At 44.7% G+C, this 241653-nt stretch overlaps 2 protein-coding genes across 2 annotated transcripts; one reads left to right on the plus strand and one right to left on the minus strand.

Annotated features, from left to right (window-relative positions):
- Window positions 1-31718: 31718 nt before the first annotated feature.
- Window positions 31719-200008, minus strand: CDC73 (cell division cycle 73). The gene is made up of 17 exons (XM_068240119.1): window positions 199779-200008; window positions 174748-174853; window positions 167220-167289; window positions 163467-163529; window positions 158596-158648; window positions 145778-145866; window positions 140021-140237; window positions 136864-136962; window positions 129938-130016; window positions 124255-124319; window positions 76184-76241; window positions 55572-55607; window positions 53734-53821; window positions 46512-46673; window positions 38285-38385; window positions 34682-34823; window positions 31719-32321 (listed from the first exon to the last, which is right to left on the minus strand). The coding sequence occupies exons 1-17, from the start codon at window positions 199907-199909 to the stop codon at window positions 32285-32287; spliced, it is 1596 nt and encodes a 531-aa protein (XP_068096220.1). The 5' UTR covers window positions 199910-200008; the 3' UTR covers window positions 31719-32284.
- LOC137521187 (beta-1,3-galactosyltransferase 2-like) lies at window positions 88316-93759 on the plus strand. The gene is made up of 2 exons (XM_068240117.1): window positions 88316-88886; window positions 91166-93759. Exon 2 carries the CDS (start codon window positions 91305-91307, stop codon window positions 92562-92564), a length of 1260 nt encoding a protein of 419 aa, XP_068096218.1. The 5' UTR covers window positions 88316-88886; window positions 91166-91304; the 3' UTR covers window positions 92565-93759.
- Window positions 200009-241653: the final 41645 nt, after the last annotated feature.

Raw genomic sequence — 241653 nt, forward strand, 5'->3', positions numbered from 1 at the left:
CCTTATCAACACAAGTACATTATTGCCACTAAGCCTCCGAGGACTCTGAGGACTTATTGATCAGTGGTTCTTACATCAACCATTTGGCCTCTATTTGACAGCTCTTGAGGTCATTAGGATCCTTTGGTCAGTGTGTCTGTTGTGCAAGTTGGTTTGGTGTATGTATGTGAGGGCGCCGGTTTGTTCGCAGGGTGGCCACCTAGCTGCTGTGCAGTTTTATTTATGGGTTTTATGTGAGTGTTGTTGTACTAATAAAGCATTTTTGATATATTCATAAATTCATTGGTGGCTGTCAGTTTCACTCCCCTCATCTCTTCTATCCTAACGTTTATGAATTTGTCTGGAGGAGAGGTAACTGACAGAGTATTTTAGATTTCATTTGTCTTTCTTTGGGACCCTCACCATTCCTCACTCTAGGATATATACCCAGTTTTTGTGGGTTAAGTGCGATTATAATCCAGAGGTCGGTGTATTTGGGCCCCTTTTTGGCTTTTTTAGCTATGCTGCAGTGGGATGCCCTGGTTTCGCAGGTTGAAAAGGAGTGTTCACGGACACAGTCCCAGAGGGATGGCCAACAACTAATTAATAGTGGCTTTCGTAAATTGACAAAATTGTACGAAAGGAAATCATGCCTCTGGTGGAACATCAGATATAATAGGATCTATCTGGATGATAATTTCTCCCCCTTCTGGCTCAGATTTCAAATTTTCCCCCACAGGGCTAACCTGAGTGAGGAATTTAAGAACAAATGGCAGACTAATTTTGAGGACTGTGCTAGGGTCTGTATGTCATTAATGAATGAGCTTGATGAGTTGGAGCTGACCACCATTGAGACAGAAATAGATAAGGTCACTGAGTCACTTGGGGGGTGGGTGGAAGACCCTCTATATAAGAAACGGAACAGTGAACTTGAAGCCCATATTGGCAAGTTTAATAAAAATCTGGTTATACAAAGAGATCAGAAAGTTCTGAGGGATAGGACTGCATATAGAATAGGAGTGGCCTATAGGTGGGGATTTAAACGGTTGAATCCACGGAGACCGAGACGTAAACAGAACCCCTCTAATCCAACGGCTCCCACTCCAACTGAGTCGGATTCTTCGGTGGTTGGTGCTGCCCCGACTGAATCTCCGAGTTCTAGCTCGACAAACACAAGTCCTATTAGCAATAACACCAGGCTTAAAAAATCGGGCCAACAACCCTCAACTAAGAGACTGCCAAACCCAAAAAAAGACAAAAAAAGTAAGAATCAGGAGTCATGTGGGGGTTATCAGGGTCTGGGCCAGACTGGGGAGGACGACTCAGATGGCTATTCGGCTTCTGGGGGTTCATCTGGCTCCTCCTCTGCACAGAAAGATTTTTTAGATCAGATCAGGAACCCGGGCGCGACTTCAAGAAAATGAGCATGGAGAAGCGGGAAGGGACCGCCTTGCAGGTAATTAATTTAACAGGCTCCGACTTACCGCCCCCAATTGTTTCCTAATTATCTAAAGGCCTTGGGTTCTGTCCCTTTTATAGCATCAATACCTTTGACTTGGTCACAGACTTGCATCTTTTTGGGAGGCGAATTCTCCTTCAAACATTGGCCACTAAAAAGAAAAAGGGTATTAGCATTTCTACGGGGGGAATAGTTGAGGGGGACGAGTGGACAGAGGAAGACCTTAAAGCATTGGAGGCTTTGGAAAGCCTTCAACTAGAATCATTTGACTCACAGGCATCAGGGTCTGTGATGCCCGATACGGGCACCCCCACCTTGGTGCGTTGTCCTCAATCATTATCAGAGCTTGGGTTACGTAAAGGGTCGACCTTCTTCCCGCCCCTCTCCATGAATCCTAATCTGAAGACATTCATTTCAGTGGTCGAGAATGACTTTGCAGCTTTGAAGACCGGTCGCCCAGTATCGTGCATTGAGTCTAACCTGACAAGTGAGGAGCATATGGCCCTTGAATATCTGAAAACTCAGAATTCGTGGGTCATAAAATCATCTGATAAGGGAGGCAATGTCGTAGTGATGACAGTGTCGGCTTATAGGGACATGTGCATGTACATTCTCGGGAATCGCGGGTGCTATGAGCGGGCCTCTCCATCGAGGGCCCAGCGATGCCAAACCTTCCTGTTTCAGATTATTTATGGTGCCCTTGAGCGTGGGGTTATAGACGGCCAGACTGCACAATTTTTAAAGGTCAAGGACCCGGTCCTACCGACCTTTTATGCTTTACCTAAAGTCCATAAGAAATTAGAGAGACCGCCGGGACGTCCTATTATCTCTGGCTGTGGCTCTCTGACGAGTAAGATAAGCATTTATCTGGATAGGCATCTGCAGCCCCACGTTCAGGCGTTGCCATCTTACACTAGGGATACATTACATCTATTACAAATTTTGAACGATTTACAGGTACCAGTTGGCACGGTGTTGGTGGCCCTCGATGTGGAGGCCCTTTACTCTAGCATCCCGCACAAAAAGGGTATACAGGCCGTGGAGACTTTTCTGGGGGAACTTGGGATTCAATTTTTGGCCCATATCATGTTTCTATCTTCTATTTTGGAATTCCTTTTGACTAATAATTTTTTCGTGTTTGAGGGAACCCACTACCTCCAGGTGCAGGGGGCAGCGATGGGCACAACTTGTGCCCCGTCCTATGCCAACCTGTACCTAGGGGAGTGGGAAAAGGAGATCTTCTCCAATGAGGCCCTCTCTATGTACCTGTGCCATGTTCTGTCGTGGCACAGGTACATAGATGATATCCTCATTTTGTGGTCAGGTACCACATCCCTCTTGAATCAGTTCGTACATATTTTGAATATTAATGACCGGAATCTCCATTTTACTTTTGAATTCTCAGGTACCAGTATCCCCTTCCTTGATCTATTGATCTCTATTGATAATGTTGGTAAAATTAGAACCTCCCTTTACAGGAAGGATACGGCCACAAATTCTTTACTCAGGGCGGATAGTTTCCACCCGCGTCACATGGTCAGTGGTATTCCCACTGGCCAATATCTCCGCATTAGACGGAATTGCTCTAGTGAGGAGACTTTTCAACATGAGGCAAAAAAATTGAGGTCTAGATTTGGAGCAAGGGGATACGGGGATAAATGCCTGAGGAGGGCCTATGAGCGGGCTCGGTGCAGTAAGAGAGATTCCCTGATTTGTAAACCATATACCCGTGAACAATCAGACAATTCTCCCAGATTTGTCACGCGTTTCTGCAATGAACATCTGGAGATTTCCAAGATACTGCAGCGACATTGGTATATATTACAGAATGATTCCTCGATCGGTCCCCTCATGCCTCCTAGGCCGGCGCTGTCATTTCGGAGGGCCCCATCTCTGAGTGACATCTTAGTTAGAAGTCATTTCCAGGGTTCTAGTATGGGATCACGACACTGTCGAGTGACGGGTACCTATACGTGCGGAGGTTGCTCTGTCTGCCGCTATGTGGGGGTGGGACGGGTAGTCGAGCTGCCGGATGGCAGGCAGTGGACACTGGCACACTTTGTTAATTGCGAAACCACTCTGGTTGTTTATTTGCTTACTTGCCCATGTGGAGCATTTTACGTGGGTAAAACCAAACGGGAGTTTCGGTCCCGTATTGGTGAACACATTACTAATATCCGGGGCAAAAAGAAAGACAGAGAAAGTGGCCAGTTCGATCTGTCTGTGCTTACTCCGGTGGCTCGCCACTTCAGAACCATGCATGGCGGCTGATATGATCAGATCCGCTTTATCGGTTTGGACCGTCTGCACGGCACAATATGGGGCGGCAATTTGGACCGCCTACTTCTACAAAAAGAGGCTCGTTGGATTTACGAATTGGCAGCCACTGAGCCCCCAGGGCTCAATGAATCATTTGGTTTTTCGCCATTCCTCCCGCTCTGATGTTAGTGACGCTTCTCCGGCGTTTACGCGGGGCGTCCCACTGCAGCTATAGTCTTAGGTCCCTATTGTGTACTGACCTTTATTAGCATATATTGGGAGTATGAGTGGGTATTTTCCTCGTCCCCTATATTCTTGCGTGTTCTTTAATGCACCTATACGTGCTAAGCATGGCATTTTTTTTAATGGCCATGCATAATTAGACAACTTGAAAAGGTCTGTCCTGTTTATGGGATATTTTGTAAGCCATTTATTATGTGCATTTATTATAATGCTATTACGTTACACATGCCTTTGGCTGTGATTGTTTATGTGTTCATTACCTGCATTGATGATTTATATTTGAATTTGATTTGCGTGGTGCTCCATTTTTTCCTCCTCCCCTTTCCCCGCACTGGTGACGCGGCGTTATTCTGACTCCTGCGTTCCATGTGTGGGGCTCGGGGAGTGGGTTACAGCGATTGCCCGCCCCCTTGTCTGCCGTCTGGAGCGCAGGTATCTTTGTCTTCCTGCTTCCGGCCAGTTGATGGGGGGCGTGGTGTTTGCTGGGAGTCCACGCACTTCCGCCGCTTCGGCGGCGCCTTCAAAAGGCTCTTACTAACGCAGTAACTCATCTACCACGCCTCCCTTGAGAAAGCTGGCGGTTGGCCAGCGAAACATGTCGGGCTTGCTTGGCGTGGACACGCTCTGCAGCTGGGTGTGAAGTCCCCTTTTGCCTTACCGGAGCCTATCACAGTCTACGATCATTACAGTAGACTATCACATCGTTGGGATCTACCGCCCTCTAATTGGAGTGACCTCTGTACATTGGTGAATCAGCGTACTGTATACAAACTGGACGGTAGCCAGTCTGGCTGGATCCCTTACTTGCTCGACATCACGGAGTCTACCTCTCACACTTAATTATACCTGCCAACTTATGGACCACTGAACGGTTCCTATATGAGGTACTGTGTCCGCTGAGACCCGTTTTTCCTCATCTGGTTGGTAAGACAAGCTCTAATACATGCTGTGCCTGCATTGAACATTGCTACACTGGCTGTATTGCCTAACATTGCTGCTTATGCATTGCTAATCTTTGGCTGTTCACTAATACAACTGCTTGAGGCATAGACTTGGTATCTTGGAACTTTATACTAACAACCTTATCAACACAAGTACATTATTGCCACTAAGCCTCCGAGGACTCTGAGGACTTATTGATCAGTGGTTCTTACATCAACCATTTGGCCTCTATTTGACAGCTCTTGAGGTCATTAGGATCCTTTGGTCAGTGTGTCTGTTGTGCAAGTTGGTTTGGTGTATGTATGTGAGGGCGCCGGTTTGTTCGCAGGGTGGCCACCTAGCTGCTGTGCAGTTTTATTTATGGGTTTTATGTGAGTGTTGTTGTACTAATAAAGCATTTTTGATATATTCATAAATTCATTGGTGGCTGTCAGTTTCACTCCCCTCATCTCTTCTTTCCTAACGTTTATGAATTTCCCTTTAAGAAAGCTAGGTAAGTTAAAGAGGAACTCCAGTGAAAATAATGTAATAAAAAAGTGCTTTATTTTTTACAATAATTATGTATAAATGATTTAGTCAGTGTTTGCCCATTGTAAAATCTTTTAAATCCCTGATTTACATTCTGACATTTATCACATGGTGACTTTTTTACTGTGGGCAGGTGATGTAGCTGCTGCATGCTTTTTTGACAGTTGGAAACAGCTGTAAACAGCTATTTCCCACAATGCAGCAAGGTTCACAGATAGGAAACTGCCAAGAGTACGTACTCAGAATTTCTTTGTGGGAGGGGTTTCACCACAATATCAGCCATACAGTGCCCCCGATGGTCTGTTTGTGAAAAGGAATAGATTTCTCAGGTAAAAGGGGGTATCAGCTACTGATTGGGATCAAGTTCAATTCTTGGTCAGAGTTTCTCTTTAAGATTAAAAAATATGTTTACCATGGGATATGTGAGGGAGCAGGCTGGTGTTGTACTCTATACTGGTTGAACTCAATGGACGTATGTCTTTTTTCAACCAAAATAACTATGTAACTATGTAACTATGTCATGTCCATCAGCCAGTTTTCCTACAAGATATTTTAGGCCTGATTCAATTGCAACTATCACTAGTATTAAAGGAAATCCAAGGTGAGGAAAGTATATTCGGCTTCTTCAACCCCCAAAAAGTCTGTGTGTCCACTGCAGTTCTGCTGTGCAGGGCAGTTTCTAGGCTAAATTGCACCCAGGGCGAGGGGGTAAAAATTGGTGCCAGGTATAGGTTCCCGCAGTATAGGTTAGCAAGGTCTAGTTGCCCCCAATATAGTTAGCCAGCTATAGGTCCCCCCAGTATAGGTAGCCAGGCATAATTGTCCCCAGTATAGGTTAGTTAGGTAGGTGCCTCCAGTATAGGGTAGCCTGTATAGTTGCCACCATTATAGGTTAGATAGGTAGGTGCCCCGAGTATAGGTTAGCTAGATGGGTACCTCCAATATAGATAGCCAGTATAGTTGCCCTCAGTATAGGTTAGATAGGTAGGTTCCCCCAGTATAGGTTAGATAGGTAGGTTCCCCCAGTATAGATTAGGTAGGTAGGTGCCCCGAGTACAGGTTAGATAGGTAGGTGCCCTGAGTATAGGTTAGATAGGTAGGTGCCCCGAGTACAGGTTAGATAGGTAGGTGCCCTGAGTATAGGTTAGATAGGTAGGTGCCCCAAGTACAGGTTAGATAGGTAGGTACCCCGAGTATAGGTTAGCTAGGTAGGTGCCTCCAATATTGATAGCCAGTATAGTTGCCCCCAGTACAGGTTAGATAGGTAGGTTCCTCAGTATGAGTTAGATAGGTAGGTGCCCCCAGTATAGGTTAGATAGGTAGGTGCCCCCAATATAGGTTAGATAGGTAGGTGCCCCGAGTATAGGTTAGATAGGTAGGTGCCCGGAGTATAGGTTAGATAGGTAGGTGCCCCGAGTGTAGGCTAGATAGGTAGGTGCCCGCAGTATAGGTTAGTTAGGCAGGTGCCCTGAGTATAGGTTAGATAGGTAGGTTCCTCGAGTATAGGTTAGATAGGTAGGTTCCCCCAGTATAGGTTAGATAGGTAGGTTCATCCAAATGCAGGTTAGATAGGTAGGTTCCCCCAGTATAGGTTAGATAGATAGGTGCTGCGAGCATAGGTTAGATAGGTAGGTACCCCGTGTATTAGTTAGATAGGTAGGTGCCCTGAATATAGGTTAGATGGGTAGGTGCTCCAAGTATAGATTACAAGGGTAGGTGCCCCCAGTATAGGTTAGATAGGTAGGTGCCTCGAGTATAGGTTAGATAGGTAGGTTCCTCCAGCTGCAGGAGGAGCAGGCATAATGGTGGGGGCAGCGGGCATAGCTAGTTACAACTCACCTTCTTTCCGTGATCCCCCGCAGCCTCTATCTCCTTCCTGTCCCAGGCATCTTTTGCTTTGGTAACAGCGCCCCCTGTTATAGAAATAGATACTTGCTTGTGAGAACTGAATGTCTTTTTATTTTATTCACATTCTTTTCTTAATTCAATTAAATGCTTTCAATGCCAGAGGGGTTCTTTAACCATTTATGCCGCGCGGACGTGAGCCTCACGTCCGCAGCGGCAGCTGCTACAGCTGCAGGGAAGCGCTAGTCACGACCCTGAAGTTTGGGGGGGTTTGCTCGCAATTGTGCAGGCAAATGCCCGCGATCGCAATGTTGCTGGTAGCAGGGTGGATTGGCTGCAGGGGACAAAAGTCCCCTGTGCCAATCTGTACATGTCCAATGAGAATAAACACTGTTTTTGTTAAAAAAAAACAGTGTTTATTCTTAAATAGAGACAGCGCGCTTCCTTTTGTTCCCACTTTCCTCTGCCGATTGTTAGATTTAGGAATGGGAACAAAGTTCCCATTCTTTAATCTCCCTGCAGGCCACCCGTGATGCAGTCTTCCATTGAATCCTGCATCAGTTCCCTAGTTACAATGTAGCAACACATTACAAGTACGCTACATAGGGATTTGCTCAGCGGGGACATCTTGTGGCCAAATAGTAAAATTACACCTACTGACTTTAGGGATAAAAAAAAAAAAATAATATGTATGTCAAGAGGACATATTATTATAAATGTATGGGCTAAAAATTAGCAATTAACGTAAAAAAATGTACCTTTATTTCCAAATAAAATATTATCACCATACATTATACTAGGGATATAATTTTAACGTTGCAATAACCGGGACCAATGGACAAATAAAATGTGTGGATTTTAATTATGGTAGCATAGCACATGCTACCGTAATTAAAATCCACACATTTTATTTGCCCATTTGTCCCGAATTATTTTATTCTAAATGCATTTTAACAGGAATAATTAAGAAACAAATTGAAAAAATTATTATTTCGCAGTTTTCGGCCATTATAGTTTTAAAATAGCACATTTTAAAACTATAATGGCCGAAAACTGCAAAATAATGATTTTTTCAATTTGCTTCTTAATTATTCCTGTTAAAATGCATTTAGAATAAAATAATTCTTAACATAATGTGCCACCCAAAGAAAGCCTAATTGGTGCAAGAAAAAAACAAGGTATAGATCATTTATTTGTGATAAGTAGTGATAAAGTTATTGGGGAATGAAAGGAAGGAGCACTGAAATGGGAAAATTCCTCGTCCATAAGGTGAAAAATACCTTGGGCTGAAATGGTTAATGAAAACAATTAAGGCATGTGATAAGAGTGCTATCTCAGAGTGGTGCTTTTTGTTTTGCATCAAAGCGACTTTATCTTTTAATTATGCATCAGCTGCCAGGTGCTTGTTCTCCTTTTCATTATTTTAATGGTGACCATCCACCCTCCAAATCATAAGGGGGTTCACATTGGGCGCTTTACTGCAATCGCGGTCTTGCAAATTGCCATGATTTGCGCTTGTGATTCCCATTCAATAGAATGAAAATCACAGAGCAATCGCCCCCGAAATACTGCATGCAGCGCATTTGCGATTAATTGAAATCGCAACCGCAGCAGTGTGAATTATCCATGGGGATACCTTAGTAGCAGCACTTGCTGATCGCTGGCAATCAGCAAAGCGCTGAAGAATCGTCCCAGTATGAACCAACCCTAACTCCTTATATTGCCACATCAGTCAGCATGGGTTTGCTGTCTGACAATACCAGCACACATGGTCCTTGACATGTGGTTGTTCTACAAGAAGGTGGCAGAATTCTCCCCCCATCCTTGCAAAACATGCATATACATTTACACAGAGATGGCTCGAACCTCCGATTTTCAGTTCGCAAACCTCTAACGCAAACCTCCGCAAAATCCGTGAACCGCAATACACTTTAATGGGGAGGCGAACTTTGAAAATTATAAACATTTATGCTGGCCACAAAAGTGATGGAAAAGATGTTTCAAGGGGTCTAACATCTGAGTTTTTGCCTGGTGGAGTGGGATACACGCCAAAAGTCCCTGGGAAAAATCTGGATTTGACGCAAGGCAGCGTCAAATGGGCAGAAATCACATTGAATGCTAAATTGGAGGCCTAAAGTGCTTTAAAACATCTTGCATGTGTTTACATCAATCAGGGAGTGTAATTAGAGTACTGCTTCACACTGACAGATCAAACTCACTGTGTAACGCACCGCACACAGCTGTTTGTGTAGTGACGGCTGTGCCGGACTGGTGCGCACCATGGCCAGAGTGCAGTCCATGGCGGTTTTCAAGCTCATATGGTCGCTGGGCTGAGGTAGTTCAATGACAGAACAACAGTGACTGCCCAGCTGATCGAATTTGGTCTGTCCTCAATGAAGCAATGACCTTATTCTCTTGGGTGTGCCCCCCCCCCCCTTTCGAGACACTCATATAGCCGTCAGTCATTGCTTCATTGGGGTACGCAAGCCCCTTCACCGTGGCAAGGTAACAATCACGAAGGGGAATTGACACGTGTACATGCCAATTGTTTTGTTGTTGCAGCTGCAGTGCACTGCTAGCAGCGGCCTTAAAAATTTAGGAATCCGCCTGAAGTCCTGGACCCTGTTGGTGGTGGTGGAGAAGGCAGTCAAGTGGCCTGCATGCAGAGATGCTGTGTGGGGACAGACTTAGTCATCGGGCGGGCAGTAGCCATCTGGGATCCATGCCTCAATCATTTTGATAAAGATGAGGTACTGAACACTTTTGTGACCTAGGCGACTTCTCTTCTCAGTAACAATGCCTCCAGCTGCGCTGAAGGTCCTTTCTGACAGGACGCTTGAGGCAGGGCAAGACAGAAGTTTTATGGCAAATTGTGACAGCTCTGGCCACAGGTCGAGCCTGCGCACCCAGTAGTCCAAGGGTTCATCGCTGCTCACAGTGTCTACATCCACACTTAAGGCCAGGTAGTCGGCTACCTACCGGTCCAGGCGTTGGTGGAGGGTGGATCCGGAAGGGCTAAAGCGAGGCATTGGACTAAAGAATGTCCGCATGTCCGACATCACCATGAGATCACTGGAGCGTCCTGTCCTTGCCTGCGTGGACATGGGGGAAGGATTACTGGCACTGGTACCTTTATTCTGTTGTGCTGTGACATCACCCTTAAACGCACTGTAAAGCATAGTTGCCAGCTTGTTCTGCAAGTGCTGCATCCTTTTTGCCTTCTGGTGATTTGGAAACATCTCTGCCACTTTGTGCCTACACCGAGGGTCTAGTAGCATGGCCACCCAGTACAGCTCATTCCCCTTGAGTTTTTTTATACGGGGGTCCCCAGGCTGGACAGTATGAAAGACTCCATCTGCACAAATTTGGATACAGATGTACTATCCATATCCTCTTGCTCTTCCTCAGTGACATCTGGTAAGTTCTCCTCCTCCCCCCAGCCACGAACAATACCACGGAAACGTTGAGCAGCACAAACCCCCTGTGAAGCCTGCTGCAGTTGTTCTTCTGCCGCCTCCTCCTCCAAAAAAAAAACCACCTTCCTCATCATCTGAGTCTGACTCCTCTTCCCCACACGACTCTTCCTCCTCCTCCCCTCTCTGTGCTGCCACAGGTGTTGAAGAAACATCTTGTTCTGATGAGAATTGATCCCACAACTCTTCCTCCTGTTCCTGTTCCTGATCACGCTCGTCCACAGCTTGAACCACCACTCTACGCACGGCATGCTCCAGGGAGAAAGCATACGGGATCAAGTTGCTGATTGCACCTTCACTGCAACTCACCATGTTTGTCACCTCGTCAAACGGCCGCATGAGCCTGCAGGCATTTTGCATGAGTGTCCAGTTCTTCGGCCAGAACATCCCCATCTCCCCAGAGTGTGTCCTTCTACTGTAGTTGCAGTAGTAATCGAACATCAGCAGGGTTGAATTCCAGCGAGTCGGGCTATCGCAAATTAAGCGTCTCACCAGCAAGTTGTTTCTCCGCTGAATATCGGCAAAGCGTGCCATGGCCGTGTAAGACCGCCTGAAATGCCCACACACCTTCCTGGACTGCTTCAGGATGTCCTGTAGGCCTGGGTACTCTCTGAATTATGAGATTCAGCACATGTGCAATGCAGGGTACATGTGTCAACTTTCCCAAATTCAAAGCCAAAATGAGATTGCTTCCGTTGTCAGACACCACATTGCCAATCTCCAGTTGGTTCGGGGTCAGCCACTGATCCACCTGTTTCTTAAGAGCAGCCAGGAGAGCTGCTCCAGTGTGACTCTCCGCTTTGAGGCAAGACATGTCTAACATGGCGTGACACCGTCGTACCTGGCATGCAGCATAGGCCCTGGGGAGCTGGGGCTGTGTGGCTGGAGAGGAGATCGCAGCACCAGTAGAGTTGAAGTGTCACTCAGCCAAGGAGGAGGAGTATGATGATGACAGCAAAGAGAATGTAGCAGGAGGAGAGGAGGTGGCAGGACACCTGCCTGCAAGCCGTGGAGATGTCACAACTAGGTCCGCTGCACAGCCACGTACTCCCTGCTTGCCAGCGGTCACCAGGTTGACCCAATGGGCTGTGTAAGTAATGTACCTGCCATGACCGTGCTTGGCAGACCAGGCATCCATGGTCTGATGGACCCTTGACCCAACGCTGTGTGCCAGAGATGACACCACTTGCCTCTCAACTTCATGGTACAGTTTGGGTATCGCCTTTTTTGAGAAATAATTGCGGCTTGGTATCTTCCACTGCGGTGTCCCAATGGCCACACATTTTTGGAAGGCCTCAGAGTCCACCAGCTGGTATGGTAACAGCTGGTGAGCTAACAGTTCCGCCAAGCCAGCTGTCAGACGCCGGGCAAAGGGGTGACTGGCAGACATTGGCTTCTTCCGTTTAAAGATTTCCCTCATGGACACCTGGCTGCTGTTGTGGGCAGAGGAGCAGGAACTGCTCATGGCGAGAGGTGGAGTGGAGGAGGGTAGCTGTGATCGTGAAGGTGCAAGGGAGAAAGCGGCTGAAGATGATGCACCTGAAGGAGGAAGAGGAGAGGGAGGGTGTCTTCTTTTGTGTGCTGCTTTTCCTCTGGTGCTCTTCCCATTGCAGTTTGTGCCTTTTCTCCATGTGCCTTCGTAAGGCAGTTGACCCTACGCGGCTGTTGGCCTTTCCACGGCTCAATTTTTGGTGGCAGAGAGAACAGATGGCATTGCTCTGATCTAAGGCAGACACACACAAAAATTTGCAAACCGCTGAGCCCCCCTGGGATGTGGGCACTATGGTGGCCTCAGCAGCTGACGTTGAAGGGCATGTTGGCTGTCTGTCCATAGGTGGCGATACATGGCGCCGGACACCACCACCAGCTGTTTCTGAAGACGAGCTCCCCCTGCTTATTTCAGCAACGCGTCTCCACCTACTCCCCTCTGACTCTCCCTCTGAACTGTCCCCTTGGTCATCTCGTCTCTTAGGAACCCAGGTGGCATCCGTATCATCATAATCATCATAATCATCCTCCCCAGCTTCGCTTGCCTCAGACACCTCATAAACTGCACCAACAGCAGGTACTTCATCATCCTCCTCCTCACACGTTACGTCCATAGTGTCGCCTAACTCAGACATATGAGGTGGTGTAACTTGCTTAGCGCCTTCATCTTGTTGTAACAATAATGTCTGTGAACCAGTTAATTTCCCACCAAATAACTCCTGCGAAGTGTCAAATGCAGCAGATGTGGTGCTTGTAGTAGCGCTGGTGGCTGAGGAAGATGAGGTGTTCTGTGTTAAATAGTCATCCCCATCCTGACAATCTTGGGAGTTGATGGGACTTGCCTTCTTCTGAGCACTGTACTTTGGGCCAGGGCCACACGAAATTACGTCAGCACGACCTCGAACAGACCTGCCGGGTGGCCTTCCTGTGGGTCTGCCCCTGCCTCTACCTGTTTTGTCCATATCAGGTGGATGAAGTGAAAGGTATACACTGACTTGACTAATTCAATGTGCAGTCATACAGGTGCAGTGAAAGGTATACAGTGACTGGTATTACAATACAATGTGCAGCTGTCACACACACAGGTGCAGTTAACAGGTATGCACAGACTGGTATATAAAACAGCGTGCTGTCACACAGGTGCAGTGAAAGGTATACAGTGACTGGTATTACAATACAATGTGCAGCTGTCACACACACAGGTGCAGTGAACAGGTATGCAGTGACTAGTATATAAAACTGCGTGCTGTCACACAGGTGCAGTGAAAGGTATACAGTGACTGGTACTACAATACAATGTGCAGCTGTCACACACACACAGGTGCAGTGAAAAGGTAGGCACTGAATGTGCTGCGCCTGGCACAGTATAGCAATTATCAACAACCAGCTGCGACAGACAGGGCTGTATATGCAGTGTCAGTGGGCCACACACAAAACAAAAAAAACACATCACAAAAACATTAGCTCTCAAAAGAGCTGTTTTGGTGGTGCTTTTCAGGAACAAATATCAGCAAGGAACAAGCTAACAGACCTCCTAACAATCGGTTTCCCTATCTCTCCAATATCTCTCCCTTCTCTCACTAATACTGCAGCACAAAGAGTGAGAACATGGCCGACGCTGCTGCCTTATATAAGGAAGGGGGGGGGGGGCTCCAGGAGGGAGTGCAGCCTGATTGGCTGCCATGTGTCTGCTGACTGTGATGTAGAGGGTCAAAGTTTAGCCCAATTATGTAGTATAGGGGGGCGGATTGAACCGACATAAAATTTGCGTTCAGCCGCCAACGCGAATCCACGTAGTTCACATGCGAACCGTTCGGCACATCTCTACTTAGAGCACTAAGGCTTAAAACACAACTGAAGTGATAAGAACATGCAGGCTGCCATATTTATTTCCTTTTAAACAATACCAGTTGCCTGGTAGCCCTGCTGATCTATTTGACTGCAGTAGTATCTAAAGCATCATGTCAGAAACACCTTATCTGCATATGCTTGTTCAGGATCTATGGCTAAAAGTGTTAATGTAGCCATACATCTAGTGATGATGGGCAGATTTGACCAAGAGACAAATCTTACTCTAATCAAATCTGATGAGAGAGAGATCTCTTGGTTGCCCATACACCCTAGGCAGATTCCCGATCAATGTCATGCTGAAGTTGATCAGGAATCAGCCGTGTGACGCCGCATCCGGCCGCCTCGCTGACCCTACGCTATCCCCCTAATGTTTAACCACTTCAGCCTACAGCTTCGAAAATCTTATGCATCCGAGCAATGTTCAACTCCCATTCATTCGCTAATAACTTTATCGCTACTTATCAAAATTAATTGATCTATATCTCGGTTTTTCCGCCACTAATTAGGCTTTCTTTAGGTAGTACATTTTGCTAAGAGTCACTTTACTGTAAATACATTTTAACAGGAAGATTAAGATAGAAATGGAAAAAAATCATTATTTCTCAGTTTTTGGCCATTATAGTTTAAAATTAATACATGCTACAGTAATTATAACCCATGCATTTTATGTGCCCATTTGTCCCGCTTATTACACCATTTAAATTACGTCCCTATCACAATTTATGGCGCCGATATTTTATTTAGAAATAAAGGTGCATTTTTTCAATTTGCGTCCATCACTATTTACAAGCTTATAATTTTAAAAAATTTAATAAGATACTCTCTTGACATGTATATTTAAAAAGTTCAGACCCTTAGGTAACTATTTATGTAGTTTTTTTTTTTTTAATTGTAATTTTTTTTATTTTTTTTTTAATACAAAACTGTATTTGGGTAATTTTAGTTTGGGAGGTAAATAGCCAATTTTAGATGTAATATAATGTATTTTTTTATTCAATACAGGTATGTGGGTGCAGTTTACTATTTGGCCACAAGATGGCCACATTCAAAAAATTCCTGGATGCGAACGATGTCGCATCTAGGAACTAAAATGAATAGAAGAAGTTTCCTGGGGGCAGAAATACCACGCTCTCTGATGAGAAAGCGTCGGTATTTCTGCCGGGGACTTAGATCGGTGAATGGGAATTATATTCCCATTCACTGATCGGGGGGGCAGCGGGAGGCAGCGGGAGCGCGCGCGGGCCCGATCACGCGCACCACACAGCTGCAGCACCACTGCCTATCTGGACGGATATATGCCTATCTGGACGGAAGTGGTTAATGTCTCCCCCCCCCCCCGATGCCCAGTGCAAGCTATACATTACCTGTCTGTGGCCGCTGCTTATCGCTGGCTCCGGGCTTCCTCTTTTCTCCATACATGCGCCATGTGGTTTGATGTCACATACACGCCTTTACTAGGCAACCACATGGGGCGCACGTGTGTCAAGCAAGGAATGCGATCAGAGCCAGTGGAGGACAAGTGGTGGCCATGGACAGGTAATGTGTAGCTTGCACTGGGCATCGGGGGGGGGGGATTAAACATTAGGGGAAACCGTGGGGGATTAGTCACACGGTCGAGCAGGTGGGCCCTACATCTTGCAATATGTGCGATCAACTAATGCATCCTATTTCGGCCTGAAATTGGTCACATTGGCGGTCGGGCATGCACTGGGCAGCACTGATTTTCAACCGATTAGATTATAATAATCAAATCAGAGGGTCGATCGGCCGCCAAGTCGCCTGATGTATGGCTATCTTAAGAGGCAGTTTACCAGCAGTATAGCCAGAAAACTGGTATTGATTAATCATTTCTGCCTCTGGGATGTGAGCCTCACGTCCGCAGTGGCAGCTGCTACAGCCGCAGGGACGCGCTAGTCACGTCCCTGCAGTTTGGGGAGCTGTGCGGGCGATTGCGCGGGCAAATGCCTGCGATCATGATGTTACCAGCAACAAGGGGGGATTGACTGCAAGGGACAAAAGTACCCCGTGCAAATCCAAACATGTCCGCCGAGAATGAACACTGTTTTAGCTCAAAAACAGTGTTCATTCTGAAATAGAGCTGCTGCACTTCCTCCCGCAAACGATTTCCGCACTTACCGCCGCTGATCGTTAGATTTATAATTGGGAATAAAGTTCCCATTCATTAATCTCCCCGCAGGCCACCGTGATAACAGGCATCCATTGATACCTGCATCACTTAGTTACAATGTAGCAACACATTGCTCCCTATAGCGTACATATTGTACGTGAATAGGAAGCACTCAACGGGGACATCTTGTGGCCAAATAGTAAAATTACACCTATTGACTTTAGGGAATAAAATGTTTTTAATATGCATGTCAAGACGGCATATTATTATTAAATTATGGGCTAAAAATTAGTAATGGATATAAAACTGAAAAAATGCACCTTTATTTCCAAACAAAATACCGTCACCATACATTATACTAGGGATATAATTTTAATGATGCAATAACCGGGACAAATGGCCACATAAAATGTGTAGATTTTAATTACGGTAGCATGAATTATTTTAAAACTATAATGGCTGAAAACTGAGAAATAATGAATTTTTTAAATTTTTTTCTTATTATTCCCATTATAATGCATTTAGAATAAAATAATTCTTAGCATAATGTACCACCCAAAGAAAGCCTAATTGGTGGCAGAAAAAAAAGGTATAGATCATTTTGCTGTGATAAGTAGTGATAAAGTTATTGGAGAATGAAAGGGAGGAGCGCTGAAATGTGAAAATTCCTCTTAAGTTGAAAAATACCCGCGTGCTGAAATGGTTAATAAACAACAATATTTAATAATGTAATGTACTGTATTTATTAAACAAATATCCAGTAACCTATCTGCATGTGGTAAAAGTAAATTCTTAGGGCCTTTTCACATTGCATCATTTGTGTTGCAGAATAATTCTGCATGCGAACTCACTGCTCATACAATTCTATGAGGCAATTCACATCTCTGTATTGTAGCGGATCGTATTATTCTAACTCACTGCATACAGGGCTTTGTATTAACGCCTGTTTCCAGTCTCCATTGCAGGTCACACACATTGTAACACGTGCGTTATGTAAAACAGTGCGAATACAGTGTTCGTTCGACTCACTGGGATTCACTCATCAGGTGTGAGAGACTGTTTTTATAAAGAACCGGGATCCAGCAAAGCCTGATCACACATACAACACATTTGTGGAAGTGTCATGACTTGAACAAACACTGCCTGTCTCATAAGTAAGGCATAGGAGAACTAATTTCCTCAACAGGGACACGGCCTTAAAATACATATTGTTATTACAAGGTCTGCTATGTTTTCAGGTAAATGTCAGATGGAAAAATGTGATCTTGTTTATTGTTAAGTTTTGTTTTCAATCATTGTCCTCTTGCATGTTCTCCTTCGTATTGTCATGTCTACTTTCAGGCCTCTTTCACAGTAGGATGTTGCGTTTTGATGCGACATTAAAGTTGCAACGCAAATTACAACGCAATGTCCCCCAAAAAGTCGCAACGCAACTTAATGCCCCGTTAAGGTTGCATACAGTAGAGCATACAGGCAATGAAAAGTATGTTTCAAAGTCATTACTGAGCATGTGAAACAGTCCAACGCAGCTAATAACGTGTATAACGCACTGTATGCAGTACTTTCACTTAACGTGCAGCGTTAGTCACCAACGCAACGTGTGCACTGTGAATAGGGCATTGATTTTTCATTGCAGTGAGTTATTCTGCGTTAAATGTTGTTATAACGTGCAACTTTAACGTCGCACTGTGAAAGAGGCCTAAAGTGTCAAATATTGAAAAACTTGAGCAGTGAATAGAGAGGTTGTGAGTTAGCTGCTAGAATTTAAGTTATATTTACCGGTACTTTTTTTTCTTTTGTTGCCTTTCAATTTAACAGTGTTTTTTATTGTCGTTTTATCTGTCTGTTTCTCTTTTCTCCATGTTATTAAATCATACAAATAATTTGCTAATTAGTGGAAGAGGTTAGCTAGTAAAGGATACGTTATATTTTTTGCTGCATTGTAGGGCCGCTGGCATATAGAGTGGCCATAGATAGTGAGATACTTTTTTTTAACCTTTTCATTTACTATAGTGGCTTTATTGTTTTGTGTCCTTTTCCTCCTTTTTCTTTAATTTAATCCATGCAAGGAGGCAAATGGGTCCTTGCATCTACTGCATATAAGCTTTCTTACCTGAATAACACCTGCCCCTGAACCCATGGCTATTATACACTGAAGACCAGAATCTAACGTGCGATCTGTCTTCATCTTAGGATGCAGCTTATTTTAATGATTAATATTTTGGTGCAGTGGGTGGTTGGGACTATATTCATTGACAATAATTTTGTGGAGCATATGGAGATGGACCACAGCATGGAAGTGGTGCATCCTTGCATCAGAAGTTAGCCTTATTTGGCAGAAGGGTAGATAGATATGAAGTCAAAACCACACAGCTTATTAAGGAACATCAGCATCATAATCAGCTTTATTTGCTACGTACGCCAAGTGGCGTACCTGGAATTGTTTTTGGAACACATGGCATGGCAGTTGTACATACATTGACCTAGAATAGACTGCATGAGAATGATCATGATACATACACTCAACCAAGAGATATAGACATGAACTATAGTAGCTGGGATAAGAGGCCAGATCCACAAAGTAAGAAAGATCAGGGAGGGCACTCCAGGTAAAATAACTGTCCATGAGCTAGTCAAACCTGTCATGTACTTTATACTGGTTGAACTCGATGGACGTATGTCTTTTTTCAACCAAAATAACTATGTAACTATGTAAAGCTTGAGTTCAGTTGGAGTACAGCTTCAGGGAAGAAGGTACTCCAGTGCCTGGTGGTTCTGGAGTGGATGGCGCTGAAACGGCGGACCAATGAGAGGAGCTTGAAGAAGCGACTGCCTGGGTGGGAGGGGTCATACGAGATCTTGGTGGCCCTCATCCTCATTCTGGCTGTGTGGAGGAGATCTAGGGGTGGCAGTGGCAAACCAATAATTTTTTCTGCAGTGCCGATTATACTATGAAGTTTGTACTGGTCACTAGCAGATGCCCTTGCCTACCAGATGATGAGGGAGGAGCATCGGGTGGATTCCACGGTAGCAGTATAAAAGCCCCTGAGCAACTCGCACGGAATGCCAAATTTTTTCAGTTGGCGCAAGAAAAATAACCTGCTGTGCCTTTTTCTGAATTTTGGTGGTGTTCTGCCCACATCTTAGGTCTTTAGTAATGGTTGTGCCAAGGAACCAAACGCACTGGACCCTGGAGACTTCGGGATGTGAACTGGGTGGAGGGAGGAGGGGCGTTTCCTGAAATCCATGCACAATTCAACAGTCTTTGACGCATTCAGGGCGAGATTGTTGTCTGTGCACCAGTTGCAGATCCCATCTCGCTATGGTAGGCATGCTCTTTGTTTCCGCTGATGAAGCCAATAATAGTTGTATCATCCGCAAATGTAATGACCTTAACAGAGTCATCAGTTGAGGTACAGTTGTTGGTGTACAAGGAGAACAATATAAGGAACAAAACACACCCTTGCGGTGCTCCCATGTTAGTAGTCCTCTCGAAGGAGTAGCAGTTGCCTAGCTTAACCCTCTGCGTTTCACATTACTGATGTCCATTCTACAGATATACCCTGGCTTAAATCAAACTGCTGACCAGGAAGATAGAAGCAGGAGCTACAATATGAAATTTAGGGGGATCTCTCCTAATCAGTGCCTCCATCAGAACTGTCACGGTATATTCAGCGTTTGACTAAAGAGGTTATCCCAAAAGTGTCTGACATTGAGCTTACAGTGGACAGAGCCCACCGTCTTCCAAAACAGACATCTGGTAGATTCTGTCCAAAAAGATGTTATAGCTCGCTTACTGTTCTACACTACTAAAGAAAGTCTCATGGCCATGTCTAGAAAACAGGTTCTTTACCAAATCCCTTTAGCAACATCCAACTATATACGGAACTTTCTCAGAATACGTTGCAGCTACACAGAGAACTCCTGAGAAGCTCTGTGTTCTCTACAGATTCTGTATAAATGGGGTTTTCTGTCTAACGTTGCGTTTCCCTATGCAAATCCTCAATATGTTGTGGCCTCCTGTGAATCAGGTTTTCAATTTTTCAAGCAGTATGGATCCAAGACTGTGTACACTCTCCTACTGCCTCAACTAAAGTTTCCCAGGACTGGCAATATCCCACTAAGTGTTAGCCGGAAAATTGTTCATGTTGGTTCCTTTTCTACATATGGATCAGCTTAATTGCTTTTGGAAACCCTAATATAGGTTTCATACCTAGCCCTAGGAAGTGGTGTGAGCTTAGAACTTATACCTCACATAGAAGTGTTGCAGTTTTCGTTTCTGGATAACTTTTCATCATAGATCTGTCAACTGTTTTCGTTCTACTGATTTTTCTTCCCTGTCAAAATTGTTTTGTTAAGTCGCCATGTTTTTTCTGCAAATGGTCTCTCTAACGTTAGTGCATTTGCTTGTGTAGAGCTCACTTTAAGTTTTCTAAGTCTGAAGATATGTTCTCTCAGTGTAAAAAGGTTAAATTCACCCTTTAAGCGATTCTTAATATGGAAAGAAGTGATGAACCAACGCCCGCAGGTGCGCTTTGTTCAAAAGACACACCTCTTGGAAAAAGATTCACACCTGCTTATACATAAAGATTATCCACTTATTCATCATAGCCATTAAGGAGAAAGAGGGGAGTTGCAATAGCATTTCACAGAGATCTTAAAGTGGTTACAACTTCTAGTGTAGCTAATCCTCAAGCCAGGTATTTGTTCACTCTAGTCCCCCTGTACGCCCCTAAAACAGTGCAACACCGTCTCTGGCAACAAGTTTTGAATAATATTAGGATTATTAGACAAGGTAAACTATTACTTAGATGTGATTTTAATATTTGCATCTCTGGTGCAGATTCATCCACACAAAGCACCCACTGCCCACCTACACTTACGAAATTGAGCCACAGGAATGAATTGTTTGACGTTTGGAGGATACTTCCCAGCTCTGAGAGAGATTTTACATATTTTTCCTCCGGTTCATAAATTCATTCCAGGATAGATTTCTTTTTGACATAAGACATTCAGCACACTAGCATAGGTCCCATAACATGCTTCGACCATGCCCCCATTTTTCTTTCGATTAAAAACACTCCTTCGCAAACTAAACCTCAATTTTGCAGATTTAACTACTCATTGCTAACCGACCCCACTAATGTAGCTAGTCTCACTAAAGATGTTAGTGAATTCTTTGTGCTTAACAAAAGCCCTGAAGCTACAATTTGGTAAACCCATAAATCTTTGGCTAGAGGGCTATTTATTAGGCTGGGATCAAGAAACACAAAAGACAATATGTGAGACTGCTTAATGTCAATCTTAAAATATATGCTAGATTTTTGACTAACCATATGAGTTACACCTGGTGAACACTAATGGTGAACATGGCTCAGAGTGGTTTGGCTGAATTAGTAATTTGAGTATTTTGGCTTGCAGATGGGTTCTGCTTTTTTTGTACAATGAGTCAGGTCATGTGGTTATGAAAATAGAAAAGCAATTTATTAAATCTCTAAAAATAATCCTAAAAAAAATACATCATTCTCTATATGCAAAAACATGGGATGGAAAGGAGCCGGATTACCGGCGAAACCAGTCAACTAATAGCCCTTTACACAGCCAGCAGCAATTCAGCTTGTCGGTCTCTCTACACAAGTGATCATTCAAGTGACCTACATTATCCGTTTGCTCCATGGATTACTAAGCGTGGCACACGGACTTCTCTCATCTCATGACAATCTCCCTTCAGGAGTGGTAGCTAGGATCTTTTTTGCTATACATTGCTGGACTTCAGCTTTTTCTCAAGCATATAACCACTGGTCATGTATATAACTGGCACTAGTTTCTTGGATCTCATGGATTCGGATGTTGCGATTGGACATCTGTAACTTACATTGCTGGATTTGGATGATTCGCGACTAGACATCTGTAACTTACATTGCTTGATTCCTGGTTTCTTGGCAGCAGGATTTTTCTGGTCTGCATCAGAGTCAGCCATTATTGGATCCTTGAGTACAGGAACAAGTCTGTGATATACCTAAGATTGTCTGTGATATATGTGCCATCTACACTAGAAGAACGCTTACAATTGAGGCATGTTGCTTTTTGCTAATAAGGAGTCTTTCTACTGGATCACCTGTTTGTAGCTATATATATCATACATCATACCTCGCACTGAGAGGACTTTAGATTATTCAGGCTGTATATGCCTATATGCTGGACTGGCTAACAGACCATGTTTTCCATCCCATGTTTTTGCTCAGAGAATGATGTACTTTTTAGGATTATTTTTAGAGATTTAATAAATTGCTTTTCTATTTTGGCAGTGGCTGGGTGGTGTAATGGTTAAGGGCTCTGCCTCTGACACAGGAGACCAGGGTTCGAATCTTGGCTCTGCCTGTTCAGTAAGCCAGCACCTATTCAGTATGAGACCTTAGGCAAGTCTCCCTAACACTGCTACTGCCTATAGAGCGCGTCCTTGTGGCTGCAGCTCTGGCGCTTTGAGTCCGCCAGGAGAAAAGCGCGATATAAATGTTATTTGTCTTGTCTATTTTCATAACCACAACACTAAACACAAGACCTTTTTGGACTTAATTTGAGAGATACTTTATTTTTTAACCTCGGGTTCACTTTAAGACCCAACTTGATTGTGGATAAACTGATGAGATAAACATTTGTTTTTATTCTCCTTCTAAAAATAGATATCCCATGGTTTTATTTTATATTTAACCACTTGAGGACTGCGGTTAAACCCCCCAGTGACCAGGCCTTTTTTTTTACAATATGGGCCACTGCGGCTTTAAGGCCTTGCTGCAGGGCCATACAACTCAGCACACAAGTGATTCCCCCCTTTATTGCCCACCAACAGAGCTCTCTGTTGGTGGGCTTTGATCGCTCCCTCAGTGTTTATTATATAATTATTTCATAATTTTTTAAAATAAATTTACCTATTTTTTTTTTTTTTTAATCCAGGCCTCCCTCCCCCAGCCAGCCCCCAGCCAGCCAATCAGCGTGATCGGCTGTCATAGGCTTCAGCCTATGATAGCAGATCACTTTTGTGCCGCCCAGGGGGACAGCCGTGTCACATGGCTGTCCCCAGTAAAGCGCTGCCGTAGATCGCAGCGCTGTACATAGTAAATAGATGGCGGTTTCGCCTTCTAATAGTCTCCGAGCGGCGATCGCTAGGAGACTGACAGAGTGGAGCTCCGTCATTCATGCCAAGATGCACGATCTACTGCAATCCCCGCCTGCAGCCATTCACGGCAGCGTGGAGCAGTCCTGGGGCTGCCAGGTTGCTCACGCCAATCGGCGTGGAATAGTCGCTTAGTGGTTAAACACTTACAAAGTTGTGTTCCAGCAGGAAAACTTTTATGGCTGAAATTTGCTTATTAGTGCTGCTCATTATATTCCCGACAAGGTACCGACAAGTCAAAAGCTGTCACTTCCATTCCTAAAAATTATCTCCTTCAGGCAGCAAAATATAACACGTAAAACAGCCTGGTTATTAATATGTTTTGCACGGTACAAACACGTTTTTCTCACGTCGCCTCGGGTACACTAAGACACCTGCTTCTCCCTACTCCACTATTTAACCTCCTTAGCGGTCTGGACGAGCTCAGCTTGTCCAGTACCGCTGGAGGCTGCCGCTCAGGCCCTGCTGGGCCGAATTTCTTCAAATAAAAAGGAGCACACTCAGCCGGCACTTTGCCAGCCGCGTGTGCTACCTGATCGCCGCCGCAGCGCGGTGATCCGCCGCGTGCAGCGGCGAAAGAGGGTCCCCCCAGCCGCCCGAGCCCAGCGCAGCCGGAACAAACAGTTCCGGCCAGCGCTAAGGGCTGGATCGGAGGCGGCTGACGTCCATGACGTCACTCCGCTCGTCGCCATGGCGACGAGGTAAGCAAAACAAGGAAGGCCGCTCATTTATTTTAAAAAAAAAACCTCCCGCAGCCGCCCTGGCGATCTTAATAGAACGCCAGGGAGGTTAAAAAAAAACCTTAAAGCCCGGAAATATTTTTTCAACCGCCTCCTGAATTTGACACAGCAGGTTCATCTCAATATTAAAATTTCTACTTTCCAATTGCCAATTCCAAATTTGAATCTTCACCTATGGCAGACATTCGGTTTGATATTAGAGGATTTGAACGGGAACTCAATAAAATTGTTCGCGGAATGGAGTCAATATCACAAAATTCCACAAACACATCTGTTAACATACCATAGGATATTTGATCTCTTCCAAAGAAAAAACAAATCATCCCACCTTTTAACAGCCATATTATTACATTTCTCAATTTCAATGAAATTGCCATTTCTGGTGGCATTGCTACCCGGTACTAAAAAACTGAGTATTTGATGAAAGTAGTGCTATGAAAGTATTTTCAGATTTGGGAACAGGATCTCCATCACCTCATTGCTTATCAACAGATTCTCACTGCTTCTCAGCTCATTAACAGGTACTCCCGCTGTAATTTGCATTGGTAACAAATGCGTAAAATACTTTACAGATGGTACTTAACTCTTAGGAAGCTTTCTCAAACGTCCAGAGACTTGTCCCCAACATGCTAGAAATGTTCAAAAGATATTGGCACTTATACAGTGTGCATGTTCTGGGAATGCACAGTAATTTCCTGCTTTTGATCGCAGGTTGAAAAAGGAATTCAAACTCTTCCTATCTACTTTCTGCTTATCTACTGCAATGGCGCCATTTCTTTTAAGTTAAAATGCACTTCCTTATAAAATTAAACCCCAAATCATCCATATCATATTAGCTGCTCTCCATTAGATCATAATGAACTGGAAAGCCTTGGAACTTCTAAACTTTAATGCATCTCGTACAACGGAACACAATTATGAAGGGAAATATTAGGGGTTTCTGTCTCAGGATGTTATTTGACTTACCCGACTCATGGTTAACTTATACAGAAACCAGTTAATCCATATTGCATTGATTTATCTGTCTAGGCACAATGTGGCAGATAGAGACATCTGGTGTGTGTATGTGCGTGTTTTTATTTATGTTTCTTTGTCCTGTGTTAAGACAATTGCAATCATGGACATATAGTATGGTTTATGCTCATAACCTTTTGCATTATATCCACTATATAGTATTTAGGGGTCAGGTAGCAAGTGCATTTATCAAATGCATTTGTTACAGAACTGGTATCAAAAGACTTATCAAAGGACTTTGAGTCCATCTTTTCCGATAGTGTGGTTTAGTAGCGTTCTGCAGTTTTCCCTTGGCAGCATTTTTTCCTTGTGAACAATTTTCTTCTGCCTGTATGTTATAGTATCGGTGACACTTTCAATACGAAGTTCTAATTTATTTACATACTGTATTTGTAGGGTATGTTTTTTGTATACTTTATGACTGGTTGAATAGGTTTGTTCTGCCTCTGAAAACTGACAGAAAAATAAAATACAGTAGTACCGATTATAAATATTGTGCTGCAGTACACATCTTGTGCTATATATACATTCCTGGAGGAACAGTTCAAGAATGTATATGGTTGCCCTCGCCATTAACATAAGTCAGAAGTTATGGTCAAGGAACTAAATGAACTTGCTAAGATCCATTGACAATATGAAGAAGGGCTTGGTGCTAGCCAAACATGTACTGACTGGGATCAGTGAGGTGGAAAATAAAGTCTACAGCCAGGCCAGAATAGAGAGATTGCTAGTTGGGTCAGTTAAAAAAAAAGATGTAAAAGTTTAAGGATCCTTTTACACTTAATCAGTTGCTCTCAGTTAAAGGACCACTATCGCGAAAAAAGTAGGCAGTTAAAAAATGTGACAGATGACAGGTTTTGGGCCAGTCCTTTTTAAGGGGGATTCTCAGGGCTCTCTTTGTTTTCAACAGCATTTCCTGAACAACAGTTGCAAAATCTAACTGAGATAATAGTGTGCAAGTGATTAGGGATGCCGGCTGGTATCTTGCTATTTTGGCAGTTAAACTGCTGTTCAGGAAATGCTGTTGAAAACAAAGAAATCCCTGAGACTCCCCCTTAAAAAGATGGACTGGCCCAAAACCTGTCATCTGTCATTTTTTAACTGCCTACTTTTTTCGCGATAGTGGTCCTTTAAATCGGAAAGAAAACTAATTTTCAAAGTAAGTCCCATGTTATCCTATGGCACGTTTCACACTTAACGCACTTTAACTGAAATCTTCTTCCCAATGCACTGCTATTGAAAAAACGCGTACCAATGCGCACTAACGCATACCAACTGATTAAGTGTCAAAGGGCCCTTAGGGTGTAGTCCCGAGTTAACACCGCCTTATAAATATGCATGATGTTAGGGATGCCGACTGTGGGTCTGCTCCAGTATATGTCTTCTAGCAACTAGGGGATTCAATACAGCAATCAGATACTTCACTTTAAGCCCTTTGTTCCCCAAATATTCTTCACTTTAGGTCTGTTTTAAGACTAAGTCTTTCCTTGGGAAGGATTTTCTCCCAAGAATAATTTCATTTTCTAAACTTTTTGAATCAAACCGTTTAATGCGTAATTTTAGTTTCACCTATTATATTTTTTAAATAAAAAGTGCTACTGCAGATAAAAAAAATAAAAAAATAAATAGTTCACAAAATCTTCTTCCGTTATTTCTCTAATTCATCACAAAAACGAAATTACGTTGCTTATGGTGGTATTTTACCTTGAACCAAGAAAATGTATTTTTAACCCTTAGACGGCTAGACTTGCACTGCATATCTCTACACGCCGATGCCAGCTAGGTTCATATTGTGTTGAATTGTACCTGTATCAAGTACAAAGTCTATGAATTTAGCTAATGATACAGAATTATACTACCGGTAATTAAATCTCGCTGCAGAAACATTTGTTTTGTCCATATTCAAGTTGCATAGATTTGCAGTAACATTTGCATATTTCTGTATCAACCTAGAACTGTCAGATTTTACAATAAAGCAGAAAGTTGGCACTGAGCCAAAATGTTGTACTAAAAATCTTTTAGACATCCGTGGCAAAGTAATATGGGGACACAAAAATGCCTGTTGCAGGCGGAACTAGTTTTGTATTTAAAACCTTTTAGACATCCATGGCATATAGATGCAAAACCATAAAACAAATAAAGACATCAGCAGCAATCTAAGGGCCAATGGTAAAAATGAGGAAGAAAGGGTTAATGGGAAAGGTTAATTAATAATTTTATTATGTAGAGGGCATGACCTTGTTAAACTGTATCTTTTATTGTAATAGTTTTCATTGCATCTCCATTATTTTTACCCAGTGAAAAAAGTGACCTGTGATCCTTATCATTTAGGCCTCTTGCACACTGCATGCATTTCCGATTCAGATTTTTAATCTGTTTTTACCTCCGATTCAGATTTTTAATCTGTTTTTACCTCCGATTCAGATTTTTAAACTTTACTGCATGCTGCATTTTTTGATCCGTTTTTCTGTTGAATGTATTTAGGGAAAATCAGAATCGGAAACAGAATCAGATTCAGAAAACGGATTTGCAGTGTGCAGGGAGCCTTATACAGATCTCCCTGGTGGTCTACCATACATTTTCCTGGTGGATTATCCCTTTTAGGTGTCCCTGGTGTCCAGCGGTCTGCTATAAGTTTCCCTGTTGTCTAGTGGTCCCCTGTATGATTCCCTATACATTTACCTGGTGTGTCTAGGGAGTTATAAGCAGCTGTAAACCATTAGAAAAGTAACGTTTAACAACTTGAGGACTGCAGTGTTAAACCCCCTTAAAGAGAATCTGTATTGTTAAAATCGCACAAAAGTAAACATTCCAGTGCGTTAGGGGACATCTCCTATTACCCTCTGTCACAATTTCGCCGCTCCTCGCCGCATTAAAAGTGGTTAAAAACAGTTTTAAAAAGTTTGTTTATAAACAAACAAAATGGCCACCAAAACAGGAAGTAGGTTGATGTACAGTATGTCCACACATAGAAAATACATCCATACACAAGCAGGCTGTATACAGCCTTCCTTTTTAATCTCAAGAGATCATTTGTGTGTTTCTTTCCCCCTGCAGCTATCTTCCACTGAAGTGTCAGGCTTTTTCTTCCTGCAGAGTGCAGACAGCTCTTCCTGTATGTAATTCCTCCGTATGTGAAAGCCCAGCCAGCTCAGAGGAGGATTTATCCAGCTTGTAAAAGATAATAGAGCAGAGAGAACCTGCCATAATCTAAATAACACACAGGCAGTGTGCAGAGAGGGGCCTGGAGGGGGGAGATGCATCACAGAACCACAACACTGAAGAACTTGGCAGCCTTCCAGACACAGGCTGACAAGTCTGACAAGAGAGAGATAAGTTGATTTATCACAGAGATGGTGATAGTAGAACGTGCTGCAGTAAGCCAGAACACATTAGAATAGGTTTTGGAACTTGTAGGATGATAAAAAACAGGATGCAATTTTTGTTACGGAGTCTCTTTAAAGACCAGGACATTTTTCACCTAATTGACCACTGCAGCTTTAAGGCATAGCTGCAGGGCCGCACAACACAGAACACAAGTGATCCCCCCCCCCCCCTTCCCCTCACCAACAGAGCTCTCTGTTGGTGGGGTCTGATCAACCCCCCCCCCCCCGTGTTTATTTATAATAAATATTGTTTTATTTTATTAATAAAAACGTGTTCCCCCCCCCCCCCCTTCCTCCCCCCGCCAGCCAATCAGTGTCATCAGCTGTCATAGGCTTCAGCCTATGACAACCGATCACTCACCAGCCTCAGGAGGGGACAGCCGTGTCACACGGCTGTCCCCAGTACAGCGCTGCTGCCGATCGCAGCGCTGTACAAGTACATAGACGGCGATCACGCCGTCTAACAGTCTTCCGAGACTGAAGAGGGGGCGGAGCTCCGCCCCCCCCAAGCATGAGATGTGCGTGCAGCGTGCGATCTCATGCAAATTAGAGCCCCAGGACTTGACGCCAATTGGCGTTAGGCAGTCCTGGGGCTGCCGCCGCGACCACGCCCTTTGGCTTGGGGCGGTCGTTAAGAAGTAAAAAAAAAAAATGTAAGTGTATCTTGAATCTCCCAAGTTTGGGCCACTTTAACACTAGGGCATTGCATACCCTGTACAAACAGGATCACAGCGGAGAGAAAACGTCGCATTGCATGGTATGCATGCAAAGCAATGCACACAAGTACATGATAAGTACGCTTCACTGCAACTGTTAAACTGCATGTTATGCGATACCGCACAGCATGCCTCACGTTTTTGTAATGTATTCCAATGCAAGTTATATTACAAACGGGCCTAGCCATGTCACACACACGTGCACACTTACGGAATCATGGATCATTCCGGAGAGTTGCTTTGTACAGCGAGTGTCTAGAATAGGGACGGTCTGCTAATAATTATGGTTTGAAATACATTTTATGGAAACTTGCGCATCTTGGAAATGAACCTATCGAATGCTGTCTAGAATACGGATGAAAGATGCTAATAACTGAGTTAATGCAAGTTAAATGTATATGGAAATTGACCAATCAGATGCTGCAGCGGGCACTGTGTGCAGTACATATTAATAGACCTCCTCCTAAGTGCACACAAACGCATGTACTGTATATTCCTGCGTACAAGACTACTTTTTAACCCTTGAAAATCTTCTGAAAAGTTGGGGGTCGTCTTATACGCCAGGTGTCATTGATGCCGGGTGATATGCCCTATCCTGTTACCGCCTCTCAGATCTCCCTGCTGAGGGAGCGCAATCTATTCTTCCATACCGCTCTGATAAACAGGTAGACAAGGAGAGCTGACCAGTCTATTAGTTGACCAATGCAACAAGTCAATTGACTATATACTGTTATATACTGGGTAACACATACAGTACAGCACCAGTATCTGTTCATACACAGCACCAGTATATGATTTTTTTTAATTTTATTTTAATTTGGTGTGCGTTGTAAGAGGGGTAGTCTTATATGGCGAGTATATCCCAAACTCTATATTTTAACTGGAAAAGTTGGGGGGTCGTCTTATACGCCCAGACGTCTTATACACCGGAATATACGGTATCTCAATAGGTCAAATATGATTTGCATAAATAAATACCCCATGCTTGTCCTTACTGTGAAGTTCACATCAAACCTAATGAGTATGGCACGTGTGCGTTTCAAATAAAAGGTATGTTATTCTTACCTGGAGAACTCTGAAGCTCCTGTTTAATACACCCGCTATGCAGCATTTGTAATGAATTAATTTACTGAGGGCTTTCCACAATTCATCACAATTTAATGATTTTATTATTTTAATTTTTTATGTGCTCACAAGTGACTGACTTCTTTCCCCATGTTACCCTGAGCAATGGTTCACAATTGTTTTTATCAGTTTAATCTGTCAATTCCACAGGTACTTGGTAACCAGAGGTAACATTTTGTTGGGCTATTTTTAATTTTTTTCTTCCCATTCCCCTTTCCTCTACCCTGCCATTTATGCCTTTCTTTCTCACCTCAATGGTTGTGTGTTTCAATGCTTCATATTTATGTGAGTATCACATTCCAACTGACTTTTGCATTAACAGTGCTTTGGAATAGTTAGGTGTTTGAACCCTGAGGCAATAGTTATTTTCCTCCAGTCTAAGACCCTCTTTTGTCACGGTCACATTTTGGTTTCTTGGGTGGATGCGGATCATTTTTTCCCCCAAATATATATTGTACTAGCTTTTTTGAGGTAAATTTGGTAAGTTGTATTTTTTTTTACATGGACTGAGGTCATGTTTGTGCTGTAACCCTCTGAGGAAGTAAAATTAAACCATGAAATCTGTGTAAGGAGAATACAGCCTCCAGAATGTAATATAAATACCTGTGTTAATAATTGAGTGTTTATGAAGTATAGTGATTAGAACATCTATTGTAAGGCTCTTTGCCACGAACACAGTAAATCCAGCGCAGGAGACTCGGGCGCACAGGGAGTAACTTTGTCGCCGTCAGAAGAAGCTACTTTTAAAACAATTCGGCTTCCAGCAATTGCTGGAAGCCAAATTATTTGATTCCCCACCATCCATGGCGGCCTGGAGGGGGAATAATATTTAACACGGCCGGGATTGGTGCAGCAACAGGATCAGCAATATACCAGCTGTATCCTGCACCCAAGTCTCCCGCGCCGATTCCTCTTGTACGCTCTTTGCCATGTTGTAGTGCTAAATTTCATATTTTATAGCACTACATTCTCCACTTTAAATTGTACATTTCATTACACAATCTCTAGGCATAGCAGGTTTGTATTTGACTTTATTGATTAAATACTATGACTACTGTGATTTTATATGTGGATTATAATTTGAACACTAAATCTTTAAAGTAATGAAGCCTAAACGTCTTGAGAATGTTCAATAACCACTCCTAACCTGTTCTGGTTTGCTAATTGTTAAATTCCTAACAGGATTTAAACTCCCACAAATTGGGTTCTCTTCCCAGACATTGAGCCCCAATGAATTATAAGAAGATTGCATAAATCCTGGCCACGTTTGCACAATAACTCGTGTTCCAATGATATGAACCAGTGTTTGGTGCATATTTGGTAACGTAAAAGAAACAAAAGATAAAAATAACTCAATAGAGATAAGTGTACAGGGCTATTTTTTTTTATTTATATTTTTACATTTAGCTGACCTTAGACATTTGTGGTAAAGGAAAGAGCAAAAGTAATTGCTGGGAAAAAAGGTAATATTTATATTTCCTCTTTTCATAAACAGAAAAAATATATTTCAAACCCACTTGCAGTCTGTATCATGTCATCCCCCTGTACACAGTTTTATATGTATTCAGTTTGGCTGTTGTGTAAGCAAAACTGCAGTGTTACACATATAATGGAAAACAGATTTCATAGGAAAAAGGGAAGTTCATAACAGAATGAACCAGTAGCATACATAGTTGTATGTCCTAGAAACAAAATCTAAACAAAATGCTGTTTAAAACAAAGTATCTGTCACTATCAAAATATACAATTTGGATTGAACATTATGCAAACTTTAAAAAATATTACATTATTTGTTGTGATTGTAAGTTATGGCAGCAAGTTCTTAGAGCCAAGATGGTCAATTGCTCAAGGCAATTTCTAGATGCATCAACAGTCCCACCCTTAGGGCATTTAGCAAAATCGTTGCAGGCTCTCCAAATGCAGCAAAGAATCTTTTAGAACCGTAAGTGCGTTTTGTGTTTTACCATGTACCTAAAAAGCAAAAACAAAAATCAGTATTTACTTGATCCCAAATAATGACGGCATTGTCTTATTACAAATATTCACAAGCTTACTACTAGTAGTACAAGAAACATTAGGAAATTGCAGGTGTAGTAGACAGTATTACGTCCTGAAGTCCAAGAGGTAGGTGTTAAACTATACGCGCGCACACACAAACATTCACACATTTAAATTAAACAAGGCAAAACTAATAGTACAAACTTATACAGCACACACTGTACTTAGCAAAAAAAAAAAATCTGCATAGGTTCATATAAGCACATTTTTATATACTAATTCATTTGGGGATGGAAAGCACTTTATCAGGGGTCTTAATGATCGGTACAATTGTATGCAAGTATTTGGCTAGCCCAAGCTAAATTAGCAGTTTAGTTAATTTGAAAACAGTAGCACACAACTACAACAGAAAACTGTGTTAAATTGCATGTTTGCAAATATTAAAGGACAACTGAATTGAGAAGACTATGGAGGCTGCCATGTTTATTTCCTTTTAAACAATACCAGTTGCCTGGCAGCCCTGCTGGTCTGTTTGGCTGCATAAGTGTCTGAACACCACCAGAAACAAGCATGCAGCTAATCTGTCAGATCTGACAATAAGGTCAGAAACACCTAATCTGCTGTATGCTTGTTCAGGGTCTATGGCTGAAAATATTAGAGGCAGAGGGGCAGCAGGGCTGCCAGGAAACTGGTATTGCTTAAAGAGAAACCGTAACCAAAAATTTAACTTTATCCCAATCAGTAGCTGATACCCCCTTTTACATGAGAAATCTATTAATTTTCACAAACAGATAATCAGGGAGCTCAGTATGGTTGATATTGTATTAAAACCCCTCCCACAGGAAACTGAGGACCATGGTCCTGGCAGTTTCCTGTCTGTGAGCCTCATTGCACTGTGGGAAATAACAGCCGTTTTACAGCTGTTCCCAACTGCCATAAAAGCAAGCAGCATCTCCTTCCAGTGACATCACCTGCCAGCAGTAAAAATGTCACCATGTGATAAATGTCAGAATGTATGTCAGGGAGAGGAAAGATTTTACAATGGGCATACACTGAATAAATCATTTATACATAATTATTGTAAAAATGAAGCACTTTTTTATTACATGATTTTCACTGGAGTTCCTCTTTAAGAGTAAATAAACATGACAGCCTTCATATACCTCTCTCTTCAGTTGTCCTTTAAAGCAAACCTGTTAGGAGGAAAGGGTTAAAATCTGGATACTTCTGTCAGCAGTGGAAAGCTTCTGGATGGCCCAGAGGCTTCCCAGATCCTCTAACCTTCCTTTCTGCCTAGGACCCTCTTCTCGTGGCTGTGCTCCTGTTTCGTGTATGCGCTTATCTGTGCTGGACATGTGCAGGCACAGGTAACCTCTGCAGTAGTAGAATTAAGAATGCAAGAAAAAAAGCTGTGCGCAAGTGGCTATGTTCAAATGGACATGCACAGCCCTACTTGTGCATGCCCAGCCCAGATTAGCGCTTGTACACAGTGGGAGAGTGGCCACAGGAAGCATATTGTGCTTGTAGAAAATGGTTAGAGGGACACAGTGCTGGAACTTTCCAGAGGCTTCCTACTACTGTGGTATATCACAAATAAAAAATAAAAAAAAGTCCAAATTTCACTTCAGGTATGCTTTAGCTGTACCTTTACTCATCCTGCTCACTCATCTTTGTTGGAAAGAAAGTAGGCAGGATAATTATATACATAAAATGTAAACATGTAAAAGTACCAAATAACATAGCAATGGCTCCTCTAGATCCATGGAAGGTTTTTTTAAGAAGGAGCTTGATGATTCCTTCTTTTAGAGAGGTAGGAAACCTCCCTGCTTGCAGAGAGTAATTTACTATTTTGTGAAATGCTGGACCAAGCAGGTCAGGGCATTTCAAGGCATATCGAACTATCTAATCAGCTAAAAAACGAACTGTGTATTCCCAGCATTACTACTGTGTGGTATGGAGTTTTACTACTGCTTGAGATGGAATAAATGAGTTATCATACAACTGTCAGTCTGCTCTCGGTGTATGGACCCTCATATCCCTTCACACACGTCTTGCTGTCTGCATTAGTGCAAAGGCTGGGGAATGAAGCTATTGGTGTACACAGGACAAAGGGTCAGGTCAAGGACTATCTGAGGTTCAGAGCGGGTTAGAAAAAAAGTTATGTAGTAATGCAGCCTTTCTGATTGATTTGTTATTTGCTTTGGAGACTTACAAAACTCCTTGTAATGCTAGATGCAAAACCCTTTTGCTGTTTTAAAGATGAAATCTGCTAATAAATGGCCTGATTATGCAGATCTGTAATTTTCCACATAAAAATTACAAATGGTTATTACCTGTCCAACGTTTCCCAAAATTTTAAGAAAACAGGTCTGTCCAAATGTCTTTTGTGGTAACTCAGCTCCAACAAAGTAACATCCCATTTCTGCACATTGGGATCCAGTCGCACTTCATCATACTTGAGATGGAAAGCTCTAACTGCAAAAGACAGACAAAGCCATTGTAAAATAGAAATGCAATGCATTTGGTTAAAGGGAAGGTTCAGGGAGGGTGGGTAAAAAATAAAAATCAAATTCCACTTACCCGGGGCTTCCTCCAGCCCGTGGCAGGCAGGAGGTGCCCTCGCCGCCGCTCCGCAGGCTCCCGGTGGTCTCCGGTGGCCGACCCGACCTGGCCGGCTGCCAGGTCGGGCTCTTCTGCGCTCCAAGGCCCGGAACTTCTGCGTCCCACGCCGGCGCGCTGACGTCATCGGACGTCCTCCGGGCTCTACTGCGCATGCGCAGTACTTCTGCGCCTGCGCAGTAGAGCCCGGAGGACGTCAGATGACGTCAGAGCGCCGGCGTGGGACGCAGAAGTTCCGGGCCTTGGAGCGCAGAAGAGCCCGACCTGGCAGCCGGCCTGGCCAGGTCGGGTCGGCCACCGGAGACCACCGGGAGCCTGTGGAGCGGCGGCGAAGGCACCTCCTGCCTGCCACGGGCTGGAGGAAGCCCCGGGTAAGTGGAATTTGATTTTTATTTTTTACCCACCCTCCCTGAACCTTTCCTTTAAGCAATCCTGTAAACAGTAGCTTTCCAGAAGTGTTGCATATATTTTATGAATTAATACAATAAATATTTTTTTTAGAATACTTCTAGTCCAAGATCAATGGAATTAAATTTTTTTGTCTTATGAGTGTGATGGCGAAACAAACATCCACTAGCCGCTTGTAGTTACTTGACATATGTTTGTTATGAGTTGGGACCATTACTAATTAACAGATTATTATGAATTAGTATTTATATAGCGCAGACATCTTCCACAGTGCTTTAGGATCATACCAACATACAGATGTTGCAGCACAATAGACTTGTTAAATATAGTTTAACATGTTCAAAAGCTGTTAAAGTGTTGGAGAGGCCAAATAAACCTATTTAACTGTGTCATTAGCTAAAACAGGAAAGCTTTACCAGACTGAATGCTAACAATGGACTCTTCCAGAAAGCCCCTCTGTGTATTTTACCACTTTGTTTGGTCTCCTCAGTGCACAGATTAACTGGAAGAGGTGGGCTGGTGGCCTGACAGTATACCAGATAGTGGCAGTGTTTCCCTATTGTCTTACAGGCTCCAATCTAGTAAGGGGCCCATACATTTGCCGACCAACCAACCAATTGACCATTCAATTTGATTATTATGATCGAATTGGATGAAAATTGGTGCTGCCAAGTGCATGCCCGACCGACAAAGCGATCAATTTCGGGACAGAAATTGGCCGCACTGTCTATCGTGCATGCTGGAAAATTTCGGGCCGAAGTTGGTTGGTCGAGTGCGCAGCAGTACGGCAGCCGAATTGCAAACGAGCCACGAAACGACGAACCCCCCGCCGCAATGTATAAATGTATGCAGTGTGTGCATTTATACATTACCTGTCCGGTGTCTGCCTCCATGCATTTCCGTCCATCTCGCCGGGTTGCGCATACACGCCGGCAGCGATATGTCTGACATCACAAAGGCGCATAGTCTGACGTCAGATGCTATGCGCTGCTAGCGTGTATGCGGCTTACCTGCCGAGATGGATGGACACCAGACAGGTAATGTACAAATGCATACACACTGCATACATTCATACATTGGGGCGGACGCGGCGGCTCAGCAGATTCCCTGATGAATTCATGCAAAATCGGACGGGAATCGGCTTGTAATGTATGGGCAGATTCGATTAGAGACAACTTTATCTCTATTCAGATTAAATTAGAGATAAATTTGTCTCCTGGTCGAATCTGCCCATAATCTTCTAATATATGGGCACCTGTACACTCCACCTCAAAGTATTAAATCACAGAAAGTGTGAGCATCATCCCTTTGAATCCACTTAGATTTTTGCCTGGAGGTGCTGGTGGCCAACTGAGTGAGAAAGCTGGTAGTGTCACAGGTGCTGTAAGACGGACAGGGTTACATAGTCATGTAATAATATGGTAACACCGCTCAGCAGGATCACATATTGATGAAAGGAATCTGTTCAAATTGCATAAAAAACCAACAACACAGCAATCTTTATTAAGACAGTCACGGACAGGGCATCATGCTCACGCGTATCGGAGCTCCTTAGTCATAGCTAACAAAGAGGTGTTTTATCTACCCAATGGTAGATAAAACGGTGTTAAAAACAGCTAAAATAATAAAGGGAGAGGTGCCTTACTTCAATAAACGACACATTCATACACATATGAAGTTTAATTATGCACAGGCAACCTGTTTTGTGGGTCTAATGTGTACTTCCCACTTCCTCAGAGTGGCACTCCATTCTTGGCTCTAGATACATCTCTGGCACTGCAGTTGGCCTGAGAATGTGGGCATTAGACCCACAAAACGCGTTCCCTGTGCATAACTAAACAGTCATATGTGTATGAATGTGTCATTATTGAAGTAAGCCACCTCTCCCTTTATTATTTTAGCTACTTTAACACCAATTTATCTACCATTGGGCCCTTCTTCTTCCCCCCCCGCTTTCTTTCCCTGACACTATATTCCGTGTTCTATCTAAATGCCACTTGTATCCCCTATGCTGCAACTCTGTTAAGGTCCGCTGGATCCAAGCAATTTTCCAAGCAATTGGTATGGCTCGGATGACAGCTGGATGCCTTCAACACCGTGTTGCCAGAATATTGCTTCCTAAATGTGCTCGTATGAGTAATTCCTGATCCTGTACCCATCAGGGTAAAGTCTAAATAGTCAAATCTCCCCAGCACCACTGTTCATAGTAAAACTGTATGGATGGTGCTGCCCACCATCCCTCATTCCCTTTTATGTATTTTTGATGTTAAATAGGGGAGCTGTAATGCTATTCTCTTTCAGTAATTTTTTGCATTTATATTGAGCACTTTGTAATCTAGGCACTATGAACATTTTAATGTTATGTACCTTAAAGCATCAGGATACTTTGCATCTCTAAATTGTTTATACTGCCCATGTGGGTGTGTACCTGCGTGGGCATTGTTAGCTATGACTAAGGAGAGACTGCAGCTCCGATATCCATGAGCATGCTGCCTTGTCCGTGATTGTCTTAAGATTGGACTCTTACGTTCCACTTTTGAGCAAATTCCTTACATCAATATATATATATATATATAGTCATGTCACTAACGGTCTTTCAGAGGAGCTCATAATCTAATCCATCGTAGTCCAATTTACAGGGGAAGCAAATTAAATTATCTGTATGGGAGGAAACCAGAGTGTCTGGAGGAAACCCACGCACACTCAGGGAGAACATACAAACTCCGTGCAGATGGTGCCCTGGTTGGGATTCAAACCAGGGACCCAGTGCTGCAAGGCGAGAGTGCTAGCCACTATGCCACCATGCTGCTGGTATTTATGCATAGGAGGGCTCCTCGACCCATTTATATGCAAACATCAAATTTTATTTTACGCATTATCAATTTTCAAACAAACTGGTAAACTCTTACTTTTTGCAAAGATATCCACTGGAGATCCATCAGGCAACAGCCACGGCCAGCCCTTGAACTGCCAGGCAGGGCCCTGGACAAATACAGCTACCACACGATCCCTTTAGAAACAACATTTTCAAAAGTCAGTCAACACACATGCACTACTGGTGTCAGAATAGACACAGGCATTCCTATATTAAACAGATGCATGAAAGTGTTTCCAAGATAAGAGACGCCAGGATTATTCCTCCCATTTCTCTCTCTCCATACTGACTGTTCTAATTCAGATAATCTTTTTAGAAAAACTACAAATGAGATTGCTTCCTGTAGAGGCTGGCCAACATAGAAATGTCTGCTCAAAATCCTGCTTCCCAATGTCATACCTTTTACCAGATCAATGGGAACGGTTCAAAAGTTGTAAAAGATACAGGTGCAGTCCCCGGGCGATGCAGTCTCGAACCCATGCTCTCTCGCCTGCCGTTCCGTGCACTTCCGTATAAGTCCGAGATAGCCTGGGTCAGAGATGACATCGATTGGACAAGTCGCCCGGGGACTGCATCTGTATCTTATATGCCTGTTAACACCCACCACTTGTGAGTGCATTACTTTTATTACCTATTAAACTCGTTGGCTTTACACTATTTTAGCATGTTTTAGTTGCACTGCTTATATTGGAGCATAAGTGGATATCTTGAACTGCAGATGATCCTTAACCCCCAAAGCTTTCATTCCCACCTCCGGATACTTTGGAGGGTGCTTGGGTGAGTGCGGGCACTTGGTGTCCTGGCACAGTTAGTGGAGTGTGCGAGGTGACGGAAAGCGACACTTTGGAGAGGTGTTGGAAGATTTCTCAGTTTAATGCAGTTATACACAGTATTTGCTTTGTTTCCCTTTTCTTGCATATGACGTGAATCTTGGCTAATACAACTTGGAGCGGCACATATGGGGTGAACCCTGCTCGGGATGGTGTGTGGACAACCTGAATAAGGACTGAGACTTTTTGTATTTAATATTAATTTCCTTGTAAGCAATACTAGTTGCCTGGCAGCCCCACTGACCCTCTAATACTTTTAGCTATACAGGGAGTGCATAATTATTAGGCAAGTGGTATTTTTGAGGAATAATTTTATTATTGAACAACCATGTTCTTAATGAACCCCAAAAACTCAATATCAAAGCTGAATATTTTTGAAAGTGGTTTTTAGTTTTAGCTATTTTAGGGGGATATCTGTGTGTGCAGGTGACTATTACTGTGCATAATTAGGCAACTTAACAAAAAACAAATATATACCCATTTCAGTTATTTATTTTTACCAGTGAAACCAATATAACATCTCAACATTCACAAATATAAATTTCTGACATTCGAAAACAAAACAAAAACAAATCAGTGACCAATATATCCACCTTTCTTTGCACGGACACTCAAAAGCCTTCCATCCATGGATTCTGTCAGTGTTTTGATCTGTTCACCATCAACATTGCGTGCAGCAGCAACCACAGCCTCCCAGACACTGTTCAGAGAGGTGTACTGTTTTCCCTCCTTGTAAATCTCACATTTTATGATGGACCCCAGGTTCTCAATGGGGTTCAGATCAGGTGAACAAGGAGGCCATGTCATTAGTTTTTCTTCTTTTATACCCTTTCTTGCCAGGCATGCTGTGGAGTACTTGGACGCGTGTGATGGAGCATTGTCCTGCATGAAAATCATGTTTTTCTTGAAGGATGCAGACTTCTTAATGTACCACTGCTTGAAGAAGGTGTCTTCCAGAAACTGGCAGTAGGACTGGGAGTTGAGCTTGACGCCATCCTCAACCCGAAAAGGCCCCACAAGCTCATCTTTGATGATACCAGCCCAAACCAGGACTCCACCTCCACCTTGCTGGCGTCTGAGTCAGTCTGGAGCTCTCTGCCCTTTACCAATCCAGCCACGGGCCCATCCATCTGGCCCATCAAGACTCACTCATTTCATCAGTCCATAAAACCTTAGAAAAAGGTCTTGAGATATTTCTTGGCCCAGTCTTGACGTTTCAGCTTGTGTGTCTTGTTCAGTGGTGGTCGTCTTTCAGCCTTTTTTTACCTTGGCCATGTCTCTGAGCATTGCACACCTTGTGCTTTTGGGCACTCCAGTGATGTTGCATCTCTGAAATATGGCCAAACTGGTGGCAAGTGGCATCTTGGCAGCTGCACGCTTGACTTTTCTCAGTTCATGGGCAGTTATTTTGCGCCTTGGTTTTTCCACACGTTTCTTGCGACCCTGTTGACTATTTTGAATGAAACGCTTGATTGTTCGATGATCACGCTTCAGAAGCTTTGCAATCTTAAGAGTGCTGCATCCCTTTGCAGGATATCTCACTATTTTTGACTTTTTCTGAGCCTGTCAAGTCCTTCTTTTGACCCATTTTGCCAAAGGAAAGGAAGTTGCCTAATAATTATGCACACCTGGTATAGGGTGTTGATGTCATTAGACCACACCCCTTCTCATTACAGAGATGCACATCACCTAATATGCTTAATTGGTAGTAGGCTTTCGAGCCTATACAGCTTGGAGTAAGACAACATGCATAAAGAGGATGATGTGGTCAAAATACTAATTTGCCTAATAATTCTGCACTCCCTGTATACCCTGAACAAGCATATACAGGTCAAGTGTTTCTGACATTCAGGGAGATTTATCAACGCTACAGCGCTCAAGCAGAGCGGGTTAATACTAACAAACGCACGCTACGGACGGTCCTGTCAGTGTAGCATGCAATCTTCACTCACACAAGATCCTTTGAAGTGCAGCTCGGTGATGGTAGTGATGTTAATTATTATAGTAGTGGCCGTGCTACTGAAGTATCGTGGTCACACTACCATCATCGTGTGGCACTTCAAAGGATCTCGCGTAAGAGCGCATACTACGCCGACAGGACCATGTGTAGCGAATGCTCGTTAGTATTGACCCGTGTTGTCAGTGCGGTTACATTGATAAATCAGCCCCATTATCAGATCTGACAAGATTAGCTGCATGCTTGTTTCTGGTGTTATTCAGACACTACTGCAAGCAAATAGATCAGCAGTGCTGCCAGGCAAACGGCATTGTTTAATAGGAAATAAATATAGTAGCCTTCATATTCTCACTTCCGATGTACTTCAACCAGAATTTCAGAGCACAAAAAGATTGCAAAGGGGTGCTGAACAGTTAGATGAATTATTTTATAGATTCTGCAAAAAGGGGTAAGATATTTAGCTTAATTGTACATAAAGCACACCTGAACCGGGTCAAAAAATTATTACTTTTACTTACCTGGGGCTTCTTCCGGCCCCCTATAGACTTTGCAGCCCCTCAGTATCTTTGGGGTCCTCTCTGCTGTACTGCTGACCCTCTCAGAGTAAACTACGACCCAGTTGGGTCACAGTTATTGCGCGTTTCCATTTGTGTGCCTCTTCAATCACGCTCCCATTACCGGGAGCATTCTCCATATGCGCAGTACAATTCTTTTAGCAAACCACGCAAGCGCAGACTGCTGGCTAAGGAAGTGCAATCGATGAGGCACCCGGATGGGACTGCGTATATGCAGTAGCCGCAACCAAGGCAGGTCAGAGATTTTTCCGAGTGGGAAATCTGGCCAACGGATGGGACCCTAAAGACACTGAGGGGCCTCAAAGAAGAAGCCCCACCCGGTCCAGGTGTGCTTTAAGCATTCGCATGGTCTCTTACGGTGAAGTCAATGTTTGTGAGTGTAAAAACAGAAAAATCTTTGGTTAAGTATATTAAACATGTTCTGTTTCAAGCCAAAACTAAACAAGCCTACTATAAAAGCAATCAGGTTGATAAGAATATAAAAGGCTCAAAGAAGCAAAGTGTTAAACATGGATCAGATATGCTTTAGAAACACCACCAGGGTTGTGAAGTCGGAGTAATTTTTGGGAACCCGGAGTCGGGGAAAAACATGCAGCAACTCCTAATACATTTAAACTGCAATTAAAAGAGAAAAAATATGATAAAATGTGTATTTCTTATATAATAGTCATCAAAAATAAATTGTGTATATATAATAATAGCAGTGCATAGTCTGCAAAAATGAAATAAGCCATTCAAAAAACGTGTACACAGGAATCTTTATATATAATAAGGAACATCTCTGCTGTACAAATGAAGCTTGATGAGTAGGTGTGTCACTTGTAGGGAAGGGCAATGTGATGGCAATAATGCTGCATTGATGTAGGTTTATGCAAATTGTGTATGCAAATATTTGCACTCCCTTTGCTCTTGAAATTAATTTCATATATTGTTAAATTTGAGGTTGGCGACTACATTAAGTCACACAGTAGTACAATACTCTACACATGCATTCCATGCAGGGCTGTTGTGAATCCACTGAGAATGTTGTACACATTGAATGCAGAGGCATTGTCTATCAACCGTAAACCTGGTTCAGATTGTGCATGAATAATGTAAGAGGAAGATTCCCCTCATTCACCTGCAGAGTATATGCACATCACTATTAAGGTGGCCACTAATGATCCAATCTTTTTTTGTCTAATCTTATTAACTCTATGTAGTAGAAGGGTAAAACTGAGTGAATATATTGAATGGATAATTTAGGCAGTTCCCCTATATTGCATAGAAATGGTAAGATTGGATGAAAAAGATTGGATCATCAGTGGCCACCTTTAGATGTACGCACAGTAAAGCCCAATCTACACAATACGATTCTTTGTGCGATTTGATTTCAATTCTATTTATGATCCGATTACCGTATTTTTCGCCGTATAAGACGCACTTTTTCTCCCCAAAAAATGGGGAGAAAAAGTCCCTGCGTCCTATACGGCAAAGGCAGGGAATCCCCAACTGATGGATCACCCGCCGATGCAAACTGCCGACCCGCCGCAACATTGGGGATTCCCTGCATAGTCCCAGCCGCATGTGTCTCTGCTCTGGCCATCCCCCTTGTCTGTGTCTCTGCGATGTGTCCCCCTCCTTCTGACCACTGAGTGTCTGCTGTGTCCCACCAGCTGGTCTGTGTCTCCGCTCCCCTGAATGTTAAACGTTGTGGCAGCCAGCGTCTTACCGAATCCATGCTGCCTGGGATCGCGGATGTCCTGGCTTCCCCCTCTAGTGACCCGCGCTTGTGAAGATGGCCGCTCGGTCCCGCCCACTTGTCCGTGTCTCCGTTCCTCTGCCCCGTTGAATGGTGTGGCAGCCAGCGTGTACCGAATCCATGCCGCCTGGGATCGCCGATGTCCTGATTTCCCCTCTAGTGACCGACGCTTGTGTGACGTCACACAAGCGCGGGTCACTAGAGGGGGAAGCCAGGACATCGGCGATCCCAGGCGGCATGGATTCGGTACACGCTGGCTGCCACACCATTCAATGGGGCAGAGGTACGGAGACACGGACAAGTGGGCGGGACCGAGCGGCCATCTTCACAAGCGCGGGTCACTAGAGGGGGAAGCAAGGACATCCGCGATCCCAGGCAGCATGGATTCGGTAAGACGCTGGCTGCCACAACGTTTAACATTCAGGGGAGCGGAGACACAGACCAGCGGGTGGGACACAGCAGACACTCAGTGGTCAGAAGGAGGGGGAGGGGGGACACTTAATGCAGGGGACTGGAGACATAGGCAAGGGGGTGAGACAGCGGCCACACGGGTCACAAGGGAGGGGGGCACTTAATGCACCAGAGCAGAGACACAGGCTAGGGGGCTGGGCAGAGCAGCCACACAGGGGTTAGAAGGGGACACACACCTAATACAAAGGGAAAGGAGATAAGCTAAGGGGCAGGGCAGAGCGACCACACAGAGGACAGAACAGGGACACCTGGCAACAGAAGAAGACACCTGGGGATAAACCAGGGATAGGAGGAGACATCTGGGGACACACAAGAGACCAAAGAGAGGACAGAAGAGGACACCAATTTGGGGAGAAAATTATAAGACGCTCTTGGAATATGGGCACACCAGGTTTAGTATATACTTTTTTCCCCTTGATTTTTCCCCTCTAAACTTAGGTGCGTCTTATATTCCGGAGCGTCTCATACGGCTAAATTCGACATGTCCGATCGGGATTCGATTAGATTGAATTCAACTTGCCATTGCAAAAACAATGACAAATAGAATTGAATCCCGGACATGTCGGATTAAATCGGATCGTAAATAGAATCGTAATCGAATCGCACAAAGAAACGTATTGTGTAGATGGGGCTTTAGATTGTTTGGGCTCAATCAGTGTTCTTTGTTCCTGTCTCCACCCTCAACAAGTACTCTTACCAAGGACTTGTTTTGATTTCTATGCAACAGCCACTCTACAGCTATATCTTAAAGAGGAGCTGTCAGCCATACTATCTCAGGAAAAAAACAAATGTATAAGTAGATAAATACTTGCTCTACTTACATAACATATGTATTGCACCGTCCACATTATGATTCCTGTGAATTTTATAAAGGAAAAGTAGAGAATCCTATTCTAGACAGTTTCCATATTTACTGTGGCTATTTTGAAGCCAGTCGCGATGTAATATCCGCCCTTAGTCTCCTCTGCCTGATTTGCCCGTCCTTCACTATAGAAAGTGAATTGTTTCAGCCTGAGAAATTTTGGCCAATCAGAGAGAAACAGAGGTGTGGGAGGGGAAAACAGGAGGGAAAGAGGCTTCAGCCAATCAGGCTGCATTCGTTAAGTCTGAGGGGAAGTAGAGAAGCAAAAAAAAGACAATCCAGCATGCCCTGCAACTTCTCTTTTGTGTACCAAATTTTCTGTGTATCAAATAAGAGTCATGTAAACTGGGGAATGATAATTTATCAACAAGATATAGTGATTTTAACTTTTGGATTGCCTGATTAGCATCCTTATTACTTGTTTACCAGATAAAAATAAAGAATTGATTTTTGATTTTATGCCCGACAGTTACTCTTTAAATGGATACTGTAGGGGGGTCGGGGGAAAATGAGTTGAAGTTACCTGGGGCTTCTAATGGTCCCCCGCAGGCATCCTGTGCCCGTGCAGCCACTCACCGATGCTCCGGCCCCACCTCCGGTGCACTTCTAGAATTTCAGACTTTAAAGTCTGAAAACCACTGTGCCTGTGTTGCCGTGTCCTCGCTTCCCCTGATGTCACCAGGAGCACACGGCGCAGGCACAGACCATATTGGGCCTGCGCAGTACGCTCCTGGTGCCATCAGCAGGAGTGAGGACACGGCAACACAAGCGCAGTGGTTTTCAGACTTTAAAGTCTGAAATTCCAGAAGTGAACCAGAGGCAGGGCCGGAGCATTGGGGAGTGGCTGTGTGAGCACAGCATGTCTGTGGGGGACCATTAGAAGCCCCGGGTAACTTCAACTCATTTCCCCCTGACCCCCCTACAGTGTCCCTTTAAGTTTAGTTAAAATACATCTTTGGAGTACATAAACAAAACCGAGATAACACTAATGCTTAAAAGTTAGAATGCCCCAACACATTGTCCGTTTACTAAGATTCAGCTGGCTTCTGGTGCAGAGATCTGCCCCTGGCAGAACGGCCCTGCCCTTTTCTATATCAGATATAGAAAAGGCAAAGGCCTTTTTCTGCAAGACAAAAAGGCTACACACTGGAACCCGGCTAATATGGGGCTTTGGTGAATATTATTACACAGACAACATGCTGGGGCATAGAGTAGGTAGTGAGCAATTGAAAGACCATGTTCCGCTCACACTTAAACTAGTCAGGCTCTAGAGGTTTTAAGTCTGTATAGAAAGGTGCATAGATGCATGAAAGCACGGCCACACAAAGTAACTCTGAGCTATAAAAGCCCAGCTCCTAAGGTAACGTTTCAGTTTACACTAACCAACATGATTGGTTGAGAGTTTGTTTTGTTCAATTTTGGATTAGCTAAAGCAGACCTGAACTCAGAACTTCTTCTCTGCTCTAAAAGATAAGGAACATAATAACCTTTAAAGAAAAAAAAAAGTCTTTGTTACTGCTTACATAACTCCTGCAATAAACCTGCAGTGTGTCTACTTCCTGCTTTCATGGAAGCAGACAAAGGGTTAACATCCTGTGTTTACATATTAGCTATGTCTGCGGAGGGATGCCAAAATTCTGTGCGGACACAGCTGAGAGATCAAATTACACTAAATGACTTTTACTTGAAGAAGGGGGGGTTTAAACTGGCTCTTCTCTCTAAACACACACCAGGTACATTCCTCTCTGTTTTCCTTGTGTCCCCGTGCAAGAGTTTAGGCTTACTTTACGTTTAAACCAGTAACTACATTTTGCAAAGAACATACCAGTCCTGAGGCTGAAGTTTCAAAGGCTGATCAATAACTCTGTAAGGAACGGTAACGCTTATATTTGTACCACCAGGCTGCATTTGGTCCTTTCGTCGCTGAATTAAGACTTCGTTTTCTCTCTGACACCCTTGTTTCTTTTTTTCATCTGAAGAAACAAACCTAAAAAAAGAAAAAAAAAAAAAAGTAAGATTTATATTCTCCCGTAATGCAAATCTATTCTTGTAAATCCAACCCAGCCCGAGCAGATTTGCAAGGCCCAGAAAATAGACAAGACAAGTAACATTTATATTGCGCTTTTCTCCTTGCGGACTCAAAGCGCCAGAGCAGAGCAGCAGCCACTAGGGCGCGCTCTATTGGCAGTAGCAGTGTAAGGGAGACTTGCCAAAGGTCTCCTACTGAATTAGTGCTGGCTTACTGAACAGGCTGAGCCGAGATTCAAACCCTGGTCTCCTGTGTCAGAGGCAGAGCCCTTAACCATTACACCATCAGCCATATAGTGCCGACATCTTCTGTACAGAGTATATTGTCTTGTCACTAGTTGGCAGCATGCATCAAGTTTCTACGTACTACTCCATAAATCTCAAAGGGTACCTGAAGTGACAAGTAACATGAGAAACCTTTATGTCCAGTCCCAATCCTAGCCAGTTTTACCTTTTTCTCACTGTAAAAGTTAAGCATCCAGGGCCCAATGATAGTTTTTCTGTTATGGTAATCAGAACTAACTGGAGGCTATAAGATTTCTGTGTGGCTGAGCAAAACACATTTTTGAACAGAAAACACAAAAACGTACATCGTTCAAGATTAGTTTGTATGGGAGCTGAATATATAGATTGAAAAACTATCCTTATACACCTGAGACAGTCAAAACTGTAATCTTAAGATTTTTAAACTTTACATACAAATATAAAAGACTACAGAATTCTGGGAAAGTCCTACTTCGGCTAAGGGCTATAGCAGGAGTCCCCAACCTTTTAAGCCCGGGGCCCACTATCCCGACCAAACTTTTCTCTGGGGCCCCCCGGGGGGAGGGGGGCGTGGTTAGTGGCGGCGGCAGCCCCCCCCCCCTCTTTTCCCTGATTTTGAGTGTAGTATATAGGTAAGTAGGTATCTAGGTATAGTTGCCCCCAGTATAGGTAGCTAACACAGTTGCCCCTGTATAAGGACTATAGTTGCCTCAGTATAGTTAGGCAGTATAGTTACCCCAATATAGTTAGTACAGTTACCCCAGTATAGCAAGTACAGTTACCACACTATAGCAAGTACAGTTAGCCCAGTATAGCAAGTACAGTTAGCCCAGTGTAGCAAGTACAGTTAGCCCAGTGTGGCCAGTACAGTTAGCCCAGTGTGGCCAGTACAGTTAGCCCAGTGTGGCCAGTACAGTTAGCCCAGTGTGGCCAGTACAGTTAGCCCAGTGTGGCCAGTACAGTTAGCCCAGTGTGGCCAGTACAGTTAGCCCAGTGTAGCCAGTACAGTTAGCCCAGTGTAGCCAGTACAGTTAGCCCAGTGTAGCCAGTACAGTTAGCCCAGTGTAGCCAGTACAGTTAGCCCAGTGTAGCCAGTACAGTTAGCCCAGTGTAGCCAGTACAGTTAGCCCAGTGTAGCCAGTACAGTTAGCCCAGTGTAGCCAGTACAGTTAGCCCAGTGTAGCCAGTACAGTTAGCCCAGTGTAGCCAGTACAGTTAGCCCAGTGTAGCCAGTACAGTTAGCCCAGTGTAGCCAGTACAGTTAGCCCAGTGTAGCCAGTACAGTTAGCCCAGTGTAGCCAGTACAGTTAGCCCAGTGTAGCCAGTACAGTTAGCCCAGTGTAGCCAGTACAGTTAGCCCAGTGTAGCCAGTACAGTTAGCCCAGTGTAGCCAGTACAGTTAGCCCAGTAGTTACCCCAGTATAGCTGCCCCAGTGTAGCTAGCAGAGGTGCCCTCTCCCCCCCACGGCCGCCGCTCCTGTTACCTTATGAGCGGGCGTCCGCTTCCTTCCTTATATTCCTTCAGCCGCGGCTCTCCTCTTCGCAGCATGTCGTATTACAGCAGCGCTTCCTGCGCGGTTGCTGTAAGGAGGGAAGGAGGTGGGGTAACGGCTTCCTGTAGCGGCGATACGCATCACCGTTACTATGGGAACCGCTGTCCTGCCTCCCTTGGCTCCTTACAGCAGCCGTGCAGGAAGCGCTGCTGTAATACGACATGCTGCGAAGAGGAGAGACTGAAGGAATATAAGGAAGGAAGCGGCCGCCCGCTCATAAGGTAACAGGAGCGGAGGCCGCAGGGGGAGAGGGAGAAGCTGCGGCCCCCCAGAAATCTGCCCAAGGACCCCCATGGGCTATAGGATACAATTGCTGATCATATAAGTTTATTTTCAATTCAGGTTTGCTTTATGGTGGGTATGCATCCAATGAAGGGCCTGAAAAACAATCGAGCCAAACAACGTGACTAGATTTTTATTTTGCATGAAAATGAATGGCAGTGTATGGCTAACTTGAGGGAGAAGAAAGCCTGGCGTTAAGGCAGTGATACTGTACTGCATCAACAGGAAATTCTCAACCTGAATACTGATCAGGGTACATCAATCTTGACTAAATGGATCTTTTCCTCCATGAATGGAAACTTTTAAAGATTAAATTCCTGACTCCTATGCATTCCAGAAGACAACAACTATTAAGCATGTTATCAGACAATCATGAGCGTAAAGTACTACATAGCAAAATAAGTCAATTTTCAAAACACTTTCAGGAAGTTGTATATATCACATCCTCAGATGCATCCTGAAAAGGAATACAGAAAAAGCCACCCACTTGGCCTTTGTGAGATTAAAGTGACCTGAACACAAACAACAACAACAACAACAAAAAAATGCCATAATGAACTTACCTTGGGCCTCTTCCAGCTCCCCATATTCTGCGAGGTCTCTCAACATCCTCTGGGCTCCCTCCGTTCTCCCGCTAGAGGCTCAGTTAACTGGACAACTTGGCCAGGAGTAGTGCACAATTGCACATGCACAGCCTGACCATGTACCTGCTTCGCTCGCCCGTTGCCGTTATTTGCACGTGCAGTCCATTCTTTCAATAATCTTGCATGCACAAAACGCTCACGGCGACAGATGCAAGCAAGATGGAGGTATGTACGGGCTTGTGCATGCACAATTGATGTACGAGTCAATTGTGCATGCACGGCGCGTACATGCCCCTGTCTTGCTGGCGTCTGTCGCCGTGAGCGTTTTGTGCATGCAAGATTGACGGGTGAGTGAGCAGGCCCCTCCTGGCCAAGGAGGAAGCCCCAGGTAAGTTCAGTAGGGTATTTTTTTGTTGTGTTCAGGGTAATTTTAACCTCCTGGGGACTGCCTAACGCCGATGGGCTGCAGTTTGCAGGAGATTGTGCAGGCATCTCCTGCTCGGGGAGGCAGAGCTCCACCCCGCCTTTAGGCTTGGGAGACTGTTACACAGTGTAATCACCGTCTATTTACATGTACAGGGCTGCGATCGGCAGCAGCGCTGTAGGGGAAGTAGGGGAAGTAAAATTAAAAAAAAAAAAAGGCAAATTTATAAAAATAAATAAATAAAAATAAAATAAATGTATAAAAAAAATAAACTGCGGAGCGATCAGACCCCACCAACAGAGAGCTCTGTTGGTGGGGGAAAGTGGGAGGGGGAAAAATCACTCGTGTGCTGTGTTGTGCGGCCATGCAGCTTGGCCTTAAAGCTGCAGTGGCCATTTTATTAAAAATGTGCCTGGTCTTTAAAAAAAAAAAAGGAAAAGCTTAAAAATGTAAAAACACACTAAGTAGTAGTACATTTCTCCTAGAGTAAAATGAGCCATACATTTATTTTCTCCTATGGTGCTGTCACTTACAGTAAGTAGTAGAAATCTGACATTACCGACAGATTTTGGACTAGCCCATCTTCTCATAGGGGGGTTCTCAGGGTTTTCTTTATTTTTAAAAGCACTTAGTGAATGGCAGTTGCTCCATCCAACTGCCAAAATAGTGTGCAGCGAGCAGGGACGCTAGCCAGCATCTTTGTATTAATCTTTTTCACGGAATGTCTTTATAAAGAATAAAGGCCATGCTGAGAATCCCCTATAGAGAGATGGACTAACCCAAAATCTGTCGGTAATGTCAGATTTCTACTACCTACTGTAAGTGACAGCAACATAGGAGAAGAGTAATTTATGGCTGATTTTACTCTGGGAGAAATGTACTTATTTGTAGGAGTTTTAAATTTTAAGATTTTCGCGATGGTTCCTCTTTAAAGGGACTCCGAGCACCTCTCATGGGTATGCCTTTAAGACTTCGACCAGTACGGCAAAGTATTTAAAGATGCATCTGTAGTTTGTGCTCTCTTATTTGATGCCTGAATCGCCATTCTATATAATAGTTTTCGTTCGATTTCAATTTAAACATCGCAGATGCCATCTTGGCTATGTTATAACTTCCTGGTCACCCGTCTGCTCTATTAGAGAATTGCATCACTGAATGAAGCAGGAAGAGGAAGTGACACGCATGGCCATTGCAAGAGTCTCCTCCAGAGTCCTCCAGGGTCATAGCACGACTTTGTTGGAAATCGTCTGGCTTAAAGGCATGCCCATGAGAGGTGCTCGGAGTCCCTTTACAGCGGAATATAACCCAGCATTTCTTTGCTCTAAAAAATTATTTACAGCATATTCTATGCAACCAGCATTTTTTTTTTTACTAGACCAGCATTCAAAGGGTTACACATGGAGCTTTAAAGTTCAGTGCATTGTAATCTGGACGCATCCCAAGTTTTGGATAATGTTATCTTGTGTTTACTTAAATGTATCAAGTGAGGCATGTGACACATTCTCTGACTGTGCAGAAGCAGCTGGAGACAGACACTGAAGGCATGTCTGCCTTCAACACAATGAATAAAAACAGTTAATAAAATGCAAAGTCAGCTCACAAAGCAAAAAAAACTGTACTTTTGGGAACCTATCATTTCTAAGTGAATAATACTTATGCACAAATGCAAATATGATAACCGTATGGCATATAAAAAGTAGGAAAACATGTTTTTATTGAATATTATGTCATGGGTTTAAACCGCTTTAAGTCTCCTCCCCCCCCCCCCCCCCCCTGCTGTCATTTATTTCAAAATACATTGAACAATTAGGTGGGAGGGGAGTCAGGTCACATTGTGGGTGGAGGAGGAAGGATATTGGCACTGCATCCAGATCACCCTAGGAGCAGCCCGATGTTCCCAGAGATTTCCACTGTAGAGCTCACTGTAGGAGATCACTATAATAAGGACTGAAATAAAGACCACGCTGATGAAGCATAAGCAGCAGGCTCCACAGGGTTATCATCAAAAAATGTGAACCTACTACAGGTACACTTCAAAGCTGCAAGCAACTCACAGTGCAAATAGATATGTGATTAGAGTAAAAAGGTTTTTACAATATCTGGACTTGCGATATAGGATTTTCTTCCCCAGTGTAAGAACAGTGGCGAGTTAAATCAAAGCCGTTCTGCGAGGGAGACTTCAACAGAGTACAATAACTGCTTGCCCAAGAGAGATATTGTATAAAGACTGTTTACTCAAACATCTGTCAGCTACCAGCAAAACAAAGTACAGGTCTAGATTATCATGGGCATAGAGCAGGGGTCAGGAACCTTGTTGTCTGAAAGAGCCATAAACGCCACATTTTTTAAAATGTAATCCCATGAGAGCCATACAATATGTTTCAAACTGGGACAGTAGGGCTCACATCCCGGTTGCCATGGCGATTTGTATCTAGTTGATCCGCCAGACAGTGAAAGTGTCAGACACGTCTTCAGCTTCTCTTGGGTTTCAGCAACATCAGCAATTTCCCCGAGAGCCGGGCAGGAGAAATACCCACTAACAGCTTGTTCAATTAGCCAGCTGACTTGGAGGTTGATGCACTTTGTAGGACGAGATCCCCGCACTTTGATTGGCCCAATAGGCTGCCTGTCACTTGACAGCCTATTGGGCCAAAGTGCGGGGATCTCGTCCTACAAAGTCACTGGACCTGACAGGGACCAGAGTGGAATAATTGGAGCAGCCATTCACTTTGGGGTAGCATTAGTAAGTTTGTAGTGCATGCTACAGCAGTAGCGTGCCTACTTTGAAAGTGTTACTTGAGCTGCCACACTAAGCTGTGCTGCTTGAGCAGTGTAGCTTAGTGAATCAACCCCTACTCATTTGTATGTGAGCCAGATGTAGCCATCAAAAGAGCCACATCTGGCTCCCGAGCCGTAGGTTCCCTACCCCTGGCATAGAGGAACATACATGGATGTCGGAGAAAAATCTATGGTTGGTATGGGCCTCTCTGAACAGTGTTTAGCAACCTGCTGCACCAAATTACTAAATGGCAGCATGAATGAAAGCTGTAGTTCAGGGCCTCCCACTCACCCCTCTGCTGCACCTCTCCCCCGACAAAGAAACAAACCAGCTGCTTGGCTGAAGCAGATCTGCATCTGTACAGTGATCATTTTTAACAGTCACCTGGAATGATGGTAGCAGGTGATAGTAACTGATTGTGAGTACGGGCCCTAGCAGTCCCAGTTATGGGCCAATTGTACTATAATGGACATATACAGCATAATGTATGAAACAATTTAAATATTGGTTTTGATTTTAGAAAGACATGCAATTCAGTATAGTAGCCCTGATTAGGCCATTTGTAGCTTTACTGACCGGGGAAGCACCATTACTTTCCTACAAAGTGCTGCTCCTCTGGTCCTTCAGTCCGTTCGAGATGCGCCATCTTCTCTTCAGACGGCCATACCGACGGCAGTTTGCATTTCCTGGCAGTGTTGTGAGCGAGTACGGAAAATGTACAGTACTTGCATCCATGGAACTATATCTCCCAGCATGCATTGCGGCGCACGGCCAAAACACTGGCAGGAGATAAAAACTGCGGATGGTGCGGAGAATATTGCACATCCCGAACGGACTGAGAACCAGGAGCAGCAGCACCCCATAGGTTAGTAAAGGTGCTCCTCCAATTCCTGCTCCCCCACAGGCATGCTCAGTTTACAGCCTCTATTATGGGGAAGTTTGTTTAGAAAAGAAAACATTTTACATTGATGCTCGGATAGCTTTAAGAAATTCCAAACCATTCATGATGAACAATCAATACCTATTGAACACGTGCATATATTTAAGTTTAGGATTGAACGCGGCATTCAGGACACTAAAACTAAAGCACTGGGAGAAACAGATTACATTTGAGTTTTCTAAGAATTACTTACTTAAGATCCTGAAGGAGATCTTTAGAATTCAGCATGGTTATAAGAGAAGTTGTAGCAGCTGGAATAATTATAATAGGTGTCCGTGAACCTAGAAGAAAATTGGGGGGGGGGAATTAAGTTTCGTTTTAAGAAGAAACAATCCAATAAGCCCAGGCAGTGTTGAACCAGAAAATGTGAATAAGAAGAGTTTATGAACAAAAAATAAATAAATAAATAAATGATGATCTTGTATACTTTACGTTCAAAGTGCTGCAGTGTGCAACGCATGGAAGAAGAGCTGCTGATCAAGAAGGCAGCTGTACAGGGACATACACATGGAAGAGGGGTCTGCACATGGAGTGGGAGGAGGGAAGCTGCATGAGTAAGAGGAGCGACAAAAAGGTGGCCCAGGGGCCAAGATGTATAATCTGGCCTTGCACTTGGAATCCCCACATCCATAACCACTGCTGTCTGTTCTTTACTTACCACCACCTTTCTGTCGATCCAGATGTGTAAATCTTGGAAGATCTTAACAGTTGTAAAGTGCACAACATTTAATAGACAATACACGTGAAGAGACCTCCACACACAAGTCCGTGTGGGAGGCTCACATGCCCCACGGGTGTGCTCGGGTTCTCGCTGATCCCCCACCTCCCTAATATGTGAATCGTAGAGGGGGGGGGGGGGTAGCTATCTCACACACCTCTAGGGCTGAGCAGTGACAGATGCAGCTCAGTGTAACCAATAGGTGAAAGATCACTGCCCCATTTGGACACAACAGGGTCCTGTACAAAGTCTACTGCTCACTAAACTGAGGGAATAACAAAAGAGGGTGCAAATATATACATTATAACCCCCCCCCCCCGCCCCCCCAAACAAAATTCCCAGCAGCAACAGCCCAAGTCAGAGCTGGGAATGAGCTCTGACTTGGGCTGTTGCTGCTGGGAATTGTGTTGGTGGAGTGGTTTAATATCTATTGTTGCACTGTACACTAGCTTCTCCTGATAAAGCCTTTTGGGGTAAACATGTCGAAACTGGTGTCACTGTATATATTTGCACCCTCTGTATATATTTGCACCCTCTTATATTATTTCCTCAGTTTAGTGAGCAGTAGACTTTGTACAGGACCCTGTTGTGTCCAAATGGGGCAGTGATCTTTCACCCATTGGTTACACTGACCTGCATCTGTCACTGCTCAGCCCTACATGTGTGTGAGATAGTTACACCCCTTTCTACGATTCACATATTAGGGAGGTGGGGGATCAGCGAGAACCAGAGCACACCCGTGGGGCATGTGAGCCTCCCACATGGATTCGTGTGGAGGTCTATTGACGTGTATTGTCTATTTAATGTTGTACACTTCACAACGGTTGACCTCTAGTACCTCATAGGGCTGTCCTTTGGACTTCGATAAGCAGTATTTTCCCCTGGTACTCCATTAAGAAACTTTGCATTCAAGATCTTAACAGCTCCATCCAGTCTGTCCAACTATATATTTTCTCTTTCCAAGCGGGGAAAGGCAAGTAATTTGTGCACCAGCTATTACCAACACCCAAATTAGTCACTGAGCGCTGGTATAGCTGTAATTCTCATTACAGCCTGTGGCGGCGCCAAAACAATCGGCGCTGTGCCGAAATTAGCTGATCCACTTATTTGGGACATTTATTACATGGACTCGCTGGCTTCTGCCATTAAAAGACTCCCCAAGTACCTCAATGATAAAACCAAACAAAATGGTATCAAAGCTCAATTACCACTTAGCATTTTGTAAGCGGTATTGGCCAAGATGGTGCAGACACCAGCAAGAATGAGCTTACGCCAGATTTTCATCATTAAAACATGGTTAAAGATAAACTTACCTTTTTTCTGATTGGGTGGTGGTCTTGCTTGTGACACTACAATAGAGAAAGCAACATATAAATTAATTTTACATTTGGGTAAGGTGATTTTTTTTTTACAAAACTTTCAGATACATTTGAGCAGGTACAAACCACTTTCATATGAAGCAGTTCATTGTGTGCCTGTTAACACTAATGATCTCATGGAACTGATAATATTCAGCCCAACTGTTAAGGTCTATATCGATTGTTGCTCTGAACTTGGCCATGACAGATGATCGGGGCTACAATGGCCGATCTCCAAAGATCCAGTATTTCTGACCTTTAGCGTCGGCATTGCTCTCACCGCTCTATTGCACATGCTCCTCCCCCCTAGTGTTGAATATTTGTCCAGAAGTAAATCATATAAAATACACACAAAAAAAATAAAAAAATTCCTTGACTTATTGGATAGTCCAATTTTCACCCATGCTCAGTCTCACTCCTGAACAATGAGGTAAGCTACTGCTGAGATAAACTAAGACGAGGCCTGATAAACACTTGCATAATTGAAAACATTACAGACCAAAAAAAAAAACTAAAGAGCTTAAATACAGTATAAAAAAAAAGAAAAGCAAAAGCACTTCTGCAGGACATGAGTAGCAAAGAGTAGTCAGAAGTCCCTTGCAAAGAGCTGCACCTGGGAAGGCTACTGCGGTGTGATGCAACAAGTAGAGTGTGCAAGGGGCCTAGGGGTTCTTTCACACTTTTCAGTGCGTTGTAATCGACATTGTTTTGAAAACTGTAATGCATGTGACACCTCATCAGTTGTGGTGCACTGCAACTAATTCTGGTATTAGAACGCAAAACATGCAGTGCGCTGCTGGAAAAACACACGTTGACACACTCAATGTTAGTCAAGGTGCAGGTTAGTCAGTTGATTCTTTCTCTGGGTTAAATTGCATGCCATTTGGTTGGAATATGTGCACACAATAGTGCAATGCTTTCAATGGGGCCTTCCACACTGGTAGTTTTGTGGTGCGACGAGTTTCGCTGGAACAATGCACGGCTTGCAAGCATAAAGTCTATGGACTGTATGGTGCACTGTACAGGGTCGCATCACAGCAATAAGCTTTACATCACCATTGCTTTGTGATCCTACATTTCAGGATGTGCAACTAAACCTATGTAGTGTGAAAGTAGCCTTGCCTAGAACTGGATATCATTTAATCCTGTGCTTACTCATTTCCAAAGACATTGGCTAGAAGTACCTTCCCATTACTGGCTGGATATATTTGAGTAGACGGGAGGCAGGGGATGCTTTGGGAATGATCTTTTGACTTACACGGAAGAGACACAAGTGGAGACTAATGCAATAACCATACAATTAATGAAGCACATCCACAATCTCACAGCTGTTTCACAGATCTCAAATGACACTGATGGAGAACATTGTTTTTGTGCTTCCACCAATCGCCCGAAGCTACGCTATGGGATGTCACTTGTCCCTCCTCCCCCCTCCATTGTATAGTACATGCATGCTGGACATGTCTGCACAGTGCTCATGTTATTGAGTGTGTGGACACATCTTAATGCTGGGAACATGGTACGCTCGCAGACTTGGTCTGACTGATATCTGCCAGATCACAGAATTTACAAACTCTGCAGATGGTTTGCTAAAGCAAATGTAAAATGAACCTTCACATGGTTTATTTTCAAAAGTCAAATAAGCACAGAAAGAAAAGAAAATGCTTCATGCACATTACAACATGTTCAAGATGATCAAAGTGAAATAATACAGCTCTTCATTTTCTTACAGCCTGTAGCTACCTACATTGTTGGTAAATTCTGTGATCTGTCAAATAACAATCACACCAAATCTACCAGTGTGTGGCCATCTTTGGCAGTGTGGTGATTTAATATGCCAATATTTAGAACACAACTACTTTTATGGTTTATGCATAAACAACTTTATAATATTTTTTTGCCTTCCAGTGGGAATTTTAGGAAGATGGATAACAGAAGGCTTAGGTTTGGGTGCAGGTGGTGTGTCTGGGGTAAAAAAAAAAAAGTGGTTTTGCTGCAGAGTTACATGTGGTGGGCATCTCATTCGCTCTCCACCACTGCTGCTGGGAAGCATCAAATTTCAATGAAAACATTTGACCACACTCTAGCTAACAGCAGAAAATATATACCATATCCATTCCCACAAAGTGGTGGAAGCGTCTGCAGGAAAATGGTAAACGAGGAGAAGACGTGATGAGTTTTGCTGGACCCAAAATTCGAAAAGTCTTAAGGTGGCCACTAATGATCCGATCATTTTCATCCAATTTTACCAAATCTATGTACTGTAGTATAAGGGTAAATTGAGTGAATATATTGAATTGATAATTAAGGCAGTTACCTTATTTTACTTAGAAATGGTAAGATTGGATGAAAAAGATTAGATCATTAGTGGCCACCATTAGGAAGAAGTCTATCAGCATTTAATGACGTGTGGTACATGCACGTGTAACATACTCACCTGCACGAAGGTGTGCGCTTTCATTTCTCATTGGAAAATCCTTCTTGTGACACAACAAAGGTCTGTGTTACTCTGTTCTTCCTGCACTCCCATTGACAGGAATTATACATGCGCATCTACTATATTGCATTCCATACATGAATGGTAGAGCTGGGCAGAGAGCCAGGCAAGTATGTTTTAAATTGTGGTCAATTTTCAAAAATAAAAATGACTGAACACATTCATGCAGATCAGAACATCTCACAAACTCATGCACCCATAATCGCACCACAACATAGCTACAGGTGAAGTTCTTTATCTAAAGGAAATAAAAGCTTTTATGGACAGCACGGTTGCTTAGTGGCTAGAACTCCTGCCTAGCAACATTGGTTCGCTTCCCAGCAAGGGCACCATTTGCATGGAGTTTGTATGTTCTTGCTGTCTGCATTATTTTCTCCAGGGCACTCCAGTTTCCTCCCACATACCAAAACCATACAGATACATAAATTGGTTTTCCCTAAATTTGCTTTAGACTACAATGGGCATAGGACTATGGTAGGGATTCGATTGTGAGCTCGTCTGAGGGACAGTTAGAGACAAGACAAGTTAGAGTCTGTGACAAGACTATATACTCTAAAGCACTGCAGAAGCGAATAGGCGCTATAAAAATACAAAATCATAATGGGAAAGAAAATAAAAAGGTACTAAAATGAACTGAATAAGCATCAGCTCTTTTAAGTGACAACTAGATGTGTCTACAGATAAACTGTACAGGCTCCACCAAAGGGTGTCCAATTCATAACTGTAAGCATGGCTGACTGAAGACTAAAGTAGTTATTTCTAACAAACAAAATATTTGGTGTAGCGCCGATATGCGTTATGTCCGTTTTTAAAAGATTGATACATGTTGCTGAAAAGCGGATAGAAGCGGACAGATGGAAACAGAGGCCTAAGGGCCCATTCAAACTAGAAGCATTTTGCGATTGATTAGCTTTTTTAAAAAAAAATGAGTAGGCTAAAAGAATCTAAAACGTTTAAAAATGCTTGGGAGGCAGTGGCGGACTTTCCTCCAAAAAGCAGACACGATAACTGTCAATTCAAACAAAAATTTATTATATACTCCCCAAATGATGCAACGAGTTTGTCAACAGAGGTGCCTTTCGTGCTATTGACGAGCTACTGTTTGTCCCCTATTTTAATGCCTGATGAAGCGGGCCACACCTGTGAAACGCGTTGCATCATTTGGGTAGTATATAATAAATGTGTTTGAATTGACACTTATCGTGTCTGCTTTTTGGAGGTAAGTCTACCACTGCCTCCCAAGCATTTTATCCTACTGGTGTTTTCTAGTACTTTTACTGTATCCACCCTTGGTGGAGGGGTGACCTTAGACCCCCTTTTCTTCCGATCTACAGAGAGCGACTTCTTAATTCTGAGTGAGGACAGGACTAATCTCCTCACCTGCATGTACAGTGGCTGCCTGGAAGGTAACCCTTGTTTGTGAGCATCTCTGTCTCACATTTTACTACTCAACGTAATTCAATACATACTACACTATATTGGGCTCTCGCTGTTTGTTATTTTTAGAAAATCGCTCATTCACTTTCATTAAAATCTTGGTAAAAATCGCAGAAAAATTGCCGCAATTTTTGCATACACGATTGCAAAATCACTGCAATTTTTCCGTGATTTTAATAAAAGTGGGAGCGAATTTAAAAACGCTTATCACAAAACGCTCAGAAAAATGATTCTAGTGTGAATGGGCCCTAAGAAAGAAGAGAGGGGGATTTGCCACAGTGAAAAAGTAACTTGTCAACCTGAGACAAGCCTCATGTGTGGCATAAAGCCAATGACCACACTTATCAGCATAGAAGCTTCTTCTATAACTGTCCGTTTATTTCCTCCAGGTCCCTTCCTTTTATTGTCTCTAATCATTTCTCAGGAAAGTCTGCAAACAGCAAGCAACCAATAGTATTAAGTGGAATAAGAACTTTATTTCCTTATAAAACCAAATGCAAAAAAAGCAGCAATTTTTGAACCGCTATCAAAATCCTAAAACTGTCACAGTACTAAAGGACAAAAATGACCATGTGCTGAAAGGTGTTATTACTGTAAGTGAACTACAAAGTCTCCCATCCGCTTTTATATAGTTATGTGCAACAGCGATTGTTCCTTTTTCAGGTTTCCTTTGTTACTTCAATTTTTCCATAACAAATAGTTAAGCAAAACAGATCAGGTAAAAGAAACTTGAGTAAACACAACCCGGGTAAATTTGATCAAATAGATCCCTATCTGATCAGAGAGGGATCCATTTCTGCAAGTGCAGTACAAATAGATTTGCAATAGCTTTCAGAACGAAACATTTTACATTGGGGAGGGGGGGGGGGGGGGGGGGGGCGACATGTCCTCAAGAAATCAATTGCTGCCGCCGTCATGCAACCGACCGAGATCTTTCCAGCATGCCAGACAGGTCATTTCAATTGATTTCAAACGAAGTGAAAATTGAGGCAGCATCAATCTCTGCTAGATTGGAGCATTTTAATTGAATGGGTACGGATGCTGCAAATAGAGTAATGTTTGGGAACCCTTAGAGCCCATCCAGACTTGCAAACACAAAAAGCTAGCACTTCAAGCTAGCAGTTTGCCACGATTAACTCGGTAAAAAAAAACTGTACACTTGCGATTAGAGCTTTTTAAGCACTGTATCACGATTGCTCTAGAATCACGGTAAAATACTGCATGCACCGCGTTGCATTGCGACTGAATCGCAATCGTGGCAAGGAGATCACTGCCATTAGTTAGTATTGCACTAGCACTTCGGCGAATATTGGGAATCACCCGCTAATCACTATAGTGTGACTGGGCTCTTAATGATGAAATCTCGTACAATCTTACCACTTATGTGGCTAAAGGTACCATTCAAAATATATTCACGGTTTACACTTTTACTACTTATATTTAGTAAAATTGTACATTCTAAATTGTATTGATAATGGGCAGCTGAAGACAGATCAACTTTCCAACCTATGTATTTAATATTCTGTTTCAGCTATCTTCAAAATTCTCTACCAGTCAAGGGCATTGGAGAAAAATGTCAAGGTCAGAGAATGTCAAAGTCGGAGAAAAATGCAAAATAAGACCTCATTCACACTATACGCACTGTCGTGCACATTTTAGCAGCGCGTATAGTATGCAATCAGCATCATCATCATCAGAGGTACAGAGAGAGCACTTCTGACGTTCATACTATGCGCACACTACCATTTTATTGGTATGTGCCCCTTTTAAAACCCTGTACTCACCAAGCACCCCCTAGCATAGTAAACATTATCACAAGTACCCCTTGACAGACAGATATATATATATATATATATATATATATATTGATTTTAGTTAAAATACTAATTTGGTGTTTAAATAAGATTTATAATTTTCTAAAACTCTAAATTTGTTATTCTTGGTTAAATATATCAAGTCCGAGTACCCCCGGGAACCATCAGAAGGGGAACGTGTACCGCATGTTGAGAACCTAGGCGCTATCGCACTGCTGCACACATTTTTTGCAAAAACGCATTGCTGATCCCATTCACTGTAATCAATGGACTCAGCAACGCATGGCAACGTAGATGGCATGCGATCGGGTGTGACTGCATCCTGAACACATGACCATACGCGTGGCCTAATGTGAACAAGGTCTGAATCAGAAATTGTTCAGATTTGCTGAAAAGGTGTATGCTAGTTTTATGCAAATTTAGTAGAAATTGATTAGCCAACTTCAGGCTGCAAAAGTTAGCACTCCAGTTTGCATCAATTCACCTTCCCTATTTATAAATATTTAAACGAGGATTTTGTCTGTTCCCACTTGAAACCAGGGAACACTGTATGGGGGTTGGAGACGCCTTTAGACTCAAGGTAAATTGCTGTGGAAGACGGTGCTATATAAATACTGAATAATGGCCACTAGACCACCAGAGAAGCGATATGGGAAGTGACCTGGGTTTCTACCCTAGGTTTGTATAAGCAATACCAGTTGCCTGGCTATTCAGCTAATCATCTGCCTCTAATACTTTCAGCCATAGGCCCTGAACAAGCATGCAGCAGATCAGGTGCAGTGTTATCCCCAGGGCTAATTACGTGGGCGAGCCGCCCGGCTGTTTTAAAATCCCGCCCGCCTGTTTTAAAACCCCGCTGGCACCAAGTATTTATCCTCTGAGCAATGATCTTCCAGAAAATGGCCGCCGCGCAGCCTGTAGCCGGGGACACCTTTTGCCGATGTTTCCTCACAGTGGAAGCTCCTCTCCCAGTCTCTAGCAGCGATGAACTGGGCGGGATGAGTCGGCGTCCTCCACCAATAAACGTGCGTCCGCCCCGCCCACCGGCCAATAGGAGGCTGCCTTGCCGTGGACCCGCCCCTCTGCCAGCCAGCGGCGCGCGTGCCAACTGCTAAGACGGATGGTGGTATCCGGAGAATCAGCCGGGATGCCTGCTGATCCGCAGCATGCGCCCTGTCTGACAGCAAGGAGCGAGTGCTGCAGCTGGGGGACACGCTCAGGAAGCAGCCGAGGATCGGATTTTTACAACACACGTAAGGAGAAGGGAGAGGGCACCTACCCTACGGACCTACCCACCCATCCACCAGCCTGATCTACCCAACCATCCACCAGCCTGACCTACCCACCCATCCCCCCTAGCCTAACCTACCTACCCGTCCACCAGCCTGACCTACCCACCCATCCACCAGCCTGACCTACCCACCCATCCACCAGCCTGACCTACCCACCCATCCACCAGCCTGACCTACCCACCCATCCACCAGCCTGACCTACCCACCCATCCACCAGCCTGACCTACCCACCCATCCACCAGCCTGACCTACCTACCCATCCACTAGCCTGACCTACCCACCCATCCACTAGCCTGATCTACCCACCCATCCACTAGCCTGATCTACCCACCCATCCACTAGCCTGACCTACCCACCCATCCACTAGCCTGACCTACCTACCCATCCACTAGCCTGACCTACCCACCCATCCACTAGCCTGACCTACCCACCCATCCACTAGCCTGACCTACCTACCCATCCACTAGCCTGATCTACCCACCCATCCACTAGCCTGATCTACCCACCCATCCACTAGCCTGACCTACTTTGCCACCCCCCTACTAGCCTGACCTATTTACCCACCCACCCCACTAGCCTGACCTACCCACCCATCCCCCATACCATCCACCAGCCTGACCTACTTTGCCACCCACCCAACTACCCCCTAGCCTGACCTACTTACCCACCCCCCACCCCACAAGCCACCAGTCTGACTTACCTAACACACTAATCCACCTCATTAGCCACAAGCCTGACCTACCTACCCACCCCACCAGCCTGACCTTTTTTGAAATTTTTAGTAATGGTTTCTGCATTGGACATCTGGGGTAATGGAAATGCTGCCTAATTATGTGTTTTTGGGGGGAAAACAGTGTTTAATTTTTAAAACCTTTAAGGACAATTTGCCTAACTGTGTTTTGGGGAAAAAAGGGCCCTTTTGAGTTAGTTTTACAATACAGTTGGCTACGCCAATGTCATGGCCACACCCATTTTCCAGCACGTCATGGCCACGCCCATTTTACGCCACCCGGCTACTTTTTCATGCCACCCGGCTGGAAAAAATTCTGGGGAGAACACCGAGGTGTTTCTGACAAATTTAGACAGATATGACAAGATTAGCTGCATGCTTGTTTCTGGTGCGATTCAGACACTTCTTTAGGCAAATAGACCATCAGGGCTGCCAGGCAACTGGTATTGCTTAAAAGGAAATAAATATGGCAGCCTCCATATCCCTCTCACTACAGTTCTCCTTTAAGTATACACATAGTACCGTAAATGGTTGTGCATTTTGATGATCTGAAAGGCTAATTTTCCCAATTGCTTATTTCATTTGTAAACATGTAATACAAATAAGCTATGTCACAGTCACCATATTAGTGCATTATATTTTGTTGAACTCATTGCGAAAGACAGGAGATCTATGTCTTGGCAGGTAACCAGGTAATCAAGTAATCTGTACTGAAGTTAACATCTATTGCCTGGTATTCACTGGGTCAGGTTTCTGTACAGATTACTTCAAAAGGTTAGGTACAGGACACTAAAATAAAGTGGGTTTTTTTTACCCAAAAAGATTTAATTTCAGGCGTATTGCATTATGAATAGCCTGTTCAAATTTCACTGTTTTATCTTATGGCTCATCTTCTCCCTTTTGAACGGCTATCCTTTTCCCCTTTATTAGGTCTTCAGTGCAGATTTCAGAGAGGTAGTCATTCACCGCTACAAATAGGCACAGTCTAAACTGATCTCAACTACTCTGAAAATAAACTAAGTACAACAACGGTACATTTTTCATTTACCATCAAATATGTTGCATTTAATGAAACTAACAGGGAACACAATTTGAACAGAACAAAAAAAACTGCATAAAAACCATTCTTATGCCAGCATTCTTAAAGGGTACCAGTGAGTTTAAAAATGTAAATGCTTACTAGAGGGAAGCCTCTATATAATCCAGAAGCTTCCCCATCCTCCTCACATGCACTGCTGGGACCCTCCGTACCTATTCCAGAAGAGCTTGTCTAACAGGTTTGCACAGGCGCAAAACAGCCTGCACATGCAGGGTAGCACTGAGCCCCTCATGCATGCCTTGTTACTCCATGCACAAGCGGATTAGTGCTGATGTACAGACATGAGCCATCCCGTGTGCCTGCCTAATGCAGCTGCGAATATGAAGAGGGTCCCAGTGAGGAGTAGTAGGCTGCAAGAGGAGGGGAAACCACTGCGTCATCCAGAGACTTCTTCTAGTGACGTAAGCATCTAACTTTTGTCTTTTTAAAAAGAAAAAACCTCACAGGTTTCCTCATTGGCGGGAACACAGAGTCAAGCTCAGAGTAAAAGAAAAAAATTGCTGGAAGTGGTAATCCTGGGTGGGCGAGTCTGTGCAGGGGTTGCTGTATGTCTTTATCCTGCTTTTAGGGTCTTAAAAAAAAAAAAAAAAAAAATCGCATGAAAAAAAAAATTTGTACTGCTTTTAGACCCTAAAATCAGGAAAGAATCATACCGCCAGGGAGGTTAAGTTGTCATGCTCCGTTATTAACAAGTGAATTCATTGTCACTTTCAAGTTCTGAATGTATGATTTCCAAGAGCACAACGTCTCATTGTTTCTAAATGTCACACAAGATGACCAAATGCCTACAGCATTCTTCTATACAGTATTAGCATTCTATAATATTGTAGCAATATAGAAAATACTGAATGTCATAGCAATATGCAAGTTAACCACTTTGGATCCAAAGGTATTTTCACCGTATGGACAATAGCAGTTTTGAGATTTTTATGTCACTATTGATTCAGCAGTAATATTGTAAAATTATACCGTATTTTTCAGACCATATGATTGTTTGTCAGCCAAAAGTGAGACGGAAAAGTCATTGCATCATCTTCCGAATGTGTCCTCCTCTGCATGTCTCTTCGCTGCAATACATACGATGTACAGGTGCCCGCCACTTCTGCTCGGTTGTGTGGAAGCAGCCATACATACAGAGAGGCAGTACAAGGATTTACAAGTAATCCACCAATCAGGCAAGGGGCACTGTCAGGAACCGGCCCGCGGCACGCCTGCGTATACGGTTCCCGACTGCGGGTTTGACCTGATCAAGCGGGGAACAGCCTTATTTAAGCTACAAACAAGGCTGGGACCCCTCAAACACTTCCCACTGCCACCACTAGCGTTGCTAGACACGTTCACTCAGCTATCGAGTGCTCAATACGCAATCTGCGTTTTCGTATTTGGGTCAGCTCTGCGCTTAGGCCAAATACGAGAGCGTCACGCACCCACACACACAGTACAGTTGTACAGTAACACAGCACAATCAGACACTGACTTGTAATGCAAGTTGCACTGTCGTGCAGCAAAACCACTAACAGTCGTTCCGAACGATACTGTTAGCTACTCGCACTGGCGTATCGTACGTTGGGTCAGCTGCACGCTTTAGACCAACGTATGACAAACACCCCCACACACACAATGCAATTACAATTTTAGATGGTAGTGTTGCTCAAGCATACAATTAGGCACGGACTTGTACACCGCTACACTGCAGTCTCCTCTAGGCTATGAGTGTTAGTTTAGTACGGCAGAAGTCAAGCTTATTAAATAATAATTTAATATTCCAGAAAAACATAGAACAATGCAGAACAGAGTATATACAAAAGATTACAAAAAACAAAAATAAAAAGTTACAAAATGAAAGTTACAAAGATACAACACAAAAGCGATTTTGCTTACCAAAATAAACGGGAAATAAACGTACCAGCTTATCGATCTGGCGTTGTTGCGGGGGGTGCGCACTTCTGGTAAGGAACCAGGTTAGTTCTAGCCGTGTGAGCTACCTCCAAGAACTACGATTTGTGACAGTCCCAAGCTGGGATTATATAGTCCCCTGGATGGCCTGAGGCCACTCACATGTCCATATCCAGGAATAATTCAATTTCCTACATAACGCGCGTCATATCCTTTCCTGTCTCAGTTCTCAGATCATCAAAAAGGACTTCCCCCATGGCAGGTTACAATTGATTAAGGCTTTCACATTGCAGCAGGATGTCCTGTGTGAAGTCCTGGCTCAAGCTTGTGTGATCTGCTTCAAAGCATCCTGCAGCTAGTCCAGGTGACAATTGCTCCCAAACACAATAAACCTCTGAGACATTATTCAGCCAACATGGTCTGACCACCTGAATAGGCTTCACAGCAACTGTCTAATTAAGGGTTTCCTAATTAGAAGCAGACAATGATAGGTAATTTACACTTTATACGGAATTCCAGGAAGACTGGCTAACAGACAATCCCATATGATACAGTCAGAAAAATGAAATAAATAGGTTCCTGTGTTCCTTACATCATAAGCACCCCAGTATATCACCACACCTCCGCCGTTAACTTGGTGCAAGGCAGATGATCTTCCCAGATCCTCCTGCCTGCACCTACACTGTTGGTTCTGCTTGACGGGACAGCCCATCAGCATTCCCATGATTACTCCCCTTCCTGATGGCACTGGCAGGTGGTTCTAACGAATCATCCTGCCAAAGCCTACATCGACGGCCTGGCCGGGTGGGGTAACCCTTTAGCATCCTCAGGAGGGTTCCCCACCTGTCAGTTAGCTTCAAGCTATACGAATGGAAAGCTAGGTCAGGTTGCTGCAATGTGTCGTTGCCCTTGGCAGCCTGACGTACCCAACCAGGGGAATGCGAGTCAGTGACAACCGTGAACTTGCGACCATAGAGACAGTGCTGCAGCTGGGGAAGGGTTCCAACCGTCGCTACACGCACTTTCTCTATAGTGACAGGAGCTATCTCTCTGTCCCTTTGGGGAACGATCTGCCTCCTCCCCTTCGGACAGCTCCGAGGGAATAACTTCCCAGAACCCTCTCAGCCCGCCCCTCCCAGCTGCTCTTCCAGGCTGCTGTCAAATCGAACAGCCCCAGAGAACTCAGTGCTGCCTGTCACACAGTCTAGGAAGGCTGCAGACAGAGAGGCTCCTGGGCCCTCAGGGCCAGGTTCCGGAGTGGATGTTGTTGACCCAGAAACATTTGCCACTTCAGCGGACAGTCCCTCTGCTGTAGACCCACTAGCGCTGCGGGTTACCGCGGCAGCTGAGGGAGCGCCCACATTACCCATATCATAAACCACATCACCTTTGGTCTTGAAACCATCTGAAGGGGAAGGATCTGGCCTAGTGCCATCTGCCCCTTCAGTGGACAGTCCACCTGCTGCAGCCCAGCGAGCGCCGCTGGTTACTCCTGCAGCTGACGGAGTGTCCACATGACACACAGCATTGTGTAGTACAACATATATGACATCAGCATTATCAGCCCTACATATATTGCCATTTGGGACATCACATAAAACATCCACATTATCTGTATCATTACACACATTGCTACTCAGCACTTCACAAGTAGCATCAACAGTCCTTGCATCGATCGCCTCGATAGTCCGTGCGTCATAAATGACATTATCAATTTCTGCATTCTTTGTATCAACATGTCCCACTCCAGGCCTAGGCACTGGAGACTCACTAGGGCTGGCTCCTAGCATACAGTCCGTAGCCCCTGGGGCCTCGCCAGCACTCCCCACTTGCCCAGCATTATCACACAGTACCTTGCAAGAGTCCTGAACTTCTGCGGGGGAGGCGGGCTCCACAGGGTTTGGGGCAGGCTCATACCGGGCCACTAACCGTCCTAGGTCAGTACCCAGCAAAACATTGGTGGGGATTTTGTCAGTTACCCCAACTTCTTTCAGTCCGCTGCCGGCCCCCCAATCCAGGTGGACCAAGGCGGTGGGTATTGCTGGGGTGACACCCCCAATTCCTCTGACAGCAATCATTTTCCCAGGTATGTACTGCTCCGGGTTTACAAGCTGGGGATGTATGAGAGTCACTTCTGCTCCAGTGTCTCTCAGCCCAGTGGCAACTGTACCCCAAACCGTGACAAGCTGCAGATTCTCTGCATAGCCAGTGGCATTCCTGGTAGCACACAAAGCCGTTGGGACTTCACTGGCGTTTGAGGCCTCACTGGATTTTGGGGCCTCCCTCTTCCTCTCTGGGCAAGTCGTGCTGATATGACCCACCCTGTCACATACAAAGCATTTACGAGTGTCAGGTTGCTTGAATCCAGGAGACAGCGGTGCTTGCCTCCTCTGGGTGCTGGGTGAAACAGGTTTAGCAATCTGTTCTCCTCTCCAGCTGGGCGTAGTAGTCCTCCGGGACTCAGGTGCTCTATGGGCGGTGTAGGCATCGGCCATTTCCGCAGCCTCATCCACTGTCTTTGGTTTCGATCCAGCACAAACAGCCGGACCTCAACAGGACAGGTGTGTAGGAACTGGTCTTTTATCATCAGCTCCTGCAGGGCATCCAAGGTTTGAACTGACAGTCCTTTTAGCCACTGATAGAAGGTAGTGCGCAGGTTGCAAGCATGATCCAGGTAGCTGTCATTAGGACCTCGCTGCACTGTCCTGAAACGTTTGCGATACACCTCTGGCGTGAGGTGGTATCGCGCAATGATGGCTTTCTTAATTGCCTCTAAGTCTGTTTCTTCCTCCTGGGGGAGACTCACAAACGCCTCCAGGGCCTTGCCTCTCAGCCCTGGTGTGAGGTATCTTGCCCACTGCTCACGGGGCACCCCATACTGCCGACAAGTCCTTTCAAACCCCTGTAGGAAAGTGTCTATGTCAGAGTCCTTGTCCATAGCGGGGAACTTATCCAGGGGGATTCTGTGGACTCGCTCACCTTCGCGTTCTGCGGGTCCAGCAGACTGGTTCTGCTGCTGAAGTTTAGCCAGCTCCAGCTGGTGTTGCCGTTCAGCACTTTCCCTCTCGGCCTGGTGTTGCCGTTCAGCTCTTCCCTCCTCTGCCTGTCGGTGCAGCAGGATCAGCTTTAGGCGCAGTTCAGGATCAGCCGAGTTCAGTAGCTGTAGATCAGCTTCCAGAGATGGCATCTCCCTGCTTGGTGGATCGTCCAGGACATAGTCTCCACTCGCATTCTGTGGCGGGAGCGATTCCTCCTCTGGCGTTTCGTGAGCTGCATCCGCTGACGTTGAAGCACGGGCTCGCTCTGCCTCATCATACTCCTCGAGCGCACGAACTAACTGCTCCTTAGTCTGGCCGCTCACCGTCTCGATGCTTTTGTGCTCACACAGGTTGAGTAGTATCTCTTTGTTTTGCCTTGCATAGCTGGATGCTTTCTGAGCCATCGTGTTGTAACAAAAAAATAAAAAGAAAAAAAAAGGGGGGAAGGGAAAGCAAAACACCAAGTGTGTATCTTTGAACAAAAAAAAAAAACGTGTATAGATTCTGCACTGAGTAGACTTCTGTAGGCTAGTTGCTTCTAGCAAGCTTCCAACCTTTAGTACTCAGAATAGCGAGCTAAACTGCGTACTAATGTACTAAACGATCCCACCACTGCCACCAATTATGTCAGGAACCGGCCCGCGGCACGCCTGCGTATACGGTTCCCGACTGCGGGTTTGACCTGATCAAGCGGGGAACAGCCTTATTTAAGCTGGGACCCCTCAAACACTTCCCACTGCCACCACTAGCGTTGCTAGACACGTTCACTCAGCTATCGTGTGCTCAAAACGCAATCTGCGTTTTCGTATTTGGGTCAGCTCTGCGCTTAGGCCAAATACGAGAGCGCCACGCACCCACACACACAGTACAGTTGTACAGTAACACAGCACAATCAGACACTGACTTGTAATGCAAGTTACACTGTCGTGCAGCAAAACCACTAACAGTCGTTCCGAACGATACTGTTAGCTACTCGCACTGGCGTATCGTACGTTGGGTCAGCTGCGCGCTTTAGGCCAACGTATGACAAACGCCCCCACACACACAATGCAATTACAATTTCATATGGTAGTGTTGCTCAAGCATACAATTAGGCACGGACTTATACACAGCTACACTGCAGTCTCCTCTAGGCTATGAGTGTTAGTTTAGTATGGCAGAAGTCAAGCTTATTAAATAATAATTTAATATTCCAGAAAAACATAGAACAATGCAGAACAGAGTATATACAAAAGATTACAAAAAATAAAAAGTTACAAAATTAAAGTTACAAAGATACAACACAAAAGCGATTTTGCTTACCAAAATAAACGGGAAATAAACGTACCAGCTTATCGATCTGGCGTTGTTGCGGGGGGTACGCACTTCTGGGAAGGAACCAGGTTAGTTCTAGCCGTGTGAGCTACCTCCAAGAACTACGATTTGTGACAGTCCCAAGCTGGGATTATATAGTCCCCTGGATGGCCTGAGGCCACTCACATGTCCATATCCAGGAATAATTCAATTTCCTACATAACGCGCGTCATATCCTTTCCTGTCTCAGTTCTCAGATCATCAAAAAGGACTTCCCCCACGGCAGGTGAAAATTGATTAAGGCTTTCACATTGCAGCAGGATGTCCTGTGTGAAGTCCTGGCTCAAGCTTGTGTGATCTGCTTCAAAGCATCCTGCAGCTAGTCCAGGTGACAATTGCTCCCAAACACCATACACCTCTGAGACATTATTCAGACAACATGGTCTGACCACCTGTATAGGCTTCACAGCAACTGTCTAATTAAGGGTTTCCTAATTAGAAGCAGACAATGATAGGTAATTTACACTTTATACGGAATTTCAGGAAGACTGGCTAACAGACAATCCCATATGATATAGTCAGAAAAATGAAATAAATAGGTTCCTGTGTTCCTTACATCATAAGCACCCCAGTATATCACCACAGGCACTGCCCCAGGCCTGCCAATTACAGCTGCACACTGCTCTGCTGTATTCTCTCATTGCAGCCGATGGTCTCGGAGGCAGGACCATCAGCTGCAATGAGATAATGAAGCAGAGCAGGGCGCAACTGTAATTAGCAAGCCTTGGGCAGTGCACCTCGCCTGATTGGTGGCTTACTTGTAAATCCTCGTACTGTCTCTTTGCATGTGCGCCTACTTCCCACAGGACAGGAGCAGCGGGCACCCGTACATTGATATGCATTAACGCAAAGAGTCATGGGGACAGAGGGGGACAGGTGGCAGAAGGCTGACACACAGGTGTGGAGGAAACTGACACATAAGGGCACAGAAAAAAACGCATGCAGGGGCAGAGGAGACGCATACAGGACCATAAGATGCACCAAGTTTAGTATATTTTGTTCCTCGTTTTTGTCCTCAAAACCGAGGTGCGTCTTATAGTGCGGAGCATCTTAAGTCTGATTCACACCTAGTGCGCTTCTGTCCACTTTTTATGAGCACATCAATGTTACTGATTGATGCACGTTGCTGAAAAGCGGACAGAAGCGGACTAGTGTGCTTTATAGTGTGCCTTGTAGTCCGAAAAATACAGTACTTATCAAGCATTACTTCAATCTGTGGATCTCTGCAGGGGGATGTGAGCAATAGGACACCATGGTGGCCTTCCCTGGTTAGTCCTCAACTGATGTAGTGGTCTAAAAAACATTTAAAGTGTACCCGAGCAGAAGCTCAGGCACAAAATAAGATTCTTACCTAAAGAGAGGGAAGCCTCAGGATCCTATTGAGGCTTCCCTCCCTGCTCTGATGTCCCCTGTCACTGAGCACTTTTACTATGGCTAAACTCCAGCCTAGTCTCACACTGAACCCACCCACTACCATTGCCTAACCTTAACCGTGCCTGCAACACCCCTTCTCCCCTCAACCCCACGACTTACTGTCTCAGCTGTTAACATTGGCTAAGAAGTGATTAATATAAGTGGTGAATGGAGACGATATTGGAGTAAATATGCAGGGCTAACCCAACACTCAGTAAAAATAAACCATCCCAGTAAGAAGGTTATTCGATGAGGAAATATCTTTCAGGCAGCAGATGGTTGGTTGACACAAGTATCAAGTTTGTGGTTAAATTAAGGGTTAAGACATATTGTATAACCTCAGGCATATGTTGTTTAGAGAGCTGTAATTTTACATCAGTGTTTAATGCAGTAAGTTCTGCACTGAGAAACACAGATCACTATTCTCAGCACCAAAAACTAACATCTTTTTGACAGAGCTGGGTGCACTCAAAAACTTGTAGGTTTAGATGCAGTAAACCTAAACCTACAATGCACTTACATCAATGGCAGAAGGTGACAATATAACTGGTAGGAATTTTAGATGCAATAATATTAAAGGAAACATCCAAGCTAAAAAAAAATAAAAAAAATAAAGATCCACTTACCTGGGGATTCCTCCAGCCCGTGGCAGCCGTCCTGTGCCCTCACCGCAGCTCCGAAGGCTCCCGGTTTTCTCCGCTGCAGAACCAGACCTCACTAGGTCGGATTCCGGGTCGGCGTCTTCTGCGCTCCACCGCGCTGGTCACGTGGTCCGGCCAACGTCATCAGGACGGTACTATGCAGTAGTTCTGCACCTGCGCAGTACCGTCCTGATGACGTCGGCCGGACCACGTGACCCGCGGTGGAGCGCAGAAGACGCCGACCTGGAACCCGACTTGGCGAGGTCGGGTTCTGCAGCGGAGAAGATTGGGAGCCTCCGGAGCTGCGGTGAGGGCACAGGACGGCTGCCACGGGCTGGAGGAAGCCCCAGGTAAGTGGATTTGTTTTTTTTTAGCTTGGACCTTTACTTTAATATAGGAATTAGAAACAGTCAGCTGTCAGGCATAGGTATATTAAGCTGAGAGACACTAACACATGCTTTTCATAAAGTATACATTGGCCTTCCATTTCAGATCTAAAATATTAGATCTCTACAAGTAAAGGTGGTTTTCTGGCTACAGTATACACTCTGTAATTTTCCTTGGACTGTAAAGACGCCTCAGGTGAGGCTATCCGGACGCATTACAGCCAGAGGAAGAGGAAGAATCATACCCAAGTAACTAGAATTTTTACAAGGCTGCCAGCAACAGCATTTTCCACCTTTCTATGCCTAGTGAATTCTAAACAATTCACAAGTGTGTCTGCCAGTATCTAAAATGTTGTGACAACTACTCTGCAAGCATGCTTAAGATCACTTACTGACATAAGATTTCCGCCGCATTTTGGGGACAGTGCAGTCCCCTGGGACATCAGAAGTGCATAGTCTGCACAGTCTGATGGCAGATCCGTGCATTGCAATTCACAATGCATGGTTGCTGATGAAAATACCCAATCATACTGCGCTTTCCATTCATTGTGGTGAATGGAATTGCATTGATGAAAATCCCATCAGAATGGAAGTGCTTTTTGTTGCGTCAGGCACTTCCATTTTCTGATGTGTTCTGGTGGAGAGGAGGGCTTAACCTCCTTGCCGGTTATCCCGAGCTCAGCTCGGGGTAACCTGCGTAGGAGGATCTCTCAGGCCCCGCTAGAAGGATTTTCAAATTTTTTTTTTTATTGCACGCAGCTAGCACTTTGCTAGCTCCGTGCATTTCTCGTTCGCCGCCACTGATTCGCCGCTACCCGCCGCGCTGCCCCCCCCTCCAGACCCCATGCGCAGCCTGGCCAATCAGTGCCAGGCAGCGCTGAGGGGTGGATCGGGATTCCCTCTGACGTGCCGACGTCCATGACGTCTGTGGCATCATCCCACCCCGTCGCCATGGCGACCGGGGAAACCGAGCAGGAAATCCCGTTCTGAACAAGATTTCCTGCTTACTCTGATCGCCGGAGGGTGGGGGGATGCCGCTGAGCTCAGCCATCATGTAGCGAGCCCTGGGCTCGCTACATGATTAAAAATTTTTTTTTTTTTAAAAAGTGCTCTGCTGCCCCCTTGCTGCGGGAATTGGACCGGCAAGGGGGTTAAAGTGGACCAGAGACCACAGCATTGAAAGAATAGATACTTACCCGGGGCTTCTCCCAGCCCTATAAGCAGACGAGTCCCTTGCCGTCCTCACGTGGTCTGCAGTTCAGCCCCTGTAACAGGCTCAGTCACGTCAGTCGTGGCATTCTGCACATGCGCAGGAGGGCTATGCATACCCAGAAGACCTAGACTGGACCTGACAGACTGTTACCGGGACTGATAGCCGCTGAACGGCAGACCGCCAGAGGACGGCGAGGGAGTCACGTGCTTATGGGGCTGGGAGAAGCCCCAGGTATTCTTTAGATATTAGATATTGTGATTTCTGGTACTGCCAGTGTCAGAAGTATGAGACCAGTTTGATCAAGTGATAGTTTTTTTTTAAAGCTCCAATGTGATTGTCATAATCCTGCCACAGTAGGAAGCAAAACAGCAAATCTATATTTCAAACTCTCATGTTTCTGATCAAATTGATCACATGCTTCTCCATGATTTCTGCTACACAAAAACACCATAAATCTTGCATGTGGTAACATCACAGAAGTGTTCGCACTCCCCCACTTGCATAAGCAGATAACAGATATTTTTAGTTTATGCTTTTATAAACGGCACAAGTTACACATGCAGTGAACACATCTTGTTCCTGCAGCTGCATGATACTGCCTAATCTGGTGCTTCAAGAGCATAGTCTAGGTTTCCAAGTACAGCCACCAAGCTTCTACTAGGAAATGCTGTCCAGCAAACAACAATGCTACAGAAATATTTAATTTCCCATACAAGCAGTCCCCTACTTGCAAACAACTCAAACTACATTACATATAAACAATGTTGTCTTTATGAACATAATATATAGTGGTTTGCAAAAGTATTCGACCCCCTTGAAGTTTTCCACATTTTGTCATATTACTGCCACAAACATGAATCAATTTTATTGGAATTCCATGTGAAAAACCAATACAAAGTGGTGTACACGTGAGAAGTGGAATACAAATCATACAGGATTCCAAACATTTACTAAAAAAAAAAATAACTGCAAAATGGAGTGTGCGTAATTATTCAGCCCCCGGAGTCAATACTTTGTAGAACCACCTTTTGCTGCAATTACAGCTGCCAGTCTTATAGGGTATGTCTCTACCAGCTTTGCACATCTAGAGACTGAAATCCTTGCCCATTCTTCTACGCAAAACAGCTCCAGCTCAGTCAGATTAGATGGACAGCGTTTGTGAACAGCAGTTTTCAGATCTTGCCACAGATTCTCGATAGGATTTAGATCTAGACTGACTAGGCCATTCTAACACATGAATATGTTTTGTTTTAAACCATTCCATTGTTGCCCTGGCTTTATGTTTAGGGTCATTGTCCTGCTGGAAGGTGAACCTCCGCCCCAGTCTCAAGTCTTTTGCAGACTCCAAAAGGTTTTCTTCCAAGATTGCCCTGTATTTGGCTCCATCCATCTTCCCATCAACTCTGACCAGCTTCCCTGTCCCTGCTGAAGAGAAGCACCCCCAGAGCATGATGCTGCCACCACCATATTTGACAGTGGGGATGGTGTGTTCAGAGTGATGTGCAGTGTTAATTTTCCGCCACACATAGCGTTTATTTTAGATTTATTTTAAAAGCACCTTTAAAAGAAACGCCAAATAACTGTTTATATGTCCAAATCCAGAGAGGTCTGAAAGTAGATAATTTATCCACGTTTCACCATGTTTAAATACAGGACTCAACTTAACTTACAAATAAATTCAACTTTCACCTGGAATCTGATTGTAGGGGACCAGAACAAAGATATTCTGATTTACAAGCAAAGACAAATCCACATTACCTGGTCTTGGTACTGGCTGTGCAGCAGGAGCTTGAGTCTTTCTGGCGGAAGCACCTTCCTACAAAGAAATAAAATATTCATTTTTATTAGAATGAAAACTCAAGAGAAACAAGGGAAAGCAACCTGCAGATTCTTTATCAAAACAATGGGCATGGCTGCCAAGAAAAAAAAACAAAACAAAAAACAAGTACAGTACAGTACATGAGGTTCAAAATAAAGCAGGGCTGTGGAGTCAGAGTCGTGCAATTTTGGGTGCCTGGAGTCGGAGTCGGGAAAAATGCACCGACTCCGACTCCTAATGAATTTGTAACTAATTAAAATAGAAAATATGATAAAATGTTCTATTTCTCAGATAATAGTAATTAAAAATAATGTATATATACAGTACATATACAGTAATAGCTGTGCTTAGTCCACAAATGAAATAAACCAATCAAAATTAGTTACTTGAGCTGCTTCAATAAAGCAGTCCCCGTATTTAAGGTCAGATATACATATCTGATTGTGACTGTACAGTATATATGATGTGTACACAGGAATCTCTTATATATACTAAATAACATCTATGCTGTAAGTATAAAGCCTGATGTGTAGCCGTGTCACTAATAGAGATAGTCAACAAGATGGTAATAATTCTGCATTGATGCTGATTTATGCAAATGTATGCACTCCCTTTGCTGATGAAATCAAATAATTTGATATGTTAAAATTTGGTTTGGTGACTACAAATTAAAGGGTAACTGAGACGGATGAAAAGTAAAGTTTTATACATACCTGGGGCTTCCTCCAGCCCCCTTCAGGCTAGTCAGTCTCTCGCTGTCCTCCACCACCCGGATCTTCTGCTATGAGTCCTGGTAATTCAGCCAGTCAGCGCTGTCCTGCCGCATGCTGCTCCCACAGCCAGGAACATTCTGCACCTGCGCAATAGTGCTGCGCAGGTGTAGTACGCTCCCGGCGGCGGAGTGTGTGCATGCGCACTACGCCCGACTGGCTCAAGTACCTGGACTCATAGCAGAAGATCCAGGTGGTGGAGGAGGACAACGAGGGACTGATTATCCTGAAGGCGGCTGGAGGAAGCCCCAGGTATGTATAAAACTTTAATGTCATCTGTCTCAGGTTTACTTTGTTACACAGTAGTACTATACTCTACATATGCACTCCCCACAGAGCTGCAGGGAATCCACTGAGAATGCTGTGCACATTGAACACAGAGGTGTTGTCTGTTTACAATCTCCTCATTCCCCTGCAGAGTACCTGCACATCACTCTTACATGTACCCACACTTACATTGCCTAGGAGCTGAGAGATGTTCTTTGTTCCGGTTTGTACCTTTTACAAGTACTCTTACCAAGGACTAGTTTTATTCTAAAGGGAAAAAATATAGTAGTCTACATATCCTCACTTCAGTTGTCTTGTAAAATTCCTAAGCGTTGGCAGTTAAGAGACGAATTTCATGTTACATACTTTTAATCAACAAAATTGTAATATGCAACTTAGAGGAGTCGGTGGAATCCTAAACTGAGGAGTCGGAGTCTGACTTTTTGGACCGACTCCACAGCCCTGAAATAAAGGTTCCATTTTGGCAATACACTTCCATATTTCTTTGAGCTGAAAAAACTGTTTGCAAACAAACACAAAAAACTAGTCAGAAACTTTAAATAAGCCTAGTGAAACATATACTTTACATGAATTCGTGGTGCATAACAGCATTATCAAATGTCTTTATTAAGGAAAGACTACCACCACACACTGACCTCCATCACACAGACTGCAGCCTGTGCAAAAATGACAATCATTTACTACAAGGGGCAATGAGCTATTCACATTATTTGAGACGGCAACAGAACAGAAGTACAGATTACCCAGCAAGCTCATGGTGAAACCAGAACTCCTAGGAGTGTGTAATGCACACAATACATTTTTCGGCTCGATTTTACACCCGATCTTTTTTCTCCACTCAATTTTGTGTTCAATTATCTTATCTTCCGCTCATTTTTCTTATCTTTTTCCATTCACTTCTATGAGAAATGAGCCAAAAAAATGATCGGCAGGAATATCGGACAAGTCGGAAATTATCTATCGAACCCATCTGGGGTAAAAACATATGGTGTATTCCCAGCATAAGGAGGGGAAAAAAAAATAAAAAAAACCTCTTACTAAAATGCTATGCAAAACAGAAATACAGAAATTTGCCTTCTTAAAACAGAAGGCATTTGTGGTTATTTATTCAGGTTGGAGTGAGCATATGATGTCTCCCTCAATGCATCACTGCTGAATATGCAAAGAGTCCCTTTGTTTTCCCTACTGAAAGGCAATGAGTCAGCTTGTTAATTGTACAGAGCCACAATAATCACCATGCATACAGACGGTTTCAGACCGGCTGGCCCTCATCAGTGCATGGTATGGATTAATGTGGCTCTATGTGACAGGACTTGAAACACACAGCGCTACCCATACACATGAGGTTGATGAAAGATCTGTAACTCTGGCTGTTTTAAAGTGGACCCAAATTAAAAATACAAGATTTCAGAAATAAAATCTATTTTCTAAATTATAATAATAGCAGCCTTTTTTCAGCTGCATGATGACAAAAAATATATTACATTTATTGGAGGAACCCCTCCCCTTCCTTTCATATTGCCGGGACAGAATCCGGCAAACTGGTGGAGTAGGTGGTGTCTATTAAAAACCGCCAGGGGGCAGCAGAGCAGTTTTTTTCTGTGTTTTTTTTTTTTTAAATCATGTAGCGAGCCCAGGGCTCGCTACATGATAGCCGCTGTGCAGCGGCATCCCCCCGCCCTCTTCGATCGCCTCTGGCGATCTCCGATCAGGAAATCCCGTTCAAAGAACGGGATTTCCTGGAGGGCTTCTCCCATCGCCATGGCGACGGGCGGCATGACGTCATTGGGAGACCCGATCTACCCCTCAGTGCTGCCTGGCACTGATTGGCCAGGCAGCACACGGGGTCTGGGGGGGGGGGGGGCGCGGCGAGCGGCGGGCAATCGGCGCAGAGCGGCAGCGATCAGAGGGCACACGCAGCTAGCAAAGTGCTAATTGCGTGCTGCAAAAAAAAACAATTATCAAAAATCGGCCCAGCAGAGGCCTGAGAAATCCCCCTGCGCGGCATAGCCCGTGCTCAGCACGGGCTTACCGCCAGGGAGGTGTAAAAAAAAAAAAAAAGTTTGGTTTGGGTCCGCTTTAAACAGGTGGTTTCAGCACACACCGCCTAGTGCCCAAATATGGGTACGGTAGCAGCAATGCCCAAATATGGGTACGGTAGTAATTCGGTGCACAAGCGGTTGCCGGACCCCAAATTACATTTCCCTCAGAGTTGCAACAACTCAGAGTGGGAATAGTATTTAACACCGTCCTGGAGTTTTGCGGCAGAAGGGAGAGCCGTCATTCAGCTATCCCGGCGCCCAACTCAACGGCAGCTTTTAAGTACTACCCCATAGAATCACATTAATCCATGCCCTGCAGGGATGAGGACCAACTGCTCCAAAACAGTCTGTATGCACGTTGGATTATTGAGGCTCTGTACAATTAAAGAGACATTAAAGCGAAAAAAAAATAAATTCTGATATAATGATTTGTATGTGTAGTACAGCTAAGAAATAAAACATTAGGAACAGAGACATAACTAATATTTCTAGCAGGGCTGTGGAGTTATAGTCAGAACAATTTTGGGTACCCGTAGCCGGTGATTTCATAAACTGAGGAGTCGGATGATTCTGTACAAAATACACAGCCCTAGTAAGGAGTTGGAGTCGAGGAGTCGGAGCCATTTTGGGTCCCCAGAGTTGGAGTCGGTGTTTCATAAACAGTGGAGTCGGAAGATTTTTGTACAGACTACACAGCCCTGATTTCTAGTACAGGAAGAGTTATAGAGTTATAGAGTTATACAGTTTAGGTAGCAGGGTATAAGGGCCTTCAGTATATGTAGCAGGGTATATGTGCCTTCAGTATAGGTAGCAGGGTATATGTGCCTTCAGTATAGGTAGCAAGGTATATGTGGCTTCAGTATAGGTAGCAGGGTATAGGGGGCTTTAGTATTGGTAGCAGGGTATATGGTCCTTCAGTATAGGTAGCTAGGTATATGTGGCTTCAGTATGTTTTTGTGCCTGACCACATAACCTTTTCCCACGTTAAAGCTGGGTAATGCTCATGCTTTCTGGCAGACTCCAGATTTAATTTCACTGAGTTCTTTCTGGGTAATGGCTTCTTTTTGCCACCCTCTCATACAGGCCAGAGTTATGCAGAACTCTTCATGGTTGACTGTGCACAATTATTCCACTGTCTCCAGAGAACTCTATAGCCGTTTGAAAAGGATTGTTGGCTTCTCTATGGCTTTACTTAAAAGTATCATTGTTTGTGCAACTAGCCAACTTCAGGAAGAATCTGTTTTATTTCAGATTGCATAAAAAAATATATGGCATGATTTAAAAGCTGCAGTGCGCAATGTAATCTGGATAAAGCCTCACAGACAAACCACTTTAGATACCCAAAATTGTCAGCAGTTATATAGCTTTACAAGAGTCCCTGTCCTCTGCAGATTGCCCAGCTTTGTGGATAAGTAGTTTGTTTAATCAGTCTCGACTATTGTGTACACCCACAGAAGGATACCACATACAAAATAAATAAATAAATAAATATAGATAGATAGATAGATAGATAGATAGACAGACAGACAGACAGACAGACAGACAGACAGATATAGATATAGAGAGATAGAGATAGAGAGAAACTGTCGGGCATAAAATCAATTCTTTATTTTTATCTGGTACACAAGTAATAAGGCTGCTAACCAGGCAATCCAAAAGTTAAAACTTAGTCATACTTTTCTTCTCCATAAATCATCATTCCACAGTTTCCCTGGCTGTAATTTCATACATCTGCCGCACAAAGGAAGTTGCAGGGCATACTGGGTTTTCTTTTTTTCTTCTTTACTTTCCCCTCAGATTTAATGAATGTAGCCTGATTGGCTGAAGCCTCTTTCCCTCCCGTTTTCCTGTCCCACACCTCTGTTCCTCTGTGATTGGCAAATATTTCTCAATGTACTTTCTACTGCACACCTGGGTGGGAGTGTTTGTATATCATTGCCTGCCCCTCCTCCCAGTCTTCAGACAGTAAGGGCCCTTTTACACTTAATCAGTTGCTCTCAGTTATAACTGAAAGAAAACTGATTTTCAAAGTAATGCCCATGGTTTCCTATGGCACCTTTAACAACGCGTTTTAACTGAAATCTTCCCAATGCACTGCTATGGAAAACCGCATACCAACGCACACCAACTAATTACGTGTAAATGGGCCCTAAGGTAGGAAATGTCAGGATTGGCTTCAAGATAGACAGACAAAATGGAAAATCTTAAAGGATACCCGAAGTGACATGATGAGATAGCCATGTGTATGTATAGTGCCTAGCACACAAATAACTATGCTGTGTTCCTTTTTTCTTTCTCTGCCTGAAAGAGTTAAAAATCAGGTATTTAAGTGGCTGACTCAGTCTTGACTCAGACAGGAAGTGACCACAGTGGGATCCACACTGATAAGAAAATACAACTATAAAACACTTTCCTAGCAGAAAATGGCTTCTGAAAGCAAGAAAGAGATAAAAAGGGGGATTCTCATCACTTACATACCTGATATTTAACTCTTTCAGGCAGAGAAAGAAAAAAAGGAACACAGCATAGTTATTTGTGTGCTAGGCACTGTACATACCCATGTCTATCTCGTCACTTCAGATATCCTTTAACCCTTTCCACTCGTATGTCCCCGCATAGCGGGACATTGCGAATTTCCCATTGCACTCGTATGTCCCGCTATGCGGGACATAATTTCAACGGCGGTTTGCAGGTACATCTGCGGGGGGCAAAGACCGATCTCTCTCCCCTTGTATAGTGGGCATGTAAGAGTACATGCCCACACGGGTGGTACCCCCCTGCCCCAAACCGGAAGTGCGCGATCAGCGCTACCAGGAAGTGACAGATGCATTGAATTTTCCTTACATTTTCCTTGCTTATTCCTTACAGATTCTTATAAATACTAAATAATAATAATAAAAAAAAAATTCCTTGCTGATTCCTTCTTGCAGATTTCATGCAGATTCCTTGCAAAGTTGCATAGAGGAGCAATGGCATCCTATGTAATGGACGTGGAGGAGCGTCTAAATAGTAGCCAGCATTTCATTGCTCTAATTCCCAATCGAAATACCAAAGATTACATCGTGTGTAGTGGCATGAAGACACTGGGTGGCAGGTATAAAACCACCTATTATTGCGAAACTTGCTCACGCAAGCCAGGATTGCACCCCGGAAATTGCTGTAAAATTTACCATATCCTGGCTTTCTTCTCTGCTACCAGCCAATAGAAGATCCCAAACTGTCCAAATAAGGTATTAAATGTTATAATGTGTTCTTTAAAATAAGATATACCATGTTACTATGTTATGTTCCATGTTAAAATGGGAGAGAGAGTAAGAGGAAGAGTGCATTTCTGTAAAAAAAAAAAAAAAAAAACTCCGAACAACTCCCTTTAGGAAAAAACTCAAGAATGGAAAGGGTTCAGAATGATTTTCTCTCTCTCTTTTTTTTTTTTATTTATTTATTTTTACTATAGAAAAATCACTAAAATCAAAAGTGGACAGTGCAATACATGTTATGTAAGTAGAGCAAGTATTTATCTACTTATATATGTGTTATTTCCTGAGATAGTATGTCTGACAGCTCCACTTTAACCACCAGGACATGAAACTCATATCCTGCATTAAGGCTACTTACACACCAAGACGTTGCGTTTTAGGGGACGTTAAGGTCGCATAACATGCCCCTAACGCAACGTATGGTGGTGTTGAAGTTGGACGTCAGATTGAGCTGCGTTATGCAGCTCTTAAAGCAGCCGCTCCAGGTTAGTGATAGGAAGTCCAGATCTTTTTAAGGATTCGGATCATTTGAATCGGATCATTGAAAAGATCCGGATCTTTGAACCGAATCCTTTGAATCAATTTACTAGGGAAGCAGACTGGGTGAAATGACAAGCAGGATAGGACTTCCCCTGCACTGTACATTCTGTATGTTCCTGTTTCTTCCAGACAGACATCCACTGTGAACCAAATCTTTCATTGTGATGATCCGGATGATTCGACTCACAAAAAAGAGCCGGATCAAATGAACGATTCGTTCATGATCCGGACAACACTACAGTCCCACCAAGAGTCTCTGCAGTGCAGTGAATATTAATTAGCCATGTGGCTGGCAGCAGAGGAGGAGGGGAGACCTCCTCCTCCAACATTACTGAGCATGTGCAAACAGTCTAACGTGGCTTAGCTCAGTATATCGGACAGCATGCAACACTTTAACGTGCTGCGTTAGTATGTAACGCAACGTGGGCACTGAACAGCACAATCAGGTTTACAGTGCTGTGCGTTAGGCTGTGTTACTGGCTGCTGTAATGTGGGACTTTAACGTCCCACTGTTAAACCAGCCTAAAACCTGCTGTGCATGTCAACATTTGTTCATAGAGTCAATTGTTACACATTTACAATTTTGCTCTTGAAGAGCTGCTTGCACCTCAGATTGCACAATGACAATGTGAGATGTGAGGAGGGAGTGCTGATAAGTGCTAATCTGTGCAAATAAAGATGTTTTTTTTTCCTGTGTTAACCCCTACCTAGCCAATTAACCCCTTTTATGACATAACCAGTAATAGTAAAAACCCAATGCTTGGAACACACCATGCAATTTCCCATCAGACAGATGGGTCGATAGATAATTTCCGACAGACCGGATTTCCGATCGTTTCTGATCACTTCCATGAAAATCGATCAGAAAAACTCGGAAATTGTAAATTATCTATTCAACCCATCTATCTGATGGGAAATTGCATGGTGTGTACCATTGTTTTAGCTTAGTACACACAATACAATTTTCTGTCAGATCGATCCGATAATTTCCGACTGGTCCGGTCACATCTCTATCAATAATGCAATCGATTTTTGGTAGTTAATGGAAAATCAATCGCATTAATTGGAAACAGTTCCCCACACTGGTGTTTTTAGCCCGTCAACCCCTTATTAACCCCTTCATCCCAGTCTTAATTTTGCTTTCCTTTCATCTACTTTAATGCTTTTCTTTTCCTCATCAGCTTTAAAATGAAAAAGTAAAATATCTTTTGCTATGGAGTATTTTATCACTGTTGATTTTATCTAATTTATTGTATTTATAAAGCGCCAACATATTACGCAGCGCTGTAAACAATACATGGAAAAAATGCTGCAGAGGCTGTATACAGCTATGGAGGCATGAGCCATGCTGCAAGCCACCACTTCGAGGAGGAATCTCGAGTAGTTGCAGATGGAAAATTCAGAAATGCTAAAAGTGACTCACAATATGAATCTGCAGGGCCATCAAAGCCGGCCAGAGCTGATAGGAGGGTGCACTCTACAGTCACTGCATCTGTCAGCGACTCTGAGGACCCATAGGAGGGGCAAATCAGATCACAGAGGAGGGAGGACAGCAGACAGTGGTAGTAGTCAGGGTGTTCCAAAGATCAGGCAGCTAATGCTGGGTACACACCATGCGTTTTCCCGCTCGATCTGTGGGTCGATCAGGATCGATTCGACTATTCCCGCGGATCGAGCGGGAAAACGCATGGTGTGTACCCAGCATAAGACAGGAGGTATCATTTGAAATTACACACCCACAGTGGGTACCTCCAAACATGGAAGCATCTCAAATCCCTCCTTTTATAGCAGCCAGTGGCAGAATGGTGGACATAGGGGATATAATGCCAACTGTTTTTCTTTTAGTTGTTAGTTCCTGAAACATTTCTGCAATGTATTGTGGAGCAGACAAGCCTATACACCTCACAATGTATAGCCTTCAATCACTCGTCCACTTACACGAGGAATGAGTGCTGACAAATGTGATCAAGGTCAAAGTTTTCCAAGGGCTAACTTTTAATATGGGCTTAACAAAGAAACCATGGCTAAGACTGTACTCAAGAACAAATCCCCTTGACTACTCCACAGAGAATTCACCAACCAGGACAATGCTGAGATATCAAATGCTGTTGAGATTTCTGGGTTTCAATGACAATACGCAATACCCGAGTCATGACAATACAGCTAGAGACCACCTTTTTAAATTAAGGCTGCTTTTAAACCATGTGAAATTTAAAATTCAGTAGCATTTATATGCCTGGGAGAGACATCACGATAGATGACTCCTCATGCTATTTCATGGCAGGCTGGGAATCAAACAATATACTCTTAGCAAGCGAGCAAGGTATGGGGTCAAAGTGTCTAAACTGTGTAAAACTGGCACAGGTGTGTAAAACTGGCACAGGGTACACATATGGCTTTTTACATATATGTTGGAATACCTTGCTGCGGCCTGATGGATGCCCAGCGTATATGGGCACCAATGGAAAAACTGTTTTGACCTCATGAACCCCTTGGTAAAGGCTACCATTTATATATGTGAACAATTTCTATACCAGCTTGCTACTCTTTAAAATTATTTTGCTGCTGAAACATTAACCTGAGCTACTATGAGGACAAACAGGAAAGGGCTACAGAAAAATAAATAAATGGGAAAGCATGCAGTCTGCACAGCAGTGAGGTCCTAGTTTTAAAATATAAAGGACAAAAAAAGATTATGCTAATAATGACCACTAAGGCACATGGAGGCTAACGTGTCAGTGAGGGCTCACAGACCACAGACCATGAAGCCTGTCACAGTTGTTGCTTGCAACAAGTACAGCTGGAACCTGTGGTATGTGTCCGACCAGATGTTGGCCCCATACCTGGCATCTGAAAAAAATTAAATTCCTTGTACAGGTAGGCAGGAATTTACCGGTTACAATTAGCACTGTACAACTCATATCTATAAGAAAAACAAAAAAGATGAAGGCAACAACAGCTCAAACATGAAATACCAGGAACAGATTGTTACATCTGTAAGGTTTGCATCTGGCAAAACTCCAAAAGGCACTGACCAACCAGACTGTAAAAATATGATTAGACTTCATGACACACCCCTAAGCCCGAAGCCCCCCCCCCTGCATGCCACCAGCACGTGGGGGGGGGGGGGGGGAGAACGCGTTTCACTTACCTGGGGCTATTACCAGCCCCCTGCAGCAGTCCTGTGCCCTCGGAGCCGCTCTGGGATCCTCCGGTCCCCCACTGGCAGTTTCGTTTTTGACGACTCACCAGTCGGCCGGCCGCCATGCGTATTATTGGACGCATTCCCTATTGCAATTAGCGTTGCCGCGTATCTATGTGTGCGGAATTCAGCAACGCGTATTTTTGTGCGTGTTGCGGTCCGCAACAGCGCTAATTGCAATAGGGAATGCGTCCAATAATACGCATGGCGGCTGGCTGACTGGCGAGTCGTCAAAAACGAAACTAAGTGACAGTGGGGGATCGGAGGATTTCAGAGCGGCTCCGAGGGCACAGGACTGCTGCATGGGGCTGGTAATAGCCCCAGGTAAGTGAAACTCGTTACCCCCCCCGTTCAGTTAAGGTTCCCTTTAAAGAAATAAATCTATATATAAACAGTAGCAGGAAAAAGTATGTGAACCCTTTGGAATTATATGAATTTCTGCACAAATTGGTCATAAAATATGATCCTATCCTCATCTAAGTCACAACAATAGACAATCAGACTGCTTAAAATAAACTAATACAACACAAATAATTCAATGTTTCCATGTTTTTATTGAACACACCATGTAAACATGCACAGTGCAGGTGGAAAAAGGATGCAAACTCTTGGATTTTGTTACTTCCCCCTCTTCTATCAGGCGGTTCCAATGCAGCTGCACTAGCCCTGCACAGTAGCATGCACCTGCTCAAGCTTCGGAGGAAAAAGTTGAGCACAATTGGGTTTGTTCTTCTGCACAGGCGTGAGAAGTTACCAAGTGCCTGTCAACGGTCTTTGGGGGGGGGGGGGGCACAGTGCTGGAATGAACCGGTGGAGGAAGGCAGGGTAAGCTTCTGGAGTATCGCCATTTGGGGCACTTTCTTTCGCTACAGGTATTTCCTTAGGTGTCAGTTTGGAGCGGAGTGCTGTACAGGCGTGTTGCATGGCTACAGGTCACTGACCCCTTCTATTGCTATAGAGAAAGGAGAAGGGATGGGGAACAGATTCAGGAGTGTCAGGTAAGAAGGGAAACTGAGCTCAGCCAAGATGATTTGGCACTTTGGATATTTTGGTGATGCATCAGAGCGACTGTACGCATATTAGATTCTCAGCACTGTACAAACCTTTAGGGCCAGTTTCCACTGCTGCGGAAAACGGGCTGAATCCGCAGTGTTTCCCCGCGAGCAAATCGTGCTGGGAAACTCTGTCATAGGGGATAATGCTGCCGCCGTCCATTGCAGCATTTTTCCGTGCAGGCAGCAGCGAATCACATAGCCGTGCATGGCACAGCTTCTGGGATCAGGACGTGCCGCCGAGCGTTGTGTGGCGGCTAGTGGAAACTGGCCCTAAGACTACAGCGCATGATCAGCTTATCTCTATTGTGCCACTAGAGAATCGGAGTTGGCAGGCAATGTTTTGAGGCTGATATCAGCTATTTATTAGGCGTGGAATGCAATGAATGGGGGATGATGCTCAGCCAATTATACTGATAATGGCAGGCTCAGCAGTGCAAAGTATGGTGTCTTATTGGTATCTAGATATGCAGATTGCACAAATTTATTACAAAACGTGAAGCCACCATTTAAAAAAAAAAAAAAAGTGCGTGTGTATGTCGTGTTTATGTAGTGTGTATGTATGAAGTGTGTGTGATGCATATCACCGTGCAGAAAGAAAACTGCATTTACCATTAAGAAGTTAATTTTTAAATGAAATGTGTTACAGTATAGGATTACACTGAATTATCTGCAGTACATTGCGTCTTTCAACAGTGGATGCACACGGAGTTTGAATTTCACATTACACACAAGCATATCACATTGCAAAAGGTTAACACTATGGTTTTATTTACCAAGAATCCCAGCAGTTTTTTGTTATGATCATTGCAAGTAGAAAGCATGGGGGCTGGCTGCATCCAGACCAAGAGAGACGAATGCTAACTTGTCACGTGAGTATTATCCAAGCTGTGACGTTAAATTCTGCTCTGTCAGAAGACAGCATCAGTCAAAGCACACACATAAACCACTGCCTCCTAGAGAGGCAGTAGCAGCCTGGGAAGCGGTCTTGGTTCTCTAGACTATAGCCCTCCCCCATTCAAGAAGCTCCGTCTTCTTCTCAAGCTGCCTAGCAACAAGAAAGGAGGTAAATCCTCTCTACTATTATTTAATTCAACGTGGCTACTATGTTCTTGTGGTGCTTTTTCCAGCGTTCCAAAGATCTGCGATCCCTGGCACAAATGCTGAGGGATGAAAGCTGCATTGGAGACAAAAGGAGAGATCTGTGAATGCTGCCAGTACAGCAGGAAGGAACAGGAGGCCATCAGGGTGTGCATAGAGGAAAATGCTGGGGAAATTTTTACTCTCCAGCTAGAGGAATAAGCACAATGCCCCTGAATGGAGCAGGCCAAAGGGCAAGCTGCATGGAAACGGATGTCAGGCATTCACAGAAGGGAGACATCTGAAGCAAGTGCGCATGTTCCCACTCAATTTTTGATCAAGTGATGAAATGGCCAAACTATTGTCAATAGATGTATTTCTACAACCATGAATGTGTTCAATAACATACAGGTATGTAATAATTATGGACGCTGGAATCTGGCTTTGTAAATAATGTTTTTGTGATTTCCCTTAAGGGTGGGTAAATGTCACATAACTGTAAAAAATGCCTTGCATGTTAAACAGCAACTGCAGATACAAGATATATTAACATGGGAATCTGGGATGTGAGGGAAAAATCCGCAACATGAGATGAAATAAATCCCTTGGCAAACTAGGTCATATTTAATCCTTATCTGAAGTAATCTTCTGCCTGATGAAACCACAAAGCTTTCAGAGATCAACACATTATAATAGTCATGAACTCAAAAGCAGGAAGACTGAAAATGTTTCTATTTATTGATAACTTAAAGAAAGGATTGTTTCGTTTGAGGCATAGAATAAGCAGCGGCAGAGCAGATTGTATGTCTGAAAATGAAAATCATATCAGTGCCTTCTATGTGAAACATAGCATGCAAAACACTGCGGGAACTGTACTCATCTCCAATGTTTTCTAGGCACCCTAAATGATTTAAGTGTGGGCAACATGAAATGTGCTTACTCTGCCCTGGGCACTGCGAACTGGTAATGAAAACGGTTTTACAGTAGAAAATTCAGTAAGACTGGGGGAGGGCGTTTAGTGGAACACAGATTAAGCAGGTCAGGAGAAGGGGGAAAAAAATCACTCTGGTGCAGATCTTAATAAAAAAAAAAAAAAAAAAAAAAAACACCACACTAGCTGAAAATAGCATCTACACACTTTGCATACAACTATGAATCAGAGCATTAAAGACTTGCAGATTGTTAAAAGGAACCCATTCAGCTTGGCCTATTCTATCACAATGAATGTGAATACAGCAATAAGCAAATGCTTAGCGGATTTAACTACTTGAAAACATAACACCTGCAGTGCCTTTCCTCGGTGGACAAAATGCTCTTGCTAGTAATGTTTAAATAGCAAACATAGGTAAAACTACCTTTTGTTGACTGTAATTGACACCGTAATATTGGGCAATGAATACATTTATACAGCACAAGCAAATAATGCAGAACCTTATAAAGTACATACGGTACACCATTCTCATTTAATTCAGCCTCAGAAGCAGCACCAGTCTTATTAATTTATACACAAATCTAAAAGTATACCAACTGGTACCTAACTACTTCTGTTTTACTCAAATTAGGTAAGTTCTGAGCAATTGCCTTTTCTAAGCAAATTTATTACAGATAATCTCCATTAACACATTGTGGTGGACAATTACTAGTAATATGGAATTGAGGACGCAATTGACAGGATATTTTTTAGCTTGTTGCATTGCAAAGAGCTGGAGAAACTAAAAAAGTAAGAGGCCAGTAGTCTTGGCTACTTGGCTCCTGGGACTCGTCCACCCCTTTATAAGTCAAGCAGGCTTGTTGGATAGGCAAATAACTCTGAAATGTGTTTAGTGGGCATACAGGATTGCCGTCAAGCGGTCCTAACTAAGTCTGTTACAAGAAGAAATTTGGAAGTTGCTTATAGAGCAGACTTATGTGTGGAGGAGTTGCTTTCAGACAGCGGTTGACAGAATTAATTCTCAAAACAGACAGTGGCCTGATCCAGAGTTATATGAACACAATACAACTCTGGCTCCATCTAGTGGAATCATTAGAACTCAAAAAGGTGACACATTGAATAAGTGGTCAAAAAAATTGGACATCACAAATTATATTTTCAACATTCATTCATTTTTGTTTGTAATACATAATCTCAAATACTTGACCAATAGGTAACTGAACCAGTACTGCAATGTATCAATAACTTGACATAAAACAGCTGCCAGTGGATACATGCTTGGCAATGTAGTATGCTAGCATAGTGTTGCTCATGAGTGGACAAATATATATGGAAGTACAGAGCCAGACTGCCCAATCTGGGAGACAAATAATCAGGAACAACTTCCAATGTCAACTATTGCAGCCAGCTATCATTTTTAAAAAGCTTTGACAACTAGTCTCTTGGGTTCTTGTCCGACCCTAGTGTAGCTTCTAACTTACTTGAGGCTGCCTACAACATTTTTGAGCAAAAACCCAGTTCCAGGGTATAAACTGAACTTACCGATTTCAGCTAGTAAAGGCAGACTTATAAATTCTTAAACAGGCTAACCAAACCTCTAGCTGTAAGCTTATAAGGACAGTCAAAATTCAAAAAGCTAAATGAAGTTATGTGCATGTACTGAGGAATCTACAGCTAGACACATACAGGTTAACCTATATACAAGGCATGGATTAATTGCTTTCTATAAACTATTAAAAGTCTTTGGTTTTTTTTACAGATATTATAGGAAATGCTTCAACCAATGCAGAAAAATGAAGAAAGCCATTCAGATATAAAGACTGCCCCATTACCGGGTGGTGATTGATAAACTGAAAATTAACACAGATGCAGTGCAACTGCCTTTGGATTTCAACAGCATGCTTCAGTGGAGGAGACGACATTACTGCCTTGCCAAAATGACCTGGAATAGTAAAAGGTCACTGTTCCGCACACATCTCACAGGGCTTCTATCACTGGTCTTTCTGTTTGCTACATTTCTATTCTTCAATCACCACAACACGTTTATTGCCAGAATTGGACTAAAAGAAAACCCAGTCACACACACCGTGCGTGGATTTAAGACAACCAAAACTGAAAATAATAGCTCAATAAGGAATACATGGAGGGATGCCATTCCACAAACATGGAAGCCTCATAGTACGTTCAACGCAAGTAACACTGAGTCACAAGCTGTTACTGGCTTGGAGAATACTTTAAGCACCAATGGCAGTATTTACAGCGAGAAGGGATGGGGTCGCCAAAACATTTACCACTACAAGTATATCATTAACGAGCCAGAGAAATGTCAGGATAAAAAGCCTTTCCTCATACTGCTCATAGCTGCAGAGCCAAGACAAACGGAGGCTCGACAGGCCATCAGACAGACGTGGGGGAATGAGAGCCTCTCGCCAGGAATTCAGATTGTAAGACTGTTTCTCTTAGGTATACACACCAAGGTAAATGGATACATTGAAAAGGCCATAGCAGATGAAAGCAGGCAGTACCATGATATTATCCAACAGGAGTACTTAGATACTTACTATAATCTGACCATAAAGACACTTATGGGGATGAACTGGGTAGCAACCTACTGCCCCCATGCCCCATACGTCATGAAGACAGACAGTGACATGTTTGTGAATACTGAATACTTGATAAACAAACTACTTAAGCCAGACCAGCCACCGAGAACCAGCTATTTTACAGGGTATTTAATGAGAGGCTATGCACCTAACAGAAACAAAGACAGCAAGTGGTACATGGCACCAGACTTGTATCCAAGTGAGCGTTACCCTGTGTTTTGTTCTGGTACTGGTTATGTTTTCTCTGGAGACCTAGCAGAAAAAATATTTAAAGTCTCTTTAAGTATTAGACGGTTACAGTTAGAGGATGTTTATGTTGGCATCTGCCTAGCCAAGCTGCGCATTGACCCTATACCCCCACCAAATGAGTTTGTATTCAATCACTGGCGAGTTTCATACTCTAGCTGTAAATATAGTCACCTAATTACCTCCCATCAGTTTCAGCCTGGTGAACTGATCAAATACTGGAATCATTTACAACAGAATAAGCACAACGCTTGTGCCAATGCAGCCAAGGAAAAAGCCAGCAGGTATAGGCATCGTAAAATGCACTGACAGGACTCAAATTAAGACTATTTCATGTCCAGTTAAGAAGTATGAACGCATGTGCAGTCACAAACTTATCTGAGATGTAAATGGAGTGAAAAATTATTTTTTTAAACATATATAAAAAAAAAATCTATATGGGGAAAAACCGAGATGGAAAGTAACGGGGAAAAAAAAAATGTGTGTTTAATCTGTGCAATAAGACGCATGCACACTTCTGTGGTACACCTGCTATTTTATGTGCCAATAAAAGACAGTTTAACAACTTTTTCACACAACTATGAAATCAAATAACTGTGGTTCTTTATATTGTAAGTGTTGTACTGTGCAGGTGCCTTTTGTTGTTCTAGAGATAAACACACCCTATTGATACTGATTCTTCAGAATTGGTCTTATTAACTTTACACCAATGTGCCTAAAATGTTAAAGTAAACCTGTCTAAGGTTAGGTTCACACTTCTTAACACTGCATTTCCAGATGCACAACATGCACATTTGCTTGTGTTGAAATGTATGCTGCTGCAGCCAGATGGAATAAACAGTGTTCCCCAACCCTGTCCTCAGGGCCCACCAACAGTGCATGTTTTGTAGAAATTCACAAAGGAGGTTAATCAGCTCTCTTGAGAAACTAATCACCTCACCTGTGAATGTTTGTGGTTTTCTGCAAAACATGTACTGTTGGTGGGTCTTGAGGACAGGGTTGGGGAACTCCGGAATAGAACACATGAAAATGGGCATGTCACCAGAAAATTATACTGCAAGTTTTTCTACCACATATGTAAAAATGACATATGTGAATGAGCCCACTAATCAAGATGGGCTGCCAAGTTCTAATGTGTTCCCGCCCTGTGTTAAAGCAGGAACACACAGTGTGACATGGCACTAACGCCTGCTTAAAAAAAGTGACAGTATGTGCACCTTGGAGTAAGTGACATGTTTTCTAGACCATAATTGACTTACTTTTTTTCCTGTACAGCAGATTTCTAAAACCCAATATATTTTTATGCATAGAAGCTGCCATGTTGCTAGTTATGTTAGAATGCACAGCAGCCCAACATACAACCTGGGCATGTTCTTTCCATCTGCACACTGATTCAATCCTAGTTACTAATTAATGCATTTCTGTGTTTGCCTTCTGGAGTTGAAGTGTAGTCCTTTGAGAAAAGGATGAAAACTACTGTAAGCATAAAGTGGCTGAAACTTCATCAATTGGCCTATTCTGCGCATAGTGTTCAGTAATAGTAAGCTAGACAGCTCTGTATTCAATCTACTATCTTATTTGAACTTTTAGTTGTAGTAGAGTTTTCAAAATGTATGATGAAGTGCCGCCAACAAGCTAATGGCCCCTATTCAACTACTCCTTTCCTGAATTTTCTCCCAGAAGGTAATTTTTCATCTTATTTAAAAAAGGAACTTTTAAGCACCTAACTGTAAAAAATACTAAAAACAAAAAAAAAAAAGCATTTTGAAACCTATTTGGAGTATTTTTGTGCTTTCTAATGGCTTAAAAGGTATTTTGTTGATAAGGTACGAAAATCTCTCATGTGAGAAAAGTTAGTGAATAATTTTGGAGATAACCCAACTTGTAGAGATGCCATTATCAGGCCAGTTCATAAGCAAGGTTACCCTAAAGCATGGACTACTTGGGGAGACATGGCAAGATGTTTAGGAAACAATGTGTTTTGCTCTCTGTTTAAAGCGGGCCTAAATGCTGTATGCCCATTTCCCCATTTATTCACAAAATGTTTCTCCTCTTTAAGGGCCCGAAAGCATCTGTTTCACATAATTATGTTTTCCCTCATGAACACAGTCTTATTGAATACCACAAGTTCTTTGAACAGCTGCTGCACTTGGTGGCCAATCTACAGGAAAGTAGAAACAAGTTATTATTTGGGCTCTAAAATATTTAAAGTGAGAAAGAGAAGAGTCATCACATGCAGAAAGTGATTTGAAGTGTTCATCTACTAAAGCGGATCCGATAAGATATATATATCTTATCAGTTTAGATAGTGTACACAGCAAATCTGGTTGCATACATCTTCAACAGTTTATAATGATTTAATCCTATGATATAATGAGCGGCCATGTTCTGTTTGTCACCACACATTACACAGGTAATCTGCAACTGCATCTCCTCCCCTCAGCCTGTGAAAAATTCACTCCCCCCTCCCCTCTGCCTCTGAAATCTCTGGCTAGTAACCTCCTCCTCCTGCTGCCCAGACTGATCTCCCATAAGCCCTTGCCACATGGGTCTGAGTGCCTTGGCGATTTGGAGAAGATGTGGGCAAGGCTTGTTTAGTTTATAGGGAATTAAAAGAGTATTAAAACAAACAAACAAAAAAAAGTGTTTGGCTTGAGGAATGCCCTATAAAACTATGTATGTAAGGAACACAATTATGCAATGAATAAAAGTTCATCTCGGATCCACTTTAAAAGGTTTTAAAATATGATCATCAATACAATATATCCATATTACTGAATTTAGCAGTTTTAAAATACTGACACTTCACTGCCAGTGTTTACATTCAGAAATGACTCACTGGGCCCATACTCCTACATCGTATGATGAAAGATTGAATAAAGCTAGATAAAAGTTGATAAACAGTGCAGAACTAATTTACAACTACAGAGGAGTTGGTACATGATTTAAATAGATTTTCTAACAGGTGTCAGGGCATCAACAACCACTGTATCTGTTTCAGCACAGTTTACATGCCAGCATTAGAAAATGAGACACAAACAGTGCAAGTATATGACATTAATTTACCAGGACACCATTTTAAGTCACTTTAAGCACATGTAACACCTTTTGGAATAGGCAAACGTTTTAATACAATGCACAGATGTTATTAAAACAGTGCATGGACTGTGCAGCATAACAGCTCTACCACGTAACTGCTTTGAAATCCAGAGTTAGTTTAGCAATGTTTTTTGTAGCCATCAGGAAACCAGTGAATTGGTACTCTACAAAACGCATGATTGCTGTGATTAACCAGTCACAGCAATCATACAGACACTGTTGCAAGTCTATTCTATCCTCATACCAATTCTTTAAAGAGACTCCGTAACAAAAATTACATCCTGTTTTTTTATCATCCTACAAGTTCCAAAAGCTATTCTAATGTGTTCTGGCTTACTGCAGCACTTTCTACTATCACAGTCTCTGTAATAAATCAACTTATCTCTCTCTTGTCAGACTTGTCAGCCTGTGTCTGGAAGGCTGCCAAGTTCTTCAGTGTTGTGGTTCTGCTATGAACTCCCCCTTCCAGGCCCCTCTATGCACACTGCCTGTGTGTTATTTAGATTAGAGCAGCTTCTCTCTTATCTTTTACAAGCTGGATAAATCGTTCCTCTGAGCTGGCAGGGCTTTCACACTGAGCACTGAGGAATTACAGACAAGGGCAAAGCTGTTTGCAGGAAGAAAAGAGCAGCCTGAAACGTCAGTGCATGAGAGATGCAGGGGGAAAGAAACACACAAATGATCTCTTGAGATTCAAAAGGAAGGCTGTATACAGCCTGCTTGTGTATGGATGTATTTTCTATGTGTGGACATACTGTACATCAACCTACTTCCTGTTTTGGTGGCCATTTTGTTTGTTTATAAACAAACTTTTAAAAACTGTTTTAAACCACTTTTAATGCGGCGGGGAGCGGCGAAATTGTGACAGAGGGTAATAGGAGATGTCCCCTAACGCACTGGTATGTTTACTTTTGTGTGATTTTAACAATACAGATTCTCTTTAAGGAAACCTGAAGCGCGTAAAATTAATTAAAATAAACACGACATAGCTGCAAATTAATATTACACACTAACCTCACCATCAGTTCCTATCAGAAGATCACCATTTTCTTCTTAGTGACCCCTTCCAGTTCTGACAATCTTTTGTCAGAACTGAAATATACCAGTTGCTGTCAGTTACAACTGAATGTGTAAGGTAATTTATATATTTCCTTATGGCTCAAGTGGGCAATATTACAGTTTAACAGTGTGCTGACCAGAGAGCTGTTATGGAGTAATGGCCATTTTTTAAAATGGAGGACGGAGAATTCCATTGATCACAGTGGACAAACGGGATGCAGGAGAGGAGAAAGAAATTGAGGAGTAGACTGCAGGGGAGGTAAGTATGACCTGTGTATGGTTATTTTGACTTTTTATTTTCAGTTCTTTAAGCTAACAGGTAGCTGGCAAAAGTTTATGTTTCTCAAGTTGGATGAAAATCCTTTGTTAACCATTTATTTATTGTTAAAGAGAATAAAATACTTTTGCTTTAAAGATGAATGTATTTAAAGCCTACTTGAACAGATATGTAATATGATGAGATAAGCATGGGTGCATAAATCGTATCAGTCTCAAGGTACACATCTGTGTGTACATCCATTTTCCCATTCCCCATTTCACATCCTAGTCAGGGCACTAACTGCACTGAGTTTGTATGTTCTCCCAGTGTGACTCCAGTTTCCTCCCACATCCCAAAAAAACTTAGATAAGTTAATTGAATTCCCCCTAAATTGGGTCTAGACTATGATACATACACTACACAATATATACACAGACATACCAGTGTTTCCCTCGAAAAGAAGACACGGTCTTCGATTTTTTGCATCAAAAGATGTGCTAGGGTTTATTTTCACAGGATGTCTTATTTTTGGGGGACACACTGGTAGTTTTCCTAATCAAAATGTATATATGTATATAATTCTGCTGATCATGTGGTTAAGAGCCTTGCAGACAGAGAACTCTGTCAGGCTCCCCAGAGCTATGATAGGATAAGCGGTGTGTCCTGGGAAGAGGTGACGTGCTGCTGATGCTTATCACGACAGATCAGGAGAGCTGGCACAAACACAAATTGCCCGAGTTTCAAGCCTCTAATGATTTACTGGCAAGCGGGTGTGAAAATCTCGTGAATACTCAAAAAAATGTTTTTACTGCATTAGGCAATTACCTCACATGAAATTACACCAAACATTTCTTCAAATTGAAGCTACATCTTGTATTGCCAGTGACCGTGATGATCATGCATATCTCTCAACAAAGTGAACAGTATAACATAGGCATTCATGTAAACGTCTCTAGATCTAGTGCCAGCTCCTGAACTCCTGTACATAAAATTATAATAAGGAAGGCTTTTTTTTGATTGACAGCCTGGTAATGGTTTCCTTGAATTTACAATTTAATCTTCCAATCCAGTCTGCTAAACTATACAGCTCTGCTACAGTGAATGCACAGCATAAGAAAATACTTGCCTGCATATTAGAATAATATGTAAAATTAGGTTACGGTAATAAGACCCTGTGAAGATAATTAAAACAGGTTTCTCACATAAAGGGAACTTAAACTGAGAAGGATGTGGAGTTTTTTTGTTTTGTTTTTTTAAATACCAGTTCTCTGACTCTCCTGCTTATCCTGTGTCTCTAATACTTTTCGCCACAGCCCCTGAACAAGCATGCAGATCAGGTGCTCTGACTGAAGTCAGACTGGATTAGCTGCATGCTTGTTTCAGGTGTGTGATTCAGCCACCACTGCAGCCAGAGATCAGCAGGACTGCCAAGCAACTGGTATTGTTTAAGAGGAAACACCCATATCACTCAGTTAAGGTTCCCTTTAAAGTGGATCTGAGATAAAAAAACTTTTACTCATTGCATGATTGTGTTCCTTTCATACAGTTCACAGGGCATTCCTCAAGCCAAATACTTTTGTTTTGTTTTAATACTCTAATTTCCTACAAACTAAACAAACCTCGCCCACAGCTTTTAAGAGTGCTTTGGCACTGTTGCAAGGGCTTATGGGAGCTCAGTCTGGGGAGAAGGAGGAGGAGGTTACTAGCCAGAGATTTCAGAGGCAGATGGGAGGAGGAGAGGGGTGTAAATTTGAGGCACGCAAGCCGATAGCATCTCCAGCCCTCAGCCTGTGACAAACAGAACATGGCTGCCCTCATTTTATCACAAGAATACATCATAAACTACTGAAGCTGTTTGCAGCTAGATATGCTGTGTAAACTATCTAGCGTACGAGGGGAAATCGGTGCGGGAGACTTGGGTGCAGGATACAGCCGGTATATGGCTGATCCTGCTGCTACACAAGTCCCGGCCATGTTAAATACTATTCCCCCTCCAGGCCGCCATGGATGGTGGGGAATGAAATAATTCGGCTTCCAGCAATTGCTGGAAGCTGAATTATTGTATTTTAAAAGTAACTTCAGCTCAGTCTTCTGACGGCGCTGAAGTTACTCCCTGTGTGCCCAAGTCTACTGTGCTGGACTTTAGATAAGATCTATAGACAAGTTACTTGTTATAGTTAGTTTTTCATCTCGGATCCGCTTTAAGTCGCACTATGTGTGAACCAACATAATCAGTGCGGGCAGCCGTATTGATAGACCTCTAACATGTTCATGTCATCTCAAATGTCCATGTAATCCCACCACAGAGAAAATTCCACCGCAACTTTAGTGCGGACCCTGCCCAGATACTATGGTCACATCACTGCCGCCTAAGTGACACGGTCCTTATTCTCATGGAATTTGTTGTGTGCACTTAATATGTGTAAGCTACAGGGCTGTGGAGTCAGTACAAAAAAAACCTCCGACTCAAACTACAACTACTTAGTTTATGATTCCACCAACTCCTATTGCTGCCTCCTCTAATTTGCAAATAATCTTGTTGATTGAAAGTATGCAACATAAGAGGCATTTCATTACTGCCAAAGCTTGGGAATTTTAAAGCTACATTAAGATGGCATATGCACCTGGGAACAAAAAGCTTCTAGCCAGGAAGCGGACACTCTACCCTGTCAGCAACCCAGGCCAGTCTTTGCCGACATGAATGCCCCAGCATGTTATTTGTATATAAGATTCACTGGAGACTCATTTTAGATGGGATCTAGAATGTAGCCCTGTCACCTTGCAGAAAAGGGCCTCTACCTTTTCTATATGTGATATAGAAAAGGCCAGGACCATTTTCTGCAAGGGTGCAGATCTATGCACTGGAACCCAGCTGATAAGGGGATTAAGCATTAGTGTACCTCAGGTTTATGTGCACCAGAGATGCTTAAATAAACTAAAGGTGTGTGCACACGCACCATGGCCGCCAACGATGGGTGGACTTTTAGCCGACAGTAGCGCGTGTGTATGCGCTGTTGGCGGACTGATAAGGCTTGAGCGGATTGTTCAGAAACAGCTTTATCAGTCCGCCGACAGCGCGTACACATGCACTACTGTTGGCTGAACATCCGCCCAGCAGGAGGTTCTGACGGACCAGTCGTTGCCGGATGCAGTGCGTGTGCACACACCTTTAGGATGTAGCTGTAGAGTGGCTGTTAAAAAGAACCTGAAGCAGATTTTCTAAATCTTAATAGGACACAGAGGCATGTTCTCTGCACAATGACATGCCTCAGTGTCCTTCTGGTGCCGCTGCCAGTCCCCCCTGGGCTCTGCTGTCCCCCTGAAAAATAGCACCAGGCTAGCAACAATCTGCTTGTCTCTAGCCTTTATTTACCTTGTATTTGTCAATCACCGTGCGCCTCCCGCCACCATAAACTTCCTCCAATCGAAAGCTAAGCAACGACCAAGCAAGTTCCGGGTCACAGGCTTCGCTTCCGATTGGAAGGAGCTTACAGAGGTGGGGTGCGAGGGGACAGAGGAGGAAGCCATGCAATGGAGGAGGCGGGGGAGGCGCACGGTGATTGATAAATACAAGGTAAACAGAAGGCTAGCGACAAGCAGATTGTGGCTAGCCTGGTGCTATTTTATGGGGGGACAGCAGAGCCCAGGGGGGACTGGCGGCGGCACCAGAAGGACACGGAGACATGTCATTGTGCAGAGAACATGTCTCTTTGTCCTATTAAGCTTTAGAAAATCCACCTCGGGTTCTCTTTAAATAGAAATCAAAATTAGTCCTTAGTAAGAGTATTTGTAGAGCGTGCAGACAAGAACAAAGAACATCTATCAGGCCCTGGCAAACTAACTGTGGGTACATCTAAATGTACCCATAGTTATATTATTGCCTAGGACCTGATCCACGTGCAGTAATGTGCAGGTATAGGTACTCTGCAGGAGAAAGAGGAATCTTCCTCTATTCCACATTCTTCATGCTCATCTAAATCAGGTTTACTGGTGACAGACAACACCTCTGTGTTCAATGTGCACAACATTCTCAGTGGATTCACAGCAGCTCTGAGGGGAGTGCATATGTCTAGTACTACTGTGTAACAATTTGTAGTCACTGACCCAAATTTTATAACCTATCAAATTGATTTCATGAGCAAAGGGAGTGCATACATTTACATACAAAATTTGCAACCCAAATCAACGCAGAATTATTTGCATCTCATTGACCATCCCTCCTAGTGACAACTACATATCAGGCTTTATTCATACAGCAAAGATGTTATTTTATATAAAAGATTCCAGTGTATATATCAGATTTACAGTCACAATTAGATATGAACCGGTATATAGGACTTTAAAAATACGGTAACTGCTTTATTGCAGCAGTACAAATAACTTGTTTGGTTTATTTCATTTGTGTGGACTAAGCACAACTACCACTGTATACAGAAGTCATTTATGACTATTATCTGAGAAATGGAACATTTTATCAGATTTTCTCTTTAAATTCTTTTAGGAGTTGGACCATTTTTTCCCAACTCTAGATACCCAAACTTTGCTCTAACTCCACAGCCCTTTTGTATTCTAGTTCTATAAATAAGATTTTCCATGAACTTCCATCATTTCAAAGTCATGCAAAAATTGTAGACCCCAAACCGGATTTGTCTTTCAAATGAATAATATGGCTTGGAAACTTTCCAGCAGCAAAACTGATACGCTACTGTCTTATTACTGTGGTATCAAAGTATTGCCATATTTCACACACAATCTTTACTGAATCCTCTTCCACACTACCCGATGCCCACACAGCCAGCAGATGTAGTTGGGGTGCATTTGCTTTGTTCACAATGGTATGAGCTTGCTTCCCACCCCAATTCACAATTTTATCACATGCATTTTTGGATGGAAAGAAAAAAATTGCATTCAGATGTACCTTAATAAAACCAATCACTGTGCAATATTAACATGTGGATCACTGATAGAGCTGGTCAGCAAACACACAAGTTTAAAATTTGCATAAAAATAGGCATCAGCTCAGAATTGCTTGCATCTCATTAACCACCACTCGCCGACACATCACGGGAGATCAGAAACCACTGTACACACACACACACACACACACACACACACACACACACACACACACACACACACACACACACACAATTCTCGCCAGTAGCCACAGCTAAGAACCATCTGTACGGTTTAGTCCAGGGCTGGACCTAGCGCTTTCTAAAAAATGATAGCTGGCTCTTAACTTTTGAGATTTTCTCTAATTGACAGTAGAGTTGGCCCCTAAGAAATTCCTACAGACTTCTAAATTCCATATGAATCTTTCCACCCGTTCTAGTCAATGTTGTATAGACATTAAAAATCTGAACTGAAGTCCAACTAACACAATGTGAAACACCAAACGAGAAAGCAGTCCTTAAATATCTGTGCTAATCCTCAAGCAGCTGGCTTTTCTCCATCATCACTCATACGAATGATATTGCAAGTATGCGGATAACTGAAAACAGCTGCTAGAACAACAAATAAGTACATGTAGTAAGTACATGAGTTAAAAGGAAGACTGCTAAACAATAGACTGTACTGAATACAAGGGAAAAATATCCACTGTACTAAACTTTTGCATGTCGTTCAGAAGTCTATTTTGTGCCATTTGGAAAAAAACTGGTGAAAGACACCAAAACCTTTGATAAATAAGCCAGATATTTTATTTTTTTATTTTTTATTCTAGTGACTGCAAAAACAAAACAAAACAAAACAAAACAAAAAACCTGTGAAACCCACACAGACTATGTTCCCCCTTTCAACTTCCACTAATCTTCGAAAATCAAAATACAAATCTAGTTTGTTAATATAAGCAATTACTACAATTTCCATATGCATGTAGCATACTGGATAATTCCTCCTCCATTGCTTTCTATGTAGAATGTATGTGAATTTTTGCACTTCACATGCAAAAAGTGTATTTCAGACATGAGCGCATGCGTAATGTAGCAATCTGTACAATTTTTCTCAACTACATATAATTGGATAAGAAAATGGCACCTCCAGAATCCGCTGTGTTGAACCTTTGACGGTACAAATAAATTGCCAAAACGATCTAAAATAACAGCAGTCAAGTCTTCTAAATACTAGAAAAAAAAATACTGGCCAAGTTCCCTCAAATTTTTTTTTCTGATTTAAAAAAAAAAAAAAAAGGAAAAAGGTGGGTGGGTATGGGGATGTATCTGACGATGGAGTGGGTGTGTTACCGTTAAATTGCAACCGCAAAAGTGGCACGGCAATTACAGATGTTAAGCCATCATTTCAATTGTGATATTTAAATAACAGCAATATCCAAGTGCCCAAATGACCTGGTGGCTCTTTTAAATAGATGCCCAGAGGCCAAGCTGAAGCAGTATTTATTTGCATATTATGCAGCTGAACCCTTTGGCCACTCGATGGAAATGCATTGTAGATTATTCTTCTAGGAAGCATCTGGCCCTTAAAGGGACTCAGCTGTAAAATTAAAAAAAGATTTTATACATACCTGGGGCTTCCTCCAGCCCCATCCGCTCAGATCACTACCGTCCTCCGCTGCCCACAGCTTCAGGAACTGGGTCCCTTCACTGATGTCAGTCGCGGCCAAGTAGCAGGAGAAGTGCGCTCTTTGCGTATCTTTCCAGCAGCTGCTGGAGAGATACATAGAGGGTACACTTCTCTTACGCCAGACTGGGTCCGACTGATGGAAATGCGGAGACCCGGTTCCCGAAGCTGCGGAGGACGGCGGCGGCGGAGTGATAGGAGCGGATGGGGGCTGAGGAAGCCCCAGGTATGTATAAAATATTTTTAATTGTACAGCTCTGGTACATGTAAAACAATGCTTTTCTAGGTAGAATGTTGCAGATTGCATCCCACTAACAAAGGCACTGTTTACAGTAGTGACCAACATGGCAGAAAAACTGATGACAGCGTGTAAAACCTCCATTGTGTTCCATTGTGGTTGGGTCAGAGCAGGTATTAAAAACCCATTTTCTAAGGCTACAGGTACTATGCGCAGCTGACAGGATATTCTATAGGACGCCTTCTCTTTGTATTAACAGTAAGCTTCATACACACTAGATGGTTCTCAGCCGATGAGGCATGTCGGGCCAGAACTGTCGAAACTGTCGAGAAACTAGCATGTGTACAATGCCACTCGGCACTGCTCCCCGCACTCACCCACTGGGCAGCTCTGTTGTCCCTTCTCCCCCTGCATTGCAACACAACACACTGCAAGCCTAGAAGCTGGCAACACATCTGCCTCTGCCCTGTCACTGGAGGTATTGCATCATGATCCCCCCCAGTCGACGGTCCTCATACATATGTATGAGGCTTTAACCAATTTGAAAATGTCCACCATGATTTAAATAAAAGCTGGTGAAGCTGCTGAACCACCAAGGTTCAGTGCATCATTGTCATACTATATGCTGAGAGGTTCAGACAAATGTGGTAAACCATTTGTTTAAAAATGACAAATGATGGCATTTTACAAGTGATTACTAAAATAAAAAGGCCATGAAAACCGATCCAACAAGTCTCAGGCAGACATGAAAAATAAATAAGGTACAAACTCGGGCTGAACTCCAAAAACTCATGGTTGCTGCTGGGTAGGCACCAGAGTAAAACTGCTAAAAAAACAAAAAAAAAAAAACCGAAAGTAGCAAATGGCAAATGAAAATAGATATAACAGAATGGATCAAAAATAGTATCTGCAATTATAAGACCCATTCAAGAGACAAAGATGTATAAGAAAACATTTACAAAGCAGTCCGTCACAATGCTTATACTTCTATGCGCATGTAAATCATTATTGAAATAACTTATTTTGCATTCTGATTTCCAAACCTAGTGATTGCACACAGTTGTCAGCCAAAGAGATGATATATGCATATGCAAAGCACAGAGGAACAGAAAAATAGGAAGAGACAGATTTAGAAAATAAGCACAGTGAGCCAGAGCACAGTAGGAAAAAGACAGGAACTAATAAACATGCAGTGCGGTAACCCACAGCAACAAGAAAAATGACTAACATGGCTCTTTGCACAATGCTCACTGCCAACGTTTATATGCTGCACAGCAGAAAAATGCCATCACGTTTACAGGATTTCTAAAACCAATATACACAACAAATAAAAAGCATTTTGCAACTTGCCCATAACATTTAGGAAACAATCTTAAAACTTCAGCCGGTATGAAATATTTGCTGTCCGAAACAATCATTCAGGATCATCTTGGTTACCACTTTAATAAGTGCTGTATGGACTGGCTGCTCAGCTCCCAAGTGAAATTCTCACAGGAACAGTAGGCACTGATCTGCATATGTTTACTTGGTGATAGAAGGGGGTGATTAATGAGATGCAAATAGTTTTTACTTGCATTCAAATTTCATGTAAAATGTTATGCAGCTCGAATTGGACCAATAAAAATTGACAGGACTTTATTCTGATTGGTCCAATTTTAAGACAGAATTTGCATGACATTTGAATGCAAGGAGAAATTATTTGCATCTCATGGATAATGCCTTGTGACAGATTTAGCAAGTATTTTAGCAGGGTAAGCAATGCAGTTATAGAGAATTTGAAGCTTAACCTCCCTGGCGGTAAGCCCGTGCTGAGCACCGCTCAGGCCCCGCTGGGCCGATTTGCATAATTTTTATTTTGCTACACGCAGCTAGCACTTTGCTAGCTGCGTGTGCAATGCGATCGCCGCCGCTGCCCGTCGATCCGCCGCTATTCGTCGCGCCGCGGCCGCTCCCCCTCCAGACCCCGTGCGCTGCCTGGCCAATCAGTGCCAGGCAGCGCTGTGGGGTGGATCGGAGTCCCCTTTGACGTCACGGCATTGATGACGTCATCCCGCCCGTCGCCATGGTGACGGGGAAAGCCCTCCAGGAGATCCCGTTCTTTGAACGGGATCTCCTGATCTCCGATCGCCGGAGGGGCTGTGGGGATGCCGCTGAGCAGCGGCTATCATGTAGCGAGACCTTGTCTCGCTACATGAAAAAAAAAAAAAAATTAAAAACTGATTTGCTGCCCCCTAGCAGATTTTTAGCAAACCGCCAGGAGGGTTAAGGCTTCTTGCACACCAAGACGTTGTGTTAGGTGCCACGTTAAGGTCGCATAACGTGCACCTAACACAACGCATGGTGCTGCAAAAGCCGACGGTAGAGTGAGCCGCGTTCGGCGGCTCGATTCCTATAATGTCTCCCAGAGTGGCGCTGATTGGCCAGCGGGACCACGTGATGCGGAGCGAGACACTCCGCATCACGTGGTCCCGCCGGCCAATCAGCTGCCGCCAGTGCAGTGAATATTAAGTAGCCATGTGCGCGGCTACTGTAGCTGGCTCTCCCCGCCTCCTCTCCGCCCCCCACTGCGCATGTGCAAACAGTCTAACGCGGCTATAGCCGCTCCAACGCCGTAGCATGCTGCACTTTGCACCGAACGTGCAGCATTACATGTAACGCAACGTGGGCTGTGTGAACAGCCCACTTGTGTTACATTGCTGTGCGTTGGGGGAGCGTTACAGGCGCACTAACGTGCGCCTGTAACGTCTTGGTGTGTAAGCAGCCTAAAGGAATACTATCGATTCACATTTTTTTTTCAATTGACACAGGAATTGTTTGGGAAGTGCTGCCAAGTACTGGTGTATACATTTTAGTAGCAACTTCTTTGTTTACTGTTAGCAAAATACTTTCATTCATTACCAAAACTGACGGCTGACTGAGCCGTGAGGAGAGGGGAAATTCCCCTCACACTTGATCAGTTAACTATGTGTAGCTCTGTGTGTTACACAGAGAGAGCTCCCAACAGCTGCAGATCCTGTGTCCTGTGTGTCTGACTGAAGTGTGTGAAGAGAGCAGAGGAAATGTAACTAATTGCCACAGCTTGCATACTGTTTTTGCTTAGTTTGATATGTTTGAGATTTGCTTTCTGTAGTCTGATATGCAACTCTGGCTGTGCATTGAAGCAGACACCCCTTCTGCAATTGATTTGTCCCAATATAGCTAAATCCTACCCTCAATAAATTACAGTTTTTGCCTCTGATATTTAACATGAAAAGTAGGAAAAATGTTTACACAGCTACTTTGACATTATTTGTACACTGTCATTTTAGAACACTTGGTTATCAATAGTATTCCTTTAAATAAAAATAAAAAACAGATGCTCACCTAAGGAGAGGGAAGGTGTCTGCGTCCCGTTCTCCTCCCAGTGTTCTTGTTCCCTTGCAGGCTCCTCCATTTTAATCTCCGGCTGCGGTAGACTTCGGCAGCCTTCGGAAGCACTTGGGCTTCCGAAGACGCGTGTGTGCCCACCCAACGCGGAAGAGAGCGGTCCACAACCGAAAAGCCGTAGACTGCTAACGGGGGAATGAGGAGACCAAGAAGGTTCTCTATAGCAGTGTTTCTCAACATTTTATTGGTATGTACCCCTTTTAAAACCCTGTACTCACCAAGTACCCCCTAGCATAGTAAACATTATCCCAAGTACCCCTTGACAAATATATATTTAATCCTAGTACATGATAATTAGTTCTAAACAATTTCTAAGCATTCACTATTGCTTTTAATCAGCTAAAACACTAATGTGGTGGTGTTTAAATAAGCTTTATCATTTTCTAAAACTTTAAAATTGTTATTCTTGGTTAAGTAAATCAAGCCCGAGTACCCCTTGGAACCATTAGAAGTACCCCCTGGGGTACGCGTACCACACGTTGAGAACCTAGGCTCTATAGGACCCAGAGCCTTCACTCTCCTAAGATTTTTTTTTTTTATTTTTTTTTAAGGATTAATTTAACTTCAGGCTCCCTTTAAAAAAAGTTGTGTTAAAAAAGATGTCAGATATTCTCTAAGTGCAACTACCATACGAGGTCTCCAGCTCCTGTTGTACAGACACCCTGCCCAGCATCAGGTCTACAATACATATACCGTATTTTTCAGACCATAAGACGCTCCGGACCATAAGACGCACCTAGGTTTAGAGGATAAAAATCAGGGGAAAAAAAAATACTAAACCTGGTGCATCCATGGTGCAGGGGCATCGTATGAATCTTCTCCCCTCCCCAATTAATATGCCCCCCTTGTACCTCCTGTGTCCCCTAAGTGTACCATTAGTGTCTCCCTTGTGCCCTCCTCTGTCCCTGTGTCTTCATATGTGTTGTGTCCACTTAAATGCCCCTGTGTACTCTTATGTGCCCCCCTGTGTGCTCTGTTGCCCCCTGTGTGCTTAATGGCCCCCTGTGTGCCCTTGGTGGCCCCTATGTGCCCTTGGTGGCCCCTATGTGCCCTTGGTGGCCCTGTGTCCTTTGTGTGCCCCCCTGTGTGCCCTTGGTGGCCCCGTGTGCCCTTGGTGGCCCCCTGTGTGCCCTTGGTGGCCCCCTGTGTGCCCTTGGTGGCCCCCTGTGTGCCCTTGGTGGCCCCCTGTGTGCCCTTGGTGGCCCCCTGTGTGCCCTTGGTGGCCCCCTGTGTGCCCCCCTGTGTGCCCTTGGTGGCCCCCTGTGAGCCCTTGGTGGCCGTTTGTGAGCCCTTGGTGGCCCCCTGTGTGCCCTTGGTGGCCCCCTGTGTGCCCTTGGTGGCACCCTGTGTGCCCTTGGTGGCACCCTGTGTTATTTCTTCTTACCCAGTCTAGCTATGGCACCTGTGGGGGGTTTGCAGTCTGTGGAGGGGCTTGCGGGATCCTAATTTGTTTGTTATCCCGCAGCTGTCCCGGCCCTCTGTATAGGCGTGTTCCCGCCCCTAAAGACCGCCCCCCCGCCCGGGTCCTCCTCTGCCCGGTCCCCTCTACTGCCTTTCCCCGGCTCTCTAAATGTTATGCGGGGAGTGGGAAGGCTGTCGCTTACCGCCGGATGATAGCGACGTCCTCCGTGAACAGCAGCATCCTCGCTGTTAGCCGCTGGGTGGTCCGGGCACAATGCGGAAGCCTCTCTGCCTTCACTTCCGCTTACATCTCCAAAGCGGAAGTGAAGGCAGAGAGGCTTCCGCATTGTGCCCGGACCACCCAGCGGCTAACAGCGAGGATGCCGCTGTTCACAGAGGACGTCGCTATCATCCGGCGGTAAGCGACAGCCTTCCCACTCCCCGCATAACATTTAGAGAGCCGGGGAAAGGCAGTAGAGGGGACCGGGCAGAGGAGGACCCGGGCGGGGGGCGGTGTTTAGGGGCGGGAACACGCCTATACAGAGGGCCGGGACAGCTGCGGGATAACAAACAAATTAGGATCCCGCAAGCCCCTCCACAGACTGCAAACCCCCCACAGGTGCCATAGCTAGACGGGAGGATAGGACAGCCGCGGAGACTAAGGCGGGGACAACTTGCGGCTGGGCAGAATTTTGAACATTCGGACCATAAGACGCAGGCACTTTTTCTCCCCATGTTTGGGGAAGAAAAAGTGCGTCTTATGGTCCGAAAAATACGGTAGGCCTTGGATTTGTCTTCCAGTTCACAAGTAAGGACGGTCAGTGAAATTCAAAGGATTCTGAATTTAAGTGGCATTTTGCAAATATATGCAAGTTTATACAGATTGAGAATTGACCAATTTAATCCCATCAAGCTGTAATTCAAATTCAGAATATATTTGCATACAAAATGTGGAAAACCTGCACCAACTCAGGATTATTTGCATTTCACTGACCATCCCTATTCACAAAGCTCTAAGAGAAATGTGAACTGCATGGAGCTGTAAGAGGAGGTTCACACTAGATCTGGGAACGTATCCGTGGCTCAGTTTTTAAAACCTGATCAAAACCAGAGCTACGGATAACAATGTTAAGAATAGCAGCCCTTCTACACGAAGTTTCAAAACTGATCCACCTGCATTCAGGGGGATCAGTTTGGAAAAAGTGAACGGAAGGTCCGGATTTGCTGCATTTTCCCAGACCGCACATGGATCCTGATACACTGAGGTGTAGTGGCAGGCAATAGAAAAACTGATCCCCCTCTACACAGGCAGTTTTGGACACAAACGGATCCGCCCTCCCCCCCCCTCCTTCAGCTATTTGTACAAAAACTTACCTTTTAAAGAGTGCTTACCTTCTCTCTACTTCCTCCGCTAGCCGCGTCACTGCCTGCAATGCCGCCCTTCAAAGTATAGAGGGCGACATTGCAGGGAGTCTAGAGGCGAGCAGTGGAACCCAAAGAGAGATGGTAAGCAACCCCGCTCGCTGCGGACATTACATTTTAACAAGTTTTTGTGCAAGTAGCCAGCATATGTTTCGGCGGACTGGAAACGTATGGTCCAAACATATGGTAAACTTAAAAACGGGGGGTAGACGGACCAGTGTGGACCTACTGTAAAGGAAAAGACAGAAATAGACATCTGTGCAGTGTTTGAATCTACATGTGGGCAAGAGTGCTGGGCTCTCTAGGAACACAGGAAAGGATTTTGGGCTCAAGACTGCACTTCAATGGTATCTGCAGTTAGCAGGATGTTAAAATGACAAGTAATATATGATATGATAAAGGTGACTTTAAAGCCCAGTACTAACTAGAACTAGGATGTTTCCAGAGCTAAACGACACTTTCTCTGCAAATGTAGTCAAGCTGTAGATTTTAAAGTTGCACGCACGCGCGCACACACACACGTCATCTGCACAGATCACGGTATGCACATTTTGTGATGTTACAGCCTTATTCCACAATGGATTAAATTATTTTTTCCTTAGAATTCAACACACAAAACCTCATAATGACAACGTGAAAAGAAAAACAAAAATAAAAAAAAGTTTACTTGAGGTTTCGGAAAATTTATTTTAAAAAAAAAACACCTGAGGAAAAAAAAAAAAAAAGACACAAGTACTGTATTTTTCAGGACCATAAGACGCACCTGGGTTTAGAGGACAAAATCCAGGGAAAAAAAAAATATGCTAAACGATACGCCCATGGTGCAGGGGCTTCTTGTAGATCTTCTCCCCTCAATCCCCCCCTTGTATCTAGTGTCTTCTGTCCCTCCAGGAATCTCCTCTGTTGCCGTGTCTCTTCTGTCCCACTGTGTACTCCTTTGCCCTCCATGTCCTCCTCTGTCTCTTGTCTCTCTTCTTCCTCCCAGTGTCTTTTCTGCCTCCCCCATCTATTATTGGTCCCGTGTTTCCTCTGTTCCATGTTGTCCTTCCCAACATGTCTTATGCCCCATTATTCCTGTATGTTCCCCCACTTCTGTGTCCCCATGTCACCTGGTCCAGGTGTCCTGTGAGATACTCAAGTCTCTTATGTTCCCATGTGTATCCTTTAGATCCCTGTGTTGCGTGTCTCCATGTCCTCCTCCCCTTATCTTCAGGTCCCCATGTGTGTAGTGCCCTGTGTGCCTGTCTCTGTGTTCGCCTTCCTTTCCTCACCCCTGTTATGTCTGTTCCTCCTCTGCCCTCCGGTCCCTATGTCGCTGGGTCCGGGTGTCCTGTCAGATCCTCACCAATCAGCTGAAGAGGAATCCGATGCAGATTCACGCATTCGTGTCTGGCTTCACAGGACTTTCTTCAACCCGAGCCAGCGCCACGCGGCCAATCAGACGGGGAAGCTGCGACACGTCCATCCAATCACCGCCATCTATCCTAACAGGCCTTGATAGTCCAGAAGGCGGGACCAAAGCCCCAACATTGAGCCAGTGATCGAATGGGCGTGTTGCAGCTCACACCCAACCCCCCCCCAGCTCCAATATTGAGCCAGTGATTGGATGGGCGTGTTGCAGCTTCTCACACCCTCCCCCCCCCCCCCCCCCCCCGCGCTTTTAGGGGAGAAAAAGTGCATCTTGTGGTCTGAAAAATACGGTACACAAGTATTCACAGCCTCAATACTTTGTTGATGCACTTTTGGCAGCAATTACAGCATCAAGTATTTTTGTATAATATGCTGCAAGCATGGCACCCCTATCCTTGGCCAGTTTAGCCCATTCTCATTTGCAACACCTATCAAGCTCCATTGGGTTGGATGGGAAGAGTTGGTGCAGAGCCTTTTAAGATCTTTGGGCCACTCAAGGACATTCACATAGTTGACCTGAAGTCACTCCTTTAATATCTTGGCTGTGTGCTTAGGGTTGTTGTCCTGCTGAAAGATGAACCATTACCCTAGACAGAGTTCAACAGTGCTCTGAATCAGGTTTTCATCTAAGATATCTGTGTAGATTGTTGCAGTCTTATTTTCCTTTATCCTGACTAGTTTACCAGTTTATGCCTTTGAAAAAGCAACCCCAAAGCATGGTTGTGCCGCCACCATGCTTCACTGTAGGGATGGTATTGGCCAGGTAATGAGCGGTGCCTGGTTTCCTCCAAACGTGATGCATGGCATTCACACCATTGGTTCATCAGACCAGAGAATTTTGTTTCTCATGGTCAGAGAGTCCTTCAGGTGCCTTTTGGCGAACTCCAGGTGGATTGCCATTTGCCTTTTACTAAGGAGTGGCTTCCATCTGGCCACGCTACCATACATGCCTGACTGTTTGATTGCTGCAAAGACTGTTGTCCTTCTGGAAGGTTCACCTCCCTCCATAGAGAGCCTCTGGAACTCTGGCAGAGTGACCATCACCTACATGACAGACATTGCTCCCCTATCGCTCAGTTTAGATGGCCAGCCAGCTCTAGGAAGAATCCCGGTGGTTTTAAACTTCTTCCACTTACGGATAATGTAGGCCAATGCGCTCACTAAGACCTTCAAAAGCAGCAGAAATGTTTCTGTAACCTATCCCTGAATTGTGCCTCGAGACAGTCTTGTCTTGGAGATTTACAGACAATTCCTTTGACTTCATGCTTGGTTTGTGCTCGGACATGAACTGTCAACTGTGGGACCTTAAATAGACAGATGTTTGCCTTTCCAAATCATGTCCAATCAACTGAATTTACCACAGGTGGACTCCAATTAAGCTGAAGAAACAGCTTAAGGATGCTCGGGGAAAACAGGATGCACCTGAGCTCAATTTTGAGCTTTATGGCAAAGGCTGTGTATACTTATGCACATGGGCTTTCTCAATTTTTATTTTATTTTTAATTTGCAAAATGTGAGCACAGCAAATCAAAGCTGTGTGGGCTAGTTCACAGTACTCAGTTGCATTGCAGAATTCTGCAGGTTAACTCGCTGCCCATACAATTCTATGGACCTGTTCACAGTACTGCGTTGTAACTGATAGCATTACTATAACTTGCCGCATGCAGACTTTGTATTAAAGTCTATATCCAGACTTCACGCCAGTTCACACTCATAATGTGCTTTATGCAACTGATCACTGCAAACCCACGTTTTTCCATGAGTTATCCTAGACTTGACCATCACTAGTCAATAATAATATAATGGTGGTGGAAGAAACAGAAAGCTGGTTGATGTAATGTTCTGATCCAGAGTTCCATCCACACTACATGCAGTTAATCAACCACCAGATACAGTCCAGAGAGAATCCCATCTGCAAGCAGACTAATCAGATGCTGTTGCAAAAGATAATGCTGTTGCAAAGGAAAAGCCCCCTCCCTTCTTTCTTGTTTTTTTCCCTTCCTCAAAAGGACAACAGAAAGTTATAGCATGACAGTGTAGTGTTAGTTCCTTCTAGTGCTGGTTCTTGGAATCAACAATGCAGTAAAGCAGGCATAAAATGTCTGCATCTGAAACGTACATCATTTTGCATAAGCCCACTGCTTTCGAATTAACTCTTACAATGAAATCACAGATGGGATCTACACACTGATATCTAGTAAAGCCTCTGCTAGAATATCAGACAGCTGCTTATGGAGAAAATAGTGCCCGGAAAATAGGGACTGAGCCATTGCTTTCATGAAAGGCAGCTACTGAGCTAAAATGAAGAGTCCCTGTTTTTGAACAGATGCACTGTCTAAACACTTCTGTTCAGAAAAAGGTATTTTTTATTGTGTTTACTGACATAATTGTGTAAGCTGACCAATAACATGTCAAAATGACCAATTATCTCTGCAGCCCAACTCTGCTGTGGTTTCACTAAAGTCCTGCCCAACAGGCTGGTGCCTGTACAAGTGGTCTCTGCGCCTCTCACATGGAGACACTTTCTCCTCCATGCAGTGTTGAACCTCCTTCTCCTCCTTACAGGACTATCACACAACCCAATACAGCCAAATTAAGTATGCACTAACTGTAACCAGCTGCAGGGTTAAATATCAGCCAAAACAATAATGGTCTTAACCATCTTGATCAACGGTATCTGGCTTAAAGTAAACGTGAAGCGCTCACAAAAAGGATAGTCCAGAAGCTTACCAAATCCTCCTTGATCTGACTGTTGCAACGCACACACCCCCTGAACCTATCCAACAAGAGCTTGTTGGATATGTTCTCATGGCCACGCTCCCTGCCATATAGAAGCATGACCGTACTGCGTCTGTGCAATAAGCTGAAATCGCTTGTCTACCAGCGGCTCTGTGCTACTGTGTAGGCCCAGCCAATCACATTCTCTGTTTTCATACGATCCGATCTCAAAAATCTTCATCTCTGAGGAAGCCAATTACCAACTGGTGAACCGTGATAAATTGGTGGCGGAGTACAGCCGAGTCCCACACTTTTACTGGTAGGACTCTTTCCAAGTATGGCACTTAGTCTTTGGTTTCACTTCTCACTGGGCAGCTCTAATTGTTATTTCATTTCTTCACTGGTGCACCCTTTGCTGACATTATGCGGTTTTTGCATGATATTTAATTCGGTAGTGTGTCACTTTTGGTTAGGGCTTCTTTTCGGTTGCTCCCCAATTCCTCTCTTTATGCTCTCCAGTTTCATATGCACTAGCACTTTATTGCTACAATATGCACACACTCTTATGATGGTATGTTACACTTATCGTTCGATTGTCATTATAATGATGCACTAGCACTTGAACTGTCCACCAGGATTACTCTGCTCATTACCTTCGATACTATACTTATGATGCTCCACCATGTTGGTTCTGTTGATTTTAAATGTTTGTAAATTGTTATGTAGTTTAATAAATTATTTATATGTGCAGCTATTCCGATCTGGTGCAGTGATTTGAGGCTTTGCTATTTTGTGGAATCACAAAAATTTGATCAAAAATACGATTGATAAAAACTGTACTGTTAATAGGTACCTTAAGCGAGATCTGACCTGAAATCAATAGTGAAGCAGAGGCAAAATGATGTCCCCTTGGCATGACTGGGGCAGAAAAGGAATGTCAAGGACAGATTAAGGTAGCACTGGGCGTGGATGAGCTTCCAATTTAGGAATTCCAGCCAAACTGACATTCACCTGGGTTTTGAGGGATCCAGTAGCAGGACCAAGTTTAGAAATCCAATGCTGTATCAAAGTGTTTAATGAAAAGTATTCTTGTAATTTTATATCCTTTAGAAAAACGTTCCTCTTCCTAATCTAACCAGCTGAAAATGCCACTCCTCATAATTGAAGTTGCTACACCATGAAATGCTTGTAGTCATATGCATATCTCAGTGCCTGTAGACAAAAGACATATGCAAATGATTACATTTTCACATGGATCAGGTCATGTGACACCCAGTTTCAGATGAGACCCTATACTGAAGATAGGTGATCAGAACTCATTGATGCATGCAAGAATGTTGGGCACTGCAGGAACATCAAAGAACACTCTTAAGAGTGGATCAAGCAGGCACACAGCAGAGAGCACTTACTTGCAGATTCACCGAACGGCTTTCCAAGACCATCTGCAAAGTGATCTCATCATAGGACTGCATGTCAGGCGAGGTGTCACAATCATCACAACTAGGACCACTGAATGGCAACAGGTACCGTGTACAGATGAAAGTCGCTTCTGCCTGTGGTAGAATGACAGCTGTGGACTTGTGTGGATGAGTCCAAGGGAACACCACTTTACAGTCCTCATCAATGAGCTTCACACTAGTCCCGCATGGGGCATCATGGTTTGAGAGGTATGGATTGTCAGCCATCACCGCAGATTTCTTTCATGGAAAACTGGGTCCTCACTGCTGAATCTTCGCCTCCCCCTGTCCACCACCCCCATGTCTCCTATGGGATAACAGATGATTGGATGATTGCCAAGTGCAACTGGTGGCGACTTAGTATGGCAGCCTCAGCTCTTAGCTTTCGGACATTATCCCCCCTCCCCTCCTTCCAGAAGCTGTATGAGCCAAAATCAATTCAAGGTACAACCCCAGTTTGTGCTTTGTGAAAACCAATCAGAATCATTTATTTCGCCAAGGTACAATAGCTGATGGCGGCAGGCTGTTTGGAATCTCAATGTTCTGTAGCAAACCATTCTCAATGAGCTGTTCAGCACATCTGATGGTCTGCAATTGTCATGTGAGCCCCTTCTAAACCTCCATCAGCATTTTAGAAGAGAGGCTGGGGAGGACGACAGATTCCACCATGCTCTGATGAATTGCAGCACAATTTTCAGATGGATTAGGTACAAGAAAACGTTAACAGCATGAGAAACAGCAGAAAAACTTTTTCCTGGATATACTAGTAAATTCAAATAACCGGCTTAACCTCCCTGTCGGTATACGCAGATGCAGTGGCTGCGTCCGCTGGAGTTTTTTTTTTTTTTTTTAGCACTAGGCTAGCTAACCATTTGTGGCAAACCCCCCCAGCACTTCTCCGACCACCCGATCACCGCCGGCAACACTAACCCGTCCGCGATCCCGCGAGAGCCTCAGCTTCAGCAATGAGCTTCACTATGGCGACGATCGGACATGACGTCATCGACGTCATGAGCAGTCCCGATCCTCCCCATAGCGAAGCCTGGAGCTGATCGGGATCCCTGGGGGGTATGTATTTCAGCAGTGATCGGGGAGAGCGGAGGCACTTGGGGGGCATAGTTAGCTAGCCAAGTGCTATAGAACAGATTTTATTTAAAAACAACATTCTCCCGGAGCCATGCAATCCCCTGCGGCGGCTAGCCCGACACTGTGTCGGGCTTACTGCCAGGGAGGTTAAAGAGAGTCTGAAGTGAAATTATTTTTTTTTAAATCAATTACATTTCTATAAAGCACTTTTAGCATGCTGTACCCCCCATTTTCGCTGATCAGAGGGGAGAGGCAGAGCTACTGCAAAAAAGCTCTGCCTCATCCTGCCCATGCAAGGCAGCAAAATCTGCAGCCAGGAAAGTCGTAGGAGTTTGCCTGCCTATTTCAGGGGCATAAACAACTCGTTCTTCACCCGGAATTCGTTGATTCTGCTTGGCTCATGAAGATAAAGTTGAGCAAAGTAAAAAAAAAAAAAAAAAAACGACTTCAGTGTCTCTTTAAAGAACATCCAAGGTGAAAAACTGCTGAGAAACAATTGTATCTATCCTCAGTCTCCTAAAAATGACTTTTTAGATCTCACAGTTTTATTTTACATTTGAATCTAGTTTTTAAGTTTGTACTGTTTCATTGTCTCTGCTCAATGACACCTTCATTGAAGTATGTCAGAGCTCAAATCTATGACTTATTCACAATTTTTCATCTTTCCTGCTCGCCATTTACTGACAGGAAAGTGTTTTATGGCTGTAATTACTTTTCAGTGAGGGTTTTGCTATAGTCTGACCCAGTCTGACGCAGTCCGACCCGGGCACAATGTGTGCTTGGCGATGTACAGGGAGTGCAGAATTATTAGGCAAGTTGTATTTTTGAGGAATAATTTTATTATTGAACAACAACCATGTTCTTACTGAACCCAAAAAACTCATGAATATCAAAGCTGAATATTTTTGAAAGTAGTTTTTAGCTTGTTTTTAGTTTTAGCTATTTTAGGGGGATATCTGTGTGTGCAGGTGACTATTACTGTGCATAATTATTAGGCAACTTAACAAAAAACAAATATATACCCATTTCAATTATTTATTTTTACCAGTGAAACCAATATAACATCTCAACATTCACAAATATACATTTCTGACATTCAAAAACAAAAACAAATCAGTGACCAATATAGCCACCTTTCTTTGCAAGGACACTCAAAAGCCTGCCCTCCATGGATTCTGTCAGTGTTTTGATCTGTTCACCATCAACATTTGTGCAGCAGCAACCGCAGCCTCCCAGACACTGTTCAGAGAGGTGTACTGTTTTCCCTCCTTGTAAATCTCACATTTTATGATGGACCACAGGTTCTCAATGGGGTTCAGATCAGGTGAACAAGGAGGCCCATGTCATTAGTTTTTCTTCTTTTATACCCTTTCTTGACAGCCACGCTGTGGAGTACTTGGACGCGTGTGATGGAGCATTGTCCTGCATGAAAATCATGTTTTTCTTTAAGGATGCAGACTTCTTCCTGTACCACTGCTTGAAGAAGGTGTCTTCCAGAAACTGGCAGTAGGACTGGGAGTTGAGCTTGACTCCATCCTCAACCCAAAAAGGCCCCACAAGCTCATCTTTGATGATACCAGCCCAAACCAGTACTCCACCTCCACCTTGCTGGCATCTGAGTCGGACTGGAGCTCTCTGCCCTTTACCAATCCAGCCACGGGCCCATCCATCTGGCCCATCAAGACTCACTCTCATTTCATCAGTCAATAAAACCTTAGAAAAATCAGTCTTGAGATATTTCTTGGCCCAGTCTTGACGTTTCAGCTTTTGTGTCTTGTTCAGCGGTGGTCGTCTTTCAGCCTTTCTTACCTTGGCCATGTCTCTGAGTATTGCACATCTTGTGCTTTTAGGCACTCGTGACGTTGCAGCTCTGAAACTGGTGGCAAGTGGCATCTTGGCAGCTGCGCCTTGGTTTTTCTACACGCTTTTTGTGACCCTGTTGACTATTTTGAATGAAACGCTTGATTGTTCGATGATCACGCTTCAGAAGCTTTGCAATTTTAAGAGTGCTGCATCCCTCTGCAAGATATCTCACTATTTTTGACTTTTCTGAGCCTGTCAAGTCCTTCTTTTGACCCATTTTGCCAAAGGAAAGGAAGTTGCCTAATAATTATGCACACCTGATATAGGGTGTTGATGTCATTAGACCACACCCCTTCTCATTACAGAGATGCACATCACCTAATATGCTTAATTGGTAGTAGGCTTTTGAGTCTATACAGCTTGGAGTAATGCTACGTACACACATGCGACAACGATCGTTCGTTGAGGACGACGAACGAACTTTTAATTGACGAAAGAACGACCGAAGTAAAGTTAGTTGTAAAAAGTGTGTAACGATCACATCGTTAGAACGAACGTTACACCACGTAAAAGCACTTAATGCGCCTGCGCATAAAATTGTAAAGTTCCTTGGAGAAAAAGTGAAGTACGCATGTCCAGCCTGGTACGAACGATAGTTTCCAACGATGTACCACTTTTGCTAACGATCGTCGGTGGTAAAAATCCGCCAAGACAGAACTTTGTTTTGTAGCGATTTGCCTCGTTCGTCGTTTGCCTTAATAGTCGTTGGTTCGTTTTTTGTAACGATCGTCGTTGGTAAAGATCGGGGAACGATCGTTACAAACGACTATAGTCGCATGTGTGTACGCACCTTAAGACAACATGCATAAAGAGGATGATGTGGTCAAAATACTCATTTGCCTAATAATTCTGCACTCCCTGTACATACACATGTCTATCTCATTTCACGTCACCTCAGTTGTCCTTTAAAGGGATATGAGCAGCTTTTAGTCAAACATATAACATGACCCCCCCCCCCCCCAAGGGATGTTCAAAAATGTTATAGGTTGACAAGCATTAATTACCTTCAGGGACTTATCTCAAATCCCCTGTGTGTATGCGGTCCTCCATCTTCTGTTTCAATTCTGCAGTGCTGCATTCCAAAAGAGTTGCAGTGATAGCGCAACCACGACTGACACAATGCAGGCATTCTGCTCAGGCATATAGAGAGTTTACAATATAATGAAAATCATAAATAAGCCTCGATAATATAGCTACAGCAGTCCCCTTAGTAACAAAACAAAAAACTCTATAACTCATGCAGTACACAGACTGGTATAGGATATAGCTATGAGCGCCAGCATTGCATTCTCTAATTTTCTCTATTAACAAGACCAAAGAATTGACTTTTAGAACAATAATCCATAACAAAATCAATGCTACAATAACAAACGCCTTCCATTACTTCCATAAAATCCGGTCCCCCTGGATCAGCTACAGGCCTCAAATACACTATCACTAGACTAAGTGGTGTGAAGATTTAAAGTGAGCCCAAGGTGAATATGAATATATGAATACATATATATGAATAAATATATATATATGGAGGAGAAACAATTGTAACCATAATGCTAAATTATTATTATTATTTTTTTAAAGATAACCCGTGGTTTTATTCTATATTCAAACAGTGTCTCATGTATTACAGGGTTAAAATAAATGTATTGACTTTTTTTATCCCATCTATTTTCATGTTTTTCTTTGCCAAGAAAAGTTTTATGGCTGTAATTCCTGGTCAGTGAGGGTTAGGTTACAATCCACAAGGGTCTGACGAGAGAAGGGGTCACTTGCATGCCTGAAGATTAACTCTTTCAGACAGTGAAAGCATACAAAGGAACACAGCTTGGTTAATACAATTGGCACTGTGCATAACCTTGGGTACACTTTAAAAACTCCACATTCTGAAATAAACAGCTGACTTTGTTTTATCATCCGTTGGCTTTTTTCTCTTACGATTGTATTTCATATCTAAATATCGCAAAACTGAAGGATTCAACTGTCAGATTTGAGAATGTTCTTGAATATGAAAGAGAAGAGCAATCTTTATACTTATTTGATATGCCTAGTATCAAAATCTCTGAAAGAGAATGATTGTCATTAACTCACTATGCTGTAGCATAGGCAACATTATACTTCCACACTGTAAACATTGCACATGATCAGCAGCATCCCAAAATTCTACTGGGCAGGCTTCTCTGCTGAAGTCTAGCTGCCAGGTCACACCAGTAAGGATGCAGTGCACTATAAACCTGGTTAACAGTATTTTGATACTCTCGACAAATGATGCACTGTCAAAATGTATTAGCCAAGGTTTGGGAGGGGGGGGGGGGAGCAGAAATGCCAAGCATGGTGCACAACTTGGTACTGTGCTTAGTATAACAGAACCCATAGACTAGGAGGCAGAGGTAAGATCATAAACAGGAAAAAAAATGCAGATTACTTGGCTTAAACAAAAGGTTACTTTTACTGCTGTAACAGTGTATTTTGTTTAATAAAGGAAACTGAAAAGATTCATAATGAAATTATCACTCTGAATGGTATGGTAAGGTAGGTAGGTGAGAGTGTGAGTGAGTGAGTGAGTGAGTGAGTGAGTGAGTGAGTGAGTGTTTAACACACACATTTCAGCTTAAAATTTAGTCTGTATACTGTTAAAGTGAAAAGATTTTCCATCCTGTATGTATATATCAATTTAATAAGGAATGAAATATCCATGACAGTATCCCCACCTTGTGGTCACAGGAGAATAGCGTCGTAGATTTACAAGGGGATGCGTATTTGCTGTTGTAACAACTTCAAAACAGGTGGATTTAAGGGGGGGGGGGGGGGGTACAGACAGCACACTGCAATTCACACTATAGCAAGCAAATTGCCCGATTCCTTTTATGCAAGCCGGTTACTCAAGCAACATAAATTATGCATGTAATAAAGCAAACTAACCAATTTGCATAACCCACCTTGTAAAGTGTGTAACTCACTGTAAGCTTAATGCGCGCTGTCTGTCCACCTTACGTTTACTGTCCCTTCTGTGAATCTACCCCCATAAAGAGAAGTTATAACTATTTTTAAACTTTATTCCAAAATGCCCAGATGTAAAAAATTAACACAGTGAAACTAGACTGATTTTAAATGCATTTCTCTTAGTAAAGGACTTCTCAAAAACCTCACTGCACTGACCAATTTATAAAGCAATGGTGATGACCCCAGAATGCCAATTTTTGTTTTTCTTGATTGCCTATGAATTTCCCCTTTAGGGCTGGGACCAACTAGAGCATTTTTGGCAGCATTTCGGGATCAAACGCTGCCAAACTGGAGCGATTGCAATTAGGGGAATCGTAATCGTAGAACATGCAGCATTCTGGGAACGTTTGCAGTCTAATGTATTGTATAGGAGCAGAAAAATCGCTTCTAAAATCGCTTGCAAAGCGCTACCAAAAATCCCTATAAGTGGGGCTTCCTCCAGCCCCCTTTTGGTGATCAAAATACTACTTACTTGAATTGAGCCTTGGATCAGAAGTGGTGAAAGGCTTCACTGGCAAATGACCCATATGCACACAGAGACAATTCCAAAATACTGCAATTGATCAACTGTTGGAGGCATTTTTATGCAGTGCAGTATCGTACCACAGAGGATTCCCTCTGTTAGGTATGAAGCAAACAATCCCATATTACATAAAAGGTATAAATTGATTAGACTATTACTGAGTGAAAGTGTTTGATCCCTACAACCTATCCAGAATGCTGGCTCCCAAACATTACAATCAATTACAGATGCTCCTGATTTCAACCCTATGGCCCAATTTCCACTGACTGTGTTCGTGTGGAAAAATGCATTGTCATTCACTTGAATGAAAATCCTGGCAAAAACAATTAAAAAAAAAAAAAAAAAAAAGTCACAGTAAAATCAAGCACAGCGATTTTGCTTCTATGCTCATTCAAGTGAATAAGAATATGTTTTTCAAAGCGTAAATGTTGTGACAACGCAACACAAATGCAGGCAATGGAAATTGGGAGTCTGTGTATAAAGTACACCTGTCAACCGAATCAATTTGTTATAGAACAACCTCTCCACAACCATCAGCAAGACCAAACTATTGTCAAAGAAAATCCTGGACAAGATTGTAGACCTGCAAAACCCTGGAATGGACTACAAGACCATTAGCAAGAAGCTTGGCAAGATGGTGACAACTGTTGGTGTGATTATTTGGAAACAAAAGAAATATAAATCAGTCAATTGCCAATAATCAAGAGCACCAGGCAAGATCTTACCTCATGAGGCGAGGATGATCATGAGAAAGGGGATTAGCCCACAACTAAATGGGAGGACACTGTAACCAATAACACCATTGGTAAGACCACAACTTAATGGATTGCCATCTTGAAGGCACATGTAAAGACCAGTTTTAAGTTTGCCAGTTAAGATCTAAATGATTCAGAGAGGGCTTGGGAGAAAATACTGTCAGATGAGACTAGAAATCTAGTTTTTTAGCATCGGCGTTAGAAGCCATGTTCGGAGTTGCTAAATACTGAGCATGACCTAAAGAATACCATCTCCACAGTAAAGCACTGAAATGGAAACATTGCTTTAGGTCTGGTTTTCTCTTAGGAACACAGGATGAATTAACCGTATTGAGGGGAAATTGGTGAGCACTAGGGATGATCAGGGAGATGCATTTTCTTTCAGCCAGAACATTGAACATGGGTCTTCTAGCGTGACACAAATCCAAAACACACTGCCAAGTCTACACAAGAGTGGTAAAATAAATAAATAAATAAAAATAAAAAAAGAGGATCATTAGGGTCATGAAGTGACCTAGCCAACCTCTAGAAAATCTAGGGGGAAAGATGAAGCTTCGAGTAGCCAACTGGCAGCCAAGAAGCATAAAGTATAAAGAGTTTCTGTAAAGACAAAATCCATCCTGAGAAGTGTGCTATCGTGGTGGCCAAACACAAGAACCGTCTTACTACTGTGCTTGAAAGCAAGGGTTTCTCCACAAAGTACTAAATTATGTTTGGCTTGGGGATCAAATACTTATTTACTCAATTACATGCAAGTCAATTTATAATTATGTAATTTTTTCCTGAACTTTTGGTTGCTATTCAGTCTTTTTCCATCAAAATAAAAACATAAAAAGGCTGTTTCTTTGCAAGAATCCAAGCTTACAAATTTAGCTGGGCAATTAAATAGTTTTTTCCCCAGCTGTATACGGTTTATCAAGAATTTCTGAGGTGTCTACAAACCTAAGTTGACCATGGTGAACATATACAGTAAATTGATTAATCACAGTAAGCAAATGCACACACCAAACGTCTCTGTACTTTCAAAGGACAACCGAGGTGACATGACATGAGATAGAAGGGTATGTACAGTGCCAAGCAAAAAAAATGACTATGCTGTGTACCTTTTTTTCCTTTCTCTGCCTGAAAAAGTTAAACATCATGTAAGCAAGTGAGTTTCTGTCCGGGTCAGCACAGGGTCGGACTAGGTCAGACTATAGCATAAGCCTCAATGAGGAGTAATAACAGCCATAAAACACTTTGTCAGTAAATGGCTTCTTAGAGTAGGAAAGATTAAAAATGGTGAATAATTTATATATTTGAGCTCTAACATACTTCAATGAAGGTGTCATTGAGCAGAGACAATTAAACAGTAAAAACTAGATTTAAATTTAAAATATAGCTGTGGGATATTTAAAAAAAAAAAAAAAAAAATTTTTTTTAGGGGACTGAGGATAGATTCAATTGTTTTTCTCATCAGTTTTTTTCACCTTGGATGTCCTTTAAATTAGAAATGAGGCAAAAAAAAAAAAAAAAAAAAAAGTATAATCCTCACAAAATTTAACACAATGAAATCGTTTCTCAACCTTCGAGGCACAACAGTTTCATACTACACAGCGAAAAACAGATGCAATATGCATTCTCAGAAAATCAATATATCTCACTGTGCACACTGCATAACAGTACAGGACCTTTGTAAAGAGTAATGAATTGTTTTGTCAAACTTACAGTCACAGATTTCAGAGTCATTCCGTGGTATGTTCCCATAGTGTCGATCTTAAATCCTTCCGTTTCTACAATAAAATGAATAAAACAACACTCAGTAACAGCTTTTATTTTCTTGCCAGGTAAGCATTTTTTTGACTATCATGATAGTCATTTATTCTTCAAAAAAGAACTTCACATAATATCTTATAAGTTTTAGCAAAGCATGGCCTTTAGAACTCACACAAATGGAAATGACAAGCGTACGCCTCATTTTGTTGCTACCTCATGCTGCATTGCAATCCTCACTTGGAACAAGTCTCCGCATTTAATCTGCATTTACTTAAGAGACTGAAACAAAAAAAATAAAATTCTGATAATGAATTGGTTGTGTAGTACAGCTAAGAAATAAAGCATTAGGAGCATAGACATAACTCTAATATTTGTTTCCAGTACAGGAAGAGTTAAGAAACTCCAGTTATCTATGCAAATAGCCATTGAGCACTACAGAGAGCTCTGACTTCTGATGGTTTTTATCTCAACTGTATGGTGTTTTCTTTTGCAGAGAACAGGACAAGTCAAAAGTTCACTGCCTGTTCTGTAAAAAAAACATTTAGAATGCTGAGTAGGGTGTAAATTGCAAATATTAGAGAATGATGCAATGTTATAAAAAAAAATCTGTAAAACTGAAAATAAAAATATGAGAATATTTTTTTTTGCAACCAATGTCCTAATAATTATCCATACTACACAACCAATTCATCATAATTTTTTTTCGCTTCAATGTCTACTAGCCAGAAGGCAGCAGAAATAAACAAAAGCGCACAAATACTGGGCAAAAGCAATGCACTTTTAGCCATTTTCCAACCTGAAAGTGCACTTGCTGCTTTTGTTTTTTTATACAGTATATTCTGTATGAAACATTATTAGTGGTTACTATTTAAACAACGATAAATGGCTATGAAACATGACCCTGCATTGCATATTTATTATATTTGAAAAGTGGAGTAGTTTTATGAAAAATATCTTTCAATATCCAAAGAAAAACATCAATTTCAACTGGAAAACGTTTGTTTTCTTGAATATCATTGTTAGCAAGCAATTTCTTCATGAGAATGAAGATACCCAACACATGCAAGTATAGGTAATCCATGTGTCTACAGTGTAGCTAATGATCATTATTGCAATGTTAATGGTTTAAAGTATACCTGAATTTAGAGGGATATGGAGGCTGCCATAATTATTTCCTTTTAGACCAGGGGTGTCAAACCGGTCCTTCGAGGGCCGAGGTCCTCGCACATCTTTGACAGCTCAAATTAACTGAGGAGTCTGAATCGGGAAAGGTGTGGTCCATCAGAACACATTCCACTCTTTCTCTGTCCATCCTAAACACTGGCATGGATCTGGCCCTCCAGACCTGGAGTTCAACACCTGTGTTTTAGACAATACCTGTTGCCTAGTTTCCCTTCAGATCCTGCCTTTAATAATTTTAGCCATAGACTCTGAACAAGCAAGCAGATCAGATGGTTGACTGAAGTCTGACTGAATTAACTGCATGCATATTTCAGGTGTGTGATCCAGAAACCACTGCAGCCAAGGTGATCAGCTGGACTGCCAGACAACTTGTATTGTTTAAAAGGAAATAAATATGCTGCCTTCTTATCACTATGTAAAAAGTAATTGAATAAACTGGAGCATAGATGAGTGATAAGGACATATCCACTTTGACCTCAATTCACTAAGCTTTATCAAACACTTTACCGAACGTTTGATAATTTTTACCTCATGGGAAAAATCTCGTTTTGAATTCCCTAAGGTGTTATATATTTATCGAATGTTTTATTGATAAAACGTTCAATAAAACTATAACACCTTAGGGAATTCAAAGTGAGATTTTACCCATGAGATAAAAATTATCAAACGTTTGGTAAAGTGTTTGATAAAGCTTAGTGAATTGAGGCCACGGTTTCTTATTTGTGGTCTAAAAACATACGATAAAATAATCTTCAACGTTAGCTAAGGATAATACCTCATATCAACTCACTGCCCATACAATTCCATGGACCTGTTCACATATCTGCATTGTAAGTGATAATGTTATAACTCGATGCATGCAGGCTTGCAATTAAAGGGAGGGTTCGCGCAGACTATAAAAAACAAACCACTTACCTGGGGCTTCTTCCAGCTCCTGGCAGTCGATCAGTGCCCTCGCCGCAGCTCCTCTCCCTCCTGGCGTCCAGTGGTGAAGAAGCCGACCTCGCCAGGTCGGCTTCTGTGCGCTCCACGGCGGGGGGGGGGGGTCACGTGGTATAGAGACCAGATGACGTCACTTACACCACGTGACCCGCGCCGTGGAGCGCACAGAAGCCAACGCCGGGAGGGAGAGGAGCTGCGGCGAGGGCACAGATCGACTACCAGGAGCTGGAAGAAGCCCCAGGCAAGTGCAGTTTGTTTTTTATAGTCTGCGCGGATCTTCCCTTTAACAGTCCATTGTAGTTCAAACTCACAACGTGCGCCTTACACAATACACACAATGTAAACCCAAGCATTGAAGAGGAACTGAAACCAAGGATTGAACTTCATCCGAATTAGTAGCTGACACCCCCTTTACCATGAGAGATCTTTACCTTTTCTAGAATAGCTCATGGGGGGTTATGGCTGATATTGTGGTAAAACCACTCCACCTAGGTCCTGACAGCTTCCTGTCTGTGGCAGACATTTATCAAGGGTGTCTGAGACAAAATATTAGTAGGTTTTTAGAAATCTATGCAGAAGTGTCTCACACATCTTAAGAAATCAAAAAGATGGTGCACACCAAAAAACGCTACCGGATCCGCAAACACTAGCGGTTGTTGAGGAGGTTTTTCAGAGCGATTCTAGGCATGTGTAGACAACGCCATCAACATCTACCTGGAGCTCCTCACTGACCCCCTGGACAGAGGATCACCACCATAGTAAGCCTTGTATTCAAGAACAACAAGTAGGCCTATTGTCAGGAGGTTGATAGAGAATGCCACTAATGTAAACAGAACAAACTGGTGCTCAACTCCGCCAAAAAAGTAGAGATAATCATGACTTCAGGAAGCATTCCCCCATGCCACCTTTGATCTATATCAACGGCAAGTCGAAAGAGTATCCATCGTCCACCTCCTGAGCTCTACCATGTTCAATCTGTAATGCCAACACTGCCTCTACCCTGATGCCCAGCAAGAATCAGGAACTACAGAGGTGCACCTTCTCTGCCACTATTGAATCAGACCATCACAAATCCAGATCCAAAGCATGGAAGATAGCCAACTACCCCTCACCCCCCCAGGCTACCGTTTCTACCGTTGGCTCCCATCAGGCTGGAAACTACAGCTCATCTTCACCAGGACTTCAAGGCACAGAAATACAATTTTTTCCTCCGCTATTAGTCTCTTAAATACCTAAAGACCACATAACGCCGATGGGCGTGAACGTGATTGCAGCCCCAGGACTGCCTAACGCCAATTGGCGTCAAGTCCTGAGGCGGGATTTTGCAGGAGATCGCGAACGCCGTTGTGCGCGCATCTCCACTTGGATGTCGAAGCTCCGCCATCAGTCTCCAATCGGTGATTGCCCCTAGGAGACTGTTAGAAGGCGAAACCGTCTATTTACTGTGTACAGCGCTGCGATCCACAGCAGCGCTGTACTGGGGTCCCGTGTGACACGGCTGTACCCTCTGGAGGCACAGGAGCAATCAGCTGTCATAGCTGGCTGGTGGAGGGAGGGGGTATTAGAAAAATAATAAAACAAATAGGTTTAATTATATAAAAAATATATTTACAAAAAATAAACATCCTGGGAGCGATCAGAGCCCACCATCAGAAATCTCTGTTTGTGGGCACAAAAGGAGAAAGGAGGGGGGGGGGGGGATCACTTGTGTGCTAAGTTGTATGGCCCTGCAGCAAGGCCTTAAAGTTGCAGTTGCCTAAATCGGAAAAAATAGCCTGGTCACCGGGAGTGGGGTGGGGGGTAAGCCTATGGTCCTCAAGTTGGTTAAACTCACTACATGCATCCCTCCCCTTCTGCTGCTGAACGTGTTGTATCCAGACGCTCCTGTTTTAACCACTGCCTGCTTTAACGGTCTGCTTATCCGGCCACTTTGCTGTCATTGAGAATTGTCTTACTTCCTACTTTAGGCCCTGTATGTATGTGCCAAGACCAATTCTGGGTATGGCCCAGTGGCAAATGGAAGCCTATGGTCCTGATTATGATCATTCTTATCACCAGTTTTAAAGAGACTCTGAAGTCTCCGAAAATTCAGGTTTTTATTGCAAAAAGCTGTTCAACATTATTGCCCTTACTAAAACGCAGCATCCCCGCAGCTGAAATTAACTAAATCCCCCCCCCCCCAAACTCCCGAGGCTTCCGTGAGAGGCAGAGCTTTCAGCTGCAGCTCTGCCTCTACACGCGTCTATCAGCACGCATCTCCGCCTCCGCCCGCCCCTCTCAGTCTTCCTTCACTGAGAGGGGCAGCGGAGATGCACAGATACGCGCTGATAGACGCTTGTAGAGGCAGAGCGGCAGCTTAACCACCCTGGCGTTCTATTAAGATCGCCAGGGCAGCTGCATGAGGGTTTTTTTTAAATAAAAAAAAAAATATTTCATGCAGCCAACTGAAAGTTGGCTGCATGAAAGCCCACTAGATGGCGCTCCGGAGGCGTTCTTCTGATCGCCTCCGGCGCCCAGAATAAACAAGGAAGGCCGCAATGAGCGGCCTTCCTTGTTTTGCTTAGATCGTCGCCATAGCGACGAGCGGAGTGACGTCATGGACGTCAGCCGACGTCCTGACGTCTGCCGCCTCCGATCCAGCCCTTAGCGCTGGCCGGAACTATTTGTTCCGGCTGCGCAGGGCTCAGGCGGCTGGGGGGACCCTCTTTCGCCGCTGCTCGCGGCGGATCGCCGCAGAGCGGCGGCGATCGGGCAGCACACGCGGCTGGCAAAGTGCCGGCTGCGTGTGCTGCTCTTTATTTCATGTAAATCGGCCCAGCAGGGCCTGAGCGGCACCCTCTGGCGGTAATGGACGAGCTGAGCTCGTCCATACCGCTAAGGTGGTTAAAGCTCTGCCTCCCACGGAAGCGCACAGGGAAGCAAAATCCACGACCAAGAAAGTTGTGGATTTTGCGAGGGGAGTTTGGGGGGATTTAGTTAGATTTCAGCTGCGGGGATGCGGCATTTTAGTTAGGGCAATCATGTTGAATAGGTTTTTGCAATAAAAACCTGAATTTTTGGGAGACTTCAGAGTCTCTTTGAAACCAGATAGACACGCTGTACGGATTCCAATTGCCTAGATCTGCCGAAATTAAAAACAAAAAACAAAACAAAAAAAACATATTTGCACCACTAGAAACTGAGGCAAACTTGTGAGCCCCCCTATCGTTTTACTATGAACACCCATTTACCTGCCATGCCACAAGAAAAGTGAATGCAGGATATTTGGGGACACCACAAAGACCAAGCCAAAATAAGCTCCCAGAAAAAAAAATCTCCCAGAGATTTGCTTGTATGTACTTTCTGGTGCCGCTTATAGGCTGTAACCATAGTACACAAAAGATAAAAGCCCACGCAGCCCTATAACTGAAGCATGCAGTTTGGATGTACCAAGTTAAAAATGGCCTGCTGATCAACAGATTAAAAAAAAACAAGAATAGGAAAGATCTTTACTCATCAAGTCTCAGCTTACCTTCTTTTCCTTTGAATCGTTCCTGATCGTACCTGTTGTATATCTGTGGTGCTGGTTGTTTATTTCTGAGCGTGGGATCCTACAATATGAGCAGATTAAAAAAAAAAAAAAAAGTTAAATCCTTTTAGACAAGAAAAAAAAAAAAAAAAAAAAAAAAGAGAAAGAAGCCGCTTTCTAAGCTTCAGTGATCTGAAAAGCACTTGCCAATGTAGTATGTGTGTTATAAAATAGCTACCGGTAGATCCATACTAGAATCCCTTTATAGTAAACTCCAAGGGACCAGAAAAGGTAGTTCTATCAGATTTGGTCATTCATTGTATATTCATTGCAGGCGCATGATCGGAACCTGAGGACGGAGTTTACTACATTTATTTTTTATCGCATTGTTCAAGTGAGAACACACACAATACATAAGCAAAAGCTTTTCAATTTGCTGGCACTTAAAAAAAAACACTTTTAAGGTAAACCAGCCCACATACAGATTCATTTAGAAGGCATACAAGTGGACTAAAACAACATTAACTAAAGCCTCACTTACACTTCTGAACTGGTTGCCTGTCAGAATAATAAGTGCCCCTGGGATATTATTTTGAATAGAAAGTATGCTAGTTTGGCATTCCTATTCATTCAAAATTGGTTTTTATTGCACAATCAAAAAGCAAACAAAAAAACAAAAATACCTAGTGTTCCACTTTAAAGTGGTCTGAAACTGACATAACATTCAATAAAATTGTGTTTTCCTACTTTATTACTCATACAGTTCTATTTGCTTTTGTTCACAAGTAATATTGTCATAATAAGGAATCACTCCTGGGCGTTTGTATTTCACTCACCACAGGGTTCCTTTTACAGAGGCTGCCAATTCTGACTACCTTCTTAAAGTGTCATGCTGATCACCTGCCTTCAACAGTTAGAGCCCGTAAAACAAAACAAGCACACAGCCAGAAAGCCAGAAGATGTCATGTTCACACTTGGCCTGTGTTAAGGTAGGAAATAACCAGGGATCCATCACTTTTCAGAAAGGGCTATGTCCGCATCTGCATTTCTCAGAGGACAGTATATTTGTAAAGAAGCCTTCCTTTTAAAGCATGCAAACTGTATGGCTTTCATGCTAATCATTTGCCTGGCCACACTTGGTAAAAGGGGGTGGGTGGGTAGGGAAGAGTATAAGAATGATAGCAGCGCTTCTAATGGCGGTGGCATGGTGACTGCACTTCTATATGACCCCAATGTGGTAATTATGGGGAGATCACTGCAAAGGGGGAGCCTCAATGAAGGATTCATTGGAAGACCATATGATTTGAAGTTACTTCCCAGACTGAAGGAAAAGACCACTCTGGTCAAAAAAATTAAAATTATGTACGTCATACCAGCCTTAATTCAAGTGCCAGAAGTACCTGAATAGGTATCTTCACTTGTACTTTACTTTTGTAAGACCACTTTAACAATGAGATGAAGTAACATTGTGTCTGTGGTAAAACCGGTGACTTCACTATAGTTGAATTCACATTTTGTTAACCTATTGTCTACTCCATCTCTGTAGCACTACTAGCATGTGTGCTCATGTGCATGCAACTTGGGGGATCCTTCTACTAAACAATCATAACAGGAAACTGTTTACAGACGTCATGTGACAATGAAGGCTTACGTTTTATTCCAAAGCTGCAGCTTGTGTTTAACACAGTTACATTTTAATTGAGCGGAAAAAAACTATTTCTGTACAGGTAATTTGAACTTGAGCACTCCATGTATATATTCCATGTATAGGATGCAGCAGTTTGACTGATGCAGGAGGATTACCGCATATACTCGCATATAAGCCGACCCACATATAAGCCGACCCCCCTCCCCCCCCCCACTTTTACCTAAAAAAACCTGGAAAAAATGATTGACTCCCATATAAGCCGGGGGTAGGAAATGCTTGCCGCGTTATTCCCCCAATGTGTCCCAGTATAGCTAGTATAGTGCCCCGGTATAGCTAGTATAGTGCCCCGGTATAGCTAGTATAGTGCCCCGGTATAGCTAGTATAGTGCCCCGGTATAGCTAGTATAGTGCCCCGGTATAGCTAGTATAGTGCCCCGGTATAGCTAGTATAGTGCCCCGGTATAGCTAGTATAGTGCCCCGGTATAGCTAGTATAGTGCCCCGGTATAGCTAGTATAGTGCCCGGTATAGCTAGTATAGTGCCCGGTATAGCTAGTATAGTGCCCGGTATAGCTAGTATAGTGCCCGGTATAGCTAGAAAAGTGCCCATTATAGGTAGGTAGTGCCCGGTATCGTGCCCCAAAGCGACCGCCGCTTTTACCTTAGCCGGCGCCGCTTCTTCTGTTCCCCTCTCCTGCTCGCTCCATAATTCACAGCAGCTCTCTTCACGGCTGCTGTCTGTGATGAAGCAGAGAGCGCGGCTTCCTGTAGCGGCGATGTTTATGTTGCTATGGGAACCGCTCTCCGCCTCATCACAGACAGTAGCCGTGAAGAGCGCTGCTGTGAGTTATGGAGCGAGCAGGAGAGGGGAATAGAAGAGTTGGGTTGGGTTATGTGGGACGGGGCGCGGGGGTATGGGGAACCACATGGCTTGCATACAAGCCGACCCCCCAACTTTTGACCCACTTTTGGGGGGTCAAAAACTCGGCTTGTATGCGAGTATATACGGTAATATTTATTTTCTTTTTGTCGGTTAGCATTATTTTCTATTACTTCAAAAACTTTCTGCACTTCCTTTCTTTAGGCAGCTTTAAAGCACACCCGAAGTGAGAGGGATATGGATGCGGCCATATTTATTTCCTTTAAACAATGCAAATTGCCAGGCTGTCCTGCTGATTCTCTGAGTCAAATACTTGCAGCCATAGACCCCGAAAAAGTATGCAGATTTGGTGTACTTGATTGAAGTCTGACTGGATTAGGCACATGCTTCATTCAGGTGTGTAATGGACTACTGAAGCCAGAAAAATCAGCAGGAAATAAATATGGCAGCCACCATATCCCTCTCACTTCAGGTGTGCTTTAAATACTTAAGGACCGCGGTGACTGAAATCTACGCCCTGCTTTGATGGGCGCTCCCCGCCGATCGAGCCGCTCAAACCCGACGTCTCTCGCCGCAGCTCACTGGCTCTGCCTGTCTCTATGACGGCAGAGCCATGTGAGCCGGTCAGGAGCCGATTTCACTGGCTTCTGGCCGTGTCTATCAATGTAAGCTGCTCATATTGGCTTGCATTGATAGACATGGCCAGAAGCCAATGAAAGCGGCTCCTGACCAGCTCACATGACTCTGCCATCAGAGACGGCAGTCTATGTCAGGAAGATCCCGGCGTGCAGCGGTGATAACGGTTGCGGCGGGTATGCGCAGCGATTAGTCGGGATTCCATCTGTATTGTATTAGTGGTCTCTGGTCCTTAAGGGGGCAGAGACCGCTGGTACTTAAGTGGTTAAGAGGTATTTTTGACTCTGCAAGTTATTAGGGAAGTGGTTAACATACGGTAATTCACCTGTCAAATCAGACAACATATAACCTAGGTTTAAAGGGGCAATTGTAAAAATTAAAATATGTAGACAAGAAGTACATTTTTTTCCGGAGTAAAATGAGCCATAAATTACTTTTCTCTTACGTTGCTGTCACTTAAAGGTAGGCAGTAGAAATCTGACTGCAGCCACAGGTTTTGGACTAGTCCATCTCTTCATAGAGGATTCTCAGCAAAGCTTTTATTCTTTATAAAGATATTCCCTAAAAAGGAATATGTGCTTTTGAAAATAAATCAATCCCTGACAATTCCCCTCATGAAGAGCTGGACTAGTCCAAAACCTGTCGCTTCTGTCACATTTCTACTACCTACTGTAAGTGACAGCAACATATGAGAAAAGTCATTTATGGCTCAATTTACTCTGGAAAAAAACATACCGGTACTTATTTGTCTATGTTTGCACATATTTTAAATTTTACAACTTTGGACCATAGTGCCCCTTTAAGATATTTTGCACTTGAAAACAAGGGTGTATCCCGAATTATAGGAATGATTCTTGGTTTTGGGGCTTTTCAACCTGGGCTTCAGGGAGAGGGCAAAAAGATTAGATCAATGATATCAGTTGTGCCCAACCTACGGCCCCGCGAGGCCAGTTTCTGTGGCCCGCGCGGCGGTGCCCTGCAGAGGGCTCAGCTCTGTGTGGGGCCGAGGGGGGCTGATTCCTATTGGAGGAAGGTTCCTGCAGTAACCAATGAGCGAGGCTTTCTAACTATCCTAGCGCTACCCGGGGCTGAATACGGAGCACACGCTGGTGTATGCGCGGGACTACGCCGATACTATAACTATGCAATACCACCAGATCTTCTCTTCCTCCGCAGGACACAGCTGACAGCCCCCCTCGGGCCCCCACCCAGAGCTGACAGCCCCCCTCGGGCCCCCACCCAGAGCTGACAGCCCCCTCGGCCCCCCCACCCAGAGCTGACGGCCCCCCCACCCAGAGCTGACAGCCCCCCTCGGGCCCCCCCACCCAGAGCTGACAGCCCCCCTCGGGCCCCCCCACACAGAGCTGACAGCCCCCCTCGGGCCCCCCCACACAGAGCTGACAGCCCCCCTCGGGCCCCCCCACCCAGAGCTGACAGCCCCCTCGGCCCCCCCACCCAGAGCTGACGGCCCCCCCACCCAGAGCTGACAGCCCCCCTCGGGCCCCCCCACCCAGAGCTGACAGCCCCCCTCGGGCCCCCCCACACAGAGCTGACAGCCCCCCTCGGGCCCCCCCACACAGAGCTGACAGCCCCCCTCGGGCCCCCCCACACAGAGCTGACAGCCCCCTCGGCCCCCCCACACAGAGCTGACAGCCCCCTCGGCCCCCCCACACAGAGCTGACGGCCCCCCCACCCAGAGCTGACAGCCCCCCTCGGGCCCCCCCACACAGAGCTGACAGCCCCCCTCGGGCCCCCCCACACAGAGCTGACAGCCCCCTCGGCCCCCCCACACAGAGCTGACAGCCCCCTCGGCCCCCCCACACAGAGCTGACAGCCCCCTCGGCCCCCCCACACAGAGCTGACAGCCCCCTCGGCCCCACACAGAGCTGACAGCCCCCTCGGCCCCACACAGAGCTGACAGCCCCCTCGGCCCCACACAGAGCTGACAGCCCCCTCGGCCCCACACAGAGCTGACAGCCCCCTCGGCCCCACACAGAGCTGACAGCCCCCTCGGCCCCACACAGAGCTGACAGCCCCCTCGGCCCCACACAGAGCTGACAGCCCCCTCGGCCCCACACAGAGCTGACAGCCCCCTCGGCCCCACACAGAGCTGACAGCCCCCTCGGCCCCACACAGAGCTGACAGCCCCCTCGGCCCCACACAGAGCTGACAGCCCCCTCGGCCCCACACAGAGCTGACAGCCCCCTCGGCCCCACACAGAGCTGACAGCCCCCTCGGCCCCACACAGAGCTGACAGCCCCCTCGGCCCCACACAGAGCTGACAGCCCCCTCGGCCCCACACAGAGCTGACAGCCTCCTCAGCCAGCACACTACAGGCAGGCCACGTGTGGGTAATTAGTCCTCTGTTCCTCCTCAGCAGAGCTGACTGCCTCCTCAGCCAGCGCACTACAGGCTGGACTCTTGATACCATTGCTGCATTAATCTGCCGCAAACTTCTCATTAAGAAAATGTGCATCAAATGGTGAGTACAACAATTCTTATATTGTCGTTTTCTTTCCATTTCCAACACCATGTTAACTGTTACTAGAAAAACGTTAAAAGTTTTACATCGAAATTTTGTATGCATGTGTTCCGGCCCTCGAGATTTTTCTTGATTTGAAGTTCGGCCCGCAGGCCAAAAGAGGTTGAGCTCCACTGAATTATATAAAGGAAAAATAGGAAAGAAGGTTGAGATCTATGAAAGCTACGAGGTTCTCCCTAATCATAATAAAGTATAAAAAAGGAAGTTTAAAATTTCAGACAATGTGGGATAATGAAAAAGGTCCCAAATTGAGTTTTTGTTATTACAAAATGTGAGCTGTCAATATGCATGGTAACTCTAGCTGTCAGATAGGTAGAGCAAATGTAAAAAATGGCAAGAATATATTTCTACTTGATAATACAGTAATATAATAAATATCTGATGGTGCTGGAGCATGGTGAGTTTAACTATAAACCGGCGATCACAAACCAATAAGCTCATTATTGGAGTATGCTACAGACCCTCCTTATATTACTGTGGAGACAGACACAGCTTTACAGAACTGAAAATGGCTGCCAAGGTGGATATTATTGTAATAAGAGACTAACTGAAATTGATCAAAATGCAAAAAATGTATTGGTGTGAAGCATAACTTTATGGAACAGTATAGAAAAGCCACAACTGGAAGTGATGCTTTGGTGGATGCTTTCAAACAATGCACAATGTTTAGAAATGTTTGTATTACGTGTCCAGGAGTGATATACCAACAGTAGGGCCCCGTATACCAAACTTCCCGCAGAATGCATATCTACCGGTCTTCACTCCAGCTTGTATCCACGCATCTATCCGCCAACTCCTGAACTGGTCACTAGCGCTCTGGGCTCACTGCAGTCTCTTGACCGTGAGCTTGACGCTCTAGTGGCCAGTACAGAAGTTGCAAGGGAGACTCGGGAGCTGGAGTGAGGAGAGGTAGAACAGCTTACAATGGCATGCATGTGTGCTTGCGTGGCTAAACAGTGGGTCGCAGCTTTTGGTCCATATTTTTTAGGCCAAAATTGGGGGGCCTTATGCGCGGGTTGGCCTATGCTTAAGTATATATTGTAGGTGACTTGCTGAACAAAAATTAGAAAATGCTCAGCCAACTTAATATCAATAAAGCAGCACCATGTGAGCATAGACCCAAGTTTAGATTATTTCAAAACACCTCTTCATGTCAGATGTCCTGGAAGGGAAAAAAAAAAAAAAAAAAAAAAAAAAAAAAAAGCAAAAATAAGCACTGCTTACTGTGGGTGCTGTAGTTTGGACTGGTCTTTGTTCAGGTGCACGGCCTTCTTCTCTTGCTTTCACATTTTGAAGAATTGCAAATATATTTTTGGCAAAATTCTAAACAAAGAAAAACAAAAATATAATAGTCAGAGAAGATTATCAAGTTTAAGCAAACCTGTCACATAACTGAATGACAGAGACTGAGCATACAGTAGGGGCTGCAGTACTAAGCTATGGACGTTCCCTCTTGTGCTGCTCCTGCCTGCAGCCAACTGCATTCCTATCCACTTAATCCCAGTGGAACGACATGTCCTAAGTCAATACTCAAGCAAAACAGACACTGCTCAAGATGGCCTCAAAAAAAAAAAAAAAAAAAAAAAAAAAATTCTAATTCAATACAAAAAAATTGGACTCTCAGGCACAAGTCATATACCAAAGTCCAAAGTAGGTTAACACACCTATAGTTTAAGAGTTGCTTTATTGTTAGTCCACAGTGCTAGCTGACAAATGTTTTGGGGCCTTGGCAGGGTACTCCTTTATCAAAGCACAGAAGCTGTTCCAGGGACCGAAAAAATTGTCAGCTAGCACTAACTGATGGAATACAGCAATGCTTTAAAAAGGGAGTCTGAACCCAATTTAAAAAAAAAAAAAACCCACCTAAGGAGAGGGAAGGCTCTGGGTGCTAATGAGCCTTCCCATTCCTCTTACGGTTCCCGCATTCCAACGCTGCCTCCCCATTAGCAGTCTGTAACAGATCAGTCGGAGATTGCTCTCTGCCGCTGCTGAAGGCTTCGGAAGTCTTCGAGAGCACTCGGGCTCCCGAAGACTTGGGCAGCGAAGCCATGGGCCACTCCATTCTGCGCATGGAAACGGGGACCGTGAGAGGAACAGGAAGACTCAAAAGGATCCAGAGCATTCCCTTAGGCAAGTATCTTTTTTAAATTGGCTTCAGATTTACTTTAACCCTCCTGGCGGTAACCCCGAATGTAGTTCGGGGTAAGCCGCGCAGGAGGATTTCTCAGGCCCTGCTGGGCCGATTTACATCATTAATTTTTTTTTGCTACACGCAGCTAGCACTTTGCTAGCTGCGCGTGCACTCCGATCGCCGCCGCTACCGCCACGCCACCCCCCCGACCCCATGCGCTGCCTGGCCAATCCGTGCCAGGCAGCGCTGAGGGGTGGATCAGGACTCCTTTTGACGTCACGGAGTCGGTAACGTCATCCCGCCCGCCGCCATGGTGACAGGGGAAGCCCTAATGGAAATCCCGTTCAGAACGGGATTTCCGGACGGGCTTGATCGCTGGAGGCGATCGAAGAGGGTGGGGGGATGCCACTGCACAGCGGCCTAGGGCTCGCTACATGATAAAAAACAAAAAACAAAACTGCTGCGCTGCCGCCTGGCGGGTTTTAATAGACCGCCAGGAGGGTTAAACTATATGTGTGCTAACCTTCTTTGGACTTATGGTATATGACTTATGGTGGTTTGGCTTTCCACCTTGGTTATGCACTCCAACTACCTTTAGGCCGGCCTCAGACTGTGGATTCGCGGAAGTGGTGCAGCCTGGGGCCGTACTGCCAAAAAACAGGCCTTTGGGGACTACTGCATTAGTATGCAGTAATCCCCTTCTAGCTGAGATCCAAACTGGAAGCAACACTTGTTCTGTGGTCACTTCCCGTTTCAGAAATACGGAAGTGCGCGGAAGTGTATTGTAAAAATACGCTTCCGTGCCGCCACCATCTTATTTAAAAATTCCTGCGTCGCCATAGACTAACATGACTTCCAGTCCAGCGTAGATCGTTGTAGTGCAACGCAAGTTTGGACACTCAGATAGGGCATTTCCGGAGCAGCATACCGCAACGTGAGTAGTATGAACTACCCCATGGACTTTCATTACAGCGTGGTGGAGGCCACTCTTTACCTACTACCTGCACCAGAAAGAAGTCAAGCATGCAATTTATCAGCTATTCATTGCAATGTGAAGACAACTGGTATGGACACGGTGGCTCATTGTTCCATGGCACAAACCTGGTGTAGTGTGAACCTTGCCTAAGGCCTGGAACCCACTAAGAGTGCTTTTCTGAGCGCTTTGCGATTTGAAAAGCTCTTGCTAATGTAACACTATGGGTGTGATCCCACTTAAATGGTGAGATTTTATAAAAATACCCCATAGTATTGCATTAGCAATAGCTTCTTCAAATCACTAGCGCTTAGAAAAGGCTACTAGCGGGTTTGAGCCCTTACACAGATTAGCCATTGTTCGCATACAGCAGACAGTGATGCTTGGTTACCTAAGAAACACTTACGCTTACCATGCATCTTACATTCTGATGACAATCTAACTGCATATATATAAGTAACTACCTAGAAACTCCCAACCAAACAAAATGGGCAGAAGGTTTTCTTCACACTGTTATAAATCATCTAAGAGCCTGTAGTTCTTCCTCAATGCTTTACCAAGCCTGGAATACAAGGCTTGATGCCACTGATTACTAAAGCAATCTTTCAGGATTTGGCAAGTATCCTTAGGCTTTCTAGACATTTTATGCGATCAATCATGAAGTAAATGGCTTCATCCTAGGTGACAACAAACTTCATATATATCTCGAAAAATGAGGGTGCGGTCTGACTATGCAAGGAACATGGCAATCTTAACGTTGGAAGGGGTTTACGCCATTTCTACTTTAAGATGGGCTCACCATCACATAAACCAAATTTTGTAAAATATCCAATAGTTACGTTGGGACTAAAAGCATACTTTTCAAGAATGGGGTAATTAAGGAGGCGACCAACGCGTGAAAATACTCAATATTCAGCACATTTAGAACAAATCTTGAACAGTTTAGCGTCTACTGTGACAACCATTTTAGAGCAATTTTTGTCAAGCCTGTACACAGCATTAGTTCTGCTTTATTTCACTGAAATTGCTTTAGCCAGTTGACTCAATCATCTTAATATACTCAAGCACATCAGAGAAAGTTGCTGTGATTTCATTTTCCTGATATTAGACTGTAACTGTTCAAAATGATTTCTTCAACTGCATACAGCCCTCATGACAAAGCATATCTGTGTACTGCAAATGCACATAGTTTCCACTGGAAAGGCTGAAAATGAAGCTTATCGTCTATGCTGGTTAGCTCAGAAGTAGTGCGACGCAAAACAATATGGTAAACTCACTTTTCCTGTACTCTGTAGAATAGTAGTTCTTGTTCTCCATACTCTTTCCCTGCTGACAATGTCCCTAGTAACATCCACTTCAGCGTCCACAAAACTTCTCTGCTTTAATGCGGTTATGTCATCATCCAAATCTGTCTTGATTGTGGTTTTCCTTTTGGCCATAATTTTTGCTTTAATGGCTGCAATTTTTTCAACGGACATAGCTTCTGAGAGGGATCTAAATCCATGGTAAAAGAAGAGTTTGCAAGTTAATGTATTAAACAAAATCGCAGTACAAATCTATACACTTAAATAAAAATAGATGCCTTGAAGTCATCCAAAATAGCCGCACACAACACTTAAAGCGCAATTACAATCCCTACTTGCAGTGGGCTGCATGTCTAACAAAAAAAAAAAAAAAAATACACATGGCCTCTACTTTTCCCCTCCAATACCACACCAAACTTAACCCTCCTGGCGGTATATTAAAAACCGCCGGGGGGCAGCGCAGCCGTTTTTTTTTATATTTTTTTTTATCTCATGTAGCGAGCCGAGGGCTCGCTACATGATAGCCGCTGCTCAGCGGCATCCCCCCAGCCCCGCCGATCGCCTTCGGCGATAAAGGAAATCCCGTTCAAAGAACGGGATTTCCTGGAGGGCTTCCCCCGTCGCCATGGCGACGGGGCGGGATGACGTCACCGACGTCATGGACGTCTAAGGGAGTCCCGATCCACCCCTTGCCGCTGCCTGGTGCTGATAGGCCAGGCAGCGCAGGGGTCTAGGGGAGGGCTGTCTTGCGACGCGGATAGCGGCGATCGAGCGCGGGGGCGATCGAAGTGCTGACGCAGCTAGCAAAGTGCTAGCTGCGTTCAGCAAAAAAAAAAAAATTCAAATCGGCCCAGCAGGGCCTGAGAAAACCTCCTGCGCGGCTTACCCCGAACTACGTTCGGGGTTACCGCCAGGAAGGTTAACAGTACCCCCCATGACCCATTTTCTGATCACACAACCAGTCCAGAAAGAGCTGTGCAGTTTCCCAATTCCTTCCGCAGACAGCAACACAGCAGCCTCCATTGACTTCCTAGTATTTTTATGCAGAAGGCAAAAGAGGTAATACATTTTCTGGGCTGGCTCTCATCAGTAAGTAACATATCTTTGGGTACAGATATGTAGTATAGTACTGTATTACTATGCTGTGTGGGAGGAGACAGGGGGAAAAAAAAAGTGCACCAAGTCCGTGCTGGCACGAGTACAGACACTGCCTGATCTCTGCCCTGAAGAAGCCCACGTGTATAGTGGGTGAAACTTGTCAGCTGGCCGACCACTGCTGGCATCCTCTCCCTCCTTGCTGCTGAAGAATCTGCCCAGGCAGGAATCCGTGCATCTGTCTGCAGAGGAGTCTTGGTGTAGGATCAACCGGTGCTTGAGACTTGGCGACCTGGCTTTGTGTGAACCCGGCAGAGCTCGGCCATACTCCCTTGCTAACAAATAGCTGAGCTTAGCAAATATCTCCAGCAGGACTACCAGAGCCACTTAAGGTCACGTGAGTGACAATGGCACTGCGGGTGCTGTAAAGCAGAGGTTTTTGCTCTCAGCAGTAATGTGCCCGCTTTGCAACACCTTACATCGGCACAATGACTTGAGGTCCATCAGAGGCACTGAGGGATGTGCAGGACTTTGCTTTACTAGCATGTTCTTCTGCCTCTTATGCTAATATTTTGCATAAGGATTAGCAACTGTCTATTCACAAACTGTCTTCAGTTTATGCCGGCCAACATTTGGTTGCAACCTTAGAAAGTTAGCACAAGCAGAGGGGAGAATTTGTATTCCATGGCCGTGGTTGGTGCAACAGCACTGTTGCGTGATTTTATGAGCTCTGCTGACTCATTTTACTTGACACCTTGGGATTGATTCATCGGAGATACATTGAAGACCGGGTGGTATAAAGTTATGCTCACTACAAATGCTGTCGGCGGCGTAGTATGCACTCTTAAAGCAGTAGGATTAGCCATACTATGCCGGGGGGGGGAAACATATACAAGTAGATAAATACCTGATCTACTTACTTAACACATGTATTGTACTGTCCACGTTTTGATGTCAGTAAATATTATATAGTAAATTAAGAGAATTCTGTTCCTGGTGGGGGCCATGTCTTTTGCCCACAGTTTAGGCTAAATCCTGATGTCATTTATGCCTTTTTCCTTTTCTCCTTTAATCGCTGAGTCACCTCAGCCTTGCTTGTAAACACAAGTGAGTAGGGGGGGGGGATCAGGTTTCGGATAAGCAGCTAGCAGGGAAATAAATGGAAGAGGAGGAATATATTATAGATAAAAAGAACCCCCAGCATGCAACTGTTTGGCACTGACTACTAAAGGGCCAGTGCTCCTTAAGTATGTGATAACTCCAAATCATAACAGCAGAAAAAGTTTTGAGCGCAGGATTAGCCTCTTTATCACTTAATACACTCAGACCAGTTGCTGTTAAAATTAGATTTTTATGGTGACACTCCCGCTTTAAAGAGAACCCGAGGTGGGATTTAATTATGCTAGTGGGGCACAGAGGCTCTGGTGCCCCATGGTGTGCCTCCAAGACCCCCCCTGCGCGCCGCTATACCCCCTGCAGTGCTGGCGACACGCCGCTGATTGGAGCGAAGTGACGCGGGCGGGTAGCGCCGATACGGAGGAGGCGGGGGAGCAGCGCTAACAGACAGGCAGAGGTAAACATTGTGCTGGCGACACGCTGCGGGGGGGGGGGGGGGGGGGTATAGCGGCGCGCAGGGGGGTCTTGGAGGCACATCATGGGGCAACAGAGGCTGGTGTTAGTGTGCACAACCAGCCTCTGTGCCCCACTAGCATAATTAAATCACACCTCAAGTTCTCTTTAAAGTAAACCTGAGACCATAGGAAGTAAAAGTTTTATACATACTTAGGGCTTCCCCCAGCACAGATCGCTCTCATGCCAGCATCCAAAGCCTCCTGGATCCTCCGGTAGAAAGCCATTTCTCCGTGGCCAGTTGGCGTTAAGTGCATGCGCGGCCAAGGAGCGATCTGTGCCAGCCGCTGGAGCGTGCTTGGCCGCACTATGCCTGCGCCGAATGGCCAAAGATAATGGGGGCTGCTACCCGAGGATCCAGGAGGCTTTGGATGCCGGCATGGGAGCAATCTGCATAAAGGGGGCTGGAAGAAAACACAGGTATGTCTAAAATTTTCTTCCCATCGTCTCAGGTACACTTTAAGGTGCGCAAGCTCCTTGTAATGTACGCACGCTAGTGCAGCACCGTGACACTTGACCAGCGTGGCTGCCGGCAGTGTGTGTAGCGTGCACACAACATTTACCACGCGGTCTTTAATGTACCTCGCGCAAAACAGCAGGATATGTATTGATGAATCAACCCTCTTGTGTTCCTCCATGTTTTAATAAAACTTACTCTTTGTACACACTTCTGTGTTATTACTTATTCTGTTGCTTTAAGTTTTTTGCAGAACTCATTTGAGGTTGTGACACTGGGAACTTCTGGTTGGATAGCTCCTAATTCCTTTCCACAGTTTCCCCTACATGCGATACTGCCTGATGACATAAAGAAGCAGGCAAAAAAAAAAAAAATTCTTTAACCCTTTCCACTCGTATGTCCGCACAGTGGGACATCGCGAATTCCCGTTGCACTCGTATGTCCCGCTATGTGGGACATAATTTCAGCAGCGGTTTGCAGGCACATCTGCGGGTGGCAAAGTCCGATCTCTCTCCCCTTGTATAGTGAGCATGTAAGAGTACATGCCTACACAGGTGGAACCCCCCTGCCCCAAAACAGAGGTGCGCGATCAGCGCTACCAGGAAGTGACAGATGCACTTAAATTTCCTTGCATTTTCTTTGCAGATTATTTGCAGATTCCTTTTTGCAGATTCCATTGCAGATTTCTTGCAAAGTTGCATAGAGGAGCAATGGCATCCTATGTAATGGACGTGGAGGAGCGTCTAAATAGTAGCCAACATTTCATTGCTCTAATTCCCAATCGAAATACCAAAGATTGCATCGTGTAGTGACATGAAGACACTGGGTCGCAGGCATAAAACCACCAATGATCCAATGATTGCGAAACTTGCTCACGCAAGCCAGGATTACATCCAGGAAATTGCTGTAAAATTTACCATATCCTGGCTTTCTTCTCTGCTACCAGCCAATAGAAGATGCCAAACTGTCCAAATAAGGTATTAAACGTTATAATGTGTTATTTAAAATAAGATATACCATGTTACTATGTTATGTTCCATGTTAAAATGGGAGAGAGAGTAAGAGGGAGAGTGCATTTCTGTAAAAAAACAAACAAAAAAAAAAAAACCCTTCGAGCAGAAACGACTCCCTTTAGGAAAAATCTGAGTGGAAAGGGTTAAACCTTCATACTCATTATGCGACCAATTTCACTATCACGTATACTTTTGGGGGAGCCACTTCCTACCCCGTATAATTCCATCCCCCATTCCATACCTAAGGAAAAACCCTGTGACACTGCCCCCCAGTGGGTGTTTTGGGTCTCTCCCCCAAAACATGTTTCTGCACCAGCGGGAATGCGTAAAAATGTATGCAATGCGGTCCGCCGACCCGAGTCGGCAAAAACAAAACTAGCTGGCGGAGGGGGACCGGAGCAGCAGTGAGTGACTACGAGGGCACAGGATGGCTGCATGGGGCTGGTAGAAGCCCCAGGTTAAGTGAAACTTTTTTTTTTTTTTTTTTTTGACGGACAATCCCTTTAAGTAGAAACATATCTAGACAACAGCTTGCCCAGGATTGGTGTACTACAGTAGGCTTCTGGATTGGTAATAGAAACCATCTTGTAAGGATAGATTATTGAAGGTGTGTCACCTGATTTTTCTACTAAAGGAGGAGTATAAATGTAAAGTCGCCTTTTAACAGGAATCTGAAATGCTTGAAAATTCATCTTCCCTCGTTTCTCTCCCACTTACTCTTTTCTACTTCGTTTCCTTTCAACTCTTTCCTTACCTTTGTCCACTCTTTAGGTGCTTTTATGGGCCTACAAGTTGAGGGATCAATAATGTTTAAAGTTTACCATACATGGCCATCCTGGAGGTTTTTAGAGGCTGGAGGCCAGAGGAGACTGTTCCCTTGTATCACCTGTTTAATATACTAGTCACTTCCCAGCTTGGATTGGGTAAAGGCCATGTTTAGCCCACATGGAGCAGCCATGTGGTGTGCTCCAGAGCTGTGGAGTCAGTACAATCATCATCTGACTCCTCCGTTTATGAAACCACCAACTGACTCCAGGTACCCAAAATTGCTCTGACTCAGACTCCTTAGTTTACTTTTTACAAAGGCTATGGGTTTTGGTTCAAGAGTCTGACTCTTCAGCTGATTGAAACCACCGAATCAGATTCCGACTCCAGGTACCCAAAATTGTCCCGACTGCTAAACTCCGGGGTCCACAGCCCTGGTTTTCTCACCTAAAAATCACTCAGTTATTTAGGAGGTTATTGTTCTATCATGTATTTAATTGCTCCTAAGGAAACTTGTGTGTAGTCACCCTTTATATGGTCAATTTGCTGTGTCATGAAATGTTTATGCCACACCGCTGGATGGCTGCACCTCGGTTTTGATTGGAAACGTATTAATTGCCCTTCCTAACACACTGTACAATTATTTGGTTAAATGTCTTTTTTGTTAAACGGTTCTTTATAAATCTTTAAAAAAAAATTTCTTTTCAAGATAAAACTAAACATCTGGATACATCTTTAATCGAAAAATGTAACACCAAATAAACAACTTACCGAATCTGTTCAGTCTGCACACTTCCTTCTTTATGGCCCTCTAATCGAGCAGCTAATCTCTCCTTGTCAAGACGAACACGTTCTTCATCCTACAAAACCATAATTACATCCCTGATAAGGATTTATAAGATAAGGGGGGGGGGGGGGGATAATTTTTCCAAGCTACTGTAGTTTCTGTAAGCCTGAAGACTGCTGTTGAAACTTTCATGAAGGCTACATCTAATGCTGGGAATAAACAGTTTGTTTTTGAGCCATTTAGATGGCCCGATAGATAATTTCCAACATGTCAGATCTTCCGCTCGATCGTTTCGCCGCTCGATTTGTGATAACAGTGAATGGAAAAAGATAAGAAAAACGAGGAGAAGATAAGAGAATCTACTGCAGAATCGAGCGGAGAAACGATTGAACGGGAGGAATAGTGGCAAAAATGAGCAGTGTATGCCAAGCATGACATGTAATAAGTCACCGGCAGTACAGCACTGCTCCAGTGTCAATGTTTCTCATATACATTTGCAGTACAGCTGTGTATACAAATGATTGCTAAATGCCAATAACTAAACTTATGTGTACATTATGTTTATAGAAGGTTAATGCTCACTATGCTGGGGGAATATCACAGCTATTCTAGCAAAAACAGGTTCAAAATATGCAAACTAACAGCTTTTACTCTCATGCCTTTCCCACAAGTTAGACTGTTCTCATCCAAGGCAGCCAGTCAGGGTAGTCTTAGCCTAAAATCTAGGGTGTGTACATGTATCTCGAGCTCTCCCGAAGTCATTTAGATCTTTAAAGGACTTCCGAGGCCAAAATTAATACAATCACACTATACCTTTTTTTTGCAGAATCCACGGAGGACGTCCTGCCCGTCCTCCGCTCCGTGCCGCCATCAATGCAGTTCTTTTCATTCCCCTAGGGCTCGGCCCGACCCCACCGAACGGGTCGCATCGATGCCACCTCTAACATGGCCGCCACCTTGCTCCGCGGCTGCCCAGTACGCTTTGTCGCTAGCGCAACTGCGCAGCCTATTGCCCGCCTCCCGCCGCGTACTAGGTCCCGGCATGCTCCCCAAGCGTACGTCAGCGACAAAGCGTACTGCGCAGCCACGGAGCAAGGCGGCCATGTTAGAGGTGGCATCGATGCGACCCGTTCGGTGGGGTCGGACCGAGCCCTATGGGAATGAAAAGACCTGCATTGATGGCGGCACGGAGCGGAGGACGGGCAGGACGTCCTCCGTGGATTCTGCAAAACAAAAAAAAAAAGGTAGTGTGATTTTATTAATTTTGGCCTCGGAAGTCCTTTAAGGGACTATTGACGGACAAGTCCACCCTACCACAGTCTTCCTCATCCGTGGAAGTGACGCCACCCCTTCAATTCTTCATATACAGTGGGATGTGAAAGTTTGGGCAACCTTGTTAATAGTCATGATTTTCCTTTATAAATCGTTGGTTGTTACGATAAAAAAAGTCAGTCAAATATATCATATACAGTGGAGGAAATAATTATTTGACCCCTCACTGATTTTGTAAGTTTGTCCAATGACAAAGAAATGAAAAGTCTCAGAACAGTATCATTTCAATGGTAGGTTTATTTAAACACTGGCAGATAGCACATCAAAAGGAAAATCGAAAAAATAACCTTAAATAAAAGATAGCAACTGTTTTGCATTTCATTGAGTGAAATAAGTTTTTGAACCCTCTAACAATAAAAGACTTAATACTTAGTGGAAAAACCCTTGTTTGCAAGCACAGAGGTCAAACGTTTCTTGTAATTGATGACCAAGTTTGCACACATTTTAGGAGGAATGTTGGTCCACTCCTCTTTGCAGATCATCTCTAAATCCCTAATGTTTGACGGTGGGGACAGTGTTTTGGGGGTCATAGGCAGCATTTTTCTTCCTCCAAACACAGCGAGTTGAGTTAATGCCAAAGAGCTCTATTTTGGTCTCATCAGACCACAGCACCTTCTCCCAGTCACTCACAGAATCATTCAGGTGTTCATTGGCAAACTTCAGACAGGCCTGCACATGTGCCTTCTTGAGCAGGGGGACCTTGCGAGCCCTGCAGGATTTTAATCCATTGCGGTGTAATGTGTTTCCAATGGTTTTCTTGGTGACTGTGGTCCCTGCTAATTTGAGGTCATTCACTAACTCCTCCCGTGTAGTTCTAGGATGCTTTTTCACCTTTCTCAGAACCATTGACACCCGATGAGGTGAGATCTTGCGTGGAGCCCCAGAGCGAGGTCGATTGATGGTCATTTTGTGCTCCTTCCATTTTCCAACAATCGCACCAACAGTTGTCACCTTCTCTCCCAGCTTCTTGCTAATGGTTTTGTAGCCCATTCCAGCCTTGTGCAGGTCTACAATTTTGTCTCTGACATGCTTGGACAGCTCTTTGGTCTTTCCCATGTTGGAGAGTTTGGAGTCTGCTTGATTGATTGATTCTGTGGACAGGTGTCTTTTATACAGGTGACTAGTTAAGACAGGTGTCCTTAATGAGGGTGACTAATTGAGTAGAAGTGTCTAACCGCTCTGTGGGAGCCAGAACTCTTAATGGTTGGTAGGGGTTCAAAAATGTATTTCACTCAATGAAATGCAAATCAGTTGCTATCTTTTATTTAAGGTTATTTTTTCGATTTTCCTTTTGATGTGCTATCTGCCACTGTTAAAATAAACCTACCATTGAAATGATACTGTTCTGAGACTTTTCATTTCTTTGTCATTGGACAAACTTACAAAATCAGTGAGGGGTCAAATAATTGTTTCCTCCACTGTAGAAGACACTCACAGTGATATTTGAGAAGTGAAACTAAGTTTATTGGATTTACAGAAAGCGCTCAATAATTGTTTAAATAAAATTAGGCAGGTGCATAAATGTGGGCACTGTTCTCTTATTGATTCCAAATCCTTTACAACTAATTATTGGAACTCAAATTGGCTTGGTAAGCTCAGTGACCCCTGACCTACATACACAGGTGAATCCAAAGATTGTTTACCATCATGGTTTAGGGGGAAGGATACAGAGAGCTGTATCAGAGATTTCAGCTGTCTGCTTCCACAGTTAGGAACAAATTGAGGAAATGGAAGGCCACAGGCTTAGTTCAAGTTAAGGCTCGAAGTGGCAGACTAAGAAAAATCTCAGATAGACGGAAGCGACGAATGGTGAGAACACACAAGAGTCAACCCACAGACCAGCACCAAAGACCTAAAACATCATCTTGCTGCAGAAGGAGTCACTGTGTATCGTTCAACCATTGGGCACACTTTACACAAGGAGACGCTGTATGCGAGAGTGATGCAGAGGAAGCCTTTTCTCCACCCACAGCACAAACAGAGCCGCTTGAGGAATGCTAAAGCACATTTGGACAAGCCAGCTTCATTTTGGAATAAGGTGCTGTGGACTGATGAAACTAAAATTGAGTTATTTGGGCATAACAAGGGGGATTATGCATGGAGGAAAAAAGAACACAGCATTCCAAGAAAAATACCTGCTACCTACAGTAAAATATGGTGGTGGTTCCATCATGCTGTGGGGCTGTATGGCCAGTGCAGAGACTGGGAATCTTGTCATAGTTGAGGGACGCATGGATTCTACTCAGTATCATCAGATTCTGGAGACCAATGTCCAGGAATCAGTGGCAAAGCTGAAGCTGCGCCGAGGCTGGATCTTTCTACATGACAACGACCCTAAACACTGCTCAAAATCCACTAAGGCATTCATGCAGAGGAACAAGTACAATGTTTCTGGAATGGCCATCTCAGTCCCCAGACCTGAATATAATTGGAAATCTGGGGTGCGAGTTAAAGGGAACCTTAAATGAGAGGGATATGGATGTTTCGTTTTAAACAATACCAGTTGCCCGTCAGGCCTGCTGATTTCTTTGGCTGCAGCAGTGGATGAATTACACACCTGAAACAAGCATGCAGCTAATCCAGTCTGACTTCAGTCAGGGCACCTGATTTGCATGCTTGTTGAGTGGCTGTGGCTACAAGTATTAGAGACACAGGATAGTTGGACAACTGGTATTATTTTAAAAGGAAAAACACATATCCTCAGTTAAGGTTCCCTTTAAAGAGAGCTGTCCATGCTCGGAAGCCATCAAGCCTGAATGAACTTGAGATGTTTTGTAAAGAGGAATGGTCCAAAATACCTTCAACCAGAATCCAGACTTATTGGAACCTACAGGAAGCATTTAGAGGATGTAATTTCTGCAAAAGGAGGTTCTACTAAATGTTAATTTCATTTCTTTTTCTTTCCTGCCTAATTTTGTTTAAACAATTATTGCACATTTTCTGTAAATCCAATAAACTTCATTTCACTTCTCAAATATCACTGTGTGTCTTCTATATGATATATTTGACATTTTTTTATCGCAACAACCAACGATTTATACAGGAAAATCATGACGATTAATAAGGTTGCCCAAACTTTTGCATCCCACTGTAGACACAGAACGCATTGCTTGGCTGTTGCCTAAAAGCATCCATACAGCACTGTGAGCCAGATTTATCAAAGCATTTCCAACAGTTTTTTTCTCCTTAAACAGTTCTAACCAGCAGGAGGAACAGTTCTGTATTATAAATAAGATAATTCTTAATTCCTACTTAATGGTGGCAGTTTAGTGTGAATTTGTAAAATTGCACTACATTTAAAGCAGACCTGAACTCAGAACGTCCTCGCCTCTCTAAAAGATACACAACAGCATAATAACCTTTTTAATAAAACATTTCTTTGTTACACCTGATATAAATCTTAAAATAAACATGCACGGTTTCTATTTCCCGATTCATGGAAGCAGACATATTCTTAACCTCTGATGCTTTCAAATGGCCTTATCTGCCATAGGCAGTCATGTGACACAGGAGAAAGATCAGATTACAATTTGTGATTAGACAGATAAGGGGGAAATTTAACAGGCTAAACTCTCTAAATACATACAGGGTGCATTTCTGTATGTATTTCTTCCACTTTAAGAAAAGTGCAGATCTGTTCATAAACTGCCACAGATTATGAAATGCTTAAAGGGAAGGTTCAGGGAGGGGATTAAAAAAATAAAAATAAATTTCCACTTACCTGGGGCTTCCTCCAGCCCGTGGCAGGCAGGAGGTGCCCTCGCCACCGCTCCGCAGGCTCCCGGTGGTCTCCGGTGCCCGACCCGACCTGGCCAGGCCGGCTGCCAGGTCGGGCTCTTCTGCGCTCCATTTCCTGCCACTTCTGCGTCCCACGCCGGCGCGCTGACGTCATCGGACGTCCGCTGGGCTGTACTGCGCAGGCGCAGTAGTTCTGCGCATGCGCAGTACAGCCCGGCGGACGTCCGATTACGCCAGCGCGCCGGCGTGGGACGCAGAAGTGCCAGGAAATGGAGCGCAGAAGAGCCCGACCTGGCAGCCGGCCTGGCCAGGTCGGGTACCGGAGACCACCGGGAGCCTGCGGAGCGGCGGCGAGGGCACCTCCAGCCTGCCACGGGCTGGAGGAAGCCCCAGGTAAGTGGAAATTTATTTTTATTTTTTTAATCCCCTCCCTGAACCTTCCCTTTAACACTTCTACACAGCTTGTGCAATGCATATTAGACATGATTTGTGGTGTGCTCCTCCCCCCTGTTGCCAGGTGACCTGTAAAGCTGTGCTTAACACTTCCAGTGCTGGGAATTGATGCAATACAACAGATGTATTGGTTACCTCAGCAACAGCAATTTTCCTCACACACTGCACTGTGAGAAACCTTCCTAAATCCTCCTATTCCCAACTGTTTAACAAGGAAACTGCACTATTTAGTGATATCTTAATATGTCAGACAGTTCTGCACGGATTTCTAAAATTACCAAAACTTTGTCTCAAACACTCTTAATAAATGCCCCTTCCCCCCCCCCCCCCCCCCTGTGGCCCCATGATGTCACCTGCAGGACCGAGTTCTATCTTGGCAGGCAACATAAATGGAGAGGAAATTGTGTGTGTAAGGCACCTTTAATTTTTTTTTTCAGGCCAGCACAATTAGGCTATAACGTACTCATATAGTTATAAACACATATACAGAGGAAAAATCCATATCTGAAACAGCAGTGTACATAAGCATAGGTACAACATCAAGAAAGTACATAAGAGTTAGGGCCGGTTTCCACTGCAAAGTGATACGAATGCGGCTACTTAGCCGCATCGCATCACTTCCGCCGCCGCCCCCGCTGCGGAAGTGTATTGAAGAGATGGGACGCGGCTGCGGCCGTGCGAGAATCTGCAGCATGCTGCAGATTCTCGGATCGCTCCGCACAACATGCACGCAGTGGAAACTCTTCCATTGCCGTGCATGTGTTTCAGGACAACTGCGGTGCGATGCGGCCGCATCGCACCACTCCTAGTGGAAACGGGCCCTTACCAAGATCTAGACATTCTGTATGACGTATCAGTATTACACTTTTTATTGAGGAAAGAAACTTGCTTTTTCCTTAAACCAGTTTAATATATTGTGCTTTGCTCACTCTTCTTGCACATTATCCTTTCTGATTTACGATATTAATGTTATACTGAAATAAGCGGTTATTTATAGAACTCAGATTTCAATAGTCTATTTTTCTTTTTGTAATTTGCATTTTAACAGTATCTACTAATACTCAAAAGGCTAAGCCATTTTTCTGTCTCAAAATACTGACCGTATCTTTCTACACAGGCAATAACTGTCTCACCCACTTTCGATAATTAGTCAATTACTATTCTTTATCTGATTACTCTATTCAAGCTACCGCTTTGCGCATCTTGGTCTAATCATTTTCTTTCCTCTGTGTTCCTTGCTTAAAGACATTTTCTACATGTTCCTTTAAAAAAATTAATTGCTACAGGCTTCCAAAAGTATAACAGTCTGCATATATACTAGCAAAGACTTTCAGTGAAATATTTGCAGATTAGAGATAAAGGTTTCATATTAATCTTGTGTGAATCTTGTCCTTGAACAAGCATGCCGATCAGATGTTTCTGACTAAAGTCTGACTGGATAAGCCACATGCATGTCTCAGTGGTGTGATTCAGAGACTATTGCAGCCAAAGAGATAAGCAGGACTGTCAGACAACTGTTATTTGTTTAACCCTCCTGGCGGTAACCCCGAACTTAGTTCGGGGTAAGCAGCGCAGGAGGATTTCTCAGGCTCCGCTGGGCCGATTTGCATAATTTTTTTTTTTGCTACACGCAGCTAGCACTTTGCTAGCTGCGTGTGCACTCCGATCGGCACCGCTACCCACCAATTCGCCGCTACCCGCCGTGCCGCCATGGCGTCGGGGGAAGCCCTCCAGGAAATCCCATTCTTTGAACGGGATTTCCTGATCGCAGATCGCCGGAGGCCATCGAAGCGGGTGGGGGGATGCCGCTGCACAGCGGCTATCATGTAGCAAGCCCTAGGCTCGCTACATGATTTAAAAAAAAAATAAAAGAAAAAACAAACTGCTGCGCTGCCCCCTGGCGGTTTTTAATAGTCCACCAGGAGGGTTAACCAGTTCAGCCTATCTGGACGAGCATGTTCGTCCAGATAGGCCCTGCTGAGCGCGATCGCGCTCCCGCCGCCTGCCGCTATCCCCCCCAACAGTGAATGGGAATATAGTTCCCTTTCACCGATCTAAGTCCCCCGCAGGAAAAAATTTCCCGTCCTCTTTCTAGTTCCTGGATGCAAGATCGTTCGCATCCAGGTCTTTGACTGTGGTCATCTTGTGGCCAAATAGTAAACTATACCCACATACATTTTTTATTAAACAATTACATTATTTTACATTTAAAATTAGCAGTTTCCCTCCCACACCAAAAATTACCCAAATACATTTTTTTTATAAAAATAAAATAAAAATTACAATAAAAAAAAAAAAAAAAAAAAACTAGTTACCTAAGGGTCTGAACTTTATAAATATGCAATTCAATTCAATTCACTTTATTGTCATTGTGTAACACAACGAAACTACTTTTCATGACGAGAGTATATTATATTATATTATTTTAACCATTTCAGCCGCCCAGACGTGAAGCTCACGTCCGGGCGGCTGCTCACATGCGCTCCCGCGCTTCTGCGAGCAAAAACAAAATTAAAAAAAAAAAAAAAAAAATGGCCATGGCGACGGGGGAAGGCCTAATGGAAATCCCGTTTAGAATGGGATTTCCTGATGGGCCTGATCGCCGGAGGTGATCGGAGGGGGTAGGGGGATGCCGCAGCTCAGCGGCTGTCATGTAGCTATCATGTAGCCAGCGCTAGGCTAACTACATGATTAAAAAAAAAAAAAAAAATAGTGCTGCACTACCCCCTGGCGGTTTTAACCACTTCGCCCTATCTGGACGGATATATCCGTCCAGATGGGCACTGCTGCTGCAGCCGTGTGTTGCGCACGATCGGGCGCGCGCCCACGCGCGCTCCCGCTGCCCCCGATCAGTGAATGGGAATATAATTCCCATTCACCGATCTAAGTCTCCGGCAAAAATGCCGACGCTTTCTTGCCCCCAGGAAACATCACCTTCTTCTTATAGTTCCTAGATGCGAGATCGTTCGGATCTAGGAATTTTTTGAATGTGGCCATCTTGTGGCCAAATAGTAAACTGCACCCACATACCTAAATTAAATAAAAAATACATTATATTACATCTAAAATTAGCCATTTACCTCCCAAACTAAAATTACCCAAATACATTTTCGTATTTAAAAAAAAAAAATAAAAAAAATTACAATAAAAAAAAAAAAAAACTACATAAATAGTTACCTAAGGGTCTGAACTTTTTAAATATACATGTCAAGAGAGTATCTTATTAATTTTTTTAAAATTATAAGCTTATAAATAGTGATGGACGCAAATTGAAAAAATGCACCTTTATTTCTAAATAAAATATCGGCGCCATAAATTGTGATAGGGACGTAATTTAAACGGTGTAATAAGCGGGACAAATGGGCACATAAAATGCATAGGTTTTAATTACTGTAGCATGTATTAATTTTAAACTATAATGGCCAAAAACTGAGGAATAATGATTTTTTTTTCCATTTCTATCTTAATCTTCCTGTTAAAATGCATTTACAGTAAAGTGGCTCTTAGCAAAATGTACTACCCAAAGAAAGCCTAATTAGTGGTGGAAAAAACAAGCTATAGATCAATTAATTGTGATAAGTACCGATAAAGTTATTGGCGAATGAATGGGAGGTGAACATTGCTCGGATGCTTAAGATTTTCGACGCTGTAGGCTGAAGTGGTAGTAACTGTTAGCCCCCAAATTGAAATTTAAATCTCTATTGCAATGTTTTATTTAGTATTTAAGTGAGCCAAAAAGCCAATGCAGAACGTAAAAATCAATCTAATTTTTTACTATGTAATCTTTTCCCCGCTCCGGACGCAAAGCCGCATATCAGATACTGCTTAGCATGCAGAGCATGCCTATGTCTGGCCGACCCCCCTCTCCCCCCCCCAGGACCAGGTGCCAATATATTCTCCCCACCAAACAGCTGACCGCTCTGACACGGAGAGAGAGCGGGAGCACTTCCAGCGCCGCCATCGCAGAGCAGCCGCCGCCGTGCATCTCTCTCACATGTGAGAGAATCACATGTGACTCGGCGGCGGCTGCTGTGCGGTGGCGGTGCTGGAAGTGCTGCCGCTCTGTCTCCGTGTCAGAGCGGTCAGCTGTTTGGTGGGGAGAATATATTGGCACCTGGTCCTGGGGGGGGGGGGGGGGGGGGAAGAGGGGGGTCGGCCAGACATAGGCATGCTCTGCATGCTAAGCAGTATCTGATATGCGGCTTTGCGTCCGGAGCTGGGGGAAAAGATTACATAGTAAAAAAATTAGATTGATTTTTAAGTTCTGCATTGGCTTTTTAGGTCACTTAAATACTAAATAAAACATTGCAATAGAGATTTAAATTTCAATTTGGGGGCTAACAGTTACTCTTTAATTGACCGCCAGGAGGGTTAAATTTAGAGGATGGGAATAAAGTTTAGAGTCAAAAAATTTTTTAGTAGAGAGATATCTCTATCTCTACATATAGATAGATAGATATAGATAGATAGATATAAAGAGGGACAAAGTCCTGAAAGAGGGACAAAGTCCTGAAAGAGGGACAAAGTCCTGAAAGAGGGACAAAGTCCTGAAAGAGGGACAAAGTCCTGAAAGAGGGACAAATGGGGAGGAAAGAAGGACAGAGGGGCAGGGCTCCCAAAGAGGCACTGTCCCTCCGAAAGAGGGACAGTTGGGAGCTATGCCTGTACTGCAATGGCAGTATGGCAGTAACACTGTAACCTGTGCAGGTCAGATCTTTGGATCTCCTCACATCCCAGTGACAGTATTTAGTGCAACCACCCTCACTTAATATATATATAAAAAAAAAAAAGAAGAAAAAAAAAAAAAACCCTTACCAAATCTTAGTGCACACTACCAAAACTTTAGACCTGAAGATTTCTAGTGCTCATATCTTTAATTTTTTACGTGGATAGCAAGACCATTGTGTCTTATACATTACCAAACCACCCAAAAAAAAGAAAAAAAAAATCAGTTTATACTGGGGACACCTGCATTTCCTGCACCTTACTAGTAACTTAGCTGCCTGCATCATCCCCTGACAGAGGGGCTGCTGCTGCTCTTCCTCTAATGCCAATATAGCACATCAGCATGACAGACACAGTACCAGTTCCTCTACACCCATCCCTTAGTCTCCACCCCGAGTTCTCTGACTAGCATGAGAATTCACATAGCACCTGTACTGTCCTGGTGGGCACTGATCCGGCTTCTCGTGTGTAAAGAGAAACCCGTAAAGCTATGCGTTTTTGCTCGCATTATCTGCCTTATGGTGCCCATACACGATACAATAAAAACGTTCGATTTTCCTGTTTATTCGATCTAAATGATTGAATCTAATGAAAATTGAAAATATTTTTTTTCGATCAAGAAATTCGAACGATTATCCAGTTTTTTCGAGAAAAATCTGATCGGACATGCTGGAAAAATCTTTATATTCGATCTAACGGAATAATCGAACTAAATTAACTAATCGAAAATAAATGAAAAATTGTACCATGTATGGCCACCTTCACTTGCACATTGCATGCCTGGGGCCATATGTAATTAACTTTTTCTCCAAAGTTTTCTCCTAGGTGATATGTTCCCAACTAGTCAACAAAATGCATTTAAAACCACCAGCAAGCAAGAAAATACTTAAAGGAATACTATCGATTCACGTATTTTTCTTCAATTGACACAGGAATTGTTTAGGAAGTGCTGCTAAGTACTGGTGTATACATTTTAGTAGCAACTTCTTTGTTTACTGTTAGCAAAATACTTTCAATCTTTACGGATGCCAAAACTGAAGGCTGACTGAGCCATGAGGAGAGGGGAAATTCCCCTCACACTTGATCAGTTAACTATGTGTAGCTGTGTGTGAGGGCTCGTTTCCACTGTAGCGGTGCGGAATCGCCTGGATTCCACCGCTGAAGAAATCGCATGCGGCTGCGTTTCCCCATGCGGATTTACCCGCGATTTCGCATGGCAAGGAGCCAGGCGAATTTAACCATGTCACTGCCTGTGTAAAGTTCCATTGCCTCATGCGAAATCGCGGGGAAATCCGCATGACAAAGCCGCATGCGATTTCCCTATTGAATGCATTAGCGGCGATTTGCCCGCATTCCTGCCGCACGCGAAATCGGACGACCCTGTCGTGCAGATTTTGCACGCACCGAAAAACGCCGCCGTCGCACACGTGGAAACAGCCCCATCCACTAACATTGAGTATGTGAATCCGCATGCAGTGCCCGCATGCGGATTCACTATAGTGGAAACGAGCCCTGACAGAGAGAGAGAGCTCCCAACAGCTGCAGATCGTGAGTCCTGTGTTTCTAACTGAAGTGTGTGAAGAGAGCAGAGGAAATGTAACTAATTGTCACAGCTTTTCATACTGTTTTTGCTTTCAGAGTTTGATATTTTCTTTCTGTAGTCTGATATGCAACTCTGGCTGTGCATTGAAGCAGACACCCCTTCTGCAATTGATTTGTCCCAATATAGCAAAATCCTACCCTCAATAAATTACAGCTTTTGCCTCTGATATTTAACATGAAAAGTAGGAAAATGTTTACACAGCTACTTAGACATTATTTGCACACTGGGTATCGATAGTATCCCTTTAAAATTTCCAAAGTACTTTTTCACCTATTTTTTGAGCCTTTTTAATTGCAAAGTGCTGAAAAGGTATTTTAGAAGAGAAGACAAAAAAATTAGCTCATTGGACAAAACTCAAGCGAAAATGTTAATTGCATATGGGCTCCGGACTCTCTAGATCCCATTTACCATTGCTTAGATACTGCAATGGTTTTCATTAGAGATATATATTCACTATATGGATTACAGCCGCATATGCACTTTGGCTCACATTCTCCAGTGTCTGCATGGGATCCGGCTTATCATTTAGCACTCCTTTTATTCATATTTGTATTTTTGCTACCAATAAAATGGAATCCTTTACACCTTACAAACTATCTCACGTCCTAGAGTTAGGTTAGACTTTATACTATATACACTGCACCCCCCCCCCCCCCCCCCATTCTCCAATTATATGGCATCTGGCTTACTAGTTCACGTTCTTATGCTTACATATTTTGAAAGCATTCTCTTCACTTCCGCAAATACTTACTATAAATAGCATGTCATAACTACTCATTGAATGGCCATTAATTAACTTTTGGGAAAACAAGTACTACTAAATTACTATCTGTAACAGAATAGCAGCAGTTGAAAGATGTCACCATGGTAATATATTCACTGTCCACAGCAACCAACCACTCTGCACAAGCCTGTCATACACAGCTGCTAGAGATGACAAGAACAGCCCACCTCTATCCTCGGTTTCTTGGCCTCAGCTGAACTTTCTTCTGTAGCTCTTTTAACTGAAAGAGAAAAATGATGTGCCATGTTTTAAGATGCTCAAGCACTGTATACAGTGTTTTTATCAGAAGAAAAAGACGAGAAAAAGAATAAGTATTAACACTTAAACTGCCGCAGACATCTATAGGTGTTCTGTGTTTTTGCATCCATACACCATGGACGTCTAAAGGCATTTTAGCTCAAAACTACTTCTGCCTGCAGCGGACATCTATAGGCATTTTGTTTCCCCATATTCCTGTGCCACGGATGTCTAAAAGGAGTTTAGCACAAGTTTTTGTGGAGGCACATGTGCAGCGCGTTGGTGAGAGGAAGCTTCCGGATGTAGCTCCATCCCACCTGGACCCAACGCACTGCTAAACTGGGCGACACACATACCTTTTCCTCGATAAAGTTCAGCCACCCCTTCATTAAGACTCTGTGCACGTCACAGCAGAAGAAATCCGACTGAAGAAATTTGGAATCCCTCGGGAGCTGCACATCAGTTTTTACACCACTATAGCAGAGTCCATCCTCTGCTCATAAATCATTGTGTGAGACTCAAAGGCAACCGCCAGCGACAAGTATAAACTCCAGTGAATAATCAGCACTGTGGAAAATATTGCCCCTGCCTCCACTAAACCTCCACACTGCCAGAATGAAGACGTGGGTCACTAGGATCTCACACGACACTTTCTACCCAGGCAGCCACTTCTTTAAGCTCCTCCCATCAGGTCACTGCTACAAATCTATCCACTCCAGCACAACCAGGGGCAGAAGTAAATTCAACCCCCGGGCAGTCCTCCTGCTGAACGCCAATGCCCCCCACCCGCACCAGGCACGCCCATTTAAGGCCCTCCAGTGCCTGACAGCACAAGTACCCAACCCCAAACCCCCCCCCCCCCCCCCCAACTACCACTGTGAGCTTCTGAGTACTCCTGGCCAGGACTCGTACCTCTGCTCAGGCTTCCGGAAGTATTGTCTAAACCAGCGCTGGGCAAACTGCGGCCTACGTGCAATGTACATTTGATTCCTCTTTCTGCCCTCCCTGCAGAATCCCGAGCGGGCAATTAACAAAAGTCAAAACCCATTAAAATTAACAGAGGGACAAGGCAGGCTTGCCTCCTTTCCCCACTTCTGTTCTCAATGGCCATAGAGACATTATCATTGGCTATACAGCAGAACCCAAACATTACAAAACTCTACAGTGGTTAACAGTTTAACTTACCCAGGGCTTCTTGCAGCCCTCTGGAGTCATCCTGTGCCAGTGTTGTCCTGAGTCTCTCCGGCCAGCAGCAGCTACCCATGTAAAGCTAGCCGGCCACACGCCTTCTCACATTAGATGGCAATAATGGGTGTATTTATACTTACCTGGGGCTTCCACCAGCTCCATGAGGTGCTTGCCAACCTTTAGGTGTCAAAGATGCGCAGGCCAAAAGCATGCGTAACCAATCCACATCTTGACCTGTAAAACGCTCTGGGCTGCAGGTGTGTGACATGGTGTACATGCGCAGGAAAACGTAGCCGGCCGATTAAAGGGGGGGGTGCTTTTAGCAGGTTGGGTGCTGGGGAGAGGTATAACAAGTGAACCAAGTGGCCAAGCTAGGGAGCCCACACACAAACATCATTGGGCTGTAGGAAGCCACAGGCAAGTATAAATACACCCATTGCCAGGGCTGTGGAGTCGGTACAAAAATCTTCAGACTCCAACTCAGACTCCTCAGTTTATGAAACCACCGACTCCAACTCCGGGTACCCAAAATGGCTCAGACTCTGACTCCTTAGTCTAATACTTACCAGGGCTCTGGATTTTGTACAAAAATCATCCGACTCAGACTTCTCAGTTTATGAAATCACCGACTCCCAACTCCGACTCCGGGTACCCAAAATTGCTCCGACTCCCAACTCCACAACCCTGCCCATTGTGTCAGTCTCTGGTTTCCTTTAACAGTAAATCAACCAAATCCAAAGCATGGCCTGTAAACCTCACATCCCCTCCCTCGCAAGATTTGATTAGTCGATTTATTTTACAAACAATTTTTCTAATTAGTATAATTATTTTTCATATTGTCATAATTCTAAACCATCTCAAATTTATTTGTACCTCAGAGACAATCGTACTGACTAATGTGGACTTTGGTACATGGAGATTAGGGCAATACATTTGATAAACAGAATTCAAACATTGCTGGCATTGGCGTGTAGCTTTTTAAAAAGAAATAGCTGGCAGTCTAATGCTACGTACACACTTGCGACTATGGTCGTTTGAAACAGCAGCTTAACGATCGTTCTGCCGACAATCGGGTAAAGAACTTTACCAAAACGATCATTAAGTACGACAAACGAACGATATCGGCCCGATGAGAAAATCCAACAGGACGGATCGTATCGAGCGGCAATCGTTACAAAACTATAGTGTGTACAGTTATCTGCCGAGAACGATCGTTACAAGGGCCAATGCGCCTGCGTTGGATTCTGCCCAGCTTCCGTACTTCCTGTGTAGCGCGTCCCGTAAAGATTGTTACATTATAAATTTCAAATAACCTTTGTTTTCAAGTTAACTATCATATTTTTATCTATTTTAACTCCATTTTAGTGGGGGGGTTTTATAGTATATAAATATGTACGCAACATTTCCCTCTGATCGTTCTTTTCTGCGAGAACAATCGTTAAAATGTGTACGATGATCGCTGCAGCCCATCGTTACATTCCAATCGTTACAATATTGTTCATCGGGTAACTATCGTTCCTTGCAAACGATCGTTATCGCAAGTGTGCACGTAGCATAAGGGTTAAAGGGTAATTGACTAATTAGCCTTCTCATATTGATGTTAATTTCAGATGCTATGAAAATATGACCAGCGGTTTCTTGCCATTTGAACAAGCATTTTATATTGCATCTATCAAGCTGAGGTAAACACAATATAAGTAGTCCCCAGTTAAACGAACAAGGTAGGGACTGCAAGTTCGTTCTTAACCTAAATCTGTCCATAAGTCAAAACTCTGTGAAACCTCTCTATGCCCCGTGACTCCAGAGTCCCCTTTTGTGCCACCTCTCTTCCCGTGCCTTATGTCTCCTCACTGTCACCTACGTCCCCTCAGTGTATTAAAGCAAAATGTAATTTTACCGGTTTTAAAAAAATTCAAAGAAAAAAATTTTTTTAAACAGATTTTCTCAAAAACTACAAGGCTGTTTTGAAAAAAAAAAAAAACAAAAAAAAAAAAAACAAATACACTTGGGTCTACCTGGACAACTGCTAAGGGAATGTCAGCTAGATGTATTCCATATTTCTCTGTTAATGTCAAAACTCACTGAAAGCCAGTGGTCAGCAGGGATGATTTGACGAGTCATTACAAGTAGCTAGCTACTCGAATTTGTGATTCTAATGAGGCATAATAGCTGCAGGTGTGCAGCTGGGGGAGAGGGGGTAAATTACCCAGCTGCCCACCACTTCTATGTGCATCACACAGCCTTGCTTGCATCCAATGGGATGCGTTCCAAGACTCAGTACGGCGCACTTCCTCCTTCGGGCAGAAGGAGGAAGTGCGTGGTACTAAGACGTGGAATCGGTCCTACTGGACTAGTGTGAGGCTGTGTGATGCGCATAGAAGCGGTGGGCAGCTGGGTAATTTACCCCCTCTCCCCCAGCTGCACACCTGCAGCTATTACGCCTCATCAGAATCCCGAATAAGAGTAGCTAGCTAATCGTAATGACTCATGAAATCATCCCTGGTGGTCAGTTGCATAATGCATGCGTTCTAATGCCTGTGAATGGCAAGGGAAATAGACTAATACAAAGCCTGCATGCAGCAACTTAGAATAATGTGGTCAGTTACAGTACTGTGAACAGCCTCATACAATTGTATGGGCAGCGAGTTGGCATGTAGAATTATTCTACAATCTGTAACGCAACTGAACACTGAACTTATACTAACAAAGGCAAAAAGCAATACAAATGCAGTACACCAATAGGGAGTTTTCTGTTAAAAATATACAGTATATACATGGGAATTTGACACTCACATTAGCAAAAAATAATCAATGCACAAACATAAGTGCTTGAAGATGCATTAAAGAGAGTCTGAAGCGAGAATAAATCTCGCTTCAGACCTCGTAGATAGCAGGGGCATGTGTGCCCCTGCTAAACCGCCGCTATCGCGCCGCTAAACTGGGGACCCTTCACCCCCAAATCCCCTCGGTGCAGCGCTTCCTGGTTGGGGCAGGGCTAACCGCCGCAGCCCTGCCCCACGCGCGTCTGTCGGCGCGTATCTCCGCCTCTCCCCCGCCCCTCTCAGTCTTCCTTCACTGAGAGGGGCGGGGGAGAGACGGCGATGCGCCGCTGATAGACGCGACTGGAGGCAGGGCTGCAGCCGTTAGCCCTGCCTCCAGGAGCGACCAAGTGTTGCAGTGGGGGGTTTGGGGGTGAAGGGACCCCTGTTTAGCGGCACGATAGCGGCGGTTTAGCAGGGGCACACATGCCCCTGCTAACTGAGCTCTGAAGCGAGATTTATTCTCGCTTCAGAGTCTCTTTAAAAGGGGGAAATTAAAAACAAACAAAAAAACACGATACTGCATATACTACAGGGATTAAAAATATGGATGTCACCATGAAGGCAGAATTTGGTAGATGGAGTGAGCAGGGTGAGAGGGATCAGAGGCAGTATTGGGTGCTCTCTTTCTGCAGCTGCTAGCATAAAAATAATATGAACAGGACACAGTGTTTTAATTTATAACAATACTGGCAATTCTGAGGCATCCGTATTTTATTGCTGCATCCCAGAATACTCAGGGTGCATTTTGATCATGCTCACTAATTCCCATTTTATGCGTTACCCAAGCATACCTTGTGTGGATCTTTGCAGTCCAATTTCCAGAGGAGCACTTCTGTCTATACTAGCAGATGTTGCTGCAGGCAAAAAAGGAAAAAGTTAAAATCCATTCATTAATTTTTTGTAAAAAAAAAAAAAAAAAAAAAAAAAAAAAAAAAAAAAAAAAAAGGCCTTGATCTACGCTCTGACATAATGCATTTAGATTGTGCTGACACATTTATCGATATGTTCTGAAGACTTGGGAGAAAAGCAGAGTGCCCAGGGGCATCGCATGAAAACATGAGACCACCATGGGATCTCTGTGCAGAGAGAGTGCTATCCAGTAGAGATGGTCAACGAGATGCAAATTCAAAGTTTGTTGAAGCATTTATATAGCACCGACGTATTACACAGCGCTGTACAGAGTATATGGTCTTGTCACTAACTGTCCCTAACTAATGGCTAAGGGCTCTGCCTCTGACACAGGAGACCTGGGTTCGAATCTCGGCTCTGCCTGTTCAGTAAGCCAGCACCTATTCAGTAGGAGACCTTAGGCAAGTCTCCCTAACACTGCTACTGCCTATAGAGCGCGTCCTAGTGGCTGCAGCTCTGGCGCTTTGAGTCTGCCAGGAGAAAAGCGCGATATAAGTGTTCTGTGTTTGTTTGTTTTGTGGTTTGTTTGTGTATGTATCAGTCTAGGGCTAATTTAGGTGGAAGCCAATTAACTTATCTGCATGTTTTTGGGGCGTGGGAGAAAACCGGAGTGCCCAGAGGAAACCCACGCAGATACAGGGAGAACATACAAACTCCTTGCAGATGTTGACCTGGCTGGGATTCAAACCGGGAACCCAGCGCTGCAAGGCAAGTGCGCTAACCACTACGCCACCGAACAAATTTTGTACGCAAATGTATGCAGCTTGAAAATGCACCAAACTAATTTTATCTCAGCAGGATTTGCTTGGTTCATGATCAAGCTGCATACATTTTCACAATGCTGCATCAACTCGAGATTTGCATCTCATTAACCATCCCTACTATCATTCCAAACGTGGATGCTAGTGCTGCAAAACAAGAGTGACAGCTTCGTGCCGATGGCTGCAACTTCAGAGCCAACCTCAAGTAAGACACAAAAAAATGGTGCATTAAAAATAAATAAATATTGCATCTACAGGGGTTGGACAAAATAATGGGAACACCTTGAAAATCAACAAACAATATATTTTAATACGGTGTAGGTCCACCTTTTGCGGCAATTACAGCCTCAATTCTCCGAGGTATCGATTCATACAAATTGTGAATGTTTCCAAAGGAATTTTAGCCCATTCTTCGGTTAAAACACCCTGCAGTTCTTTTAGAGACAATGGCGGCGGAAATAGACTTCTTACTTGAATCTCTAATAACGACCACAAATGCTCAATAATGTTGAGGTCTGGGGATTGTGGTGACCAGATGAGATGCTCAACTTAAATGTTCCTCGTGCCATTCTTCAACAATTCTAGCCGTATAGATTGGGGCATTATCATGAAAGATGGCATTCCCCTCCGGAAACAGTTCTTGAACCATAGGATGAACTTAGTCGGCCAAAATTCCTAAATAGTTTCGGCTGTTAATTCTTCCATGAAGGGAAATCATTGGCCCGGCGGATTTCCAAGAAATAGCACCCCAGATCATCACGGAACACCTGCCATGTTTTACGGTTGAGAGAAGGCAGTCTGGATGAAATGATTCTGTCGGCTGTCCAAACGTACACACGGCCGGAGGTCGGAAATAAGGTAAACGATGATTCATCCGCGAAAAATCTAATTTTTTCACTGCTCGAGGGACCAATTCTGGTGGTTTCTACACCATTGTAAACGCTTTGAAACATTTGTCTTTGAGAGCAGAGGTTTTCTAATTGCAGGTCTTCCGTGGAATCCAGATTTGTGCAGCTCCCGATGAAGTTTTTGTGGAAACTGGGTTCTGTAGGTGTTCATTCAGCTCTGCAGTGATTTTAGGAGCCGTGATCTTGCGAGCTTTCTAGTAATTCGATTTAGAGTCCGGCGGTCTCTCTCAGACAACTTCGACTTTCGGCCACAACTGTGCTTTGCTGAGGACGTTTTTCCTTTTCTTTCAAAGAGAGTCATTACTTTTGAGACAGTACCTCTTGAAATGCCAAGCATTCGGGCAGTTAATTTGGCCTCTTTGAAACTCTGAGAGAACTGGCATTTTTGTAAATTATAACCAACTTTGGTTTAAATGTCTGTAAAAAAAACATTTTAAACAAACATATCAAATAACAAAAAAGTAATAAAAATTTAACATGTCAAATTTTGATTGCTTAAAACATGTTCAAAGATGATGCCAAAATGTTGGGCGTTTCCATTATTTTGTCCAAACCCTGTATAGTCCTATAGTCCCTTATCCTAAAAAGGGTTTTCCTGGAATCCTATGGTTTTATTTTCTTAAAGTTAGAAATATAGCATTAAAGTCATCAATGTCTCATGTGAATGACCACTTAAAAGGGACTCCGAGCTCAACTTAAAAATGAAAATAGTACTCACCCGGGGCCTTCTCCAGCCCAGTGCTGGTCAGGAGGTCCCACGACGGCGTCCTGGCTCCTCTCTCCTAGGCCCCGCTCCGGAATGGCTGCCCAGCGGTAGCCCGGCGACACTCGGCCAAGTGTCGGGCTCCTCCTTCCGCTTATGACACGGCTGACGTCACCACGGCAGCCGGCGTGGCAGTACGGCGCATGCGCGCTTCAACCGCGCATGCGCAGTACTTTCACGCCGGCCGCCTTGATGACGCGAGGCGAGCGGCGTGGTGACGTCAGCTGCGTCATATGCGGAAGAAGGAGCCCGACACTCGGCCGATTGTCGCCGGGCTACCGCCGGGCAGCCATTCCGGAGCGGGGCCTAGGAGAGGAGCCAGGATGCTGTTGTGTGACCTCCCGACCAGCACTGGGCTGGAGAAAGCCCCGGGTGAGTACTATTTTTATTGTTAAGTTGAGCTCGGAGTCCCTTTAATAATTTACAGCACCCACACAAACATCTAACTACTGAAATTTCTTAATCTGCTTCCAGACCACAGATATGTTCCTTTAAGGACATCCAAGGTGAAAATAAACTGTTGAGAAAAACAATTGTATCTATCCTCCTCCTCCTAAAAATGACTTTCGATATCCCACAGTTTTATTCATATTTAAATCTAATATTTTAGTTTTTACTGTTTCATTGTCTCTGCTCAATTACACCTTCATTGAAGTATGCTAGAGCTCAAATCTATTAATTATTGACCCTTATGATCTTTCCTGCTCTCAGAAGCCACTTACTAAGCAATTTATTTTATGGCTGTAATTATGAGGGTTAAGCTATAGTCTTGACCCAGTCCCGACCTGGATAGAAACTGTCACTTACACACCTGATATTTAACTCTTTCAGGCAGAGAAAGGGAAAAAAGAAAAGAAAAAAAAAAAAAAAAAAAGAAAAGAACTACTGTTCTACTGTTCAAACCGTTGATTGGACAGCACGTGAGTCAAAACTGCCACATTAAACTCCCATGTGAACCTGCCCTTATGTGGCTCTTATGTAAAAAGCTGAAAACTGCACTGTGGGTTATTTCATTCTGGCTAGCGGTGGTCCAGCTCCCCTTCACTTACATTAGGATTCAGGTATAGCATTACATTAGTAAATGGAAGCTGGACTTCTGCAAGCTGGACCTCCTCAGTGCAGTAGTTTTATGTGCTCCCATATTACATTCCAGAAGAAGGGAAAAAAACAAAAACGCATGATCAGTCTCCCTTTCCTACTTACACGTTTCCCCATTTAGGTAGGCCAACAGGTCCTTTCTGTCAGGTCTTCTGACCACAGGAATGTTTTCAGTCTGGAAAAACAAAAGCACAAATTAAACTTGTGTTGCTATACTAGTTTATTTTTGATAAAATGTTTGGCGAGTAAAACAGAAAGGCGAGCGGAGTTGGAGCGAGCAATTGAGTGATGTCGTAGGAACGATGGAGCAGCTACATGTGCAGCTGATTAGGAGGTCCAGGTGCCTGGAAAGATCTGTGCAGTGGCTGGAGCAAAAAGAATAGTGAGGAAAGACACACATGGACAAGACCAGGTTTCTTGCAAAAAAAAAAAACACACTACGCACTATTAGAATGGGATGTCAGGGATCACGCCCACTGGTTCGCCCCCTCTGAATTAAATATATATAGATGTATCAGAGGTTCGCACTCACAGTGTCATTTATGCAATCACTTGTTGACAAAACTCATGAAAAAAAACATATATGCTAAAATCACAAACAAACTCTGCCATAGGGTACAATGGCACCGCTGGCCGAATCAATTGTGCTAGCGATTCGGCCGACATTGCCATCCGAAATGGTGCGGGAGGCTGTGAATCCCATGCATGGCTGACAGGATTCGTCTGCGTGCCCACGCACCAGGAAGTGACGCCTTGCCCTAAGTGCTTGAAAAAGCGATTTCCCAAGCGCTTTCAATGAATAAATGCATTGTATTTATTCATTTCCAGGGCAAAGAGTTCACTTCCTGACTGACGTGGAAGTGGAGAAAAAAGAAATAAGCAGGATTATTATAGGAGGGGAATGTGGGGAGGGGGAAGAGAGAGAATGCATGACTGTCAAGTATTGCAAAAATAAACAAACAGTGCACTACCAGTAATACAGTGTTATACAATAATCACACTATATACTGTTTCAACAATACAGTGTTCTCCCCAGGCTCTTTTACCCGGGTCCTCCACCCGGCTAGTTTTGATGAGCACCCGGCTGTCATCGGTTTACCTTCTCCTATGCTAGAAGCATAGTTGCTCACAGACGCACCAGTCCTGCATTCTCTCATCTCACCCGGCTACTTTTTCATGCCACCCGACTTCTGTTTCATGCCACCCGGCTGGAAAAAATTACCGGGCAGAAAACTGCAATATATTACAACTGTGTTACAATTCAGACCCATAAAGGGCCCGTACACCTAACGATTTTCCTGCCAATATACAGCAGATTCGATCACTGATCGAATCTGCTGTGAAATCGTTTCACAAATGCAAACGATTTCCGTCTGAAATCAATCCTTTCCATCGATTCCCGTCGAGCCGTCCATGTGGAATATTTTGCTCAATCGCTGGTGGGTCGGAAGTGCGTCGATAACGACGTTTGAATGCCCACCGACCGAAGCAATACAGCAGCAATACATTACCTGTTCCGCCGGCGCGAGTCCCCTGGTCACCGCTGCTCCGTCTCCGCGCTGGGCTCAGAGTCCAGCAGGCTTCACTTCTTCCTGTCCCGGCAGGAAGTTTAAACAGTGCCCTCTACTGTTTAAACTTCCCCGAATAAAAAGAAGTGAAACCAGCCGGAACCCAGAGCCCGGCGGAGAAGACGACAGCAGTGATACGCGCCGCGGAGCAGGTAATGTATGAAGGGGGGGGGGGGGGGGTTGCGGCAGCACAGATTGTGATCGGTTTCATGCTGAAATCGATCCACAATCTGTTTGCAGTAAAGGCAGCCATACGATCCCTCTCTGATCAGACAGCGATCTATCTGTTGGTCGAATCTGATAGCAAATCGACCAGTGTATGGCCATCGATAGTCAGACTCCAGTGCTAGTTGGACAAAGACAAAACAAACAAAAAAACAATATCCTGATAGTGCAGTATGACACAAGTGAAGTAAATACAATATATTGTAAACAAAGAATATCAATGAAAGCATAAGAAATGTTTAAGGGCCCATTGTTTCATTTATCTATAATCTTATTTTAACACAATGATACTGTTATAACAATAACAGATTGGTTAGTATAAAGTAGGTCAGTAGAAATAAATTGTTTGCAGCTTGTGGCTGCCTTGTCAGCTATAAAATCTCAAAATGAAATGGCTGCTTTACTGTGTGACTTGGCTGCAAAGCTGTGGCTTCATACACTTTTTTTAGAAGCATGACTTTAATCAAAAAGGTATAAAGCTGCCTACTGATTAGCCAGGACAAAGACACAAACAAACTTGATAGTGTAAAAGCCCTAAGCTATACAAATAAGAGTGCATGGCTTGGCCAAGTGTTTCGCAGAGGACAGAGAAGCTGCATGCAGATACTGCCAGCAGCTGTTAATGAGAGAGAAAACCGTTACTGGACAAAGTTTTCCAACCAGTATATTGCTTTCCACTTGTGACTGCACCTGCTTGGAAAAAGGGTCTGCAGAACCTACAGGTGCAAGTTGCCGAAATGGGCTAAATTAAAGATTTCCTTACAGCAAAAAATAAAAAGTTTCTCACAAGTTATGCCAAAAACACTGAAGCTAAAAATGAACACACAGCGAACAGTATTTTGAAGTAAACCTCAATTCAAAATATACCCACCACAAAAACAAACAAATACTTTCTTACACTCAAATTTTGGGTGAAAAAATAATATTAAATAACAGTAATAGAAAACATAGCTTTATCTCCTTGCTCCTGTCCGGAAGCTTCCGATTTGGCCACTAGAGCTCCAGGTTCGCTGTGGTCACTGCAGTGAGCCTGGTGCTCTAGTGGCCTGTTCAGAAGCTGCTCAGGAGCAGCAAAGACAAGCTTGAGAGGGGAGCTGTTACTAACGGTATGCTTCCATCAGTACACTCCAACATGCGCTCTGCATCCACCAGCTTGCTCCAATGTCCACATTGCAGAGGTTACTGCAGGTGTGTGGGGTTGTTATGAGGTTTATTATATATACAGTGGCTTGCAAAAGTATTCGGCCCCCTTGAAGTTTTCCACATTTTGTCACATTACTGCCCCAAACATGAATCAATTTTATTGGCATTCCACGTGAAAGACCAATACAAAGTGGTGTACACGTGAGAAGTGGAACGAAAATACATGATTCCAAACTTTTTTTTACAAATAAAGAACTGCAAAGTGGGGTGTGCGTAATTATTCAGCCCCGAGTCAATACTTTGTAGAACCACCTTTTGCTGCAATTACAGCTGCCAGTGTTTTAGGGTATATCTCTACCAGCTTTGCACATCTAGAGACTGAAATCTTTGCCCATTCTTCTTTGCAAAACAGCTCCAGCTCAGTCAGATTAGATCGACAGCGTTTGTGAACAGCAGTTTTCAGATCTTGCCACAGATTCTAGATAGGATTTAGATCTGGACTTTGACTGGGCCATGCTAACACAGATAGGTTTTGTTTTAAACCATGCCATTGTTGCCCTGGCTTTATGTTTAGGGCCGTTGTCCTGCTGGAAGGTGAACCTCCGCCCCAGTCTCAAGTCTTTTGCAGTCTCCAAGAGGTTTTCTTCCAAGATTTCCCTGTATTTGGCTCCATCCATCTTCCCATCAACTCTGACCAGCTTCCCTGTCCCTGCTGAAGAGAAGCACCCCCAGAGCATCATGCTGCCACCACCATATTTGACAGTGGGGATGATGTGTTCAGAGTGATGTGCAGTATTAGTTTTCTGCCACACATAGCGTTTTGCATTTTGGCCAAAAAGTTCCATTTTGGTCTCATCTGACCAAAGCACCTGCTTCCACATGTTTGCTGTGTCCCCACATAGCTTGTGGCAAACTGCAAACGGGATTTCTTATGCTTCTCTGTTAATTGCTTTCTTCTTGGCACTCTTCCATAAAGGCCAACTTTGTGCAGTGCATGACTAATAGTTGTCCTATGGACAGATTCCCGCACCTGAGCTGAAGATCTCTGCAGCTCGTCCAGAGTCACCATGGGCCTCTTGACTGCATTTCTGATCAGCGCTCTCCTTGTTCGGCCTGTGAGTTTAGGTGGCCTTGTCTTAGTAGGTTTACAGTTGTGCCATACTCCTTCCATTTCTGAATGATTGCTTGACAAGTGCTCTGTGGGATGTTCAAGGCTTTGGAAATCTATTTGTAAGCTAAGCCTGCTTTAAATTTCTCAAAAACTATCCCTGACCTGCCTGGTGTGTTCTTTGGACTTCATGGTGTTGTTGCTCCCAATATTCTTAGACATCCTCTGAGGCCATCACAGAGCAGCTGTATTTGTACTGACATTAGATTACACACAGGTGCACTCTATTTAGTCATTAGCACTCATCAGGCAATGTCTATGGGCAACTGACTGCACTCAGACCAAGTTATTGAGAAATTTAAAGCAGGCTTAGGCAACAAAAAGATTTTCAAAGCCTTGAACAGCCCACAGAGCACTGTTCAAGCGATCATTCAGAAATGGAAGGAGTATGGCACAACTGTAAACCTAACGAGAAAAGGCAGTCCTCCTAAACCCACAGGCCGAACAAGGAGAGCACTGACCAGAAATGCAGTCAAGAGGCCCATGGTGACTCTGGACGAGCTGCAGAGAGCTACAGCTCAGGTAGGGGAATCTGTCCATAGGACAACCATTAGTCGTGCACTGCACAAAGTTGGCCTTTATGGAAGAGTGGCAAGAAGAAAGCCATTGTTAACAGAAAAGCATAAAAAGTCCTGTTTGCAGTTTGCCACAAGCCATGTGGGGGACACAGCAAACATGTGGAAGAAGGTGCTCTGGTCAGATGAGACCAAAATTGAACTTTTTGGCCAAAATGCAAAACGCTATGTGTGCCGGAAAACTAACACTGCACATCACTCTGAACACACCATCCCCACTGTCAAATATGGTGGTGGTAGCAATTAGGGTTGCAACGGTATGAAATTCCACGGTATGATAACCGTCAAAAAAAATACCACGGTATGACGGTATTGCGGTATACGGTATTATACAATTATAATAGAATTATTTGGACCCTGAGCACCCCTTACACCCCACCCCCACCCCAGTGTGGGGTGCGCTACTCCTCCAGTATATATATGATTAAGCCCCTGGGAGATTTGGGGCCCCAGGTAAAACTGAAAAAAGGCTTACCCTGCTCCTGCAGAAGTCCAGGTGGTGTTAGAGATAGGTGTAGCCAGTAATAGGTGGCCGCAGCATAGGTAGCCAGGGATAGGTGCCTGCAGCATAGGTAGCCAGGGATAGGTGTAGCCAGCAGTAGGTGGCTGCAGCATAGGTAGCCAGGGGTAGGTGCCTGCAGCATAGGTAGCCAGGGATAGGTGCCTGCAGCATAGGTAGCCAGGAATAGGTGTAGCCAGGCATACGTGTAGCCAGGATAGGTACCTGCAGCATAGGTAGCCAGGGATAGGTGTAGCCAGCAGTAGGTGGCTGCAGCATAGGTAGCCAGGGATAGGTGTAGCCAGTAGTAGGTGGCTGCAGCATAGGTAGCCAGGGATAGGTGCCTGCAGCTTAGGTAGCTAGGAATAGGTGTAGCCAGGGATAGATGTAGCCAGGATAGGTGCCTGCAGCATAGGTAGCCAGGATAGGTTCCTGCAGCACAGGTAGCCAGGGATAGGTGTAGCCAGGATAGGTGCCTGCAGCATATGTAGTAGGTGCTCCTCTACATGGGTGGCCTAGTCTGTCACTTGAGCAGCGGCATCTGCAGGTGGTGTGGAGGCCTCTTGCTGGTGGTGTCTTCCGTGCCTGGTGGTGGTGGATGCGAGGAAGGCAGGCAATGTGAGGCGGCTTGGAAGAAGAGGGCACCCCTGCATGGGTGGCCGTGCGGTCCGGAAGCAGAGGCGGCTGGAGTGACGATCAGTGGCGGCTGCTCGGTGAGACCCAGAAGTGGGGGCCGCAGAGCTGTGGTGGTCCTGGGGCTTAGCGGGCGGGCGATCGGCACGGTCAGCCATGGGGAGCTCCGATCAGTAAGAAGCTGATCAGCAGGAAGTGACGGCGGCAGCGGCGTGTATGGAGCTGGGGCGGCCACGTGGTTAAGATTTCCGGAGTCCGACTGCAGCGAGCCCTGGGTCCCTGGACACTCCGCAAAGCGTCCCTGGATTCCTGGAGGCAGGGGGAATCTTTCCCACAGATGCAGTGAGGCCGTCGGGGGAGAATGGTTGGAGCCCTGTGTGCCGGGCAAATGTCTTACAGCGCCATCTTGGGTAAACCGGTATTTTCAAAAAGTGCATGGTATGGTTATCATGCATTTTGAAACCGTGGTATACCGTCATACCGGTATACCGCGGCAACCCTAGTAGCAATCATGCTCTGGGGGTGCTTCTCTTCAGCAGGGACAGGGAAGCTGGTCAGAGTTGATGGGAAGATGGATGGAGCCAAATACAGGGCAATCTTGGAAGAAAACCTCTTGGAGTCTGCAAAAGTCTTGAGACTGGGGCGGAGGTTCACCTTCCAGCAGAACAACGACCCTAAACATAAAGCCAGGGCAACAATGGAATGGTTTAAAACAAAACATATCCATGTGTTAGAATGGCCCAGTCAAATTCCAGATCTAAATCCAATCGAGAATCTGTGGCAAGATCTGAAAACTGCTGTTCACAAACGCTGTCCATCTAATCTGACTGAGATGGAGTTGTTTTGCAAAGAAGAATGGGCAAGGATTTCAGTCTCTAGATGTGCAAAGCTGGTAGAGACATACTCTAAAAGACTGGCAGCTGTAATTGCAGCAAAAGGTGGTTCTACAAAGTATTGATTTAGGGGGCTGAATAAATTACGCACACCCCATTTTGCAGGGTTTTTTTTAAATATTTGGAATCAAGTATGATTTTCGTTCCACTTCTCACGTGTACACCACTTTGTATTGGTCTTTCACGAGGAATTCCAATAAAATTGATTCATGTTTGCGGCAGTAATATGGCAAAATGTGGAAAACTTCAAGGGGGACGAATACTTTTGCAAACCACTATATCTATCTCTATCTATATATCTGCATCGTGTTTGCTGCAGGGCTGTGGAGTTGGAGCCGGGGCAATTTGGGGCACCCGGAGGAGTCAGAGTTGTTGATTTCATAAACTGAGGAGTCGGAGACGGATGATTTTTTGTACAAAATCCACAGCCCTGTTAAGTATTAGACTAAGCAAGAAGAAGTTTTATATCAGGATGATACCATTTATTGGCTAACTAAAAATGAATAAAAATAAGCAAGCTTTCGGCCTTGCAGCCTTCGTCTGGCTTATATCCTGTTAGTTATGTATTATATATAAGCCAGACGAAGGCTGCAAGGCCGAAAGCTTGCTTATTTTTATTCATTTTTAGTTAGCCAATAAATGGTATCATCCTGATATAAAACTTCTTGCTTTTACTGATGGCTAACACGGTACAATACCCTACTGCTACTACTGTATTAGACTAAGGAGTCGGAGCAGAGGCAATTTTGGGTACCCGGAGTCGTGGTTTCATAAACTGAGGAGTCGGAAGATTTTTGTACTGTCTGTGTGAAAGTAGCCCAATTCCGTGGGCGCAATTGGCCAATCTAAAAGAGCTCAGAACGGTAGCGGCCGGCTATGGAATAAAAAGACGATTTAACTCAAAGCGGATAAACAAAAATGACACTTACCGCAGCACGTCTGACATATACAGGGTGGGAAAGATGGACATTATTAAGCAAGAACAGGATGGAGTCCAGTGTATAGTATTCTCTTGGCTGCCCTTCTTTTCCAGTACTGCATTAAAAGAACAAAAGAAAGATTACTTTTTTGTAGGCCCCAACCTGTTCAATTAAATTACAGCGTATCCCAGTTACAGAAGCAATATACATAACCAACATCAAAAAGCCAAGTAACCACTTCAGTACTGACATAAAGACAAATTAAAGGGTAGCCAAGCTAAAGAAATGGGATTAAAAGGAGGCTATATAAAAGCGCGTGGAGACGTAAGCAGAGGCTTACTGCTCCTACATTGCACTTCCTTGCCCCACCATTCAGCTGCAAAAGACCCCATTACTTTGGCCTGCAACCTAATCAACAAGCCCTTGTGAGTTTTTTCTAGCGTGCATATAATAAGCCTTTACAACCAACTCAAAATAAAAAGTGGCAAACAGATCGATGCCTCTCTGACCCGAATCTGATCAGAGAGATCAACCCCCTCCTCCCTTCCCATATACAATAAGTACATATGGGGATGCACAACAACTGATGTCCCAGGTGTTTGGCTGAGGTTATTGGGATAAGTTCCCAAGTAGACCAATGCAAACCAGACTGTAGTCAGAACACAGGTAATATTCCAGAGGTGTCATATTTATTGAGCTCATGCAGAAATTCATAATCGTACAGACAGCGTTTTCAGGGCCACTGTGGATACATATCCAATTTTTTGATCGCCTTGGCAAAGGGGATCATCACTGGTCCCAGAACAAATGTCAGTGTTATCATGGATTTCTGAGTAATAAAATTAACAGGCTTGAAGTACTAGCTTTGCACTGGCTACAGTCAGGTGTGCATTCTCCCAGACTGGTGAGATGCTCTTTTACTCTATGTATGTAGGCTTCCAGGGCAGGCAAGTACGGGGGAGGTAAAGCTTACTCAGAGTCATCCCTTACTGGAGGGGCGTATCAAGAAAAGCATGTTATAAAAAAAAAAAGGTACATCTAGAGAAGGGCCAAGGAAGCTGGGGCTTGCCATGAACTACAAATGTTCGGTGTCAGAGCATACCATAGGATCTCTCCGCAGTACTTTCCTAAAAGTACTGAATTTAGCCTGGCCACACAGAAAGCGGTACAGTATCATTTTTGTGACTGGAGATATATTTTAAGCATTTTACATATACGGTGCTTCATATACAAAAAGAATAAAGTGTGGGCAACCACATCTGTTCATTACAGTGTAGCTTGGTTAACACTTGAGCCCAAAAAACGTCAGATTCATGGATTCAATCAGGCCTGCTGACAGGTGCGTTTTGTCCGGTGTCAGTTGCAGTGTGAAGTCCCGACCTGCACAATTTTTCAGGACACTAGACAGAATTTAAACAAGTCCTAATAGCAGAGCATCTGGCTTGCATATGGACTGGCAGATGGTCTTGGCCAAGCACAGGGAGACACTATGGTTCCCCTGCTCCCTCAGTCAGCCCTCCTCCCCATCTATAGCTACAGAATGCTTTTCTAGCTTGAAGGTTAGCAACACGCACGCATAGGACTCGCCAATCAGTACGATTTAATTTTAACAAGAATGAGTTAATTTTAATGATTGTATGCATGGTCCTGGCAGTGTAATGCGTGCTCTTTAGATACGTCCAATCCTAAATGCCGCGCGATAGTGATGCTACGTGACCGATACTACTATTAACTGTTGTCCGAGTCTTGACCCCTGCTGGTGACAGTATTTGTGGCATGTATGCTTTTACAGCAGAGCAGTACTTTATTAGGACTATCTGCAAGAGAGGACACAGTGCATACATTTTTCCAGGTACCCAATAATTTGCTTTCAACTCTACAGCACTGGAATAAAAAATAAATAATAAAAAAAAAAAAATTCCTTTTGAATGGGTTAGAAACTGCTGACTATTTGGAGGATTTTCTCTTTATTTCTGTGCTACAATTGAAAACAGGAAGTAAGGGAATCTCTCCTGTTGCCATATTGTTTAACCACTTCAGGACCACAGTCTTTTCGCCCCTTAAGGACCAGAGCCTTTTTCTCCATTCAGACCACTGCAGCTTTCACGGTTTAATGCTCGGTCATACAACCTACCACCTAAATGAATTTTACCTCCTTTTCTTGTCACTAATACAGCTTTCTTTTGATGCTATTTGATTGCTGCTGCGAGTTTTACTTTTTATTATATTCATCAAAAAAGACATGAATTTTGTCAAAAAAATGACTTTAACTTTCTGTGCTGACATTTTTCAAATAAAGTAAAATTTCCTATACATTTGAGCGCGAAAGTTATTCTGCTACATGTCTTTGATAAAAAAAAAACCATTCAGTGTATATTTATTGGATTGGGTAAAAGTTATAGCGTTTACAAACTATGGTGCCAAAAGTGAATTTTCCCATTTTCAAGCATCTCTGACTTTTCTGCGCACCTGTCAGGTTTCATGAGGGGCTAAAATTCCAGGATAGTACAAATACCCCCCAAATGACCCCATTTTGGAAAGAAGACATCCCAAAGTATTCAGTGAGAGGCATGGTGAGTTTATAGAAGATTTTATTTTTTGTCACAAGTTAGCGGAAAATGACACTTTGTGAAAAAAAACAATTAACATCAATTTCCGCTAACTTGTGACAAAAAATAAAATCTTCTATGAACTCACCATACTCCTAACGGAATACCTTGGGGTGTCTTCTTTCTAAAATGGGGTCATTTGTGGGGTTCCTATACTGCCCTGGCATTTTAGGGGCCCTAAACCGTGAGGAGTAGTCTTGAAACCAAATGTCGCAAAATGACCTGTGAAATCCTAAAGGTACTCATTGGACTTTGGGCCCCTTAGCGCACTTAGGGTGCAAAAAAGTGCCACACATGTGGTACCGCCGTACTCAGGAGAAGTAGTATAATGTGTTTTGGGGTGTATTTTTACACATACAGATGCTGGGTGGGAGAAATATCTCTGTAAATGACAATTATTTGATTTTTTTTACACACAATTGTCCATTTACAGAGAGATTTCTCCCACTCAGCATGGGTATGTATAAAAATACACCGCAAAACACATTCTACTACTTCTTCTGAGTACGGCGATACCACATGTGTGACACTTTTTTGCAACCTAGGTGCGCTAAGGGGCCTAACGTCCTATTCACAGGTCATTTTGAGGCATTTGGATTCTAGACTACTCCTCACGGTTTAGGGCCCCTAAAATGCCAGGGCAGTATAGGAACCCCACAAGTGACCCCATTTTAGAAAGAAGACACCCCAAGGTATTCCGTTAGGGGTATGGTGAGTTCATAGAAGATTTTATTTTTTGTCACAAGTTAGTGAAAAATGACACTTTGTGAAAAAAACAATAAAAATCCAATTTCCTCTAACTTTTGACAAAAAATAAAATATTCTATGAACTCATCATACACCTAACAGAATACCTTGGGGTGTCTTCTTTCTAAAATGGGGTCACTTGTGGGGTTCCTATACTGCCCTGGCATTTTACGGGCCCAAAACTGTGAGTAGTCTGGAAACCAAATTTCTCAAAATGACTGTTCAGGGGTATAAGCATCTGCAAATTTTGATGACAGGTGGTCTATGAGGGGGCAAATTTTGTGGAAGCGGTCATAAGCAGGGTGGCCTCTTAGATGACAGGATGTATTGGGCCTGATCTGATGGATAGGAGTGCTAGGGGGGGTGACAGGAGGTGATTGATGGGTGTCTCAGGGGGCGGTTAGAGGGGAAAATAGATGCAATAAATGCACTGGGGACGTGATCGGAAGGGGGTCTGAGGGGGATCTGAGGGTTTGGCCGAGTGATCAGGAGCCCACACGGGGCAAATTAGGGCCTGATCTGATGGGTAGGTGTGCTAGGGGGTGACAGGAGGTGATTGATGGGTGTCTCAAGGTGTGATTAGAGGGGGGAAATAGATGCAAGCAATGCACTGGCGAGGTGATCAGGGCTGGGGTCTGAGGGTGTTCTGAGGTGTGGGCGGGTGATTGGGTGCCCGCAAGGGGCAGATTAGGGTCTAATCTGATGGGTAACAGTGACAGGTGGTGATAGGGGGTGATTGATGGGTAATTAGTGGGTGTTTAGCGGAGATAAGAGATGTAAACAATGGATTTGGGAGGTGATCTGATGTCAGATCTGCGGGCGATCTATTGGTGTGGGTGGGTGATCAGATTGCCCGCAAGGGGCAGGTTAGGGGCTGTTTGATGGGTGGCAGTGACAGGGGGTGATTGATGGGTGATTGACAGGTGATCAGTGGGTTATTACAGGGAATAACAGATGTAAATATTGCACGGGCGAATTCATAAGGGGGGGTCTGAGGGCAATCTGAGCGTGTGGGCGGGTGATTGGGTGCCCGCAAGGGGCAGATTAGGGTCTAATCTGATGGGTAACAGTGACAGGTGGTGATAGGGGGTGATTGATGGGTAATTAGTGGGTGTTTAGAGGAGATAAGAGATGTAAACAATGGATTTGGGAGGTGATCTGATGTCGGATCTGCGGGCGATCTATTGGTGTGGGTGGGTGATCAGATTGCCCGCAAGGGGCAGGTTAGGGGCTGATTGATGGGTGGCAGTGACAGGGGGTGATTGACGGGTGATTGATGGGTGATTGACAGGTGATTGACAGGTGATTGACAGGTGATTGACAGGTGATTGACAGGTGATCAGGGGGGATAGATGCATACAGTACACTGGGGGGGGGGGTCTGGGGAGAATCTGAGGGGTGGGGGGGTGATCAGGAGGGAGTAGGGGGCAGATTAGGGACTTAAAAATAAAATAGCGTTGACAGATAGTGACAGGGAGTGATTGATGGGTGATTAGGGGGGTGACTGGGTGCAAACAGTGGTCTGGGGGGTGGGCAGGGGGGTGTCTGAGGGGTGCTGTGGGCGATCAGGGGGCAGGGGAGGGGGAAATCAGTGTGCTTGGGTGCAGACTAGGGTGGCTGCAGCCTGCTCTGGTGGTCCCTCGGACACTGGGACCACCAGGGCAGGAGGCAGCCAGTATAATAGGCTTTGTATACATTACAAAGCCTATTATACTTGTTACATGCGGCGATCCGGGTGCTAGTAACCCGCCGGCGCTTCCGAACGGCCGGCGGGTTACAACGAACGGTGGGCGGAGCCAGTCCCCGGCGGCTGATCGCGTCACGAATGACGCGATCGCCGCACAGCCACTCCCGCAGCCGCCCCCGCCGATGGGCGTATTGCGGTCGTTTGGGCCCGGTCTTTGCCGCCGCCCATCGGCTGGGGGCGGTCGTTAAGTGGTTAAAGACCACTATCACGAAAAACTGTAAAATGTAAAATACACACAAAATGCAGATTTCATCTAGAGTAAAATGAGTCATAATTAACTTTTCTCCTGTGCTGTTGTCGCTTACAGTAAGCTGTAAAAATCTGACAGATCTGATAGGTATTGGATTAGTCCATCCATGGAAGAGTCTCAGGTATTCATTTAGTAAAATACTTCCTAAACAGTTGCTCGGTCGAACTGCCAAAATAGTGTGCAAACAAGTAGGGAGGCAAGCATGCATCTTTAACCAGCTGAGCGGTCTGGACGAGCTCAGCTCGTCCAACACCGCCAGCGGCTGCCGCTCAGGCCCTGCTGGGCCGATTTTAACGAAATAAAAAGCAGCACACGCAGCCGGCACTTTGCCAGCCGCGTGTGCTGCCTGATCGCCGCCGCTCTGCGGCGATTCGCCGCGAGCAGCGGCGAAAGAGGGCCCCCCTAGCCGCCTGAGCCCAGCGTAGCCGGAACAAAAAGTTCCGGCCAGCGCTAAGGGCTGGATCGGAGGCGGCTGACGTCAGGACGTCGGCTGACGTCGATGACGTCACTCCGCTCGTCGCTATGGCGACGATATAAGCAAAACAAGGAAGGCCGCTCATTGCGGCCTTCCTTGTTTATTCTGGGCGCCGGAGGCGATCGGAAGATCGCCTCCGGAGCGCCCTCTAGTGGGCTTTCATGCAGCCAACTTTCAGTTGGCTGCATGAAATAGTTTTTTTTTTATTTAAAAAAAACCCTCCCGCAGCCACCCTGGCGATTTAATCAGAACGCCAGGGTGGTTAAATAGATGCTCCATGGGAAGTGCTTTTGCAATAAAAAGGTAATGCTGGAAGAGCCTTTGCAATAAAAGGTAATGCTGAATCAGGGTTGTGGAGTCGGAGTAGGAGCAATTTTGGGTACCTGGAGTCGGTGGTTTCAATAAACTGCGGAGTTGGAGTCTGATGATTTTTGTATTGACTTCACAGCACTGCGCTGAATAAAAATGTAATGCTGAGAATCTCCCAAGAGGAAATAGACTAGTTCAAAATCTGCCAGATGTCTGCTACCTACTTTAAGCGACATAGGAAAAGTAATATATTGTGCATTTTACTCTGTAAATTTTATATGTATACTTTTTACATTTTTCACAATTGTAGTCCTTTAAATACTGAAGTCTCACAATAACCCACTTTTTATTTCAGATTGCTCTATATTATTAATGTGCCACCTAAAACGCTGCATACTCACGGCTGAATACTCACTAGAACCCCCCCAAAATCCCTGGGCAAAGATCCATGACTTTCTTCATCATGGATTTTGCTGCCCTAAGGAGGCAGAGCTTTGGGCTGTTGCTCTGCCTCCATTTGCATCCATCAGCATTGATCGCCGCCTCTCCCCCACCTCTCTCAGTGAAAGACGACAGAGGGGCGGGGAGAGGCAGCAATCAGCGCAGATGGAGGTGAGCAGAGGCAGAGCAACCGCCCAAAGCTCTGCCTCTAAGGAAGCGCACAACTCTTCCCCAGGGATTTCGGGGGGTTATAGCGAGTATTCAAACAAACAAAACAAACACAGAACATTTATATTGCGCTTTTCTCCTGGCGGACTCAAAGCGCCAGAGCTGCAGCCACTAGGACGCGCTCTATAGGCAGTAGCAGTGTTAGGGAGACTTGCCCAAGATCTCCTACTGAATAGGTGCAGGCTTACTGAACAGGCAGAGCCGAGGTTCGAACCCAGGTCTCCTGTGTCAGAGGCAGAGCCCTTAACCATTACACTATCCAGCCACTATTCAGCGTTTTAGGTGGCACATTAATACTGTAGAGCAATCTGAAATAAAAAGTGGGTGTTTGAGAGACTTCAGAGTCTATATGAACAAGACATGGGTACATGCGCACAGCCAACGTTTTGCGACAAGCAGCAGCAATTACGAATGTTACGATAGATCGGATCTTTATGATCCCCTGATGACGCCTGCACAAAGTACTGCAATTGTTTAACTTCTTGTTTGCACCTGTTGTGTGCTGTTGGGTACTCCCATGAGTGGGAAGATGCATCAGGGAACAAACTTCGCCGGGTGGCGTCGCCGTGAGGTTTCCCGATCCATTTTCAGGTGAGTATTCGGCTTAAAGGACAACTGAAGTGAGAGGGATAGGTTTGCTGCCTTATTTATTTCCTTTCAAAGCCAATGGTAACCACTTGAAAAAAGCAAAAGGCAGATACCTACCTAAGGAGAGGGAAGGCTCTGGGTCCTGAAGTGCCTTCCCTCTCCTCTCCCGATGCTCTGGTTCAGGTGGCAGCTCCTCCGTTCAAATCCCCCGAAGTCTTAGGGAGCAGAGTCCTCCCGAAGACAGACGGCTCTATACTGTGCACATGCAAGAGAGAGGGCGCTCACGCGTGCGCAGTATGGAGCGGCCCCTCTTCATGAGCACTCGGGCTCCCGAACTCTTCCACTCGACGGTCGAGATAGCATTTGACCGAATTGTATATATTTTATATGTATATATTTTCCCAAGCAAAATGTATAATATACTGTAGCGCTGTGTTGTTCACAAACATAGTTATCTTCAATGTCCCATAGAGGTCCACACTCCCCTTCGTTAAATTGGAACGTCACCTGTATCAGTACTCGTGAATAAAACAGAAAAAAAGGGGAGGGAGCCTCTCAGTGTACTATCCACAAGTCTTTCATGAAAGTAATGGGCATACATAATAAGGTATTCTTCAGGTATCCTGAGGACAGCGACAGCCGAAAATGGTCGGGACGAGCGCGGGCAGTGTGATCGCAGTACATGATGGGTTCTGAGTACTACTAGGGTGGGAAGCCAACACAGCCGAGGGGGTCCTAGTTGGAGTAGGACCCTCTCTATGTGAGTGACCCAGTACTTATTATGTATGCCCATTACTTTCATTAAAGACTTGTGGATAGTACACTGAGAGCACCCCTCCCTTTTTTATGCACGAGTGCTGATACAGGTGACGTTCCAATTTAACGAAGGGGAGTGTGTACCTCTATGGGACATTGAAGATATCTATCTTTGTGAACAACAGCGCTACAGTATATTATACATTTGACCGAATTGGTCAAATGCTGCCACGGGACAGCCAGCGCTGGAACGGGCAACGGGAGAGGAGAGAGAAGGCTCATTAGGACTCAGAGCCTTCCCTCTCCTTAAAGGTGGCCATACACTGGCCCGATTCGCGGCCGTTTCGACAGCAGATTCGATCCTGGGATCGAATCTGCTGCCAATCGTTCGAGCTAAATGCACCCGCCGATCCGATTTCCTCCCGAAATCGGATCGGTCCGTCGATCGCGCCGTGCGGGAAATTACCCTCGACCGCCCGCGGGTAGGGTGCACGTCGCTAGCGGCGGCCAATCCGATCAGGTATACATTACCTGACGCTGGCTCCCGGGCGTTTTCTCCGCGCTGCACCGCTCTGTTCCGGCTCCATCCCGGCGCTTCCTGTGTCACTGCAGTGACCAGGAAGTTCAAATAGAGGGCGCTCTATTTGAACTTCCTGGTCACGGAGTGACACAGGAAGCGCCGGGATGGAGCCGGAACAAAGCGGTGCGGTGCAGCGTGGAGAAGACGCCCGGGAGCCAGCTTCAGGTAATGTATACGCGGGGGGGGGGGGGGGGGGGGGTGCACAGGCGGCAGGAGCAGCTCAACAGATTGTGATCGGTTTCAGGCTGATCACAATCTGTTGAGCTGTGAATCGATTCACAATCTGTTTGCAGTAAAGGCAGCCATACGATCCCTCTCTGATCAGATTCGACCAGATAGGGATCTGTCAGCTGGTCGATCTAATGGCAAATCGACCAGTGTATGGCTACCTTAAAGAGAGGGTTCAAGCAAAATAAAAAAATGAGTTTTACTTACCTGGGGCTTCTACCAGCCCCATGCAGCCATCCTGTGCCCTCGTAGTCACTCACTGCTGCTCCAGTCCCCCGCTGGCAGCTTTCCGACCTCGGAGGTCGGCGGGCCGCATTGCGTAAGTTTTTACGCATTCCCGCTAGTGCAAGAACATCAACACATACATTTTTACGCGGTACTGGTTCAATGCGTAAATTTTTACGCATTGAACCAGTAATGCGTAAAAACGTATGTGTTAATGTTCCTGCACTAGTGGGAATGCGTAAAAACGTACGCAATGCGGACCGCCGACCTCCGAGGTCGGTAAGCTCCCAGTGGTGGACTGGAGTAGCAGTGAGTGACTACGAGGGCGCAGGATGGCTGCATGGGGCTGGTAGAAGCCCCAGGTAAGTGAAACTCATTTTTTTATTTTGCTTGGACCTTCCCTTTAAGTATCTGCCTTTTGATTTTTTTTTTCCAAGCGGTTCCCATTGACTTTAAAGAGACACTGAAGCGAAAAAAAAATGATGATATTATGATTTGTATGTGTAGCACAGCTAAGACATAAAACATTAAGATCAGATACATCAGTGTAATTGTTTCTAGTACAGGAAGAGTTGAGAAACTCCAGTTGTTATCTCTATGCAAACAAGCCATTAAGCTCTCCGACTAAAGGCCCATACACACGTCGGATTTGCGCGAACGACGGGTCGTTTGAACGTTCCGTCGTTCGCACGTTTCCGCATGAAATCCGGCGTGTGTACAGACTATCGTTCGGGAGATAAGACTGGTTACCAGCGATCCGCCCGGCGGATCGCTGGTAACCAGTCTTATCTCCCGAACGATAGTCTGTACACACGCCGGATTTCATGCGGAAACGTGCGAACGACGGAACGTTCAAACGACCCGTCGTTCGCGCAAATTCGACGTGTGTATGGGCCTTAAGTTAGTCGTGGAGAGGGCTGTTATCTGACTTTTATTATCTCAACTGTTCCTGGACTATTTACTTTTCCTCTGCTAGAGGAGAGGTCATTACTTCACAGACTGCTCTGAAATAATCATTTTGGATGCTGAGTGTTGTGTAATCTGCACATATTATAGAATGATACAATGTTAGAAAAAACACTATATACCTGAAAGTATGAGAATATTTTCTTTGCTGCTAATCTTCTTGTAATTATTCATAGTACACAACCAATTCACTATATCATTTATTTTTTTCGCTTCAGTGACTCTTTAAACAATACCATTTGCCTGGCTTATTCTGCTGGTCCTATGCCTCTAATACTTTTAGCCATAGACCCTGAATAAGCATATGGATATCAGCAGTTTCTGACATAGTTAGATCTGAGGGCCCATTTCCACTTGTGCGGTGCAAATTGCCACGGAAAAAGATTCGACTGCAGATGCGAATTTCACGTGCGTTTGTATGCGAATTTTCATGCGATTTCGCATGAATGGCGCTGTATGCGAATTTAACCATGGAAGTGCTGTGTGCTTTTCAATTGATTCCATGCGAATTCGCATGAAAATTCGCATATACCCACATAGCGGTATGCAAATTCTGATGGCTCTGCCATGTGAATTTTTGACACGGACGAAAACGCTCAGAAATCCTGACAAGTGGAAACAGTCCCATCCACTTGTATTGGCTATGCGAATTCGCATGCGGCAAACGCATGCACATTTGTGATAGTGGAAATGGGCCCTGAGTGGATTAGCTGCATTCTTGTTTCTGGTGTTATTCCGACACTACTGCAGCCATATAGACCAGCAGGGCTGCCGGGCAACTGGGATTGTTAAAAAGGAAATATGTCAGCCTTCATATAGCTCTCACTTCAGTTGTCCTTTAACAGTTACAGCGTCTGACTCACACAAAACAGAAAATGTGTTTGTATTATGGTCTGTGCTGTCATTGGAGAGTTAACCACTTGCCGACCGCGCACTCATAACGCGTGTCGTCAAAGTGGCAGCTGCACTGCGTCGCCGGCTGCAGGTTAATTAATCAGGAAGCAGCCGCTCACGCTTCCTGTCAATTCAAGGCGGGGGGCTCCGTGAATAGCCTGCGGGCCGCCGATCGCGGCTCGCAGGCTAAATGTAAACACAAGCGGAAATAATCCGCTTTTACATTTTTACAACGCTGCTACAGTAGCAGCGTTGTAGTAGATCAGCGATCCCCGGCCAATCAGCGGCCGGGGATCGCTGTCACATGACAGCGGGGATCCTATTAGAGGCTGCACAGGACAGATCCGTTCCTGTGCAGCCTCCAATCTCTCGGGCAGGGAGGGAGAAGAGGGAGGGGGAGAATGTCGCCGCGGAGGGGGGCTTTGAGGTGCCCCCCCCCCCCCCCGCCACCCACAGCATGAAGAAGCGATCAGACCCCCCCAGCATGAAGAAGCGATCAGACCCCCCCCAGCACATCATCCCCCTAGGGGGGAAAAAAAAGGGGGGGCCATCTGATCGCTCTGCATGCCAGCTGATCTGTGCTGGGGGCTGTAGAGCCCACCCAGCACAGATCTGAAAATACAGCGCTGGTCCTTAAGGGGTGGGGGTGGGGGGGGGGTAAAGGCTAGGTCCTCAAGTGGTTAAACTCATTGCCTGTCATGTCATTGGCAATTAAAGCGAAGGGAATCTCTAAAATAGGGATTAAACCAACACAAATACCTACAATGGCTCTAATCCTTGCCTCTATTTAAAACTAAACTATTACAGAAAAAGGGAAATTCAACATCAAGCAAAGCATACATTTGAAAGATCTTTAGAAAGACTTTTAGAACCATCTATAATAAACTGCTTCCACAGAACGTTTCTGTGAAGCAAATCCTTTGGGCCACTAACACCATGGTTGCAAATTAGTCAGCAGCACGTTATGTCACACACTGCTATGCAGCGTTTTGCTGCTCCTCTTTACCTGTAGTGTTTACCAACATTTTTTTTCTTCTTGATAGCATCACACTGGTGCAAACATGCACCACATCAAGTGCGGAATGGGACTAAGTATGTCCATAAAAATGCTTTCCTGAATATATGTAGCATGACCTTTAAATCAATTTGCAAATTGTAAAAGAAATGCACGTAGAAGATCGCATAAATTTGCAAGCATCTCACATGCTCAATGTTCCACTCCTCGGATGTTGACCGTGGCCAGCGGGGGACATCAACCAGTGTCCGTGGTAGGTCTGGAGTCCAGGCAAGCTCAGTGTGCCGGGTTATAATGACGACGCGTTGACATTGTCAAGTCATGTTAAAATGCGTTAACATGCAGTTGTGTACTATTTACAAAACAAAATAAACCACTAGCTCACAGACGCTTAGCTATTGACAGCCGCCTACTCACCTGAGCATGCAGAGGCGTGAGAGACTGCTTTGTCAGCTTTAGCCATGCATCCCTACTGACTGGTAAGCCTTGTACACAGTAAATACTTGGTTAAAATTATCGCTTAAAGCGGACCTGAACTCAGAACTAGCTCTCTGCTCTAAAAGATATGCAATAGCATAACCTTTAAAGAAAAACATTTGTTACAGCCGACAAATACTGTAATAAATCTGCAGCGTTTCTACTTCCTACTTTTAGGCTGCTTTCACAGTGCAACGTTACAGCCAGGGCTGTGGAGTTGGAGTCGGGGCAATTTTGGGCACCCTGAGTCAGAGTTGGAGTCGTTGATTTCATAAAATGAGGAGTCGGATGATTTTTGTACAAAATCCACAGCCCTGTTAAGTATTAGACTAAGGAGCCGGAGTCGAGGTCAGAGCCATTTTGGGTACCTGGAGTCGTGGTTTCAGAAACGGAGGAGTCGGAAGATTTTTGTACCGACTCCACAGCCCTGGTTACAGTCGTACGTTACAGCAGCCTGTAACGCAGCCCAACTCACAGTAATGAAAAATCAATGGGCTGTTCAAAGTGCCCACATTGCGTTGGAGTATAATGCTGCACGTTAAATGAAAGTGTAGCATGCTGTGCGTTATACTCGTATTTGGCTGTGTTAGACTGTTTGCACAGCCTCAGTAATGTTTGTTTAAAAAAAAAAAAAAAAAAAAAAAAAAAAAAAGCCGCATGCGCCGTTTTCGTTCGATCCGTATGCGTCAAAAAGTACGCATCACGAAACGCATAACGCAGTTCAATGTGACGTTCAACTTCGAAGCTAACATGCGTTGCGTTAGGGGCACATTATGAGACCTTAACGTCGCATCAAATGCAACGTCTTAGGGCCTGTACACACTGAAAAACGCAGGCAAAAACGCAAGCGCATGCGTTTTTAAAGTGCCTGTAGTTTTAAAAACGCATGCGCTTTTGCCTGCGTTTTGTGCGTTTGCGTTTTTCTTGTAATTGCTGATTGGCTAAAGAATCCTTTGTTTTTTTTCTAGTTTACATTTCAACAAGAATCAGGACATTGCAGAGTCTTCTGGGATACTGACTTCTGAAAAACGCAGGCAAAAACGCAAGCGCATGCGTTTTTAATGCGTTTTTCATGCTCTGCGCTTAAAAAAGCGCAGCAGGCACTGCGATTGCGTTTTTCTAAAAACGCATCGCACCAGTGTGTACAAGTCATCACGATTTTCATTCTTTTTCAAAAGACCTTGCGTTTTTAAAAACGCATGCGTTTTTAAAAACGCAACGCAAGCGCAGCAGTGTGTACAGGCCCCTAGTGTGAAAGAGCCCTTAGGGAAGCAGACATTGTTAACAACTGTGCTTTCAAATGAACTTATCTGCCGTGGTAGTTCACTGACGCAGGGGAAAAAAATCAAATTACAACTTGTGATTAGACACAGATGAGGGATAATTAGACAGGCTAAACTCTCTAAATACATACAGGGTGCATTTCTCTAGGTTTTCCTTCTGTCCTGTGCAAGAGTTCAGGTCCACTGTAAGGTAAATTCCCACCTTGTGTACCGCTGCTTCCCAGGAAAGCACTAAACGACCAGAGACAAACAAGTGCATTATCTTCCAAGCTGCAAGACTCTGTTCCCTCATTCGCTAAGGGCTCGTTTCCAATAGTGCAGCGTGCGTCTCGTTGACGCACGCCGGCACTGAGCGGGATCGCAGGAGAATCCCATGAGCCGTGCCATGCACGGCTATGGGATTCGCAGCCTCCGCGGCGAATGCTGCGGGGGGTTCCGGCCGAAACGCTCCTGCAAGCGATTCCGCCGCGGCCCCGTCATCCCCTATGGCAGAGTTTCCCCGTGCGAATCATGTGTGGGGAAACTCTGCAGAATCGCCGGCGAAATCGCCGAAGTGGAAACGGGCCCTAATTGTCATCCCTTCTCCCCCTCCATAGAGCAGTAAATGCTGCTTGGCTATGCCCAAAAAGTGTGTCTGTGCAACACTTATTACCAGAACTGTCACCCAAATGAACAAACCCTTTTGAAGTGTGGAACTACTGGAGGGTGTGGTTGTAGCTTTAGGCCTCATTCACACTAGGTCACTTTCAGCCCAAGATTCGCGCAGGGCTGCTGAACAAATAATCCTATGGGATTAGTCACACTGTGGCACATTTGCCATTTCTGCTGATCGCAAGACTGCTGCATGCAGTATTTTACCGGCTATTGTGTTGTGATTCATATTCACTAGAATGATAAATCGCAAAAAACAATCGCGGAAAATAGTAATACAATATCGTGATCACAATATCTAGGCGATATGGATTTGCAGTATGAAGTGTCAACAGGGCCTTAGACCATAATGGCTTTGCCAGACTACCTGCAACCTGGACCAACCATTGCACAAAATAGTCAAGTGTTCCTTACAAGAAGGGAGGTTTCTCACCTGTCTGGAAGCAGCAATCTTTAGACTGCTACTCAAGAAACCATCCTTATGCTGGGCATACACGGCTCGTTTTATATTATCAATCGAGCCTCTGATGGCTCGATTGATAATATTCAACCTGTCCGATACACCGCCGGATCGATTCGGCGCTCGATACCTGCGGGAAGAACAATGGGAGCAAACGAAACGCTGATTAGCAGCGCCCGCTGGGACGAGTGGGAATTGATCCGCACGCACGAGCGGTGATGCGCCGGCATCGAGCTTGCTTGACCATTGACACAGTTGATCCTGAAATCTTGCTTAAAAAAAACTCATTGCTGACTGCCTAACGGCGATAGGCTTCGGGAAGGTGGCAGCCCCAGGACTGCCTAACGCTGAAAGGCATCAGGTCCTGGGGCGGGATCTTGCAGTGGGATTGCGATTACATGCCCGCGCATGCGCTACGTCAGTCTACCAGCGGCTAGCAGACTGTTAAACGGCAAAACCACCATCTATTTACATTGTTACAGCGCTGCGATCTACAGCAGCGATGTACTAAGGACAGCTGTCCCCTGGAGAGGCTCAGAGACCGATCGGTTTTCATAGGTGCTAATCGCTGTGATTGGCTGGGGTGGGGGTGGGGATTATGGGTGGGGTGTTGGTGGCGGTGGTGTGTAGAGAGAGTATTAAATAAGAAATAAAAAAAAAATGAAAATAAAACAAACATCGCAGCAATGATCAGAGCCCACCAACAGGAAGCTCTGAAAAAGGGGGGGGGTCAATCATTTGTGTGCTCGGTTATGTGGCTCCTTAAGTAGTTAACGGGCTACATGTGTACTGAGGCATAGCTCACTTAGTTCTCCAGTGGTTAAACTCCTTCCTGGCTAGCAGAAAACAAAGAGTAGCCTTGGCACCCTCCCTCGCCAGCCCCGTACCTCTATATGGTGTACTCCAGGGCGCAATACTATCCCCGTTTGCTGTTCACCATATACATGCTGCCACTTGGAAAAATTGTATAAAGGCATGGCCTGATATACCATTGCTATGCTGGTGACGCCAAGCTATATTTATCATTCAATCCTGGCGTTACAGACCACAAATAACATTTGTAAAGAGCTTTTCTCCTGTAGGACTCAAAGCGCGCAAGCATGGCTCAGACCAGTAATTGGTTGATTGGCAAGTAGTGGAACAAAGGAAGAATTCTTAAGTCTGGAAATGCCAGGCTAAAAAGGTGGCTTTTCAGTCTTGATTTTAATAACTCCAGGGATGGGGCTGTCTTTACTGGGTATGGTAGGGAGTTCCAATGAGTAGGGGCAGCATGACAGAAAGCTCTGTCTCCAAAGGTTTTGAGGTGCACTCTGGGAGTGACCAACTTTATAGAACTTGCTGATCTGAGGTTGTGAGGTGTGGTGAAGCTTCAGCAAGTCCTTCATGTATCCAGGGCCCAAATTGTGCAGTGATTTGAATGTCAGCAGTCCAATCTTGAAGAGTATTCTCCATTCTACTGGTAGCCAGTGCAGTGAGCGAAGGATCGGTGTAATGTGACAGTGGCGAGGCTGGTTTGTTAGCAATCTGGCAGCAGCATTCTGCACTAATAGTAGGCGGAGCAGGTCCTTTTTAGGGAGGCCAGCATAAAGGGCATTGCAGTAGTCCAGCAGTGATGTGATGAAGGCGTGAACTAGGGTTGGAAGATCCTCTTGGGGAATCAGATGTTTTATTTTTGCATTGTTCTTCAGATGAAAGTAGGAAGATTTGACTACGGCCGAAATTTGGTTTCTGAAACTCAATTCCCCATCAATTAGCACACCAAGGCTGCGCACAAGGCTGGAGCTGTTTATGTCTGAATTTCCTATCCTGATTGGTGTTGCTTTAGAATAGAGCAGTTTTGATGGCAAGCGCTGGCTTTGAACAAGAACCTCAGTTTTGTCAGCATTCGGTTTCAACCAGTTACCATTCATCCTCGCCTGTAGCTCAGCTAAGCAAGAATGTATTTTTGGGGTAGGGTCTGTTCCACTAGGTTTGAAGGACAGGTATAGCTGCGTGTCATCGGCATAGCAGTAGTATGTCAGGCCAGGTTGTTGGATAATTGTACCGAGTGGTAACATGTAGATTTCAAAAAGCAGAGGGGATAGGATTGATCCTTGTGGCACTCCAAATTTTTGAGGTGCAGGGTTGGACAAGATAGGTCCTAGGGATACTCTGTTCTGGCAGTCAAGAATGATCTGAACCACTGGAGGACTGATCTATTGATGCCACAGTACTCCTGCAGTCTGTTGAGCAGGATTTCACGGTCAACTGTATCAAAAGCCGCTGAGAGATCCAACAGGATTAGGATGGAGCATTCCCCTCTGTCCCTTGCCATGACCAGATCTTTGCAGACTTTGCAGCTGTGGTGTTTCTTAAAGAGACACTGAAGCAAGAATAATTCTCGCTTCAGAGTTCATAGTTAGCAGGGGCACGTGTGCCCCTGCTAAAAACGCCGCTATCCCGCGGCTAAACGGGGGGTCCCTTCACCCCCAACCCCCCCCCCCAAATCCACGACCGAATTGGTCGTAGATTTTGCTGCTCCTAGAGGCAGGGATAACGGCTGCAGCCCTGCCTCTAGTTGCGTCTATCAGCGGCGCATCGCCGCCTCTCCCCCGCCCCTCTCAGTGAAGGAAAACAGAGGGGCGGGGGAGAGGCAGAGATAAGCGCTGACAGACGCGCGTGGGGCAGGGCTGCGGCGGTTAGCCCTGCCTCAATCAGGAAGTGATCCCCGGCTGCACGGAGGGGATTTTGGGGGGGTAAGGGACCCCCGTTTAGCCGCGCGATAGCGGCGTTTTAGCAGGGGCACAAGTGCCCCTGCTAACTATAAGCTCTGAAGCGAGATTTATTCTCGCTTCAGAGTCTCTTTAAAGCCAGATTGTAGAGGGTCCAGGATGTTTGCTGAGAGCCTGGCTTCAAGTTGCAGATAGACAGCCTTTTCAATAACTTTACCTAGGAAAGGGCGGTTGGATACAGGTCTGTAGCTGCTCATTGCATCTGGATCCATGGAAGGTTTTTTTTTTTTTTTTTTTTTTTTTTTTTTTTTTTTTTAAGAAGGGGCTTGATGATTCCTTCTTTCAGAGATGTAGGAAACCTCCCTGCTTGCAGAGAGCAATTTACTATTTTGTGAAATGCTGGACCAAACAGGTCAGGGCATTTCAGCATATGGTTAGTTGGTCCAGGGTCCTGGTCGCAGGTTGTCTGACGGAGGCGACTGAGGTTGTCTGAGATCTCTTCCTCATTAATGCCTTTGAAGTCAGTCCAGGGTGTTAGGTTGTTCTTGCAACTATTTACAGTTGAAAAAGTCTTAGGTGCTGTGGACTGAATAAGAGACCGAAGAGGACACTGTCAAAAGTAGCAAGCAAATTTCTCACACAGCTTCTTTGAGGGATTTATAGTAGGATTTTGACAGGATGGGTTACAGAGGCTATCAACTGTGCAGAATAACTCGGTTGGCCTATTTGTGGCCTTTGCGATCTCTCGTGTGATAGGTAGGAGGATTTTTTCTTAGGGATTGCATTTTCGTAGCTTCCCAGGTGAGAGAGAAGGAGGTGTTTATCTTTTAAATTCTGAGATTTTCGCCATTTTCTTTCTAGTCTGCGCACTTTTTTCTTTAGGTTCTTTAGTGAGCTAATAAACCACCGTGCGAGGTGAAGTGGTGTAGACCGTTTAATGCAGCGCTGTGGAGCCAGTACAAAAATCCACCGACTCCTCTAATTTGCATATTACAATCTTGTTGATCGAAAGTATGTAGCATGAAATTCGTCTCTTAACTGCCAACGCTTAGGAATTTTAAAAGACAACTGAAGTGAGAAGGATATGTAGACTACTATATTTATTCCCTTTAGTCATAAACCAAAACTAGTCCTTGGTAAGAGTACTTGTACAGACCGGAACAAAGAACATCTATCAGGCCCTAGGCAATGTGACTGTGGTACATGTAAGAATGATGTGCAGGTGCTCTGCAGGGGAATGAGGAGATTCTTCCTCTATTACACAGTCTTCATGCACAATCTGAACCAGGTTTATGGGTGATAGACAACACCTCTGCGTTCAATGTGCACAACATTCTCAGTGGATTCCCTGCAGCTCTGTGGGGAGTGCATATGTAGAGTATAGTACTACTGTGTAACAAAGTAAACATGAGACAGATGAAATTAAAGTTTTATACATACCTGGGGATTCCTCCAGCCCCCTTCAGGCTAATCAGTCCCTCGCTATCCTCCGCCGCCACCTGGATCTTCTGCTATGAGTCTCAGGTACTTGAGCCAGCCAGTCTGGCGTAGTGCGCATGCACACACTCCGCCAGCGGGAGCGTACTACACTATTGTGCAGGTGCAGAATGCTCCTTGCTGTGGGAGCGGCACGTGGCTAGACTGCACTGACTATATTATTTCCCTCTGTGTTTTATCGCTGGTGCTGTCAGAGAGAAGTGGACGGTGTGGTGGTCTGACCATACCACTGGATTTATTTCCGTGTGATATTAAAAGTCCGGAATGGAATATAAGATCTAAGGTGTGCCCAGACCCCACCCAACAAATAAACGTGTGCGTAAAAGGATCCTTAAGTCACCAAAAAGACAGTTTTACTTACCAGGGGCTTCTACAGGCCGCCTGCAGTCACCCTGTGCCCACACCGGTACTCTACAATTATTTGTCCGATCCCCTCCCCCGCGACTCCTTTTCACCACTTGAACCTGTCGGTGACAACGAAACGGAGATGCGGAAGGGGACCAGAGGACCGTAGAGTATCGGCACGGCCACAGGGTGAATGCAGGGGGCGGTAGAAACCCCAAGTAAAACCACCTTTCTTTTGTTGACTTAAGTATCCCTTTAAGGACTCAAACCCACTAGAAGCCTTTACTAAGAGATAGTGATTTGAAAAAGCTCTCGCTAATGCAATTCTATGGGGGATTTTCAAAAATCACAATGCTCAAGTAGGATCACACCCATAGCATTACATTAGCAAGAGTTTTTCAAATCACAAAGCGCTCCTAGTGGGTTTCAGGCCTGACTGAGCTTCAGGAGTGGATGAATGATAACTGGCTAAAACTAAATGCTGATATGTCTTCATAACATCACGACTGGATTACTGCAACATTCTCAAAACAGACCTTCCAAACAAAGACCTGCACCTCCTGCAATTAGTACAGAATGCTGCTGCAAGGCTGTTAAAGGGGCACTATGGCGAACATTTTTAAAATATGCAGACAAATAAGTTTTTTAGTAAAATGAGCCATAAATTACTTTTCTCTTATGTTGCTGTCACTTACAGTAGGTAGTAGAAATCTGACAGAAGTGACAGGTTTTTGACTAGTCAATCTCTTCATAGGGGATTCTTAGCAAGGCTTTTAATCTCTATATGTATTCCCTAAAAAGGATTTAAAAAATGATGCTGGCCAGCTTTTCCTGCTCGCTACACAGTTTTTTGGCAGTTGGACAGAGCAATAGCCATTCACTAAGTGCTTTTGAAAATAAATAAATCCCTGAGAACCCCCTCCCCCCCATGAAGAAATGGACTAGTCCAAAACTAGTCGGTTCTGTCAGATTTCTACTACCTACTGTAAAGTGACAGCAACATAGGAGAAAAGTTATTTATGGCTCAATTTACTCTGGGAAAAAAGAAAAACGTACTTGTCTGTTTGCGCATATTTAAAATTTTTCGCCATAGTGCCCCTTTAAGTAGCCAACACTGCCATTGCCACATGCCAACCATTCGCTCACTACACTACACTACCCAGCTTGCAGCAGCATACTCCTCTGCACACAGCTGTGCTAAACTTCAAAGGGATACTGTAGGGAGGTAGGGCGAAAATGAGTTGAAGTTACCCGGGGCTTCTAATGGTCCCCCGCAGACATCCTGTGCCCGCGCAGCCACTCCCCAATGCTCTGGCCCTGCCTCCAGTTCACTTCTGGAATTTCAGACTTTAAAGTCTGAAAACCACTGCGCCTGCGTTGCCGTGTCCTCGATCCCGCTGATGTCACCATGAGCGTACTACGCAGCCCTAGTATGGTCTGTGTCTGTGCAGTACGCTCCTGGTGACATCAGCGGGAACAAGGACACAGCAATGCAGGCACAGTGGTTTTCAGACTTTAAAGTCTGAAATTCTAGAAGTGAACCGGAGGCGGGGCCGGAGCATCGGTGAGTGGCTGCGCGGGCACAGGATGCCTGCGGGGGACTCTTAGAAGCCCCGGGTAAGTTCAACTCATTTTCCCCTGACCCCCCTACAGTATCACTTTAAGGACAGCATATCGCATTAACAGGGCTGTGGAGTCGGAGTCATGGAGTCGGGCAATTTTGGGTGCCTGGAGTCGGAGTCGGGAAAAAATGCACCGACTCCTAATGAATTTGTAACTGTAATTAAAATAGAAAATATGATAAAATGTTCTATTTCTCAGATAATAGACAATAAAAATAATGTATATATACAGTATATATACAGTAATAGCTGTGCTTAGTCCACAAAAATGAAATAAACCAATCAAAATTAGTTACTTGTGCTGCTTCAATAAAGCAGTCCCCGTATTTTTTAAGGTCAGATATACATATCTGATTGTGACTGTATATATGATGTGTACACAGGAATCTCTTATATATACTAAATAACATCTATGCTGTAAGAATAAAGCCTGATGTGTAGCTGTGTCACTAATAGAGATGGTCAATGAGATGGAAGTAATTCTGCACTGATGCTGATTTATGCAAATGTATGCACTCCCTTTGCTCATGAAATCAAATAATTTGATATGTTGTTAAAATTTGGTTTGGTGACTACAAATTAAAGGGTACCTGAGGCGGATGAAAAGTAAAGTTTTATACATACATGGGGCTTCCTCCAGCCCCCTTCAGGCTAATCAGTCCCTCGCTGTCCACCACCCGGATCTTCTGCTGAGTCCTGGTAATTCAGCCAGTCAGCGCTGTCCGGCCAAATGCCGCTCCCACAGCCAGGAACATTCTGAACCTGCGCAATAGTGCTGCACAGGTGTAGTATGCTCCTGGCGGCGGAGTGTGTGCATGCGCACTACGCCCGACTGGCTCAATTACCTGGACTCATAGCAGAAGATCCAGGTGGTGGAGGAGGACAACGAGGGACTGATTATCCTGAAGGCGGCTGGAGGAAGCCCCAGGTATGTATAAAACTTTAATTTCATCTGTCTCAGGTTTACTTTGTTAAACAGTAGTACTAAACTCTACATATGCACTCCCCACAGAGCTGCAGGGAATCCACTGAGAATGCTGTGCACATTGAACACAGAGGTGTTGTCTGTCACCCATAAACCTTGTTCAGATTGTGCATGAAGAATGTGTAATAGAGGAAGAATCTCCTCATTCCCCTGCAGAGTACCTGCACATCATTCTTACATGTACCCACACTTACATTGCCTAGGGCCTGATAGATGTTCTTTGTTCCGGTTTGTACCTTTTACAAGTACTCTTACCAAGGACTAGTTTTAGTCTGAGGGGAATAAATATAGTAGTCTACATATCCTTCTCACTTCAGTTGTCTTGTAAAATTCCTAAGCGTTGGCAGTTAAGAGACAAATTTCATGTTACATACTTTTAATCAACAAAATTGTAATATGCAAATTAGAGGAGTCGGAGTCGAGGAGTTGGAGGAATCCTAAACTGAGGAGTCGGAGTCGGTGGATTTTTGGACCGACTCCACAGCCCTGCGCATTAAGCACATCCAAGTCAGAGAGTACAACACATATGTCACTCAGGCAGGCGGTGTACCCAGAACTCCTGTGCGATCTACCCAATGGGCACCCTTGCTCTAGACAAGTCTATAAAACTGATCAAAAGAAAGGAGTAAACATGTCTTCCTCACACATTTTTGACTTTCAGGAATTAGGAATAACAGAAGCCGAATTGAATCTATGTATCAAAGGGAAGATTATTAACTTACGTATAAATGAATCAGGCTAGGTTCAAAGTGGGACGTTGCCGTGCGACATTAAAGTCGCAATGCAACAAAAAAGTTGCAACGCACCTTAACGCTGCATGACAGTCGCATACAGGCAATGAAAAGTATGCTATGCTTACCTGTATTTGTTAACGTCTGCGTTAAGAGGTAATGCACTTCACTGCAGCAGTGCGTTACCATAATGCAACATTTACAAAGCAATAGCACAGGGTTAGCATTGCAGTACGGTAACCTGCATTATATGAATTTATTAACACAGGAAAAGAATGTCCCACTGTGAATCTAGCCTGAAGCATTTAAATATTAACATATAAAATACAGTGGCTTGCAAAAGTATTCGGCCCCCTTGAAGTTTTCCACTTTTTGTCACATTACTGCCACAAACATGAATCAATTGTATTGGAATTCCACGTGAAAGACCAATACAAAGTGGTTATAGTGAGTAGGAGGCGCCCAGTCTAGGGTATGTCATAATATATGCATTACTACGTAGAGATGTCTAATGGTGACTATTCATATCACTTGAAGTATGGGAAGACAAAGACGTCCTACCTTGTAGTAATCGCCGGCGATTAACGCAAATCGCCCAAGAGATAATAGGCCCTATAGGGTATCATTGCACTAGCGCTTTAAAAAGTGCTAGCGCTTGAGCATTTTGGCGAAATCGCTGAAAAAATGCTCTAGTGTGAATGGGCCCTAAGTGAGTTTTTCTATGCAGTAAAAGACAGGTGTTAACTCTACCTCAAAGGAAACAAAGTGAGAAAATTCACTTCATCCCTACCGGGTGTGCTCTAGTCCAGTCCATGCATGCCCCTGGAACATGTGCCGTTATGAAGAGCTGTTCAACACAGGTATGATACAGAACTGAATCAGAACAACATATGACTTAATTCAGTCCAACTAGGTCTTACAGCAATCCTGAAGTAGTACAAAAGTATAAAAGTTAGATACTCGCCCTCATTAATGTAAAGTCCCTGGACAGTCCAAGAACTTTATTGGATCCTTCTTCAGCCTACCGATCCACTGGTCACATATGGATAAGGTCTATGCATATCCAGTACAATGAAGCGTTTGTGCAGAGGAAAAAAAACTGCACAAGCACTTCTACCAGACTTGCGCAGACGATAACAGCACATGCCCAGTGCTTGTTCATGGCCATGCTCCCAGCAGAAAGTAAAAAGGGGATTTATCGCTGGATGCATAGCATGATAAAAGATCCATCAAGCCTTCCCACAGATGAGGTAAGTGACTGTCATGTTTTCCATTTCAGGTTTGCTTTAAACGGAGCAGTGCTATTCGGCGCTGCTAGATTTGGGCGCAGCCATAGACTATAATGGGAATCAGTCTATAGCGGCGATCAGTGAGTAACGTTGGCGCCGTCAGAGGACGAAGCCAAGGTTGCTTAAAAACACAATAATTCGGCCTCCAGGAGTCACTGGAAGCCGAATTATTTCATTCCCCCACCATCCATGGAGGCCTGGAGGCAAAAAGTAAATTAAAACGGCCCGGACTTGTGCAGAAGCAGAATCAGCCATATAACAGCTGTATCCTGCGCCCAAGTCTACCGGCGCCGATTTTAAATGTACTCGCTTTAAAGTGTGGGTACTTATCCGTTAGCCAGGCTAACTCCACGACAAAACTCCACCAGAGTTACAGCTTTTCCTACTATCCATGTCGGCCTGGAGGGGGAATAGTAATTAGCGCCACCTGCGCCCGGGCTAACGGATAAGTACCAAAGTGTGTACACTACACATACACTTTTTATGTAGCTCAATTATGTGGGTGATGCCACAAGGAATGACCACTGTACAGATTTGTCACTCTGGTATAGAGTACGGTGAACAGAGCAATGCAATGGTCCAATTCTGAAGTAAAGATTGAAGCTTTATGTCCACCACAACACAGTGCCAGCACATGATAAATAACCACATTGCTGCTTTTATGAACATCATAGTTGTTCAGCAAGCCAAAAGGAAATCCATGTAAACAGAAGAAGGAAATCACATAGAGCAGATGGAACAGATCACAGTTCCCAGTGTGATGATCAGCATGGGCAGACGTACAACACAGCAGCACCTAGCACGCTAGAAGCACCACACTCCTGTCCAACACGGAGCACAAACCATCATACCCCAGACATAAGACCACATGCCTGCTGGTACTGCAGGTGGAGGGGCGACCAGCCAGCACGCCGCAGCCCCCCGCACTTACCCCCAGATGACGTAGTTGGTCTTGACATTTTTGGGCCAGGAGAACTCCCCGAATATAACTTCATCTCCCTTCACGTTGATTTCCTTTTTCTGGATGTTATACTGGCGCAGAACGCTCAGTACGTCCGCCATAATCGCCTCCTCCTCCGGACTGCCTGGGCCACAGCAGATACCCTACCAGATGAGCTTCCGTGCGACTCGTCCTACGTCGCTCCGTCGCGTCTTTCGTCACAGCGAATTACGTGAGCTGACCAAACTTTTGCCGGAATCTGCAAAGACCCCGCCGGTAGGCTGTTTTAGATAACGCCTGAACTATAATACAGAGGTCAGTTGGTAGTTTGCTTGTTGTATTGTAAGACGTATTATGTAGACCTGTGGTGATTCTGGAAGAGTACAATAAATGTGTTAAAGGGAACCTGAACTGAGTAAAATTTAAAATAAACACATGAAGTAACTTCAAATGAACATTACGTTAGTTACCTTGCCATCAGTTCCTCTCAGAAGCTCATCATTTTCCTCTGACAATGATCCCTTCAAGTTCTGACAACATTTTGTCAGAAGTGAAACATCAGTTGCTGTCAGTTATATATCAGTTGCTGTCAGATATAGCTGAGAGGACAACTAATGTGCCAGGTAATGTCCCTGTTTCCCTATGGCTCAAGTGGGCGATGTTACAGTTTAACAGTGTGCTGACCAGAAAGCTGTTATGGGTTAATGGCCATTTTCAAAATGGAGGACGGAGTATTCCATTGATCACAGTGGACAAACAGGACCAGGAGAGGAGAAAGAGATTGAGGAGTAGACTACAGGGGAGATAAGTATGATTTGTGTATGTTTATTTTGACTTTTAATTTTCAGTTCATGTTTTCTTTATGTAATTACTGATCTTTTTTATTATATAGGTACAGTATTTACCCTTGTATAGTTACTCTTGAGTGTGCACTTTATCTTATCTCTGTCTGCCTATTTGCACTATGGCTATGCGGGGCCGGCCCTAGGTTTCACAGCGCCCTGAGCGAAACCTGATTTTGGTGCTCCCCTTTATCCTCTTTGTACGTACACACACACACACACACACACACACACACACACACACACACACACACACACACCTTTTTCTGTTTTCAGGTCACAGCGCGACTGTACAGAGCCGCCGGTTCAAAGAAATTTATATCTAACAAACTAGGAGGAGAAACATTTAGTAAACTGGCCGGTGAGTGTATGCACAGTACCAAATAGACGTGGGTATACTTAAATGCATACCCATAAGCTCTGCTCAGGGTACTTTTAATAGAAAATTATATTTAGCATTGCTTTTTTAGGAAAATAGTTTTTCGGTCTCTTCTAGCCCCTTATACTCTCCTAGTGTTTTTTTTTATTTAAAAGCTTTATCTTTCCATACATTTATGTAACTTTTGCAAGCTCCCATGCTGTATGTTAAAAGTACTGTACATAGCATACTAAAAGCTTTCTCTTTTAATCTATTTGAGTTAGCTAATAAATGTTTTCTTTGTTTAAAGCTTTCCGTATCAATTCTTGGCTTCCATTAATGATTTTAAAATGGAACTAGAACTATATTTTTGTTTTAAACAGACGCTTAGAGAAGGCATATGACTTCTTAGGTTTTTATTGACATTTGTGTTGTATTTGTACTTAAAACCAAAGTAAGGCCCGGTGCACACCAAAACCCGCTAGCAGATCCGCAAAATGCTAGCAGATTTTGAAACGCTTTTTCTTATTTTTCTATGCCGTTTTGCTAGCGTTTTGCGGATTGCTGCAGCGGATTTCAGTATAGTACATTTCATATATTGTTACAGTAAAGCTGTTACTGAACAGCTTCTGTAACAAAAACGCCAGCAAAACCACTCTGAACAGGCGGTTTTCAGAGCGGTTTGCGTTTTTCCTATACTTAACATTGAGGCAGAAACGCACCCGCAATCCAAAAAATGCCTCACCCCAGCATTTTTCGTTTCTGCAAAACGCCTCCTGCTCTGGTGTGCACCACCCCATTGAGATACATTGACCAAGCGGATCCGCAGCCGCAAGCGGCTGCAGAAACGCTGAAAAAGCCGCTCGGTGTGCACCAGCCCTAAGTTAATGAGATTGTTCACACTTAAAGTGACCCTGAACCTAGAATAAAAGATTTCACTTACCTGGGGCTTTCTCCAGCCCATTGTAGGCCGTGAGTTCCCTCGGCATCCTCCTGGCTCCTGTCCGTGTCCCTCTGGCGGTTCCCATTATCGGCGACATCCGGGCCGAGTGTCGGGCGACTCTTCCTGGAACTTCACGCTTGTTTTCGTGATGCCGGCCGCTACGCGTCATCATGCTGGCCGGCATGACAGGTCTGCGCATGCACGGTTTAGAGTTAAAAAACTGCGCATGCGCAGACCTGTCACGCCAGCCGCCATGATGACGCATAGCAGCCTGCGTGATGACGACGAGCGTGAAGATCCAGGAAGAGTCACCCAACACCCTGCCCGTAATGGGAACCGCCGGAGGGACACGTACAGGAGCCAGGAGGACGCCGGGGGACCTCGCAACGTATGGTGGGCTGGGGGAGGCCCAAGGTAAGTTACATTTTTTATTCTAGGTACTGCTCAGGGTCCCTTTAATTGCAAATTCTACAAACTCACAGTAGTGCAGCATAATTTTGCACATCATGAGCGTTTTCTTATTGACAATCATTAACTACTATGGAAAAGTACATGCGTTAAAGTTAGGGTTGCCACCCAGCCGGTATCTGGGCGGCCCTACCGGAAATTCCCCTAAAAAGCCGGCGCCGGAATAAAAGTTTCACCGGCACTGTTATCAGCCGGAAAATTAGCCCCAGGCTCCTAGCTGAGTAACTTGGAGACTGATCTCCCTCCTCTCTTCTTGGATTGGCTGGCCAGTCACTGCCAGCCAATAACCAGTGAGGATGCTCAGAAAGGAGGAGGAGCCGAGCAGACTGAGCGAGAGTCTGTGAGCCTTCCCTGAGCAGTGTGAGTGCTGAATTGTCCTCCAGGCATGTCTGCAGCAGCAGCTGCCCAACTCAGCCACAGCGCAGGCTCTCACCGTCTGTGTGGAGGGAAAGAAACAGACATAGGTACGGAGCAGTCAGAGCCAGCAGCCCAGCACATGATTACTGTGCTTCTGTGTGAGCTGGAATGTGCAGGAAAGGACAGGCCTGCTACCGCTATCATTTCTGTGGTGTGTGCAGTACGATGAGCCAGCCCAGCCCCCAGGCAGCAGCCAGTAATGATAAGAGTGGAGAGAGCTTCAGCAGTCCACCGGTCACAGCTGAAGTTGTGTGTTAAAGCAAGGAAGAAGGTACCAGAGTCAGAGTGACAGTTTCACACACACAGTATGTCTCTCTCTTCACCCGCCCCCCCCCCCCCCCTCTCTCTTCACCCGCCCCCCCCCCCCCCCCCTCTCTCTTCACCCCCCTCTCTCCTCTCTCTCTTCTTCACCCTTCTCTCTCTCTCTTCACCCCCTTTCTCTCTCTCTCTTTACCCCCTTCTCTCTCTCTCTCTTTACCTTCTCTCTCTCTCTCTCTTTACCCCTTTCTCTCTCTTCACCCCTCTCTCTTCACCCCCCCCCTCTCTCTCTCACCCCCTGTCTCTTCACTCCCCTCTTTCACCCTCTCTCTCTTCACCCCTCTCTCTCTCTTTCTCCCCCCTCTCTCCACCACCCCTCTCTCTCTTTCTTCACCCCCTCTCTGTTTCTTCACCCCCCTCTCTCTCTCTCTCTCCCCCCTCTCTCTCCTTACCCCGTTCCCCCAACCCTCTATCAGCACCTATCCTCCCTTCCAGACTCTTAAGGTGGCCATACTTCAGGCAACTTGGTGGCCAATTGACCATCCAATTCGATTATTATAATCGAATTGGATGAAAATCGGTGCCACAAAGTGCATGCACGACAGACAAAGCAACCAATTTAGGGGGTAAAATAGGTTGTATCATTGATCACACATGCTGCAAGATATCAGGCTGAAATTGTTTGGTCAGGTGTACGGCGGCCGATTTCAGAATGAACGACGAAACCCCTACCGCTGCCGGCGTAATGTAGTGTGCATTTATACATTACCTGTCCTGTAGCAGCCTTCCGCGCCGTGTCCGTCCATCCCTCGGGTTCTAACAGCCACATACACGCTGGCAGTGCATAGGCGGAGGCTGCTACAGGACAGGTAATGTATAAATGCACACAAGGGGGGGGGGGGGGGAGGGTCAAATTTATACATTGGGGGCAGGGGCGGAGCGGACACGGCAGGCTCAGCTGATTCCCTGAAGATTTCATGCTGAAATCGGACAGGGAATCGGCCTGCAGCATATGGGCAGCTACAACTAGAGACAAATTTATCTCTAATCAGATTCGATTAAAGATAAATTTGTCTCTGTCGAATCTGCTCATAATCTGCTGATGTATAGCTATCTTCTCATAGGGGGGTTCTCAGGGTTTTCTTTATTCTTAAAAGCACTTAGTGAATGGCAGTTTCTCCGTCCAACTGCCAAAATAGTGTACAGCGAGCAGGGAGGCCGGCCAGCATCTTTGTATTCATATTTTTCAGGGAATGTCTTTATAAAGAATAAAGGCCATGCTGAGAATCCCCTATGGAGAGATGGACTAGCCCAAAACCTGTCGGTAATGTCAGATTTCTACTACCTACTGTGAGTGACAGCAACATGCGAGAGAAGTAATTTATGGCTCATTTTAACCTGGAAGAAATGTACTTCTTATTTGTATGTGTTTTAAAGCGGCAGTTCCTCTTTAACTATTTGACCACTGAGGGTTTTTTCCCCTTGTGGACCAGAGCTCTTTTCACCTGTCGGCGGTCCTTCCTTTCTTTCGCCAATAACCTAATCACTACTAATCACAGCAAAATGATCTCTATCTTGTTTTTCTCGCCACTAATTAGGCTTTCTTTGGGAGGTACAGTATGCTAAGAATTATTTTATCCTAAATGCATTTGAATTGGAATAATAAGAAAAAAAAAACATTATTTCTCAGGTTTTGGCCATTATAGTGTTAGAATAAAACGTTCTACTGTGGATAAAAGCCACACATTTTATTTGCCCATTTGTCCTGGTTATTGCAACATTTAAAAAATTTCCCCTGATGAGTCACGCCCCTTAGTGACGAAACACGTAGGGCGGAGCCTTGGACACGCACGCTTCCTGGACCAAACACATAGACGGAGGTCTCCGGCGTCTCCGGCGCTGAAGCGAGGAACCTGGCTGACACTCATCCGGATATGTGAGATATGCTTGATATGTTTTTAATTTGGTACGCTAATTTTATGTGGGGCTTTTAGCCATATTAAAAAAGGATTTTATGCTATGAGAGGCGGCTCTCTATGTTTTTTCTAGTTCTACTGGCGGTTTTACAGCGGTGATATTCTTTGATATGCCTGACTCAAGAATTTATCTGGTGAGCAGGGGAATGAAGGGGGAGTGTGACCCCTGTCCTGCATAAGGGGGAGGTTCATTTCAGCCGCACAGAGTGTGGAAATCAACACTGGGTGTTTAAGTAGTGAAGCTTTACCCGCTATGTGCGTTTATGTTTCCTTGCTTTTTTAGGATTACACCGTTATCCCCTGAGGATTGGCCTACCAGTACGCGCTGCTGTGTTTTCTAACATTGTTATAGGAGAAAGAACTGCTTTGCCTCTTAGACAGCTAGCAGCTGACTGGACTCTTAAGGTGTTGTAGTGGTGAGCGCTGTATCATTATCTGAACTAGTACAATGTATGGCACCAATATTTTATTTGGCATTAAAGGTGTATTTTTTCAGTTTTGCGTCTATCACTAATTACAAGCCTGTAAATTAAAAATTAATAGTAATATACCCTCTTGACATAAATATTAAAAAAGTTCACTCCCTAAGGTAACTACTTATATATATTTTTTTTATGTAAATTTTTTTTTTCCTATACAAAAAAAAAAAGTTTGGGTACTATGGGAGGGGGAGGGAAATAGTTAATAATAAAACTCAGTGTAGGGATTTTTATTAAATAAAAATTAATTTTGGTGTAATTTACTATTTGGCCACAAGATGTCCTCAGTCATCATTTACGATTCACCTACGTAAGTACTGAACAGGAAAGATACAATGAATGCAGGCGTCTCATCTCCCCTGCTAACTGGCGGTGACGGCAAGGCGCGCACGTATGTACGCAGGACCGAGCGGCGGCCGCACGCCTCTGCAGGCTTCTATTCACGGCCCTGGTGCACCTGCCGACCTTTTTCAGGCCAATACAGAGTGTGGTTTGTAAACTGCAAATTTGACAGAATGATGTAATGTTATAAAGGAAAAAAAAAGCTACATAACTAAAAATAAACGACTCTTTTCGTTGTGACTAATGTTCTATTCATTATTCATACTACACAAACAATTCATTATATCATACTTTTTTGGCTTCAGGTTTGCTTTAATGTGTGCTTTGGTCATTTCTTTGGTAAGGTTTAAAGTGATTTGAAAATATATTTTGCATATGAATAATTCATGTTTCTGCATGACTGCAAGCGTGGCAGGGCCATGTCAGTTGCCAACATATTTTTGCACTAAAACTTGTCTCTATTATGCTGGATACACACGGTGCGTTCGTGCACTCGATTTTCCAGTCGATTCCCGTCGATTCGTTTATTTCCAACATGTCCGATTTGGATTTCGATGGATCATTAGGTCGATTCGCATGCAAAGTATGCCGAATCGACCTAACGATCCATCAAAATCCAAATCGGACATGTTGGAAATAAAACGAATCAACAGGAATTGACGGAAAAATCGAGTGCACGAACGCACCGTGTGTATCCAGCATTACTCAATTTAGAAGTAGTAAGCCAGCCCAGAACCATCATAAGTTGCAAAAAGGTTATTTTATTTTCAAGTTACATGAAGCTTATACTATTATTATTATTATTTCGTATTTATATAGCACTGACATCTTCCGCAGCGATGTACAAAATATATATAGTCTTGTCACTAACTGTCCTTTAAAGGAGCTCACAATCTAGTCCCTACCATAGTCATATGTCTATGTATGTATTGTGTAGTGCATGTATATTTTAGTCTAGGGCCAATTTTTAGGGGGAAGCCAATTAACCTATCTGTATGTGTTAGGGATGTGGGAGGAAACCGGAGTTCCCGGAGGAAACCCACACAGACACGGGGAGAACATACAAACTCCTTGCAGATGATGACCTGGCTGGGATTCAAACCGGGGGACCCAGTGTTGCAAGGCAAGAGCGCTAACCACTAAGCCACCGTGCTGCCCCCAATTACTAGCCCGCATGGTTGGCGGGCTAGTAATTGTAGCCACCTTTGTAGTTTTGGGAAGGGACAGTTCACGTGTCGAGATAACGTTCCGAGATAACCATCTCTTTCTCAAGTTGCAGTGCTTCGAACATGTGCATCTAAACACTGTCACATACAGCATTTTATCATGCTCATGCTATCTACACTCAACCAATCACTGCAGCGAAATCCTGACTGCTGTGTCCCCATCGGTCCTAATATCTGTAGACCTGATTTCGAACTGAGTTGCTAATATTCAAATGCGGAGGGCAGGCAACGATCTCCACAACTTCATCCCACACCACCAATAATGAGGAGAAACAGCAAACGAAGGTCGGTGAAGATGCGCCCGTACTGACAGGGCGGAAGTTCCAGAGCGGCAGGTAGTCATGCCCAGCAACCTCTGCCGTATGGTGGACTTGATGGGGACCTGAAGTGGACATAGTATAGGGGGCGCGGCGAACCATCTGCCCATCCCCTTGAGCCACTAGCGACCAATAGGGCAGGAAGCCTGTCCTGTCCAAGTGTACACTGTGACATCACGTTCCACAGTGCAGCTGAGCATGCAGAGTCCCAATATAAACAATTAATATAGTTGCATATAATGTCAAAACATACAAATAGATACATCATAACCCATACATCATAGGAATAGGACAAGCTCATATTCGTTATTCATCCCTTTAGGATGTAAAGTATCTAATGTTTTAATCCAAAATACCTCTATCCACAACAATCTAGTATGGCAGTCACCCCCTCTTCTATGAGGCGTAACACTGTCTATGATCTGAAACCTAAATTGTGAAACACGATGACCTGCTGAGTGGAAATGAGCGGCAATAGCCTGATCCATTAATCCTTACCTAATTTCATGTCTATGTGAAGATAGACGGTTTTTGATTCTTTGCGTGGTCTTGCCTATAAAAAGCAAGCAACATGGGCATTTTAATGCATATATTACATTCTTTGAATCACAGGTGTAATGTGATTCAAAGATCTACATCAATCGGTATCAAGAGTCTTTCGTACACACCAATCAATTGTTTACTAAATATGTGTAACGAACGGGGCAGCTGCGGCGAACAGCATCGCCGCCGCAGCTGCCTCCATACCGCTGGCCGTCCTCTCGGCATCTAGGATGCCAAGGACGGAATGTTTGTTCTCTCAAGGGGTCACCGTCTCGCGCGGGCGTGCGCACAGACGGGATCTTTATGCAAAGAGGAGGCTCGTCAGCTGATCTGCTGGTCGGCTGACGTCAGAGGAGCCTCACGGCGCCCAGGATTGGCTGGCTGCAGGGGGCGTGCCAGTGAGGTCTCCTCTGCTTCTTAATAGAGTTGGGCCGAACGGTTCACCTGCGAACGGTTCCATGCGAACTTCCGTGGATCGCGTTCGCGTCCCGCAGGCGAACCTTTGCGGAAGTTCGGTTCGCCCCATAATGCACCATGGAGGGTCAACTTTGATTCTCTACATCACAGTCAGCAGGCCCAGTGTAGCCAATTAGGCTACACTAGCCCCTGGAGCCACTACCCCCCTACTAAAAGGCAGGCAGCGGCGACCATTACGGTCACTCGTGTGCCTGCATTAGTGAGAGTAGGGCGAGCTGCTGCACACTCTCTCTCATAGGGAAAGATTAGTTAGGCTTAGCTTGTCCCTGGCTGCATACCTGTTCTGTGAACCCACCACTGCATACCTGTTCTGTGAACCCACCACTGCATACCTGTTCTGTGAACCCACCACTGCATACCTGTACTGTGAACCCACCACTGCATACCTGTTCAGTGAACCCACCACTGCATACCTGTTCAGTGAACCCACCACTGCATACCTGTTCTGTGAACCCACCACTGCATACCTGTTCTGTGAACCCACCACTGCATACCTGTTCAGTGAACCCGCCACTGCATACCTGTTCTGTGAACCCACCACTGCATACCTGTTCTGTGAACCCACCACTGCATACCTGTTCTGTGAACCCACCACTGCATACCTGTACTGTGAACCCACCACTGCATACCTGTTCTGTGAACCCACCACTGCATACCTGTTCTGTGAACCCACCACTGCATACCTGTACTGTGAACCCACCACTGCATACCTGTTCTATGAACTCACCACTGCATACGTGTACTGTGAACCCGCCACTGCATACCTGTTCAGTGAACCCGCCACTGCATACCTGTACTGTGAACCCACCACTGCATACCTGTTCTGTGAACCCACCACTGCATACCTGTACTGTGAACCCACCACTGCATACCTGTTCTATGAACCCACCACTGCATACGTGTACTGTGAACCCGCCACTGCATACCTGTTCAGTGAACCTGCCACTGCATACCTGTACTGTTCAGTGAACCCGCCACTGTATACCTGTTCTGTTCAGTGAACCCGCCACTGCATACCTGTTCTGTTCAGTGAACCCGCCACTGTATACCTGTTCTGTTCAGTGAACCCGCCACTGCATACCTGTTCTGTTCAGTGAACCCGCCACTGCATACCTGTTCTGTTCAGTGAATCTGCCACTGTATACCTGTTCTGTTCAGTGAACCCGCCACTGCATACCTGTTCTGTTCAGTGAACCCGACACTGCATACCTGTTCTGTTCATTGAACCCGCCACTGTATACCTGTTCTGTTCAGTGAACCCGCCACTGCATACCTGTTCTGTTCAGTGAACAGTTTGGTGTGTCAGTGTGAAGCAGTACCTTAATTACACTACCTGATTGATGTATACACATGCAAGATGTTTTAAAGCACTTTAGGCCTGTCATTTAGCATTCAATATGATTTCTGCCCTTAAAACGCTGCTTTGCGTCAAATCCAGATTTTTCCCGGGGACTTTTGGCGTGTATCCTACTCCGCCATGCCCCCCTCCAGGTGTTAGACCCCTTGAAACATCTTTTCCATCACTTTTGTGGCCAGCATACATTTTTTTTTTCAAAGTTCGCATCCCCATTGAAGTCTATTGCGGGTCGCGAACTTTAACGCGAACCGAACCTTCCGCGGAAGTTCGCGAACCCGGTTCGCGAACCTAAAATCGGAGGTTCGGCCCAACTTTACTTCTTAAGCCTCCGGGCTTCATTCAGACACTGTCTGCTGTCGTGAATACTTCTTGTGTTAGCGCTCAGACCTTAGACTAGATCCCAGGTGTTGAAACCAAGGACTTTACACCTAGACTAGGAATTGTTATATTGTATTGATTACCTGTGTATGACTCTGGCTAAACTCTGACTCTGATCTTGTTTACTGATTCTGTACTTCTGCCTATCTGCCTCAAAGTTGCTGAACCTCTGCCTGATTACCGATTACTCTTCTGCCTCACGATTCTGTTCTGATACTGTCCTCTCTGTTGCCGACCCTTGCCTGTCTGACCATTCTACTCACCAGTGGGCCCTCGCCACTGGTGAGGTGTTAGCTTCTCCAGCTCCTCTGGTAAAGTTATTTGCTAGTGACCAGTTGCTCCTGCTCCTAGGCTGCAGTACAGTCTGAATCACCTGCTACTCAGGTGATCACTAGTTGCAGTACTGTTTGTACCTCCTGCTCCTAGGCTGCAGTACGGTCTGAATCACCTGCTCCTCAGGTGATCATTAGTCACAGTACGGTCTGTATCTCCTGCCCCTCAGGCTGCAATACAGTCTCAATCACCTGCCCCTCAGGTGATCTCTAGGCTGTAGTACTGTCTGAATCACCCGCTCCTCGGGAGGTTCCATCTCTTCAGTCTTAGTATCTCCATCTTGCTGGGGTTGGTACTCTAGCTCACGGTCAGTGTACCGATAGTACTCCTAATTTACAATAACCGGAGAGCCACCTATTAATAATTAGTGCCACTTTATTAAGGAGCCAGCCGAAGACTACCACGCAATTCCAAAAACAAAAAATTCTAGAGCTGTCTCATGCACTTATATAAATTTATTGTTTGCCTTGACTGCATAAAGTTTGAATCACAACACATTAAAATACACACACTTAAAAACAAACTACCTGGCCAGGAGTGCTAGCAATTTAAAAAGGGGACCAGATCCATGTACCCGTGCAGCACGATCGCCCAGCCTCAACCTATGCAAAAAACGCTGCACTGAGGACCTATAAGGTCCACACCCACCACCGCAGCACCACACACGCTGTGAAATATTGGACCGATTGCACGGTCTCAGCACTTTACTTTGATCCTCCAAGCGCTTGCTCACATGAAGAGACCACTTAGACTGATTGGCAATGGACGGTAGCTGGCGTGTAAGACATGTATCCTGCAGGGCTGTTATGATCGCTTCTGCAGCGTTTACTGCTGACTGCAGTGGTATTGCAAACCAAGCAGTTCTAATGTCATTACATGCATTTGCTTGCATAGTTTGGTTTGCACTTAAACTAGTTGCTGATTCCATCTGCAGTCGCTCTGAAGTTAATGACAGTTTAATATGCTTTTGTGTAAACAAACATTGTCTGCTGCAATGGAGGGGCAATCCCTTTCCTGCAGGCTGCATATCATTGTCTGCCTTTTCCTGCTATCAGCCTGTGATTAATTACCATTCACTTGTGTGGGAATCTGCAGGTCTGCTCCCATTGAATGACCTCAGTATAAAGAACTGCTTCCTGCAATGCCTCATGGGCTACCATAGTCTCAGATTCTGTCTGTTACTCTGCTCGTGCCCCACCTCATTCCTGGTCCGTGTGGACTGCGCTGACTCCTGCGAAGGGGTCAGCGAGTCCTCCTAGTTCTGCTCTTGTTCTAGAAGTTGTTACTTTGCTTGTCTTGTGTCATATATTGGTTCATCGCCAATATATACGCATACTTGCGCATTTTGTTATTTTCCTTGTATTCGTGTTACGTTGATACATCAGTGTTGCTGATATATACGTACACGAACTGTTTATTTCCTGTGTTCAGTTAGTCAGCCTTCCAGCACGTTTTGGTAGTTTGCGCGTATCGTGAGCACCCGTGCTGAGCTAGTATCCTGCTCCTGGTCCTGTTTGTGGATTGCGTTCATCTCTGCGAGGAGATAACGAATCCTTCTGAGCCCTGTTCCCTGTATTGCTCCAGTGCTAGTCAGTGTTCCTGCTTATGTCATATATCGGTTCATTGCCGATATATACATATGTTAGTCAGACGTTACAAATAGTTTCATTGATAGCTGTAATTGTAATACGCTAGGAAAACATACTTATTGTATATTTATCTGTGTTACGTTTATCTATCTTGATCCTGCTATTTCCTGACTATCCTGTCCTGTCTTTGTGAGGCACGCCATTGCTGCAAACGCATTGGCTACCTCATTCCAGTCTGTCTTGTAGTGGACGCTTGCTGTCACTAAGTAGTGGCTAGTTAAGCAAGCGTTCATTCTGTCTACCTGTCCTGATCTCCTCAGTCCTGGTTTATGCGCTCAGCGCTACTTTGCGCTGAGACGTTATTACGAAAGTGTTGTTTGTGGCTGTTCGGATCTGCACCGGCTCTGTGCACCACAATCTCCTATTGGAGTCAGTCCTCTCCTCCACTAAACTGGGGATATCCTGATCACTTGTGCTGGTGTGTGTACCTCCTTCACGTCAGCTTATGTGTTGCATGCTGACTGTGGAGATTACACCTCCAAGCTTAACAAGGGCGAGCAAATGCCGGCTTGTCACTAAGATCAACTAGTCCTTATGACATAATACTTGTCCTTATGATTAGGTACTTGCGTTGTGAGGTGGTGAGCTCCGACTCACTTGCTTCTAGACCTGCAGTGCACTGGGTCAATTGGTTGATGCGACCATCCTGGACAACAGCTCTGTATAGCCTGTGACTGTGATGGAAGCGGATGGGGATCCCGGCTGGATGATGGGAGTTTCGCTCAGCGTGCTGGCGTTACACGTGGTGGACCAGCGCAAGCACTCCGGCGGTAGCCACGCCTACCGACGCGTTTCACCCCGCCCACGGGGCTTTTTCAAGGTAGCGAATGGTGAGTGGTCTCGCTGTTCCTCCTGCTATACTGCGTCACGTAGGCTCCACCTCCAGTTCAGTTGCATGGCAACAAATGCCAAAGTATTTCTACACACTCTGGTGCCGGTGGGTATGAATTGCAGGAGGGCAGATGATTTTTATTCATTCAATCACTTAGACACCTCGTCCAATCTCATTTTTCACTGTATAATGGATCATGCCAATGTGTATATTTCTCATCAGGTATTTACCCAGCTCTTCCATATCAGGGGAAATAGTTGCAGTGATTACAGAAAATATACCAGATTTAGATCTGAATTTAGTCCTCTGGGTATGAGCGTTCCCAGACGGTAGATCCATGTTTGCTCAATCCTATATAGATCCTTTTCAATATCGCCACCACGAAAAGGCACATGCTGTTTAATTGTACCTTTAAAAGTTAAACCATCAGGCTTTCCATCGTGGTAGTCCCTAAAGTGTTTGCCCAAGGGGCTATCTAGATCTTGATTGTGAATGTTCCCCACATGGTCCCCAATACATTTGCTTAATCAATTTTTTGTTTTCCCTATATATAAGAGATTGCAAGGGCATTTTATAGCGTAAACAACACGTGTTGAATCACAGTTTATGTTATCGCGTATTTCAAAGGTGATAGTGCCGTCATGGTTGGTGAAGGTTTTGCTCCTATCTACATATCTGCAGTTCACACAAGATCCACAGGGGAACATCCCCTCCTTCTTAGGGTATCTATCTAACCACGTTACGGTTTGTGTGGAGTGGAATTCAGACCTCACCAGATGGTCCTTCAAGTTTTTTGCTTTGCGCGCAGTCATAAACGGTCTATCTCCAACGTGTTTTTTTATTTCACTGTCCAACATAAGTACATGCCAATGCTTCTGGAGGGATCTTTGTAGATCAAACCAATGGGGTCCAAAGTCGGACACAAATCTTATTACATCATCCCTTGAGCGAAAAGTACCTAATCATAAGGACAAGTATTATGTCATAAGGACTAGTTGATGTTAGTGACAAGCCGGCATTTGCTCGCCCAAAGTCGGACACAAATCTTATTACATCATCCCTTGAGTGAAAAGTTTTCTTTTTGTTGACGGTGATTAACGAGTCCCTATCCCTTTCGGCTACAGCGCCCATTGCCTCTTCAACCAGCCTTTCAGGGTAGCCACGCTCTACAAAGAGAGTTTTTAGTTCTTCTGCCTCTTTTAGATAGTCTTTATTCCGAGAGCAATTGCACTTGATTCTTGTAAACTGTCCCTTAGGGATGGCTCTTTTTTGTGAAGGGAGATGGAAGCTAGAATAGTGCAACAGGGTATTACCCGCTGTTGGTTTGCGGTATGTGCATGATGTCAGCATTCCGTCTTGTTTTTTAACCGTCAGGTCAAGGAAGGACAAAGCCTCCCTGTCATACTGATAGGTTAGGCGTATATTCCTCAGGTTACATTGCAGTTTATCCACAAAGTCCACCAATTGTTTTTCAGAGCCCCGCCAGACCAGGAGCACGTCGTCTATGAATCTCAGCCAGAGCACGACATGGCTCCGGTAGAGGTCCAATGGATAGACGTCCTGCCGCTCCCAAAGCCCTAGATGTAAACAAGCATATGCTGGGGCGCAGGACGCCCCCATCGACGTGCCCCTGATCTGGCGGTTGAACCGACCATCAAAAGAGAAACAGTTAAGGCTTAATACCAGTTCAAGGGCATCACATATAAACTGGTTGTGCCTACTAGACTCCGGGAAATGCTCATTTAGGAAGAAAGCTGTTGCGGCTATCCCCACCTCATTAGGAATTGAGGTATACAGTGACTCAACATCGATGCTTATGATGTAGTCACTATCGAATACCTCAACCTTACTTAGCACCCGTAAAGCATCGCCGGTGTCCCTCACATATGATGGCAGCATCTCAACCATGCTCTTGAGCTTGAGGTCTAGATACCTTCCCAGCCTCTCCAATGGGCCTTCATTTCCCGACACGATGGGACGGCCGGGGGTGTGTGAAGAATTCTTATGGACCTTGGGTATCATATAAAACACCGGTATACGGTAAGTATCCACACAACAAAAATCATATTCGCTCTTTGACACAACCCCCCGGTCGCGACCCTCATCCATCAGGTGGTTCACCCTGGATTTAATCGCTGGGAACGGATCCGACCTCAATCGCAGATACGTGTTCTCATCGCTCAGCAGTCTCATACATTCTTCAACATAGTATGCAGTAGACAACAAAACTACATTGCCACCCTTATCACTAGGTTTTACCGTTACATCAGATAAGCTTTTCAAATACTCAAGGACCTGCTCCTCTCCCGAAGTGAGGTTCCTATCACGATAGCTTGGTGACCAGTGCAATCTATTAAAGTCTCTACATACAAGTGCCTTAAATGTGGACAAGCGATGGGATAACTGCGGCATGAACCTGGATTTGACTCTCACATCGGCTGGTAAAGGATTAAGTACCTTGTCAGGGGTCACCATGTCTGGCACAAGAGGGCCTCCCTCATCCACTAAGCTTTCCAGAGCTATAAGCGCTGCCCTATCACGCAGGCTATCTAACCGTGGAGGAGACCTCTCAGGGGACTGAGTTTCATGTTCATTGCCACCATATGTGAGGGAGAGCTGTATGCGTCTTAGAAAGAAACTAAGGTCTTTAAATACTTGGAAGGGCTCACCCCTGCTTGCAGGGGCAAAGGTAAGTCCACGGGACAAAAGTGAGTACACCTCTGGACCGAAATCATAGGGGGCATTATTGGACACTATTTGTTCTGTTTTCTGACTGGTTGAACCCTCCTCTCTGTCGCTTCTCTCTTCTGTTTCCCTCTCTCCTTCTGGGATTCCTGCCTCAAAATCCCCTTCACCTTTTCCCTTTGTTCGTCTTCCTCCTCTTCCTCTACCTCGTCTCCCTCGTTTTCAATATCTGTGTCCTGATCTAAAAAAATGACAGAATTTTTACCTGAGACATCCGCTCCACGAGGCCCCGCTGAGCCTGATCTTGGATCCCTGGATCGCCGTCTACTCATGGACCGATTTCTAGGCCTTCCTCGATCGCACTTAAAGAATTCTCCCTGATTCCAACTGGCTACATCCTCCTGAAATTTGGCCTGCTTATCTTTCTTTAACTTTTTTGATTTTTTTCAACCTCTACCTTCAGCTGATGGTTTAATTTTTCGAATTCCTTATATTCACTATAGGGCTCTAACTTTAATCTACTGATTTCTATTTCCAATTTAAGTTCCTCATTTTGTAAGGTCTCCTCTTCAACTATCATCCTCATAATCATTAGGCCCCTCTCTATACATCCTTCTTTCCACACTGTCATGAATCTTTCCGTTCTTAGATGTTCAGCTGGGATGATACGTTCCCTGATGCCCCATGGAATCACCTGTGCCTTTATGTAGGATTTTAAGGTGGCAATATTCCACCGTCTACGTAATGATTTTAAAGTTAGTCGCTTGTGTTCCCTGAAGAGAGGACTCAAGTCCTCTCTTTGGTCATCACTCTTAATCGTGTCTTGCTTCGCATCATCTACCTCCGCCTGAAAGGCTGAGTCAATGTCTACCTCAATATCATTACTTATGACATAAGCCATTCCTGTTTATATGATTAGATTATGTATCTGATAAACTCAAATTAAAAATCAGCGTGTGTGACCAAACCACTATGCATTTAATGGCATTTAAGCCCAGTTTAGGCAAAATAAGGTGTCTCATCTGGTGAAATCACAGCTATTCCTAATTTACAATAACCGGAGAGCCACTTATTAATAATTAGTGCCACTTTATTAAGGAGCCAACCGAAGACTACCACACAATTCCAAAAACAAAAAATTCTAGAGCTGTCTCATGCACTTATATAAATTTATTGTTTGCCTTGGCTGCATAAAGTTTGAATCACAACACATTAAAATACAAACACTTAAAAACAAACTACCTGGCCAGGAGTGCTAGCAATTTAAAAAGGGGACCAGATCCATGTACCCGTGCAGCGCGATCGCCCAGCCTCAGCCTATGCAAAAAGCGCTGCACTGAGGATCTATAAGGTCCACACCCACCACCGCAGCACCACACACGCTGTGAAATATTGGACCGATTGCACGGTCTCAGCACTTTACTTTGATCCTCCAAGCGCTTGCTCACATGAAGAGGCCACTTAGACTGATTGGCAATGGACGGTAGCTGGCGTGTAAGACATGTATCCTGCAGGGCGAGCAAATGCCGGCTTGTCACTAACATCAACTAGTCCTTATGACATAATACTTGTCCTTATGATTAGGTACTTTTCGCTCAAGGGATGATGTAATAAGATTTGTGTCCGACTTTGGACCCCATTGGTTTGATCTACAAAGATCCCTCCAGAAGCATTGGCATGTACTTATGATGGACAGTGAAATAAAAAATACGCGTTGGAGATAGACCATTTATGACTGCGCGCAAAGCAAAAAACTTGAAGGACCATCTGGTAAGGTCTGAATTCCACTCCACACAAACCGTAACGTGGTTAGATAGATACCGTAAGAAGGAGGGGATGTTCCCCTGTGGATCTTGTGTGAACTGCAGATATGTAGATAGGAGCAAACACAAAAATTTGATAGGAACCATGTCTTCCTCCAGGTATTATACCCCTTAAAACATCTTTTCTATCATTTTTCTAGTCAGCAGAAATTTTTCAAAATTTTTAAGTTCGCCTCCCCATTGAAGTCTATTGCGGTTCGCGAAAGTTTGCGCGAACCGAACCTTCCGCGAAAATTCACAAACTGGGTTCGCGAACCGAAAATCGGAGGTTCGCGACAACTCTAGTTGTCACCTTCTTACCAAGTGCAGGTCTACAAAGCTTTCCCTGACAGCTCTTTGGTCTTGGCAAGTTTGGAATCTGATTGAATGATTGATTGACAGGTGTTTTTTTTATATAGTTAGGAATTAGGAGAACTCCCTTGCTGAGGGTGTTCCTAATCTCAGCATGTTATCTGTATATACTGATGATACCTCTGACAAATACTTATTTCACTCATTACAATGCATATCAAGCTCTGACTTTGGTTTCCTGGGTTCTTGAGAGTTTTGACCATTACAATTATAGACTGGCCACTTCTTGGTCATAGAGCAAACAAGCAAAATCAGTAGGTGACCAAATACTTCTTTATCTCACTGTAGCGTCTGTGTCAATCTCAAAATGGCACCTGGAACAAGTATTGTACAGTTAAGAGTAGGTGGGGGTGCATATAAGTATTAAGGGTGCGTAGTAAGGTAACTGCTGTGGGGAGGGGCTGTGTATAGCAGAAAGTGGCATTTACCCGTGGGGTGGTGCTGGTGGAAAAAAGCTACAGGACCTAATCTGTTTGGGGGACTTGGTATGATGGTAGTGCTTAGAGGAACGATGTGACATGGGTTATTGCTAGTGGGAGGAGAGTGGACTAGGCCAGTACTGAAGGGTGGGGCCCCAGTGTTGGTAGAGGGACATTGTATTCAGTGGTGCTTTGTGCAGGTTGCCCTAGAGGGAATGGGAACAGTATTGAGCAACAAGGGCTCAAACCCACTAGCAGCGTCTTTTGCCAGCCTTTTGAAAATGCTCTCCCATTCATTTGAATAAGAATCGCGGTAACATTGTGATATAATCATTCACACCGATTTTGCCATGATTTTACCGGTATTTTACCGCACTTCTCATTCAAGTGAATGGAAGAACTTTATCAAAACATTGGCAAAAACTGCTGTAGTGGGTTTGAGCCCTTACATGCATTCAAATCAGCAAAATTACAAGGGTAGCTACATTTTTTTGCACAGTCAGTTTTTCAAATTTGATTTAATATCATACTGTGAAGAAACGCGGAAAAGCCGCCGCATGGACGCAGGATGAGGCGGCTGTTTCCGCGGCTGGCATAGCGGAACGCGGAGAAACCGCCGCGTCTGACGCGGCGGTTTGCGCGCACAAGCCTGCTACTGACAGTCTGACCAGGCGCGGGGAGGCCACCGCATGTGCTGATAGCGGTGCGTCTCACCCCGCGTACAGGCCAGCAGAGACATTGCAAAGAGTGACTGGTGTGGCTGGGACTGATAGTCTACACAGGTTCAGAATGACGCGCGCGCTGAGAGGCAGAGTTTATATGACAGCCAGAAGAAGGTCAGCTGACCAAGCTGGTCAGCTGACATTTCCACCACTTTTCATTGGTCCAGCACTTAGGGGAGGCGCTGGCAGCGCTGATGTATATATACTGGGTGCTGGTCATTTCTCTGGTGTCTGGCGTTGCGATCACTACGTGGTAGCACTCAGACCTTGTCTGTATCTGTGTTCTAGCATAGTTTCCAAAGGTGTTGACATCAAGGAGCTCACACCTTAGCATTAGGAATCTTGAATTGTATTATTTGTTATGACCTTCTGCCTGCCTGACTATTCCTCTGAACTCTGATCTTGTACCTTGCTATTTCTGATTTCCTGTTGCCAAACTCTACTTGTTCCTGGACTCTGTATTTGCCTCCTGATCCTGTACCTCGCTATTCTGATACTCCGTTGCCAAACCCTGCCTGTTCATTGGATTCCGTATCTGTCTCCTGAATCTGTACCTTATCTGTCTGTGTGTTAACGACCTCGCTTGCCCGACCTCGAGAACTGGCCTTACTGTTAGAGGCAGTTCCTAGACCTGTTAGTGACACCCTCTCTCTGGTGTCACTCACACTCTGTCCTTCCTACTCTCAGCCTAGCTCCTCCCCCGTGAGAGTCTAGGCCAACGGAAGGAACATACTTCAGTGCAGTACTCTAGGTATTGCTGTTGCACTTGACACTCACTTGTTATCTCAGGTGTCCAGAGGTTAGTAGATATATCTGATTATCGGTGATACTGCAGATCATCAATAATCGGGTATATTCTGTATTCTTGGTGATACTGCAGTTCACCGGTAATCAGACTCTCTCTGTGTTACACCGATCGTTACAGAGCGCCAGACCAAAAAATGCAAATGGACGCACACACTGACCGTCTGGGCGCACTTGCCACTTCAGTGGAAAACATCAACCAAGTGCTGGGTAGCCACAATACTATGATCGACCCGGGGTAGTAATCAGGTAAAAATGGTGTCCTACGCTGCGCCTCCAGTAACTCCACCTCCTCCCGTCTCGCCTCCACCCGAACCTATGCAAATTGGTCGGTCAAAACTATCCCAAGTGGAGCGAAGACGTAGGATGTCTGAGCAGCTGTGTCTTTACTGCGCAGAGGGGGGTCATAGAGTACGTAATTGTCCCAATAAGTCAGGAAACGCTACCGCCTAGGAGTTGTAGGGGGTAACACCCTAGGCGCGCGTCTCTTACCCCTAGAAGATAAACGGTTACTTCTTCCTTGTACTGTTACATGGGAAGATAAAACCGAGGATTCTGAGGCCTTTGTTGATTCAGGCTCTGCAGCAAATTTTATGGATTTCGAATTTGCAAAGAGATTAGGTATTCCGCTCACCCCGGTAAAACCACCCATTCAGGTTACGGCAGTAGATGATTCCCCCCTGCAAAGTAATCATCCGCTGCCTCAGACACCAGAAGTGGGACTCACTATAGGGGTATTACACAACGAAAAATTACAGTTTTTTGTATTACACATGACCACCTCCACAGTCATCCTTGGCATGCCATGGTTGCACCTTCACTCCCCACAAATCAATTGTACCACTGGGCAGTTAACTAGCTGGTCAACTCATTGTTTCCAGCAATGTTTAGGGAAGGTGACATTGGGCCAGACCAGGATTCATTTGGAGGGGGTACCAGTACAATATTCCGAGTATTCAGTGTTCTGTCCCAAGGCTGCTGATAAGTTACCTCCACATCGCCCGTTTGATTGCCCCATCGATCTCCGATCTGGTTGTATGCCCCCAAGGGGTCATCTCTACAATTTGTCTGGGCCAGAGAAAGTGGCCATGCAGGAGTACATTCGTGAGAATTTAGCCAAGGGGTTCATTCGCCCCTCTCGGTCGTCCGCTGGCGCAGGGTTCTTTTTTGTTAAGAAAAAAGACGGAGGCCTGCGGCCATGCATAGATTACCGGGGCCTGAATAAAATCACATTGAAGAATCGCTACCCTTTGCCCCTGATAGATGACCTGTTTACACAAGTTACCAACGCTAAAATCTTTTCGAAATTAGATTTACGGGGTACATACAACCTGGTGCGGATTAGAAAAGGCGATGAATGGAAGACGGCCTTTAACACGCCCGACGGGCATTACGAGTACTTAGTGATGCCCTTCGGGCTGTGTAACGCCCCGGCCGTCTTCCAGGAATTAATCAATGAGGTATTCAGGGAGGTGTTGGGCAAATTCATATTGGTATACCTGGATGATATACTTATTTTTTCAAACAACCTCTCTGAGCACAGGTCACATGTCAAATTTGTATTGGACAAACTCAGACAAAATATGCTTTACGCTAAATTAGAGAAATGCATCTTCGAAGTGGCATCTGCTACCTTTTTAGGGTACATAATTTCCACCTCGGGCCTGTCTATGGACCCTGCCAAGGTCTCTGCTGTGCTGGAATGGCCTCAACCTGTGGGGTTAAAATCTCTTCAGAGATTCTTAGGCTTTGCCAATTACTATAGAAGGTTCATAAAGGGGTACTCCACTGTCATTGCACCCCTCACTAGTCTCACTAAAAAGGGGCAGATACCACCCACTGGTCTCCAGAAGCTCTGCAAGCATTCTCCACTTTAAAAGACTTGTTTTGCTCTGCACCCATCCTAAGACACGTTGACACTTCCTACCCCTTTATTGTTGAGGTGGACGCCTCGGAGGTCGGGGTAGGGGCTGTGCTGTCTCAGCGATCAGGGTTGCAGGGCAGATTACACCCATGTGCCTATTTTTCTCGTAGGTTCTCTCCGGCAGAGAGAAACTACGACATAGGCAACAGGGAGCTCCTGGCCATCAAGTTGGCCTTTGAAGAATGGCATCATTGGTTGGAAGGAGCAGAACATATGATCGCAGTTTACACTGATCACAAAAATTTGGAATACATCGAGGGAGCTAAGAGATTAAGCCCCCGTCAGGCTCGATGACCTTTGTTTTTCTCGAGGTTCAGATTTATAATTACGTACTATCCAGGTAGCAAGAACATTAAGGCAGATGCCCTGTCCAGATGCTTTGAGCCAGAGACAGCACAGCCCTCTACCCCAGAGACCATTGTCCCACAAAGACTGGTACTAGCAACAACTGAGACATGGAAAGACTGGACGGAGACATTAGGACCCTTTCAGCAGGACGTCCCGGAGGGGAAGCCTGAAGGGGTTATGTTTATACCACTGCCGTTCCGTCTTCAGATCTTACAGATGTTCCATTCACATAAAAATGCGGGACACCCTGGGGCCTCCAGAACACAGGATCTCGTGGCCAAGTGCGCTTGGTGGCCTTCTCTGGCAACGGATTGCAAGGAGTATGTTAGAGAGTGTGCGGTGTGTGCGAAAAGTAAGCCCTCCCGGCTGGCAGCTGTGGGAACGTTGCAGCCCTTGCCCACCCCGAGTGAGCCGTGGACCCACTTGTCCATGGATTTTGTGGGTGAGCTTCCCAGGTCTGAGGGCATGTCGGTCATTTGGGTGGTAGTCGACCGCTTTAGTAAAATGGCCCATTTTGTGCCCTTGAAAGGACTCCCCTCGGCCCAGGAGTTGGCCGATTTGTTCATCATCCACGTTTTCCGATTGCATGGCATTCCGGAAAACATTGTGTCAGATCGGGGAGTCCAGTTTGTTTCGAGATTTTGGAGGGCATTTTGTCACCAAATGGGCATGGAACTGTCATTTTCATCGGGCTACCACCCACAGACCAATGGTCAGACTGAGAGAGTCAACCAATCATTGGAACAATTTTTGAGGTGTTAAGTTGCAGAAGCGCAAAATGATTGGGTCAAGTTTTTGCCCTCCGCAGAATTTGCGCACAATATTTTAAAAAGTTCTTCCACGGGATTCTGTCCATTTCAGATAGTTACTGGGAAGCTGCCCAAATTTTCCCCATTGCCAATCGCTTCCACTCCGTTTCCAGCTCTGGAGGCCTGGCAAAAGTCATTTAAGGACGTGTGGTGGGTCGTGAAAAATAATTTGGAGAAGGCGTTTCAAAGTCAGAAAGGTCAAGCTGACAAAAAACGTTCCTTAGAGTGGAAGTTTCAACCAGGAGACTTAGTCTGGGTGTCCACACGTCACTTGACCTTGAAACAGCCTTCAGCCAAGTTGGGGCCCAGGTTTGTGGGTCCATTTCCAGTAACTAGAAAGATCAACAATGTTACTTATGCCATTGATCTTCCTGCCGGTATGCGTGGCGTAAGATCCTTTCATGTGTCTCTGCTTAAGCCCGCAGTCCATGTGGGTCCCACTCCTCCTCCTCCCGTGATGATAGATGACCAACCTGAGTACGAGGTAGAGAAGATTTTAGACTCACGCATAGTTCAGAACTCAGTACAATATCTGGTTCATTGGAAAGGGTATGGTATTGAGGAGAGATCATGGGTACCTGAATGTCGCATGCATGCTGACAAACTGAGAAGTGAATTCCACGCTTTACATCCAGAGAAGCCTGGAAGGAGCTGTCCGGAGTCCACTCCTCAGGGGGGGGGGTACTGTGAAGAAACGCGGAAAAGCCGCCGCATGGACGCAGGATGAGGCGGCTGTTTCCACGGCTGGCATAGCGGAACGCGGAGAAACCGCCGCGTCTGACGCAGCGGTTTGCGCGCACAAGCCTGCTACTGACAGTCTGACCAGGCGCGGGGAGGCCACCGCATGTGCTGATAGCGGTGCGTGTGCGTCTCACCCCGCGTGCAGGTCAGCAGAGACATTGCAAAGAGTGACTGGTGTGGCTGGGACTGATAGTCCACTCAGGTTCAGAATGACGCGCGCACGCGATGAGAGGCAGAGTTTATATCACAGCCAGAAGAAGGTCAGCTGACCAAGCTGGTCAGCTGACATTTCCACCACTTTTCATTGGTCCAGCACTTAGGGGAGGCGCTGGAAGTGCTGATGTATATATACTGGGTGCTGGTCATTTCTCTGGTGTCTGGCGTTGCGATCACTACGTGGTAGCACTCAGACCTTGTCTGTATCTGTGTTCTAGCATAGTTTCCAAAGGTGTTGACATCAAGGAGCTCACACCTTAGCATTAGGAATCTTGAATTGTATTATTTGTTATGACCTTCTGCCTGCCTGACTATTCCTCTGAACTCTGATCCTGTACCTTGCTATTTCTGAATTCCTGTTGCCAAACTCTGCTCGTTCCTGGACTCTGTATTTGCCTCCTGATCCTGTACCTCGCTATTCTGATACTCCGTTGCCAAACCCTGCCTGTTCATTGGATTCCGTATCTGTCTCCTGAATCTGTACCTTATCTGTCTGTGTGTTAACGACCTGGCTTGCCCGACCTCGAGAACTGGCCTTACTGTTAGAGGCAGTTCCCAGACCTGTTAGTGACACCCTCTCTCTGGTGTCACTCACACTCTGTCCTTCCTACTCTCAACCTAGCTCCTCCCCCGGGAGAGTCTAGGCCAACGGAAAGAACATACTTCAGTGCAGTACTTTAGGTATTGCTGTTGCACTTGACACTCACTTGTTATCTCAGGTGTCCAGAGGTTAGTAGATATATCTGATTATCGGTGATACTGCAGATCATCAATAATCGGGTATATTCTGTATTCTCGGTGATACTGCAGTTCACCGGTAATCAGACCCTCTCTGTGTTACACCGATCGTTACACATACAACTAAATACTGTTTCACTAAAATGCAAAACACCTCAGTGTGCAGATGTTCCTAGGAAATGAAAACATGACACTGTTATCCTTTTGTTGAGTAAATTATTATGCCGGCTGTAAGGGGTTCACACACTTTTTTTATATGACTGTACCTGGGAAAAATAGTGTGTGATTCGGTGGCAGTTACTATAGAAACAGTGGAAGGACAACCACCCTCTTGGCATTATTACAAGCTATATTTGGGCAATCACTGTTTGCTAAAGAACTAAAAAATATAAAAAATATAAAAATCGATTTCAGTTTAAAGAGATACTGAAGCGGAAAAAAAATATGATATAATGAATTGTATGTGTAGTACAGATAATTACTATCAATACAATAGTAGCAAAGAAAATATTCTCATATTTTTATTTTCAGTTATATAGTTTTGTTTTTTTTAAACTTTGCATCATTCTCTAATATTTGCAGTTTACACTCTACTCAGCATTCTAAATTATTTTACAGAGCAGGCTAGTGAACTTTTGAACTGTTCTCTGCAGGAAAAAAAAACTAAAATAATACAGTGCCAGACACTTGAGATATCAAGCTTCAAAAGACAGCGCTCTCTGCGACTTTGAAAGTCGTGGAGCTCAATGGCTCTTTTTTATAGATAACAACTGGAGTTTCTTAACTTTTCCTGTACTGGAAGCAATATAAGACTTATGTCTCTGCTCCTACTGTTTTATTTCTTAGCTGTACTACACATAGAAATCATTATATCATATATATTTTCTTCGCTTCAGTGTCTTCTTAACCTCCTTAGCGGTAACCCCGTGCTGGACACGGGGTAAGCCGCCGGAGGGTGCCGCTCAGGCCCTGCTGGGCCGATTTACATTTTTTTTTTTTGCTACACGCAGCTAGCACTTTGCTAGCTGCGTGTGCATGACGATCGCTGCCGCTGCCCGCCGATTTGCCGCTATCCGCGCCGCCGCACCGCCCCCCCCCCCGCCCCCAGACCCCTTTCGCTGCCTGGATAATCAGTGCCTGAGGGGTGGATCGGAATGCCCGCTGACGTCGGTGACGTCATCGCGATCGTCGCTGTCGCGATCGTCGCCATGGCGACGGGGAAGCCCATACAGGTCCCTGCAGGGTAAAAGAGCCGGCGGCGATCGGAGGGGTGGGAGGGATAGCGGAGGGAGGGGGGAAGCATGTAGCTAGCGCTAGGCTAGCTACATGCTTAAAAAAAAAAAAAAAAAAGTGCTGCGCTGCCCGCTGGCGGATTTATTGTACCGCCAGGGAGGTTAAATGCATCTAATGTTGATGGTGACACAAAAATATGCTCGATCTTCAATAGTTCAGTGTTGTTACTCTACTATGACCTACAATATATATCATTGCTATAACTGTCCCTTTATAATGTAATGTTATTAAAAACTTTTGTCTTTATTTAGCACCTGTGAGTGAATATCTACAATTTCTTAACCTTGGCCAGTCAGTGGAAACCATAACTTAGCTGCTGCTGGGGACTGGAGGAACTGTCGAGTGACGGCGTGGGCACAGTTTGATTTAGTGACGGCGCGGGCACAGGACGTCTGTGGGGGGCTGGTAGAAGCCCCAGGTAAGTGAAACTCTTTATTTTTAGTTTGATTTAAGTTCACTTTAAAAAGTGAAATAGGAGTGTATTTTTCTGTATAATTATATTTTTTTGGTGTACTCATTACACAGTAGTTCAGACTGTCTAGTAACTGAACTTTTTCTGCACCATTAATTAGCTGCACTACTAAGCAAGGAGCATTACAGCTCTTTATACACAGCTGGCATTATCAGTGGTACTGAGCTGAAAATAAGCCTAGTAATAAGCAATTACCTGCTCATTCTGTCAGAGGAAAGGATACTGTGCAAATTAAACGCAGTACCTGCAAATTAAAGTTGTGTAAATTTTACAGCTTATGTCTACTTGGAATCACCATTACTTCCCTGAAGCTGATGCCTCATGTTAGATTATTTTTTTCCTCAACGCCTGTGGGTCAAATCTATCAAAACCAATGCACGGACAATTGTAGCAAAACAGATGCAAAAGTAAAGTAGAAGACCATATGGAAGATTTTGACTGGTCACTTGAGCAACTGCTCCACATTTGCACCTGTATTGCACCAGTTTTGTTGCAATGGCCCTGATTCACCAAACTGCGTTCAGATATCCGTGCAAGGCAGCCCACAGCAATGTTACTGGTACCAAAGTCGGAGGAGAAGAGCCTATTAACCAAATAGCATTACACTTTACTGGGATGACGTGTTGCTATGGTATCATTGGTAACGTGCATGGCAAAAATGGGTTGATGGGTGACTCTCCCCCTTCATTAGTACTGACAAAATTGCCATGTGCTACCTGTTATTTGAAATGGCCTTGGCAAGATCGTTTAACCACCAATTGCAAAAAAAAAGAAAAAAAAAAGCAGCCTCCAAATACTAAAAACCATGACATGTCAAAAGTCTACTACAATGGAGATGCAACATTTTAGAAATGTTTGACTTACAGTTGTTGGTTATCTTGGACAGGGAACAAACAAGCATGTTTGATCTATTGTTATACTGCAGTTGTACTCTGACTGCAAAACATATGGACAAGGAGTGCAGCTCTGGCACTTTGAGTCCGCCAGGAGAAAAGCTTGATATAAATTGTTAAGCTTCATAGGGAGTACTGTTGACCTTACCACTGAGGTAAGAACTTCCCAGAGCACAGAGTCTAAAGGTGCATACACACATCAGACTATATCTTTGGAAAATAAAAGATCACAGACCAATCTTACCACCCTTCATGTAGTATGAGAGCCATACCTACACAGTCTATTCTATGGAACTGAACCCCCCATCAGAAAAAAATCTTTGCAAGATTCTGCACACACAGATGCTGTACAGCAGTACAGACACAAAAGATCAGTATCTGCAAAAGATCTGTTCCTGCAAAAGATCAGTTCCTGCAAATTGCATTCATAGTCTATGAAATCTGCAGATCATCATACACACCTTGTTTAACTGACATTCCTCGGTAGGGGAGCCATGGCCTATATCCAAAATTAGAAAAACCAGTATTTGCAAGTATTTGTAACATAGGGTGAGACAGGCAGAATTGATTATGTTGATATCCCGTAGACTTGTATCATTTTTATGTTTTATTCTACATTAAAAAAATCTATTATTAATAGTAAAATCCTTTCTGCCTTTTCCACCCTCTTCTTTGGCTATAAAGCATCTTTTTTTACAAAAATAGAGATGCATGGTCAGGGACAAGTTGGGTCGATAACAGGTGATCAGAAGAACGTAGTCAGGTGCAAGCCGGGTCGGTAACGGGTATCCAATCTGCAAGAAGCTTGGTCAAGAGACAGACAGAAGTCCGCAGCAAGACAAACACTTGCTGTGAGCGCAATCTCAGCTACAAGCCCAGCATAGGCTATCACAGGCGAAGACTGAGGGTGCTCACCTTTCTCTTATACAAGAACTAACCAATCAGAAGTAACGGAATCCAAAACAACCAATCATTCTGCGGCGTGTCAGCAAGTCAGCTGACACGCCGGTACACATGCTGCTACTGTTTACAGTGGCGGAGCGCGTACTGAGGACTCGTCCGTCGCTTAGCCAATAGGGAAGGAGCACCATGCGCTCCACTGACATCAGAGCATCGCCGAGACCCAGAGGCTGGTGCCCCAGCGTGGGTCTCTGCGTTCCGAAGCCATATGCGGCAAGGTCTTATAGTACCCCCTCCCTTAGGAGTGGACTCCGGATACTCCAACCTGGGTTTTTCAGGATTTTTCTCATAAAACTCCCTTATAGCCAAATCAGCATGAATCTGCTTAGCAGGAACCCAAGATCTCTCTTCTGGTCCATATCCTTTACATTTAAATATTGCAGAGAATTTCTTACAATGCGAGAATCAAGAATTTTCTCAACCTCAACTTCCACAGGTGGAGGGGATGGGTCCAAAGTCTTGTAATTAGTAGCAGACTTCAAAAGTGATACATGAAAAGAGTTAACCCCTCTAATGGATCTGGGCAATTTGACTCTTTAAAGGGAACCAGAGAGGTTGGGGGGAAGCTTTAATACATACCTGGGGCTTCCTCCAGCCCCATAGGCACGGATCGCTCCCACGCCGCCGTCCTCTGCTGCCTGGATCCGCCGGTACCGGGTCCCGTCATTGCCGCTAGTCGGCCAGTCGGCCGGCGGACGCGGCCGATTCGCCGCATCACACGGAGCTCCTTCTATACAAGTACGCATGAGGCTGCCCGCTGTGCAGCCGCATGCGTACATGTATGGAGGGAGCCCCTGTGATGCGGACAATTGGCCGCGTCCGCCGGAAGTGACGGGCCCGGTAACGGCGGTTCCAGGAAGCAGAGGGTGGCGGCGTGGGAGCGATCCAGGCTTATGGGGCTGGAAGAAGCCCCAGGTATGTATAAAGGCTTGTTCTTTTTTTTTCAGCCCGTTCCTCTCTGGTTCCCTTTAAGTTACCTGGTTAATTTTCTCCATGACTGGATATGGACCAATGAACTTTGGTCCCAACTTGGCAGAAGACTGGCGTAATGGAATGTGACGGGTAGATATTAATGGAATGTGATGGGTAGATACCCAAACTAAATCTCCAGGCCTAAATTCCTGTTCAACAGTTCGGTGCATATCAGAGAACACTTTCTGGGTATTTACAGCATTTCTGATATTCTCCTGTACTTGTTTCCAAATTTGGTCACACCTTGAGAACCATTCTTCTAACTCAGGAAGATTGAAAATACTAGAAAGTGCATTGAACTTTGGGTTATAACCATAGATTACCTGAAAAGGAGACATCTTGGTGGAACTGATAATCTGATTGTTCATAGCGAATTCAGCAAATGGTAAAAACTGAACCCATTCTTCCTGGCAATCTGAAACAAAACATCTCAAATACTGTTCCAATGACTGATTCACTCTCTTAGTTTGTCCATTAGATTCAGGATGAAACCCGAAGAAAATGACAAGGAGACACCCAATTTATCACAGAAAGCACGCCAAAACTAAGAGACAAATTGTACCCCTCTGTCAGAGACAATGTTTTCAGGAACACCATGCATTCTGAAAATATTCTCTACAAAAATCTGAGCCAATTCCTTAGCTGAAGGCAGTTTAGGAAGAGGCACAAAATGAGACATTTTGCTAAGTCTGTCCACCACTACCCAGATAACTGTTTTACCCTGAGAAACAGGAAGATCAACCACAAAATCCATGGATATATAAGAGAAAGGCATTTCAGGAACAGGGAAAGGCAGTAGTGTACCTTGGGGTGCTGTACATGCCACTTTAATTCGAGCACGGACAGAACATGATTTCACAAAAATGTCCACATCTTTACTGAGGCCTAGTGCACACCACAGCGGTTCGGCTGCGGTTTGCGATCCGCTTGCGGGTGCGGATCCACTTGGGTAATGTATTTCAATAGGCTGGTGCACACCAGAGCGGGAGTCGTTTTGCAGAAACGCATATTCCCGGGCTGCTGCAGATTTTAGATTGCGGAGGCGTTTCTGCCTCAATGTTAAGCATTTTGCGGATCTGCTAGCGGTTTTTGGTGTGCACTAGGCCTAAGAGAATGCCACCAAAAATCTCTCCTGAGGAACTCTATGGTTCTTTTAACCCTAGGATGACCCACAGACTTATGTGCATGAAATTGTTTAAATACCTGTTCTCGCAGATTATCGGTAACAAACAGTTTCTCAGGAGGTTTATTCTTGGATGCCTTATCTTGGACACTGAGCAACTGGTTGGAAAGGTCAGGAGACAATTTACAATTGGAAATGATACACTTCTTGTAAATTATGGATTCATATGAGCTTTTAATACAGGAGTAGATGGAGGTACCTGATCAGCTTATTCAGTACGTGGAATGGCATTGGCCAAGTGAGTCAGTTGAGCCTGTTGAGCAGTTACTTGTTCAGTGAGGGCATTAATAGCCCCTGTTAGAAGCAGTATTTTTTGTTGTAAGTCCTCCATGATGGAGACCCCCCATTAGTCTCCTTGATTAAGGTATACGGGCCCGTGATACAGTCTGGCTTGTCTGGCTACCTGCTATAGGTCAGGCTGTATGCACATATGACTGACCTATAACCCAGCCCTAACACCTGCGCAAACTCCTGCCTTGTAACAAAACTACAAATCCCTGCAGGTAGATGTAGCATACAACCTGGCAAACAGCAATCACCAAACACAGCAAGGTAATGTAAACACAGTATACTTGTATAGTCACCTGAGGCCTATGAGCTGAGGCAATCCAGACGATAGTGTAATCACAATACAAATGCGTGGTCAGTCAGGCCGGAATCATGGGGCAGGCAGCGTTCATGAAAAGTCCTTTAACAATCCGAGGTGCTCACCTTTCTCTTATACAAGAACTAACCAATCAGAAGTAACGGAATCCAAAACAACCAATCATTCTGCGACAGCTGACTTGCTGACACGCCGGTACCCATGCTGCTACTGTTTACAGTGGCGGAGCATGTACTGAAGACGTGTCCACCACTTAGCCTATAGGGAAGGAGCGCCATGCGCTCCACTGACATCAGAGCATTGCCGAGACCCAGAGGCTTGCGCCTCAGCGTGGGTCTCGGCTTTCCCCCGCCATATGCGGCGAGGTCTTACACTTGTACACTCTTCTTGCCAGGTATCAACACCTGTAATTCTGCCTCTGTAATGCCTCGTAGCGAGCCGTCATTGTCCCAATCGGCTACCAGTGACCTTAAGCTGCATTAACATACGACTAATGCAGCCAGCCGCGAAGCTGAAACAGTTTAAATGGGACAACCAGGGGCGTCTGTGTCATTAGGCAACTATAAATTTTTGCCTATGGCGCAGTTGGTGGCAGTGGGCGATCCTCTGTGCGTGTTTATTTTTTTTTTTTTTCTTTCAGCCAGCCAGGTCGGTGCCGGCTGTGACAGGCAGCTCAGCCTGTGCCCGGCACCGCCTGCTGGTCTGCTCCCCTTCCTCTTCTCCGTTCAGTGCCTCCGAGCAGCACGCACGTTAGTTTATATGTGCAGTGCGTGCTGCCGCCTACTGGTCCTCCCCCTCTCCTTCTCTGTGCTGACTGGCACTGCTGAGCATGCGATCGCCGCACGCTGATTTATTTACACACACCGGCGCCGCCCCTAACTCCGCCCCCCGCCTGTCACACGTGGTAGAAGTGACGCACCAGGGCGGCTGGCTTGGCTACACAAATGCAGAGGCGACACCGGCTCACAGTGAGTGCCCTCTGCCTCTGCTGCTCGCAGCTCTTCTTGATCATTTTTTTTATATGCCCCCCTGGCTGGCCCTGATTACCATCCCTCCCCCACGCTCGCCCATATATCCCTTTACAGGCAGTGGCTCCTCTCTGGGATCATGGATTAAATAATATAGGCATTAGGCATATAGCATCATGCCTGCTGCTGCGTGTGGGTTTGGGCAGTCTCAGAGGGAGGGAGACATACATGCTGCACAGAGTGTGTGCACACAGTCTGCAGAGGGGAGACAGACCCTCATAGTGAGTGGCGTGCCCCCTCTCCCCTGGCTGGCCCTGAGATTTCAGGGGGGGGGGGGGGGTTGTGAGCACAGATGCTGGTGAACATCTGGGCCCTGTACTACTTCCGGGTCGCTATGACCTACGCCTGCATGGCCCGGCGGCGCACGTCCTAGTATCGCGCTTCTGTTGCCGGGCACTTTCTGCGCATGTGCGTGACATCACGCTCATGCGCAGAGAGTGCCCAGCAACAGGAGCGCGATACTAGGATGTGCACCGCCGGGCCACGCAGGCGTACTACTCCAGGTCATAGCGACCCGGAAGTTGTACAGGGCCCAGAGAGATTCGCCCGGCGAACGGTTCGGGCCATCTCTAGTTGTGAGTTGGACAGACTGTCACTAGGTGTAGGTGGGCATTGGGCAAGCTGTGCTGGGCACTGTGAGCAGAGTTGTTAGGACCCTTTTTTATGTGTTTTTATGTGTGTGTGCTTGTGGTGGGGGGCACGGGGGTGGAATAAGGGTTGGCTGTGTGTGTGGGGGGGGGGGGGGGGGGGGGCGCCACAGGTTTTCTTGCCTGGAGTGACAAAGTGGCTAGAAACACCCCTGGGGACAACCAACATGGTGGTGGCCTTTTGTTCAACAAATATATCCTGCCAGGCTAGCCTGTGATCACAGCAAAGCTAGAGTAAGTGAGAACAGGATCTCTCTCCTGTGGACGGACATGCAGACTCTGAGGGCCCGTGTGTGTGAAACAGAGTAGCGCATTGGGTTCCTGGAGGACCAGGTACGACCTATGCAGAAGAGCTTCACTTCACTGAAACAGGAGGTTAAGATCATGTATGGAAAATCACGATCGTAGTTCAAATGTTCGCATGGTAGGCTTACCAGAGAAGGCAGAAGGTGAAAAAAAGCCTGCTGATTTTATTGAAAAACTACTCATTGATACGTTTGATGCGCACCACATCACTCCATAAATGTACCCCCCTGGAAGTCCCCCTCACACTTTCATATTCAAATTGCTAAATTACAGGGATAGGGACACAGTAATTGCCCATCTGACAGAGGCAATTAAATATCAAAACACAACCTTCTCCATGGAAATACAAAGGCAGTGGGTAAAATCTGTAGCAGCAAAGAGGCAACTCTGTGACCTTGTGATTTCTTATGCTATAATGCAAGGCTTTTCAACCTGTGGTACGCGTACCACCGGTGGTACTTTGCTGTTGGCCAGGTGGTACACACCAGGTTTGCCTGCCACTTTATTGCCCGCATGCCACTTGTCCTGTCCTGCCTCCACAAAGTTTGGCTCCTCCCTCGCTCCTTGCTGTGCTGCTCTGCAGCATACTTCAGACCTCAGATCAGTGGGGAAGAGACAGCCAGGCAAATGGTGCACAGTAATGGTGCAGATACAGAAAGGGACATCTCTGCTCACTTCCTGTATTTGAAGTATACACGCCGTCACCGTGCACCGTTTGCCTGACTGTCACTTCTCTGCAGCTGGCTTACCGATGATCTGAGGCGTGAACTATTCCGCAGGGCAGCACAGCAAGGAGTGAGCAAGGGGGAGCCGAACTTTGTGGTGCGTCACTGACTAGCTCTCAGCTCTCTGATGGTGGGACTAGGCTACCTATATAATTTTGCGGGGGGGGGGGGGGAGCGAGCTCTGTAATAACAGTGCAGGAGATTTGGGCGCAGCCGGCACCATCATAGGCCGAAATAGGAATTATGGCTATAGCAGCGCACAGTCAGAAACTTCGGCGCCATCAGAAGACAGTGCTGAAGTTGCTTTTAAAACACTGCAATTCGGCTTCCAGCAATTGCCGTATACCAGCTGTATCCTGCGCCCAATCTCCCGGCGGGCAGTTCATATGTATGCGGGGGAGGGGAAAGAAAGGAACTTGCAAGGCTACCTATATTGGCAATCTACCTACAGATTGCCAATGCTGACAATATGTAGGCTTGCAATTTAATTGTAGTCGTTTTCCCCACCAATGCCTCCTACTTTTCCCCTCCCATATGCCCTCTTCTTTTCTTAAAGTGTACCTGTAAAAAAAAAAAAAAAAAAAAATGGCCCGAGGGGTACTTACCTCAGGGAAGGGGACGCCTTTGTATCCTAAAGAGGCTTCCCCCTTCCTCCACAGTAAATGGGATCCAGCTCTGGGAGTCCCAAAGTTCTTCTTGCCGGTGTGTGCACATGCACAGTAGTATTTGTTTTCCTTTACTGCAGTGCTTGAGTTTAGGTCTTCTTTAAAGAGGTTCTGTGGGATTCTAAAGATCAATCACACAAGCTGACTCTTATCTGGGGCTTCAATCGGCCCCCTGCAGCTGTAATGTCCTGTGCCGTCCTCCTACGATGCTCCGTTTCCCGCCGCCAGTCCCGGTTTCATATTCGTCTAAACAGACGAATAATGTTAGCTCCTGCTTGCGTCATCGGGAGCTTACTGCACAGCCGCAGTGTAATAACTCATGTGATTACACTGGGAGCGGCGGCGGCGAACAGAGCATCGGAAGAGGACGGCGTGGGACATTACCGCTGCAGGGGGCCGATAGAAGCCCCAGGTAAGTGTCAGCTTGTTTGATTCTTAGGATGCAAAAGAACTCCTTTTAAGTGAGAAGAATACGGTGGCTGCTATATTAATTTCATTTTAAACTATATACGTTGACTGGCAGCCCTGCTGATCTACCGTCTTTCCCCTAAAATAAAACATCCCCCGAAAATAAGACAGGTCTTATATTTCAAGCAATATATAAATATAAGACATTCTCCGAATATAAGGCCTAGTTCGGCCGCACAATGTGTCCCCGTCCCCTTCGCTCCCTCCATTGGCAGAGTCGCGAGCGGAGCATTACCGTATTACAGCAGAAGGAACTCACTGGCTTCCGACGTGCCCGCGTTAGCGTCTTTCCTCAGCAGCGTCCAGCTTCCTCTCCCTGGCAACGACGGCTCTAGTCATGTGACGCGCGCACATCCGCGTCACATGACGTGAGCCGCCGCTGTCAAACAGAGGAACGCTGCTGAAGAGAGACGTTATCGCTGCTACGTAGGAAGCTGGTGAGTATCCTGTGCTGTAATGCCCGCTCGCCACTCTGCAGAGGAAAGGAGGGAGGGAGGGAAAGGCTTTACTGGGCTGGGGCTGCCATTCTGCAGCCGAGGGGACCTATGGTAGTCCAGGGCAGCACACGAGGGAGGGAGGGAGGGAAGGGCTTTACTGGGCTGCCGTTGCCGTTCTGGACAAGGTCCCCTCGGCTACGTACCTGCAGCACATCAGGGAGGGAGGGAGGGAATGGCTTTACTGGGCTGGGGGCTGCCACTGGGAAAAAAAATTGTAAGCCCTCCCCGAAAATAAGACCTAGCATGATATTTGGGGCTGAAATTAATATAAGACAGTGTCTTATTTTCGGGGAAACATGGTATGTCTCTGCAGAAGTGTCTGAATCACACCAGAAACAAGCATGCAGCTAACCTTGTCAGATCTGACAATAATGTCAGAAACACCTGATCTGCATGTGCTTGTTCAGGAGCTGTGACTAAAAGTATTAGAGGCAGAGGATCAGCATGATAGCCAGGTAACTGGCATTGCTTAAAAGGAAATAAATATGGCAGCCTCAATATGCCTCTCACTTATTTTCTCCTTCAACTACTCACTTTTTTCACTGTAGTGGTCCTTTAAACAGTTGAAATTTGACAGTTGAAAATGACAGTTTAAATAAGACAGATAGAAAAAGGCAGTTGAAATTTGGCAGTTGAAAAATGGCAGTTAGAAAATGGCAGTTGGAAAATGACAGTTGGAAAATGGCAGTTAAAATTTGACAGTTAAAAAAATGACAGTTGGAAAATGGCAGTTGGAAAATGACAGTTGGAAAATGGCAGTTGGAAAATGGCAGTTAAAAGTTGAACTGTCATTTTCCAACTGTCGTTTTCCAACTGCCATTTCCCAACTGTCAAATTTTAACTGCCATTTTCCAACTGTCAAATTTTAACTGCCATTTTTCAACTGCCATTTTCCAACTGCCAAATTTTAACTGCCATTTTCCAACTGCCATTTTCTAACTGTCATTTTCCAACTGTCAAATTTTAACTGCCATTTTCCAACTGCCAAATTTTAACTGCCATTTTTCAACTGCCATTTTCTAACTGTCATTTTTCAACTGTCATTTTTCAACTGTCATTTTTCAACTGTCAAATTTTAACTGTCATTTCCAACTGTCATTTTTCAACTGCCAATTTCCAACTGTCATTTTTCAACTGCTTTTTTCCAACTGTTATTTTCCAACTGTCAAATTTTAACTGTCATTTTCCAACTGTCATTTTCTAACTGTCATTTTACAACTGCCAAATTTTAACTGTTGTTTTTCAACTGTCATTTTTAAACTGCCATTTCTCAACTGTCATTTTACAACAGCCACATTTCAACTGTTTTTCGACTGCCATTATTGTCCAACTGTCATTTTTTTAACTTCCATTTTTCGACTATCCTTTTCCAATTGTTTCCTTCTTCCTTTCCTATTTTATTTATTTCGCAAATACAAGCCTTGAGATCCTTAATGTTGAATGTTGATTTGCCACCTCATTTTGTGTTTTGGGGGCTAGATTTGCATCTCGATTTGCACAATTTAAAACTGCCTATCTCTAACAGTGAAAGGTGTCAGATATGGTGGCTGGATAGTGCAATGGTTAAGGGCTCTGCCTCTGACGTAGGAGACCTGGGTTCAAATCTTGGCTCTTCCTATTCAGTAAGCCAGCACCTATTCCGTAAGGAGTTCTTTGGGCAAGACTCCCTAACACTGCTGCTGCCTACTGAGTGCGCTCTAGTGGCTTCCTCACAAGCACTTTGAGACAGGAGAAAAGCACTATACAAAAAAAGGAATTATTATATGGATAACTGTAGAGAGGGAGTGGAGAAAAAAGCCTATGTTGGCTTTTTATCTTCTTATCTTGCTCCCAGTCTAATGACTCATTTATTGTCTTCAACTTTCATAGTGGTTCTCTTCCCAGGCTAGCAGCACTTTTAGCCACCTTTGAAACTTGTCCACACATTCTCTACCTTAGTGCTTGGTACTGGTGTTCCTCCACGATGGTGACCCTCTTTTTCTTGGCGCTTCTTCAAATGTATTTATTATTGTGCATTATGGTGATTTATTGTTGCGGAGTTGTTTTTCAGATTAACTTGCACTGTTTTTTTCTTGATAAAGAGGTACTTTGTTGCTTTGGAATTTTGGATTATCTTAATTACAGAATTAATTACAGATCTGTCTGTACCAATTTTTTGGAGTGCCAACCATTTACTTCTCTTTACAAAAATGTATGGCGCGTTTTGCTCTGCATGGCAGTATTAGTTGAAATGAGGCAGCAGTGTGTTGGCACAGAGATGCATACAGCAGTTTATTGTCAGAACACAGCACATGAGAGTCTGTAACACATTACTGAGATAAGCTCAGCAATGCAGCAGTACATCCTGACCTTCACGGTTGTTATCAAATGACCATTTTAAAGGACCACTATAGTGAAAAAGTAAACAGTTAAAATCTTTCAGAACCAACATTTTTTTGACTAGTCAAGTTCCTCATTGGGGATACAAAGGGTTTTCTTTGTTTTTTAAAATAATTTCCTAAATGGCAGTTGCTAAGTCTAACTGCCAAAATAGGACCGTCCAGCGTCCCTACTCACACACTATTTTAGCAGTCAGACTTAACAATGGCCGTTCAGCAAATGCTGAAACCCTGAGACTCCATCATGAGGAGATGGACTAGTCCAAAACCTGTTGGTTCTGTCAGCTTTTGAAGCAAACCTAAACTGAGAGCTTCCTCTCTGCTCTAAGGAGATAAGCAACAGCATCATAACGTTAAAGAAAAACATTTCTTTGTTACAACTTACAGAAATCTTACAAAAACCTTGCAGTGTTTACTTTCTGGTGTCCTAGGAACACAAAAGGGTTAACCTCCTGTGTTTACACATTAGCCCAAACTATGGCATAGAGTGGCACACCTGACAACCCTAATTTACACTTGCTGTTTACTTGTTGATAAGGCCTAATTAGACAGGCTAATCTCTCTAGACCAGGGCTTTGCACCTGTGGTACGCTTGCCACCGGTGGTACTTTGCTGTTGGCCAGGTGGTACACACCAGATTTGCCTGCCACTTTTTTGTCCACCTGCCATTTGTCCTGGTCCTGTCCTGCCTCCACAAAGTTTGGCTCCCCCTCCTTCACTCCTTGCTGTGCTTCTCTGCAGTATACTTCAGACCTCAGATCAGTGTGGAGGAGACAGCCAGGCCAACGGTGCACAGTGATGGCGCAGATACAGAAAGTGACATCACTGCTCATTTGAAGTATACACGCCGTCACTCAGGGGTGAGCCTGGGGTGCCTGGCACCTGGATGCAAGATTTTCTCTGGCGCCTATGGGAGTGGTTAAATTAACCACGCCCAACCACATAACCACACCCATGTCCTGCCTAATCACACTCACACCTTCCACCTCTTTACGCATGCATGTGATACCCCATTCCTACCCCTCTTCCATGGGCTTGCTCCTGGCTGGCTTTGGCTTCCTGCGAGTCTGCTAGTCTCTGGACTGACTCAGGCTGAGAGGCTCTGTGAGTGCGACGCCACACTGCGTATTTATGGCTGCCTGCGACCACCCTACTCTCGCTCGCTGACGTCGGATCCTCCCCCCTGCCAAGCCCAAGATGGGCTGCCTGTATCTTTCCCGTTGCGCCACACAGCCTGCCAGTGTTGCCAACCTTTCATGTTATTTTTTACTGACAAATACCTAAAAAATTTACTGACAAAAGATTTTTACTGACAAAATTTCCCCACTAAATGCACATAAGAGACAGCTTTTCCCCATGTAAATGCACATAACAAGAGACGGCTTTTCACCAGTAAATGCACATAACAAGAGACTGCTTTTCACCAGTAAATGCACATAACAAAAGACTGCTTTTCACCAGCAAATGCACATAACAAAAGACTGCTTTTCACCAGCAAATGCACATAACAAGAGACTGCTTTTCACCAGCAAATGCACATAACAAGAGACTGCTTTTCACCAGCAAATGCACATAACGAGACAGCTTTTCACCAGCAAATGCACATAATAAGACAGATTTTCACCAGCAAATGCACATAATAAGACAGATTTTCACCAGTAAATGCACATAATGACAAACAGCCAGTGTCCCCAGAATATATAGCCAGGGATATATGTCCCCAGTATATGTAGGTAGGGGTATATGTCCCAGGATATGTAGCCAGGGGGTATATGTGCCCAGGATATGTAGCCAGGGGGTATATGTGCCCAGGATATGTAGCCAGGGGGTATATGTGCCCAGGATATGTAGCCAGGAAGTATATGTGCCCAGGATATGTAGCCAGGGGGTATATGTGCCCAGGATATGTGGCCAGGAAGTATATGTGCCCAGGATATGTGGCCAGGGGGTATATGTGCCCAGGATATGTGGCCAGGGGGTATATGTGCCCAGGATATGTGGCCAGGGGGTATATGTGCCCAAGATATGTGGCCAGGGGGTATATGTGCCCAGGATATGTAGCCAGGGGGTATATGTGCCCAAGATATGTGGCCAGGGGGTATATGTGCCCAGGATATGAGGCCAGGGGGTATATGTGGCCAGGGGGTATATGTGCCCAGGATATGTGGCCAGGGGGTATATGTGCCCAGGATATGTAGCCAGGGGGTATATGTGCCCAGGATATGTAGCCAGGGGTATATGTGCCCAGGATATGTAGCCAGGGGGTATATGTGCCCAGGATATGTAGCCAGGGGGTATATGTGCCCAGGATATGTAGCCTGGGGGTATATGTGCCCAGGATATGTAGCCAGGGGGTATATGTGCCCAGGATATGTAGCCAGGGGGTATATGTGCCCAGGATATGTAGCCAGGGGGTATATGTGCCCGGGATATGTAGCCAGGGGGTATATGTGCCTAGGATATGTAGCCAGGGGGTATATGTGCCCGGGATATGTAGCCAGGGGGTATATGTGCCCGGGATATGTAGCCAGGGGGTATATGTGCCCGGGATATGTAGCCAGGGGGTATTATGTGCCCGGGATATGTAGCCAGGGGGTATTATGTGCCCGGGATATGTAGCCAGGGGGTATTATGTGCCCGGGATATGTAGCCAGGGGGTATTATGTGCCCAGGATATGTAGCCAGGGGGTAATATGTGCCCAGGATATATAGCCAGGGGGTAATATGTTCCCAGGATATGTAGCCAGGGGGTAATATGTGCCCAGGATATGTAGCCAGGGGGTAATATGTTCCCAGGATATGTAGCCAGGGGGTAATATGTGCCCAGTATATATAGCCAGGGGGTATATGTGACCAGTATATGTAGCCAGGGGGTATAGGGTCCCCGTTTAGGTAGTGAGGGACAGGAGCGCACCCAACCCTCCCCTCCCGCCACCGCTGCCGCTGCTCCCCCCTCACCTTGCAGCAGCTTCAGACCTCAATCAGCGGGCGACCCGACCAGTAAGAAGGCGCCGGACGCACCCGCTCTATATGCGGAAGTGATGTCACTTCCGCATATCAGTGCGGCGTGCTAGGTCCTAGCGCCCGCCCGCCTGATCGAGGTCTGACGCGGCGGCGCCGGCGGCTAGGGGGAGGGAGCGGCGGCCACAGGGGGAGAGCGGCGCCTCTCAGAGGCAGGCGCCTGGGTGCCTTGCCGTTACTGTGGACCGCTTGCCTGGCTGTCTCTTCTCTGCGGCTGGCTTACCAATGATCTGAGGTGTGAACTATTCCGCAGGGCAGAACAGCAAGGAGTGAGCAAGGGGGGAGCCGAACTTTGTGGTGAATCACTGCCTAGCTCTCAGGTGGTGGGGCCAGGCTACCTATAATTAAGCGCGTGGGGGGGGACTTGTATGGCTACCTATATTGGCAATCTACCTCTAGATTGCCAATACTGACAATATGTGGGCTTGCAATCTAATTGTAGTTTTTTTCCCCACCAATGCCTCCTACTTTTCCCCTCCCAAATGCCTTTTTTTCTTAAAGTGTACCTTGTAGGAAAAAAGTTCCTCGGGGGTACTCACCTCAGGGAAGGGGGGGGGGGGGGCCTTTGTATCCTAAAGAGGTTTCCCCCTTCCTCCACAGTAGATGGGATCCAGTGCTGGGAGCCCCAAAGTTCTCATCGGTGTGCGCATGCACAGTAGCTGCTCTCCGTTCAGGCTCCAGCAGAAACAGGCAAGCCCGATTGCATCCAATCTACTGTGCAGGCACACTGGTGGTACTCAGAGCAGGGACAAGGTCCTCCAGCACCCAAGGCTGAGTCACCAAAGTGCGCCCCTCCATCCCTCCCACCCAGCCGTCACACACTGATTGCTATTAGACTAAGAGGGCCACAGGGCCCACAACCTCCCCAACACCTTAATATCTAATTATCTGGCTTGAAGTCACTGCTATGTATCTCCTTTTCTTATTTCTTTCTGCTTCAAACACAATTGGGAATGACAGCTGAATGAATTGTGCTCCC

This window comes from Hyperolius riggenbachi, chromosome 6, assembly GCF_040937935.1.
Source record: "Hyperolius riggenbachi isolate aHypRig1 chromosome 6, aHypRig1.pri, whole genome shotgun sequence".
In the NCBI taxonomy this organism is placed as follows: Eukaryota; Metazoa; Chordata; class Amphibia; order Anura; family Hyperoliidae; genus Hyperolius; species Hyperolius riggenbachi.

Bases quoted from the DNA above. Each gene is read 5' to 3' on its own strand.
- LOC137521187 (XM_068240117.1), top strand. From the start codon at position 91,305: ATGCTTCAGTGGAGGAGACGACATTACTGCCTTGCCAAAATGACCTGG.
- CDC73 (XM_068240119.1), bottom strand. From the start codon at position 199,909: ATGGCGGACGTACTGAGCGTTCTGCGCCAGTATAACATCCAGAAAAAG. The intron at 174,854-199,778 runs GTAAGTGCGGGG...CTTTTAATGCAG, and splicing joins ACCAACTACGTCATCTGGGG to TACTGGAAAAGAAGGGCAGC. The intron at 55,608-76,183 runs GTAATGTGGATT...TCTCTATTGTAG, and splicing joins ACAGCCAGTACCAAGACCAG to TGTCACAAGCAAGACCACCA.